The 249,830-nt window shown below is 38.5% G+C and overlaps 1 protein-coding gene, 1 long non-coding RNA gene and 1 other non-coding gene across 7 annotated transcripts; 2 read left to right on the forward strand and 1 right to left on the reverse strand.

Annotated features, from left to right (window-relative positions):
- Positions 1–12,789: 12,789 nt before the first annotated feature.
- Positions 12,790–12,934, forward strand: LOC115030482 (small nucleolar RNA SNORA48). The gene has a single exon (XR_003836077.1). It is a non-coding gene; the product is annotated as a small nucleolar RNA SNORA48 (small nucleolar RNA).
- Positions 12,935–33,592: 20,658 nt separating this feature from the next.
- On the forward strand, positions 33,593–203,208 carry Scn9a (sodium voltage-gated channel alpha subunit 9). Of its 5 annotated transcripts, XM_085834816.1 has the most exons (28): positions 33,593–33,866; positions 35,915–35,991; positions 109,211–109,518; positions 111,268–111,385; positions 111,685–111,775; positions 112,294–112,422; positions 114,093–114,184; positions 114,963–115,175; positions 127,692–127,755; positions 129,025–129,166; positions 130,918–131,124; positions 134,830–135,114; positions 138,003–138,374; positions 141,178–141,307; positions 142,218–142,456; positions 144,183–144,356; positions 145,053–145,409; positions 151,296–151,772; positions 166,853–166,970; positions 172,163–172,317; positions 175,810–175,983; positions 179,562–179,684; positions 186,402–186,683; positions 187,347–187,400; positions 188,179–188,316; positions 195,013–195,117; positions 195,316–195,586; positions 200,312–203,208. In XM_085834816.1, the coding sequence occupies exons 3-28, from the start codon at positions 109,261–109,263 to the stop codon at positions 201,496–201,498; spliced, it is 5,955 nt and encodes a 1,984-aa protein (XP_085690942.1). In that variant the 5' UTR covers positions 33,593–33,866; positions 35,915–35,991; positions 109,211–109,260; the 3' UTR covers positions 201,499–203,208. The 5 variants fall into 5 exon arrangements, with proteins under 5 accessions (XP_085690942.1, XP_085690943.1, XP_085690945.1 ...); XM_085834817.1 differs by lacking the exons at positions 35,915–35,991; positions 114,093–114,184 and adding an exon at positions 113,889–113,980; XM_085834819.1 differs by lacking the exons at positions 35,915–35,991; positions 114,093–114,184 and adding an exon at positions 113,889–113,980 and having other exon boundaries at positions 138,003–138,341.
- On the reverse strand, positions 130,923–240,548 carry LOC110308243 (uncharacterized). The gene is made up of 4 exons (XR_015046525.1): positions 240,230–240,548; positions 200,358–200,537; positions 132,388–132,647; positions 130,923–131,056 (listed from the first exon to the last, which is right to left on the reverse strand). It is a non-coding gene; the product is annotated as an uncharacterized LOC110308243 (long non-coding RNA).
- Positions 240,549–249,830: the final 9,282 nt, after the last annotated feature.

Consider the following 249,830-nt stretch of genomic DNA (forward strand, 5'->3'; position numbering starts at 1 on the left):
ACAGCAGATCGACATAATTATACAGACATAGTCCAGCCTCATTTTAATAAAACAAAAAGGGGGAGATGTGGAGAGCCGTGCCGTGAGCAATCGCCATTATAAGATGGCACTGGCTTCCGCTGTGCCTAACTAGTAAACAAGCCTTGTATGCAGGTGCGAGAGTGAATTCACGCCAAGTCACTGCTCATCTCCGGGCATAGTAATGAGGTGATGGGCGAGCAACAAATCAGGTGCTGACACACCATGCTGAGGGCTATATAAGTGGCACCATTTTCCGGGTTCGGGGTCTTCCCTCCTGAAGAAGCAATAAAGCTTGCTGCAGAAGAATCCGGTTGTCAGAGACACTGAAACTTATAGACGAGAAAGTAGGGAAAAGCCAAGAAGATATGGGTACAGGGGAAAAATTCCTGAATAGAACAGCAAAGGCTTGTGCTGTAAGATCGAGAATCGATAAATGGGACCTCATAAAGTTGCAAAGCTTCTGCAAGGCAAAAGACACCGTCAATAAGACAAAAAGACCACCAACAGATTGGGAAAGGATCTTTACCTATCCTAAATCAGATAGGGGACTAATATCCAATATATATAAAGAACTCAAGAAGGTGGACTCCAGAAAATCAAATAACCCCGTTAAAAAATGGGGCTCAGAACTGAACAAAGAATTCTCACCTGAGGAATACCGAATGGCAGAGAAGCACCTGAAAAATTGTTCAACATCCTTAATCATCAGGGTAATGCAAATCAAAACAACCCTGAGATTATACCTCACACCAGTCAGAATGGCTAAGATCAAAAATTCAGGTGACAGCAGATGCTGGCGAGGATGTGGAGAAAGAGGAACACTCCTTCATTGTTGGTGGGATTGCAAGCTGGTACAGCCACTCTGGAAATCAGTTTGGCAGTTCCTCAGAAAATTGGACATAATACTACCAGAGGATCCAGCAATACCTCTCCTGGGCATATATCCAGAAGATGTTCCAACCGGTAAGAAGGACACATGCTCCACTATGTTCATAGCAGCCTTATTTATAATAGCCAGAAGCTGGAAAGAACCCAGATGCCCCTCAACAGAGGAATGGATACAGAAAATGTGGTACATTTACACAATGGAGTACTACTCAGCTATTAAAAGGAATGAATTTATGAAATTCCTAGGCAAATGGATGGATCTGGAGGGCATCATCCTGAGTGAGGTAACATATTCACAAAGGAACTCACACAATATGTACTCACTGATAAGTGGATATTAGCCCAAAAACTTAGGATACCCAAGATATAAGATACAAATTGTTAAACTCATTAAACTCAAGAACGAAGACCAAAGTGTGGACACTGTGCCCCTTCGTGGAATTGGGAACAAAACACCCATGGAAAGAGTTACAGAGATAAAGTTTGGAGCTGTGAAGAAAGGATGGACCATCTAAAGACTGCCATATCCAGGGATCCATCCCATAATCAGCTTCCAAACACTGACACCATTGCATACACTAGCAAGATTTTGCTGAAAGGACCCAGATATAGCTGTCTCTTGTGAGACTATGCCGGGGCCTAGCAAACACAGAAGTGGATGCTCACAGTCAGCTATTGGATGGATCACAGGGCCCCCAATGGAGGAGCTAGAGAAAGTACCCAAGGAGCTAAAGGGAACTGCAACCCCATAGGTGGAACATTATTATGAACTAACCAGTACCCCAGAGCTCTTGACTCTAGCTGCATTTGTATCAAGAGATGGCCTGGTCGGCCATCACTGGAAGGAGAGGCCCATTGGACTTGCCAACTTTATATGCCCCAGTACAGGGGAATGCCAGGGCCAAAAAGTGGGAGTGGGTGGGTAGGGGACTGGGGGGGGGGGTATTGGGGACTTTTTGGATAGCATTGGAAATGTAATTGAGGAAAATACCTAATTAAAAAAAAAAAAAAAGAATCTGGTTGTCTGAGTGTGTTCTTGCCGGTGAGAACAATAGCTCGGGACAGTTCCAGGTCATTTAATAAAATGCTTTCAACATTTTATCATTAAATGTGTTCTGACCACAAGTTTTTTACATATGGTTTTCATTGCATTTCCATATATTTCATATTTATAGAGGGTTTTATCATAAAAGGGTATTAAATTTTGTCAAATGCATTTTCTGTATCTATTGAGTTATGGTGATTTTATTTTTTAAATTTTTGATCTTTTGATCATACAGATAACGTTACATTCGCTGATTCAACATCCATTTTCCATGATAAATCCAACTTAATTGGGTGGATGACCATTCTAAGGTTGCTGATATTTCAATGATGAATTTTGCATTTATGTAAGTTGCAGATATTGATGTAAATTTTTCTTTTGTTGTACTATGTCTGAATTTTATATCAGAAGATGTTGGCATAACAGATAAATTTGATAATATTCCCTGTACATAAATTTTTTGAAAGAGTTTACAATGGGTTGTTCTTACTTCTTCATTGTAAAATACTACCATGGAGTCATTTTTCCTGAACTTGATATATCAAACTCTATGCAGGATAGAATCAATAGAATCTATATCAATAAACCTGTTATTTTTTTTTCTCCTTTGGGATCACATTGTTTGAGATTTTCTTTAATGGTTTGTTTTATTTTATTTTTAAAGTTATTTCCTTTTATTGAAAATAAGTATGTTTTCACATAATATAGCTTGGTTATGGTTTTTTCTTCTCTCTACTCCTCCCATTACCTCCCCACCTCTGAATCCTCTTCCTTTCTGTCTTAGAAAACAAATAGGCTTCCTAAGGACTACATAATACTAAACTATACTATATTATACTATACTATACTATACTATACTATACTATACTATACTATACTATACATGAAACAAAAATGAATAGATCAGTGTTGGACAGGACAAATGGACAGAGCTAAGTAGTCAAAAATAAGCCTCAAGAATTATATACCAACTTTTGCACACAGTTAGGAGTCCCATGACAATAGGAAACTACCAGCTACTGTATTCATACAGAGGACCTGGTACAAACTGTATAGGCCTTGTGTATGCTGACTCCAACCCTGTGAGTTCATAGGAGCTGTGATGGTATTGACTTAGAAGGCCTTGGGTTTTTGGTGCCCTCCATTCCCTCTGGCTCTTTTACTTTTCTACTAGATTTTAAACTGATTTAAACGGCCACAATCAAACCTATGAACAACAAATTTTCTCACCTCAAAAGTTGCTATCCAGCAAAGGGAACAATGCTCAAAGAAAGTGATATCAAAATATTTCAACCTTAATTACTAATGGAATTACATATACTGCAGTTGCTGTGTTGAAAGCACTTTGAACTTGACCCAGTCATTGACCACATCATAAACATCTGTATGTGAGAAAGGTGAAAATATTTTTTGACAACTTTTACACCAATTCCTTTTCTTCTCTCACTTTAACTTCCATTACTTGAATCCTTTCCGGAGAAAATCATTTCCTTAGTAGCAAAGCCAGGACTGACTGACTGGACAATTTATTTTCATGAGTATTAAATCCTATTGCTTTCAAAGCTCCAACCTAGCAGAACCAGAGAGGGACTGCTTTTCAGATGGTTACCATGCTGCTAGGGAGAGAGGGAGGGAGGCTGCCTCTATGAGACATTTAGTTACAATGGATGAATAATTTTTGTGTTAAATGCCACTTGGGTGATAATACTTGCCTGGAAAACTGTCAATTTTCTAACAAAACCCCAGGTACTCATAAGCCTGCTTTTGAGTTGTTGGTAAGAGGAAACCAAGAGACTCAAACAATGTAGTCTATTTCTGTTGCCCATCATTACCTCCAAAAAGTTGAAGATGTGTCCCTTTAGCTGAAGACGGTAACCACTTACAGCAGACAATGAAGGAATGGAGCTGGACCTGACCCAAAGCCACTCCCTGAGGACTAGCTTGTGTAGCGTTAGAATTGATATCCATGCTCCCAAGGGAGAAAGGCAACCAACATTTTTACCTAGTTGTGATGCCTATGAACCACAATAATGACACGCATGGGGAGATATTCCTAAAAGTTCAACATCAGCACTTAGGTCTCAGAGATATCCAACAGCAGTCTGATTGGATTTAGGGGTTGCTCAACAGGAAGATAATCAAGTCTGGTACTGTGAACTCAGCCAACCTCCCATGGCTAGTGTGGTTATGAATCTTAGAGGAGAAACCACTACTGCTGCCTTCCTAAACTATTCCTAACTGCATTATAAATACTTATCTATATATTCACAGAGAAGTACCATTCTATATCTCATCAAAGACTCTTCTTTCTACATTAAAAAAAAGACCTTTACAGAAAGCTACACCTGGACAGAATGCAGAGAACAATTTTTCACTGCCCCAGTAAATACATCTAGGAAACAGCTTCTACACCTAAGGCTCATGGACCATTGCAGAAGGGATGGGATAGCTATAAGACTTAGCGGATCAAGAAGTCTGCTATGAGATTGTTTTCTAGATATGATAGGGAAGCTACATCCATGAAGTCTAAACAATCTGGCTATCCGAAAAGAATCTGAATGCTCACAATATCAATTAACTTGTCAACATGAATGGGGGAAATAACACAGGGTTTCAAACTTAGATAAAGATCTTAGGTATTTAATAACTGCTGATGGAGCAATATTAGTCTTCCTCAGATATGAGCCTTCCAATGTTATGCTAAGCCATCATATAAATACAAACAGGACTCTATAAACTCAGTAAGTTGTACTTATATATTCATTTGTATAAATATTGATATTGCTACATATATAAGAAATAACAATAGCTGTGTGTTAAAAAATAAGAGGTCATGGACTTGAGGGGGACTTGAGGGTTTCATGGGAGAAGTTGTAGGGATGAAAGGGAGTGGAGAACTGATATGAGTACATTTTAATTAAAAATTTAGAAAGTAGGGCTGGAGAGCTCAGTAGTTAAGAGCACCGACTGCTCTTCCGAAGGTTGTGAGTTCAATTTCCAGCAACCACATATTGACTCACAATCATCTGAAATAGAATCTGATTCTCTCTTCTGATGTGTTTGAAAACAGAGCACTTGTATACATAAAATAAATATTCAAATCTTTCATTAAAAAAAAAGAAAAGAAAGAAAGAACAGTATGTTTTAAAAGTTCAGAAAATAATTAAAATAAAACTTTAAAGTTAATAAATGTGCTATGGACCTGAACTGAATTCTTATTAGAAGATAAAATTACTAAGAAATACCTCAAAGTATTTATCATCCTTAACAATTAGGGAAATGAAAATTAAAACAACATCAATATTTCACCTTGCTCCAGTCAGAATGGCTGAGATAGATATAGCAATGGAGAACAAAGACTGGCTGGAAATGATGTGGGAAAAAGGAGTGCATCGCAAACTAGCATGGCCGATCTGAAAATTAGAATGAAAATTAAATCTACCATAGCCATAGCTGTATCACCACTTGTCATATGCCCAAGGACAAGACATCCTATCCCAAAGATTTTTTTAAATGCTTGTTTTGTTTGTTTGGTTTGGTTTTTGGTTGGTTATGATTGAGACAGGGGTTTTACTCCGTAGTTTAAGTTGGCCTGGAGCATAGTACATAGTAAAGATTGGGCTTGAACTCAGGTTGTTTCCCTATTTCTGCTTTCCAAATGCCAGGTTTAAAGGCATGAGAGGCTTTGTCTACCCCTGCAATATAGCCTCTTAAAAACTGAATACATTGGGTTACCTCACTCACTCACCTCCAGATCCATCCATTTTCCTAAGAATTTCACGAAGTCGTTGCTTTTAATAGCTGAGTAGTACTCCATTGTGTAAATGAACAATATTTTCTGTATCCATTCCTCTGTTGAGGGGCATCCGGGTTCTTTCCAGCTTCTGGCTATTATAAATACAGCTGCTATGAACACAGTAGAGTATGTGTCCTTATTATATGTTGGAGCATCTTCTGGGTATATGCCCAGGAGTGGTATTGCTGGCTCCTCGGGTAGTTCTATGTCCAATTTTCTGAAGAACTGCCAAACTGATTTCCAGAGTGGTTGCACCAGCTTGCAATCCCAGCAGCAATGGAGGAGTGTTCCTCTTTCTCCAAATCCTTACCAGCATCTGCTGTCACCTGAGTTTTTGATCTTAGCCATTCTGACTGGTGTGAGGTGGAAACTCAGGGTTGTTTTGATTTGCATTTCCCTGATGACTAAGGATATTGAACTTTTTTTTCTTTTTTTTTTTTTTTGGTGCTTCTCAGCCATTTGGTATTCCTCAGTTGAGAATTCTTTGTTTAGCTCTGTACAAAAGAACACACATGATATGCAGTCATTGATAAGTGGACATTAGCCTAGAAGCCCAGAAGCTCGGAATTCCCAAGTTACAATTCACAAACCATGTGAAACTCAAGAAGAAGGAAGAACATAGTGTGGATACTTCGATCCATCTTAGAAGGGGGGAACAAAACACCCATTGAAGGAGTAACAGAGACAAAGTGTGGTTAGAGACTGAAGAAATGACCATCTAGAGACTGACTCACCTGAGGATCCATCCTATTTACAATCAACAAACCCAGACATTGTTGTGGATGCCAACAAGTGCTTGCTGACAGGAGACTGATAAAGCTCTCTCCTGAGAGGATCTGCCAGTTCCTGACAAATACAGAGGTGGATGCTCTCAGGCAACCATTGGACTGAGCACAGGGTCTCCAGTGGAGGAGTTAGAGAAAGGACCTAAGGAACTGAAGGGGTTTGCAGCCCCATAGAAGGAACAACAATATGAACTAGCCAGTACCCTCCAGAGCTCCCAGGGACAAAACCACCAACCAAAGAGCACACATGGTGGGACTCATTGCTCCAGGTACATATGCAGCAGAGCATGGCCTAGTCAGACATAAATGAGAGGACAGGCCTTTTGTCCTATGAAGGCTCTATGCCCCAGTGTGGGGGAATGCCAGAGCCAGGAAGCAGGAGTGGATGGTTGGTGAGCAGGGGGAGAAGGGAAGGGATGGGGGGGGTGGTTCAGAGAGGAAACCTGGAAAGGGGAATCACATTTGAAATGTAAATAAAAAAAAATATAAAACAAAAATATGAAAAGAAAAATGGAATACATTGATACTATTTTGTATCCATATGTGAAAGTGCTACCAAGATTGTCAAATAATCAATATTGTTTGATCTTTCAATCATGTTTCCTAGTTCAAGTCCAGAAACTTATTTGCTCATTCAACTGAGTGATATGTATTCATATATTAGGACAAGTAACATTTCTCAGCATGAATACTAGTTTAATTAAAGGCGATCTACTGTTTTAAGTCACAGGAAGTGGCAAAGATTTATCTCTAAGAGGCTGTCTTTCTTCTTTAGTTAATTATTAAATATATTGCAATGTCTTCATCTCACTTTTTGCTGAAGAAAGCTCTGGGTTTAGTAAATTCATGCAAGATTCTATTGGAATGTCCCCCAAGTACATTAAGCCAGTGTCTGTGTGGCTCTTCACCGCAGCAGCATTTGATGCACACAGAAATTGCCTTATGAATGATTTATGATTATAAACAGGTGGCCATTTCATGCTCTCTTCACTTAATGCTATTCCCAAATACACTCTGAGGGAAGTAACTGGATACCTTCATTATCTATTGATCTACACAGGAAGAGAGTGTGATGAAAAGCTTTGCAAGGAAGGCATTGATTTTATGTGCATTAGCTTTAGTTGACCTGCATTCTTTTCTGCAAAAAGCTTCCATATATTGTAGGAGTAATCAAAAATACTTCACAAAATAAAGATGAGGAAACATTTTGAAGTCTCAGGAATCAAAATCCAGAGTAGTATTTCAGAAAAAGTAAGAAAACAAACTTTCTAACATAAACCTACCTTATAATTGGATAGGAGTTTTAGAACGGGATTCAGTCCTGATGTATGTCTGATGAAATAGCTTGAAGGCTATTTTCTGCTATTTTTTAGCGCCAAGGACAAGAAGCATCAAGCAACTCCAGGTACCTTCCTGGAATAACTATCATGAGTCTTCAGCATGATTACATTACCTTTTTATTATGTAAGATGAAAATAGAGAGCACTACTTTCCCAATCAGAGACCGTGTATTAGATTTCTAATATCACATCCTTTGTAGATACACCTCCCTCAGCCAAGGTTATCAGCACAATTTAGGATAAAGCCAGATACTCCCATGATTAGGAACTATGCTAGAGGTACAGCAATGCTCTTGACCCTTTACATGAATATTAATCAAGTAATAGTAAGGTAGCCTATCATACCATAAATTATTAAATAGCACTTACAGGTATCAATCAGTATGTCTGGTTGCAATGTTGTCTGTCTGCGTGTTTCACTTATTGTGTACTCTTGTATTTTGAGAACAATTTCATCAATATTTCCTGTACAATATTAAATGTGTGATTATTATTTTCTGTTTAAGAGAAAATAATTCTTCTATTAATTCTGGTCCTTCGTTGCTGAAGAGTCTTCTATAACTACTCTGTTAGAGTTGTAGACTCCTCTTCTTAGTTATTTCCTACTCATTTTTTGTTTAATGCATAAACAATAAATATACTAATGTGAAAAGACAATTAAAATCTCAGCTCTTATAGTGCAGAGCATAATAACTGGGGATTTGTTTGTTTATTTAATGATAAGGTTTGAGAATTTGATACCATTTATAAAGGAGTAACTATAATAGATATTACTATCTCAAAAGATAAAGGAATAAAAATGCATGAAAGACATATGTTTAGAGATTAACCATTTGACCATACAAGAACATGAAATGACAAAAATGAGCTGGAGAAAACTTAAGATTCTCTGCCCTGCATTAAAGACTACTATAAATTTGACTTAAATACTAATCTACATATTCTATAACATATTGCAAAGAGAGGATCTATGAATAACAGGATAACATGTATGTAAGGGCAAAATAAAATAAAACCATTCATAATATAAAATTCATATTGTCCAGCATTCAGTGTCTTATAAAGCTTTGGATGTGTGCAAATCCTGGCACATGCACATATTTGAGCATGGATGAGAGGCTGTCAAATCAAATGATTTTTAACTGCTTTTCATTTGTTTTTAATTTAAATTATAATTACATAATTACACATTCACATGTGTGTACATGCATGTGGGGACATGAACATACTGCAGCACATGTGTTGGTGTCCAAAGATACATTGCAGGAGTCAGTTCTATTATTCTACTATGTCCAACCAGAGTATTGAGCTCAGGATGTCAAGTTTGACAGCAAGTATCTTTTATTCATTGAACCATCTCATGGGACTTTCCTCTTATTTTTTCTTTCTGAAGCTGAAGGTCACCAGTTTTGATATACTGAGTGGCTACCCAGTAAGCACCAGGGATTCCCTTTCTCATCCTCCCTGAAGCTAAGATGACAAAACATGCACTATGCAGGCTCAGTTTGGCTTGGGAGATGGAGACGAAACTCAGGTTGCAAGGCAAGCAACATACCAACAGAGCTGTCTCCTCTGTCTATGCCTGACATTTCATTAAAACTGGCATTCAATGTAGAAAAGAAATGGAAATGTTTGTCCCTTCTCCATAAAAATTTCAGTCAAAGCATAAATAACAGAATAAGCCAATTATAACATAAATTTAGATATTACACATTATAAAACTATAGGCATGAATTAGAGGACCCTGGGATATAAGAAGTAAAATATTTCACACACACATATGTGTGTGTGTGTGTGTGTGTGTGTGTGTGTGTGTGTGTGTATATATATATATATATATATATATATATATATATATATATATATGGTTTTTGAGACAGGGTTTCTCTGTATAGCCCTGCCTGTCCTGGAACTCACTTTGTAGACCAGGCTGGTCTCAAACTCAGAAATCCGCCTGTCTCTGCCTCCCAAGTGCTGGGTTTAAAGGCATGCACCACCACCGCCTTGCAGAAAATATTTTTTAAACACTGGAAAGTCCTAGAGATGAAAAAAACTATTATTCAAAATAGAAAGAAGAAACTTCATGGCCTTCAAAGATTAGACCCTACAAAATAGAGCAATGATTGGGATTATAAGAAATATACACACATTTAATAGAGTAAGAAAATAAGTTTAAAAATAAGCAATACCTTTATGGTCTCTTGACAAATATGGGACAATCTGATGACATTGTCAAAATAAAGATGAGCACTTTTCACACAAATCAATGGCAACTGAATTCATTCCCAGTACTATGGGGTTACAGAGCAGGTCAGAGAGAATTCTTCAAGTGGAGAACACAGGTCACGAGACTAAAACTTAATGTAAACAAAGACTGGGGTTCTAAAATTGTGAATGATTCTATACATATAAAGTGTATGTCTTGAATTTTAAACATTAACCTTGTGGACCAGGCAGTGGTTTAGTAATAATGAGCACTTGATTGTTTTACAGAGGATCTAGGTTTGGTTCCCAGCACCCATGTGAAAGCTTACAACCATCTGTAACTCCAGCTCCATATGATCTGAAAACTTCTCTGACCTCCAGCCATACGAGACTTTCAGATAGTACACATAGATACATGGAAGAAAATACTCATATATAAATAAGAATAAATCTTAAGATTAAAAAAGACAGCATTATATAGTGTTGTTTATGTTTCTAATATACATAGACAGAGATGTTCATAGACTAGAACAAAGAGTGATGGTGACATGGCCACTATTCAAGTAAGATGTATACACTGTACATGAAGTAGCACAATGTCATATGTGTCAAAGGAATAATGAAGTAGAGAACTGGCTAAAAACACATCTGATACTATGCCAACGTGAAGGATATGATAAACTCCTATTACTAAATTAATTTGTAAAAGAAAGACACTTGACAATATAAATAGGAGAAATCAAAAACAAATAGCATGATGGCAGATTTAATGGTATATTGTACATTAATTAAAAAGAACAATAATTAAATTGCAAGTGATCCTAACCTTTTATTAATAAAATAAAATAAAATGAAAAACAATGATACAGGCAGGTATGGTGACAAATGGCTGTAATCCCTATGTTTGGAATGAAGATCCAATAGGACTGTTAACTCAAGACCAGCATGGGGATATACAATAAGTCACTCTCTCAAGAAAAAAACAAGAATTGAACAAATATAAGTAGGGTTAAAAATTAAAGTACATTAACAGCACAAAGGATCAAGGTTTAATATGCAAACAATATTCTAAAGGCAATGAACAATTAAGTAGGATTTATAAATAAGCAGAGAGTTGGGGAGAAGATTTGGTCTCTAAAGTTGTGCCACAAAATCTCGAAGGCCTGTGTTGATCCTCAACATCCGTGTAAAAAATTAGGCATGACCTGTCTGTAAGCAACTCCTGTGCTAGGGAGGTAGAGATGTCTTAGGAGCTTACAGACCAGCAAGTTTACCCAAATCAATAATCTTCAGGTTCAACACACACACACACACACACACACACACACACACACGCACGCACGCACACACACCTCACTTATGCATGTACATACACATGAAATTATACAGCAATACTGATGATATTTTAAGGAGAAATAAGACAACATTCCAGTCTGATCAGAGTCCTTACAGTCCTCCTTCAATTTTGAACAAGGCTAGGCAATCAGAAATGTTGCAGAACTTGAGGACTAAATTGATGGTAGAGCAGTGCCAGCATCTGAGGTCCATGCACTCCATCCAAACACAGTTGATCTAGTCGCTGACATACAGTTTGTTGCATCACCTCTGAACACATTTTAAAAGACTAAAATGTCTTAAATGTGTTCTTAAATGATTTCTTTGTATAAGTTCATATCATCCACAAGTGAAATTATTCCTTCTTTATGTATATAACTATAGTTTCTTAGTGATGTCTACATGTTGTGACTGAGTATCCCAGTACTACTTGAAGAAGAAATGACAAAAATACCCAATGCTATTTTTGTCATTTAAAAATATAAATGCTACTGACATATAAATGTTACAGTAAAAGCTCATGATTGCTACCACCCAATATAGTATTAAAATATATACAAATATATTATAGTGCTTAAAGATGGTCTGAGTTACAGTTAGATACATCCCCTCTGTTGGGTGTTCAGAAATGGTCTGAGTCAGGCAGTGGTGGGGCACACCTTTAATCCCAGCATTTGGGAGGCAGAGGCAGGCAGATTTCTGAGTTCAAGGCCGGCCTGGTCTGCAGAATGGGTTCAAGGACAGCCAGGGCTACACAGAGAAGCCCTGTCTCAAAACAAAACAAAACAAAACAAAACAAAAATACAAAGATGGTCTGAGTTACAGTTAGATAGTTAAATACATCCCCTATGTTGGGTGTTTAGAGATGGTCTGAGTTACAGTTAGATACATTCCTTCTGTTGGTGTTCAGAGATGGACTGAGTTACAGTAGGTACTTTCCCTCTGTTGGTGTTCAGAGATGGTCTATACAGTAAGATACATTCCCTTTGTCAGGTGTTCAGAGATGGTCTGAATTATGTTAGATATATACCCTTTGTTCTTACACCATTGAGAAACTGTCATTAAAGAAGTTTGTTTTTCCTGCAATTCTTTTCCTATATCTACTGAGAGGTTCTCAGTTGTCATCATTTACTATATTGGACTATCACAGTAATTTATTCATATGTTAAACATCCTTAGATATGCAGGATAAATTGTTTCATCATGGTATAAGAAACTTTTAACATGTTGTTGAACTTAGTGTAGATTTCTTGTGCTAGAAATCTAGTTAGGACTTTTGAATCCATGTATCATGCAATATTGGCCAATAAAATGATTTTTCTTATAGTTCTTTTGTCTAAATTTAGTTTTTGGTATCAAAAAACAAGTGTGAAATCCTCCTGGCAATGGCCAAGAGTAAATCTTTTTGGTGTGGTTTTGTTTTTATATCAGTCAGGGGCAGAGAAATGACAGTCCTTTGTTCATTCTAGCTTGGTGCCTGGCTTGGTATCCCAAGATGTTTTATGCCTAGGACACATAAAAATAAAACCCAGAAAGTGCATTGCAGATGACTAGTGTTGCACCAAGCCACTAGGTGCAGGTAGCCAAAGGCAACCGCAGTACTGCCCTGAACCACAGCAAGAGTGGGTCATAAATAAACAGAGCCCTGCCTACCACCAAAACATACATTGCACGATGGGAGGAGGGAAGCAGAGACCTATAGACCGCCATGCCAATCACAGACCTACCCACCTACACATAGTACAGACAGACTGTAGATCCTTCCTTGCTTACAGCACAGAAGGATGACGTCACCCAGGGGCCCACCGGCCATAATGTTAGCCTGCAGTAGGAGCCACCACAATGTACGAGTATGTGGTGGTGAGATGGGATGGAAAGAGATGTGGAGTAGCTTGAGCGTTATGAAGAGAAATAGAACTGAAGAATTGGAATTGGAGAGGAGTAACTTGTGAATTGCCAGTCCCACCACCTGAGACAATGGTGAAGTCCCGGCCTGATCTGCCACTGAGGGCAATGTCTGGGTTTATGGATATGCAGAGGCAGGATTTGGTGTTGATGTCCAAGGCTTGTATTAGTACTAGAGAACAAGGGGCTGTCGCTGACCTGGGACCATGTGCATGTCCAGGAGCTGTATGGGAGAGCTGACCCTGCCACTCGTCTACCACAAGGCAGCATGGGTACAGATAAAATGGTCCCTGCCCTTCTCCACCTCTGGCAGTCAGGAAAGCTGCCCACTGGACCACGAGTTGGAGAGAGCTGGCCCTGTCCCACCCCCTAGCTGCAGCATTAAAGGGAACAAGCCCTGCACCTCCTCTTGGTGACACAGTAGGACTGGCCATAGTCAACAGGGTGGGGATGTGTTGGCCCTCAGGCTAAGAGCTGGCCCTGCTATTCATCTGCTGAAATGGCATGGGTGTGAGGGTAATGCTCCTCGACCCTGCTTCCATTCCCCTGGCCACTTGTAGTAGTTGGAAGAGCTGGCTATTGCACCTGGGAGAGTGGACCTTGTGCCTCACCTGGGCAACACAGTGGAGCTGCCTCAGCCCTGGAACATTGCAGCAAATGGGAGAGTGGGCCCCATGTCTTGACTGGGCATCAGAGTGGAGCTGACTCTGGAGGTATGGGTGTGGATGAGCCTGTCCAAGGGCATGAAAGCAGTAGAGTTGACCCTGCCTCCTGCTTATGGAAGCACTGAGTGGCCTAGCTGGAACAGTGCTGGAGAGTTCACCCTGGTGTCCTGAATAAAGGAGAGCTGGCACACTTCCCAGATTGGCTGCCACCCAGGCCCAGAGCAGGGCTCTGAACTGACCCACCCCTAAATCTTCATCACCTGCAAAGGGTTGGAACACATGAAATGACTGGTCTTGTTAGTCCTAAGCTACAGTATCTCCCTGACACAGGGCAGCAATGGGATGGTCTGGAGGAGTCCTGGTAAGGATCCAATATTGATCGTGTCATAGAAGCCAGAGACTTTGAACCAGATGAATACCTCATGCAATGAACATTTCCAAGTGAAAGTGTGTGGACAGAGGGGTATACTGTGGGACTCACTGTGATATAATATAGCTTCCAATATGAAATATTTTCTATGCTCTCTCTCTCTCTCTCTCTCTCTCTCTCTCTCTGTGTGTGTGTGTGTGTGTGTGAGCGCACATTTTATTTTGGAGTGGAGGTTGGAAAGTCAAAGGGTAGATCTAAGGGGAAAGGAATTTGCTATGGGGTACATGCTATAAAACTCACTAGGAATCAATAAAAAGTTTTAAAAAAACTGTGTGAATTATCACTGAAATTTTTGGAAGAATTTGAAGTAGATTGCTGTTAGATCTAATTTTTAACCTTTTGTTTGTATTCATCTGGAAAGCCTTCAGTGGTACAATTCTGATTCTCGCTATACATAGCCTTCATTTCTTAACAGTGGAGCTGTTTCTCTGTTCATGACGTCTAAAGCCCTGCGCAGAGTCACTCTTTTAGCAGAACTTGGGTTTACGTCTCTATGCTAAAGGATAATTGTTCAGTTAGTTCATTTTAAAGCATGTCTTGTGTGATAGAAGTAAAGTTCACAATGTTATGAACAGGTCAAGTTAAAAAATCTGGACCTGGTCTTGGGAACTGAAGGTTTGCTTAAACTGAAAAATGACTGATGTAAAGAGTAGGCAGAGAAAGAGAGGAATGACCTAAGCAGGACAAACTGTATGGGCCAAGCACTTGAAATGAAAGCAATTATTTCATGCTAAACAACTTTTCTTTAAGCTGTTTAACTGTTTTGTTTTGTTTTATTTTGTTCCCTCAGCCTCTTCTATATGCTGTCCTGGCTTTTAATCTCCCTCCTTTCTGTCCCCTTTCCCACTCTCCCTCTTTCTTTTCTGTGGTTAATTTTAATTGCCTTCTGCTCAATAGTGGTGGCAAAGCATCCTCAAGGAATAGAGTCTCAGAAGCAGCAGCCAACATTAAAACCTTAGCTCTGGAATCTTTTATTTGTGCAGCAGACTTGTTGATTTCCTGCAACTTTTAATTAAACATGTTTTGCATTTATTTAAGATAAGCCCATATCAAATATGTTCAATAGGATGATACAAATAGATAACACCTACATTGTAATGAGGATTAGTGGGGGGGTGCTAATGTCTGGAAAGCTATAAACATTCAAAAGAACACAGCTACATATCCACTCATGTATTTAACATTGAACATTAACTATTGGTCCCGTTTGGTATTCTCAGATATTTATATAGATATAGTTTTACTTAATCCTAACAGAGTCAAATTCATCAGATGTTACCGTTCTCATGATGAGAGAACTAGAGCTTAAATATTTAAATAACTCTAGTGACCACGCATTTGATAAATGTCCCCTGCCACTAAAGCAAAGACTTCCTTCACTTTCTCTTTGAAAATATCATCCTGAGTGAGGTAACCCAAACCCAAAGGATATGCATGCTATGTACTCACTGCTAAGTGGATGAATATTAGCCAAAAATTACACTACACCCCACAGACCCTAAGAAGTTAAACAAGAAGGACAGACCAAGTGAGGATGCTTCAATCCCACTTAGAAGGGAGAACAAAGTAATCGTGGGAGGCAGAGGAATGGAGAGACATGGGTGCGAGGGGGCAGGGAGAAGGGGAGCAGGATCAGGTGTGGGGAGGAAACAGAAGAAAAGCACAGAGGGCCAGGAGAATGAATGGAAATATGCAGCTGCCAGGGATGAGGGGTGGGGGTGGAACAAAACTCTAGAAAGTCACAGAGACTTGGGAAGTGAGAGGCTCCCAGGACTCAGTGGGGGTGACTTCGGCTGTAATGCCCAACAGTGGGAAGGTGGAACCTGAAGAGACCACCCTCAGTAAATAGACAGGGACCCCAGTGGAGGGATAGGACGAGCAACCCACCTTCAAATTTTTTGACACAGAATTGTTCCTGTCAAAAAGAAATGCAAGGACAAAACTGGAGCAGAAGAAAAGGCCATCCAGTGACCGGACCAACTTGGGATCCATCCCTAGGTGGACACCAAACCCTGACACTATTACTGATGCCGTGTTGTGGCTGCAGACAGGAGCCTAGCACAACCATCCTCTGAGTGCCCCAGCAGCTAACTGGGACACATGCAGATACAGTCAACCATTAGACTGAGGTAAGAGACTCCTATGGAAAAGTTCGGGAAGGATTAAAGGAACTGAAGAGGATGGCAACCCCATAGGAAGACCAACAGTGTCAACTAACCTGAACCCCTGGAATATTCCAGAGGCTAAGCCACCAACTAAAGAGCATACATGACAGTGTATGCCAGGAGGCGGGAGCACCCTCTCAGAGGTAAAGGGGAGGGGAGATGCAAGGGGTACTAGGAAGTAGGCAACACTTGGGGTGTAAATAAACAAAATAATTAATTAAAAAAATTGTATTCTTTGGTCTGGGATTTATCTCATTTATATAGAATTTACCTCTCATTTTAAGAACTCCAAATTTGATTTTTAGCTTTTATGTAATAATAATGATAATGAATATTCTTCATTACACACCATAAATATTATTACCTTTTGTGTGATATAATAATTTATATGCTGAGAATAAACCAAAAACAATCCCATGATTTTGCAGATTATTATCAGTTACATTACAAAGCCAATTTATTAATAAAGACAAATGACTGACAGAAAAATGTTAAAGACAATAAGTTGTCCAAAACTGAGACATTTTGTTTTGAATTCCTGAGACTTAACTGTTTTTGGCAATATGATGTGATAATGTAAATCATTTCCTGGGAACAGATAGTCTCCCACAACTTATAAAGTAGATCAACACAGCTACAGTGAGCCAGTGCTAATCATCCCAGCCTTATACCACTATCCTGTCCCTTCTCTCCTTCCGGGGTTGCTGAAGCAGTGTTGCATCCCTTAACTTGGGTCAGTGGACAAAAGGTTAGTAAAAGAGATTGTGTCTATATGTCTCTGATGGCCTGTATTAAGTCATAAGATACCACAGGCTGTAATCACATGAGAAAGTGAAGTGTAACATAAAAAGTAACAGGGTCTCCAGACTCTCTGAAGACAATGCTTGCCTAAAGGGGGTATAGGTCTTATGAGGTGTTTTCCCTCCATCTCAACTTCTGAGTTCCCAACAGTGTCAATCAATAATCCAGAGCCTTACTACAGCCAGCTCCATTGCTTGGAAGGCTCTGCCTGTCTCCTTCCCATGCTCCTAAGATACTATCAATTAGCCAATTCATTTTTTGGCCTCCAGTTCTGTCTTTCTTCCTTTAATTGAAGAGTCAGAAGTAATGCCAAATTCTAGAGACTGCAGACCATTTTCCTCAAAATGCCTGCCGTTTTCCCGTAATAATTGAACAAGAGGAAACTGACTCTATTTGCTTAGCATTGTGAGCAATGCAGATTGGCTTCTGTTGCAGAGATGTCAAGCCAAAAGGTTGCTGTAGTATTTCACTGGAAAATACTTTCTAGCTTCAATCATATAGGAGTTAAATACCTTTCTCCAGGGACTCAGGTGGTCCAAGCAAAAAATTAGGACATTCAGGTGTGAATTGTTCATTAGATGTGGACTGCCTCTGCTGAAGAACTACAATATTTTTTTTCAATATAAGTTTTTTCAATTTTTATTAGATATTTTCTTCATTTACATTTCAAATGCTATCTCAAAAGTCTCCTATACCCCCCCCCCACTCCCCTACCCACCCATTCCCACTTCTTGGCCCTGGTGTTCCCCTGTACTGGGGCATATAAAATTTGCAAGACCAAGGGGCCTCTCTTCCCAATGATGGCCGACTAGGCCATCTTCTGCTACATATGCAGCTAGAGACATGAGCTCTGGGGGTATTGGTTAGTTCATATTGTTGTTGCACCTATAGGGTTGCAGACCCCTTCAACTCCTTGGGTACTTTCTCTAGCTCCTCCATTGGGGACCCTGTGTTCCATCCAATAGATAACTGTGAGCATCTACTTCTGTATTTGCCAGGCACTGGCATTAGCCTCACATGAGACAGCTATATCAGGGTCCTTTCAGCAAAATCTTGCTGGCATATGCAATAGTGAAGAACTACAATCTTATACGAGGCAGCTACCTTCAAGCTAGGGAAGCTCTCAAACCGGATCTCAGATATAAGCCATCAATATCCATACTGCTTCTGACGTGATGAAGCCATCGTTCCCCAAGAGGAAGTACAAAAGAGCTCAGTTTTCTATATCCCAATATCCACTGGATGTTTTCTCTCCTCTCTAGGCACAGCTATTAATTATGAGTCTCTAAATTAACAAGTGTAGATCTAGAAAATGATTGTAGCCTGGTGATGGTGATACACACCTTTAATTCCAATATTTGGGAGCCAGAGTTAGGTAGATCTATGTAAGTCTGAGGCCAGCCTGGTTAACCGAGCTAGTTCCATAACAGGGTACATACACAGAGAATCACTGTCTTGAAAAGAAAGAAAGAAAGAAAGAAAGAAAGAAAGAAAGAAAGAAAGAAAGAAAGAAATTAAGTTGCAATCTCACTATATGTGTAATATGTAATATTTTATATTACATATTACACATATAGTGAGATTGCAACTTAATTTTTAAAATCACAGGGAATGCCAGGAAGAAATCTGTAGCTATTTTTTTCTGTTAAAAGTGCAGTTTTTATAACAACACTGTCTTTTATGTATTCATGTTAAAACTTTATGTTTTATAATATATAATGGAACTTTAAACCATAATGCATGTTAATTTTACTGACACTGTATTATACATATTTGATTATCCCCCAAATATTTGAACTTGTTTGTCAAATAACAACTCAAACAGTATGTATAAAACTTTACACATCATTTTCCTTTATTAAATCTACTTCCTTGTCAATCTTCTCTTGTTCTGAATAAGGAAAGGTTTGTTAGGGAAACTGTTAATGCCCAGGTGGGATGCAAGCCGAAGTAGAATGTTAAAACCTAGGTAACTGTTACAGTGTCTAGCCTGGCATTTTGTGCTTTTGTGTTTTTACTAATGTCATAAGGAAACTTTCTCAAATGCTGTTTCTGCTGTTACTGGGAAATTTTCTCAGGCCCCAGGTGATTACATATTCTGTTATGTTCTGTGCTTTGGTGTTCTTGGAAACAAATCATAATAGAAGTCAGTTAGGACTGCTTTGTGTAGTCAGTCATGATGAACTTGGACCTGAACCAACTACCATGCAGCACTTCCTGCACCTGTGTATGCGTTTTTATAGTTTTTGCTTTTATAAGCTGCCTCTGGGAAGGACCCCAAAATAAGAGAGTCACCTGCACCAATATAAGAAACTATTTGGATTAAGACTTACATTTTGAGTAGGTATCCAGTAAAGTTTAAGTTCTCAAGACATCCCTGGGAACTGACATCCTTCTTGGCCAAGACATGTAGGTGGGTAACTGACACCCTGTTTGGAAAGTTAAGATATAAAAGTTAGTCAAGGCAAGTCCCCTGCCTCAGTTGAATACCCCAACCAATGGGGGCAGGATAAGTGTACAATAAAGACATGTTCCTGAGGAAATTCTGTATCCCTAAATCCGGATTGGTGAAATAACTAGGCACAGATGTTTGTGGCTTAAAAACTCCACAGGATTCTACCTGGGCATCACAGCCATCTCCCAAGTTGAGTCTGCAGCCCTGATCAATCAGTCTTAGGATGCAGCATTCAATAAGCCAATACTATTTGGCTATGATCAGTGTCTGGGTGGTTTGTGCAGTGACCCCAACAGAAACTATCATCACAGCTTGTACACTGACTTGTACTGGTTACTCCTGACTGTTCTCCCGTGTGAGTCCTACAGTGAGTGCCCTTTGCCTCTCTAATATGCTTAAACAATCTATGAGTCTTTATCATTGTGTTTAATCTTCACATGACTGATTTTCATATGATTTTTTTTTAATTTAGTTTTCTCATCTTATTTTAGAAAATGTCTCAGTTCAAACCGGTGTGGGACTTTCTGTGCAGCCCAGACTAGTCTTAAACACATAGACCTTCCAGTCCAAGCTTCCTGAAGGTTGGGATGATATGCACCCACCAATACATATGGCTGTAATTTTCTTTCACAATAGGAATGATGCTTCTAAAAATAAAATGTGACATGTGTTTTTGAAACATTTGACATACCTCCCTTTTTAGAAAAAGTACTGACAATTTGGCAGGTGATATTTGAATCCTTTTATGACAACATTGACTTCATCTTCTCTCATCTCCTCTCATCTTCTCAAGTACATCCTACCATAGACACAAAACTGAGGTGCTCTGAAAATTCACAAAAGAATTTGTCATTGCACACAATGCCCCCTTTGCTTGAAATTTCTTATGCAGACTCAGACACTGAAGTTTTAAACATCCTTTACTGGCTGGTTTTACATGTCAATTTGACACAGCTGGAGTTATCACAGACAAAGGAGCCTTCCTTGAGGAAGTGCCTCCATGAGATCCAGCTGTAAGGCATTTTCTCAATTAGTGATCAATGGGGAAGGGTTTCTTGTGAATAGAGCCATCCCTGGGCTAGCAGTCTTGGGTTCTGTAAGAAATCAAACTGAGCAAGCCAGAGGAAGCAAGCCAGTAAGCAGCACCCCTCCATGGCCTCTGCATCAGCTTCTGCCTCCAGATTCCTGACTTGTGTGAGTTCCAGTCCTCACTTTCTTTGGTGATGAACAGCAATGTGAAAGTGTACGCCGAATAATTTCTTTCCCCCCCAACTTGCTTCTTGGTCATGATGTTTGTCCAGGAATAGAAACCCTGACTAAGACACATCCTCTCTGGTCCAGATTAAGTGTCTCTTTTTCTGAGAAGCCTTTGTTGGCACTCAACCTACAATTATAATAAAATGGGACACACTGTTCATTAAAGGGAATTTCAGGCATAATGGGACCATGCAGGATGAGAATCTAAGACCTCAAAGAGGGTTTAGAAATTTTGGTATATACAGTCTTCAAAATGAGGTGGTCAAGTGTGGCTATAAGGCCAAGTGTCTCAGGAAAGAGCAAGAGCAAACTGAACATCACAGTGTGGAAGCTGTTTCTGTGGTCCAGACAAAAAATTAAGTCACTGAAGCTAAAATAGTGGGAGCAGAGATAGATATCAGTAATATATGAAATAGAAGTAATAAATGAGACATATTTAGTGTAAATATTTCAACTGAAGGAAAGAAGGATAAAAGGTGGGAGATGAAGAGAAGAAAAGATGTAGAGGGGAGAGAGAAATTTTAGGAAAGAATGTTTGTTCTGGTCTGCTCTCCTTTCTGTTTGCTTAGATAGGAACCGCTGACTTGAACTGCCTGTCATCCATCCATCTCTTTTATTTTGTAGGTGTGAGCCGTGCTATTCTTTTTCTTACATATTTGAGATGATAATTAAAGTTAAGCAAAAATAAAAGATACAAATATTTTCAGTAGCACTCATTGCTACTTTCTACAGCTCATCAAAACATACCCTCCTCAGATGCTCTGTGCTTCTCTGCCTTCACTTGTGACTCAGGGTCTTAGATTTTCCCCTGTCACTCAAGAGCAGTAACCAGCAGAGTTCAATTAGGGGTAGAATCTGATAGTTTTATTGCTTGGAGCATGGAGAGATCAATAGTTCAAACCTGGTCTCAGTTGCAAATATGTTCAAACACTTGCTCAAGAGGTTCCTAACTTTGGGAAACAGCATAGAGTGTGAGGAAACCTTCCCAAGGAATGAGTCTCTTCCCAAGGATGCCACTCTCCCTTCTTGTCTCTCTCCTCAAACACTCATCCTATCCTGGGAATCTACTTTGTTCTATATCTTACCTACCTGTCTGCCCATTGAGTCTATCTCATACCTGTCCAGCCTCATTTTTAATTTTCTTCCATCGATAGAGGTATTTTCATCCAGCAATACAGCTGCTCTGGCAAGGATCACCCAAAGACCTTCTAGGTCTGTGTGATCCAGCTGGAATACAGACACGCCTTTATTTCCAGGAGACCTGGGGCAAGCAGATCTCTTAGTTTAAGGCCAGCCTAGTATAGACTAAGTTTCAAGTAAAGAAAAATGTTAAGTCCAAGCATAGTGATACATACCTTTAATCCTAGCTCTGACAATAAAGGCCTGTAGATCTCTGAGTTCTAGTCAGCAAGTTTAGTTGAGTCAGTAAATTGAGTGGCAGTGCAGGGCAGTCAAGTTTATGGCAGTTTAGTTGGTGGAGTTCAGAGGTAGTTTTTATAGGGGAGAGGGCAGGAAGAGACAGAGAGATAGAAAGAACAATATTCAAATCAGATATGTGAAATAGATAAGCCAAAGTAGATTTCCTGATACATCACTCATAAATCGTCGGAAGATTGTCTTTATGTCATTTAAAGATGGATTTTAATATGTTTTCTTTAAAATTTGTACGTAATATATTTTGATCATATTTTTTCCCTTCCCTCAACTTCTCCTAGATCTTCTCCATCTCCCTACCCACACTGCTGGGAAAGAGGAAATCAGTTTTCTACAATAGAATGACCTTGGGTATATCCACAAGATTCCTTGGACGCCCCCATGCCAGTAGTAATGGCCAACACAAAAAGGGTTCCATGTTTTTTTATGGGCTTTTGCTTGGTTTGATAAAGATGAGTGTGAGGTTGAATAGCCAAGCATTACTGTTCAGGCTGGTAACTCAACCTATACCAGTCTACATCTTTTGAACACCAGGTGGCAGTAAGTGCAATGTTTATCAAAGATGAGGAAGGAAAGTTTGAACATGAATTCAAAATAAATACTGTAGAATTTTGAGTTTGGCACATTTACATATGATTGAAAATGTTAGCTTGCAGTAATTTTTTGAATGTTTACCTAGCTACTGAAATATATCACGTAAGTTCTAGTCGCTAGGATTTCTGTTCTGTTTAATTTTTAATTGACAGGTAAGAATTGTAAGTCTGTATATGAAGTCTGTATATGTATGTATATAACATTTTGATGTGTTTATACTCTGAGATGTCATAGTAATTAAACAATCTATTTTCATATATGTATATAAATACATATATATGTTGTATATTGTATGCTATATGTATATGATTATTTATATTAGTAACAAAATACTTCTGATCATGTCCTCTAAAGTCAAGGTCTTATTTATTTCTATGACCTCCATTCTATTAAGTATCTTCTCATGACATCTTTTAACTTCTACCAAATCACAGTTCAGTGAAATTTTACTTAATTTTACTTTAATTCAGAATGTTGCAGGTACTAATAAAAAGAAAGAAAAGAGCTAAGGAATAAAACACCTTGATATAATTTAGCACAAGTGTTCCCATTTATATAGGAAAGAACTAAAATAAATAGACATTAAGGGACCCATCAGAGACAATTGAGGGACCAGGAAATGGCTTAGGTACTCTGCTCACCACATTCTACTGTGTAATTTTCTTTGACATATTTAACTTCAGTCAACAGGTATATTTGTGAATAAATGAGCTGATGACAAGTTTATGTATTTATAGTTTACTTTGTTCTCCTAAAGATATCAAATTCTATTTTCAATTCAGGTAATATTGTCTGAATGCATACATTGTACTTAAAGAGACAGAATAGCAAACTTCCCTATGGCAATAACATAACCTACTACTAAGTGCATGTTCCAGAATCAAGCTGTCTAAGTCAGTAGATAGCTTGCCTCTCCATAATTGTGCCTTCAAGAGAGACTATTAAGGCTAAGTTCTTCTGCTTTAAGAATACCACCTGGGGAAGAGATGGGGTGGGGACAGGGAAAAGATGTCTGCAAGACTTATTGTATGGTAGAAAATCCAAACAACATTTATAAAAATAATTCCAGTTACTAAGAATTAAAATGAAGTTAAGCTCAAGGAGTTAGCTTCAGGAAACTCTGACCTCTGGGAAACAACCACCAAAATTCCCAAACAGACCAGTTTCAAATGACATAATAGTCAAGTTCACTCTGAATGGATCATGAGAAAACCAGATCCTAACATTCCTTAAAGGGTTTTGGGTTTTGGGTGGTGGTGGTGGTGGTGGTGGTTTGGTTTGGGCTTTTTGTTTTGTTTTTCTGTTTTGTTTTTTGTTGTATTTTTGCTGTTCCATCTCTCTGACTGCCTTATCAGGAAAATGAAATCACTAATCTGCTTGGATTTGGTATATGCATTCTTCATCTCTTTCTTTTTTTTTTCATCCCTTTCATATATAAAAAATCATACTTGTCTGGTAGCTCCTTAAAAGACTGGCTCCATTTAGGTTGACTGACTCTATGAAGTTAAACTAAACTGTTGGAACACTGACTGACAGGAAGACAAAAATATGGAGGGTTTCTGACTCCTGTCAGGCCTGATAAACCTCAGTTGCCAGCCAATGGTTCTAGCTTCCCCGATTCCAAAGTCTCAATATCTGATTAATTTCACCTTCCTCAATAGTTTCAGCTTACTTCCTTGTAAAACATAGTAATGCCTTTAGAGGAATTAATGTCTTAGAGAATGCCTTTTTCCTCATCATGGCTCTGGAACAGAAATAGCTAATGATCAAAACAGTCATGTTACTTGTACTGACCAATGTGATTTTGACTGTTACTTTACAGCTGCTAACCCCCATCCTTCTCCATCCCTTCATCTTCCACACCTTGTTTATAAACCACATTACCACCTCAGTGCAAAGGCTCTGTATTAGATAAATAGAATCTGTGATGTTCAGGAGGCCACCTGACTTTGTTCCAAGTAAACTCTTTTCATTCTGCTGCCCTCAAGCTGAACTTTCAGTTGATGATTTCCATGAATATGAAAGGTCCAAGAGTACTGGACTCTGTCTCCCTACCACATGTCTCTCTTCAAACTTGGCTTCTGGTACCAGTGGTGGTCACCTACATTTCTCTGCAATTTTATTATTATTATTATTTAGGAACTTGCATGGAGTTCAGGGTAGGATCTCTGGGCATCTCTCTTCTTGATTTTTGCTGAAACTGTTCATCCAAGCTATGTTCTGCTTTTTCTCTGTGAGAATTAGCAGGAAACTGTCTTCTCTGTCCTTGTTAATAAATGGGTGTCATGTTTCATCACCTTTGACAGAAGGGTTGAGTCTCAAAGGGGTCAATATTACATATCAGTGAGGAACCTAAAAAGATTTTATTCCAGTCAGTTTAGTAGAAACACTTTTGAAAAGTGTAGTTGTTTCTTGATTTCTAATTCAGATCTTCCGTGAATATGACCAATCACTTGTAGTATGACTCTAACAAGAATATGTGGAAGCAAATAAGTTTAAAGAGGAGACACTTATGCTTCTAGCTATGGCACTAAAGCATTGATGGGGCTATTGGACCTTGGTATCTGACTAGCAGCTATCTGGTAGAAGTTTTCAACATGAGAATATTTTTACCCAATTTTCAGCACATCTGGAAGATGCACATAAAGGCTGTTACCTGGCACATCTCACAAGGCACATAGTAATTAGCTTCTCATTACAGGAAAGAGAGAAAGAAAAGGAAGGAAGGAAGGAAGGAAGGAAGGAAGGAAGGAAGGAAGGAAGGAAGGAAGGAAGGAAAGAAGGAAGGAAGGAAGGAAGACATCATCAACTCAAGAGCTCCTAAGGGATCCTTTGGGAACATGAATTAAAGTCCAGTACTTTGATCGGCGACGCTGACACCATTGCATACACTAGCAAGATTTTGCTGAAAGGACCCAGATATAGCTGTCTCTTGTGAAACTATGCCGGGGCCTAGCAAACACAGAAGTGGATGCTCACAGTCAGCTATTGGATGGATCACAGGGCTCCCAATGGAGGACCTAGAGAAAGTACCCAAGGAGCTAAAGGGATCTGCAACCCTATAGGTGCAACAACATTATGAACTAACCAGTACCCCGGAGCTCTTGACTCTAGCTGCATATGTATCAAAAGATGGCCTAGTCGGCCATCACTGGAAAGAGAGGCCCATTGGACATGCAAACTTTATATGCCCCAGTACAGGGGAATGCCAGGGCCAAAAGAATGGGAATGGGTGTGTAGGGAAGTGGGGGGGTATGGGGGACTTTTGAGATAGCATTAGAAATGTAATTGAGGAAAATACGTAATAAAAAATATTAAAAATTAAAAAAAATCACAGGAAAACCAAAAAACAAAACAAAACAAAACAAAAAAGTCCAGTACTTTTTATCAATAATCTCTGTGAACAAAACTAACAGCTAGTGTGTGTGTCTTGATTAGTGTATACACATATGCTCCACAGAGAGTATATGAGGTTCAGAAGACAAAATTTCCGATCCAGTTCTTTTCTTTGCCTAGTGAGTTTGAGGAGACATAACCCAGGTCCCCACTGTATCTGCTGGTCCATCTGGATAGCTCCAATCTTCTGAATATTTGTATGAAAATACTCTAACCACTCATGCATTATTATTTTATCATATGCTTTAATTTACTATTCATCAAATGGCACATTCTTAGAAAGCTCTGGTGGCAAATAAGTTTACTTAAACCTCACCAAAACAGGTTCCAAGTTAAATGTGTGATCTTCTCTCCAAAATTATAATTACATTCTGCTTTAAATAAATCTGATAGGCTGATAGGGTATTTACTCCTAAATTTGATTGCTAGTCCTATGAGGGGCTGAAGAAAGATCAAGAGAAACAGAGACTGTGCTTCTTTCTAATTCCTTCTCCCAGCTATTTAAGTTTGATTCTTATTTTAAAATGCAGAGCATAATGTAAATGTAGTTTTTTAATTACATCAAAACTAAATATATACCAGAATTAAGCCCACAATCACATAGATCTACGAATTTGAAAAACTCATAATATTAAAAATGCCATTGTTATTAAATCATAGGAAGTTGTGCTGTGGGGTTATTTAAATGATAAACTTCATACTTAGCAATAAAATGACTCAGTGACATACAGATACACCCATAAGTCAGCCATTCCCTCAGCTCACATCAGAGAAATTCCTCCTTGCAGCTGATAGGATGGTAATTAGCACAGAGGTCCACAACTGGAAATTGTTACGAGACTGATAGACACTGAAGCTCTCTTTCCTAAATGAGATGTCATCATAGAAATCATCAAACCCCTTCCCTGGAGGCTTAGCAATCTCTGTGGAAGAGGAGGTAGGAAGATTGTAGGAGCCAGAGGTGATGGATGACAAGAGGGACACAGGGTATTCAAGATACAAGACCAACACCCATATGAACTCACAGAGACTGTGACAGCGTGCACAGGACCTGTATAAGTTCAAGCCAGGTGAAATCCCAGTACTGAGAGTGGGAATTGGACACAGGGTCCCATCCCTAACCAAGAACACATTTGCAATTGATATGCAATGCAAAAAAGAAAATCACTGTGCATATCAACCACACCAGGGCAGTGTGCACATCTAAAAATAGTCAAAACAAAATAAATTCCATTATTTTTCCCCTCAGAGCTTTTGGTTTCATTTCTGTTTGTTTGTTTGTTTGTTTGTTTGTTTGTTTGTTTGTTTCATTTTTTGTTTTGTTATTAGTCTTTTGTGCTTTTTGTTTTAGCTTTCTTTTCATGGGTTGTATTTGTTTTTTGGTTTTGGGCTGGGTAGGTAGTTGGGAGTGACCTGTGAAGAGCTGGGGAATGGGAAACAACATGATCAAAATATGCTTATAAAATATAATTATATAATTATAAATAAATAAATTTAATACTTACAATGTAAGAACTTTCAAGCAAGTTCACAGCCATACATCTAAAATTTGGATCACTGGGTTTGTGTCAGTATCCTTGGCTTCACGTAAGTCAGAAATTTATGAAGAACTCTTGAGCCAGATACTGCAATACAGAAATATTGAGATCAATGTATCCTCTTTCTCGAGATTCATTGATTTTATAAGATGGTATCACATAGATCTGAGACTGGCCTTGGAGCTCATTACATTCCCTAATGGGTAACCTTGAACTTCTAATCATCTTCCTTCTGTCTGCCAAGTCAGGGAAATACGGGTGTGTTCTACCCTGCCCAATTTCTGTATTGTTGAAGATTGACCCCACACTCCATGCATGCACGACTAGCCTTTTACTATCTGGGCTGCATCATCACGCCTGGTTTCATTTTCCTTTTATTCTGTTTTCTTGCTCTCCTGTCATGATGTCCATATTTTCTTTTATTGTAGAAAGGAGACATATTGCAGAATTTTATGTTCTTACCTTGGTAACAGTGTTTTGTTTGTTTCTGGGTCTATTCCTATCTACTGATGTTTGTAATGGCCTTGGCTCATATTCACTTCTCTGTACAGATGGCAAATTTTGTATATTATTGGATGCTAGTCAATGTGAATTTCACATTATTAGATGCATTTTAATGTTGGATATTATCCTAGCTACCTTGTAAGTAAATCAAAATTAGTTGGTTTCTTTTAAGACTTGCTTTTAAATGTCAAGTTGAGTACATCAGCCTGCAACTATTCCCACTTTTAAGATTAGACCCTTCTTAGGAACTGACCCAGTATGTCTCTTGTAATGGGGATTTTCTTTTTCCCTTTGAAAAGAAGAATATAAAACATGGTGGTATATGGGTATTTCTTAACCTGCTGTTTAATGCTAGTTCTGCCTTTTGCCTTGATTATTGCTGTTCTCCTGTAATTTTAGATCAGTCAAAGCTTCCAGGGCACTGGGCTCCTGATCTCTGGTGTGCCAGGTAGGCTTCCTCCTCCTGGTGTTCGGTCACATCACTTCTATCTGCTAAGACAAGCTCAACTTGCTACTTTCTTCCTTCATTTGGTGGTCCCATACATCTGAGCAGTGGCTTGGAAACTACCTTCTAAGAATAAGCAGATCCATTTTGTGTATTATGTTTCATGATGTCTGAAAACTAATGATTTGTGTAATTTCCCCTTTTGTTTAGCTTGAGACTTCTTTGTGCAAGATACAGCATGGGTAATAGTATTTTTCATCTAAAGCTACTCTACTGGAAGGTCATCGAGGTTATCAAAAACGTGCCTGAAGGAGTTATCCCGGACTAATTGGCCCTATGTATGTGAAGAATTCATACTGAGCAATTAAGAAATGTTTATACTATCTACATATTAACTGCGTGAAAAAGCAAAGCATATTTACTTTCTTGACAGGAATCAAGAAATGCACACCATGTTAAACTAGACCAGAAAACACTAGATGCTAACACAGCTGCGATCCTACTTTTCCTTAGTTGTTATCATTTGTACTATTTGTCTAGTTTAACATATCAGCAGCTTATGTCTGACATTCATCAATGAATCTCATGTAAAATGATAAATAAAATCACCATGTTCTGCCTTGTTCAATGGCTATTCCTAGTTGTCAACTAGACTACATCTGGAATGAACTACAGCCCAGAAATGAAAGGCACACCTGTAATCCAGATCTTGAGGTTAGAAGACTCAGGCTCCTACCCTGATCTTGACATGAAAATCTTGAGGCATAGTTGCCATGGAAAGCTTAGGCCCAGGCAAAGTAGTACACGCCTTTAATTCCAAGACGCTGAGGCAAGTTGATCTTTGAGTTCAAGGTCAGCCTAGGATAAAGTAAGTTCCATATTCAGGTGTGGTAGTACACACTTTTAATGTGGGCAACATCTTCTGCTGGAGTCCTACATAACGACGTTGGAAGAAGGAAGACTCACTCTTTGCCTGTTTGCACTTACTTGCCAGCATATCTGTTGGAACGTACCTCTTCAAGATTCCAGCTTAGACAGAAGATGAACTGAAACAACTAGCCTCATGGGAAGGGGGAACATGTAGATTCTTGGATTTCCCATCTACAACTGCCTATTGTAGGATTAGTTGGACTACAGTCATTACAATAAATTCCCTTTATAGAGACATTCCATAAGTTCTGTGACTCTAGAGAACACTAATACACTTTGCTTTGTATATTTACACTCAGCAACAAAACAATAATTGTTGTTTATTTTTTCACTTCCACAAAAGCAACTTTCTACCTCATCTGTCCTCCTTAAATAATAATATTGACAATCTTGTGTACAACCTATTGTTACAGCAATTGTCTAGTATCTGTATTTTATTTTTAATAGTACTGTTATTTCTATATTAAGACAATATTATCACAAAAGTACACTTACTTTCTAATTTTTCATGTGTGTGCATGATAGGTACTAATTTATACACATAGATACCTCACATTTTTCTAACAGAATCACAGAAGAGCAGTTTTTAGAATTCTTAGTAACTTAGTGGTCACTGGCTGATCAACCAGGTGTTCTCTGCCTTTCATAATTCAAACTTAACCCAAATTTTGTCTAAGGTATTCTCCACAATGTCTGCTTGGGGCACCACTCTGAGCGTCAAATTCTCAGTGTACACTGTGATATTCAAAAGAATGTTCAAGGAGATGGTCTTCATGTTTAAACAAACAAAAATCATATGGCTGACAAAAATGTAAGAATCACATAATATAGGTTAATAGTAACATATTACAGGATAGTTGAGAAACAGAAAATGGTAAATTAAATAAAGAGTTGAAAGATGAAAAGAATTAAGAAAAAATAATGAATTATGTTCACCATGCCTTTATGTAAAAATCATCAAAAATATTTCATCAAATTCCTTAGTCAAACAAAAGAACATTTTGTCTTTAACAAACTCTTAGAGAGCTGATGTGCCCTGGGAAGAGTGTGCTGTTAATGGATGCTTTAAACAGAAAAGTGAGAAAGAAATAGGCAACCCAGTTGACATGGTCATACTTTAGTTATAAGGAAAGGGCATAAATACATGAAAGAAGGAATTGATAATTTATACCTTGTTTATAATAAGCTTTTCTACTATGAAAAAGCCAGTGTTTGTTAGGAAATATGATTAGACAAATCCACAACCTGAATGAAATAGTTGCAAAACACATATCTGATAAGGGAACATTAGCTGCAATGTACCAAGAACTCTTAGAATACAAGAACACATTAACCTGATTTAAGAACATGTCAGAGAACTTTGCTGACACCACACTGCACCATAGTTGTGGAGATGCAGATCATACCTCTGTTGTCAACAGCATAATTGAGATGCAACCTCACATCTCTTCTAACTGCTGAAATCTGCAACACTGACACATACAACACCAGCAGAGATGTTGGCAGGAACTCTCAGCCATGGCTGGTGGGGGAAAAAAAAAAGACATGGACTCATTGGAATAGTTTGCCATTTTCTTGCATATTTAATCTCTCTTATGATACAATTTAATGATATTATTCTTGGTATTTACTGAAAGGAATTGAAATGTTATGTCTACACACACACACACACACAAACACACACACATTTATAGATGCTTTACTCAAATTCCCAATACTGGAAAGTAATGAAGAGATGGAATAATCAGCTATGGTAGATCCAGACTATGGAATTAAAGATGTTGGTAATAAAAGGATTCTTTGCATACCTGGGAACAAGAAACTATGTGTCCTCTCAGTGATGCTGAGAACCTAAAATTGCTCTACAGTTAGAATTGTTAAAAAAAAAAAAAAAGGTACATTATGTTTTTTATTGAACTCTTCCTACATCTGAAATCATCCAGGTAAAAGGTGACTACTTTTCTAGCACACAGTTCTAAGAATTATTATCAAGTCATTTTTCCAGAGAGCTATCTCCAAAATTAAAGGTTTTTTTTTTTTTTAAGTATTTATATTATGTGTATAAGTACACTGTAGCAGCTTCAGACACACCAGAAGAGGGCATCAGATCCCATTACAGATAGTTGTGAGCCACCATGTGGTTTCTGGGAATTGAACTCAGGAGCTCTGGAAGAGCAGTCAGTGCTCTTAAACCCTGAGCTATCTCTCCAGCCCCCAAAATTAAAGTGTTTGTACACACTTTTTAGCACATTTTTGCCTTTGAAGGGTGTAGTACTAAAGTCCCTCTTTCTTCCAGCACAGCAGACTATATAGATGTGGTGCTTCAAACTGTGGATATTGAACTTAAGCTTCACTTCCCCCGGGGTGGGGGTGTGGGTGGAGTGGGGCAATCCGCACAGTATTGCACAAAAAGCCCTGCCCATCAAGCTGATCTGACCTGCCCTGAACTTTCTGAAAGCTGGGTCATGAAGTCCATCCACCAAGTCTTAGAATCTGCCATCCCCCGATGTCTTCTTTCCGCAGATTATTGTTGTGTTTCTGCCATTGCTTCCCCTGCCTAGTTTCTGCAGAACACAACACAACACAACACACACACACACAAACACACCAAGAACAATTTCTTTCCACAGTCCCTGAACTAATCTCTGAAATTCACCATCCCTGGGGTAGATTACATATCCTGGGGAGCAGTCCTAAGTCTAGGAAAATCTTTTTTTTTTTTTTTTTTTTTAATATTTTTATTACATATTTTCCTCAATTACGTTTCCAATGCTATCCCAAAAGTCCCCCATAGCGCCCCCCCACTTCCCTATCCACCCATTCCCATTCTTTTGGCCCTGGCATTCCCCTATATTGGGGCATATAAAGTTTGCAAGTCCAATGGGCCTCTCTTTCCATTGATGGCTGACTAGGCCATCTTTCGATACATATGCAGCTAGAGACAAGAGCTCCGGGTTCTAGTTAGTACATCTAGGAAAATCTTAACGAAGTCTTTCCACCTAGACCAGCCTCTACAGCCGAGTCAAACTTCAAAAAGAAATATGCATTCTTTGCCTACTGCACACACACACACACACACACACACACACACACACACACATGTAGGAAAAGGACACAGCCTAAAAATCGGTTCCGAGCATCACTACCCAGCTCCACCAAGGAAGGGCAAACCCCAAAGGAGGGAACAGTGCCCTGCAGGCAGGGAGGCACCTGGAGGACAATGCTTTGTACATTCTCCTCAAGCTCCAACCCTTCGTCATTATTCTCTGCCTTGGAGTTTTTCTCCGACTCAGCCTTCAAGCCACATAAAGTGGCTTCTCGGAAACATTAGCAGATTGCACTGAACTGGAGGGAAGGAAGGAGCTACAGGGAGGTGGGGCGAGGTGATGGAAGGGCCTTTTTAGCTGCCGGCCACACTGGTGCACACTCGCACACACCCCACCCAGCGAGGTGGCCGCGGGTGAGAGGCTGTGCGACCCACCTCCTGTCCCTTCTTCTAGCACAGAGTGTAGAGGCTGCCGCATCCCTAGCATCACCACGCCCAATCGCCAGGTCTCCGCCCTGCACCGTCTACCGGGCTGGGAGGAGGGAGCTAGGGGTGGGGACCCGAGAGCTCAGGGAGCATCGAGGAGGCCTAGCGACGCGGTTGGCAGCCGAGGGCGGGGTCGCTTCATCCTGAGCAGACTGGAAACAGACTCGGTGCAGGCCTAGCCTGCGCTCCAGTTGCGACTCTAGCCTTTTCAATCCTGCCCACTGTGCAGGTTGGTCTGGTCTAGCCTGGGTATCCCGGACTCCTAGTAGCAGGCACTCTGAGCAACAGGATTTCAAAGAAAGAAGCAGAGGCAAGAAAGAAGCGTGGGAAGAGAGGAAGACTTCCCTTGGATCAGATTCCGCAGGTGCACGCACCCGGTGGGCATGATCCGTGGGGCCAGGTCAGTGAAAGCCTTTTTTTTTTTTTTTTCAACCTCTTGCTACTCCCGCGAGTGTGGAAGAAAGAGGACCTAAGGTCCCTTTGCTCCCTTCAACTGCCACACCCACCTGTGTCCGTTTTAGCCACCAAGTATTGCGCCACCAGGAATTCAAAGGGGTTGAAAGAGGTGGGGATTGGGGGCGGGGGGGGGGGATGTCAGCAGAGAATGAAATCCAACTATTTCAACCGGAAAGCTACGCTCCCAACCCCCCCCCCCGAATTTAAAAAAAAAAAAAACACACACTTGCGGCTTCTATGGGTTCTACAATATACACGAAGGTAGAGATGCTTAATAGTCTGTTATTTCTTTTCCGTCTACTCCAGCGGAGTTGTTACATGGGTCTCAGGACCAGGGCCAGCTTATGCTTCTTGACTAGCTAATAAAAAGGCATGTGCTTTAGAGCGGGTGTCTGCAAAGATAAACACGCAAAACCAGCATTGCTGACTTACCTAGGAAAGATCAGAAAATCTACACACCCCAGAGAAGCATTAACAGGCAAATAAAGGACCAGCCCCTTTCTTAACAGTTTATTTGTTTGTTTGTTTTTCAGGCCAATGAGAACTTTATAGTGAAACTTAAAAGTTTTAGTTCATTTTAATTTGGTATATAGCACATCATGAACTATCTAGGGGTGAATTTTTTTTCTTTGCGTTTGTGTGTGTGTGTGTGTGTGTTCCAAACAAGATTAATCAATCAACCAACCAACCAAATAAACTAAAGCCAGTTTTTAAAATCATAGCAAAAAGTTTTACAAGGCTTTCTTTTCTTTTTCTTTTTCTTTTTTTTTTTTTAAGTTTTAGAGTCCACAGTAAATTACCTTAATCCAACAGCAATTTTGCCGGAACCAAAATTGGGGCATTTTTTTCCCTCAAAGAAAGCTTAGAAAAGATAAAGACCAAATTAATATATGCTTTTACACAAATGATGGGATTTTTGGTTGCCGACTGTGAGTCGCTGTTGGGGGCAGGGTCCTTTCTGCCTAGAAACATTTTTTTTTTCCTAGCTCCGTTCCCTGTACACAGGAGAAAGAGACATCCTCTCTTTCTGTTTTTGCCATTTTCACGTATTTAAGTTGGAGTTTTCATTCTTACAATTTAAAATAAATGGAATTTCTTTCATTTAAAAGCTACTTTTACCTGATTTCTACGTATCATATTACCATGATTGTTAGACTAACTCATTCACTACAAGATGTCAAGCAAAATATGGCGTTTGATGTAATGGAACATAGACGAACTGTTTAGACCACTGATGCCAATTTTGTTTACGGTAACTTTTTAAAAGCAACTACAGTTGTTTAAAGGAGGGTTCACTTTTAGAAGTAAACTATTATGTGCTCGGTACACAGTGACACACTTCACAGAAGCTTGGGTGTGCATAAAGTGTGCCTGGAGTTCTGTGATGCAGAACTAGGCTTTCAGTGTACCTGATGCTGCTAAGGAGAGAGCTGAGTCAGGTTTGGATGTCTGCCAAAAGCATCCAGCGCCTCTTGCTCCCCCCGCCCCCCACCCCCACCCCAGGGGAGCCGCAGGTAATCATGGGAGCCCTCCAACTGTAATGCTTCTGTGGTTTGGTTTTTTTTTTTTTTTTTTTTTTTTTTTTTGCTACTTGTTGCTGGGGTGATTTTGACTGCAAAGAAATTAAGAGAAGGCACCAGTGCCGTTTATTCACATTATTTAATATTCTCAACTCTCTTTGTCCACGGCAAGGGAAAATCATTTGGTGCATTTGCATCGACAATAAAAGCGCTGAATGTTTGCACATGGTGGCAAAGTGTGAGAAGGATCTGCATCTGTGTGGTATTTTTTTCTAAAATTTATCATGACTCTTATAAAGGAGCTCAAGCTTATTAGTGTAAATGGACCCGTGCAGATGCCCCCATGCTAATATTTGCTTTTGCCTAAGAGATTTCTAATGTTTCCCCCAATGTTTATAATCAGAATGTGTGATTCACATCGTTGATTCTTTGCGCTCCCCTCATGACCTCATGTCCTTCTGCCCACCTCTAGAGAGATCTTCCAGTCTTCTCTCCCAAATGCATCTCATCCACCAGAATTTCTATTACACAGCCACCAAGTTGATTCAGGTCAGCCTCCTTTGCAATAACCCTTCAGATACTTCTCTCCCACTTCAGTGAGTTGCTTTTCTGTAATTTACTCTCCACTAGAAGCGGTATCATCATGTCTACTGTTTAAAACACTCACTGTTTCATTGCTGCATTTCTTTTTCATTAAACGTGGCAACAGCAAGACTGAGAAGTAGCAATAGCAAGCTCCTCTAGCATGCTCTTTACTCTTTCAACTTCTCTGATCTGTCTCTTCTTTCTATCCTCTTCAAAACCCAACTTCCCTTCTTTCCTCCCCCTTTCCCTTGCTCCCTCTGATCTCATGTCTGTCTGCCTCTCTCCCTTCCTCTCCCACTCTCTCTCTTCCTTTCTTTCTCTCTTCCCTCCTCTCTCTCTTTCTCTGTGTGTGTGTGTGTGTGTGTGTGTGTGTGTGTGTGTGTGTGTTCCTACCAAACTGGTATGTTAGTGTGCCTGGAACACTGGAAGCAATATCACAGCCAAGGGATATCTCAAATACTGTTTCTTGTTTCTGTTGCCTGTTGTCGTGTGTGTGTGTGTGTGTGTGTGTGTGTGTGTGTGTGTGTGTGTGTGTTTGTCTGTCAAGCTACTTCTCAAACTTTATATCTCAACTAAGAGATCTCTGTATCCAGCAGATCATTGTTGATACCCTGTCAAAACAGGTTTAGTTTTTTATTCTCTTTATTCTTGATCTTATAACTTTCTTTGTCATCTTATAGTTTTTGTTATGCTCCTCTGCTATTTTGAAGATTGGCAAAATCAAAATGAAAACATCTCTACTACCGACTCAGATTCTAGAATAGAGCTGAAATGAACAGTAGAGGATTTGCATATTTTTATATAAATAATGGTGCATGAATATATTAACTATTTCACTATAGCATTCATCAACAATAGAAATGTATATTTCAATACTGTAAGTAATCAAATATGCTGGGAGTTTATAACTTTGTGGTATGATTTCTGAAGAGATAAAATTTAAATATCCTAAAATACAATCCCATTTTCCATCAGTGCATGTAGTAATATGTTCAAAGATAGATTATAATGTATACTTAGGAAGGACTTGGCAATAAATGGATTAAATATTAAAGAAAATTTGGAATAAATGGACAAATGTGATTTCTCTATGAGTGGAAACTAATCAAAGATAATGACATTATTACATAAGTCTTCAAGGATTTGAGATTCACTGAAACCGTTGTTTAAGATATCAAAACACCAGTTTTAATAAGTACAGAGACATGAGTGAACTTGAGGCATGGTAATCTGCTAAGATGATTCTGAGGTTCCATATGATCTTCGAGTTTGCTCCAGGTACTTGAGGAAGTTATCCTACAAATGTGAAGTACTTTATATAGGGAGGTCAGAGAAGGGGAAGGGGTCATGAAACTGCATCACCAATATTGGGATCAAGAAAAGGATTTCAACACTGACACTGAATAATGATAGAGTGATAAAGGATTGTATCCATACCCCAATATTTTTAATATAAAATATGCCTCTCTATCTCCTCCACTTTACAAGCCTGTCTCCGTCCCCTTACCTGATCATGTTCCCCTTTCTTCCTCCCTTCTGGCACCCTGGTCTCCCCCTCCCTCTGTCTTCCTTGATTGATTTCTTCTCCTCCCAAATGTGAATGAAGCATCCTCACTTGGGCCCTTCTGCTTGTTAATCTTCTTGAGTTCTGTGAATTGTATCCTAGGTATTCTGTACATTTTCGTCTAATATCCACTTATTAATGAGTACATACCGCCATGCCCTTTTGGGTCTGAGTTATCTCACTCAGGATGATATTTTCTAGGTCCATCTATTTGCCTGAAAAACTCATGATATCCTCATTTGTAATGGCTGAATAATATTCCATTGCGTAAATGAATCACATTTTCTGTATCCATGCCTCTGTTGAGGACATCTTGATTTTTTTCCAGCTTCTGACTATCACAGATAAGGCCACTATGAACATAGAGGAGCACATGCCCCTATGTTATGGTGGGTCATCTTTTGGGTATATGCCCAAGAGTGGTATAGCTGGATCTTCAGGTAAGTCTATTTCCAATTTTCTGAGGAACCTCCAGATTAATTTCCAGAGTGGTGGGACCAATTTGCAATCCCACCAGTAATAGAAAGAGTGGTCTTCTTTCTCTACATCCTTGCCAACATGTGCTGTCACCTGAGTTTTATCTTAGTCATTCTGATTGGTATAAGGTGGGATCTTGGGGTCATTTTGTTTTACATTTTCCTTATAACTAAGGACTTTGAACACTTCTTTAAGTGCTTCTCAGCCATTTGAGATTCTTCTGTTATGATTTCTCTGTTTAGCTCTATACCCCATTTTTTTTTGATGGGGTTGTTTGGTTCTTTGGAGGTTAGGTTCTTGAGTTCTTTATATATTTTGGATATTTGCCCTCTATTGGATGTGGGGTTAGTAGATTTTCCCCATCTGTAGTTTGCCAATTTGTCCTATTGATTTGTCCTTTACTTTACAGAAGCCTTTCAATTTTATGAGGGACTTAAAGGGAGGGACCTTAGATGAAATGCCCATCAGTGGGGAGAGGGAAATCTTATAGAGTCCACCTCCAGTAGAAAGATAGGACATTGAGTGGAGGGATGGGGTTGCCATCTCAGAGCCAAAAGTTCTGACCCAGAATTGTTCCTGTCTAAAATAACTACAGAAATAGAAATGGAGAAGAGACTTAGGGAAAGGCTGTCCAGTGACCAGCTCAACTTTGGATCCATCTCAAGGGGAGGTTCCAAGGCCTGACACTATTACTGATGCTATAGTATGCTTACAGACAGGTGCCTAGCATGGCTGTTGTCCAAGAGGCCCAACAGGTAGCTGACTGAGACAGATGAAGAAACTTATACCCAACTATTGGACTGAAGTCAGGGACCCCTGTAGTTGAATTAGGGAAAGCCTGGGAGCAGCTGAGGAGAAGGTCAGTAGTAAGATCTATGACCACACAAGACCAGCAGTCTCAACTAACCTGGACCCCTGAGATCTCTCAGACACTGAGCCACCAACCAGGCAGCATACACAACTGATGTGAGGCCCCCAACGCATATACATCAGAGGAGTGTGGGTCTGGCCTCAGTGGAAGAAGAAGAGCCTAACCCTTCAAGAGAGACTTCAGGCCCCAGGGAGTGGGGAAACCTGGTGAGGGAAGGGAGGACATTCTCTTGGAGACAGAGGGGAGGAGGAATTGGGATAAGGGACTGTGGGAGGGTCGACCAGGAGGGGGTTAAGAACTAGACTGTAAAAAGTGAAAGGAAGGAAGGAAGGAAGGAAGGAAGGAAGGAAGGAAGGAAGGGAGGAAGGAAGGGAGGGAGGGAGGGAGGGAGGGAGGGAGGGAGGGAGGGAGGGAGGGGAGGAGGAAGAAGTAAAGAAGGGCTGAAGTAATGGCTTAGTGGTTAAGGCCACTGGCTGAACAGGACCCAAGTTCAGTTCTAGCACCCACATGGAGGTTCACAGTTTTCAATAACCCCAGTTATAGGGGATATGATGCCATGTTCTGGTCTCTGAGGGTACCCCAAGCACATAGTGTACATGCATACATTTAGGCAAAATGCATATATGTGTTTGTGTGTGTGTGTGTGTGTGTAAATTTAAAAATAAGCAAACAAATAATTTTGTTGTTAATATTTTGTTGTGAATTTAGTTAGATTTTCATTGAGTGGCATGTTTGGTGTGTGTGTGTGTGTGTGTGTGTGTGTGTGTGTGTGTGTGTGTGTGTAGTAAGTGGTCATTTGGTTTGAATTATATCCTTCTGTGTTAAAATTTCTCCAACATTTTATATTAAAAGAAGATATTTGTTCCATGAATTGTCACCAGGTATATTGTGAAATTTGTTATTAAGGACACACATTATCACAGTAAAGGGTGAGAGTGGATCTGTACACTAACTGAAGATGGTCTTCTGTTTCTATCTCACAGATGAGCTAGCTTAGTCATAGGAATGTGTAGCATTTCCAGAAAAAAATACAGTCAGATCAGCACTTGACATGGCAAATGGACTTTATAAAACATTATAAATAGTGTATATGAATATTTACAACAGAGCTTCAAAATATGTATCAAATACTTTTATGGGCTCTCAGAAATCAATTTTGTTGTGTTGCTATTCTACAAAATGGAATTTCTTCATTGAAGATCTTATTTACCCTTTCCTCGTTGCATTACTGGAAGGAAATGGCCTTCAGCAACAAAAAAAGCCATCATCTCTTGGCAGCTAAAAAAAGTAATGAAATTTGGATGGTTGTAACCCTTGTGGGTAGAAAGGATAAATGCCAGACCATAATAAAGAGGGAAGGGAAGGGAAGACCTTGAGTGGTGCCAGAAAAGAGTCTCACAGATCAATGTGGATCCACACAATGTATAGAGCTGAGTTCTTTCTGTCTTTTGAGCCCCACTGAGAATATGGTTCTTTTTGGTCCTTTATTTAAAATAATAATTACACACTGTCATTGCTTATTTAACATAGGTGAGAGAACTTCTTGGATTTTTAAAAGCAAAATAACGAAGACAAAATTACCATATATTGTTCTTAAAAAATATCCTATGATTGTGATTTCAGGAATAGTTATTTTGTATGTCAATTGCTAAGAGCAATGTGATTGTTCACAAATTTCATTGAAATAACTACTTGGACTTTGTAAACAAACCTTTCTGATTTGTTTATTGAAAAATACAATACAGCTCAAAAGTACCTATGCTTTCTCATCTATATATTTAGAGGAAATAGGTGCATTTTCTACCACTGTACTCTGCCGTAAAAAAAAAAAATGCCTTGTTTAGTTCTTTTCCTTTTTTTTATCCTGTGTCCTACATTTCTTTTGGTAAACATTGGTCATGTATGCCGCTACTTACTACACTTCCCATTCAAATAATACAAACAAAAAGAAAATGAATTTTTAAAGGTACATGAATAATGTCAGGCAGATACATTAAGATAAAAGTACAAGGACACTTACACTGAAATTTTTTAATGGAATTTTGTGTGTATCACATGCTAAATTAGTGACTACCCAGTAGTCTTTTTAAAAATTGGGATAATTTCAAGGGATGTAGTTCCTAACAATCTTGCTAATTGCTCATGAAGTATACATTTTTAAACCCAAAGTAGTTGGGATAAAACATAGTGTGTTTGAAGGTCAGTATTTTGGAAAGTCAAAATTATGAATTAAATGTACATATTCAATTAAATATCAACAAGTAAATCAGATAAAGTGTTTATCGTATTTCATGCATTGATTTAAATTCTATTAAGTAATTATCCTTTCAAGTCTATTAGATAGTACTTTCTCAAGATCATGCGATTAAGATAATATATTAAACATAAACATAAATACGTTATAAATAAAAGAAACATGTTTTGTTGACAAATTATGCTTTTACTTTCACTGATAATATTAAATTAACATTCCTTCTAGATAAATAGAATGGATCTAGTTTCTATACATAATCCTTCTATGGAATAAAGTATTGCAAAGTAAAGAATTTGTATTTCACTCAACATAATATATAGTTTTTTGTTGTTTTTATCAATTTGTGAAAACATATCTGTGATTACTTATGGTATGTTGTACCTAATAGCAGTAAAAGAAAGGTTAAAAAAAAACCTAATTTATTCCCGTTTTTCATTCTTCTCTTATATATTATATCTCTACCCCAGTTTGCCCTCTCTCCTCCCCTCCCAGTTCATCCCCCTGCTCCCCTTTCCCCCAGACTCACTTCTTTATTTCCCTTCAGAGAATGGCAGGCCTCCCAAAGATATCAACCAAATATAGCATATCAAGTTACAATAAGACAAGGAATATCCCCTCATATTAAGGCTAAACTAGGCAGCCTGATAGGAGGAAAAGTGTCCTATGAGCAGGCAGAAGTGAGAGACAGCCTCTACTCCACTGGTACAAATCCCACAAGAACAAGCTACACAACCATAGCATATCTACAGAGGGCCTATGTCAGACACTGCAGGCTCCATGATTGTCACATCAGTCCCAGTGAGCCCCTGTTTAGTTTTTCTTGTGATGTCCTTGACCCCTTTCGCTCCAATTATTCTTCCTCCCCCATCTTCCACATTATTCCTGAGCACCACTTAATTAATGTTTGACTGTGGGTCTCTGAATCTGCTTCCATCAGTTGTGGGCAGATCCTCTCTGATAACGATTATGCTATATCATTTCATTGTTTTTTTATTTGTTTGGTTGATTGGTTTTTGGTCCTGTTTGGTTCTAGGTCTCTAGGCTATCCAGCCTCTGGTTTCTGGCCCTTCAGGCAGTGTCAGACATAGGTTCTCTTTCATGGCATGGATCTCAAGTTGGACCAGTCTTTGGTCACCAACTCCTACAGGTTTCATGGCACCCAGAGTAAAGACTCTAGCACATTTTGCAGGCAGGAGGTTGTAAGTTGAAAGTTTCAAAGCTGGGTTGATGCCTAATTCCTCCATTAGAGGCCTTCCCTGATTACAGTACATGACCAGTTCAGACTTAGTATCCCCCATTACTAGGAGTCTTAGTTACGGTTAACTTCCTAGACATCTGGTTTCAATTTTGCCCCAAAAGACCCCCCAAATCTCCTAGTGCTCTCTCCTTCACCCCCACACTTGATCCCTCTCATTCCTGTTCCCTCTTGCCCCAGTCCATTTTCACAATCTATTCTATTACCCCTTTCCAGGGAGAGCCAAGCATCCTCTTTGTTTTTTAGCCTCTGGAACTATAGACTGTAGCATGGTAATCTTTTACCTTACAGCTAATATCCACTTATACTATGTTTGTTTTTCTGTGCCTGAGTTACCTCATTTGGGATGATTTCCTTTTTCTAGTTCCATACATTTGCCTGCAAATTTTATGATATTTTAAACAGCTAAATAATACTCCATTGTGTAAATGTACCATTTGCATTCTTCACCTGTATTCATTCTTCAGTTGAGGGACATCTAGCTTGTTTTCGGTTTCTGGCTACATAATACATCTTTTAATGACAGGGTATTCCTATGAAACCCCAACTGGCCTTGAATTCAAGATGCTCCTGCTCTTGCTGGCTGATGGGGAAAGGGAACATTGTTAAGACACCTACCTACCTAATCCTTGCAAATCTATACAAAGTCCTCGGCTCCCAGTAATTCATATAAGGAGAAGGGAAGTGGCTTCTTTAAGGATCAATTGGAATCAAAGTCCAAATGACCCCTTCATATCATTTGACAGAATATCGAAAATAAACATAAAAAGATGCCTATTCAAGGTGCCTCTGAAAATCCATATTCTATTCCAGAATTGTTGTAAATAGTTTTTATAAGATGCTAACTTCCTATAAAGTGCATTGTGCTTACTGTAGTGACTCAACTTTCCATCCTAGATTTTTCTGTTACTTGCTATGTGATTTAAGTTAAATTTAATGTCTTAAAATCAGGTTCCCTCTCAGTCTATTGAATACTTTTAATGACTTCTACACAACTACTTAAATAAATATGTAGATGTAGATGTGGATGTAGATGTAGATGTAGATGTAGATGTAGATGTAGATGTAGATATAGATATAGATATAGATATAGATATAGATATAGATATAGATATAGTCTTAGTTAGAGTTTTGCTGCTGTGAACAGACACCATGACCAAGGCAAGTCTTATAAAAACAACATTTAATTGAGGCTGGCTTACAGGTTCAGAGGTTCAGTCCATTATCATCAAGGTGGGAGCATGGCAGCATCCAGGCATGGTGCAGGAGGAGCTGAGAGTTCTATGTCTTCATCCAAAGGCTGCTAGTGGAAGACTGACTCCTAGGCAACTAGGGTGAGGATCTTAAGCCCACATCCACAGAGGCACACCTACTCCAATCAGGTCACACCTCCAAATGGTGCTACTCCCTGGCCCAAGAATATACATACCATCACAGATAGAGATAGAGAGAGAGATAGAGATAGATGACATAGATATAGATAGATATTATTTATTTAGCTAAAGTATAGAAATAGGTATTCAATAATGATGAATATGCATTTGGTAAACTAGTATGTAATAATAAGAGTGTATTGTGGTTATATTTTAAATATAAATCATAATACAGATAAAGTTTATGTTCATAGTCTTATTTTTAAATAGATTGCAATGATTATTGATGAGACATTTCATCATCATTTTAAAAGGCAATGACTTTTCTACTTATTTTATCACATCATTTCATCAATATCATTTCATTTTTGACACTTTTGACACTCAGTTAACTACATATTTGGGTATAGATCACTGCTAAACATTTTGCACAAGATATCTAAAAATTAAGTAGGAAAAGATAGACAAATATTGAAAACAAAGAACTTAATAAATATCCCTCCTCATTTCTGTACAGCTTTAGAGCATCCACTCTCTTAATTACACATTAAAGGAGAGTGCTCAGTGATGGAGATGATCTATTGGGGGTTCTACTAGCACATTTTGTAATCAATAGCTATTTGTTGATATTGCTATTGTTTGTTGCAATAGGTCTCACTGTGTAGCCCAGAATGGACTTTGTGTCACAATCACCCTGCTTCTACCTCCTATGGAATCACAGGTCTGTGGTGTGTGTGTGTGTGTGTGCATACTGTATATGCTTGTCAGTGTACATGTATAGAATATGTGTTCACATGTATGTGTAACCCAGAGGAACACTTTTGGTGTTTCCTTTCATCACTCTCTACCTTAGTTTATTTAATTATTTATTTGCACCAGTTTCTCTCCCTGAACCCAGAGTTCATTGTCTCGGGTGTGCTGGCTTGTCAGTGAACTCTGAGATCTGCTTGCCTCTGTCCACCTTATGCTGAGGCTATAGACTTTGCCACCATTCCTGGCTTTTACATGGCTACAGAGAGTCTAAACTCATGTCCTCATGTTTACACAGCGAGCATTTTATAGATGGAGTCAACTTCCAAAATCTTATAACTACTTTTTAGATAAAAAAGAAATATTTTATGTATTTGTGTTTGTCTACGTGCATGGTGTATATATGTGAGTGTAGCTATGTGTGTATCATTGTATATATGTGGAAGTGATAGAAGAAATTTTGGAACCAATTTTTCACCATGGGTGGCCCAGACTGAACCAAAATCACCAGGCTTGCATGGCAACTACATATATCTTCTGAGCCATCTCACTACCTATAACACTATTAAGGGAAATTTCTGAAAGTATATATCTGGAAATTTCTCACCTATAAATGCCAGTCAAACTTACTCCAACATTTTTCTGTCTGAAATATAATTGTGAACTTTCAAAGAAGCAGAGACGGCTTCTGAGCATGGATATGAGTATTTGTCACAATCTCCAATCATATGACATACTAAAAAAATCAGAACCTTTTAACGTAATCATTAAATATCATCAGCGGCTGAGCAAATTGATTTTATCCATCATTTTCTTCAGAAACCCACAATTCCTCTTTAGTAAGAGAGTGGTGGACCATACATTGCAGAAACTTGGCTAACTTTACTATAAAGATATAGGGAACAAATAGAAAATATGAACTTTGCTGTTAGTGTGGACATGGGTGACAACACTTATACGTTGATGATATTGCTGATAATAACTGTGTTAGTCTTACATATGGAGATCACATTTATAATAAGCAGAATATCAGAGATTTGCAGCTATCCTCTTCAAATGGTCACAGTCACTCTTTAGGTAAGGACAATAAGATGTAGAAATTATTCAGGTTTCTCACAGTTCAGTTATATGATGTGAATATTTTTAAGGTTAAAACATATGTGTGAGGCTAGAAATGTGGTTTAGTTGATAAAGTGTTGATTTCCAACATGAGGATCTGAGTTCAGGCCCTGGAATCCATCTGAAGTAAGCTGGCGGTGGTGGTCTGTACTTTCAATACCAGCATCAGAAACATGAGGCTCTTAGGACCTATTGAAAATCCAGTCTGTCCCAGATGATGAGTTCCAATCCAGTGAAAGACTTCACTCAAAACAAACAAACCAACAATCTTTTATAAAGCACCAGATAAACAGCACCCAAGGTTTTATTCTAGTCTTTACATGCACAGGTGCACACACAAACACATTCACACACACACACACACACACACACACATATTTATACATATGGACATATACACACAAAAATGCACACACAGAAGCACATAAACTCTCAATATGTATGTATGTATAAGTATATAACATATACCATATATGTACATATAATGGAAATGCATATATATATGGACTTGTTAAACAGAAACATAGAACTATCTGATAGTTAAATTGATTATAGAAAAGCTTTTAAATACATAATGAGGCTAAATAAGTCTATATTTGCAACTAAATAGATCAAACCACATAATTGCAATGTTAAAGAAAAAGGAAAATGTGGAAGATAAAAAGTGCTTAATGATCATCTTACACTTGAGCAGCACATTTGACTTAAAGTTGAAACTTAGGTTGAAATTTGAAAAGATCCACTGCATACTTGAAATGGTTTTGACACTCTAGTGGACAAGGCATAAGTCCACAAACACTTGACAGGTTAAGCTATATCACAGAATTCAGGAGTCACACCCTATGTTATTTTTGAGACAAGTTCTTTCTATAGGGTTAAGACTGGCTTGAACTCTACTAATAATGGCCTAGTTGGCCATCAATGGGAGGAGAGGCTCTCGGTCTTGTGAAAATTATATGCTCCAGTACAGGGGAATGCCAGGGCCAGGAAATGGGAGTGGGTGGGTTGGGGAGCAGGGCAGGGCAGGGGGAGGGTATAGGGGATTTTTGAAGAGGAAACTAGGAAAGGGGATAGTATTTGAAATGTAAATGAAAAATATCTAATAAAAAATAAAAATAAAAAGTTAAATGAAAAATTTGCAAACACAATTTTCATTTATTTTTATTAAATGAATTAAATTTCTAAAGGTATTTTTAAATCTCTGAAGGCGTAATCTTGAAAGACTAATATTAAAGAGACACTAATTGACATGGATAATTGACTATAAGAAAAACTATTGTGATTTAGGCTACATTAGAGTATTATAACTTGCAGCATTATAAATATTTATATTCCATTAACTAAAACTGTCTAAATGTTTTTGAGACAACTTTCTATGTTCATGAATATTACTTAGATAGCTAAGTGCTGGACAAGTCATTAAGATGAATCCATAAAGAAAATTTGGCATACGCTTCCAAAATGAGTACATTTAGCCTAGAAGAAACAAATCCTCTCATTTCTGTCACCATGGATAACCATGGAAGATATGTTACCTACAAGGGAGTGTGGTGGTCCAGTTATTATATAACATGTGTGAACCTTAAGTTCCAGCTACAGTTCTGAAACAAACGAACAGTAAACATATCCACAAATACTTCTAAAAGAATATATTGGAGCACACATATATTCCCAGGTGTTTAAGAGTCTGAGGCAGAATACCAGGTACCAAAGTTAAATCAGGATCAGATAAACAATCTAAACATTCCCATAACTCCTAAAGAAATAGAAGCAGTCATTAATAGTTTTCCAACTGTAAAAAGCCCAGGACCATATGAATTTAGTGCAGAGTTCTATCAGACCTTCAAAGAGGACCTAATTCCAGCACTCTTCAAACTATTCCATAAAATAGAAACAGAAGGAACACTACCCGATTTGTTCTATGAAGCCACAATTACACTGATTCCTAAACCACACCAAAAAGAAAAAGAACCACAGACTAATTTACCTTATGAATATCGATGCAAAAATACTCAATAAAATTCTCACAAACTGAATTCAAGAATACATCAAAACGATCATACATCATGATCAAGTAGGCTTCATCCCAGGGATGCAGGGATGGTTCAACATATGGAAATCCATCAAAGTAATACACTATATAAACAAACTCAAAAAAAAAAAACCAAACTATTCATTAGATTCTGATAAAGCATTTGACAAAATCCTACACCCCTTCATGATAAAAATCTTGGAAAGATCAGGAATTCAAGGCCCATACCTAAACATAGTAAAAGCAATATACAGCAAACCAGTAGCAAACACCAAACTAAATGAAGAGAAAGTTCAAGCAATCCCACTAAAATCAGGGACTAGATAAGGCTGTCCACTCCCTACCTATTCAATAGAGTACTCAAAGTCCTTGCCAGAGCAATTAGACAACAAAAGGAGCTCAAAGGGATACAAATTGGAAAGGAAGAACTCAAAATATCACTATTTGCAGATGATGTGATAGTATACTTAAGTGACCCCAAAAATTCCACCAGAGAACTACTAAACCAGTGGTTGAATATAAAATTAACTCAAATCAGTGGCCTTCCTCTACTCAAAGCATAAACAGGCTGAGAAAGAAATTAGGGAAACAATACCTTTCACAATAGTCACAAATAATATAAAATATCTTGGTGTGACTCTCAGCAAGTGAAAGATCTGTATGGCTTATGGTTTTGCATCTAAGAACAGATTGGGGGACACAGTAAGTTACTACTACAAAAAATATTGAAATATTACATTCATACCAGAAAAAGAAAAGAATGAAAAATGAAAGGAACAGAAGGAACTCTTGTATGTACTGATGGTATTATTATTAGTGTATGCACAGATCCAAATTTACCAATTTAAATGCATTAAAATATTATTTTGTATAACAAGTAATATTCAATTTATCTAAAAAAAAATCAAAGAATGCATTTTGTTCCCGAAAGTGTCCCTCATTAGGGTAACATATGTAACTGTTTCTCACATGTGTGTTAAATAAATGATAAATATTTGTTATACAACATGCTCAACTTTTAGTTTAAGATCTGCTTTTATTTCAATAAAAATGCTAAGAATGAGAAGAATAAGTTGACAATAACTTGCCACCTATGGTTAGATTATTTTGTTGTAAATTTCTGAAAAATTAGTCATAGGTCAGACAGATAGATGGCTCAGGAAGTAATTTTGCTTACCACAAAGCAGGGATGCAGGCCTGGACTACATCCCCAGGATCTGTTGTTGGAAGCAGAGGACTGAGTCCCACATGAGTTGTGCTTTGGCCTCTGCACTTAAGCTGTGGCCCGTGCTTTCCCAGATAGAGTTACATTTCCTTTCAACTTTTTTCTTTTGAGAATTCCGTGCTTGTGTACAACACAATATCTAATGATATCTAACACCTAACTCCCAACTCCCTGTACCTCTCCTCTAATGTATCCCCCCTCCCCTCCTAATTTCATGTCTTTCTTTTTCCTTTATGGGGAGAATTTACTGTACCAGTTAGAGCCACCCTTTGTGCATGGTTTATGGGGGCAATCAACTGGATCATGGGACATGTACTAATACCATATGTACAGGAAAGAATAATTCTCTTCTCCTCAGCAACTTTCCACTGTTAATAATTCCCCAATAAGTGTTGGTGCCCAGAGACTGTGTCTTTGATGTTAGGGTTTTATTCAGCTTGGTCTTTTATAGAGTCTGCGCAGGAGACCACAGCTGTTTTGAGGTCATGACCTCATCAGACATGTCATATCCAGGAGACAGCATTTCACAGTAGTATTTCCCATCCTCTGACTTGTACGTCCTCCTTAAGCATCTTCTTCAATGTCTCCTAAGCCTTGGAGGTAAGGGTTTAACAGATATCAGTCCCTTCCGTACTCTCACTACTCTGACCAGTTGCACATTTTTCCTATAAACTGTTACCCCACTGCAAAACAGAGTTTCACTGACCAGTGTTGAGAAGAGCCCAAGTCTATGGTTATAATCATAATTATTTAGAAAGATTAAACAGCAGAACCATTTAACAATATGACAATCTCAAGGTCAATCCAAAGACCTAAGACATCCACCACCAGCTTTTAATTGGATTACTAGGCCAGTGGTGCAGGCTTCAGATCCAGCAAGAAAGCCATTAGTGATTCCATAACAGTAGTGTTCCTATTGTACTAATAGGTGCATCTTCCATGGCGGGTTAGAACTTTAGTATATGGATCCAATGCCAAATATGACTAGCGATGCCATTTTCCCCAGCAGCATACATAGCATCTCCCTGTACTGTACAATCGAGCCAGAAACAAGGAACTTTCCTAATTGCTTTGAGGTTGATTTCTTTACATCAAGTAGTCAAGGTGTGTTATGTCTTCAGGAATACGGTAATGATAGCTAGACTTGGCCTAAAACAGCTGTTAATGAATTGTCTTGATCAGATTGATCTGAAAGCACATCTATGGGACATTTTACTTGACATAAGATGGCCTAGCTCACTGAAGATAGTACCAACTGTAGGCTGTTAGGCTTGGGCTATGTAAGAAAGGCATCTGACATGAACCTGGAAGCAAGACAGAAATGGGTGCTTCTACATGGTCTCTTCTTCAGTTCCTGCCTCTACATTTTTCCTTGAGCTCCTACTGTGCCTTCATTCAATGATGATTGTAATTTGCAAACTGAAATAAACTCTCCATTGTATTTCTTTTGATCATGGTGTTTATTAGAGCAACAGAAAGCAAGTTAGAGTAGAGTCTCACCATAAAATTAAGGAAAGCAATAAAGGACAATGACAAATAGGAGACCTCTAGATCACTGCTGGCCAACAGCTCATATGGAGGTAGCCTTTGCCTTGACCGGTGAGGTGATTTTCATTTAATAACCCATGTCTTTTGGAAGGGACATTATCTACTCAAGCAAGGTGTACTGGCTGGTTTTGTGTGTCAAGTTGACACAAGCTGGAGTTATCACACACAAAAAAGTATACTCCCTTAAGGAGTCCATGAAATACAGCTCTAAGGCATTTTCTGAATTAGTGATCAATTGTGGGTGGTTTCAGCCCTGGGGTGGCAGTCCTGGGTTCTATAAGAATGCAAGCTGAGCAAGCCAGGGGAAGCAATCCAGTACGCAGCCCTCCTCCATGGCCTCTGTATCAGCTCCTGCTTCCTGACCTGTGTGAATTCCAGTCCTGACTTCCTTTGGTGATGAACAGCAATGTGGAAGTGTATGCTGAATAAAGCTTTTTCTCCACAACTTGCTTCTTGGTCATGATGTTTGTGAAGGAATAGGAACCCTAAGAAACAAGGTAATTCCATTCAAACTCTTATTCTGTACATTTTATTTTGAAATTAGCTCTACTACCCAATGATTGTTCTACACCCAGGAAATTATACTACTTTCTGCTCCATGTTAGCCACAATTGTACTCCCCAGACAGGATCATAGCATTAGACTGTCTATGGATGACTGAGTGCACATATTTTAATATGTACTAAAGTTGGCACATTAAAAATGCTGAGATACAAATATTTTCCTAAAAGTGAAATGTTAGCCGAAAGATACCGAAAAGATGAGCTATGGAGAGGAGAAAGGCAGCTGAAATCTCCTAGGGATAGTGATCAATCATTAAACACCATTTGGCTAGTCTCCAGAATGTGCAGGACAGATTTGGCATCCAGTCTGGTGCTGGTGCCACTGAGGTTTGTGGGGAGGGAGGCCCTGGCAGAGATTCCAAGGCCCAGAGAGGGTATGCCCAGGCGCCTCAGGCTAGCTTTCAGAAGACTCATATATGTTCTCAGCAATTAGAGTTTGAAATAGTCTCAGTCTCTCTCTCTCTCTCTCTCTCTCTCTCTCTCTCTCTCTCTCTCTCTCTCTCTCCCTCCCTCTCTCTCTCTCTCCCTCTCTCTCTTCCTTAAGAGTGTCTGTGTTGAAAAGCTATTTGGGCGTTATTGCAGACACTATAGACAACACTGGGCAAAACATAAGTATGTGATGTTAATTATGAGAGAAATGTAATAAAGAACCCCCATTCCCCAAAATTGTATTATAAGAAACACTATAAATAAAAATCAGGCAGGACAGGGCATGAAAGAAGGAGGCAGTTTCTAAGTTGGTCAAAAAATAAAGCCAAAAATAACACTCAGCAGCTTGTCTGGATGGAGATTATTACCCATGCCTAGAGGTCTGTGAGGTAAGTCAACACTACAGTGACCATAAAGGGACAAACTTGAGAAATGGAAGAATGTGCCTCATTTTAACTCAATCAAAATCAGAATGTATGCTCAAGAAACCTTTAATTCTCATGGAAAGTTGTCCTTTGCCATTTTGGTTCACTGTAATGCAAATATTCCATATTCCCTTCTCATCATTAATGGGTTGAATTCCTGAAAGTTCTTTGTGTTTGTGGAGGAACAAGGTCATGTGACAAACACGAGCACTGGGGTGTCTTTACTTTTACACTCCAGACACTAAAACAGTGTGAGGGTATAGTGATGATTTGTGTATTCTGAATAATTTTTATAACTGTTGTTGACCATACCCCAAGACAATACTTCTAAACAATAAACCAAGAAAATACCACTGCATCTCCCCAGTCTTGACTTGCACCCTAATTACATTGATATCCTAATTACTCTACCTCTTTACAAATTTCAGGAAATGTTTCTTAGAGGAAAAAAAAATATTGATTTGCATTTTTATAGTTGCTAGTAGTAATGAATATTTTGAGATATTTCTTGGACATTCTTATTTCTTTTGAGAGTGTCTGTTTGTATCGCAAGTCCATTTTTTTTAATTAGTCAGGTTTGTGTGTGTGTATGTGAATATGTATATGTGTTTGATTTTTTTAGGCCTTTGTATATTGTTTATATTAATCATCCATCAGATGTATAACTGGCAAAAATTCTTTCCCATTGAGTGGCTTCATCTTCCTTTGATTGATTGTTTCTTGAGTTGTGCAGAAGCTTTGCAGTTTTATGATGTCTCATTTATCAATCGTTGGCCTCAATTCCTCGGCAAAGGAGTTCTATTCAGAAAGTCCTCATATGCCTACATAATGTTGGGTTCTGATAATTTTTTTTCTAGCAGTTTCAGTGTTTCAAGTTTTACATTTAGGTCTTTGATCCAATTCAGTTACTTTATGTGCAGAGATGATAGATGCAGGTCTACTTTTACTCCTTTCTATGTGGGCACCCAGTTCTCCCAGCACTGTTTCTGAAGATGCTGTCTTTTCTTCAGTGTATGTCTTTGTAGACTATTAGATGGTTGGATTTATATATTTTCAGGTTTGGTTTCTCAGTTTTGTTTACCTTGTCTACATGATTATTTTCGTGCTAGCACTATATTGTTACTACTATGGCTCTGTAATATGACTTCAGATCTAGAATCATAATTTCTCCAACTTTTTCTTTTTTTTTGGCTCAGCAGTTTTGATCCTTTTCTATGTAGCATCAAAAAGAAATCATTGTTATTTGTCTAACTTGCTAAAAGTTAGGTACTCTGTTTTCTAATCTGAGCTACTAAGGATTCTGATCAGTACTAGTGAAGCACAGGTCCTGTCTCATTATAGTTATAATCTCCATGGGCCCTAAAGCAAAAGCTTTGCAGAGAATTGACTTTCAGTTATACTTTCATCAATAAACACTTGAACAAATTAATGCAAAATAAATACTCTCTTGTTTCCTTAAGTGGCAAGAAAGCTAGAGATGTCTACCACTTAGAATCTTCAGTAATAAAATATGTGATGAATAATCTTAGTTGTTGCCCAGATACAACTGAAGAGAGAACATCTATTGAAAAACAGCCTTGATCAGACTAATGCATAGGCAGGTCTATGGGGCATTTTCCTGATTGTTAATTGATGTAGAAGGGCCTAGTCTTAGGTTCAATTTAAGAAAACAAAGCACACGCCTTTAATCCCAGCACTCAGGAGGCAGAGGCAGGCAGATTTCTGAGTTCGAGGCCAGCCTGATCTACAAAGTGAGTGCCAGGACAGCCAGGGCTATACAGAGAAACCCTGTCTCGAAAAACCAAGAAAAAAAAAGAAAAGAAAAGAAAACAAATCAAAATCTCTCTTTCTTTGGTTGCATTAATTCTTAATAAAGTCACTATTTTCTCACTAAGGTAATTTAGAAGTAATTTCCTGGGGCTGGCAGGGTGTGGGGGGCAGGCAACAGCGTAATGTTATACTAAGAACTAAAACCTGCAGGTTAGAATTTACCCACACACATTCCTTGTAGAGGTTAAGTTCCCCAGCCATCAACTTCCTATTCATGGGGTACAAGTAAATGGAAAAATGGTGACTAAAGAAATCCTAGTCACAAAATTAAGGTTCATTGTGCAATGAAACATAATATCTAAATATTATTTCAAAATAAAATATTCAAAGTGCTAATTAAGATGGCCATTTAGATAACTTACTTCTTTCCCCTTGTGTTTTAGGTGCTCACATTACTTCAGAGTTCAAGTCTCCTGATATTTCCTGGAGAATAAATTTAGGGTAGGATAAAAAGTTTTCTTCTTGTGGGACTCTCCCCTCCATTTTGGCATCTCTATTGGTGTCCAATTTACATACCAGTCATGTTACTGAGACTTTATAGTTGTAGATTCTGATGTTACTAGGAGACACAGTCACACAGCGAATTCCCTGATTCTCTACTTCCTACTGTCTTCTCAAACCCTCTTTCACAATCTTCCCCAAACCTTAAAACTTACTTTTAAAAATTACAGAAGGTGTTGATTGTCCACTCTCAAATCATTCATTTCTGATTATTAATATTCATTCATTATTTTGATAAGCACAGTACTGATTGTGAAGTCAAAATGTCAACAATTAGAAGAATTTGAATAAAATTAATTTCTTAAATGGTTATTAGCATATTTAACTTATAGATGGCATGCTTAATATTTGAGACAATAATTTGGTAGCTAGCTAAACTCAATTTTCATAGGGTAATATATTTTTATAATCCAAAGGGAAGAAAATTCAAAGTAAAATAGAAATACATAAAAATAGAATGTAGAGCAGGAGGGAGCCCCAGTGTTATCTAGGGAAGTGCTCATTCTTGAAATAACCTATAATTGGGAATCCAACCTTATTGTAAAAGTTTGATTAGTATGGCTGAATATCTTATAATTGTGCAAGATATTTCAGGTGGTAGAGCAAGAGGAGTCTATAGTAGATCGAGTCAATAGATGATGTTTTAAAGTGTATTGTAACTAAAGAAGAACAAAACTAATGAGATTGAGTGAGGGTATTTAATTAATTCATTAAATTTTAGTAAAATTTATTTGAGGAAAGTGTGATGCATTTTATCATTTAAAATTCATATATATGTATATAAAAGATTCCATTATTAATGATACTTCCGTGCTATACAACACACATACTCACATTCATGCCCTGGCTCACAGGTATTTAGTTTTCATGCTCTTGTTCTACTGCAAATATTAAGTCAAAATATAAACCATAAAAATACTAGAAGAAAATATGTACAGATGTTTACAGAACCTTAAAGTATAAATTCTTTCTAGGGCGATGGTACAAAGCCATGTACAAAGCCTTTGGAAATAATTTTTTGTTTGATTTAATTAATGGAATGCACTAAGGGACAAAAGTCACCATTAACCAAAAGAAACTAAAACAGATAATAGATTTTGCATCTTTTACGATAGAGGGGAAAAGACAATTTTATAATTTTGGTAAGTGTTCTAAAAGTGATAATAAATTATAGGCCTATTTAAAAAATAGAAAAAGCTACACATAAATAATGCAAAAGCAGAGAAGCATAATCAGTATCTAAATTATGAAAAGGTCCCAATGTCACTCCCCCCAAGATGCTGAATCTTCATTTATAAATTATTTTATTATTGCATGTGTTGGTGTTTTATCTACATGTATGTCTATGCACAACCTGTGTGCAGTGGCAAAGGAGGCCAGAAGAGGCCATTGGATCCCTTGGAACTGGAATTAAGGACAGTTAGCTGCTGTGAGGGTTATGGAAATCAGACCTTGTACTGGCTGGTTTTGTGTCAACTTGACACAGGCTGGAGTTATCACAGAGGAAGGAGTTTCAGTTGGGGAAATGCCTCCATGAGATCCAGCTGTAAGGCATTTTCTCAATTAGTGATCAAGGGAGGAGGTTCCCTTGTCGGTGGTGCCATCTCTGGGCTGGTAGTCTTGGGTTCTATAAGAGAGCAGGCTGAGCAAGCCAGGAGAAGCAAGCCAGTAAAGAACATCCCTCCATGGCCTCTGCATCAGCTCCTGCTTTCTGACCTGCTTGAGTCCCAGTCTGACTTCCTTTAATGATGAACAACAGTGTGGAGATGTAAGCTGAATAAACCCTTTCCTCCCCAAGTGCTTTTTGGTCATGATGTTTTGTCTAGGAATAGAAACCCTGACTAAGAGACCTATTCTCTTAACCAGTGAGCAGCTGTCTTCTCAGGCCCAGCAATCTACTTTTAATTGGGTTCACAGTTTTCTCAGTTACTTACCATCATTCACTTGCCACCACATTTGATTTATTTTTCAACTTTTGTTAGTTGTTAAATCATATCCTGCACATGTGATCCAACAATCCCACTGCAGTTTTACACACATAGGAAACTCGCATTGAAAAATATTTACATTCCCTTGTCTGTTGTACTCTAACCTAGAATTATAAGACATTAAAAATCTATTCTGTAATCATTAAATTGTACATAAGAGCACCTTTGAAGGTTTAGACATGGTGAGTCTACAGATTCTTGCTACCCATCCCCCAAACCTAAAAACGTCAATCATCTTCTCCACCCTCTTCCATACTAGAGACAAATGGATCAGCCGGGGAATTCTCCACCAGTGCTGCTTCTCTGAAACCACAGAGTCAGGAAATGTAAGGAGAGTGAGGGCTCAGCTGGAGCAGGGCAAGAGCCTTCTAATGGGTAGCTGTGACTTGAGAAATCACATCCATTAGATAAGGTGATTAAATATGCATCAGTCCTTTGGAAGAGAGTCATGCAGATACTGCAGTAACTCAAGCCCATGTGCCCCATCTAAAAAGGAACATGTTTTTCCCTTCAATGTGTGTCGCTTTTCAGTCTCTCCCATTCAGTTGCTGAAAGCTACTTTTCCTGAGAAATCAAACAGCTGGTGGTTTTCTGCAAACTATAAAATAAAAGTAATTGTTTCTTGATACAAATCACAAAAGAACTGCTTCTGACTTGTTCGTCCCCAACCTAACACGTGGGCTTTTGCTTTGAAATATTGTTGTTTTGTTTTGTGTTGTGTTGTGTTTTAAGACAGGATCTCATGTAGCTCAGGCTACCCTCACACATTATGTAGCAGAGGCTGATGTTGAACCTCTGGGCCTCTTGCTTCTGTCTCCCAGGTGCTGGGATCCCAGGAACATACCACCACACCTAGATCTGCTTTGTTGTACTTTATGTTGCAAGAGTTTCATATTTCAAGACATTTTCTTAAATGCTTGCCCTGAAAACTTTGGTGTCCAAAAATTAGACCTTTGAAATGCTTAGAATTGCGTGTCTCAGATATCTGATTATAAGAAAATTGAAGTGTGTTGAATGCAAATTAGTTTGCATGTCCAAATAAACCCCTTAAAAACAGTTTTTAAAAATTTAGGTATAAAGAAATGTCACTGTCTAAATAGCATTTATACTCCCAGTAACTCCTTTTTTCTCATGTTAACTCACTTGTTATTAAACCAGATGGGAAGTAATGCAGCCACTTATAATTTTCTTTTTTAAATGAATAACCATTTCTTCTCCTAGTGCCCATCAGCAAACACCAGGAAGATGACTGACAGAGAATATGTTTGCCAGTTTGGAACCACAGACAATCCCAGCATGTTAAAAGGTGTACTCAAAAAACTGGGTTCTGTGTCCCCTTCTTAAGTCAAATTCCAGACAGCTCAAGTTGATGTCTCAGAAGATTATAAATTAGACTAATTGTCATTTTAAATTATTTTGTTAGTGATTTTCTAAACATACCCACATACACAGCAATCCTTTCTTCTAAATAAAACACTTCCCTTTATTATTTAATTTCTAAACCCTAAAGTTTATCAGGCATGAAGGGATAGACCACTGAGCTCTGGCTTTCCTGTGTTTTCTGAGTCAGCTGTAGTGTTATTTCCACTTTCAGGTCCAAGCAGAGGACAGGGACAGTGTGATGGTTTGGTTTACATATGCTTAGCCCAGGGAGTGGCATTATTAGAAGGTGTGGCCTATTGGAGTAGGTGTATCATTGTGAGCATTGTCTTTGTGAGGATCTTTAAGACCCTCATCCTAGCTGCCTGAAAGTCAGTGTTCTGCTAGCAGCCTTCAGATGAATGAACCTGTAAGCCAGCCCCAACTAAATTCTTCTAAGAGTTACCTTGGTCGAGCTAAAGGGGTTTGCAGCCCCATAGGAAGAACAGCAATATGAATTAACCAGTACCCCCAGAGTTCCCAGAGACCAAACCACCAACCAAAAAGTACACATGGTGGGACTCATGGCTCCAGCTGCATACAGAGGATGGCCTAGTCAGTCATCTATGGGAGGAGAGGCCCTTGGTCCTATGAAGGTCCTATGCCCCAGTGTACGGGAATGCCAGAGCCAGGAAGTGGGAGTGGATGGGTTGGTGAGCAGAGGGAGGGAGGGATAGGGGGTTTTTGGAGGGGAAAACAGGAAAAGGGATAACATTTGAAATGTAAATAAAGAAAATATCTAATACAAAAAAAGAGTTGCCTTGGTCATGGTGTCTGTTCACAGCAGTAAAGCCCTAACTAAAACTGGCCCGAAGTTGGTAGATCTAATAGCCCAAACGATTGACATGATATGGCCAGAGAGAGGAAGCCTCTTCACTGGCTTGTCTGATAATATTTCTGTTTACATAATAATCTCAAATCATTCCCTTAAAATCTATAACTAGGAAGGAGATAGAACCATCAGATGCTATACCTGGAGAGACAGAACCTCTCAGAGGCTATAGTTGAAACTTCGATTCTATAAAGGATTTTATGTTCAGTGATGGTTTAGGTTATAGAACAGTGGACTGTATAGAAAGTTGAGAACTGAGAACTAAGAATATATTTCTTGGCTGAGATACAGAAAACAGATTGGCCATGCCCATTTAAAAAGTTCTTTCATATTTGAAAGAATATATTATCATATATGCAACATAAGCTGACTTCAAACCTTCCTAGCTTCCCAAGAGCTGGAATTATTGGCATTTTCTACCATGCCAGCCTGAAATATTTCCATAAATATGACCACCGTAGGCTTATACATCATACTACCCCAGTTGTCTATATAGTTCTTCAGAAAATTAAGTCCTAATTTGCCATATACAGATGGTATGGTGTGCTACTTGGCAGTATTGGTAACATATAACTTTCTTTACAATTAGAAGTAATTTTTAAAAAATGTTGTTACAAGATGGTAGAAAAATTCTCAGGACACTAATAAAGTATCTGATGCAATGCAGAAATTGAAGCAAATTGAAATTAAATAGAAAATAAATAAGAAGGCAAAGAAAAAATTTTAAAAAAAAAATAAGGCAAAAAAACCAAATTTATGAGTGTGTGACTGTTTTTCTTTTTGCATCATTAGGATCATTCATTTTGAATTATTTTTCATTTTTATGTTTCTTTCTTTGTGAAAAAAAGAGCGAGAAAGAGAGGGAGACAAACAGATAGACAGGGACAGAGAAAGAGAAAGAGATTAATGTATATGTATTGACCAGATGGTGTGTACCACATCATCTGTAATACAAGGTTGAGTAAGGTGCCCATAGGCTGAGGAGAAGGCAGGCATGTTGAATCACTTGAACGGAAGGAGTCATAAACAACATCTTGAAGGATGTCCATGAATCCCTTCTGGGGCAAAGCCTATAACTCAGGTCCAGGGGTATGGCTGGACTGGGGAAGTGCACAGATGGGAATGGGGCTGGGATCACAAGTGGAAGAACTGTGTGGTTATTCTCATACACTTTGAGTACTCATACACATACCATTGCTGATCTGCAAACACAGGAGGGACATGGTTGACTTTTTTAGTTGACATTCCAATAGCAAAGTATATCCAATCCAATGGATGTGAAAAAAACCAGATTAGAAATCTAGAGACAGGGGGACTATGTTGATAGCTCAGGGGAGCAGGATGGATACAGAACCAAAAGGAAATGGCTTTGTGATGATTTAGAGAGTGAAAGTCGTAGGACTAATTAAAGATGATAACTGAGTCCTTGAGCCCCCAAGAAATGGTTGATATTTACTGTTTCCATCAGTGCCTATTGATAATCAGAGTGGTAAAAGTAGATAAGAAATGATACCTGCTGAACATCAAGGGCACATCTAAGTGAGGAAGCAGCTGCTTTTCGCATGTATATTTGAATGCCTTTTCATTCTTGGTTTGTAGGAAACAATCTATATGGCAATCAATAAACAATTACACACAGGCAAAGGTGATATAGTGTTCCCTTTTTTTGCCTCGTGATTGATTGCTGCCTGGGGTGCTTCCTGAGAGTCACTGACTACCAGTTTAGAAGTAAGAGGTGTCCTTTCTAAATTTGCAGAGTTTAGGTCCCTGTCATTTTGCTGGAGTATAAGGCTCAGTCCATACAGAATATGTTTGTGAAAATTCATGGATTCACTCTGTAGGTTAAATTCTGAGGTTTGGGTTAGATGGAGGACATGGATTCTGTTTTGAAAACCTTACTCTAAGTTCTTAACCGTTCATCCTCTTTCCTGTCTTTGGAATTCCATTACCATGCTTTGCATTTGACCTTTTCAATCTGGAGCATATGAAGGGGAGGCCTGGAGAAGGACTATCCATCAATCAATTCAGGTACTTCAGACACCAATTCCTGGATTTATTCTCAATGTTCTCATGATATTGATTACTGCGCTTAAAGCCTTAATGTTTTATAGTTCTAGAAAAAAAGATGGAGTAGGTACCAATGGTGCCTCAGGCATGCTTTCAGCAATAATTAGTTAATTATGGAACTGTTGAAAGGAAGATTTTAAAACTCACAGAACTCAAGAATGGTTTTATTTCAACTGGGGGTTTCCTACATATTGGTTTAGTAAACTAAAAGGGGAAAAAAGGCCACTTGTACATGAAGTGCATTTTCTACCAGGAAAACTGACTTTGTAAACTCTAGGATCTTACATGATTGCCTACATGGAAAAAAAATCTGTCTTTGGGTGTCAAAGACTTTCTGAGAGCAATTATTTGTGAACTTCTGGACTTAGCACAATGTATTAACATAATACCCATCTGTATTTCGAAGGAGTCACTTGATTTGATAATGTATTTTATTTTGAACATCGAGTTGGAAGTTTATGTGGAAATCACAGAAGATTAAATGTTCAGGATCCTGGAGGAGATCTAGGTATAGATCAAGAGATAGAGACATTGGAAAGAACAGTAACTGAATCTTCTCAACTGAGCATCATTATGCAAACTTTGTAAACTGTGCAATACAGATAACAACATACCAACAGGAGAAAAAGTGACAGATATGTGGATGACTTAGTCCCACTTAGAATTCCTTCTTTATTTTTTCATTTAAAATATTCAACTTTCAGGCAAAGTTCTACCTAATGTAAATGTGAATAGTTTTGTCTCAAAACAATTATACAGGACTTGGGATACAGCCCAGGCATAGGACGATTTCCTGGCACTGACAAGGCACTGGGTTTCAGCCTGAGTATTGCTAAAACAATAACAACAAACTATGAAGCAGGGATATTTCCCTATATTTTCATGTCTGAGTTTCCTCTCTGTTGGACTTTTTGCATTAATTAATTTATTTACATCCAAAATGTTGCCCTCTCATTCTTCCCCTCCCAGAATTCTTCCCTCCATCCTCCCCTCCCTCTCCACACTCTGAGAAGATGGCCCCAGGGTATCCCCTCTCCATGGGGCATCAAGTTTCTACAGGTTTAGGCACATTCTCTCCCAATGGGGCCAGACAAAGCAGTCCTCTGCTACATAGTGCCTGGGACTGCCAACCAGCCTGTGTATCCTCTATAGTTGGTATCTTAGTTTCTCAGAACTCCCAGGGATCTGGGTCAATTGACACTGTTGCTCTTCCCTTGCAGTTTCCAACTCCTTCAGTTCCTTCAATCCTTCCCTTAACTCTACCATGGAGGGTCCCAGATCTCAGTTTAATACGTGGCTGTGAGTATCTACATCTGTCTCAGTCAGCTGCTGGTAGAGACACTCAGAGGACAGACATGCTAAGCTCCTGTCTGCAAGCACAACATAACATCAGTAATAGTATCAGGGTTTGGTGCCTGCCAATGGGGTAGATCCCAAGTTAGGCTGGTCACTGGTCGGTTCAGTCTCTGCTCCATTTTTCCCCCTGAAGTTCTTTTAGAGAGGAACAAATATGAGAAATGATGTGCATTCTCATGAGGCCTTATGCACATTCTCACAAGGTTTTATGTGCATCCCCGTGAGGTCTTACTCATGAGGTCTTACATATCCCGTGCCTGTTTAGAGAACTGGATTCAGAACCTAAAACCATGCTATTGAAAGAACAGTGGTAGATCTCTTTGCATCTGCACCATATTTAGTAACTTTCCAGTTCCTTTAGGTGTTAAATGATAATGGATGTCTCTGCAGTCCCTTAGGTCACAAATATGCTTGCCTTTGTTGTCAGGGTAGCAGCTGAACAATATCTTTCACAAACAGGTGAGAATTTTTTTCTAGATTGAGTTAGCATCTCACATTCATTAGGAGAATCACCTCCAGAGGCCATCTTCAAGACACGAGATAGCTCAAGCAATATACATTTTACAGCATCTAATATAGCTTATGTTGCATGTCACTGGGTTGGTTTATAGCACTCAAAGTCTTAGGATACCTTAGTACTTTGCTGAAATGAATAAAAGGTGTTTAGGGTGTCAGAGACAACACTGGATGGTCTGTGAGAAATGTCAACTTATAATGGATGCACTGTGGTAAGGACAAAAGATCCATGGAAATAAAAGTTTTACTATTAAGCTTTGAAATGAAGATTAGACCTGAGTGATGAGAAGATTCTCAAAATGAGCTATTTAGCTTTTAAATGTCCTCCAATGAAGCCCATGCATGTTTTGAGATATTGACTAGGGGAGGAGGAAGAATATGAGATAGGTTATCAGTAACTTTGCATCTCCTGATTCTTTTTCTTTACAAAGCAGTGAGACACACTTCCTCCAGTGTGGCACAGTTTCCTACAAAGGCCCCGAGGTGCAGGAATATGATACACCCATTACCTCTACTGCATTCTCTTCCCTGTGGGAATTTTCAAGGCAAGTGACAAAAGCTACCCATTCTGTAGGTCTCAGGAGCAAGTCTAGCTACATAGGCCTTTCTGATATTGCCTTAACAGGACTCAATGGTGATGCCAGGGTCCTACAATTTGTTCAGTACTGTTACGTAGTACAATATTTTATGCTTATGTTTAAACATATTTTTTTCTAACAAGGTGTCATATTAAATAGAAGATATTCTCATGAGATAAGAACCCCAAAACATGGGATAGACATCATTGTGGTGGTGGAAGATTTGGTAATTTTTGAAAATAAAAATAATGAGTCTGGTCTAGCTGCACACAACTCTAATCCTATGTCTTAGTGCTCTATTGCTGTGAAGAGACATCACAACAAAGCATACCTTATTTTTAAAATAAAAATCATTTAATTGGGACTTGCTTACAGATTCATAGGGCTGGTCTATTATCATCATGGTGGGGAGCATGGCGGTAGGCTGCTAGTCATGGTGCCCACTCCCCCACCCCCCAATAAAAAGGAAGTAGAAAGCTTTACATCCTGATCCTCTGGCAGCAAACAAAGAGAGAGAGAGAGAGAGAGAGAGAGAGAGAGAGAGAGAGAGAGAGAGAGAGACTGGACCTGCCATGGGCTTTTGGAAATTCAAATCCCACTCCCAACAACACACCTCCTCCAAACAGATCATACATACTCAAACAAGATCATATCTCCTAGACCCTACCTCCCAACAGTCTACCAACTGTGAGCTAAGCACATAAATATCTGAGCCTGTGGTACTAATCTCATTCAAACCAATACATTCTGCAGTAGTCTTTACAGCCTGGTGAAGGTTGCTTTGTCACTGGTTAACTTTATCAGTTATGCACATCACAAGACGATTGCAACAGGGTCATAAAATATCTTAAATATGTCTTTTTCTTCAAGATAGGGTTTCTCTGGGCATCATTGGTTGGTCTGGAACAGGCTAACAACAACAACAACAACAAAATCTTACAGAGATCCACCTGGTTCTGCACCTAGAGTGCTGTGACTTAAACCGTAGACCATCACAACCAGACCTAGATATGTCTTTAAATTATGTCTTATATCATCTGTAGAAGAACTCTGGGAGCCACAAAATTAAGGTATTCATTCTGTGGTATTTATTCAGGGTCCTATCTGCTGTTTTGCTGTATGAATGAAGGGCTGAAGCCTCTATTCTTCCAGACACACATATATCTTACAGGGAAACTATAATATTTTAGCTTCTGAAACAATTGGGACACACTCACAATAAAATCAACTTGAATCTAATTTATCAATTTTATGAGGTTTGAAATGTGGTCAAAGCTTGCTTTGGGTGCCTAGAGAAAAAAATAAAATGCTTACCAAGGTAACAAAGGCCATGACTCAAATGCTGTCAGAGTGGGCCTCTGTTCCACATCCAATTCAGAGAAATTGGGTTTAGTGAGCTTTTCCTCCCACATAGTTTGGACTTTCTTATCACAAAGCATAGCTATGACATCAGGGATGGAAATTTCCACCTCTTACCTTGTTTGTATCTGTATGGTTACAGAAAAAAATTTATATGGATTTTCAGAAAACAAGCATGAAGAAATATCACTAAAAGATTGAAAATAACTCAGGTGTTTTTAGTAGAGACAAAAATCAAAATAGCAAGAAATTCCAGCTTGGCCTATTACACAAGATTTAATTCATAGTGCTGAAGTGTTGACATGATAACTCTGAGTAGCTGAGATAAACCTTAAAATGTATGCTGTAATTTCTTTTGAACAAATGCATAACTATTATGTTCAAAGATCTTTGATGTCAAATAATTAGAAGAAGACTTTTCCAAACAATGTAGGAAATTGCAGCTCCTCCTGTTTCTGAGAGGCCATCTCACCACTAGGCTTTCTTTATTGTTTTCTCATATTTCACATTTGTGTGAACTCCTAGGTGACAGTTTATATATTCTCTTGAAAACTTGTTTGGGGGTTCTAGCAAAGGATTACAGCTACTCTTTTACCTTTAGCCTAAGATCAGGCCTCATCTATTCATCTCTTTTGGGAACATCATTTTCTTTGTAGTTTCGCGAGGGATGCACCTGGAACACTGAGTGAGGAAGGGAACACTTGGCCTAGCCAGTTAGATCAGCTGAATCAACCCTGGCGACCAACTGGGTTACAGATGTTTTGACCAGAGCATCCTTATATCTTTTCTTTAGCAGTTTGTTGTAACACAGACATTTCGAGTTATATAGCATGTGGATGGGATGGAGAGATGACTCAGCACTTTAGAGTACTGTTGTTCTTTTAAAGACCCAGGTGCAAGGCCTCAGCATCCACATGGACACTCCCAACCATCCATTAGTTCAGTTCTACAAGATCTAATGGCCTCTGCTTATCTCAGGGGAAGCCAGACATCCACACGGCACACATACATTCACACAGGCAAAACACTCATACATGTGAAATAAAATCTTGTTGGGAGCGACAAGAGAACAGTCCAATTAATATTGTGTTGAAAATATGAACTCTAAAGTCCAGTGCTCTCTGTTTGCTAAAATTATTATTATTATTTATTATTATTATTATTATTATTATTATTATTATTATCATTATTTGCAGTGTAGAGAATAGAGATCATTTGAGACATTTTTCCTAGAGTTTGGTGATGGCTATGTTAGTTGAAACTATTAATGTCTAATTTAAATATTTGAGAGCATAGTCTATGATATACACAGATAAATATTCATATCTCAGATGAGCCATGGAATGGTTGAATTTCTATGCTTTGTTTAAATTTTTCCACTTTGCACATTTGAAATAAATATCTTTTATTTGTACTGTTTAGTCTTCATTTAGAGAATTACATTCATCTATTAGGGCATGGTTAATTTGTACTTTCGTTGTTATTTCGTTGCTAAAGATGAGTGCTTAAAATTGTTGAGGACTACAAATGTTGAGCACATTGAGTATAAAATCTTCCCTGACTCTAATTGACTTTTAAATGCATGACACTCTAATTAAAATTGTAAAGTTTGAGAGAATTAATGGCAAGAATTGAGAAGATGGCTATAGGTTATTATCATCTTAAGAAAGGGTATGAAAACTCTATTTGAACATGGCTCTGAAAAAACAGTTATGGCCAAACTTGTGCACAATGTAAATGAACTAGAACCTGTCTCTATGTATTAACTGAATAGAATACTCTTACTATTAACTGAAATGGCTTTCATTTGATCGAAAAATGTGAAATAATTTGATGATAATACTGAATGGCTTTAAAAGAAGTACAATGTACTATCATTACTACAACAGTTTATAAATGTATGCATGTCTGTAACATTTTTCTTCTACAGACAAATGACATCATTATTCTCCAATGTCACGTACAATATTAATACAAGCAACTTTGGAACACCATCTGCCAAAATTACTACTCCACTATTATCTAGTAAATCTTTATGAAACACATTAGAGTGCATGTCTGGGACACATCCTGTTCTTTGGTCATATTTTGCTAGAGGTATGTTTTCATGGCAATATAATAGGCTCTAGTAGCCATAATGTTAACACCTAGACGTTACTCACAGTTCCTGAGTGAAATGACAAATTAATGTTATTAATGGAATAATTATGACGTGGGTTCCTTGAGACACAACTATTAGTGGAAAAGCGATAAGATAATAATGAAGGAAATAGCAATTCCTGTCTGTGGTTATCCCTTCTTCTCCTTCTCCCTGCATTGTATCATAAACAAAAGCAATGCAAACAGACACTAATTATAGGAAACCTTCTAATCATTTTGTAATTGGTTCTATCATTTTTTCCCATAGCAACTATGATCTAAGACTTGGTTCACAAACCAAAGCTAGTCCATTCCCTGGAGTTTTTACCTTGTTCCTCTGTGGAATCCTAAAACAAAGACACCTAAGGAGATGCTTAGGCATACTTGAGACTTGGTGTTTGTCCTTTCTTTTCTTCTCCTTTCCTTTCCTTTCCTTTCCTTTCCTTTCCTTTCCTTTCCTTTCCTTTCCTTTCCTTTCCTTTCCTTTCCTTTCCTTTCCTTTCCTTTCCTTTCCTTTCCTTTCCTTTCCTTCTCTACTTTCCTCTCTCTTTCTCGATTATATGCCTGATGTTTCTAATTCTTTCATCTCAAGCATTATGAAATGGTAGAGGTGAGCTACTGGAGCTTAAAGCTCAAAAGTTGACTTTGTCTCAGCTTCAATTTTACTAGAGCAGTATTTGCTTGCTAACTCTGAGCTTTTTAAATCTCAAAGCCTGATATCAACATTCGTTTTATAAAGTAGATGAGGGGTATATTCATTTTCTCTTTCAGAGCAATACTGCATATGAAGAAGTTATGAAAACATATGCTATATTTTATAAAACATATTTTATATGTTATATAAAACATGTTATATTTTATATAAGTAGGAATTTTAATTATGGTTAAAATTTTCATGTCATTCTATCACATGCATAAATGATAAAAACATCTTATCTACCATGTTAAATGAACTAAATCTTAACTGTTCTTATAAATAGGCAAATTAATGATGAAGTATTTCCAAAGGAAATGACTCCACAGATAATATAGTGATATAGCAATATCTATCAAATATTAAAAAGAACATTAAAATAAATAACAAATATATAACTGACATGTTCTTGGTAAGCATGGGTGTATCAAGAAATAAGCAGATATTATTAGAAGCCCACATGTATAAAACCAGAAATTTTAGTTTTACAGCATAAAACCAGCAAACTAGCAGTGGTTGAAAGAGAGACTGCCTCACTTTGGGATCCATCCCATCTGCAGACACCAAACACTGACACTACTGGGATGCCAAGAAATGCTCCCAGAACGGAGCCTTATATGGCTCTCCTCTGAGAGGCTCGGCTAGCACCTGACAAAGACAGATATAGATACTCACAGCCAACCACTGAACTGAGCCCAGGACCCCAGTGGAAGAGCTAGGCAACCTCATAGGAAGAACAATAATATCAACTAACCAGAACCGCCCCCCCCCCATCTCCCAAGATCCCAGGGACTAAAACACCAACCAAAGAGTATACATGGAGAGACCCATGGCTCCAGCTACCTATGTAGCAGAGGATGGCCTTATTTGGCATCAATGGGAGAGGAGGAGCTTGGTCCTGTGGAGGCTTGATACCCCAGTGTAGGGGGATTCTAGAGAGGTGAGGTGGGAGTAGGTAGGTAGGTGGGGGAGCACCTTCTTAGAGGTAAAGGGGAGGGGAGGTGGGATGGATAGTTTGCGGAGAGGAGACCAGGAAGGGAAGAGGGGCAACAACATTTGAAATGTAAATAAATACAATAACCAATAAAAACAAGATCAGAAATAGTAATAATAATAAAAGACTGACACAGAAGGTCCAGTAAAAACACTGTTCTGTAAACACGCCTGCATTTGTGTTAGGAAGCTGATGTTTAAATACAAGTATCAGGGTAAAAACTTGTGTATAGTCAACTATAAATTGTATTTTCTTAAAATAAATCATTTGAAGTTAAAAAATCCCACAAGTCTGTTCTGTTCCCTTCATATTATTTAAAAACAGTTTGTCTTCATTTCCATTTGTTTTCCATTCTTACAGATGTGATATTACAGAATGAAAAAACATGACTGAGTTCTTTCTTTTCTACTATTTATAACAGTAAAGTTAATTTTAATTAAAAAAATGCAAAGCACACAAACACTGGGGAGACAGCCAACCGTTCTTAAAGAGCGCAGCTGTTATTGTCAGGATGTGCTAACTGAAGGAAAGGCTTCAGGAAAGAATTCCTATGCATTGGAGCTCAATAGGTAAAGTGTTTGCAAGCACAAGAACCTGAGTTAGATCCTCTAGAAGTTAGGTATGGTAGGTAAAAGTTAGGTATGGTAGTTTGTGCTTACAGTCTCAAAGCAAGAAGGCAGAAACAGGAGGAACCTTGAGACTGGGTTGTCTGGGCTTATAAATTGACTTCTTTCCAAGAAATCATCCAGGCAGCCAAGCCCCTTGCACAGTGTCTTGGGCTGTAGATGTAGAATTCCTTAGCATCCCAAGAAGTCATCCAGGCAGCAAACCATAGCCCCAGGGACATGGACTATACTTTCAGAGCATCTGAGAGCTTACACCACAGTGAAAGCTTACTCAACTGATGCAGAGCTTGACATCTGAGAGCCCAACTGTACTCCACACCCCCGGCCCCAGACAGGAGAACACCCAGGAACACTATATATATATATATATATATATATATATATATATATATATATATATATAATTTTATTTCACACAGGTTATCTAAATTCATTTTGATTTATTATGTTAAGATGTCTTGTTGTTGTAGTTTGTATTTTGAGGTGTGTGGTGCTCAAGAAAAAACCCATGGCCTTGTGTGTGTGTTAGGCAAGTATTCTGCTACTGAGCTGTCTCCAGCCTATTAAAAGTGATTTTTACACTAATAATTAACTTTCTTCTTTGCAATGGTAAGCTTTATGATAAAGAGATTTATTGATCAGGGACTAACTTAGATAAAATAAACTCAATATTTTATTGCTAATAAATGTGTGTTTTTCAATCTAGAAGTTTTTGTGTGAGAGTTAACAGATTTATAGACCGTCTCATTAATCTTCCTCAATCGATTGCACTTAGGAGCAGGTATATATGACAATTTAAGCACATAAAAATGGGTTACACTTTAACATAGTTCTCAAGCAATATGTTTTTTGCATATTTAAAAATTAAAGTGAGGAAGATCCAAGTTAAAGATCATGCCACAGTCACTGAAAGGCTGTTACACAGATAATGAGTCTTTTCTGTACCACGTTTGATGTCTGAGGGTTTGTGATTACTTGCCCGTGCCTCTAAGGAAGTTAAAAACAACTTGCCTGTCATGTTAAATTTGATTTTTAGAGAACAGTTGGCCAGAAATTTGCCTTAAACACACGGACAAAGTGTGGCTTCTAGATTCTTGATGGGCAGGCATTATTCGATTACATTTCTTGGGATTGTTTTATTTAATTACAAGAACAGCTCACCAAACAAGCTAGTCACTGATTGAATTTCTAAACTCCGGTCTGCTGCGTAAAACCAAATGACTCATCAGGAAAACTCTTCAGTGACTCACATGTCAAGACCTTCATGGCAAATAAATATTCCGAGGCATGGACTCTCGAACTGTAAGCTTTTATACACACCGAGATCCCTCTCCCAGTATTATATTTGTCTATTTGTGTATACTGGACTGGGGAACAGCAGAGCATAGCTTTTGTTCTGGCTTGATTACCCATGTCACAATTTGCTTAGACAAGCTATCGAACCCTCTAAAGGACACCTCAGTGTCCAGGTTGGATTGAAAGGCTTCAGTTTCCTTCAAGTATTCATGAAATCAGAAGTGGTTTTCGGCAGGATCACTGCGTTGTATAGGTTTGGTCTCACTGGCACAAACCAAGGTAAAGGAGGAAAATGGAATTCAGAACATCAGCAAACATCACCCGTAAGCAGAGCTTTCGCTACTCGCTATGCTCAAGAGTGCTCGAGTGAACTTCTCTAGTAGGTTACCCACCCTTTCCATTCTGTTTATTCCCAAATGAAGACTTCATACATTGTATTTGTGCCCCATTAAAAGTTTTAATTGTTACAACCTTTAAAGTACTATAATACCAAGTGATAAACTTAGGCATGAGTATGAAGCAAGATCACTCATGCTTGAGAGAATCAACACGAAGGTGGTTTACTTTCTAATTTACATTGGGTCATGGGAAATCAAAAAAGACTCTTCAAACAATGTTTAGTGGTTTCTCTTTCAAATGAATGGTGCACATAAAAAGATCTCCTCATCTAAAAAAGCCAATGGTTACACTGTAATGTTGACTTATTTGAATGTGGTTCCTTTCAGAACAAGGGGTTTGAAGATTGCAGGCTGAGGTTTGCATATCAAATCAAGATGGTTAATAGTTACTGAGCCTCAATGGGGATTAATAAACATAGTCTTAGAGTAGTTGGGTTTTCATTTCTAGGCCATAAACTTGATTTGAGTGGTGTTAATTATTTCATTTCTGTGACTGAATGCCTGGCAAAAACAACTTCATCAATTCTGTTTGGTTGACAATTCCAGGGGATGAAAATCCCTCATGGCAGGGAGGGGCTAGAGGTGGGAGAAGGAGGCAGATGGTCATTCTGTGCCCTCAGACAGGAAGCAAACAGTGATTAATGCTTCTGCTCAGCTTGCCTTCTGTTTACTCAGGCAGGAACCCCAGGTCATGAGATAGCATCATCTGTATTAATATACGAGTCCACACCATGCCTAATCCAGACGATTCCGGACAGACAGGCCCAGAGATTAGGTCCAAGGAAAGTCAAGCTAATAACCAGCATTAACCATCACATGTGAGACTGATAGGAAAGTGTCAGTTAGGAAGATTCATTTGCTTTAATATAGGCATTTGTATATATGAGATGTTTAAAGATGTCTGTATGTGATATGTGGAAGTCTAACTTAAATTTTATCATTAGCAGGGAGTACATTCTTTTAATGCATATTTATATTATGAATTCTTATGATTATGATAGTACATACATACTTATAACTCCAGGACTCAGTACTCAGGAGTGAAAAAGGGGAGAGGGCACAGGAGGACAGATGATAAGTTCAAAGCCTGTCTGGGCTACAAAAAGATAGCAGAGAAGGGTATTGTTAGGGAGGAAGTAAATTGTTTCTGGGTTCATAGGAAGAATGCAAGGATTTTCTTCCAAATAAAGTTGCTGTTTATCTGTGCCTCTGAAAGTATGTTAAATAGTGCCAAAGCCGGCTGGAGAGATAGCTCAGAGGTTAAGAGCACTGACTGCTCTTCTGAAGGTCCTGAGTTCAAATTTCAGCAACCGGATTGTGGCTCACAACCATCTGTAATAAGATCTGACACGTCTTCTGGAGTGTCTGAAGACAGCTAGAGTGTATTTCCATATAACAAATAAGTAAATCTTAAAAACAAATGAATAAATATTGTCTTAGTCAGGGTTTTACTGCTGTGAACAGACACCATGACCAAGGCAAGTCTTATAAAAACAACATTTAATTGGGGCTGGCTTACAGGTTCAGAGGTTCAGTCCATTATCATCAAGGTGGGAGCATGGCAGTATCCAGGCAGGCATGGTACAGGCAGAGCTGAGAGTTCTATGTCTTCATCCAAAGGCTGCTAGTGGAAGACTGACTTCCAGGCAGCTAGGGTGAGGATCTTATACCCACACCCACAGTGACACACCCATTCCAACCAGGTCACACCTATTCTAACAAGGCCACACCTTCAGATGGTGCCACTCCCTGGTCCAAGGATATACAAACCATCACAAATATATTCTAAAAAAAAGTGCCAAAGTTCCGGTTTTTTCATGATTTATGATAGTATTAAAGAATATCAGATTATCTGATAGCCCCTCATTTTATAAGCTTATTATATTATGGCCAAGGAACAGAGAACAATTGATGGTGAAGTTCTTGGCTTTAAATGGAACAGCTATATCACCTACTCCTAATCAATGAGAACACTGCAGGAGAGTGGGCAGAAAGAATGCAAGAGCCAAAGGATGTAAAGAAACACAGGAAAAAGAAGTCTTGTGGACCTGACACAGCCATTATACCCAGCAATTTATGGCAACAGTGGTTATCTGCATGTACCCTCATGTGATTGGTCCTATTAACATTCATCCTAAGGGAGGGAAGAGCCCATGAGACCACATCCCTCCCAGAGGAACTACTGGCAGTGAATGGCTGCTGAGGAAGTAGCTGTCACTTTTGTCAGTAGTGTAGCCTCTGAAAGGATTCCTTGGCATGAATGCATAGCCTCCTACCCAGGCTTAGGCAAATAATGCCAATTAAACTCATTGAACCACACACAAATAAACCATGGAGATGGGCGAGGGAGTTGTTGGGAAGAAGCAGTTCAGTGCGTGATGGATGGAGATGAAGGAGCAATGGGGTTACAGTGATTAAAATGTTATTGAAATGTATGAAACTGTCAAATGAGGAAGGTATCCAATAAGTAACACAGCAGGAAAGTGCTTGTCTAGCAGGCAGATTACCCTTGGGTTCCATCTCCAATACTTCAGACACAGAAACGAAAAACAGCCATTGTATCTCCTAATTAAAAAGTATAACCTGTGCTAAAATATTTTCATTTACTTATTAACCTTTCTCCCCAACTAAGTGTAGATCAACCTACACAGGCCCTCAATAAATGCTTCCAGTGAGTGTCTACGAAGCCATAAAGAACTCACATAGTCTATTTGCCTCAAATATCACTTGTTCTCCAACCTAACCCCAAGGTAACAGTAACCTTGTGGCCTAAGATCTTTATGAAAGTACTAATATTTCATTTGAAGTAAAAAAAGGACTGAGGAATTTTACCCTTCTCACCTTTCAGGCATCGTATGGACATGCTGTAACCCTTCTCACATTTCATCTTCCATAGTATCATCTCTACTTATGAGGAATGCTGAACAAATCAGTAGTTTCCTGATTTTCCTTACATTTTTTTAGTCTGTGCCATAAAAAGGTACTTGAGCCTAAGTGCTAAAAAAAAAAAAAAAAAAAAAAAAAAAAAAAGGGAGGAGAGGGTGTTTCTTTAGCTTACAGTTTTAGATGCTGAAGGGTTAAGAAAAGCTGGTCCTGCTGATTCAGTATAGAGTGGAGGCTGTGTCAGGACAGCACAGTGCTCTGGGAACAGCCCTGGACACATAGGAAAGACATGCAGAGAAGAGCTAGCTAGGAATCAGGGATCAAGTTTGCTCTTGGTATGATAATCTAGTCTTTTTTCCCTCTCCTTATTCTTCTTATGAGAACAGGACTTGCTATGTAGTGCAGGCTAGCCTCAAAATTGTGATCTTTCTGCTTCAGTCTCCTGAGAGCCAGGACCACAGGTGTGATCTGTATTCTACCATGTAAGAGTTTACTTACTCTTAAAAAAAGAAAGACCCTGCCAAGGACATTAATCCTTTCTAAGGGCACATCCCAAGTGACTTAATGACTATCTGCATCTCTTAAAGGTTTCACCATTTTATACTCCACCGTGTTGGTGAGTGGGCCTTTGACATACAACTTTTAACTCATCAGAGACTGGTTACCCACAATTCCCCTGTGAAAAGGGGTTGGGCAATGAATACAGAATATGCATATTCATGTTTTGTTTCAAATAATGTAACAAATTTATAAATTTTTTCTTATTTTCAAAAAGAGGTCTTAAGAAATAATGATTTATCAAATAATTACGTATAGGTACCATTATTTTGCTTGACATATTTATATAATATATAAATTCTGATATACTAAAAACTTTAGAAAATCATAGTGATTTAAATGGACTCTTTAGATAAGAAAATAATGTCAGAGTTTATCATCAAAAGTTTACGTTTTCTGTATTGGTTTTCCTTCTGAGGTCACTGGCACTAGAGCACACTGGGTGGCTTGCTCAGAGTCTCAGAGGTCATAAAAGTGTGAGGCAGACCATGAGTGCAAATGACTGAGGCTCACACCCCATTCTCTCTACTACATTAAGATGGACATTATTGACTAAACGATCCTGTGTCCTGCACTTTGCTTCTGTGAAATGAACATTAGAGTATAAATATTTTAACATGAATACTAATCTGGTGTCTTTTGGTTTTTAAGCTGTTTACGTGGAGTGGAAAAGTCTTGCTAGGTTGGTGGTGGTTTGCACTGTAGAAGTATGTTTATACACCATTGTTAGGTTGCTGGTGGTTTGCAATTTAGAAGTGTGTTTATACACCATTGTTAGATTGCTGGTGGGTTACACTGTAGAAGTGTGTTTCAACACTGTTGTTAGGTTGCTGGTCCATCAAGCTGGACAAGTGTGTTCAGCAGCCATTTGCTAGGAATGAAGAGAATGTTTCCCTGTAAGGATTGTCTAGTGCTTCAAGTTGATCCAGATGCCTATTTAACTCTTGGTGAATGAAACAGAGCATGCAAATAATACTATGAGAAAACTATTTCTTTGCATTTAATAAGTTTTAAATGACATTAACAATCTGTGTAGACATGGTGCTGCATATACGATACAAAGTAGTCTCGTCTACTTTGCAGCCTTGTCTGATGAAAGTGTCAAACATATAAAACAGTTCCATAGAATATATTAATGTCGGGGCTGGAGAGAAGGCTTGGCTCATTGGGTTAAGAGCACTGAATGTTCTTCCAGAGGACCTGGACTCAATTCCCAGAACCCATATGGCAGCTTGAAACTCTCTGTAACAAACATACATGCAGGCAAAACACCAATGCATGTAAAAAATATATATATATGTATATATTTTAAATGAAGACATTAAAGCCTCAGGAAGACATCTGAAGCAGAAGAGGTGTGAGTGAACAGTGTCCTGAGGATGGGAAGAAGGAAGAAGATAAAATGTGAAAGATCCTTCCTTCTAAACCTAATTGATTCTAAACACTGATGCTGATGCCAAGAGAAACAGGAAGTATTGACATAAAAGGGTTACATCCCCAGAAAAGAAAGACGACTGTGTCTCCTGGCATTTAACCAATTAACCTGGCATTTTAGACCTGGCACTCCTCACCATAATGTCCCTTTCTCCCAGAAACGGATTTATATGTCACAGACTCCCTTGGTACATCAAGGGGCTTCACATCTCCTCGAGAAAAAAAAATCTAAGTAGAAACTGAATTTTCACAATCTCAGACTAACTTCTCAAAGAGCTTTCATAGCGACTGGGCACCTCATCACAAAGGCAGTGAAGGAAGCCAGGAAGTTCCTAGTTAACCTCAATTAGTAACGTAGACAACTTCTGTAACACTGCTGACAGAACCCGAGAGGTACGTTATATATTCCATACTCCTACCAAAATTTCAAAACCTGATTCCTAAGATGAAAACTAACTGGACAAATCTAGACCGGAGAATATTTCACAAAACTGATTCAAAAATATCAAGGTAATAAAAGCAAAGACTTGGTGAAAACAAGCAAGGAACAAAAAAACTATCAAGGTAGATCGGTTGAATACAAAGAAAAACTGGTGATAAAAGTATTTTATCACATAATTGATATTTTATCATATATGTGGTAATTTATCAAATATACATTTTATCACATATATATAGTATTTGATCATATATGATAAAGATATATAATAAAATCAAAGCTTGCAGAGAAGAATGAAGATATATTGAGAGTAGGAATGAATGACATATATACAGCAGATGGTCTGTGATATTAACACCCAACATCTTCATGTAAAGGATATTGGAAGATAAATGGCCCATGATTAATACCTGACATCAACTGCATATAAAGATATTGGAAGGAAATTCATCTGAGACTTATAACTCCATGAGGTACAAATGCCAATCATGGCATCTCATTCCCGCCTCCTTGATGAAGTGACTCATCAATGGTATGTTCTTTTCACAGAGAGTTGTCACAGCTGATAGTGCCTTGTGAGAGTCACGTAGCTTCTCAGTGGGACAATTGCTGTGTCTGCTCTGTGAGGGCTGCATCTCACTATATTGAGATGGATACCCTTTGCTTGCTGAATTATTGCAAACTTGCTGAGACTATTTGGTTGAAGGAGAACATCTGAAACACTGTACCAGCAAGCTATGAGGGCTACTGGGCAGGGGACTTCCCAGTATTCCACAGAAGCTCTCATCCCTTGGTCTTGATCTGTGGGCTGTGATTCATTGACACCTGTTTTCTAGAAGCAATAAATTAAAATGACAGTAATAACGTGTACTTTTCGAGGTCTTTTTGAACCAAGTATACTTTTAAGTGATTTATATATATAACATTTAACTCTCTGGCTTATTTACATACCCATTTTTCAGATGAGTAAACAGAGGTATCATTTAGTTAAGTTGGATGGGTGAACAACTTTTTAAATATTAAAAAGTAGATTTGTAAGTAGGTAGCCCAGCTTGTGCTTTCCAGACTTAATATATTTTAGCTCACCATAATCAATTGGAATCTGACTTTCTTAGCATTATGCTAGGAATTTAGACCAACCAAGCAACAAGAATTGATCATGAGACATCCAATGTGGCAGTATAAAGTGTAAACAACCCTCAGATATAGTTAGGGTCTAAGCCTAACTTCTCATGGAAGGAGTTACAGAGACAAAGTTTGGAGCTGTGATGAAAGGATGGACCATCTAGAGACTGCCGTATCCAGGGATCCATCCCATAATCAGCTTCTAAACGCTGACATCATTGCATACACTAGCAAGATTTTGCTGAAAGGACCCAAATATAGCTGTCTCTTGTGAGACGACACCGGGGCCTAGCAAACACAGGAGTGGATGCTCACAGTCAGCCATTGGATGTATCACAGGGCTCCCAATGGAGAAGCTAGAGAAAGTACCCAAGGAGCTAAAGGGATCTGCAACCCTATAGTTGGAACAACATGATGAACTAACCAGTACCCCGGAGCTCTTGTCTCTAGCTGCATATGTATGGAAAGATGGCCTAGTCGGCCATCACTGGAAAGAGAGGCCCATTGGACTTGCAAACTTTATATGCCCCAATATAGGGGAATGCCAGGGCCAAAAGAATGGGAATGGGTGGGTAGGGAAGTGGGGGGCGCTATGGGGGACTTTTGGGATAGCATTGGAAATGTAATTGAGGAAAATATGTAATAAAAATATTAAAATTTAAAAAAAAAAGCCTAACTTCTCAATCAGCAGGATTGGAGCCTCCTAATTCTTTGCCAGGATGGAGACAGCCTTTTTACAGGATATTTAGCAGCCTTCCTGGCTGCTATCCAATCAGCATCCAGAGCAAACACTTTCTCTCTCGTCAATATTCCCATACCAGTCTGTCAGATGTCTCATTTACAGGAGACAAGGCAGATGAGGTATGATTCATTTAGTGATTTTACACTACATCCTGTGTTTTCAATGCACCCTAAATTTCTTGTAGTCACATATTAGTTCAATGAATTATCGAAATATGGCATTCAAATCTCCTTATCTGCATAGTAATAGTGACTTAAGTGACACCATTAGTATGAACACACACACACACACACACACACACACACACTTCCACACATTTGTCTGTCTCCTGCAGATTGATTTTGGGTATCACTGAAAGCGTTAAGAGTCATGGCGCCTGAGGCTATCCAGATGGCTCAGCGTCCAAGTTGAACAACTGAGTTTGAGCCCAAGAGCCCACATGGTGGGAGACTAGAACAGACCAGTCTTCCGTTGACATTATCCTCAAGTCAGTTAAGCTATCTCATCTTTACACACAGAATAAGCACTGAGCAAGGTTTTCTTTCTTATATACTCGGGAGTCTGAGTCTGCAGAAGTCTAGGCACAGATTCTGAGGACACCCTGAGGCTTTACAGTGTCCTATCTCCGGATTCGACAAGGCTGAGATGACTCGTCTGTGGTCTGGAAAACTGAGATCACAATCAGAGGACAATTAGAGGAGAGGCCAGATTGGAAAGGAGAGAACAGCTTGAGGCCCTCACTCAGCTGGTGTGGAATACTATGAAGGAATCGAATCTCCATAGAAGGAGTTAGGGGCTGCAAGGGACAGACCAGCTGATTTCGCCTCTTCCCCTGACTGAGTCCTTTCTGAGTACAGGTCCAGCTTCTTTCCTGGGTGCTCTGACTGCTCCCAGCCAGCAGGATCTGTGATTGTTTACCTCAGTGCTTTCCCCAGTAGACTGGGAGCCCCAAGGGGCGAGAACTAAAAAAGTCTCCTTTGTATTTGTGTCTCCAGCATCTAGCTTTAGGTTTGGTACTTAGTGGACTCTTTAAAAAAAAAAAAAAGTTGCCATAAAAAAATTAACAAGAAAAAAATCAAACAACAAAAATATACATAGTAAACTAGATGCAATACTTTGAGATCTGATACTAAACTTTATTTAAATGTATCTTTGTATTCCAAACGTCTATGTGTTCTACTCAGCAAAATGTATCTTTTAAAGGTTGTTGGCAAGGTTTGAAGACACCAGACTGTATTGAAGGCAATTTGGAGACAGGGTCAGGAGGACCATGAATTCAATAGCATTTTATTCCCAAAATGAATTTTAAAAAATAAGAAATAAATATTTTCTGAAATAAAATTAAAATGAAACAAACATTTTAATGAGATCTCAGAGTCACACAGGTTCAAATATTTTGTCATTCGTTATATATACAACTGAATGGGGGTGACTCTAAGTCATTTTTCTTCTCCTTGTCTTAGTAGCCCGTGCTAAGGAACAGGCAATGCATAGAACTTATTCTTTATTTTTGCTTTTCTCTTCGACTTTAATTTTTAAAAAATTTCAAGGTGAATCCCATGGATTTTACTAGTCAGCTATTATGATGAAAACTTAAAATAAATTTTAATGTCAATAATAACCCTTTACAATTTAATAGTCACTTAGTTACTATTTAATTTTCAGTTACTAAACCTCTTTCAAACTAAGACTAATTTTTAAAATTAGCATTTATATTCTAATTACAGAGGAAGGTAATTTATGGACATAAAAAGAAAAAAAATCTTCCCAGTTTTTTTTAACCTGGTAGAAATTACATTAGCAATAAAACCATATAGAGGTAAAAATTATGGAAGATGAAATGAAGAGCTATATACTTTGTTTATATAGGAAACTAGATAAACTCACTCATATTCTTTAGACTATTGTTTTTTAATTTTTCAAGACAAGGTTTGCCTTTGTTTCCCTGGCTGTCCTGGAACTCACTCTGTAGACCAGGCTGGCCTCAAACTCAGAAATTCGCCTGTCTCTACCTCCCAAGTGCTGAGATTAAAGGCATGCACCACCACACCCTGCTCTTTACACATTTTTTTTTTTTATTTTTTAAATATTTTTTTCATTAGGTATTTTCCTCAATTACATTTCCAATGCTATACCAAAAGTCCCCCATACCCTCCTCCCCACCCATTCCGACTTTTTGACCCTGGCATTCCCCTGTACTGGGGCATATAAAGTTTGCATGTCCAATGGGCCTCTCTTTCCAGTGATGGCCGACTAGGCCATCTTTTGATACATATGCAGCTAGAGTCAAGAGCTCTGCGGTACTGGTTAGTTCATAATGTTGTTGCACCTACAGGGTTGCAAATCTCTTTAGCTCCTTGGATACTTTCTCTAGCTTCTCCATTGGGGGCCCTGTGATCCATCTAATAGCTGACTGTGAGCATCCACTTATGTGTTTGCTAGGCCCCGGCCTAGTCTCAAAAGAGACAGCTATATCTGGGTCCTTTCAGCAAAATCTTGCTAGTGTATGCAATGGTGTCATCATTTGGAGGCTGATTATGGGATGGATCCCTGGATATGGCAGTCTCTAGATGGTCCATCCTTTTGTCTCAGCTCCAAACTTTGTCTCTGTAACTCCTTCCATGGGTGTTTTTTTTTTTTTTTTTAATATTTTTATTACATAATTTCCTCAATTACATTTCCAATACTATCCCAAAAGTCCCCCATAGCGCCCCCCACTTCCCTACCCACCCATTCCCATTCTTTTGGCCCTGGCATTCCCCTATATTGGGGCATATAAAGTTTGCAAGTCCAATGGGCCTCTCTTTCCATTGATGGCCGATTAGGCCATCTTTCGATACATATGCAGCTAGAGACAAGAGCTCCAGGGTTCCGGTTAGTACATCATGTTGTTCCAACAATAGGGTTGCAGATCCCTTTAGCTCCTTGGGTACTTTCTCTAGCTTCTCCATTGGGAGCCCTGTGATACATCCAATAGCTGACTGTGAACATCCACTCCTGTGTTTGCTAGGCCCCGGCATCGTCTCACAAGAGACAGCTATATTTGGGTCCTTTCAGCAAGATCTTGCTAGTGTATGCAATGGTGTCAGCGTTTAGAAGCTGATTATGGGACGGATCCCTGGATACAGCAGTCTCTAAATGGTCCATCCTTTCATCACAGCTACGAACTTTGTCTCTGTAGCTCCTTCCCTGGGTGTTTTGTTCCCAATTCTAAGAAGGTGCACAGTGTCCACACTTTGGTCTTCATTCTTCTTGAGTTTCATGCGTTTAGCAAATTGTATCTTATATCTTGGGTATCCTAAGTTTTGGGCTAATATCCACTTATCAATGAATACATATTGTGTGAGTTCTTTTGTGATTGTGTTACTTCACTCAAGATGATGCCCTCCAGGTCCATCCATTTGGCTAGGAATTTCATAAATTCATTCTTTTTAATAGCTGAGTAGTACTCCATTGTGTAAATGTACCATAATTTCTGTATCCATTCCTCTGTTGAGGGACATCTGGGTTCTTTCCAGCTTCTGGCTATTATAAATAGGGCTGCTATGAACATAGTGGAGCATGTGTCCTTTTTACCGGTTGGGACATCTTCTGGATATATGCCCAGGAGAGGTATTGCTGGATCCTCCGGTAGTACTATGTCCAATTTTCTGAGGAACCGCCAGACTGATTTCCAGAGTGGTTGTACAAGCTTGCAATCCCACCAACAATGGAGGAGTGTTCCTCTTTCTCCACATCCTCGCCAGCATCTGCTGTCACCTGAATTTTTGATCTTAGCCATTCTGACTGGTGTGAGGTGGAATCTCAGGGTTGTTTTGATTTGCATTTCCCTGATGATTAAGGATGTTGAACATTTTTTCAGGTGCTTCTCTGCCATTCGGTATTCCTCAGGTGAGAATTCTTTGTTCAGTTCTGAGCCCCATTTTTTAATGGGGTTATTTGACTTTCTGGAGTCCACCTTCTTGAGTTCTTTATATATATTGGATATTAGTCCCTTATCTGATTTAGGATAGGTGAAGATCCTTTCCCAATCTGTTGGTGGTTTTTTTGTCTTATTGATGGTGTCTTTAGCCTTGCAGAAGCTTTGTAGTTTCATGAGGTCCCACTTGTCAATTCTCGATCTTACAGCACAAGCCATTACTGTTCTATTCAGGAATTTTTCCCCTGTGCCCATATCTTCAAGGCTTTTCCCCACTTTCTCCTCTATAAGTTTCAGTGTCTCTGGTTTTATGTGAAGTTCCTTGATCCACTTAGACTTGACCTTAGTACAAGGAGATAGGAATGGATCGATTCGCATTCTTCTACATGTTAACAACCAGTTGTGCCAGCACCATTTGTTGAAAATGCTGTCTTTCTTCCACTGGATGTTTTTAGCTCCCTTGTCGAAGATCAAGTGACCATAGGTGTGTGGGTTCATTTCTGGGTCTTCAATTCTATTCCATTGGTCTATTTGTCTGTCACTATACCAGTACCATGCAGTTTTTATCACAATTGCTCTGTAGTAGAGCTTTAGGTCCGGCATGGTGATTCCACCAGAGGTTCTTTTATCCTTGAGAAGAGTTTTTGCTATCCTAGGTTTTTTGTTATTCCAGATGAATTTGCAGATTGCACTTTCTAATTCGTTGAAGAATTGATTTGGAATTTTGATGGGGATTGCATTGAATCTGTAGATTGCTTTTGGCAAGATAGCCATTTTTACAATGTTGATCCTGCCAATCCATGAGCATGGGAGATCTTTCCATCTTCTGAGATCTTCTATAATTTCTTTCTTCAGAGACTTGAAGTTTTTATTATACAGATCTTTCACTTCCTTAGTTAGAGTCACGCCAAGATATTTTATATTATTTGTGACTATTGAGAAGGGTGTTGTTTCCCTAATTTCTTTCTCAGCCTGTTTATTCTTTGTGTAGAGAAAGGCCATTGATTTGTTTGAGTTAATTTTATATCCAGCTACTTCACCGAAGCTGTTTATCAGGTTTAGGAGTTCTCTGGTGGAATTTTTAGGGTCACTTATATATACTATCATATCATCTGCAAAAAGTGATATTTTGACTTCCTCTTTTCCAATTTGTATCCCTTTGATCTCCTTTTGTTGTCGAATTGCTCTGGCTAGGACTTCAAGTACAATGTTGAATAGGTATGGAGAAAGTGGACAGCCTTGTCTAGTCCCTGATTTTAGAGGGATTGCTTCAAGCTTCTCACCATTTACTTTGATGTTGGCTACTGGTTTGCTGTAGATTGCTTTTATCATGTTTAGGTATGGGCCTTGAATTCCTGATCTTTCCAAGACTTTTATCATGAATGGGTGTTGGATCTTGTCAAATGCTTTTTCCGCATCTAAGGAGATGACCATGTGGTTTTTATCTTTGAGTTTGTTTATATACTGGATTACGTTGATGGATTTCCGTATATTGAACCATCCCTGCATCCCTGGGATGAAACCTACTTGGTCAGGATGGATGATTGTTTTGATGTGTTCTTGGATTCGGTTAGCAAGAACTTTATTGAGGATTTTTGCATCAATATTCATAAGGGATATTGGTCTGAAGTTTTCTATCTTTGTTGGGTCTTTTTGTGGTTTAGGTATCAGAGTAATTGTGGCTTCATAGAATGAGTTGGGTAGAGTACCTTCTGTTTCTATTTTGTGGAATAGTTTGTGAAGAACTGGGATTAGATCTTCTTTGAAGGTCTGATAGAACTCTGCACTAAACCCATCTGGTCCTGGGCTTTTTTTAGTTGGGAGACTATTAATGACTGCTTCTATTTCTTTGGGGGATATAGGGCTGTTTAGATCATTAACCTGATCTTGATTCAACTTTGGAACCTGGTATCTGTCTAGGAACTTGTCCATTTCATCCAGGTTCTCCAGTTTTGTTGAGTATAGCCTTTGGTAGAAGGATCTGATGGTGTTTTGGATGTCTTCAGGATCTGTTGTTATGTCTCCTTTTTCATTTCTGATTTTGTTAATTAGGATGCTTTCCCTGTGCCCTCTAGTGAGTCTGGCTAAGGGTTTATCTATCTTGTTGATTTTCTCAAAGAACCAGCTCCTTGATTGGTTGATTCTTTGAATAGTTTTTCTTGTTTCCACTTGGTTGATTTCACCCCTGAGTTTGATTATTTCCTGCCGTCTACTCCTCTTGGGTGAATTTGCTTCCTTTTGTTCTAGTGCTTTTAGGTGTGTTGTCAAGCTGCTAATGTGTGCTCTCTCTAGTTTCCTTTTGGAGGCACTCAGAGCTATGAGTTTTCCTCTTAAAAATGCTTTCATTGCGTCCCATAAGTTTGGGTATGTTGTGGCTTCATTTTCATTGAACTCTAAAAAGTCCTTAATTTCTTTCTTTATTCCTTCCTTGACCAAGGTATCATTGAGAAGAGTGTTGTTCAGTTTCCACGTGAAGGTGGGCTTTCTATTATTTATTTTGTTATTGAAGATCAGCCTTAGTCCATGGTGATCTGATAGGATGCATGGGACAATTTCAATATTTTTATATCTGTTGAGGCCTGTTTTGTGACCAATTATGTGGTCAATTTTGGAGAAGGTACCATGAGGTGCTGAGAAGAAGGTATATCCTTTTGTTTTACGATAGAATGTTCTGTAGATATCTGCCAGATCCATTTGATTCATAATTTCTCTTAGTTTCACTGTGTCCCTGTTTAGTTTCTGTTTCCATGATCTGTCCATTGGTGAAAGTGGTGTGTTGAAGTCTCCCACTATTATTGTATGAGGTGCAATGTGTGCTTTGAGATTTACTAAAGTTTCTTTAATGAATGTGGCTGCCTTTGTATTTGGAGCATAGATATTCAGGATTGATAGTTCCTCTTGGAGGATTTTACCTTTGATGAGTATGAAGTGTCCCTCCCTGTCTTTTTTAATGACTTTGGGTTGGAAGTCAATCTTATCAGATATTAGAATGGCTACTCCAGCTTGTTTCTTCATGCCATTTGCTTGGAGAATTGTTTTCCAGCCTTTCATTCTGAGGTAGTGTCTATCCTTTTCTCTGAGATGAGTTTCCTGTAAGCAGCAAAATGTTGGGTCTTGTTTGTGTAGCCAGTTTGTTAGTCTATGTCTTTTTATCGGGGAGTTGAGTCCATTGATATTAAGAGATATTAAGGAAAAGAAATTGGTGTTTCCTGTTATTTTTGATGTTAAAGTTGGCATTTTGTTCTTGTGGCTGTCTTCTTTTAGGTTTGTTGAGGGATTACCTTCTTGTTGTTTCTAGGGCGTGGTTCCTGTCCTTGTATTGGTTTTTTTCTGTTATTATCCTTTGAAGGGCTGGATTCGTGGAGAGATAATGTGTGAATTTGGTTTTGTCGTGGAATACTTTGGTTTCTCCATCTATGTTAATTGAGAGTTTGGCTGGGTATAGTAGCCTGGGCTGGAATTTGTGTTCTTTTAGTGTCTGTATAACATCTGTCCAGGATCTTCTGGCTTTCATAGTCTCTGGTGAAAAATCTGGTGTAATTCTGATAGGCTTGCCTTTATATGTTACTTGGCCTTTTTCTCTTACTGCTTTTAGTATTCTATCTTTATTTAGAGCATTTGTTGCTCTGATTATTATGTGTCGGGAGGTATTTCTTTTCTGATCCAGTCTATTTGGAGTTCTGTAGGCTTCTTGTATGTTCATGGGCATCTCTTTCTTTAGATTTGGGAAGTTTTCTTCTATAATTTTGTTGAAGATGTTCGCTGGTCCTTTGAGTTGAAAATCTTCATTCTCATCCACTCCTATTATCCGTAGGTTTGGTCTTCTCATTGCGTCCTGGATTTCTTGGATGTTTTGAGTTAGGATCTTTTTGCATTTTACATTTTCCTTGATTGTTGTGCCGATGTTCTCTATGGAATCTTCTGCACCTGAGATTCTCTCTTCCATCTCTTGTATTCTGTTGCTGATGCTTGCATCTATGGTTCCAGATTTCTTTCCTAGGGTTTCTATCTCCAGTGTTGCCTCATTTTGGGTTTTCTTTATTGTGTCTACTTCCCTTTTTAGGTCTAGTATGGTTTTGTTCATTTCCATCATCTGTTTGGATGTGTTTTCCTGTTTTTCTGTAAGGACTTCTACCTGTTTGATTATGTTATCATGTTTTTCTTTAAGGATTTGTAACTCTTTAGCAGTGTTCTCCTGCAATTCTTTAAGGGATTTTTGTGCTTCCTCTTTATTGTCTTCTTCCTTTTTAGCAGTGTTCTCCTGCATTTCTTTAAGTGTGTTATTAACGTCCTTCTTGAAGTCCTCTATCATCATCAGGAGATATGCTTTTAAATCCGTGTCTAGCTTTTCAGGTGTGTTGGGGTGCCCTGGACTGGGTGAAGTGGGGGTGCTGGGTTCTGATGATGGTGAGTGGTCTTGGTTTCTGTTAGTAAGATTATTACGTTTACCTTTCGCCATCTGGTAATCTCTGGGGTTAGTTGTTATCGTTGTCACTATTTAAAGATTGGAGCAGAAGCTGTGTTCCACTCACCAGCAGTCCCAAAATCCTGCGGCGGGGGTCGTGGGTAGCTGGCGGGTGTCAGGCAACCCTGCGCTCCCGCTACCCTGGCGCTGATCCGGCAGGGTGAGGCCTGTGGCCCTACTCAGGCTGGTTTCTGCTTCCCTAACTAATGCAGTCTCAGGTCCCGCGCAATTGGATTGGAGCAGAAGCTGTGCTCCCCTCACCAGAAGTCTTAAGATCCTGTGGCGGGTGTTGTGGGCAGTTGGCGAGTGTCAGCAGACCCTGCGCCCCAGCTGCTCAGGTGCTTTTCTGACCGGAAGAGGCTTGTGGCCCTGTGTGGGCCGGATTTCTCTCTCCCCAACCAGAGCAGTCTCAGGTCCCGCGTGATTGGACTGGAGCAGAAGCTGTGTTCCACTCACCAGCAGTCCCAAAATCCTGCGGCGGGGGTCGTGGGTAGCTGGCGGGTGTCAGGCAACCCTGCGCTCCCGCTACCCTGGCGCTGATCTGGCCGGGTGAGGCCTGTGGCCCTACTCAGGCCGGTTTCTGCTTCCCTAACTAATGCAGTCTCAGGTCCCGCGCAATTGGATTGGAGCAGAAGCTGTGTTCCACTCACCAGCAGTCCCAAAATCCTGCGGCGGGGGTCGTGGGTAGCTGGCGGGTGTCAGGCAACCCTGCGCTCCCGCTACCCCGGCGCTGATCCAGCCGGATGAGGCCTGTGGTCCTACTCAGGCTGGTTTCTGCTTCCCTAACTAATGCAGTCTCAGGTCCCGCGCAATTGGATTGGAGCAGAAGCTGTGCTCCCCTCACCAGAAGTCTTAAGATCCTGTGGCGGGTGTTGTGGGCAGTTGGCGAGTGTCAGCAGACCCTGCGCCCCAGCTGCTCAGGTGCTTTTCTCTCCATGGGTGTTTTGTTCCCAATTCTAAGAAGGGGCAAAGTGTCCACATTTTGGTCTTCATTCTTCTTGAGTTTCATGTGTTTTGCAAATTATATCTTATATCTCGGGTATACTAAGTTTCTGGGCTAATAGCCACTTATCAGTGAGTACATATCATTTGAGTTCTTTTGTGATTGTGTTACCTCACTCAGGATGATGCCCTCCAGGTCCAACCATTTGCCTAGGAATTTCATAAATTCACTTTACACATTTTATAATCCATGAAATTATCATTACTGCCCAGTTCTCCAGCTTTCTTCTGTAAATCAGTTCATTTTTGCATATGCAAAGTGAGTGTGTGCCCCAATGCCTCCATTTCTTACTGCACCTGAATTCTTCCTTCTGTAAGCAGAGCTATGTTTAGTAGGACAATAAATTGGAGTAGGTGTGGGGAGTTCCTCAAATCGAGAGAGAGAGAGAGAGAGAGAGAGAGAGAGAGAGAGAGAGAGAGAGAGAAAGCTTGTTGGGTAGGAAGCAGGGAAGATCTGGAAAAAATTGGAGGAGGGAGAAACATGATCAATATAGACTATATTTTTAAAAAAATTTAAAGCAAACAAACCAAAGAATAGATGAAGCTCTACCTCTTCTGAATATACACATAAAGAGGTCTCTTAAAGGAAAAGGGGATACAACTTTAGATTATTGTGTTAGGCAAAATAAGCAAAGCCCAAATATCAGTTGCTTTTTCTAGTGTGTGGAATTCAGTTTATGCATTACAATTTAATCTTCTATACACAATATCATATAAAATAAGATGGGAGTATTCGGGAAGAGGAAAGAGTGTCAGACTTGGGAAGGAGAGCCTGTGGCAGTAGTGGGAAGATGAGATCCATATGAGCAAGTGTTAATGTTGGAATAAAATCTACAACTTTTACAGTGAATGTACACTAATAAATATAGCATAATTTTATAAACACAATGTAGGAAAACATGCCTTATAAAAAATATAGTACCATGAAATCGTCACAAATAAAACAAACCATGATATCAAGTGTTCGGATCACAAAAAGGAGAGATAGCTCCCCTTTAGAACACCTACAACAGATAGAACCATCCTTAAGCCTGGCTTTGGTTTTTACCCCCTGTGGTGGCTTGAATATGCTTGGCTTAAGGAGTAGCACTATTAGGAGGTGTGGCCTTGTTGGAGGAAGTGTGTCACTGTGGAGGTAGGCTTTGAGACCCTCCTCCTAACTGCCTGAAAACAGTCTGCTCTTAGCTTCCTTTCAATGAAGATGTAGAACTCTCAGCTCCTTCTCCAGCATGATGCCTGCCTGGACACAGCCTTGCTCCAGTCTTGATGATAATGGACTGGACCTCTGAACCTGTAAGCCAGCCCCGATTAAATATTGTCCTTTATGAGAGTTGCCTTGGTCCTGGTGTCTCTTCACTGCAGTGGAGACCCTGGCTAAGATATTCCTCTACCCTGAACTTTCCAGACTCAGTTGGACATCATCTTTGAGTTTCTTATCTAAACCACACAGTTATTCAGTGGCTAATTTTTAGAAAAATCTAAGTGAACATAGATTTTTCTTTCAAAACATTGATGTGATGACTATCAAGATGAACAATTTTTTTTATATACTTTCACTTGAATATCTGTGTTTATAGCTGCACTACACATAAGACACAGGAGATTGAAATGGAAACAGCTTAGAATGTGTCAACAGATTAATAAATAAGGAAAATATCATATGGATGCACAGTGGGATTCTAATAATGCAACCATTTAAAAAGGTGAAATAGTGATGTTTGCAGGAAAAAAATACATGCGAATAGAAATTACATTGTTAAGCAAAAGTTAAAAAGACTTAGAAAAATAGAGTGATTTTTGCATTTGCAGAACATTTATTTATTTATTTATTTATTTATTTATTTATTTATTTATTTGTTAAATGACTCCAAGGAGAAGTGCTTTAATTTCTTTTTTTAATGTGGCAACAATATGTTATGGTAACACAGAATAATCACTAGTGTATATAAAGCACAGTCATATCTCAGCAGTTACTGTGATCTTTCTTTCCTCTTTCTTCCCATCTGCTCAACAACACCTGTGTTTGTCACCAAGAAAGTTCACACATCAGGTCAAAGATGTGGTTTACTCTCTCATTTAAGGCTTCTCTAAACATTTGGAACAAAACTACCTGACAAGTCTCATTTCTTCTTGTTCTTCAATAAGGCATACATTTTAACAAAACATATATGGTGTGTGGTGTGGTGTGGTGTGTGTGTGTGTGTGTGTGTGTGTGTGTGTGTATGTATGTTTAGGTGTATATACATTTTCAAACACTTATGTGTAGGTGACAAAACTAGAAAGAGGATAATGAGAATGAAGATATGTTGGGGAGTTGGGAGACAAAGAGGCTACTAAAGTAATGTAATAAGAAGACAGAGCCTGGGACTAACTGGGTGAAGAAAGGTAATAAGCTGGGGTGGGGAAGGGTGGTGGATGCAGTGGGGAGGAGTATGATTAGGAATAAAGTGTAATGACATATATAGTATATGCAACTAGATCAGAATGAAACCCATTATTTGTACGCTATCCTCAACTTTTATTAAGAAAAAAACAGAAGACAGGAAGAAGGAAGAAAGGCTGGGATTCCCAGAAACTGACAGTGTCCTCAGTGATCTCATTCTAGCCACAGGGTGCCTCTGTAATATCTTCCTGGTGATTGCGCAATACTGCCCAAACACCTTGGCATGAATGGATTTATCACTTACTGTGTAGCTACTGCCTTGCTTTCCAGTGGGTAAAGGAGAAAACCAGACTAGATAAAGAGGAAAAACAATTCAAATCTTGCTATCCCACTTGTCCTGTGTAGCCTTGGTGAAGAAACGAGCCAGTGCCTCTGTTTCCTTTGATACCTTTGATACTGTATGTACAAGGGGGTCAAGCTCCATCTGAAGGTGATTTTAGTTTTCATTTTGCAGTGTTACCAAAATGAAGCACTGCATTTCCTGCCTTCCACAATGAGGCCTTTTCTGTGGCTGGATTTTAGATGCCAGAAACAATAGGATGTGAAGGGATGCAGAAATAGTCTAATTGCAGTGCTGTCCAAAGAGGTTTTTGTGTGTGTGACCCATCTGTAAGTCTTTCCCTGACAGTCACACTGGAACAGTCACTTTGCTCCGATGATGCTAAAAGGCACACTTGGATTTCTGTAAAATTCATTTCTGAGTTACATGAATTTCTTTCAACTGTGTTACCCCAGCTGCCAAAGCAACACAAAAGCCAAAGAGTGGCATTTGTACCTGGAAAGCATCATTAATATGCCTATGGAATAAGGATCTAATTTAGCAAAGTAAAATTATTTGGTAATTTACCACAAACGAGTTAAACTCTTCATAATCTAGAAGAAACAAAACAAAAACAAAATCCCTTACCATGCACTCTTTAGCCCACTGAGCCATACGACTCTCGAGTGTAATTAGACTCAGACATAGTGACTCCAGTCAAGTTCTGTTTATAAACTGAAAGCTCATTCCTGACCCAGGAGGCTGCATTTATAGAAAATTATCTTACCAAGTCTAAAGACTTAAAAAATTGATCAGGGTTTTTAATGGATCTCTTATTGATCAAAGCAGTGCAATTTGCATGACACAAATATTTATGTTAATTGTAACTCATCTTAATTAACACTAGTAAGATGTGGGATCCTGTATTAATTTTCCCTTGTCTTAAATGCATCAGTTCTCACAGATATACTTTAAATAAGGGTTATGTGAACACTGAGAAACCCAGTTATAGGAGCATGGCGCAGTAACTGTAACATTTTTTGGTTTCTTGTTTGATTGATTTGGTTGGTTTGTTTTTAGACAGGGTCTTCTGTAAACTAGGCTGACCTCAAACTTGCTATATTACATGCTGGTCTTGAACTCATGATTTTCCTATCTTTGAGGCATTTGCCAACATAAGACATTCCTATTTTTATATAACTTCCATCCTTTCTGTGACTTATTTTTGCACAAAGTATTTTTTTGTTTTTAATAAATCCTATCCTGGAAAAGATTTTGTTTGTTGATTGGTTCACTTAGATCTTTGGGTGTTTTGTAAGTATATCTGACCATATTCATCCCATCTCCTCACAGATACCCTTTGGGTATCTACTCAATTTTGTGTCAGCTTTGTTTTTTATAACTTGTCAAGTACAGTAGCATCTCCCAGAGTTATGAAATCTAGCCAGCCAGCAGCCAGAAAGTTCCCAGTTCAATGCTTTGATTTCTCCATGGTCTATGACTCACATTTGATTTGTGCAAACCATGGTATCTTAAGGTCAAGTTCTAGTAGGTAACCAATAACATTGCCAATATCCTATAATGTTTGAGGTAAATAGCCTGTATCAAGCACTGAGATTTTATTTGTTATACTGTGGTACCTAGTAGAGTCATTATCTGTCCATTATAGAGTATAAGTATAACTATTTTTATATATTGTATGAAGCTTATAGAGTAGTAGGCATGCATATGACTTTTTTTCTAAAGTGTTTCTTTAGTGTTGGTTATTCCTTCCCCGCCCCCACCCCTGCTCACTTATTTGCCATGACCTATTGTCTCACCCCCAATTTAATTCTTTCTGGGCTTGCCATAACTTCACTTTTTCTGTTGTCCCAGTGCAGAGTGCCAGGTTTCAAACTTGCTCACATAACTTTCAAACATTCCCCTGTCTCTCTCTGTCTCTCTCTGTCTCTCTCTGTCTCTCTCTGTCTCTCTCTGTCTCTCTCTGTCTCTCTCTGTCTCTCTCTGTCTCTGTCTCTCTCTCTCTCTCTCTCTCTCTCTCTCTCTCTCTCTCTCTCTCTCCTCCACTATCTTTCTAGGCATGAATGAGGGAAATGAGAAATAACTATGGCACAACCTGAAAAGGTTTCTGTCCTGAAATCTCCTCTGCCAAACAAATTTGTCATTTCCTTTAAATACAGCCCCTTGGATTTCTCAGAACAGGCACAGAATAAAGCCAGATCCTTAGTCAGAATTATCACCCATTCAAGGCAGAGTCATTTCTCTTTCTGGAAGCCTCAGAATCCAGCCCTCCATTGCCTGTGTTTCTCTCAATATTGATGTCCCCCAAGCTTTGATCAGAACGGTCCATTTCTCTCTGCTCTGTTCCATATTCTCCTTATGAACCACTTCCAAAGGTCTACAGACCACATGACCAGGTCTATCACAGTGAACGGTCTAACATCTCAGGACCAGTTTTCTTTTTCTTTTTTTTTTTTTATTTAATGTTTCTTTTATTTTTATTAGATATTTTCTTTATTTACATTTCAAATGTTATCCCCTTTCCTAGTTTCCCCTCTGAAAATCCCCTATTCTCTCCCCTCCCCCCCTGCTCCCCAACCCACCCACTCCCAATTCCTGGACATGGCATTACCCTATATTGGGGCATAGAACCTTCACAGGACCAAGGGCCTCTCCTCCCATTGATGACTGACTAGGCCATCCTCAGCTACATATGGAGCTAGAGTCATGAGTCCTTCCATGTGTTGATTGGTGGTTTAGTCCTAGGGAGCTCTGGGGTTACTGGTTAGTTCATATTGTTGTTTCTCCTAGGGGGCTGCACACCCCTTCAGCTCCTTGGGTACTTTCTCTAGCTCCTTCATTGGGGACTATGTGCTCTAATGGATGACTGTGAGCACCCACTTCTGTATTAGTCAGGCTCTGGCAAAGCCTCTCAGGAGACAACTATATCAGTCTCCTGTCAGCAAGCTCTTGTTGGCATCTGCTCTGCAATAGTGTCTGGGTTTGTTGGTTGTTTATAGGATGGATCCCCAGGTGGGGTAGTCGCTAGATGTATAGTCACTTTTCTATACTGGCTACTTTTTCTCATTTTGAACAAAGGAAGTTTGGGAAGGATTGATCCAGCTCACAGAGTATGGTGTAGTCTATCACATGGGAAAACCGCAGTGCTAAGAGCTTGACATTGCTGGCCACTCTGTTTCTGCAGTCAGGAAGGAGGGAAGAGTGCTCATGTCCTCCGTTTTATTCAATCCGGCAGGCAGTTAAGGTGACTCTCCCCGGTGATCTAAATCAGAAAATTCCCCACAGCCATGCGCTGAGAATCAGTATCTTGCCAATCACTATAGTCCATCCCATGTTACCTATTCTTAGATTGGGCTTTTCTAATATTTTTCTCTTGAAAGATCTACATTAAAAGTTCAGGGCAGGGTTCCACACTAATAAAGTGAATGTCATCATATCATATCATATCATATCATATCATATCATATCATATCATATCATATCATATATTAATGGTGTATGTTACAAACGTGGAATTTTTGCACAGATAGCTGCCGCTGATGTTTGACTCCTGATAGGATTTTGAAACTATATCCACTCCAAGCGCCAGAGTCCCCAAAGCTCTCCAGAGACTGCAGAGACTTGAGATACATCTCTGCCTGAAAGAAGGGATCACTCTTGTACTCGGTTCAGAGACTCCATTAACGACACTTAAATGCCTCTCCAAGGAGGAACCAAGTGTTGGAATTTGCTTCCTTTTGAGTTTAGAATTATTGATTATGATTTTTAAAAGACCTCAGAATCCCAGTGGCATTTCCTGAACCATGTAATTTGTTCTAATGAACGATGCTTTTGATATCTTCGAATAAAGTGAAAATAACGAGAATTTACCTGAAGGAAAGCAATGGAACCACAAACTAATCCTCCGTGCAGTCAGAACTAGACTCAATTTTACAGTGTCTACGGCAGCAGTTTATGAACCAACTGCTAATATTCCAAGTCCTTCCAGTTTTATTTTTGACAAGAAGAAGTTTTGTATTTTAAATGTTAGGTTCTCGTGGCTAGTGGTAAATCCAAAATTCAAATCTCATATTTTCCAGCTTCAAAAACGTCTCCTAAAGGCATTTATTCACACTGGCTGCTTTACAGAGATGCGAAATGTTTTAAAAGGCTAAGAAACTAATTGAAGTTTCTTCAAATTAATATGATTAATAGATTTTGGTAATAGAACCATAATTGACTCAGGTGATAAGAGACACACTTGTGATGATGTCACAGCACTAAAAGTTTCATGCACATGTGCCTGCAGGTGACAAACACTGCTAGCTACTTTACATAGATTTCTATCCCTTATAAAACATTTGCCTTGAGTATGGGATTATGAATCCTAATAGTCTCATTAGGAAAGTACAGTTCAAAGTGATGACATACACTGCAGAGAGCTACAGCTCAGAACTCTAGGGCCAGGACTATGACCATGCGGGTTGTGATTCTTCTTCATCTGTGAGCTCTGACCCAGCATCAGCCTCTCTTTATCTAATGCGCATGCACTGCAAGGTAAGCCCAGATTACTGTGAATATCTTTTCTTTTGTTTTTTTACCTATTTTATATTGGATAAACAATAAACTAGGCAGTATATTCAGTAATTTTTGAAAACTCTGAATTTAGAAAAAATACAGAAACCAACATGAAGAGAAATAAATGAAAGATATGTACATTTCTAAAGCTATGGGCAATTCATGACTATTAAGCATGTCCGTTCTAGGGATGCTCCTCCTGATAGATAATCCAATTCTAAACAGGCACAGCCCTAGGCACATATACATATGAGAAACACCTAATGAACTTAGCAGGTTGTGTTTACAAAATGTGTGTGTGTCTGTGTGTGTGTGTGTGTGTGTGTGTGTGGAGAGCAATGAAATTTAAAGAATAGTAAAGAATAAGAAAGAATAAGAAACCTTGTCTTTGAGGAGGAGTCGGAGTTCATAAGAGAAGTTGAAAGGAGAAAAGAGGGGGGAGGAAATGGTGCAAATATAATACTTAAATATGGATTCTCCAAAATTAAATGAAATATAGATTAAAATAAATAAATAAAAGCATAAAATATTCTACACTTTTACTTCTGAAGCTGATAAAAATAATGTTATTGCTTTGGAAGGAAATTTTATCATCTAGTGCTGAAAACTTTCTAAAATAAATGCTCAAAAGGTTAAATGTACCTCCTGGTTGGTTTACCACAGCAGTGGTTCTTCCTTGTCCTTGCCTGTTGCTTAGCAACAGATTGTCTGATGTTCTATTAGCACTGACAGGTCTGAGGGATGATTGACTATGTGGGATAGTCTGGGTAGAGGCACTGCCTGCATCAAATCCATATGAAGAGAGTGAAAGGCTCAAAGGTGGGCTTGCTGATGGTGATGGCATCCTGTCAATGGCATGAGTGGGGACTAAAACAGAGAGGATTAAAAATAAAAATTAACAAGCTGAAAAACTTGCTTTGATTTTTTTCATACAGCTAGAAGTAGGCTAGGACACTATTGATGTATTGTTACTCATTTGTTATTTTATTTTATTATTCTCTTCTCTCCTTTTGGTCATCTGTAATCTTCCTTTTCTTCTCTAAGCATTATTGGCCTATCTATCTATCTATCTATCTATCTATCTATCTATCTATCTACCTACCTACCTACCAATGTATCTATATTTCTATCTATCTTTCTACCTACCTATCTACCTATATGTGTGTATCTATGTATTTATCTATCTGTGTATCTATGTATCTATCTATCATCTATTTATCTATCAATCATCTATCTGTCTATCTACCTGTCTACCTATCTATCTATATACCATTTATCTATCTACCCATCTATCTATATGTCTATCTGCTGCAGAATAACCCCTTTTGGGGGTCTCCTATCTGCGCGGAACAGGTCTCCAGTTGCAGGTGGGCAAAGGAGTCAGCAAGTGAATGACAAACAGAGATGACACTAGAGAACTGAATCTGAGTGTCATGTCACAAAGTGAACACCAGTCTTATATAATACAGAAAACAAAGGGGTAGGATGTCACAGCAGGCAAAGTTCATTGAAGTTACCTGACACAAAACAAAGGAATGACTTCAAAGGAACTTACAGGAACCAGGTAATATTTACAGTAAAGTTAAAACAGCCCTGCCTAGGGTCAACTAATGACAGGTGAGGATTTCACACCCTAGTCACAATTTGTGCTACTCCTTCCTTTGAGCCTTGTGAAAGCTCAAAGGGGATTTTGCTCTATCAGACCTTCTCATGAATAATGCAATATCACAACTCCCCTATTTCCTAGGCCTTGGTAAATTCTTGCATATGAGTGTAACTTGGCTGTACTTTTAAGAATTTGTAGGAATCTCCATTTGTCAGAAGAATTTACCAACTTGCTTCTATTATGCAATGTAGTTTGCAGTACCTGACTGAAATGAAGATTCTAGGTATACTTTGCTAAGCTTGCCCTGAGATTTCTAACTCTTATCCAGCAAAATACTGTAAGAAAGCATGCAAGACCCTCCACAATATTGCAGGGACAAATCTGGGGCAGTCTAGCTATGGGAATGCCAAGGTTCCATGAGGCTGAGTTTCCTTGAAACGCTTTGACTCATGAGTGCTTCCAGGCCTCTTGGCCTGTCAAACAGACTTTACTGAAGTGGGTGTAGCACCTACCATCTATGTCCATCTATCTATCTATCTATCTATCTATCTATCTATCTATCTATCTATCTATCATTTCTACCTTCTTTTCCCCTCCCTCCTTCCTCCAGTCATTTTTCCTCATTCTAACACTTCTTTGCCCAATGAAAAAACAGACACAGAATTCTAAATATTTGTCTTTGTTATGATTATTATTACCATTCATCTATAGTTAATAAATTGTGTTTACCCTGTCTCACTTTAAATTTAAGCTTCTATTTGTTGTTTTTCAAATAAAACAAAATTCTAAATCTAAAACAAATCTAAAATTCAAACTTAGATCTAAAGTGAATTTCTTCTATTTTTAACTGATAAAACATCTCTGCTACTTCATGCATGCGTACATGAATAAATATATATTTTATTTTAAATCTACTTCTTGGACCAGCAAGAGGACTTACTGGTCAAGTGTTTAATTCCTAGAACCCACATAGCAAAACGAGAGAACAACTGGCCCTGCACATTGTCCTCTGATCTCTATGCACTCCTTCAACACACACTTTATTTTAAGCTTCAAGCTCTGTTTACATGTTTGCCATCATGATACCAGACCACAGTTTCGTATATATGTGCAAAATGGAAGCACACAAGAATTCCATTTTATCTGGATACCACTGTTTCTAGCTGCAGTGGATATCAACACCCTAGTAACCCAGCATAGCTCACTCTAAAATCCATTTTTCATTTTAGTTTAGGGGTATATCACACTGCTTTGTAGTTAGATAGAAAAGAGGTGATATCAGAAAGTATGTCCTGAAACATTGTTGAATAAACAATCCTTGGGTTAATCAACTTGTTTTCTTCTGTTCTTGCCACATGTGTCAAACTCTGACCACTCATTTCCAAAGTAGTAGAAAACTCCTGCATGCTGTGCCTTTGGCTTCCATCTCCATCTCCTCTGCATCATCGTCTCCAGATTCATGGACACTAGGGTTTTTTCCCTCTGGCTTCCAATGATTTCATGAAATTACCTGAATGATATCACTCCTGTGATTACACAGGAAATACAGATATTAAGAGGTCATATTCATTTGTAGAAGGCCATTGTTATTCATAAATAGCGATGTTATCTATTAATATGTTATCACTTTGTATATTAATGTTATTACTTTATATAACTAAAAGTACATATGAAGGAAAAGTTAAGAGATGGATCACTAGATAGACATAGATGGTACATAATGTAGATATTAATAGATAGATTCTAGTGATTTAAGAAAAGAAATCAGTGTTTAGAATGCCTCCATATTTATTTCAACTTTTGATAGTCCCAAGTACCAATGTAACATATTCAGGATTTTCTTTTGGTAATTGTATAAATAACCCTTCACTGTAACATTAAGGATAGATAGTAATGTACAAAATAGTAATGCAATAAAAGGTATTTTGGGTATGATTGTAATTTCACTTTAAAGAGTATATGTTAATAGTAACGGCAAACAGTATGGTGGCCTCTCAGTTCAAAGTACCAGTTAAACTTGACAATAACAAACACTGGTTTATTTGCTAAATAAAAGCCAGATCAGAACACTTTGTTTTAAAGTATTATCATATTTGACATAAGCAGGGAATTTTATAGTATAAAATATTTAAAACAGAAGTATGATTAAATTAATAGGAATAATCTATTGAAACAATCAATAATAGATTAGTAAGATTGATCAGATGGTAAAGTTGCTCCCAATCAAACATGGCAACCTTAGTTTGACCCTCAGGATCTATACAAGGGAAGTCAAAACTTACCCTAAGGTTGACACACATCCTATGATGTGTGATACTACATGATTTTAACATTTTACTAAGGAAACTCATAAACATATAAATAAATGCAGTCAATTTTTGTTAAAGAATAATAACTAATTGAAGACCAGGGATTACTTATATTAAATACATTACATACTGAGTATATTTCTTCACATTTAAATTTTTAGCTTAATAAATGTGTGAATGTAATTTCCATTCTGTCAAGATCCATTATTAATTGCTTATAATTCATTACTCTATAAAAGCGCTCTTCAAAAGGCTACATAGGTTTATCCTTATATGTTCATTTAGCTACTTAATTAATTTTGACTTTTGTATTGATTATGATTTTATGTAATGCAAAAACATTTCAATAAACATCTTCATAATTGTTAGAAGACATTTGACATTATTGACTTTGGATAAGTTCCTAGAAAGGAACGTATTTGGCAGTAAACACCAGCCAATGTATTTAAGACTTTTGCTAGGTATACAAATATCTTTACAAGCAATTGTGTACCATATTCATATTATCAGATATTTCATCTCAAATATCACTATTATTTTATTAATAACTTTTCTATGTTAATAGGTAATATATGGCTTCCCATATTTCAATTTTTATTTCATTTGTGATTTTTGACATAGAAAACTTGAAATGTTATATATTTATAGTCATTTTTGTTCTTTACTGAGTTTTGCACTATGATACACTATTATGTTAATACTTCATGAAGGAAATGTTTTCATCTGTCCTTTTCATTATATTTTCTTTCTAGGTGTCTTCTGCTCTTAAATGCTATCGGATTCTTACCTGATGCTCTTCATTTAATATTTTAAAGAGTTTCTGGGGGCTGGAGGCATGGCTCAGTGGTTAAGAGCACGGGCTGCTCTTCCAGAGGACAGAGTTCCATTTCCAGAACCTACATGGTGACTTACAATCATCTGTACCTCTAACTCCAGGAGATCTGAGGGCATTGTGTGCACAAAGTACACACCATGCTTTCAAGCAAAATACCCACACACATATAAAGTAAATTTCAAAACAGAGTTTCTGTACATTTAGATTTTTGTTTTCATTAGACATTTTTAGCTTTGCTTTATTTAAATCTTTGCTCAGAAATAAACTTGATTTCTTAAACTTGATGCCTTAGTGATAAAAATGTACATGGTTTAATGACTCATCTAACAGGCAAGAGAGTTGAAAGCACCTGTGGTAACAGACATGCTGTATCCCATTACTGGCATTCTTGTGTTTTTCCTGTTTTAGTTATGTTGTCTGTTAGAACCCTGCTAGCCAACCATTTCACAAGCCTCTTCTTTTATAATTTTCAACGACACTCAGATGCCAACTAGACCTGTTCTGCTTGAAAAGAGTGTTATAACTAAAACAAAATGAAGTTTTGTTCCCCCAGTCTAAATGAAGATGACAGAATCCAATGACTATTTCTATGTAATTTTCCAGAAAATGATGTTAAATTGGTACTTAACTTCTCCATTGGTTTGTCCTTCATCAAGAAAATATGGCATATACTTTTGCAAATGTTAATTCACCATACATACATATACCTCCTCTGTTTGTATGACATTTGATTATTCAAGAGCTTGTATGCTTAGTCAAAGTGGTTATAGAGAGGTGGTTAGTACATAGATAGATAGATAGATAGATAGATAGATAGATAGATAGATAGATACAAGGCAATCACAAGAATGAGAAGGAAGGAGTAGGGAAGGGAAAAGAATAAAAATGAAACTATAAGAACAATGGAATTGAGTGTAGACATCACAGGTCATAAAATATACCTATTACATGGATTTTTATCAATTCATGAGAGGGGAACCTTATCATCTACTTCAGAATGTGCATAATCATTAATCCTTCAGTCATGTTCACAAAGAGCCCAGTGACACTCTGTGAAGACTGGGGACCTCTGCCTATGCGAGTTCCCTGAATGCTTTGGAATGTCTCAGGCATTAGTGGCAATTGTTCTCCAATTAGATGAATATGAACTCAATAAAGCTACCAACATCTGGATTCAGGTCAGCAAGTTTGTGATGACAGTTCTTGTACAGTTAATTAATTATTGAGATTTTTCTCACAAACTAATAATATTAACTGGCCATGAGTATTCTTCAGTCATGATTATGCAGCTTCATAATTCTAAGTGATAAGGATGGATGTGTTATTCCAAATATAACAAGCACTCCATGACATTCAGTATTTGCCATCTCTGCCCCTACCTATCAATGCCTTTCTGTTCTTGCCTGTAGTGATTTAAATACAGAAATGGCAAAGAATACAACCATTTATGTCAGAAATGGCCCATCTTTATGCCACAAGCAGAGAGCCCTGGCACCTTCTATTAACCTGTGATTATCTCCTGACATGTGCCTAAACCTCCATCTGTTTTTGCATGACAGTAGAAAAATGATGTAAGCTACTAATCCTAATCATATTTGCCTTTACTAGGTGTTGCGGCCTGCCCGCAGTCCACAACACGAACGGTTCAACTGAGAATGGCAGTTCGAGCTGAAAAGAGAGGAATCTAGACGGGGCGGAAGAAAGAATGGAGCTAAGACAAGATTCTGATCAAAGCTCAATTTTACTATTTCCAGACACTCAGTTATAAAGGAAGGGGGAGGGAACCCGATTTCCCGCCAAGTAACTCAGGGTCCAGTAGCAGGACGAACATGTGTGTGCCTCCAGGCAGCAAAGGCAGGGTCCAGCAGTAGGCGTGGCAGGACGAATGAGCAGGTAGCTCCACTCTTGAGCAAGCAGGTTCCAGGCTGGGGGAAGGGAGGCCACATCTCCTCCCATTAGTTAACAAAAAAGAAAGGGCTGGCCTGAGGCAGAAAAATTATCTATGCTAAATAGTTCTGCCTGAGTTCTTAGGGCTAAAGAAAAAACCTGTTTCCTTGGGATTCCCTAACTTTTCTAATGGTAAACTGTATTTGGCTAAGACTGTCTTTATTATCCTAGTAAACCACTAACAGAATAGGCTCTGACTTTATAATGCTAATTAGTGCTGAATAGGTAACTACCTGTTTGCATTTTAAGTAGGGCGTTGGAACCCTGGCTAAGTTTAACTAAACAAATTTAGAATAACACTGAGCTGATATTCCTCCGAAATTTTGGATGACAGGCAGGGAAACAGGGAGAAGGGGCAAGACTGGCTGGCTCCTAGTACAAGGCCAGTTGGCTTTTTTTTATTTGGGTGGGAGGCAGTGAAGGGCTTGCCCTTTCGACAGTAAGGTCTCCAACCTCCCTATTAATTAAGTTTAAATAGGCAATGCTTAACAGAGGTGATCAAATGATTTTCTCATCCGTAGATGAGTGGGCCTTTAACCTTGACTTGGGTGGACATTGACCTGATTCCTCCCGTGAGCGTTATAACAACCCACATCTGTGGCTCTTGGTATCTTTTGGGGAGGGGAGGCAGAGCCTTAGGTATTTTTGGTTTTTAGCTGGAATCAGATACCAACCTCCTTCAAATCAGGTGTGTCGCACAGGGAACTCAGAAACGGTCAAGCTGGACCTTCCCTCCGCAGTAATCTCCTGCGCCAAGCGGTACCCATACTGTATTCATATGATTATGAATCAGTAGCGCAGTTCTGAGCGATGCGCGGTCTCTATATGAGACTTGTCAACCTCAGATTTAGCAAGGCCTAGACTAGAATTATGTCAGTATTAACATCATGGATTGTGGTTAGAATAGGAGCTGGAAGTCTTTTCTCCTCATCCCTGTTATTCTCTAGCCTGAGGAACTAAGGACACCTTGAAGTAACAGCAAGGGTGAAAAGCCAGAGGCCAGCTAAGGGACTAAGCCCATCTCTATCAAAATAAGAACTAATCTCTGTAAATATATAAAATTTCTACTTCCCTAGCTCTCCTGGTAAATCTAAATCCTATCTCAGACTGAAAGCCACGTGCTGGGATGTTCTTGGAAGGGAGATTAGCAGTACCACCTGTTTGCTCTTAGGGGCGGAGAACCGGAGAATGTGGATTGACCTGCTTGAGAAAAGAAAGAAATCTAAACAATGAGAGAGTAGCAAGGTAAATTTTCTTTTTGGAGAAGTCAAGGTACTTTATTTAGATGCAAATTGTAAAGCTAAAGCTAATCTCAGGCCTCCTGTAGGGGAATTGGCTCAGAGGAAAACAGCGTTTCTGGGAGCTTCCACTCCCAGCTGAATTCTAAGCACAAGAGGAATTTTAGTCTTTAGAATGATACTTACGAGAAGAGACAGAATCTGTGTTTACCTGACAAATTAATCTCTCTGGTAGCCACCGTGCTCCATCTTCATCTCGTGAAAAAACAAACCGAGCCTCTTCCCCAGATTAGAACTGGATCCGGACCCTTCCATTCATTAGTCAGGGCGTCCTTCCATTTTACCAATGCATAAGAATTAGAAGTAACTGGGTGCCAATGGCGTTCCGCTGCAGACTGACCTTTAATGTCAGTTTGCAAAAAGTTTAGGACAAATAAGGTGAAGGCAAGATGAGCCTTTGGTGACCTTGGGGGATATAGATGCCCCTCTTTTGTTTTAAAAAGCCAATTCTTTAAGGTGCTATGAGCACGTTCAACTTGCACAACTAGGGTTTAGTGGAACTATAGACAACCACTACCCTCAAGATTCCTTGTCCCATGGGGTTGTAAGGAATTCCAGTTTTATGTTTGATACCGAATTCTTTACAGAATGCAATAAAGTTTTTACTAGAATAAGATGGCCCGTTATCTGTCTTAATAAGCTTAGGCAACCCTATGGTATTAAAGGCTTGTAGGCAATGATCAATTACGTTTTTTGAAGCCTCCCCTGTATGCAGAGAAGCAAAGAGAAATCCTGAACAGGTATCAATGCAAACATGTATATATTTTAGTTTTCCAAATTCTGCATAATGGGTTATATCCATTTGCCAAATATGATTAGGCATAAGGCCTCTAGGATTGACTCCTAGATGTGGCACTGGAGATAATGTAATACATTTAGGACATTGTTTTACAATCATTCTTGCTTGCTCCTTAGTGATCTTATGTCGGAGCCTTAGGGTGTGGCTAGAGAGGTGAAACCTTTCATGATCACGTTGGGCCAGAGCAACAGGATTCGAAACTAAAGCTTCTCCTATTAGATCTCTGTCAATGCGATCATTACCCTCGGCCAGAGGCCCAGGAAGACCAGAGTGAGACCGTATATGGCCAATATAAAACGGATTTTTCCGGGCAAGAATGATGTTTTGCAATTCTGAAAATAAGGATCCTGATGGCGTATTGAAGTTAAACGTACCACAGGTTTCTAATAAGGGTACTGACTGAGCAACATATAAACTGTCAGTAAAGATATTAAAAGCCTCATGTACAGACTGAAAGACCTTTAGCACTGCTGTTAATTCGGCTAGCTGAGCCGAGAGACCAGGAGTCTCTACGATAACCTGTTGATCATTAATAAGATATCCAGCTCGCCCTTTAGAGGAGCCATCAGTAAAAATCAATAGAGCATTATTTAAAGGCTGTAAAGAAGTCATCTTAGGAAATATCATATCATGTACATTTAAAAATTTTATTAACCTATCTTGAGGGTAGTGGTTGTCTATAGTTCCACTAAACCCTAGTTGTGCAAGCAACCAATCTGTACTATGCTGTTTCAGCCAAGTGTCTTGACTTACGCTGTAAGGCTGGACAATGATATCTGGCTCTTTTCCAAAATAAGTCAATGCCTGCCTTCTTCCAGTGATAATCATCTGAGCCACTGCTTCGTGATATGGCAAGATATTACGTTTGGGAGAAATCCTCGAATGTATCCACATTATAGGAAATTTTTGCCATAGCAGTCCCGTAGGCACATGAGTCGTATTAAAAATTAACAGGTGCAGGGGCAAGGAGTAATCTATATAGGTAACGAATTGCTCTTCAATAGACTTTTCCACTAGCTGTAAGGCCAGCAATCCTTCTGAGGTTAGGGATCTAGGGGAAGTGGGATCAGAACTTCCTTTAAGAATATCAAATAAAGGTTTCAACTCCCCTGTAGTAAGCTTTAAATAGGGGCGAAGCCAGTTAATATCACCTAACAATTTTTGAAAATCATTTAAGGTCTTTAAGTTATCTCTACGAATAACGATCTTTTGGGGAAAAACAGCTTGATCAGTGAGTCTAAAACCCAAATAATTATAAGGATCCTGAGTTTGTACCTTTTCAGAAGCAATTTGCAATCCCTTATCAGCTAGGGCTTTTTGTAAACCTTTATAACACAAAAGCAATTCTTGGGGGTCTTTTCCCGCCATCAAGACATCATCTGTGAAATGAACGATGTAAATATTTGGCCATTGTTGTCTAACAGGCTGAATTGCTTTCGCCACAAACCTTTGACATAATGTGGGACTATTAGCCATCCCCTGCGGGAGGACTGTCCATTGATATCTTTTCATGGGTTCCTTGAAATTTACAGAAGGAACACTAAAAGCAAATCTCTCACAATCCTTTGGATGCAAAGGGATGGTAAAGAAACAATCTTTCAAATCTATAACAATCTTATAATATCCCTTAGGAATGGCTACTGGGGAGGGGAGCCCCGGTTGTAAGGTTCCCATAAGTACCATGGTCTCATTAACCTTTCTTAAATCTTGTAACAGTCTCCATTTTCCAGATTTCTTCCTGATAATGAAAATGGGTGTATTCCAGGGAGAGTGAGACTCCACCAAATGTCCTGCTTCTAACTGCTCCTGCACTAGCAAAGAAGTGGCGGCCCTTCCCACACTGGGGACATATTCCTGGGGTACGGCCTGTTTGTCTACCCTTGGCGCCCTTGTTCTTAGGACAATTGCTTCTAAAATGATCCAAACTTCCACAATTAAAGCATGCATTATTCCCTCGTTTCCTCGAGAGCGCATGGGTTCCCTGCGAGAACTCGCAGGAAGGCCCGATGTCTGCGCAAAGACGGACATATCCCGCCAAATCTGTCTGTCCCTTATGTGGTTGAATTGCAGCTCAGCAAATTGCGTTAGCATTCTCATAAGCCAGTTGCATAACGAAGGGACTACCTGTGTCTGGACTTCCAAGGATTCTACTAGCTGAAATCAACAGCCTGTCCACAAAGTCTTGATATGGTTCATCAGAACCCTGCCGAATGCTAGCTAAACTTCCACTAGTATCTCCTTTAACTGGCAACCTTCCCCAAGCACAGCGTGCGGCTGTCCCAATTTGCGCATACACTGCAACGGGAAAATCAATCTGATTTGTCTGTCCCTCATATGGACCCTCTCCTAAAAGCATGTTGCTATCCCAGTCTGAGTTACCAGCCTGAGCATTAAAAGCAGCAGTTTTCTTACTGGCGTCTCGCCATTCAGAATCCCAAAGCAAAAAATCTCCTCCTGACAGGGTAGCCTTGGAAAGAGTCTTCCAATCTGAGGGGGTTAAGTTTGACTCTGCAAATGTGTCCAGTAATGCTTGAGTGAATGGGGCTGAAGGACCATATTGCACAACAGCCGCCTTTATCTCTTTTATCAACTTGAAATCCAAGGTCTGGTAATGTCTGGTCCTAGCATCTTGCTGATCAACTACCTCGACCACAGGAAAGGCCAGCGTATTAGACGGATTCTGTCCTTTCCCATGAGCCTGACTCACAACTCTTTCTAGCGGCACCTGGTGAACTACAGAAGAGTTACTCTTCTCCGCTTCTGAGATCTTTTTTAGTTTCCGAAGCTCATTAGTCAGCCTCTGAAGCTTAATCTCAAACTCTAACTCGCTTAGCCCTGTGTCCCTATGAGTAGCACCTCCCGAAGTGGTGACTATAGGTGAAGCGGGAGATTCACAAGAGGACCAATTCTCATTAAGGTAATGGGCAATTCCTCTATCTGAGTGATTTTTGTTAAAATTCAGTCCATCATCAGAGTTTCCACATTTATCAATTTTTGAGTTAAGATCTTTTTCTGAGGAGGCCTTCTCTGATAGGCACTCCTCCTGAGATACCACAAGCTCCGCCTGAGGGCAATTTAGCCCTGGAGAAGTTGCATCTTTTATAGCATCATTTACAAGCGCCCAGAGGCCTAGGGTAAAATTATCTGTCTGAGTGATATTCAAGGCCTCACCAACTTTCTCCCAGGTTCCACAATCTATCATTTCTTCTTCCTTGAACCATGGACAACAGCTATCTATCTTATCTAAAAAATTTCTTACTAATTGTACTTCAAGCCTTACTCCTCTGGCCTGAAACAACTCCTGAAAACTAAAAACAACCGCCTGATCCATGACTTTAAACCCTTCCTTCTTCCACCTAAGCAGCTTTTTAAAAAGCTGCGGCACACCACCTGTTTCCGTATCTAGTTCTGATTAACGAGCTGCTGACCCAAGCAGAAACAGTGTTGGGTTAGCACTGATTCAAACTTGATTCGTATCCTACCGCATCCTCAGCAACACTTTACAAAACTGAAATTTTAGGCTAGCGCTAGCATGTGTACCTGTCCGTTGCTCCGATGCTCCGATACGAAGATCCTTTCCTTTCTTGTGGAGCTCCACACAGCAGTCGTTTCTCTTAGCATCCCTCTGCCATTCTTCAGGTCCCAGTTCTGGCGCCAACTGTTGCAGCCTGCCTGCAGTCCACAACACGAACGGTTCAACTGAGAATGGCAGTTCGAGCTGAAAAGAGAGGAATCTAGACGGGGCGGAAGAAAGAATGGAGCTAAGACAAGATTCTGATCAAAGCTCAATTTTACTATTTCCAGACACTCAGTTATAAAGGAAGGGGGAGGGAACCCGATTTCCCGCCAAGTAACTCAGGGTCCAGTAGCAGGACGAACATGTGTGTGCCTCCAGGCAGCAAAGGCAGGGTCCAGCAGTAGGCGTGGCAGGACGAATGAGCAGGTAGCTCCACTCTTGAGCAAGCAGGTTCCAGGCTGGGGGAAGGGAGGCCACAGTGAAGTCTGCCTTTGAATTGGATAGTATGCCTTTTCACACATAAGTGTGTTGAACACACAGCTAATTTACTGTTGATTGTGACAGCTATAGATATCAGATATAAAGAAATGTGCAGATTTAGTGTTTGGTGAGACACTTCCTGTAAGTAAGGATGAACTAGCAGTTTAGAAAGCTAATGAGAAGACATGTGCCATGATGTCAGAAACCATAAAAAGCATTCCTCACAAAAGCTGGATTTGTTCTACAAATCCTAAAACAAATGACATTCAAAATTCTTGTATTGCCTTTCAACATTTCTGATGAAACCTACAATTTCTACATGGGCTTATTTATTCATCCAACTGAGTGAGAGACACTGGAAGCAGCTGATGTAACATATGAGCCATGCCCCATCTTTGATAGCTCTGTGCATGTTGAAGATTCCTTAGGGCCCTGCTTCACAGCCAGTTCACTTGCAATATGCCTGGGTACCCGAGGAGAAAAGTAATCTATGTTGCCCTAATTGAAGCTTATTGGTTTTGCCATGGGAATGGGAATGGGAATGGGAGAGATCCTGGTAAAAAACATTTTCAACAATAAAGACAGGGTTTCTCTGAGTAGCCCTGGCTGTCCTGGAACTCATTCTTTAGACCAGGCTGGCCTGGAACTCAGAAATCTGCCTGCTTCTGCCTCCCAAGTGCTGGGATTAAAGACGTGCGCCACCACTGCCCTGCTCAACAATATTTTTATGCATTTACATTGTGACTACTATAATTGACATGCCGTTTACATAGTGCTTTATGGTGCTGGGGGTGGGGGAAGAGCGGAACATGGCAACTCTTCTTAATTTACCCTTCTTCTGCATGTGATGACGTCTCTCAGTATACAGTTGGTCAAGTTGCTTGTTTAATTTTTTAAGACAGAATTTGCAATATAGTCCAGGCTCATCTTGAACTCAAGATTTTTTTGCCCTACCCTCTGGAATTCTGGCATAAGTAGTGATTGGCCAACATGCTGAGCACAATAAGAAGTCTTCTGATTGTTAGCATGGATAAAATAATCTAATGTTCACATTACCATTAAGGTCCTGAGGAAAGCATATCCATGGCTCAACTGAACATTTCCAAACATTTCACTTTTCACCTTAAAATACAGATATGTTGTCTGGTAGCAGTCACAAACACCAATAACAGTGTGCCAGAGCAAAAGCTTGTTTTCTTTTTAAAAAAGTTTGACCAAAGGTCAGAAACTCTGTGTGTGTGTGTGTGTGTGTGTGTGTGTGTGTGTGTGTGTGTGTAAACAAATGGATGAAAAGTAAAATTGAATTAAAATGTTTCCTCAGGAAACTGTCTCTTTATTTCACTTTAGAGCTGTTTGCATTAGATTTAAATATTTTAACAAAGTAACACATACTACTTGGCCAGCAGTGGATACATCATACTTTGTTATGAGTTTGTATACACATTACCTCTTCTATGCCTATCTGCTGTTTGGTTGTTGGTTTATTTGTTTCTTTAGATTTGCAAGTCAGAGTGAAAACCCTTGCTCATGAAAGGAAAGTACTCTATGAAGGCATCGCATCGTTGCTTTCTTTTTGCTGTAACAAATATAAAACCAGAAGCAAGATTAAGGAAAAGAGGGTATATTTTGGCCCACTATTCAAGGGTACGATCTACCATGCCAGTAAAGGCATGGCAACATGACCTTGAGGTCATTGGGCACATTGTGTCCATACTCAGAAAGCACAGGATGGTTAATGCCTGAGTCCATAGGACTTTCTTCTTTTGATGCTATCCTGGATTCCAGGCTATGAAATGTTACTCCCTACATTCAAGGAAAGTATTCCTGATTTGGTTCATTTAATCTAGATATTCCTTCACTGTCATATCCATAGGCTAATCCAATGTAGGCAATACCTCAGAGTTGAGTGTAGAGTCTTTTCTCCTAGGGGTTGTAGGTCACATTGGTAATCAATATCAATCACAGCCACCGAGTGCACCCCAAGACTGGATATTTTTCTCACCAGTTTTTAAATTGTGTCAGGTAGAAACCATGTAGTTACGTTTTCCTTTCTGTCTTTTCACACAGGCCTCTTTGGTAAGGATCCGAAGGGGAAATAAAACCTACAGGATGAGAAGATGGCGATGCTGCCTCCGCCAGGACCTCAGAGCTTCGTTCACTTCACAAAACAGTCCCTTGCCCTCATTGAACAACGCATTTCTGAAGAAAAAGCCAAGGTTCACAAAGATGAAAAGAAAGATGATGAGGAAGAAGGTCCCAAGCCCAGTAGTGACTTGGAAGCAGGTAAACAGCTACCCTTCATCTACGGAGACATTCCCCCGGGAATGGTGTCAGAGCCCCTGGAGGACCTGGACCCATACTATGCAGACAAAAAAGTAAGTAATTGAGACTTCATTGGCGGAGTTCTCTTGATTTCAATCCATACAAAAGATACATGGAAATTAATGACCTCATGTAGTGAGCGTTATATTAAATACACATAAGGATTCCGAGAATATGTCCTTTTACTAGTAATTTGTTAAAACTGGTAGTGATATTGGCATGCTTATTTGAATTGACTAATTATTCAACATATTCAACAGAAAGTCTCCAGTTTTAGGGATGGCATGGTGAACCCTTTCTGGTAGTTTTATAGTCACAGCTATGTTACACTTGTTTAATGTGTAGGGTATGTAGGTGAAGTCATGTGACACCTGGTAGAAATCATTTCTCTGGTTCCACTATGTGAGGCCTAGGGAACAAATTCAAGTTATCATCAGGCTTAGTAGAGAATGGCTCTACCTGCTGAGCACTCTTGGCAGCTACTCGTGGTAATACGTTGAGCAGGGAGGTCACAAGGAACTGGAGGTTCAAGAAAGCAGAGCAACTGTAAATATGATATATTATGTAAAGGAAAATCTATTTTCAATAAAAGAAAAAATATTTTAAAACACAAACATCATCCTTTAATTTTTTAAATTTCATATGTAATGCAACTTGATCTTGCTAAAGCTATGTAATAGTGTAGTAGGTTTCATGTTAGTTTTGATCCCCCTTCTTTGCATTTTATGACACAATTCCTCACCATGTGTTTGTAGAAAACCCAGTTTATTGAGATAATATATAACTGAAAAAATAGATATCCCACATAAGTAAAAACACAGACTCATGAACTCACCCCCCTCCCCCACCAAGTTGGTGAAAAAAATTTCTTGTAGTAAGCTTTTTTACACTTATATAAAATGTAAACAAGACAAGAGAAAAAGAGCTCACACAAGATGACACAAGCATCATGCCTTCTGTGTGCAGAACCTGAGAGTTATAGGCCAGTGAGAGGCATTGTCACATAAAAACTAGGTCAATTACACCTGAGAGTTGAAGAAGTTGTCCTTTGGCCTTTCATGTGTACATGCACACTCTCGCATATACATCAGAACCCATTAGGCAACTGCATGCAGGTACACACACACACACACACACACCCCAAGGAAAGAAAGGATACTTTGAGCTCTGACATGACTTAAAATTATGGGAAAAGTTTAATGACAATTCTCAGAATGTTTTAAAACGCTCAAGGTATTGTGGTTAAAAAACTGAGATAGATTGTGTCTACCCATTGTTAAAATCTATGTAAGAAAAGAAAGAAAAGTTACATTTAAAAACTAAATGGCAAGTTGACTATAATTATTGAAGAAATCATGTAATGTTTTGGGAGCTCCCTGGACCTGTTCATCTGTCCATCTCACTCTCCCTGGGCTGAATGTGGCTGAGGAGAGCTAAGAGGGTTGTCCAACACATCATCACAAACATGCTTACATCATAAAACTTTTGGGGGTAACTTTATTTTGAAGTTGTTTAGCATGAACTCTGTAGATTACAATGTCCTGTCACAACGTCTAAAGAGTGGACCTGTATAGAACGACTATATACTTGTATGCAGCTCAGTTCTTATTGAAAACAAACAACCTAGGAGTTCACTGACCAGTGACTCACAGATGCTTCCACACGTGGGAAGTCCTTGTAAATCCCCAGGGCAGCATTTCTTCAGCCCTGCACTACCCCATGGAGGTATAAACTGCTCATAACAATGTGATGGATTAAAGTGTTGGGAGTTCAGCTTCATCCTGTCTCTTTTTCCTCCTCAGACTTTTATAGTATTGAACAAAGGGAAAACAATCTTCCGTTTCAACGCCACCCCTGCTTTATACATGCTGTCTCCCTTCAGTCCTCTGAGAAGAATATCTATTAAGATTTTAGTGCACTCATATCCTTTCCAAAGCTTACCTTAAGCAGTACATTAAGATGTTGGGTTTGCTCCTGTATTCAGACCTACATATAGGCTCTTCTGCACCTTGAAAAATTTTTATAGATTCCAATATAACTTAGTCTCATAAGAGAATGAGAGGATGGTCTTATTAGAATTTTAGAGTATGATAATTTTATTCAGTAGGGTAACTATTCATCCGTTTTGATTATTTTCTAAAGAAAAGTTGTTTGCATTTCAACCAATGTCATCATCAGCTCCTCTTTTGTGGTGTCCCATATTCCTTGACTGGAAGCTACCTTATTCAGCATGCTAATCATGTGCACAATTCTGACAAACTGCATATTCATGACCATGAGCAACCCTCCAGATTGGACCAAAAATGTAGAGTAAGTGCTCATTAGTGTCTATGAAACTGAGGTTAAATGGTAATTTTCAAGCTTTCTTTCTCCTTCCAGAAGTTTAGAAGTTGAGTCTATAATATAATGTATTTTATTTTCTCCTGCATGCAATTTTCTTTCCAGTTCTCTCTCCTCCATGTTAACTCACCGGGAATAGGGTTTGAATCATTAGATGCTACAGTGTTTCTGAAAGAGTAAGCTTATCATATCCCTTTCCCGTTCATAAATATGATGTGCATCTCATGTAAGAGGCTATGTTGTTCTTCCAATCTCTATTGGGATTCTCTGGACGGATCTAATACCTATATGTAGCTGAGAAAGATGTTTTAAGAGCTCCTGGAAATCATCCCTTGTGCAATGTACTTTATGTGGTGGAATGATCCATATGCTAACAGCAACCTCCAAGAGATGCCTTCCTGTGATTAATCGGTGTTAATAAACTGTAAAGATTGTAATGAGAAATTATTCATTTCACACCTAATATTTCAACGTATTCTCTCCCTCAGGTACACTTTTACTGGGATATATACTTTTGAATCACTCATAAAAATCCTTGCAAGAGGCTTTTGCGTGGGCGAATTCACCTTCCTCCGTGACCCTTGGAACTGGCTGGACTTTGTTGTCATTGTTTTTGCGTAAGTACTCTCAATTTTTTTGACCTGGGAAATTTTTGAATGTCTCAGAATAATATTCTGGTAAATCAATTTTTGGAGGCTGATTTTTCTTACATGAAATGGCTATCTTTAAAGGTAAATAGAATTGCAAAAAGACTACCTATTTGCAGTCATATATTTCTAGGAAGTGTTTTCCATTCAAAACAAGTTTTGCATAAGGATTATCTTGTCTCCTGATGTACCTGAGTGGACATGTGTTATACATGTACATAAACAGTGTTACTTGGATACACATTTTTCTTAAGACTTTATTTTAAGCAGGGCACTGGTGGTGCACACCTTTAATCCCAGTACTTGGAAGTACTTAATCTACTCAGGTAGATTTCTGAGTTCAAGGTCAGCCTGGTCTACAGAGTGAATTCTAGGACAGCTAGGGCTACACAGAAAAAACGTGTCTTGAAAAACCAAAAAACAAAAACCAAAAAAACAACAAAAAAAAAAGACTTTATTGTTAAACTAAAAGTATGTCAGAAGCTCTCACAACGCTCCTTAATGACTAAGGCCTCTAATTCTAAGCATAGTGTATGTGTTTATGAGCTAGTAAGTATATTAAAATGAAAAGTCAAATACTCCTAACTGAGCTGTCACCACACATTGCTCCTACCACATATTGTACAGCTACTGCAAGAGCACCACAGTTGGCTTTCTGTATAATTTTATGTTATTCCTATCTTTTTGCAAATGTACTAGTCATAAACCTTTAAGTCCCAAACCTAAATAATTTCCTCTATTATCTTGAATTATAAGGGTATCTGAGACATTCAGCCAATTCATAAGGGTCTGAGATTTCTAGTCTGTTTCCCTCATTCCTCCCCAACTCCATACTTCTCAGGTTCCCTCCAATAGAGTATACCTTAGCTCCATTTTCTCGTGTGGATAAGAAAATGACAATATGGATACCCTTCTCATGGTTCTCCATTCTCTATTATTATGCATGCATCACGAAGCTCTTCTCTTTGAACTATGCAACTCAGTGCTTTCTAGGATATTCACAAATTTTATGGGCATCAATACTGTCTAAATTGAGAATATTTTACTCACTCCAAGAAGAAACCCTCCACTGATTAGTAGGTACCTTCACTCCCTCTATGCACAGACTCTTTTAAAACACTATATTGCTTTTGCTGGTCATTTTATCTGAGTGAAATTTGCTGAATTTGAATTCTTTTACTTAGTATACTGCTCTCAATTTTTATAGAGGATTAAAACTCTATATTATTATATTAATCATTTAATTACTTGACTATTAAGTCTATGAATCACATTAAAATACAATCAAATATGAAATGATTCAAATCATATGCATTAGGTTAGATTAGGAAAGAAAAAGAGTTGCCAAGCTACATATAGAAAATACTTTGACTAACAGGACGGTAAGTATTATACACTCTGCCTAGATTCTGAATAACTCTGATTTAATCCTACAGGTATTTAACAGAATTTGTAAACCTAGGCAATGTTTCAGCTCTTCGAACTTTCAGAGTCTTGAGAGCTTTGAAAACTATTTCTGTAATCCCAGGTAAGAAGTGATTGGTGTGGAGCTTTAGACTGCTCAACTCCAGCTGTTTGGGAGTTTTCTTTGTCTGTGTGTGTGTTGTCACTGTGTCTGTGTATAAACTCCCCTATTGCAGATATGTGACAGAGTTTGTGGACCTGGGCAATGTCTCAGCGTTGAGAACATTCAGAGTTCTCCGAGCATTGAAAACAATATCAGTCATTCCAGGTGAGAGTGGGGTTAAACACAAGGGCTGGCTTTGACTGTTTGGAGAAAAGCATTTTCTTCCATAATTCGAGCCAAACTGCATTCCTTCTGCTTTCATTGCAATTTTTATTTAAAAAGTCAGCCATTGGGTTTAATCAGTTGCATGGGCCTTGGAGAAGGAAGATGACCACTTGGTTCACATCTCCACTTGAAATTTTTCCTCTTGCCAAAGGATTGGTTTTCTACCTTTTCAGGAAGGAAAATTTCAACTAATCAGCACATCATGCCATTAAGACAATAGGAAATATCTGCATGTAGGCATTGCATGACATTGTTTTACTGACTTCTGTTTCTTACTTGGACGGTTTATCAAGCTGTTTCTTACTTGAAAAGTGGTTCAGTATATGTCATCACTATGTGCTACAATTAGTTTCTTCTTTAGTTCCATTATGTAGAGGTGGGTTGTTTGACCATCATTTACTGAATTAGCAGTTACAAAATGATTGATTATATTTGTAAGTGAGTGTGGGTATGGTTTCAGCATCCACCTTACTTACCAATTGAACCTGACAATTTCTTGGAAATATTTTACTAGTTTTAACCACTTGTTGTACTTCATAAGAACAAGTTGTACAGATCTGTACCTCCTGGGACCTGGGGACTTCTCTGGGTTCAGTTATTTAAGGTCATTGACTTGACATAATGCATGCATTCCTAGTTAGGCTTGTGTTTTGACTTGTTTCCCACTGAGAGCCTTTATGTCATTATAAATGCCTCTTTTTTCCCCCTACATTTTAAGGACTAAAAACCATCGTGGGGGCCCTGATCCAATCAGTGAAGAAGCTCTCTGACGTCATGATCCTCACTGTGTTCTGTCTCAGTGTGTTCGCACTAATTGGACTACAACTGTTTATGGGCAACTTGAAGCATAAATGCTTCCGGAAGGACCTTGAGCAGAACGAAACATTAGAAAGCATCATGAGTACCGCTGAGAGTGAAGAAGAATTGAAAAGTAGGAATGTCCCTAAATTTTCTATCTACTAGAAATAACATAAGTGTGACTCTCTTCTAATAATCCATGTATGATTGAATTTTAATTATTTTGAAACTATTCAAATATACAACAGAAACTTGTCAGTGTGTGATTTTTGTACAAGTGATTTTATAAGTCTTTCTTTTTCCTAGCTATCTAGTGATTCAGTCTGTAGGAACCTAGGTTAGTTCCATAACAACAAATTTCTACAAGATAAAGATACAAGTTGCTAGGGACAAATAATAATTCACATTAATTACTTCATTTAAGTATGTAATATGGATTTTTGTTCTATAGTTTTATTTATATAAAAACACTAAGAATGCTTATATAATGTGATATACAATGTAATTCTATTTTGCATCTACAAATTAAAACTATAATATATTATAGCTAAATTAATTATGATAACAATGACAAAACTATCACTATTAAGATATTTGCCTATTGGTAATGTTTATGTAGGTTTTCCTATAAGACAAAACAATTTAGTTTTATCAACACCATTCTTATACATAATGGTAAATTTGATAGGCTTCATAATGATTCCTGATAGTATTCCCATTTCTGATTGATGGAATCAGAAAAGACTGATTCAGTGGAATATCCCCATTAGTACAAGAATATGATCTGCACATAACCTCAGAAGCCTGCTGGGTACACAAGCATATGCTAGACATCTCACATAACGCACACACTGCATGCTCTCTAAATGCTTTCCCCTTAGATTGTTTTTCACAAGATCTATTTATGAACAGGAAAGAAAAATGAAGTCAGGGTTGTGTGCATCTTGACACCTGAACAGTGTCTGAGTGTGTGGGCCTGGGTACCAGAGGTTTTCCATGGAGATCTCTGTCCAGGCCCGGTGGGAAGGTTCCATCAAAGGGAAGTGAGTACAGGCAGGGAGACAAGTCTCTGCCACACTTTCCAGGTCCCTTGGTAACTCCAAGCCTCTCTGAACTGAGTTATGTCAGGCTGGGCCAAACAATCCAGTGAGGAGTGTGGCCGGACCTCTAGTGGCTCTTCAGGAGAGAAGATCTCTTCCCAAGTGTCATGGAACAAAAGACTCAGACAAAGGAATAGTTCTAGCATTCCTTTAATTCCCTGCATGGATTTATATACAGTTCTGGGAGTGATTCAGGGTTTGACAGCAGGCACCTCTCATTGGTTTGGATTGAGAGTTTAGGGGAAAACTTATTTACATGTGGGAAGGCTTGGTGCTACTCCTACTTGGCTGATAGCCACACCTCTCCTGTGGGGGTTGTGGGGGTGGTAACTTCGACAGGAGCCAGGGTCCAGGAGATATGAGAGAACTCCTTCCTTCCCATGTAAGTAAATTATCATTCCCGGGTCCTGGAGTTCAAGATCTAGCCTCGACTGGAAACCAGGCTGTCTGTGCATAGCCCAATGCCCCACATGAGTGATATTATTTAATGAACTTAGGACATAGGGTTACAATCTGAGCTAAGGGTGAGGCAGAAAAGAAGAAACCTTACTAGATTATATCCTTTTGCCAAAAAAAAAAAAAGAATTTCCTTAGACAGTAGGGAATTTTTATTTTTTCTAAATGGTTTTAAATACTCAGTGGTAAAGTAAAATCAAACCAAGCCTAGCTGGGATAGCATAACAGTGTAAGTAAAGAAGGACCAATGTGACTGATAGGAAGAAAACTATAAGTTTCACAGTAAAATACTTAATATGTATTTCATTACTTTTTCAGTTTGGTTACAAATTAACCTGTTTTCTTCCAGTTATCATTCTGAAAATTTCCACTTTCAAAAGTTTATAATCAATATCTTCAGCTTTTAATTTCTAGAATGGAATAGTAATTGTCGTCTCGAAGGTTTACTGCTGAATAAGCCCACACTTACTAGCTCTTTCTGAACTCTTGCTGGTTGGTTCAACTCAGCTGTTCTGGCTTAAACTCCTCTCCAAGCTGATGGATTCAATCTGGCTTCTCTCGGGTTCTGACTGAATTGCTCTGCTTGGCCTTCAACTCACTCTGGCAATGTTTTCTAATCTTCTTGCCCATTCTCATTCTCTGGTTCATCCTGTCTTCACCTGCAACCTGTCTCTGTGTAACTCTCCCAATAAAGCTCTCTCTCTCTCTCCCCTCTCTCCCTCCCTCCCCATCTCTCTCTGTCTCTGTCTCTCTTTCTTTCTTCCCAACCCCCCACCTCTGTTCTCTTAAGTAGCCTATCTTCTATGCTATTCTCATGAGAATTGGGCATATTCTTTATCTGACTCATTCTGTAAATTTTTCTTTGATTCATCACTTTGTCTCTCAAGTAGATGTGACTTTCTTTCTATAAATTAACCTTATTTTCATTGTTTTAGATATAATTTAAATACAAAATCATCTACAGGTTTTGACTACTATTATATTTAAAGGAAGAATCCAAATACATGATTATAAAAACCTAACCCTTAAGAGAAGAGAAGATTTGCAATTTGAAAATTTTTCTTCATATTTCCTACTTTCAAATTTTTAAATCATTTTTCTTTACTATAGAGTAGAAAAGCCACATACTGCAGGGTCTTTAAGAATGTAAACGGCTCTTAGAATTTGTTAGAAATCTACTCAAGCTATCCATATTTACAAACTGAATTACATTATATTGAATACTTCTGTATTTTCTCCAAATTAGGTACACAGCAATATTTGTCTGACCAGTTATACATCATTTGATGTGAATCAAAGGACATATCGTAACTTTTTTTTTTTTTTTTTTTTTGGTTTTGGGTTTTTGGTTTTTCGAGACAGGGTTTCTCTGTGTAGCCCTGGTTGTCCTCGAATTCAGAAATCCCCCTGCCTCTGTCTCCCAAGTGCTGGAATTAAAAGCATACACCATGACGCCCAGCTATATCTTAACAATTTTAGTGGTGCCCATATGACTTAATATGAAAACATGTCAAGCTTTTATTGATATTTAATTAATTGTTTTGCTTGATATTTTTAATTTTAGTTTTATAAAGTATATTGATTTATCCTCATTAGAGCAGAATAATTTACCTGTCTAATCAATGGAATGACACATTCTCTGATATATTGGAAATTTCTCTGATTTCCAAAACCCATTTTAATAATAATATTAAACCATAGAGGAATAACTAAAAGTGTGCATGGAATTACCTATTGTCTGAGTACTACTTGGGTACTTTACAAATCAAGTCAATTCTTTGTTTTCCTTTATATAAGGACAGATACCATTCTGAGATGACTAATGGGCCCTTCTAAATGGATAGATAGATAGATAGATAGATAGATAGATAGATAGATAGATTGATAGATAGATAGATAGACAGATAAACAGATAGATAAGAATACACCAAAATTTCAAGAAAACAAAATTACTTTTACTTAGTGAACCAGTATAGATTTTAAAAAGCTAAATTTTTAGAAAAACTTATTATAAGTAATTCCCTTCTAGTCTTAACTGGATTTATCACACATAAATTTTCTCTCATAAGGTCTATCTTGTATGGGACCCCTATGAATTTAATAGTCCTTTAGATATTTAGCCTATACTATTATCATTTCTCATTTGGAAACAACCAGCCAAGTTACTATAAGGCAAGGCTGACACACTCATTCCCATACCAGAATAAAACACCCCGAGACAACAAAGCTTTTTGAGAAGGGGTAGCAAAATTTAATGTAAATATATGGTCATGTAATGTTTAAAAGACATTAGATAGAACGTAACAATTTTAAACTATTAAGAATTGCATTTTTTTCACAAAGCATTGGCACTAAAGTGCTATAACTGAACTGAGAACAAAAAGAAATAGAAAACCTTTGTTCATGGTGAAGATTATAAATGAAAGCAATTGGTCTGTAGCAGTTACAGTAAGGCACATCCCACTTGTTCAGTTCTGAAAGCCTTTCCTAGATAGCTCTGGGAGCTTGCACACACCTCAGGATGGTGATAAGAAAGAAGTGCTTTCTCAAGAAAGGTAAAAGACAAAGCCTAAAGCAGAACTACTCAGTATGTAAGAACAGAAGAGAAATACATAAACATATTTTTCCAATATTATAAATTTCAAATGACCTATTACATTAGAGATTAATATATATTTATATAAATATTTTTAAAAAGCAGCTAGATACCAAATTTTAAAAGCACTAAATCTGAGCCACAACCTCCTTTACTATTCTCTTTCTCCCAAGAAACGACATAGTTGGCATTCAAAAATGCACAACAGAACAGCTGGGAGTAGTGGCCAAGCTTATAATCATAGCATTTAAGAGACAGTAGCAGAATGACTGCCACAAACTTAAGGCCATCCTGGCCCACTTACCCTACAGACAAAAAACCCAAACATCCAGATGTGCTCCCATGACTAGCACCCCAGCACTAGGGAGATACAGACAGGAAGATCAGGAGTTTAAGACCATCTTCAGCAATACAGAGTTCTAGGCTAGCTTGGGCTATTCGTGATCCTGACTCATAAACCTAAACCAATCAGACCTTAAAACCAAACAAAAATAAAGATAAAATCCAGACCTAAAATTACACCCATGGAAGGAGTTACAGAGACAAAGTTTGAAGCTGAGACGAAAGGATGGACCATATCGGGGGATCCATCCCATAATCAGCTTCCAAACGCTGACACCATTGCATACACTAGCAAGATTTTGCTGAAAGGACCCTGATATAGCTGTCTCTTGTGAGGGTATGCCGGGGCCTAGCAAACACAGAAGTGGATGCTCACAGTCAGCTATTGGATGGAACACAGGGCCCCCAATGGAGGAGCTAGAGAAAGTACCCAAGGAGCTGAAGGGATCTGCAACCTATAGGTGGAACAACAATATGAACTAACCAGTACCCCCCCTGGAGCTCCTGTCTCTAGCTGCATATGAATCAGAAGATGGCCATCAGTGGAAAGAGAGGCCCATTGGTCATGCAAACTTCATATGCCTCAGTACAGGGGAACACCAGGGCCAAGAAGTGGGAGTGGGTGGGTTAGGGGAGTGGGTAGGGGAGCGTGTGGGGGACTTTTGGGATAGCATTGGAAATGTAAATGAAATAAATACCCAATTACAATAAATAAATTTTTAAAAAAAGAAGTATAACTTAAAAAAAAGAAATCATTTACTGCATGGGAAAAAAATCTAGTTAATGTAAACAGAATTTTAAGGATGATGTGGCACAAACATTCAAACAAAACTTCTTTGGAACAATATTTAAAGTGTTTTCTTCACTTTATTTTGATCACCTTTAGAAGTACACACATTTAATATTACGGCCATCCCATACATGTAAAGCAATCATAAAAAACATATATCTCTCATTTCTGGCTGGACATTAAACAGTCACTTCTTTTTTATGAAATTTGCATTATTTTAAATGACATGGAACTCGTCAAGTGTGTTCATGAGAAAATGTGTCAAGGGAAGGTCATGAACGTCGTGTGAGGGAGTTTTTTAAGGTGAATAAGAGGTCATAAAGAAAAAGAATAGTGTGCATAGGCAGTTTAGCTATCAAGGGTATCTAAATCACAGAGGCATGGCTCCTATTTTTACTGTGGATTTTGATAGGGATTTCAATCCTGGAGATAGGAATGAGTTGGGAGTGATACATGAATGTTAATGCAAGAGAGATAGAAAGAATGGGTTGATACAGCAGACATGGAGAGAGGCCAAGCCTTTGAGAAAATGGAAGAGCAGAGGGCAGAGGCATCTCTGCTGAAGCAGGACAAAGTAAGGAGTGGTGGTTTGTAGAGTCAGTGGAAATGTGATTAAGTTCAAACTCAGTAGTTCTTCTTTCCTCCAAGGATGTAGAAAACGGAATGAGGAGCTGACAAGGATACTGCAGAAGGAAGGGGGAGTTCACAGAGGGGTTTGAGGAGAATGCATCATAGGATCAATGTAGGGATTGGATGACCAAGTTCACTTTACATGTTAATTTGATTAAAAAATTTCATTTTCTTGAAATGTAATTGTCCACTAGCTGTGAGAATTTCTCTTCCAAAATTCAATCATTTGACAGCAAGTTTGAAAAATGAGTGTCATTGTATGTATAGATTAGAATTCTGCTAGGTTACTTTGATAAAAAGAAAGATGGATGGAAGTTGGATTATTACTAAAGAGAGACAAAAAATGAATGTCCACAGATTTAAGATGAAGGGAGAAAGGGGTGAATGTAAGCACAGTTGCTAGATCATGAGAACAGATGCAGCAAGTGGGTTGACATTCCTGAGGAGATGACTAGTGAAGAGACCAACACAGGAGTCCTGAACACAATAGTCTTCAAATGCTTTCTGGATCCTATAGCAAAGCTGCATCAGGAGAATTTTCAAGATTTATCAAATATGCAAACTCACTGAAGAAAAATAAAATTCATAGATTCCCCCTTATGTTCACTCACTATGTATATTGATGTTCGTCAGGCATCCTTACTGCTACATATGAACAAAAACTCCATAGAGTTGTGAGCTAAGTTTCCAGTAACTCCTGAGCATTATAATCACAAGCTTGTGTTGAGCTAAAGTAGGATGCTCTGATGTATAAGAACTTAGGCATTGAAAGTAGTCCTTTTGATAACCCATAGCCTTCGGCTTCACTGCTACCAGGGTTTTTCCCACTCCTCATATACAGCTCTTTCCTGGTGCATCTGTACCTCATGGATCACAGAGCATCATGTGTGACACTTTCCCAGCATGATACCCAGCTTAATTTTCTCAGGATTGGATCCCTTCCCCTGGCTTGGGAAATGTACACTATGTCACCAAAGGCCCCTGCCATGTACAGTGACTACAGCTGTCTTTCTGAGCAAGAACAATTAGGCCCAACTAGAGAATTACATTTCTCTATCCTACATCACTGGTCCTGAAATTAACAGAATGTTAATGTTCATTTTAGATTGTTTAATTTATATTAATTTGACACATTTGTTATATACATATTTGTAATTTTTACTGTTTCCCTGTGTGTACTTTAGTGGAAATTTTTACAAATTATCTCCCTACCATCCATAATATTAAGAGTCACATTGCATTTATTTTATTACAAAAATATTTGGCTTATAAAATCCCTTTTCAAAATGTACTTGTCCCTGTTTTTGTTGTTGTGGCTCTTATATTTTTTCCTACGTTCACAGAGTTCTACAATCATCACCACTATCTAATTTTTAAAAATGTTAACTTTTCCAAAATGAACCGAACCCATTGCTCATTAATATTCATTCCTCATTCTAAACACTATTTTCTAATTCTATAAGCTTACCTATCCCATATATTTAGCAGGAAGGGGAAAAGGCAAGACACAAAAGGACAGACAGCTAAACACAATAACTTATTTTCCTCCAACAAGCCCCACAGGCCACAGTTCTGCCACCTTTCTACGGTTAGTTCAATGGTCAGAGCCTCATTATCTAATTGGTTTTAGAAACACTTTATAACACACAAAGAAATGTACTTTAATCTCATAAGCATTCTTACTCACATGGTACTGTCGTGAACATGAAGTTTTTATTTGTACATGGGGTTTCTTTTCCTTTCTAGACAAAATCTCATGTGTCCTAGACTGGCACTAAATTCACTATGAAGGTGACTTTTTGAACTTCTGATCCCCTGCCTCTACCTCCCAAATACTGACTATAGACATGCGCCATCATACCCAGTTTATGCAGTGTTGTGTATCACACTTAGGGCTTCATATGTGCTGGCAAGCACTCTACACACTAAGCCATATTCAGCATTTAGGTCCTGGATATATATAGTTTTAAATTCTCTGTATGCAACCAGTGGTTAATGAGTCATGGTTATATAAGTTAAGGAGTCACTTTCAGAATCATTTATTTTATAGAATGATCACTTGCTCTTTCCAGCCCAGTTCTTCTTTTCTTTAGGTGTTAAAATTATATACTCTTGGGGCCAATTAGCCTACAAATTCAATGGCTATTTGTTTCGGAAAGATCGTAAGGTGCTCTGCAGTGTGAGATAGCTGTTTGCTACAACTTTCATCATGCCTGGTGAATTAGGTGGAAGCCTGCTAGTGTGTGAGTTCAGGGAGTCCTGGAGTCCCTTCCTACCATTGTGCTCATCAGCGACTGCTAAATACTCAGAGTTAGTGGCTAGTCTTTAGGTAGTGAAGTATCATGTAGGTTTATGTGTGAAAAAATGGCAGCACAAGAGTCAGATATAGCAGGCCATGTCTCCAATCTCCATATTGGGAAGCTAAGGTTGTAGGATGAGTGAGACCAGACTGGGTTCATAAAGGGTTTTATATAACCGTGGGATACATGTCAAAAACCTTATATCAAAACTCCAAAATAAATAAATAAACAAACAAATATAAAAAGGAAAGCAAATTCCATCATGCCACCACTATCTTCATGTTGTCAGATCCATCCTCAAGGAAGCTCGGGTTTTCCTTAAAAGCTATGTATTAAGACTCACTAGGGTTTCCACTTCAAACTAAGTAAGATGTTTCCCATTTTACTTGCATTCTATGAATTAAACAAGAGCTGGTGTGTAACCCAGTTGATTAGTCTCCTTCGAAATTAAATGATACTTTAATAAGAGTAGCGCTTGCCTTTGAATGACCTATATAGGGTGTGTGGAACTTTGTTATTGTTCTATCTGCAAAACCATACATGAATTGCTCAAGAACTTCATAGGTGTTTCTAAACACAGTTCCCAGATGCAGCAATTAAAACACTTAGATGATTTAACTTCATAGCAAGGAATACAGGCAATACCCAAACATACGACTATGCAACTTCAAAGTCTTAACTTCATTATTACTACAAAAGTCTCATAATAATCACATGTTGAGCCAAGTGGGAATTTAAAAGAATGAAATTATATTCATGAGAACCCTATTTTTTATTTTTATTAGATATTTTCTTTGTTTACAATTTCAAATGTTATCCCCTTCCCTAGTTTCCCCTCTGAAAATCCCCTATCCTCTCCCCTCCCCCCCTGCTCCCCAACCCACCCACTCCCAATTTCTGGACATGGCATTACCCTATATTGGGGCATAGAACCTTCACAGGACCAAGGGCCTCTCCTCCCATTGATGACTGATTAGGCCATCCTCTGCTACATATGCAGCTAGAGCAATGAGTACCTCCATGTATTGATTGGTGGTTTAGTCCCAGAGAGCTCTGGGGTTATTGGTTAGTTCATATTGTTGTTCCTTCTAGGGGGATGCAAACCCCTTCAGCTCCTTGGGTACTCTCTCTTGCTCCGTCATTGGGGGCCCTGTGCTCTATCCAGTGGATGACTGTGAGCATCCACTTCTGTATTAGTTAGGCACTGGCAGAGCCTCTCAGGAGACAGTCATATCAGGCTCCTATCAAAAAAGCTCTTGTTGGCATCTGAAATAATGTCTGGGTTTGTGGGTTGTTTATGGGATGGATCTCCAGGTGAGACAGTCTCTGTATTGTCATTCCTTCAGTCTCTGCTCTGAACTTTGTCTCTGAAACTCCTTCTATGGGTATTTTGTTCCTCCTTCTAAGAAGGGTCGAAATATCCACACTTTGGTCCTCCTTCTTCTTGAGTTTCATGTGTTTTGCAAATTGTATCTTGGGTATTCCAAGCTTCTGGGCTAATATCCACTTATCGGTGAATGCGTATCATGTGTGTTCTTTTGTGATTGGGCTACCTCACTCAGGATGGGATCCTCTAGATCCATCCATTTGCCTAAGAATTTCATGAATTCATTGTTTTTAATAGCTGAGTAGTACTTCATTGTGTAAATGTACCACATTTTCTGTATCCATTCCTCTGTTGAGGGACATCTGGGTTCTTTCCAGCTTCTTGCTATTATAAATAAGGCTACTATGAACATAGTGGAGCATGCGTCCTTATTACAAGTTGGAGCATCTTCTGGGTATATGCCCAAGAGAATTATTGCTGTATCTTCCAGTAGTTCTATGTCCAATCTTCTGAGGAACCACCAAATTGATTTCCAGAGTGGTTGTACCAGCTTGCAGTCCCACCAGCAATGGAGGAGTGTTCCTCTTTCTCCACATCCTTGCCAGCAACTGCTGTCACCTGAGTTTTTGATCTTAGCCATTCTGACTGGTGTGAGGTAGAATCTCAGGGTTGTTTTGATTTGCATTTCCCTGATGATTAAGGATGTTGAACATTTTTTAAGATGCTTCTCAGCCATTCAGTATTCCTCAGTTGAGAATTCATTGTTTAGCTCTGTACCCCATTTTTTTAAATAGGGATATTTGGTTTTCTGGAGTCCAACTTCTTGAGTTCTTTATATATATTGGATATCAGCCCTTGATCGGATTTAGGATTGGTAAAGATCTTTTCCCAACCTGATGGTTGCTTTTTTGTTTTATTGACAGTGTCCTTTGCCTTACAGAAGCTTTGCAATTTTATGAGGTCCCATTTGTCGATTCTTGATCTTACAGCATAAGCCATTGCTGTTCTGTTCAGGAGTTTTTCCCCTGTGCCCATATCTTTGAGGCTCTTTGCCACATTCTCCTCTATAAGTTTCAGTGTCTCTGGTTGAACGTGGAGTTCTTTGATCCATTTAGACTTGAGCTTTGTCCAAGGATATAAGAATGGATCAATTCGCATTCTTCTACATGCTAACCTCCAGTTGAGCCAGCACCATTTGTTGAAAATGCTGTCCTCTTTCCACTGGATGGTTTTAGCTCCTTTGTCAAAGATCAAGTGACCATAGGTGTCTGAGTTCACTTCTGGGTCTTCAATTCTATTCCATTGATCTACCTGTCTGTCACTGTATCACTATCATGCAGTTTTTGTTTGTTTGTTTGTTTTTATCACAATTGCTCTGTAGTACAGCTTGAGGTCAGGGATGATGATTCCACCAGAGGTTCTTTTATTGTTGAGAAGAGTTTTGCTATCCTAGGTTTTTTGTTATTCCAGATGAATTTGCAAATTTCCCTTTCTAACTCTGTGAAGAATTGAGTTAGAATTTTGATGTGGATTGCATTGAATCTCTAGATTGCTTTCAGCAAGATAGCCATTTTTGCTATATTGATCCTGCCAATCCATGAGCCTGGGATATCTTTCCCTATTATTTTAAAAAATTAGTGCACACTAATAAAAGATACTAGTTTTTGGAACAATGATATAAGTTTCTTTAGACATTTATGTAATTTAGAAAATTAAGTCACCTTCTAATCATAACAAGAAGTCTTAATACTGGATGATGAAAAGAACAGGAAACTCTTTACCATAAAGATGGGCACAAAGGGCACCAGAGAAAGTGTAAGGTGAAAAATATGGGTTGTTATCATTTTTAAATTCACATTTCAAAGTTCCCAAGTCCGATCAGTACTGATTGGTGGGTAAACAACAAGGTAATTTTATAAAATAAATTGCATTCTTTTGTGGTGTTGTACAATTGATTTTTATTTATTTTATCTTGCTTCAGATGTTATACTTTGAAATACAGTTTTGAGCTCCTTCCTTCTCTTTCTTCTTTTTCTCCTCTCCTCTCTTTCTTGTCCTTCTCAGCTCCATCTTCTCTTTAGCAAAATTCCTAAAAACCTGCTGCCTTGAATAAAAATTTTGTATAACTATCACAAACTAAATGTGCCTCTTCATAGCCCCATTTTAGTAATCAGTACTGTCTCACCACATCCTCTGTCATTTCAGAACAGCAGTGAATCGCTTCCTTATCGATGCTGTTCTTTTAGAAAAGACTCTTAGTAGTGTTGTAATATATTTTCACTGGTAATTATAACTTTCTATTTCTTTCAAAAGAGGATGAGAAAATCAGTTTAAGTGGAAAAAACTCAGTTTAGCTCAAGGTTTCAGAACTGTTGGTCCATGGTCACCTAGCTCTATTGTTTTTGAGTTTGTGGTAAGGCAGAGCATTATGACAATGAGCAGAACCAAACAAACTGCTCATCTCAAGATGGCCAAGAGGCAGGGGAAGTCCAGAGTGGGGTTGGGGGTGGGAGATAAATGAAGGGACAAAGGACAAAATGAGCCCTTCAAGGGAATATCACCAGTGATTTTTGTTCTTACTCTAAGTATGCCTGAGCCTAATAGTTCTCTGCTGTCTTTCAATATCTCATGAAGATTGGCCCCATAATGCATTAATCCACTCATGAGCTTAGAATCATTTTGATTCAATCAATAATATTCCCAAAGGCACTAACTCTGACTCTGTGCAATGAAGGAAAAGCCTTCGACACCAGAACTCCTGTGCAAACAATGAAGACTGAAACTGTCTGAAATCACCACACATAATTATTTACTTATGCATTGTTTTCCTCTATACACCAACATCCACATACACCAAGCAAATGAACCTCCCCACAGTTAGTGATTTTGTTTCACATTTTTATCTTCATAACCATTCACTGGCCCATAAAAGCTTTTCAGTAGGTATTTTATGAATAAAGCATGAGGATGTAAAAATGAATGAATGTTTATTAACAGGCATCAAGCCTAACTGTTTGTATATATGTCTATATTCATTAACTCACTTGCTATATGACTCTTCCAGTTTACATCTTGCAATGCTATATTGTTCAAATTCTTCCTAAACAGGATATTTTTATTACTTGGAGGGATCCAAAGATGCTCTTCTTTGCGGTTTCAGCACAGATTCAGGGTATGTAACATTTGCTCTACTTTCAGTTTAAGTTTAAGTGTTGCAGAAGAAAATCTCATGCTGAAGACCAAATCTATATTAATTTTCACAAATTTCATGTCATTGACTTTGCTCATTTTATCTAACAATGAGAACAAAGACTTTACAATGTTTACAGTTGATACATTCTGGAAACAAGGCTGATCAAGAGCTAAGACTTCAATCTAGACAAAATACTGGTCATGGAAATCTTGAAAAAGAAATATATATATATATATATATATATATATATATATGTATATGTATATATGAATATATTTGAAATATATGTGTATATGTGTATATATACATATATATACATGTATATATGTGTGTGTATGTGTATATGTGTATATATATGTGTGTGTGTGTGTATATATATATATATTTCTTCCTAAAAGCTCATTCAAAGTTAGTTGGCTAGTTTAAGGGTTTTCTTCTTGGAAAGGAGAGTAACAAAACAGGCTCTTTCCATCTCCATGTTCTCCATTGCTTAACACAGTATGATAACTAAGTGTATGGCTCTGACCACTCTGCATAGGATCCAGTAGACTAGGGTAAAGTTATTTTGATACCCTTCTGTTTATGCAAATGCCATTTTGCTATTTCTCCATGCGGCACCTTCAGCTTCCAGGGGAGCTCTTCTCCTGCTCTCCCTCCCATCAAGACATCTCTTCATCAGGCTCTGAGAACTCTGCCAACCTCAGAGTCAGCAGTGTTGTCCCTCCCCCAAGTCCACAGGACACAATGTTCATCTAAGACAACTAAAGCCCCATCTGGCACCTTTAGGAAGTAAAAAGGTTTAAAGCCACAAATCTTTATGAACACTTACAAATGTTCTATCATTTTTGTTCTTGGGACTAGTTCATTCCAAGAATAACTTTCAGAGAAGCTGTTTCACTGGAGGCCTTCATTTCAAACCCTATTGTTTTTAGAAGATGAACATAGTGCGGCTTATGCCATCTACCATTTGCTAAATGGTACTATGGACAGATAGTGGGAAAATCATGTTTTTTCTAAGTTGGAAATCAATCTTAAGTCTTTGAGGTAAGTTATTTTGTTGTTTCCACTGCAGGAAAGTATACCTTTAATAGTTTAAGTAATTTGGCCAAATAATCAATTAGTAAATAATAGAATGGGATTTTATACCCTTTCTTTTGGATCCCTCACACTCTTCCTCACACTCAAACCTCTGCTCCTTAGCTACACACTGAAGATATTCTGACCTATAATTTTCTTGTTGATCTGTAGGCAGTGTCCAGAAGGGTACGAGTGTGTGACAGCTGGCAGAAACCCAGATTATGGCTACACAAGCTTTGACACATTCGGCTGGGCCTTCTTGGCCTTGTTTCGGCTAATGACTCAGGACTACTGGGAGAACCTTTATCAACAGGTGAGCAGCAACAGAAACACGCACGTCTGAAGGCAGTCAGTGTCTGGTATATGCATCTCCTGCCTTATGAGCTATTGTAATTGCTGTTGTTTTCATTTTATTTCTGCAGACAGTCTGGGACTCCCTAATGTGCATTATTAAAATTACAGGCAATTTACTTGGATGATATGAGAACAGATAGTTCTTAAGTCATCAATAATTTTCTGCTGTGTCTGACCAGCGTTAATTTTTAAGTCTTCCATCTTCTTTGGTATATGCATTGGTTCCAACAAAAAGACAAAAGAACAATGCAATTCTCTTGAGCTGCCTTTGCAGACTCAGCACTTTTGTCACATGCCCAGGTTGACTGTACCTGTTAGACTCTCATGTAATGGGCCCACCATGCTTTAGTGTTGAACCCTCTCTACCATGAACTCTCAGTTCTTCTCCAAACTTTCCTTTCTCTTTTCAACTACTTCCTCCTCTGGACTTCATGGCTCTTCATAGTACTCAGCTTACAATGCCAGCCTGACAACAGTAACTGTCCCTACACATGGCCGTCTGCTCTAGCGTGGATGGAAGGTGCTTGCCGTTATGGCCTCTGTGTATTTATTTTAGAGTCTCAACACCCCATCCCCAAAGGAAAATGGTTGAAATAACTATTTTATTATTCCATGTAGCAGTACATTTTTTTCTCAGAGTTGCCACAGGCTTATTTTATATTTACTTCTGTAAATATTATAAATGGCTATGCAATTATATAAAAAGACACTTTGTAGGAAAATAAAAGTAACTGACATAATTCGAGGGCAGAATTGGAATCTTAGAATGCTGTACTGTTGGCCTCACGTACTTTGTCTTGCTCCAACAAACATATCCAGTGACACAGTCATGAATCGTCATAGCAGTCCCCAGCTTAATAACATAGAAAAGAAGGTCATTTTAACTCAAAATTAAATGAATAAAACACATGAATAAAACCACTGGCATAATTTTACAAAGGGAGTCTCAAGATGGGCATATTTAAGTTCAGATATGGAAACTAGGCTTTCTCACACATTGGTAGTAACTTTTGCAGAAAGTTAATGAAAATCAAAATAAATGTTCTCATCCACCTAATAATTCAAGTCTTAGGAATTTATTCAAGAGAAAAATCATAGTTATAATGGAGTGATAAAGCAGATCACAGAGTAACGAAACATTGAGGATTTCAGCAGTAGATAGTTTTTATTAATATCTCTGCACTATTTTGAATTAACCTAAAAGTGTGCTGCATGGCAAGATACACTGCATTTAAAAATTATCAATGATTATTCCAGATTAAAAAAAAAAACTCTGAGGTCAATAGATTAATTCCTTATATAAGGTATCTGTTTAGGTCAAAATGTGATATGGTTATTTATGCATTTAAAAGGAAAGAATAGAATCTAACCAAAAAAGGGGCCTGTTTCAAAAAGTTAAAAGACAGCATGGGGGAGGGGTAAAGTTAGTGTTAATTTAAATATTGTGGAAAATGAAGAATTGTTATATCATTATATTTCAGTTTAATGAAGAATCAAGCCTTAATGTATATATAAGATTGCTGTATTTTTTATATAAAAAGTTTGTTTAATACTGATTTTCTTCAAAGATATTATCTTTATTTATCTTTCTACAACAAAATTATACAAAAATGTCTGTTTTACACATTCATTATATACCAGCTGCAATAAAAACCTTAGTGGAATTTTTGTATTACTAAAATAATCATCTCTCTTTTTTGCTCCCCATAGACTCTGCGTGCTGCTGGCAAAACCTACATGATTTTCTTTGTCGTGGTGATATTTCTGGGATCCTTTTACCTGATAAACTTGATCCTGGCTGTGGTAGCCATGGCGTACGAGGAACAGAACCAGGCCAACATCGAAGAAGCTAAACAGAAAGAGTTAGAATTTCAGCAGATGTTAGACCGACTCAAAAAAGAGCAGGAAGAAGCCGAGGTAGTATTTGTTATTACAAACACGAAGGCAAAGCAGGTGGGACAAGGGTCTTTCCATGAAGATTCTTCTTGTTCTGGCCTGAAAGGCTAAGAAGCGTGTTCTGTTTTCTACATAAATAGCATCTATCTTTTTCTAACGTGCTTGAAGGAATGAGCTCAAAACTGAGCCTCACACAACAATCTCCCAGGTTTTTTTTTTCTCTTTTCTTTTCTTTTCTTTTCTTTTCTTTTCTTTTCTTTTCTTTTCTTTTCTTTTCTTTTCTCTTCTCTTCTCTTCTTTTCTTTTCTTTCTTTTTCTTTTCTCTTCTTTTCCTCTCTCTCTCTCTCTCTCTCTCTCTTTCTTTCTTTTTTTGATACTTTCTTTATTTACCCTTCAAATGTTATTCCCTTTCCCAGTTTCCTCCCCCAGAAACCCCGTATCTCGTCTCCTCTGCCCCTGCTATGGTGAGGGTGCTCCCCCACCCGCCCATCCACTCCTGCCTCCCTGCCCTGGCATTCCCCTACACTGGGCCATCGAACGAAGCCCAAGGACCAAGGGCCTCTCCTCCCATTGATGCCTGACAAGGCCATCCTCTGCTACATAGGCGGCTGGAGCCATGGGTCCCTCCATGTGTACTCTTTGGCTGGTGGTTTTGTCCCTGGGAGCTCTGGTTGGTTGATTATTGTTGTTCTTTCTATGGGGTTGCAAGTCCCTTCAGCTCCTAATCCTTTCTCTAACTCCTCCATTGCGGGCCCCATGCTCAGTCCAATGGTTGGCTGAAAGTATCTACCTCTGTATATGTCAGGCTCCCAGATTCCTAACAGACTGTCTGAGATGTCGATTACATGCCGATTACCTAGAACACTTCAGCATTCCGTTAATAAGCATATAAGAAGTGTGTGCACATTTTCAGCTTTAGTCAACTTCATAGATAGTCCATTCTGATTGCTGCCACCCTAGCCTTCTCTTGCTCCCCCTCACCCCCCACCCAATTACCTGATAACCCCTCCCCTTTCTAGTCCCTTCCCACGGCCTTGTTTTTTTCTCTCCTTTTTTTCCTAACTCACTGCGTTTAATCAGGGCCGTCTGTGTCGATGGATTAGCTACTACTCACTTTACCCTGGTGAACTCAGAAGTGGGCACAGGGCTGAAGAGAATGTCTGTTTCTCCCACAATCCATCAGTAGCTTATAATTCAGCAGAGAGGATGTGGCTGCATGGGCCCTCTCTGTATATGAATGAATGAATGCTGAACCGCTCAGTATTGCACCAACCCACTGCTGACCTCTGTTATGGTGCCGCGATTACATTGATTGTGTCCTTGGTACAACACAGAGCTTCATAGCTCCCATCCCTATGTCCTGGGCTCTTACTGTCTTCCTGTCATCACCACGCTTTGTTCCTAGAGCCTTGAAGAAGGATATGAACGTCCTCCTGAGCTGAGCACGCAGCTGTCACTCTCGGTGTCTCGAGCAGCCAGGCATTTCTTCATTCACTGTCTTTCACTGGTTAGAGCAGTTTCTCAGTGAAGACTGGGAGTAGCATCTGTTGAGAAGAATAAGCATAACTATTTAGAAGGCAGCTTGTCACCTTGTCAATTTAGTTAGTTAGCATTAGTAAGTTCTCAGGTAGGGCTTAAGACTTCTGTAGTCATGGGTTTGTAAGTTATTTTGTAAGTTAGTTAGTACCAGACACAGATTCTGTTTTGTGAAGTGAACCCCATGACTGTAAGAAATTTTAACTGCAATGTTAAAGTTAGTCTATAAGGTAGAGAAAAAGAATGTTCATTAACCTTTGTCGATGTTATATAACCTCTGCAAAGGCATTCTTCCAGAGGAAAGGCTGGGAAGACCTGTTCAAGCACAGGTAACCCCAAACAGCAAAAGCTTTAAAACTTGTCAGAGCCTTTGAATAGTCAATCTCCTGAATGACTCTCAAATTAGCCGGGGACAATAATCAGTGGGTGATGTGGGAAAACACAAATATATAAATAAGTGTAGCTTAGAGTTAAAATTCAGAAATACAATTCATTTTCCAAAAGTCTAAGAACTTGCAATAGGATTATGATATTTTTTGTGTCTTGACCCTTTATTCATCTATAAAATTATGAGTTTTGAGGAAATTCTGCCATGAGGAAAACGTTGATAAAATTATAATAGGTTGAACAATAGGATGCACTCACAATCTAAATATTACACAAATATGTAAACAATCTGGAGAATTATTTACCAAAGCTCTTTGCTGATGGTATGATTGCAAGAACTTTTTTTTTTTTTTACATCCTATTGGTCGATTTTTTTTTCTAGTTTTCTTACATAATTCTCCCTTAGTCTTGGAAAATTCATACACATATACAATAAACATGATTCCTAACTTCCCCTTCCCATTTTCATGTCCTTTTGATAACCCACTAAGTCTAATTAGTACTGCCCATAGGTGCATGGTTGTGGGGCATCCCTTGGACCCCAGGAAAACTACCAGTGACTGTGCACACCAAGAACCATGAATCTCCCTCCCCAGCTGCCATTAACTGCCAGTATCCCCTCAGTAAGGGGTAGGACCCAGACAGAAGCTTAGCCACCTCTGTTTGAAATTTGTTTGGTTTGCTCTTGTACAGGTCTTGTGCCAGTAACCTCAGTTGCTATGAGTTCTTGTTCAAGATGGCCACATCCTGTCCAGAAGCCAACATTTTATAGTTCCTATTCTCTAGAACTTGCATTATATATTTTTTAAATCAATCATTCCATTCATTTACATCTCAAATGATATCCCACTTCCCCGTTACCCCTTCTACCAACCCCCCCCCCACTCCATTACATTATTTTTACCACCTTTACTGCAATGTTCCCTGGGCCTGGCTGTGGGGGAGGGGGTTGAGTGACGTCCCATTTAGGGTTGAACACTTGTTTCTTATTCTCATTCCTTAGACCAGTTATGCATGTCTGCATTAACTCTTTTCCCACTGCAAGAAACATAAGCTTCTATGACCAAGGCTAAGGACAGCCCAAGTTTGTGGGTAGAAACATAAATATTTAGAAGGCAACTTAACACCATCTCATTCAGCAAAATAGCCAGGGATGTCACAAACCCTATAGTAGAACCTAGTAGTATTATTTTATTTTTAAAGAGCATTTTAAAGAGATGATACGGGTACCTTCTATGCCAAGTACACCTCAGTTTTGAGATTTCACCAATATCTTAAGATATTCATTGACCTTTACTATTTTTCTTGACATAGTATTTCCTTTGTAACTTATTTTCATTTTCAGATATGCCACTCTCATAATGCTCTTGGGTACCTGATTCTACAGGTTGCGCTTAGTTGCTTACCTAATAGGCAAACACATTATATAAACGTTTTATATTTTGTATTACATATTTATATTATACAAAGGTTTATGCAAACATATTATACAAAAATATTAATGCACAATCTATGCAAGTATTATATTGAAAAATACTTGTAAAACTTTAACACATTTAGTACTTCAATTTGCTTAAGTCTCGGGAAGTTCACAACACATAAGCATTGAGTTGCAAAGCACCTGATTACTATAACGTGTGATAGGAAGATAATATGCTGTGTATGCTTGTTGGTCATAGTGCAACAAAACATACGTCACTTCCTAGACATGTATCTGCATGCACAGCTCTTTCTTTTTATTATTTATTTTATTTTTCTGAATTGGGAAATTACTTAAATGCTGGGATTGTCTTGGTCCAACAGGCGATCGCTGCAGCCGCTGCTGAGTACACGAGTTTAGGGCGGAGCAGGACTATGGGACTCTCTGAGAGCTCTTCAGAAACCTCCAGGCTGAGCTCAAAGAGTGCCAAGGAGAGAAGAAACCGAAGAAAGAAAAAAAAACAGAAGCTGTCCAGTGGCGAGGAAAAGGGTGACGATGAGAAGCTGTCCAAGTCAGGGTCAGAGGAAAGCATCCGAAAGAAAAGCTTCCATCTCGGCGTGGAAGGGCACCACCGGGCTCGGGAAAAGAGGCTGTCCACCCCCAACCAGGTACTGCGAGCCCACCAGGTGGGGCTCCACAGCCAAAAGGTAGCAGCACAAGGGTTAACTCTGGGGTCAAAGCTCAGGAGAGAAAGGTGGTTGCACCACCATGTTTTACCCAAAACACTAACTTCTGCTGGGCGTTCAGGGAAAGAAGAGAGAGAAGTGTATGTTTTCCTTTCTTTCTTTTTTACTTGGCTTCCCATTTTCATAAAAAGCTTGTTATCTCAGAACTGTCATACCTTCTCTAGGAAACATTTTTTTTTAAATAAAAGAAAATGTTCCTGAAAACCACTGTAGAGATGAAGAGATTTTTTTTTTATTTTTTACTCCTTGGATTAATCTTCATAGTTGTACTCAGTCAATCATTTTAATATCTCATTCATGTCAAGATGAGGATGAGGAAAGGAGAGGAGAGGAGAGAAGAGGGGAAGGAAGAAAAGAAGGAAGGAGGAAAGGAAAAAGAAAGGGAGAGAGGGAGGAAGGGAGTCTAATCTTCGACTGGTGTATCTATTTTCTTCGGTTCCCTAGAACAGCAGGTACCAAAAGCACCGGGCACCCAATTTGGGATTTTGCCCATGCCTTTGACATCCTCCACCCCAAGCACAGAAACTACTGATTGGTTAGTAAATGAATCTTTCCCCTCTGGAATGTCCCTCTCCTCATCTTGTTTTTCACATTGAATCTACATCCCAGTTCCCTGCAACCCCATGGGATGAACAGTGGCTCCAGAGCTACTAAACATCCGCACATCATACACCTCACCTCGACTGTTAACACAGAAATAAACATATGGGTCACTCTGATGAACCAATTGGCTATGGCTGCCTTTCTCAGCTTCCACTAACCTTCCTGGATTATATTCCCTAACTGGAATGCTCACTGTAGCTGAAAACTTTCACTCTTTCCTTGTCTCTCTTAAACTTTTTCCCCTTTTCCCCCAAGATTGGTCTCAAACTCTCTATTATAGCCAACGATGACCTTGAACTTTTGATCTTTTTCCTTCTGCCTCTCCAGTGCTGGGATTATAGCTATTGGTTACCACGTCCACTTTATGCAGTTTTGGGATTTGAACTTTGGACTATAGGCATACTAGGCAAGCACACTACCAACTTAGCTGTGTTCCCAACCTAGCAGTCCCTTCTCACTGCTAATTTTCTTCATTAATCTCTCCTGTCACAGCAGCATTTTTCTTCCCCTGTTTTGCTCAAGCAAAATAATCCTTCAATAATCCTTCGAACATTTCCTTGTGCTCTGAGTTCTCCCAACCTGACCTTCCATGCATTGTCGAGGATTACTGTCATCGTCTTTGCCATAGTTTGAAGTTTCCAACCTCTGTTACAAAGGACTGCTGACTACCAGATAAGCACAGAAGTTAAAGACAAAAACCCATCCTTATCTGTAAATACTACAGTCCAGAAGGGAAACAAATCTTGAATCCATATGATACTAGCACAAAGAAAGATAAGAGGGAGTGGAGGCCTGTTCTCTGGCAAAGCTCATGTCCTATTTATTTGCCTTGGTTCCCAGTGCCTGCCAGCCACTTTATATAGAAAGAATTTACCTATAGGGTTGCAGATCCCTTTAGCTCCTTGGTTACTTTCTCTGGCTCCTCCATTGGGGGCCCTGTGATCCATCCAATAGCTGACTGTGAGCATCAACTTCTGTATTTGCTAGGCCCCGGCATAATGTCAGAAGAGACAGCTATATCTGGGTCCTTTCAGCAAAATCTTGCTAGTGTATGCAATGGTGTCAGCGTTTGGAAGCTGATTATGGGATGGATCCCTGGATATGGCAGTCTAACCAGTACACCCCCACCCCCACCCCCCGGAGCTTGTGTCTCTAGCTGCATATGAATCAGAAGATGGCCTAGTCAGCCATCAGTGGAAAGAGAGGCCCATTGGTCGTGCAAACTTTATATGCCTCAGTATAGGGGAGCCAAGGCCAAGAAGTGGGAGTGGGTGGGTGGGGGAGTGGTTAGGGGAGACTCTCGGGGACTTTTGGGATAGCATTGGAAATGTAAATGAAATAAATACCTAATAGAAAAAAAAAGAATTTACATGTATAGGATTTAGTACTTCTAAATAATCAGCTCTGGATTTTCGCTTTTGGAAAGAGTTTGTCCTGGATAGGAGTCTATGAAGGTGACAGTTTTCCCCTGCTCCCTTGGGAACAACTTCCCATGGCATATACACATGCAGAGTTTTAATAGACACTGTCTCTTAATTTCACTGGTTATTCGAGCCTTTGAGGCATATCCCACTGCCTGCATATCTATAAACCGATGAGTTCCCCAGACCACACCATGGAAGGAAACAACTGATTTCCAGACTCACGCCTTACCACAGGGCCCTCCGCCCAACAATAAATACAATTTTCAAGTTTCAATTTCTAAACGAACTAAAGAACTGATCGATGAAAACGCCAAACAATGAGTTTTCATTATTAGCATTGGACAGATCCCTTTCCTTGTCCGAGGGGGCGGGATGAATTCTTCTAATTATTGCAACCTTTATTTGTTAGAATTGGAGTAATTGGATTGCTTATCCTTTTTTTTTGTTGTTATTTTCTTTATTTACATTTCAAATGCTATCCCGAAAGTCCCCTATACCCTTCCCCCGCCCTGCTTCCCTACCCACCCACCCCCACTTCTTGGCCCTGGCATTCCTCTGTAGTGGGGCATATGAAGTTTGCAAGACCAAGGGGCCTCTCTTCCCAATGATGGCCGACTAGACCGTCTTCGGTTACATATGCAGATTGCTTATCTTTTAAATACGTTTCTTGTAAGCAAACACGAGATCACTGGGCTCAGTGATTTAGTGGTTATTTCATGAAGTCTGTTCTTATTTGTAGGAGCTCTAGCAGACGCTTACTGACTTTTTTTTTTTCCTCCGCAGTCACCACTCAGCATTCGTGGGTCCTTGTTTTCTGCCAGGCGCAGCAGCAGAACAAGTCTCTTCAGTTTTAAGGGGCGAGGAAGAGATCTGGGATCTGAAACGGAATTTGCTGATGATGAGCATAGCATTTTTGGAGATAACGAGAGCAGAAGGGGTTCATTATTCGTACCCCATAGACCCCGGGAGCGGCGCAGCAGTAACATCAGCCAGGCCAGTAGGTCCCCACCAGTGCTGCCGGTGAACGGGAAGATGCACAGTGCAGTGGACTGCAATGGCGTGGTGTCGCTTGTTGATGGACCCTCAGCCCTCATGCTCCCCAATGGACAGCTTCTTCCAGAGGTGATAATAGATAAGGCAACTTCCGATGACAGCGTAAGGATGTTTTCCATAGCTCAGGCATGGCTGAGCTCTTTCTTGTGCATCAGTCATTGTCTCTGCTGGGGGGCCTGCTCTCTGGTCTGTGAATGGCTCTGCATTTCGTGATGCCTCCTCTGTGAAAACACAGGTTTAATTCATAGCTCAGCCCTCAACTTAGGTGTCATAATCACTTAATTAAAATCTATTTTATGGGACTAGAGAGATGGTTCCGTGAATAAGAACCATAGGCACAGCACCCAATTCAGGTAGCTCACAAAATCGGCCACTCTAATTCTGGCTCCAAGAGATCTGGCTCCCTCTTCTGGCTTCAATGGGTACCTCACATACATGTGCATAACAACACACATACAGACAAACAGACACACACAATTAAAATTTTTATACCTCGTGCTGGAAAATATTTACATTTATTTTATGATTACAGATTTTCTAAAAGCATCGCTTTAGAAAACAGTTGCCTATAATATATATGCCTATATAAAAGATGCCTATCGTTTATTGAATAGGCTGACCTTCTTAGAAAGCAGGTTCCGCTCTGTAAAGACACTTGGATCCCCTGGCACCTACTTCTGTTTATTTCAGGTTATTTATTTAATACATGCTTATTGCAAGGGACTTTTCCTTGGGTTGTTGATAAAAACAGCAAACACGTTCTTAAGCTTTGCTCCCTCTGAAGGAGCTGAGTCATTACTATCACTGCAAACAGGGGAGATAAGCCAGAATGTTCACATGTGACCATTGTTCATGAGCAGCTCTGACATCTCCACGAAGGCCCTGTGCCCTAAGGGTATGCCCCGAGCCTCCATCCCCACTGTGTCTCCAAAGGGCGTTAGGCTTCCAAACTTGTATAAAATTCAGAATCTCTGCACTAATTTCTGTAAACGAACGAAATGCACCACTTTCATTTAAATATGTATCTTGTCTGAGGTATATCAGTACAAAATATCCAAAATATATACATTGAAACAAATAAACATAAATTTTAAAATATAGTGATGCTGACATAACAAATTCCAGTCCCTCGGAATTGCTGAAAGCTTAGACAATATCACGTTAGGCTTGACCTGAAAACCAGTCTGGAGTTTTCAGGATACATGTCTCACCCACTCATTATGGTATTCTGCATTACCAAATATCAGCAAGGGCTGCATTAACCCAGCAAGTCTCCACCACCCCTTACACGTCTATGTGTTTGTGGTGGCAAACTGTGTAGTCTTTCAAGTAAGAATTACAGTTCCATCAACGTTATGGCCACACATACATTTCAGTTTGAAAAACAGAAAACTGCATGTGCTCTGGGGTAACTTGCAACCTGTCTGCTTGCATGGCACAAATTAGGCTGCTCTGTTAAGCTGCTTTTCTGTGGAAGTAGCATGTGACCTTTCTATGAAATGGCACTCAGGCTTTGTCTTCCAATGGTGTTTGTAATCTAAAATGTTATTATACAACGTATGTCATACTTGAAGCTGAGTTGACATTTTGTTAGCTAGTGTTTTATTTAAGAGTTTGGTTTTTTGTTTTTGTTTTTTTTGCTTTAGCAGAGAGGGAGAGAAAACTCAAAATCGCAAAAGTAAAAAAGCTAAAATTATTAAAGCCGAAGAATTACAAATGTGATTATTATAGAGGGTAGGCATAGTGCACAGTTTACAGGTATATGTCTGTCCTTGTATGACAATAAAATCTGTACACTGCACACATGCCCATGTGGGAAAGGATTTGTATAGTCGAATTCTTTTTGATTTGGGAGAATAAAAGTCAATTAGAGCATAAAGCAGAGAAAATCCATCACATGCCTGTACACATATATGCAAATGTGTTGTATGTATACATGTCTATATACTGATATGTATACATACATGACTATATACAACTTTGCAAACTTAAAATTATTTATTCATAGTCATATGGTAAAGTACCTACTGTCTATCCCGTAGCACATACATGCTGGTACATGACAGCTGTAGAGTTGTATAATTGTTTATGTATATTATGTGTATGGGGGTGTTGCCTATACTATATATGCCTATATAAAAGTTGCCTATAGCTTATTGAATAAACTGACCTTTTTAGAAGACAGGCTCTTCTAAGAAGTATAGTCTTCTAAAAAAATATTAAGTTTGCTGGTGTGCTTGGAAATGAAGCATTTTCACTTAAAGATGAATATGCCTGGTGTGCCTCTGTTCATATTCCTGCATGCCCTCACTTTTAGAGTTGCACCATGGTTACTTCTTTGAGATGGAGACAGTCTCTCCATGCTGCAACTGTTGCCATTGGTCGGAAACACCTTTTTCAAACTGAGTCACTCAGCACTATCTACCCATCATGTCAGCTATAAGAAAAAAAAAATTCTAAAGTGGTTTTCATTAATGTTGACATCATGATAAATAATCTTGGGAGTAATAATTACAAAAATCAAAGTATGGTACTCTATCCTTTCTACACACACCTCTACAACTCTCGTCTGGTTGCTTTCATGTGTGGCTTTCCCTTGGTAAATGTTGGATTACATTGTATAGGCAAAGAGAACACAATAGCGCCATAATGAGAAAAGCAGCTGCTTTGTTTCTTACTGGAAACAAGTGTATGAGGCAAGATGTTTTCTTATATGCCTCTTACTCATGATGAACATGTGCCCTTTTGAACACAACTAGAAAGTAGCGACATCACCATTTAAATCTAGCAACCAAACCTCTACATTCAATTATTTATTACAGCTACCAAGCATGACTTTATTCTTACATATGTTACCTTAGAGTTTTACTCTTAAGATTGGAATTGATTGCCTTTTTCCCCTTAGGGCACAACTAATCAGATGCGTAAAAAAAGGCTCTCTAGTTCTTACTTTTTGTCCGAGGACATGCTGAATGACCCACATCTCAGGCAAAGGGCCATGAGCAGAGCAAGCATTCTAACCAACACAGTAGAAGGTATGTGATCATAATTTTAGTGTATGTATTGTTTATTAAATCAGTATAAACTGTGGTCACATTTAAATGGATGTGTGAAGTTATTAAGAATGCCTCAAAGGATATTAAGGTGGGAATGAACCACTAAAAAACAATGTTGATTTTATGGATGAGGAGTTAAAAATCCCTTGAGCATATGAGTTTATATGTCACTGCATTCCATTAAACGCTTGAAAAGCAGGTGCTCATTCAAATAAACATCAGCAAATTTGTGTATATGTAAGTGTAGTATGTGTGTGCTATATAAGTAGAAGTTTTAATAGATGAACATTACTTTCACAAAAAAAATTTTATCAGTAGTAATGATAACCTCATGTTGAGGGTTGTATGTGCCTATGTGTATGTGTGCACTTGTGGGTTAACACTGAAGGTTTTCCTCTATTGGCCCCATGTAATTTGGGGGATAGGATCTCTCACTAAGCTTACAGATCACTGATTAAGCCAGACTATCTGACTACCAATCCCAATGATTCTCCTGTCTCCATCTCCTACTGGTAGGATTACAAGCATGAGCCACAATGCTTGACTTTTTACCTGCATTCTAGGGACCAGAAATCAGATCTTTATGACAGACCATCTGAGCCTTCTCCTTAGTCCCGTGCTAGTGTATATTATCTGAGAGGTACCCACAATTCTGCAATTGGTCATTAATGTCACGGCCTTTCTCTGCTTTATTGTACCAATAAATATGTGGTACGAGATTTTTTACATAACCTGCTGAACTTTCAAAGAAAGAGTACTTTTACACAAAACTTAAACCACGTTGTTTGTTTGCATATTAGATTTTGTTGCCGATTTCTACCTGGTAGTGGATAAGCCATAGCAGGGGATGATTTCATGTTGACTGTTTCTTGGTTTGTTTGTTTTCCAGAACTTGAAGAATCTAGACAAAAATGTCCACCATGGTGGTACAGATTTGCTCACACATTTTTAATCTGGAATTGTTCTCCATATTGGATAAAATTCAAAAAGTTCATCTATTTTATTGTAATGGATCCCTTTGTAGATCTTGCAATTACCATTTGCATAGTTTTAAACACCTTGTTTATGGCTATGGAGCACCATCCAATGACTGATGAATTCAAAAATGTACTTGCAGTGGGGAACCTGGTGAGTTCTCTAGAGTGAGCTGTGTCCTCACAGCTTAATGCCTTTGGATGTCACCTTGCCACCTCCTTCTGGTTGTTAAGCCTGTAGGACTATGTAGTTAGTTACGCAGGCATAGAGTTTACCATATGAGTTAAGTTACATACTATTTTAAGATACTTCTTCAGTAGTGTTGATTCCCATAAATAGCAGTACTACTTTCATGTGTGTTATTATTTCAGGAATCACAATGGCTTTTCACTGACAAAATATATGTCAACATTTTAAAAATTTGAATGTTTTTAAAGCTACATTTTATATTCACATTACACTTTCTGAATGAATACAAACTCCACATGTGTTTTTTTTAGATACACTATAGGGGCATTATTCTGAAAGAGTGGTGGTAGGTTATCCAGTCATTTATAATCTCAAAGATTCTGGTTTGAGCCCAGACTTAGTCTCCTATTAGTTATGACCTTGAACAAATATTCAGAGACTTCTGCATTAAATTTTGTTCTTCTTTCCTTATATTCTTCTTTGGCAAAATACAGAACTATGTGCTTTCTATTTACAGATGGAAGCTTAGATCGTGCAAATCAGTGCCTTTCTTCTGCATGCACTATAGCACGTAAACTCAGAAGCCCCACCTTGTCTCCTCTACACCACCACAACTCCAGAGTGGAGCGTTCACTGCCAAGTTTTTGCACCATTCTTTTTTTTCTTTTTCTTTTTTAATGCCCTCACCCCTTCTCTCTGAACCATCCTTGTTCAGCTAAATTCTTTGAGGTAAAGTGTGCCACAAAGATTGGCAGACTTTTTATGTTACATATTTGAGCCCTTTGATACCTGTGTCATGAATTAATTATGATTTGCAATACACTTTATGTGAGCGAATGCTTTCTATCTCTAACTTTATCTCTCCCATGACAGTGAAATCTTTTTTTTTTCTGTGCCTTTAAATCTTCGAAAGTTGAGTTAACATATTCTTTATTACTCTGTGAGTAGAACAAATAAAAAGGGAGATTGGGTCAAAATTTCAGTATCTGAGTAGAAATATGATAGATAAATAGATACATAAGAGGTGATTAAATAGATAAATGATAGAAAAATAAACAGATGATTTGATAGATGATAAATGGATAAATGATAGATAAGAGATATCTAGATAGAAAATTGGATAAATGATATGTAGATAAAAAATAGAAAACTGATAAAGTAGATACAGATGATTGATAGATGATAGATAGATACATAATACTAGATAAATAATAGATGTCAGATGATCAAATAGATAGATGATAATTGATGATCAGATAGATATATGATGACAGATAAACATATAAGAAAGAGAAAGAAAGAAAGGAAGGGAGGGAGGGAGGAAGGGAGAGAGGAAAGTAGAGAGAGAAAGAGATGTATTAACAAAGAATGATTACATAATTGTTAAAGACTGATGATGTCTTTGGAATTCTAATAAGAGCCTTTTAAATATTGTCTCTGATGCTGAAGACTGACATGATAACAAGAGCTTTTTAGGTTTCCGATGCTTATATGAAAATTATTAAAAAAAAAAAAAAAGAAGAAGAAGAAGAATCTATGCCTTGCTCACAGGAAGAAGTGAGACAGTGGACACCTTTGAAGTCTATCTAACACATTTTGTGAAACATAGCCACTGCCAAGTTAATAGTCATTGTCACCATGAGTTGGCTCTATATTTCTCATCAACTGAAAAATGTTGTGTTTCGTTTAGGTCTTCACAGGGATCTTCGCAGCTGAAATGGTACTGAAGTTAATAGCCATGGATCCCTATGAATATTTCCAAGTAGGATGGAATATTTTTGACAGCCTGATTGTGACGTTGAGTTTGGTAGAGCTTTTCCTAGCAGATGTGGAAGGATTATCAGTCCTGCGGTCCTTTAGATTGGTAAGTAGAAGCTAAAGATGCCAGTCTACTCTTATAGTGAGGGGGTAGCAGGATGTTTGGGGTTTCTTTTTTTACTCTATAGTATTATCACTAAAAACTTTTAGAAATTGAGTTAAAGGCAATAACAAGTCGTATATTTAGTAAATAAAGTTAATTCGTTTACAAATGCACTTAAAGTGTTATACCCCATGTTTAATGAGGAACTTGAAACTATGTCCAGTTCTATCTTAAGGTGTATTCTAATAAGGTAGAAACACTTATAATCCTGCATATAATAATGTATTTCACAGCAAGATTATAAGTTTTAGAACTTTATGCATAATATGCCCATAGATTAATGGGCTTAATAATTAAAGTTTAAGTCATTGTCATCCAAATAACTATGCACTCTAGAAATATTAAAAGTTTTAAAAAGTAAAATTAAGGTTTAGCTACCAATTTTAAAAGCAGACAAAGCATGCAAATAAGTTGTAATAAGAATCCTCAATTAAACCTACACACTTTCTTCAAAATAGGTATTGCCATTATTGTGGTAATTATAAAACAACAGCAATATCCAAAGAACAACCAAAACAAAATACTCTCTTTAGCTACACAAAAGTAACGGAATGTGAGGTATGCTGCAAACTTAAAACAAAAATCAAGAGTGGAAATACTGAAAACTCTTTCATGACTAATTGTAAACTTTGTTTTTAGCTGCGAGTCTTCAAGTTGGCAAAATCCTGGCCCACACTGAATATGCTCATTAAGATCATCGGCAACTCGGTGGGTGCTCTGGGCAACCTGACCCTGGTGCTGGCCATCATCGTCTTCATTTTTGCTGTGGTCGGCATGCAGCTGTTTGGAAAGAGCTACAAGGAGTGTGTCTGCAAGATCAATGAGGACTGCAAGCTGCCGCGCTGGCACATGAACGACTTCTTCCACTCGTTCCTGATCGTGTTCCGCGTGCTGTGTGGGGAGTGGATAGAGACCATGTGGGACTGCATGGAGGTCGCGGGCCAGACCATGTGCCTTATTGTTTACATGATGGTCATGGTGATTGGGAACCTTGTGGTACGTAAGAGCTATTCTTATATTTAAATTTTCTACTGCAATTATTTCCTGATGTCATTGCTGTAATTTTAAACTTAACTTTATTTCAGAAACAAAATAATATCTTTAATCTCCTTGGCCAGAAAAACCTGTATTTATATTTTTCAAAATTACTTCCTAAAGTTTGTCATATGAATTAAGACTGTGGTTTTCAAACCTCTTAAAACATGACCAGTCATTAGATATGAAACTATGGTGGTGAATAATGCATGATTAAATTAATAATCAAAAACTGATGAAACAAGGCAAATGAGAACACTGGTTATCAGTACTTATAGTCATGAAACTACCAAGTGGGCCAAACTTAGTTTGGTCGCTGCCTCTGTATGACCCTTTGAGTAACAAAGGGTTTCCAAGGTTTACAATGACTAAAAAGAATAAACGGAGACTATTTTGTGTTATATGTACATCATGTGAAAAGGTTAAAATTTTAGTGCCCATACAAAGCTTTATAGAAAAATGGATATATTTACTCATTTACAATTTACCTATAGCTGAATTTATGCCCAGCATTCAAAGAGAGGAACTGCTTAAATGTCCCATGTCCTACAAAGTACCATTTATTTATTACATAGCCCTTTACAGAAAAATTTACCACCCGCTAGTTTGTAGCATTTCTTTCAAGTAGCAATCTCCTTGTGTATGCAATTAGTGTTTTCTTGGTTTCTAATTTTGTTTTTTGTTTTTTGGTTTTTTTCGTCCATATACTGGTTGGTAAAAATCTCCAAAGCTTCCAGAAAAGAGAAAATTAGATAAAATATTCTTCTATGAGCCATTCAACTTGCTTTACAAATCCACTATCCTGGCTTGTCCTAGTAGTGGTCCGCTTGGCATCAAATCATTTGATAACCATATGGTAAATATATTTACTCCCACTGGCTTCAGAACAAAGTAACTAAATATTTTTGCCCCTGTAGCTTCCATTGAAGAATGAGGGTTAGAGAACAGATCAGAAAATCTCCATTCATCAGATCACACAGTAAATAAGAACATGGGAAAGTACATAGCGTACACTAAACAATGATAATTCTATATTCTTGCTGCATTTACTAATCATCATGAATTGTCATTCTGTAATTCCTTACCACCCTCACATAGTGAGAGTGCATTTTCTTTTTTTTTCTTTTTTTTATAATTTTTAACTTTTTTTTAATTAGATATTTTTTCATTTACATTTCCAATGCTATCCCAAAAGTCCCCATACCCTCTCCCCCCACTCCCCTCCACTTCCACTCCCACTTCTTGGCCCTGGCATTCCTCTGTACTGAGGGATATAAAGTTTGCAAGACCAATGGGCCTCTCTTTCCACTGATGGCCAACTAGGCCATCTTCTGATACATATGCAGCTAGAGACAAGAGCTCGGGGGGTACTGGTTAGTTCATATTGTTGTTCCACCTATAGGGTTGCAGACCCCTTTAGCTCCTTGGGTACTTTCTCTAGCTCCTCCATTGGGGGCCCTGTGATCCATCCAATAGCTGACTGTGAGCATCTACTTCTGTGTTTGCTAGGCCCCGGCATAGCCTCACGTACTCACTGATAAGTGGATATTAGCACAGAAACTTAGAATACCCAAGGTACAAGATACAATTTGTAAAACACATGAAACTCAAGAAGCATGAAGACCAAAGTGTGGACACTTTGCCCTTTTTAGAATTGAGAGTGCATTTTTTTAGTGTGATAGTTTAACAAATCCTTCTAATATGCAAAAATACATATGGTCTTCTTTTGGTCTCAAATTCATGATCCTCCTGGGAGATGGCATTACGAGAATGTAATACTGTGTTTAGCTAAAGAACTTAAGTTTTGTGTATTGCTAGCAAATTTCATGTATCTTCTCTATTTTATGTCAAAATTTTGTAAGTTAAAGCAAACAAACGAATGGATGTAGTTCTTTTCTATATGCTAGTAGTGTGTTAGTAGCAAAAAATGATGTAAAATAAAAAAGTATCAGGCGAGCAAGCAGTGATGAATATAGTTAGGGATATTAAGGAAAATGCTCTTCTTGTAGTAAAGAATGAGAAGTTCTAGACGTATAGTCTTGGAAAGCTTTGAAGCAAGTCTTTGAAGAAAAACAATGTAATATTTGGGCATGAGAACAAATCTGAGAGGAATTTTTTTCCTTTGAGAAGAAAAATAGATTGATAGTAAAACATGAGGGAGTGTTAAGTCTACATGGAACTAGCTATAAATAACTCACATGTCAGTCATAAAGTATTGAACCAATACAGTAAACAAGAACAGAAGTTTGGCTCTTTTTCCTGGCGCCTTCTTCCCAGACACCAGCTGTCAGAAACTCACTGAAGTGGATGATGAATGCAGACTTCATACTTTCTATATGAAGTGTATGAACACAGAAGTATCTGTAGGTACTCCAGGTGAAAAGTCGAAGGCTTATGGAATCCAAATCAATGGTGGGAAGGACAAACAAGGCTTTCCCATGAAGTCAGGTGGCTTGACCTCTGACAGAGTGTACCTACCTTCGAGTAAGGAGCGTTGTATTTTATAGACCAAGGAGAACTGGAGAGAGAGAGTACAAGCCTGTTCCCAGATAAATTATGAATGACAGTCTTAGTATTCTCAATATGGATATTATTGAAGAAGGAGAAGAGGAAGAGGAAGAAGAGAAGAAGAAGAAGAAGAAGATGAAAGAAGGAGGAGGAGGAGAAGGAGGAGGAGGGAGGAGAGTAGGAAGAAGAGGAGGAAGAAGAGGAGGGAGAGGAGGGGGGAGGAGGAGGGAGAGTAGAAAGAAGAGGAGGAGGAAGAGCAGGGAGAGGAGAAGGGAGGGGAGGAGGAGGAGGGAGTAACATATCCCTGGACTGACAGATACTGATTAGATCCAAAAGAGCTAGCAGAATTGAAAAGCTTCTCTCTCTCTCTCTCTATCTCATTCTCTCTCTCTCAAAATTATATCCATCAATATATTGTCAAAAAGCCCCATAACAAAGAGGGTGAGAGTCCTATAACAAGAGCACCCAAGATTCAATGCCTTGTTACTTCATGTGACCTGAAACACAAGCACTAATATATTGATCTTCAGAAAAATATATAAGAAAAACTAGGAAGAGGCTGTGGACTATGCTAAACCCTTAGCCAAAATAATGAAGGAAGCCGATACACTAGCAAGATTTTGCTGAAAGGACCCTGATATAGCTATCTCTTGTGAGGCTATGCTGGGGCCTTACAAACACAGAAGTGAAGCCGGGCGTGGTGGCGCACGCCTTTAATCCCAGCACTCGGGAGGCAGAGGCAGGCGGATTTCTGAGTTCGAGGCCAGCCTGGTCTACAAAGTGAGTGCCAGGAAAGCCAGGGCTATACAGAGAAACCCTGTCTCGAAAAACCAAAAAAAAAAAAAAAAAAAAAAAAAAAAAAAAAACAAACACAGAAGTGGATGCTCACAGTCAGCTATTGGATGGATCACAGGGCCCCCAATGGAGGCGCTAGAGAAAGTACCCAAGGAGTAAAGGGCTCTGCAATCCTATAGGTAGGTGGAACAACAATATGAACTAACCAGTACCCCCCTGTAGCTCGTGTCTCTAGCTGCATATGAATCAGAAAATGGCCTAGTCGGCCATCAGTGGAAAGAGAGGCCCATTGGTCGTGCAAACTTTATATGCCTCAGTACAGGGGAATGACAGGGCCAAGAAGTGGAAGTGGGTGGGTGGCAGAGTGGGTGGGGGAGCGGGTGGGGGGCTTTTGGGATAGCATTGGAAATGTAAATGAAATAAATACCCAATTAAAAAAAATCACGGAAACAGATTGCCAAGAGACATAAGCTGTTCTGTTCTCTTTGAGAGCTTCTACTTCTGAGTCCAGTCAAAAAGAAATCTGTAAGATTAACAAATAAGTAATTAGTCCTTGAATAAAACTGAAGCTTAATTCACAAAGCTGATCATCAAATCTTAAGTTGCAAGGACTACCACCAATATAAGTTTACCATGGGAGAAGTATAAATATATATTGATGATACTATACTTTCATATTAAAGGTTTATACTTAACTGATCTAATGTCAAATTTTCTCACTGGGCTTGAGATATGGATATGTGGATAAGAGTGCATTCAGGTTAAGAAAAGTCCCGATTTCAGTTCCCAGCAGCCACTTAAAAAGCAGGGTCCTATGTGCCTGTAAGCCCAGCATTGTAGAGGTAGAGATGGGAAGAGCACTGTGGCTTGCTGGCTGTCAGTCTATCACCAGGCCAGACCAGTAACAGACCCTGACCAATAGCACAAATCTGAAAATGCTAGTGGAGGACACAGACGACACAGATGACAAAGACACATGTATACTCTCATACACACACAAGAAAGAAAATTCATATTTAGTCATTATGTCAGCTTATTTCCAGTTATTGAAATCATTAAAACCACAAGTTTTAGAAGTAGATTTCGGTCCATTCTAGTCCGTGGTAGGACAATGATGAAAATTGTTGCCTTCAAATTAGACTTTGCAAATCAATTGTTTTTGTAAGTACTTATTTTCCTTCCTAATGTATTAGTAGAAGTTATATGAAATTGACTTTGTTTTCATTTTTTGATGTCTATTTAACAGTTATAAACATCACTTCTCATCATTTTCAAAGTGAAACACATCATCACAGTATCTATTCTCATTGAAGAAGTGATGTGCCATATGTGTAGTACTAGAAAGAATTTTATCACTTGGATCTAGTGAATAAACTATTAATTTAAGAGAGATCTTTGGGGTGTTTCACTGGTATTCCTATGAGAACACAAACATACATTCTTAATAAAATACTAAAAAAGACAACAATTTCAAAGTACCTAAAACTCCTTAGTAACTACCAACATTGTTCTCCATGATTCTGTGTTAGCCTGACTTTTCATCCCTGTAACAAACACCTGATATAGCATTTAAAGGAGGGAAGATTTATTTGGCTTCCCTCTTAGCAATTTCAGTCTATCATGGGCAGGACAGCATGGTAGAGCCTAGCAGATCACAGGATTTCAGCCAGGGAGCAGAGAGCACATCTAAGATATACCTTTCTCCTTTTCCTCCCTTAATTCCATCCAGGTCCCCAGTCTACATAGAAAAATGAAGTAAGATAAGTTGGGCATTGAAGACACCTATATTTAATATTTAATTGTAGTTCAGTTATGTTTGTGGCATTCATGTAAAAAATTTAAATATACATATAATTTTTATATTATATATATTTATATAATGATATATATATATATATATATATCTTTTGCTCTCTGGGAAAATCTTAGCACCTGAAATTAACCTGAATACTTAATTTAAAAAGGAATGCATAAATGGCTTTTCTTTCAATGAAGACCTTGCTTCGAGGGTACAGATTTCCATGATCTCCTTGGCCACTTCTTCCAGGACTTAAGTGATACACAGTAAAGACAGCTAATCAGTCTTATTGTCTTGCATGACTTATGTTCATGTGCTTAAATCAACCTGGAATGGTCAAGACAATGACAATAGTCTAATGTTCTTGTACTCTCTGTTTTCTGTGAAAGCCAAGCAGTAATTACAGGTAAGTTAAGAGAACCCTTGAGAGTCCCTAAAGGGAATTTGACTGGCTCATTTTAGAGAACAGAAATAGAGTGATCAATGGCATGATGACAATGGTGTAGGATGATTCTCTGCTCCTCAGGGCAACTCATCATGAGTATTGCTTGCCCTCCACTGCCCAAGTCCCCAGGTCTATATGTACAGAGTATTGAGCCCCCTCTGCCCTGTTTTTATGCAGTTCATGAAACTGTGCTTTGTCTCTTTGTCATTGTGGGTTGGGATTGTGACCTGTAACTCTGAATAGTGTGCTTCTTTGTGTTTCACATGTCCCTATTCTCTCCCTCCCACCCACCCTGATCTAGGTCCTGAACCTGTTTCTGGCTTTATTACTGAGTTCCTTTAGTTCTGACAATCTTACAGCAATTGAAGAAGACACCGACGCAAACAACCTCCAGATTGCAGTGGCCAGAATTAAAAGAGGGATCAATTATGTGAAGCAGACCCTGCGTGAATTCATTCTAAAGTCATTTTCCAAAAAGCCAAAGGGCTCCAAGGACACAAACCGAACAGCGGATCCCAACAACAAAAAAGAAAACTATATCTCAAACCGTACCCTTGCAGAGATAAGCAGAGATCACAATTTCCTCAAAGAAAAGGATAAGATCAGTGGTTTTAGCAGCAGTCTAGACAAAAGCTTTATGGATGAAAACGATTACCAGTCCTTTATTCATAATCCCAGCCTCACAGTGACAGTGCCCATTGCTCCTGGGGAGTCTGATTTGGAGAATATGAACACAGAAGAGCTTAGCAGTGACTCAGATAGTGACTACAGCAAAGAGGTAAGGTCACTTTGCATATATTGTTATTCTAGTAACCCATAGGTGAACCAACATTTGGGATGTTTGATATCTCAGGTCTAATGTTGCCCATGCTAAGGGAGAAATGGCGGGTGTCTTTTCAAACATCTTACTAATTGTTCAGAGAAGGTTTTCTTGCTGCTTCGTAATAACTGATGTAACCCTGTGTAGACAATGGGATCTTCCCACCCTCTATCTCTTTCTTCTCACCAGTGCTGCCGTTAAACAGACTTCGTCTCTCTCCTGTTGAATTCATTTGTCATCTCCATTACCCTTACATTCACACTCATTACCTGACAATTTCCACCAGTCCCTCCACCCCCATTTTTCTTCTCCCCATGCATTAAAGTTAATTTCACTCCTAATCAAGTGCTTCCCATGATAGAGTCATGCATGGCTTCCCAAGTCTCTAGAAGTGTGAGCCCCATATAATGCTTTACAATAGAAACCCAAACAGCAGTATTTCCTCTGCTTTCCTGCAAATCTATCCTAATACCAGTAACTTTCCTTCTATGCCACAAACACTTCCCACCTGTGTGACCTTGCTTGGCATTTCCTTCTGTGGAAAAAAAATCCTGAATAAATCTTCAAGATTTGAATTTGATACCCTTCTATAATGTCATTGGTACCTAAATGCTTACATGATTGTGTACAAACTTCTCCAAACACCCAATCTGTTGAGTCCTTCCCAATCTCTGCACTATTGACAGAAAATCGTCTAATTATTAGGCCTTCATGATTTTATTCCTCTCTTAATTTATTATTTTTATTTAAATTTAATTTTATGAGCAACTTTGAGATACATTAAATGGTACTATGAGTTCAGGATAGAAACTTTAAAAACACATTTGTGTCTTCACTTCCCACCTCAGTCCATATATGTCTAAGCAAATTAATGTATGTACTAAGCTATATTTAATTTCTGTCAAATATAATAACCATAATGCATCACCAGTTATTATTTAGAAATGATTTTCTGTGATAATTTTATCATTTTCTGATTTTATTCATACTATAAATTCTTGGTTATATTTGTCAAATATCATTGATCTGTTTAAACCTATTAAAACTTGTCATCCATGAATTTACAGTCAACATATCAGAAAGTTTACATAACATAATAATGGACAATTTAGTTTATGTATATGTATATACATATATATTAAATAATATATAAATTATATATTATATTATATATTCATTGTAGTCATGTCATGATAATCATTTATTGAGTAAATAAATGATTAAATAAGCATATTGTGAGTATTTATCACTAAGTAAAAAAACCTTATCTGGTGGCCAAATCAGAAAGAAACTCCTTTACCTATTTAAAAATGTTTTACATAGAAAAGTAATACAAGAAATTTTACTAATATCAGCTTGCTGAAAACCCAACACCATAAATGAAACTTTATTAGCATGTCTCTGAGTTCAGCCTCATGTGGAAAAGGGAATTAACTCGATGACCCAAGTTTTCTCCTAACAACAAGGGAAGTTACGAAGTTTCCATTGCCTGAAAGACAATTACTCTCTAAAGTAAGCCTAAAATCCCAGTTGTCAAGGAAATTTATAAGACAGGAGAGTCAACCAAAGGCATCTGAACTTGGTTACTTACATCCAAGGGGATTCTTTAACCCACAGTTTTAACCTCATCTTAACTAGGCTATATGTTGTCAAAGATTAATCCAAATAAAAACACATCCAAAAGTACCAGGGTGACTAAACATAGTTTTACCGGGGGGAGGAAATGAGTAGATACATTCCATGTAAATGCATTTGACTTAGAAGGATGGATGTATATTTATGGCATTAAAATATTCAAAAGGCAGCCAAATTTCCAGGATTAGGCAATTAATAAACTATATTTTGGGGCATCCCAGCATCCAAATGAAGCTGGTAGATAGGTATCAGGAAATACAAGTCTAAAGGGAAAAAGAGGAGTCAAAGTTGCAGAAAGGTTGGAATCTGTGAGTGTTCTCTGATTCGCCCGCGAATAAGGACACCACACACAATAGGGTTCTTCTGCAGTAAGCTTTATGCGTCTTGAGAGGGAGAGCATAAGCTTCACAACCGGAGACCCCAGGCAATCCGAGCCCCTCCCTTTTATAAGAAATTCTCCCTGCCTCGGACGTGGCAAGCCATGATTGGCTCAACACTGATTGCCCCATCCCTGAGGCGGAGCTGCCCGGGGTGGGGATTTCCAGCACAGGATGTTTACGAGTTGTTATTGAGGAAATGACTCAGCACAGGATGTTTACGAGATAGTACTGAGGAAATGACTCAGCACAGGATGTTTACGAGATAGTACTGAGGAAATGACTCAGCACAGGATGTTTACGAGATAGCGGCGCTCCACATCTCCCCCTTTTTTGTCTAATAAAACCAACTGGACACCCAGTATGAGAGGACGGGAACATTGGCCGAATCCTCTTACTCAGAGATGTAAGAACTATGTCCGCAAGCAACAACTAGGCTTGAGTGGGACCCGAAGTTGCTCCGACCTGTCCCTCTGCCATTTTTTCGAGGAGGGGAAGACTAGGGCAGGAAACCCCCACTAGACGGCATATTCCCCAGGTGGGACGGGGGGACCACCTGTGCGATGCATTGCTCTACAATCCTCTAGGGCTGCTGAAGCTCACCCGCTAAAGCGCGGGCAGCCAGCGACCAGTGGTGCAAATCGATTTTGTTTAAGCGCCGCCAACCATACCTGTGCAGATTGCCCCTGCTCCAAGGCAGCAAGCGCCTGGGATATCATGATTTTGTCTCTATTATTTTTCTTATATAATTTGCAAATTAACCATAAGCTAGATACCGATCCGAAGCAAAGGAGAATTCCAAACAAACCCACCCCCACCCATTCCTTAAAATAAGAAACAGCAGAAGAAATCCATGACGAAAAGCCTTCGGTCAAGGAGAGGTCAAGTCTGGTGGAATTGATTTAGACGATGGCCAATCTAAGTTTCTGGAGGGTTTGATCAAAATCAGACGTCCAATTATATAGCAGCTGTTGGGACAAACTCTTAGAAAGGTTAGCGGCATATGTGAAATTATAGCATCATGTTTTTTGCCTTATTCAACCCTTCCTCCGACACGATTTTTTCATTGGACAGGGTTAGGCCCAAATGTTGCATAATGTCTCTCCCCCAAAGGTTTACTGGGAGCGGGAGCACATAAGGTTCGAATTTACCCTTTTGTTCCTCAGGAGCCTTCCAGGTCAAACTCATTGAGCTTATGGCAGGGCATGAATGATATCCCAGACCTTGTAGAGAGCGGGACGATTTTGTAGTGGGCCAAGCTTTTGGCCACCAGTGCGTGGATATAATGCTTTTGTCTGCCCCGGTATCAAGAATACCTTCAAACCTTTTTCCATTTACTTCGAGGCAGAGTTTGGGCCTTTCATTCAGGGATACAACAAGGTAGGCTGAATCAGTTCCTGACGACCCCATCGTTTTGGGACTGGGGCCTGGGGAGCCCTCCCAGAGGGTGTCGGGGAGGAGCAGTAATTGAGCTATCCTATCTCCTGCACTGATGGAAAACACGCCCCTGGGGCTGGAACATAAGACCTGTATTTCGGGGGAGTGTAGATGGTCAACAACCCCAGGATGGACCACTAGGCCCCGTAAGGTGAGTGATCCTCGTCCGAGGATAAGGCCCATGGTCCCAGGGGGCAAAGGTGACATTGGCTCTATAGGTACTGGTTGGATACTCATTTGGGGCATTAGTAGGAGGTCGGAGGCGGCACGCAGGTCCACCCTTGTGGGTCTTCCTGGGTCGCTTCTTCCGCCATCCCGGATGTTCTGACAAACCGGTTCCCATATCTTTGAGGGCCCTGGGACCGTGGGCCCAGTGACCCATTTTTTGACACATTGGGAGCAGGAACATTTAATGGAGGCAAAAGCCTTCCCTGTATATCTCGCACTGAGCGACATTGATCTGCTCTGTGGTACCATTTACCACACCTCGTGCAGAGGGTCAAGACCCCCCCTTTCTTGTCTGGGGCTTTGCAATCTCTTTTGAAATGTCCAGGCTTACCACAATTAAAACAGGTCCGTTCACCGGTCTTCTTTTGTGGAGGATGCTTTTGTGCTAACATGATGGCGGCCGCGAGGCCAGTATTGCTAAGTGGACCTCCAAGCTCTCTACACACTCTTAGCCATTCTTGCAACCCTTTTGATTTTCTAGGAGCAATGGCATTCCTGCATTCCTGGGTAGCTTGTTCAAAAATCAGTTGCTCAATAAAGGGTCCTATCCCCTCTGGGTCCCCAAAGATTTTTCCTGCCGCCTCCACCATGCGTGCGACGAAGTCGGCAAAGGGCTCCTGGGGCCCTTGAACAATTTTTGTAAGCTGATTGGTGGTTTCTCCCTTGTGATTAAGTGACTTCCAGGCCCGTATGGCTGTGCTGGAAATCTGGGCGTACGCCCCCCAATGGTAATTAATTTGATCTGCGGCCCACGGGCCTTGGCCTGTTAAAAGGTCAAATGTCCAATCCCGCTGCTCTTGCGTAAGGGCTATTGCGTTGGCCCTGGCCTGGGACTGGGCTGCCTCATGCCACAAGGCTTTCCATTCTATGTATTGTCCCATGGTAGGCAAGGCGGCCTTAACCACCATTTGCCAATCACTAGGTGTCATGGCAGTTTGTGCCATTCTTTCAAGAATCATAATAGTAAAATTAGCATTGGGACCATATTTTCTTACTGATTCTGCAAGATCTTTTATCTGACTATAGTCTACAGGAGCGTAGATTCTCCCCCCTTCCTGTTCATAAACAGGAAACGCTAAGTGTAGCTTGCGGATGATCCTTTGGGGAAAAAAGGAAGTTGTGGATGACCGGGCCTCATAAGGTGGGGGAGCGGAGGGAATGGCGGCAGCCAACAATCTCCTATCCTTAGAGAAGACACCGGACGCGGGCTTACTTGACTTAGGTCGCCCGCCTTCATCTGGGTGATACCTTTCTCCTTTATATCTAACTGCTTCTTCTTCTAACTCGCCCTCTTCCTCCGAGGTCAGCTTACTATCCTCGGTTTCAGAAGAATCCGAGGTATCTCTTAGGTGGAGGGCAGCCAGTTCTCGGGTCGGATATAACCCGGGCCTGCTGCTCCCCTTCTCTCCCTTTCTATTTCTCCCGGGAGGTCCTTTTTCACTTCCCTTTTTTGCCTTTTTTACGGTTTTTGTGCGCACACCCATCCTCTCACTACGCTCGGATTCTGACATACCTTCCTGCATAGCTTCTAAAACCTTTTGCCCTTTCTTTCGGGCTAGGAACCATACAACCAAAGCCACGAAGACGATAATTAAAGCCTCGGACAATCCCTCCCACGGCCCAGTTAGTTGAAGGGAGTGCGAAAGGGTCAGGTAAAATTCAGGCATACCTTTCCGAGACGTAGTTCCTGCAGTTCTGGACCCTCCCCGTCACCGAGGGATCTCCGACGGTGCTCACGATGTTCTTTGTTTTCCCGGGTTTCGGCACCAGATGTGAGTGTTCTCTGATTCGCCCGCGAATAAGGACACCACACACAATAGGGTTCTTCTGCAGTAAGCTTTATGCGTCTTGAGAGGGAGAGCATAAGCTTCACAACCGGAGACCCCAGGCAATCCGAGCCCCTCCCTTTTATAAGAAATTCTCCCTGCCTCGGACGTGGCAAGCCATGATTGGCTCAACACTGATTGCCCCATCCCTGAGGCGGAGCTGCCCGGGGCGGGGATTTCCAGCACAGGATGTTTACGAGTTGTTATTGAGGAAATGACTCAGCACAGGATGTTTACGAGATAGTACTGAGGAAATGACTCAGCACAGGATGTTTACGAGATAGTACTGAGGAAATGACTCAGCACAGGATGTTTACGAGATAGCGGCGCTCCACAGGAATCATGTTTGTGTTATTATGCAAATCATTGGAGACATTCATATAGAGATAGCTATGGGTAGATCTGACAGAATGGTCTCTGGAAACACCTAACAGCTGCAAGATGTGGGAAATACCACAGTACTAGAGGGCATGTTTAGTTGCTGGATTTGTGACAGCCATCTCCCCAGCTCCTACATAATCTCTGGTGCTGGCATAGTTTTTGGAGTAGTCTCAACTTAAAGCAAGGAATTCTGGCCAGTTCCAAACCCTTAACAGCAGGCAGACTCCACTCTGCCTTCCAAGATAGGAAACATAATGCTGAACAAGGCAGCTCACTTATGACACAGCACTTTATACAGAGGACCTCAACCTTTGGCTGAAGGACCAATGAATGGCTCACCAAAAAAAGGGGTATCTGAAGATCACTCGCCAGTATCTGTACTGTTCCAGCACCCATAGAAAAGAGAGCCATGTGATCTCGTATAAAACCTGACAGGGAGTGGGGCAGAGGCAGAGAGGAAAAACTGCATACACTAATCAGTCTGGCTCATCAGGTGCACATTCCTTGTCACCATAGATAGTAGATATGCTACCCATGCATACAGATGACTGAGACTCTAAAAAACTAATCAAGTATGCTTGTACATACATAATATGCATTAATTATGATATATTGAATAAAGGGCAATCCTCTGTTTTAATAATATGCCTCTACTTCCATGTAAATTATTAATAAATACATTAAATTCCTCTCGTCCAAATTCAGTCCCTTGTGGTTACTACCTTGTATGTGTTCTGCTGTGAGCACTGCTGTAGTAACCCTGGGCTTCTTATCTTGATATCTCAGGCCTATCAGTAAGATGGGCCTGTAACACACACTCATTCCTGAGGTCTAGAATATTGGCTTTGAAGCCTCTTCTTGGTCTTCATGGAAATTTACATTACTACACAAAAGCATAAAACTAATTTGGCAAAGTAGTGTTTTACTCTAACAGACATAGGTAATGGATACAACTAGAAAGCAAGTATTTCCGTTATCATGTTTTATTATACAGAAATAGAAATTAATTAAGAAATTAAAAGTTAAATCCATTACTCGAATTAGAGTGATATGCAAAATAAGAATATACGAAGGATTGGAATTGCAGATATTCAGCAACTTTTCTATCACAATATTCGAAGTTTCATAAATTTCAGTATTTCATATATTTCAGTAAAGAAAAGGAAAAAGAAAAAAGAAAAAAGGAAAAAGTTTCATATATTTCAGTAAAGGAAAAAGAAAATGGGGGAAACCTTTATTCTACAAGAACATATTCCTTTTAATTGCCTAAGCATTATGAGCTATTTATAATTATTTTATTCATTTCTTCCATTCATGTACAACAGAGAGCATAGATTCCTATTTTCTAAATGTGCCCAGCATTAAGACAGGTATATTGTTTCCCTTCATAGATTTCAGTCCTTAAATATTTTGACCCTTTTTCAATATCTGATTTCCAAGTTGGCACTAAAGGTTCACATTCTTTAAAGTAGTCGTTGATGAAAGTAATGAAAGAGTTTTAACCTGGCAGTCCACAGTGAGAGAAATATGCAGATCATTGCAACACCGGCAGGGAAAGAGCACTCTGGAACAGGGTCCTAATGCGTTCCACTGGGGGCCTCCAAAATGAGAAACGTATGCCTTAAGGCTTCAAGGGGTGGTCCTTGAGCTGAACTCTGACACACAGAGATAAATTTATTGGCCGTCTGTACCACAGAAGGAAATCACAGGCCAACCACCATGTCTCCATATCTCTTACCTGTTATCACCCATTTATCCCTCTACCCATCCTCCTACTCAGTATTTAAATCTGAAAGCCATCACCTCTGAAGAAAACCTGACATGAAATGCATTCACTTTACTGACTTGATAAAATGTTACTTAAATGTGTACAGTCATCCAAGTTAAATATTTTATGTCCACTTACTTGAATATTTTCATTGTTATTAGGTCTGTTTCAAGGGCTTTCCTCTTTTTTTTTTCTCATCCTTTCCTTATAGGGCAGTTTATATTTTCACTTAGTATTGAACTTTGTAAAGTATCATCTTCACCAGTAGTGAGTGCTCTTGACTGGACAAATTGCAGTTTTTGTTAGTTCGTAATGGGGATTGCTGCTCTTTGACCCCCGCAATTCATGCGTTAGATCCCTAAAATCAACCACTTTTCTAGAGAATTCTACTTGGATCATTTCTGTTCCTCAGATTGGATCCATAATCTTAGAAAACTCTTTCTGTCTTTATTGGACAAGGAAACATTGGTCTGGAATATCTAACTAATAATTTTGTATTCTTTATGCTTTGATAGATTTGGAAGTGCTGCTCTTCTGCTGTGATGTTTAGACTCTTGAATTTAATTAAACATGACAACTGGATGTAAATTGAAAAAGGTTTATGTAGAGTATTTTACTCTCATCCAGTTCACACTGCTTATAATATATTTTTAAATATTGATTTTATTATAGGATAAACATGAAAATTGCTTAGTACAGATAGTGTATCTTTTTACTTGCTGAAAAATGAGATTATAAAATTAGATAATTATTCTTTAAGTCTACTTGAATGACATTCTATTTTTTAATGTGTTCCAAATATATTACCTAATATTAAATATGTAGCCTATATTTCAGACCGATACTTAGTTCCTACCTGTAGGTAGAAGACCTTGTAGACTTTGAGTCACAGTTGACTGCTTCCTCATGCTCCCTGTCTCGGCTGGCTTCAGAACCTAACCTTCTCACCTCTGCAGGGGTAAAACCACAGTGGAACGCCCCAGGATACAGCTCTGTGCTTTAACTACGCAGAGACACATGAGACCACTTTTACACAGGTTACCTAAAACATCATACCTCTATGATTTTACTTCAGTGTCTTGCATGCTGTTCAGCTACAAAGTCTCTCTGCCTGACCCATTGCAAGGAAGTAGAAAAAAATAAAACATGATTGTTCCATCAATGAATTGACTTCACAGCATGTCACTGGGATTATTCCATCATTTATTTGTGACTTTCTTATTACTCTCTTGGTATAGCTTTCATGTTCTGACCTGATTTCAAATGCATGACCTATAGAATGTTATCCGATGGATTATAAAAGTAAGATACAGTAGAAAATACGTCGAAATCAGATTTCAAATAAAAACCACTCCCTGCTTTAACAATTTAATCTCACCCAAATTTAGTGGGAGGAATATTTTATGTATAAACATTAAAATCACAGCAAGAGAGAACCATTTTATTTCCAGCTTTGATTTCACAGAGTAGAAAATTAAGGCTCACCATTCGATGCTTTCATACATATCTAAGAATGTAAGAGCAGAGCCAATGGACCCAACTTTCAAGTCTAGATTCTGAATAATTTCGAAATGATTTAGCTACAATAATAGCACTTTGTTTTTATAAGAAATTCAAGAACTCAGGCATGTGTATTCACATTTAAAATCATCAATTTAATGTTATTAAGCTATGCCTACCAATGTAAAACGTATTTGAAATGTTTCATTTAATCCCATAAGTGATACCTCTCATGGACAAGAGTAGGTTTCTAATTCTATGTAGAGTTCCTTCCCCTTGTAGCGTTCAGTGAAAACAAGTGACCTTACAGCTTTATTTCACTATGCTACAGACGCTTAGTGAACCATAATGTGGGCTGCTTTACCTAACATTTCTAAAACATAGGCAAATCCTCTTTCTCTGATATCAAGTGATGTCTGTAGCATAATCTTTGAAGGACTGAGTAAGGGAGCCACCCTAAGACTCTTGCCTTATTTTATAATCCAGCTCATAGTTTGACTTTCTCTGTCATTGTTGAAATGTTTGTACTCTTTGTTGTCCATTGTGCAATGAGGAAAGCAAAGTATTATGCCGAAAGAGCCACACCCCATGGACAACGACACAAAGGAAAAAAATAATCAACAACAAAACAACAACAAAAATCCCTGATGCTTTAGTTTTCTGTGCACATGAAGTTATTGGTAACAGTTTTAAAAAGAATATTCCAGTAAAAATGAAAAAAATAAAAAAGAATATTTCATTTTCAGTTGCTAGTGGTTTGAATTCAATGATCCTGACTAAAACCATTTCACAATGTAATAAATACCCAAGTAAATCATGAATAAAAATACACAATATCCAATATCCCTTATAGAAATACAGTAAAGCATATAATATTACAGACATTTTAGATGTACACTTACATGTAGTTACATGTATTTATGTGTACATAATATATTATATACACACTACTATATGTGTTGTATACATATATGGTTATATTGTGAATTCATAAATTTCTTGCCAAACTAGTGTTAGTAAAGATGCAGTACATATCAAGAGATGATATCCCCAGGTCTGGAGAGGTGCTGAGTGTTCAAGAGTGCTGGATCTCTGTGCAGCTCCTCCTACAACTGTCTGTAACTCCTCCTTGAAGGACTCGCTGCCCTCTTCTGGCTTCTGTAAGCACTGCACCCTCAAACACAGACACACGTAAGATTTAAAATCCTGGCATATAAAATTCTGACTTCTAAAAGTATAAACTGAGCCTTTCAGTTGTAAAGAATGAAGCCTTTCAGTTTTAGAATGTGGTTCTTTGGTAGAAGCTGCCTGTACAAAAGGTAGAAGACATTTTTCATGCATGAAAACTTTGTATTGTACATTGTACATTCAATATTAGAAGATCACATGTTAAGAAAACTGGTCATTATCCCAGTCTTTGGAATTTTCCTCTCCTGACCTTTATTTGGGGGACAATGACATTATGAGAATATGCAGATTATTTTTTCTTTCTCATTTATTTTGAATTTTTGAACTTGGGTCTTAGACACACATTCTGTCTTCCTGTTTACATTGCTTAAATCCTTACTGACTGACTTGGAATCTTTCAACAGGTGTTGGTTGTGATAATGTTTACTAAAAGCTTTTGGAGTATTTCCTACCATTCACATATCCTGGTCATTTTATAATAGCACGCCGAAACCTTGAAAAACCTTATTAGGGAATGCCCCTTCCATTTTAGTTGAATAAAACTCTTAAGATTACACTACACAATTTAAACAAACAACAACAAAAAATGCTGCTTTCAAACTCCTTATGTTTCCAGATATTACCTTTGTCTCTCCTTGTTTTGAGCCAAGGTCTTTCCATATGAGTATGGAATTGTATGGAGGGTATGGAGAGTCCTTGATAGAGGATGCTTAGGAAATTAAGGATTCAGTAGAGCCATTGCTGTGTTTTATGTTTTCTTGTCAATGGCTAAGGTTGACCTCATTATTTTTTTCCAGCCCCACTCATTCCAGCCATATTTATTTCAAATATCTGGGTACACTGTCACTGTCTTCAGACACAGGGGAAGACAGCATTAGGTGCCCACTACAGATTTTTGTGAGCCACCATGTGGTTGCTGGGAATTGAACTCAGGACCTCTGGAAGAACAGTCAGTGCTCTTAACCACTGAGCCATGCCCTTGTTATTTTATTAGCACCTAAAACTACATACCATGTTGACTGTGAGTTATCACTGCTAAGCATTAACACTGAGTACAAAGCTGTTCCTGGCATGCTAACCAGGCTTTCTGATGGCACAAGTGAGGAATATGAGAAAAGAAAATAATAAAAAGAAATGTAGCCTTACCCCTTATCAGTAAATGAGCAGGAGTTTTAGTTGCTCATAATTAAAAAGTAAAGCAACATTTTACTGCAATAAATTGTCAAAACATTGGAAATATTCAGAGCTAGGGCAAACACCAAGGCAGGAGGATGATTCTGTTCACTGTTCCATGGATGCAAACATCGAAACAGGAGGGTGGTTCTGTTGACTCTTCTATTGCTTGAGAGTGTCTACAGTATTTTTAACTTGTGGCAGCAGCATTTGGAAAAAGTAATCTTGAGAATTTCTTTGGTGATCAAACAACTAACAGTTAGTTCTACACCGTGAGTGAGACAGAGAGAGTATTTCACTCAGATGATGGCACAGGAGGCACATCGCAGCTCATCCCCAGTCTTAAGGGCTTGCAGGAAGCTGAGGAATGACAGCCTTAAGAGCTGAAAGATGAAGTTTGCTTTAGCTTGTCCTTTGATCCTTTCTTCTGGACTTTACTAGTTTGTTCTGCATCGTTTCCATAGAAATAAGAGATATACTATTAAAATAAACTTACAGACAAAGCCATAGTTTTAAAAAAGGAAGACAAACTCTGGCACACATTCTCATCTCAGTGTTTGTGAGGAGACACTGATTCCCTGTTCTCTCCATTTATCGGCTAAACAAAAGGCATCTTTGGTCACAAACAAATAAATGATTGAGGAAGTCTATCATTCACATCATATTAAAATAAAATGAAATATCTTAATATGAAATTATTCATAGTATTTGATTCATTTTTCTTATCTAGCTACAAAGAAATATTTTAAAGTGATAAATAGTATAAAATAAAGTAATTATAAGATTATGGAAAATAAGGCAAGTAAATCTAAATAAGATTATATAAATAAATAAAAATATCTAAATAAAAAGATTCAAGTGCTTAAGGTTAGAGGGGCTTGCTGTACTCACTAAGTGACTATTACTTCCAGATAACACTTCTGTATAACAGCCATCACATTTTGCACCTAATAGTATTTTTATATGACTTTATGAAGTGTTAAAGTTTACAAAAGCTGAATATTACATATATATATTTCTAGACCACACATATTGCATATATATATATATATATATAATAGTACATAAGTAATTATTGTGTGAACAAATAATACATTCATTTTAAAGTTAAGTATTGACCACAATAATTTGACTTGTTACATAAATTAATTATAATTCATGTTAGAGTTGATAATTTTTATTCCAGTGAACGATAGCACTGTGTATCTATTGTTTCTGAGCCAACTCTAAATTTAATTAATAGAAAATCAGTATCTCTAAAAAGGGGTTTCAATAAAAAGAGACACTGTATAAACACTCCCTACATTTTACTCGCTAATAATGTAACGGGATAAATCTTTATTAATGCTATTTTATTGAAATTATTTTTTCTTACAATATAGTTTGATCGTGGTTTCCCCTCTGTCCATACCTCAGTAACCTCAGTGCTGTGATAGTAATTCTGCTGCCACTAACCCATCAAAATTCTGCCAAAATACAAATGAGAATAGTGTTATTTAAAAGTTGTTGCCAGATAAAGGAAAACTGTTCTGACTACACTGTTGTTAATATTTTGACTCAATACAGGGAAGTAAGTGGTTTGCATTCCTGTTGTCAATAACTCTTCCCAGTGCTTTGTGTATAAATGAAAGCCATGGGTTTCTATCACAGAGGTGTAAGGTTGCTGTCCTTCCCATAGAATTACGGTCTTGTCTTTGGTTCCTTGGTGACAGTTCACTGCAGCCTTGAAGTGAAAAACTAAGAACATTAGATAATTGTTGTACATTATATGTAGTACAAAAAATTTTGTTTTGTAGAATTACCATGATATAAACTATTAATCACTTTAAGTGTCTTCTGAGAAGTACTACCTACAGACTAGTGTTTATATTGAAGCCTTATCTCCTATAGGGTGTTCAATGTAGTGTGGGATAAGTCTTTATTAATGCTCATTTTGTTGAAATTAATTTTATACAATATATCCTGATCTTTTTTTCTTCTCTCCCATATTTTAGTAGCTCAAAATCGTGCTACTAAGTATGCTTTCACTAATTAATATTTCTCTTTCTTTAAGGTATTTTAGATTAATTTAACCACTTTCTACAACCAACTTTTCAATAATTGTATACTGATGCCCTTTTTAGCTTATATTTATAATGAAAGCTTTCACCTGGTTAGAATAACATCTACTAAGGATTTCATTAAATAAGGTGTCTCTAATTCTTCCCTCAGGGTCTAAAAAGGACTTAACCAATATTCAATCTGTACAACATTCCAATGCTGCCCCGACTGATGAGTGATGTGTGATTAGTACAATCCTGAGTACTTAATTTAGTACTCTCAAAAAGAACTTCTAAATCCACCTGAAAAGCTAATCCTTTAGATTAAGCCTGTGCTGGTAATATAAGTTTATTGACAAAAGAATCATTGAAAATACGTATTTTTTATTTTAGTGCCTGCACTTGCTTAAAATATTCTCCAAGACTTAAATTATAACCTTAGTAAGTGAAGCATTGTTATAAGTAGTAGCTTTCCATATCCGTGTGTTGCTTAGCAAATGAGGATGAGAAATGAACTCTTCGATTGGTGTGATGCTCCATGCTCTACAAACCAATACTAGGTATTTGGCTGAGTTTTGCTACAGTTCCTGTATGTACTGTATCTGAAATCTTCAGTGTATGTGTGTATACATACAGACATACTACCTGATCATAAAGTTTGGAAGGGGAACTCGTCTGTATTATAATCAGCAGAATGATCATAATGACGAGTTCATTGCTCTCACGTGTGAGCCTGCCATGTTTAATTCCATTAAAGTTCTGTTTCAGCCCTTGCATGTGATGCTCCTTAAGTAGCCATCCTTTTTTCCTTGAAAAATAATACTTTATGATCTTTTTCATGCAGTAAAATTTGAGGTTAAAATGGGTGGTGCTGGTATGGTCTTTAACATTTGAACTCCAATACAAGTTTCTGTTTAATATTTGTCTTGTTTAAAGACTTTCTATCTATAGTATCCTGCTACCTATTCTGTAAAAGTAAATAGAACCTATTTGGATATTATTGTATATTCTTTAAAATTCCAACTACTTAAAATCTTTTTTCCTGGAATCTATCAGTTCTGTACTTTTGGTCTTGCAGCACCTGCAACTGGATACTTGCACATTAATGTTCCCCAGAGGTCAGTTATTGCCAAAAAATAACTGCTCACAAGTTAGTATTAAACATAATATAATAGTAAGTGTGGCCAATAATTTCCCAAATTATAGTTAACATAAAATGGTTCCTCTTGAAAGCTTTGTCCAAATGTTTTATTACTACCATTATGAAATGAATTATTTTTGCAGGATGTGTAGATAGAAAGATCAACTATGGATGTACCATAGGGCAACTTGACCTCAACATGTGTTTCTATGTTTTGACAGCCATCGTACTGTTAAACATCTTTCATGACACTTTGCATGACTGGTCATTAAATGAAGTTTGAATGTCATACTAGCATTCACTAAATGGCCTGTGTGGTGGTGGTGGTGGTGAATTTCTTTTTAGAGACGGAACCGATCAAGTTCTTCAGAGTGCAGCACAGTTGATAACCCTCTGCCAGGAGAAGAGGAGGCAGAAGCTGAGCCTATCAATGCAGATGAGCCCGAAGCCTGTTTTACAGATGGTAAGGGGGAAAACTGAAGCTCTCTCATTCACTAGTGCTTTGGGTTTTGTCTTAGAACATGTTAACTGGGAACCAATGGCTGAAAGAGAGTTTCCTGTTCTTCTAAGCATGGAACTCTATTTAAGTGCCCCCATATGTCTGACATCTATTGACAATAGTTTCCAATGTCAGTGTATCTTACTGTTGAACTCTTTACTAGTGTAGGATCTTGATACTGCTTACTTGGGAGACTTAATTCTTATTACTCGGTGTGTTAGGTTTCTGTTGCTGTGATGAAACATGACGTTTGATCAATATTGGAATGAGATTAAGTGGGCTGTGCAAATCAATGAAGAATCAGTATTTTTTGATGGATCAGCAGAAGTCCTTTTCTGTAGTGAAATACATCTAACATTTGAGGAAAATCTAGGTACCAGTATATATGGAATAAATGAATGTAGGAGCTTTAAAGGATAACAATAATCTAATTATAAAGTCTTACAGCTCCTCGAGAGAGGACAGTAAGCAACAATGGGCAGAATCTTGATGATTTCTTGGGGGTTCCTGAGGAAATCCAGATGAGGGCATTAATAGGGTCTTAGCCTAATGTAGTAGAGTTAGAGATGGTGAGACTAAAATTCTGACTACCTTTTTGGTAAACTGGAAGGGCGTGCTGATGACCAGGACTGAGGTGAGAAAAGGGGATGAAGGATGGGAACTCAAAAACCAGAAACAGGCTGACTCTACCTGTAAATTTTTTAAGAAGCATATGTTCCCAGAAAGGGAAATAAAGACCATGCCAAGTTCCACAGGAAACCATCTCCTACAAATTCATGAAGGACCTACACGAGCTAAGGTAGAACCAATGGCAGTTCAGAGTAGCATCTGACCCACAGGGAATATTCTGCTGAAAAGGTCAACAGAAAAACTGAAGAAACAAAGCTAAACAAGAGTTGTGCTTTCAACCAACATGGGTGATTTCTTTTTTCTGTCCTTTGCCATAAAGTCATTGATTCTTCTCTGTTTCTATTTTTTTTAATTTTTAATATTTTTATTACGTATTTTCCTCAATTACATTTCCAATGCTATCCCAAAATTCCCCCACACACCCCCCCCCACTTCCCTACCCACCCATTCCCATTTTTTTGGCCCTGGCGTTCCCCTGTACTGGGGCATATAAAGTTTGCAAGTCCAATGGGCCTCTCTTTCCAGTGATGGCCGACTAGGCCATCTTTTGATACATATGCAGCTAGAGTCAAGAGCTCCAGGGTACTGGTTAGTTCATAATGTTGTTCCACCTATAGGGTTGCTGATCCCTTTAGCTCCTTGGGTACTTTCTCTAGCTCCTCCATTGGGAGCCCTGTGATCCATCCAATAGCTGACTGTGAGCATCCACTTCTGTGTTTGCTAGGCCCCGCTGATGAGTTTTATCAACTGCCTTCTGTCTTCCTTTTGGTTCACTTTCCCCTCTCTTAGCTAGATCTTTCCTTAATTCTCATCATAGCTTTATAATTCAAGACTTCCCCTTCCTTCCATAGGTCTCAGGATGGTCTGCATTATCCTTAATGTCTTAGAAATTAACTAGTTATGAGTATGACAAACCAATTAAATATGGGTGTGACATAATTATGTTTCTATTGTATTATACTTTTTAGAATTATTTGATTAGTAAATTTATATCACCAGAATCTGAGTTAAAAAGGAACCTCAACTTTCTTCTTCTTCTTTTTTTTAATCAAGGGTTTTCAGTTAAGTTTGTAGGCACAGTCAGTTTATCTTCTCTTTAAAATATTCTGAGTTCATCAACTCTTTATATAAATAACTAATAACTAATAACCAATTCTTACTTTAATAATAGAGTAAACAATCCCATCCAGTCTCTTATTTTCTTTGTTTTGAAAGGAAATTATGAACAAAACATTTGTTTTAGGTCATGTCAACACTTCTAGTATTAAAAAGCATATTTTCCTAAACAGTTTTACATTGATTATATTGATTATGATGTTGTGTCCTAGCGTGATCTGTCTGTGCTTTCCTTGCTATTGGGGATCATTGCTTTAACATGATGAAACCCAACCTAGACTTTATGTAATGTATCACAAAAGCAAACTAATGAACCCACCCAAAAGACAAAGACCTGACCCACCGGGACTCATTAGACTGTTTAGAGATAGTGTTGTGTTTACATTTAATTAATAGTCATTCTACAGAGAAGGTATGATAGCCTTGCTAACCAGCTAGGCTGGGAATCCCTGGGGATTCGTTTTTGCATGAACAGCAGGCAGGTGACTGAACACTCCTGCATCAAGTAAGAGAGAAATTCTCCATGGTATGATCCACCCTAGGGGCAGTGGTTATGAGGCTTTGGCTCAGACAAAACTTTCCTTGCTTTTCTAATTACCATGCAGTTTGTTTTCCTTTCATAGTCATAAGAAATATTTCTTTCAATTTTAAGACAAGCAAAATTACAACTCACATTGCACATTCTTGACTAAAGTTCATGTATCCTCCAACAATTCTTTTTTTAAAAGTAATTCTAGTTGTGTTTTTTAATCTACTTAAACATTTTAATACATTTTTAAAATTTGCAATTATGATCTCATTTGGCCCTTTGTGTTCACATTTCAGTTGCCCTCTCCATCACTTCTCCTTTACTGCAACCTCTTCGCTTTCCATGAGCACTGCTTACCGTTCCTGACACATCAATGCATAGCAACTAGTTGTCCATGAGAAAAAAAAAAGTATGTTTGCACACAGCAGTTTAGTATAAGAATTTCTGATATCAATATGTACAAAATTAACAATTATATGTAGCTAATACATATATTATTATATGTAACTTCCTTGTCACACACAATCTACATATGCAACTGTGTCTTCCAGAATATTATTGTAGAATTTTGCCAACTGCCTATAACTACAGTAGATGAGTAAATACCATTCATGAGGGCCAGTCAGTGTCTTCATTTATATTAATTACTGAAACAAACATGATTTTATTCCTTCATTAATGATTTCAGCAATTTTTAATAAACACATAATGGAGGTTGAGTAAGGAGAAAGTATTTCTCAATGGGTTCTGCTGCCCATAAACACAACATAGACTTACTGTTTATCTACGTCATTAACATTCCTTCCATAATTTTATTATATACACACACACATGCCCCATGTCCCCACAAATTACCTATGGTGGTTTTCATTGTGTAAAGAATTGTGCCAGCCATGTTCCCACCATGGCTGTGACCTTGTGGAGGGTATGATACAGAAGCCAAGTAGCATGATATGATCCACCATTCAAAAAAAACAAAAAATATAATGTAGCATGAAGAGTATGAGATAGAGAATGATAATTAGGAAGTGATAGATTCTTAACTCTATTTAGAAAGTATTGACTTCTACATTTAGTTACCTTAATCTCTTACAATGGTGACTTTAAACAAAACATTTAAAATTTTTCTGAAAGTTTCCCAGGGAGTTTTCATGAACCAATATGGTTTCAGCACACCATGTATCTTGTCCTTATCCCCTAGTGGTATTGTCACAAAATGTTCTAGATGTGAACCATTCTTCAATATTTTGTTTGTGGGATCTCATGAAATGGTCCTGGTCTCTGGTATATTTATCCTAATAATTTCTGCCTCACATTTTCCCTCTGAACTTCAGATTCAGACCTCAAATCTTTACCATATACCAACATTCAGAAGTTTTATCATAATCTCTAGCTCATTACCCTTCAAAGCAGCTCATATTTTTATGACCTTCACTTAGTCACTAAATCCTGCTGATGATACAAGATGAATGTCTTGAATCTGCTGTTGCTTTCATTTCTCTTTCCCCTTGATGAAGATGCTGTGTTAGAACCTTATAAGTTCTATGGGTTTGAGCTTCTCTTCCACTGACCAGCACCATATTCTATTGACGATGTCTAGCGAGGCTGCCTATAAAATTCCTTCCTTATAACCATCGCTTACTCCTCAATTTTGATCTATATGATCTAATTTTTAGAAGCAAAATGCAATTGCTTTGTAATCTGTCCAAATTCTCTCACACTCACTTCTAAGAATATGGCTTTCATAATTCTGAACTGTTGTAATTCCCACAAATGAACTTCTTTATTGTACTTTTGTAATGGATCTCCTTCCAAACTCTGGCTTTTTTTTTTAAACCAAACTCTTTCTGCTACTGATAAATTCATTCATTTCAGGCTCTGTCTCTTCCAGGAAACCTCTTCCCAGCTCTTTTTAATATACAAACCGGGTTATGTGAACTTCTCCCATCCTTCCAAGATGGCCTCTACATATCTGTTATTTTAATTGCTTTATCCATTTATTTCATTAATATCTGTGCCTATTTAACCTAAATAAAATCAAAAGCCAATTCTCTGTGGAGATGAAGCTGTATACAAGGACACACTAAAATACTTGGTGTAAAAATAAATGAATAAGCATAAACATTTTAAATAAAATTTTCCTTAGTTTTTCATAGCAAGATAGTTTTAATATAAGAGGTCCAACTCAAATCTTTCAAACTTAGAGCAGATTGCTATATATTTATTTGCATTTTCTTATAATGTTTGCCTTTTTGTCTTAATGTTAACACTTCCTATTACTTTTTCCAATATTATTGAGAATATTATGCTGTTGCTCAAAATGTTTTATCTTGTGTTTGCGTTTATTCCATCAAATTCCATATATTACAAATTATATCATTGAACTGCTGATTCTCCTGCTTGGATATCAGATATGCAGATTCACCACCCCCACGTGACTGTATGCAGTTCTGGAGACCAAGCTTATCTCCCTACTTGCTTGGCAAAAACTCTTCCAACTGAACCACACTTCCAGTCCCTCCAAAAAGTTTTAAACTCAGGAGTAGAAATGTGTCCAATTATATTCTCTGTCGGCCAAGAAAGCCTTAAAAATAATTTGCCTCAGTGTTACAAATGTCTCATTCATTCGTTTCCCCATTAAATAATTTAAATGGTGTAGAAGAAATCAAGAAATTAGAAAATTACACATGATAATGCATTGTGTTAAAAAAATCATTGATGGATACTAAAAGAATGTCATCAAAATTTGACAATGAAAAGAAGGTCCTGCCGCATTAGGAAAAAAGAAACGATGTAATGTGGGTGAAGGTAGTCCCTAAATGATGCATTCAAAACTTTTACTCTGAGTGTCAAGGTGTTCTACACATGTCCTTCTTGCCAGGCTGTGTGCGGAGATTTCCATGCTGCCAAGTTAACATAGACTCCGGGAAAGGGAAAGTTTGGTGGACCATCCGGAAGACCTGCTACAGGATAGTGGAGCACAGCTGGTTTGAAAGCTTCATTGTTCTCATGATCCTGCTCAGCAGTGGAGCTCTGGTAAGTGAGCTGATAAGTGGACTCACAAGTTAATATCTTTACACACACACACACACACACAAAGGAAGGTAAGTATGGCAAACTTTGCTGAAGGTTAATCGGTAGGCTATCATAAACATGGTTCCTTCTGATTTCTTCCTCAGCATTACTGTCACTGGCATATAAAAAGACCACTGACTCAAGATTCATTTTAGTTTTTAATAATTGAGTTGCATGTGCACGCATGTGAGGGTGCAAAAACTGCCCACAGGTGCCAGAAAGGGTCATCTGATTCATCGGAACTGGAGTCACCCAGTGTGAGTCACCCCTGTGGATGCTGTGAGCCAAATCCAGGTCTTCCACAAGAGCATTATGTTCTTAACCTCTGAGTCATCTCTCCAGCCCCAAAGCTATTGATCTTTGGGTGTTAATTTTGTATTCCGCCATGGTGTTTGAAATGCTTATCAACTTTGAGCATTTTGTAGTAGAGTCTGTAAGGCTAGTTTGCTATAGAGTCAAAATCACCGGCAAATCGGGGTTCTTTGACCTCTTATTTCCTATTTGCATCGCTTTTATTTCCTTCTTTTGCCATATTGATTAAGAAGGTATTCCAAAAGCTGCATTGTATGGGAATACAAAAGAGTGGGCTTGTGGTCTTCCTGAGTTCTCCTATCTTTAGTGTGATGCTGACTAACAGTTTGTAAATGCATAGTACTTATTATGTTGAGGGATACTACCTCCATCCCGATTTTTACCATGAAGGCATTTTGGATTTTGTCCAAGATCCTTTCTTTGTTTATTGAAGAATTAATGTGATTTATGTCTGAGTTGATTTATATGATGAATTACATGTATTTACATAAATTGAACTAACCTGCATCTGTGAAATGAAACCAACATGGTCATGATGAATGATTTTTTGATATAATATTAAATGCTATTTGAAAATAATTTACTGATAGTTTTTAAATTTATATTTATTATGGAGAAAAACTTGTAAATTCTCTCTCTGTGCCTTTTTGGGGGGAACCCTGTATTCTTGATATACTATATGAGAACAGTCAGGGTCCTCAAAGTAATGCCTTTCTTAACAAGTCTAGTCTTTTAAACATTAAAAATAGAATGTGTCTTCAAAATGGAAATCAGGACCCTAATACTACCTACTATAGCTCATACTCTTAATAACTAATAAAGTCTCCCAGCTTTATCTTATTCTAAATCATATATGGCCAGTTATTTTAAAGATTATTTATTTATTTATTTATTTATTTATTTATTTATTTATTTTAGAAGAAGACATTTTTTAATTAGATATTTTCTTTATATACATTTCAAATGCTATCTCGAAAGTTCCCTATACCCTCCCTCCGCCCTGCTCCCCTACCCACCCACTCCCGCTTCTTGGCCCTGGCATTCCCCTATATTGGGGCATATAAAGTTTTCAATACCAAGGGGCCTCTCTTCCCAGTGCTGGCCGACTAAGCCATCTTCTGCTACATATGCAGCTCTGGGGGTACTGGTTAGTTCATATTGTTGTTCCACCTATAGGGTTGCAGACCACTTCAGCTCCTTGGGTGCTTTCTCTAGCTTCTCCATTGAGGGCCCTGTGTTCCATCTTATAGATGACTGTGAGCATCCATTTCTGTATTTGCCAGCCCCGGCATAGCCATACAAGAGACAGCTATAACAGGGTCCCTTCAACAAAATCTTTCTGGCATTGTGGACCCATCCCACAAACAGCCACCAAACCCAGACACTAAAGAATATATTTAAAAGGTTAAAGTTTTAAAGAAACTTTTGCTCAGAATGTCCAAAAAAGGAGACTGATATTTTGGAGGAAGTCATATCAACTGAATTAAAAGAATCACACGAAGAAAGGAAACAGCTTTGCAATTATTGGTGGCTTTGCTCAAGGAGTTTTCCTAGTATGATAATGAAGATTTTGAGATTCCTGTCTATTAAATAAATGCAAATAATAGCTATAATATAGAAAAATACCATATTTTATAATTTCAACATACATTTCTTTCATAAAATCCCCAAAATCATTCTGAGAAAATATAAAATTTTATCATTTAACAAACAAGAACACTGAGTACAGAGTTTAAAATGTTTCCTCATATCTCAAATATAGTAAATGTCCACGTTATAATTTCAAAGCCCCTTCTATAACCCAGACATAGGAGAGCACACCAAAAAGGAAAGGAGAAACAAACAGAACCTGAAATGGGGAGCAGTGAAGCCTAAGCCCCAACTCTCCCCTTGCCTTTATGTTTCCACATCCACAAAGTTCACCCTGCAAACAGAGACCCTGCATCTGAGTCTGCTGCCTGGTTCAATCACAGTGAGGTCTTCTGAATGGAGCATCTTATCTCATTACCAAGACTCAATACTCCTCTCTCTGAACCTGTACCCCAATTCTAAGAGCAGACTTCTTCTTTGACACCAAACCCCTTTCTTGCCATGTTTTGGAGTTACATATTCTGCTTGGGTGGTTTTCATAACTCCTCTTGAACTTGGAGAAAGGCACAGGAAAGTCTTGAGAGATAGACTTCTTCCCTACCCCATGCCATCCCCACCTCCACCCTGCTTACTTTCAGAAGGCCCACAAGGGTTGTGCATCTTAGTGGGCCTGCACATTCTTTCTAACCTAGATTCTTGTTTTGCATCAGTATTGCTGTCAACCATTGAAAGAAATGTGCTAATGATGATTTTTAAAGTATTGACACAGATTTGGCAATGAGGAGGGATAAGAACTGATCAAGTCCATAACCACGGACAGGAAATACAATGTTAATCACTAAAGCTATGTTATTTAGCTCTCATTTCTTCCTCCAAGGTGATTAGTGCTTCCATATGAAAGAGAAAACCTCATGTAATTCAGACCTATTTTGATCAGTGGCCATTTAAAATACCCCCATTACTTCAACTCTCTAAATGTATTTGAAATATTTCCCAAAGAGCTTCAGGCTGTGAGTATCCTATCTTACCCTTGTCATTTTCTTAAAAGTTTTTGAAGAGGGTAAATCCTACTAGCATGGAGCAAGAGCCAAAGGAGGTTCCTAACCTAATTGGTGGGTGTGAATTAGAGTGTAGTATTACAAAGGTTTACAAGAGGGGCTGACCCAGGAATAAAGTCTGAAAAGGATCAGGACTCTTTCCATTTGAAAGGAGAAAAGAACAGCCAGGTGATGTGAAAAAAAAGTGAGAGAAAGAAAAGAAAGAAAGAGAGAAAGAAAGGAGAGAGAGAGAGAGAGACCGAGACCTTAGGCTTTGGAAACCATGATATTTTCAGAAGACTGTATGTAATTTCATTCCTCAGCTTCTCTGTAACAATGGAAAAGGATGTTAGAAGTAAATTTCATGCAGGAGCTGCAAACCAGAGGAAGGCTAGCCAAGTTGTTTTCACACCATTATTTTATGTGATGTCTCTATCAGAATTGTAATTTCCTCTTCTCCAGTGAAATATAAATTTAACATTACACATAAACTGAAATGTGAATGTTTCCACAGGCTTTTGAGGATATATATATTGAAAAGAAAAAGACCATTAAGATTATCCTGGAGTATGCTGACAAGATATTCACCTACATCTTCATTCTGGAAATGCTTCTAAAATGGGTGGCATATGGGTATAAAACATATTTCACTAATGCCTGGTGTTGGCTGGACTTCTTAATTGTTGATGTAAGTATTTTAGAATAAAGTTTAAAGGGTGATTTATTCTAAGTGTTCTGTTTTCATTGGTGCTTTTCTAGATTACCATCCTGTCATCTTTCTTTACTTTAAGGCCAGAAATTTATGTTTTTAAGAATATTAATATAGTCACTGAAATCTGTCTGTGATAAATAGATCAGTAATCTTTCAACCACTGTAACTTCTCTTCCATACAACTCTATCTAATACTTGTAACTTTGCATATGATTCCCAAAAATCAAACAAAACCATAGTTTTAAAACTACCTGATTTGACACTGGAGAGATGGTTCAATGGTTATGGCACTGAATTTCCTTCCAGAGGACCAAGTTCGATACCCAGACTCTCTAAGTGACTCACAGCACTCTGTAACTCCTGCTACAGATGCCCTCTTCTGACCTATGTGGCAACACAAACACATGGTGAGAAGGCATACATGTTGGTAAAATAGTCGCACGTAATTCAAAAAATAATTTTCTTTAAAATGCACATGATTTGAATATCACTCTAGGTAACATTGACAGAAGGAAGGAAGGAAGGAAGGAAGGAAGGAAGGAAGGAAGGGAGGGAGGGAGGGAGGGAGGGAGGGAGGGAGGGAGGGAGGGAGGGAGGGAGGGAGGAAGGAAGGAAGGAAGGAAGGAAGGAAGGAAGGAAGGAAGGAAGGAAGGAAGGGAGGAAGGAAGGAAGAGGAGAGAAGAGAAAGAGAGAGAGAGAAGAAAAGAAAGATGGAAAGAAAGAAAGAAAGAAAGAAAGAAAGAAAGAAAGAAAGAAAGAAAGAAAGAAAGAAAGAAAGAAAGAAAGAAAGAAAGGAGGGTGGGAGGGAGGGAAGAAGGAAGACCAGAGGATCCTTGAGTGATAAAGAAAAGGGCAGATGAGTCTTCTAAAAGACAGGGTGCTAATTTTCACAACATTAATTTCCCAGATAAAGGAGAAACATTCAAGTTGTCTCATGTAGTGGTTAAAACTGGTTAAAAAAAAATCAAGATTAAGACTAATTCTATGCTAGAGATAAGGAAAGCCTAGAGAATATTTATCTCAATCATAATGCTGGAGAAAACCAAAATGAGTCTCCTTTTCTCAAACATTCAACTACTGTCCACTCCAGAAGGCCAGTGAAGCACAGAAGTTGCCACTAATTGCTTCAATAAATGCAGAGAACATTTTAGGACTTGGATGATGAAAATGCATAAAAATACTTTAATTTACATGTTATTCAACATAGGAAAAATGATTTGGAGGCTAGGGACAGAACTCAATTGTAGAGTGTCTGCCTACCATGGGTAAAGCACTATGTTCAATATTCATCACAAAAAACTAAAGGAGGAAGAGATGGCAAGTTTGTGTCATTACTTCCTCATTATTTTAATTTGTTGACAATTTTATATGAATATACACTAATTACTCCCCAAGTTTCTTACCTTCTTAGTAGTCTGTAGTTCTTTGTGTAGGGTTGAGGGTCACTGAGCTTCTAGCTCTCCTCCAACATAGTCCACATTAGAACATCTATTGCTGTTTTCTTTGTTCAGCTCACAAATTTAGGCAGTCATGTTGATAAAGTTTTCTGGTGTAGTCACTAACATTCCTAGAATATATATGTATTAAGGAGTATGCATGTGTGTTCATGTGCAAACACACACATACACACATATGTAACAATTGGTAAAAAAGAGAGAGGAGGGGTTTTTCTCAAAACCCACAGAAAAGAGATCATTGACCCAAATTATCATGGCCAAAGTAATTATAGCAAGCAATTAACTGAAACCAGCTTTTTTAAAATGTGTACATAGCTTGTGTCTCCCTAAAAGTGGGGTTCAAGAGATCATCACTGGAAATGATGAGATAAGGATTTTTACAGTCCAGGAGTAGGGGCTTTCCAAATAGGGAATTTGTCAGACAAATAGGTGGTGTTACAGAAACTGAATATAACAATTTCCTGAAATAAAGAGATGATTACAAGTGCTCATAATAAGGTAATTGTCATAATAACCTTTTTAAACAAAAGGCATGATTGCCATTTCCTGGAATAAGCAGCATAGAACTATTTGTAGTGAAGGTTCCAGGTGGGGCATAGCCCAACATTGAGAGACAATTTTAATTATAAACAAGAATGAATCTACCTTATCTTCACTACAAAATGGCTTTAAAGTCTGTGATGAAGGCAGGCGGATTTATCAATATGAGATGGTTTGGAGGGAGGAAATTGCAGTGGGAAATGATTTCATTATGATGATCTCAAAAAATAAAGGAAATACTTCTAACATTAAAAACAAACAATATAGGTGTGGGGGCATGTCCATAGGTTCCCATTTATAGTGTCTCCTCAAGATTATCACATATTCACTCTCAGAACATTCAGCATCAGCTTGAAAGACTATTCTATTTCATTAAAGACTGTGCAACTTGTATATAACATTTTTAGACTCTCTCTTATGAAAAAGAGAGCATGCTTTTTTACTTAAGTGGACTTAAGTGGGAAATGAGGGGCATGCGTGACTGAATCAGTTTAGGAGTGAGAAGAGTAATGAGTCCTATGAGCTATAGGTTATTAAAAATGTATGCTCTGTTTAGTGGGATAGTCTGATATGACCTCACGAGGACATCAATTCCACAGAGCAAGATGCCTGTCTTAGGCAGCAGCCGTGAATGTCTAAGGAGTGAAGGTTTTTTTCTCTAAACTTTTCAGTAGAAATTGACCTGAATTCACTCTTCTCTAGAAATACTTTGTCTCTTTGACATGGCATTAGCTTGTGTTGAAAGCACTGTTCTCAGACACAGTGCCTGCTGCAGTAAATAGTAAACGGAAATTACTCAGAGACAGAAAGTGCTGGGAACTCACTGTTCTGTTCCAAAATGGATGTTGGTTTCTTTTCTGCAAGTGTTCTTTCTTTTGAGATGATCTGTGGAAAGAGTACACATTCCTGTAGCATCATCATCATGGTTGCTAGGCCAACCTATGTCTTTAGGTTGAAGGCTAAGCCGTGAGTCATCCAGTCTCACTGTATTTTCAATATAATTCAAAATTCCATCCGTAAATTATTACAGTCAGATCTTTTGTGAAAATATTGACAAATCAAAGGCTGTAAACACTCTTATTTTGAAGTTGTTCCCATCTCAGTCATGAATCTTCAGATGGCTTTCAAATACAGGCTATAATCATGTTTAGATCTACTTAAGTTTTTAACATACTTTTATTTACAGCTTTGGAAGCACACTAAAGTATGCCATGGGTTTCATTTTAATAGAAAATGTATTGGGCACTGTTATTAAGGTTCACATTTAATAAACAATTAGATATCCAGTAATTATGAAATACAAAAATTGTAGATGTTGTTTCTACTTAAGTGTGGTAATAAGTAATCTTTCTTCCTTCCATTATTTCCTCTTTTGATTAATCTTCCAAGAATTCTATTTTCTTTTTCCAAAAAAACTTCCTTCTTACCTATTATGGGGAGGGCCAATTCATATCAAATTACATTCTTGTTGCTTTTTCTTTGTGCAATTTATAACTGAATTTTCATTGTGTTTTGTCACATCATTAAAATCCTTACTGAGAATGTCATTTTTTGCAGGTGTCTCTAGTTACTTTAGTAGCCAACACTCTTGGCTACTCAGACCTTGGCCCCATTAAATCTCTACGGACACTGAGGGCCCTAAGACCCCTAAGAGCTTTGTCTAGATTTGAAGGAATGAGGGTAAGAAAATACCAAACTCCTTAATGTAAAATTCTTATTTTTTTTAAATTATGGTTTGAAATAATTATCAAACGAGTGTACAGTTATTATGGACTATCACTGTATATGTCCATGAGCATATGCAAACACATGTGATATGGTTATATAGAATAAGGACGCACAGACTTTTAGAGGGCCTACCAAGTTACAAAGTAACAGATGATACTATAGTCCTTCCTTTATATAATATGGATAAAAATATTCATATATTTAATAACTAATAAAAGGCCTTTCTTTTCAAAATGGAGATTATCCTATACTAGAATTGAAGGATGGAATCACCATTCATCGTGATACGACTTCTCATATACACATCAATAGTTTGCCTCATCAAATGTCTAAATGATTTTTGATTACAGAACAAACTTAGGTAGGGAACATAAGAAAGGACAAGAAGTTGGGTTAACATTAGCCATTGAGTCTAATTCATGCTCAAAATAATGATTCAAAACTAGTGGCATTATACCAAAATTGCACTTAAAGAAATCTAAGCCCCAGGAGTTAAGTTCCTTTGCCATATGCTGCATAATAGCCCCCCAAACAGAGTCATTCCATAGAAACAAAGTGAAGTAAACAGAAACTACAGTCAACCTGGTTTTAATGGATGTTTCAAATCAATAACTCCTTCATAAAACCCAGAGTACAATACCTATTTTTCCTGCATTTAGCACAAGTCATTTGTTGCTATTCATCTTGAATTTCTTCTTCCTCAGGTTTATGCCTGATTTTCACACATTGTTCTCTCACATTGGAGTGTTTCTATTTCTTGTTTTGAGCCCCAATTCACCAACTTCAGTATAGCAGTTATCAATACAAATACCTCTGACCAGAAAACTAAATTTGGATTTGCCTTGTCTGTCTAAGACAAGACAGAACCAAACATCCTTTTATCTTTGACCATATGCCCAAAACCCTCATCATATTATAGACATTTACTTCTACTTGCAATCTCTGAGCAGTTTAACATGGAGGCACATCTGGCTCATTCATTTTAAATATATGAATACTGGCAAACTATCAGCATTGCCTAGGGATTGGTTATTTATAAATGCAGACTTCTAACTCAGCCTTTCCAGCTACACCCAAAAGCTGAGAAAAGAAGGTCATGATTTAGAGACTTCCCTAGCTCATGTAATGAGACTGAATCTCAGAAAAACAGAGGCCTAAGATAGTTCTGTGATAGGGAACATACATTGCCTTCATAGGAACCTGGCTCTCTTTGATACCCCAGACATGTGTGTGAGTTCGCACACACAGAAATCACCACACACACACACACACACACACACACACACACACACACACACACACCACGCTCCAGTGCCTACTCTAAGTCCTGCCAAAGGACAGATTCTGGACTTAATCATCCCCTTGTAATCATCAGAGAATGATCTGATTTTCAGCCTTTGTATTATTAGCTCTGCTTGTTTAAGTGCCACTGTAACATTTTACTGTTCATGCATACAGTAGATGATTGCCAAGTGTATGAGAGATCACTATTTCAAAAGAACTTTTAAGTAAAACACAAACAACACAAGAATGCAAAACTCCCATTTCACTTTGTGCAAATAGATTGAAATAGGATTTTAAACTTTAAGGTTAATTTCTTGATTATTATTTTTAATATTTTGATATTGTATTCACACTGAATTGGCCCACAAATTTGAGCAATATATATTGTATTTCCATAAACAGAACATTTCTGTCCCTGGACGACTATTTCTTTTGCTGATAAAAACATGGCTATATTTACAGGGAGGGTTTTTGGTGTGTTTTCTTTTGCTTTATTTTTGGTTTTGGTTTTACTTGGGGGGTGGGATTTTGGTTTTGGTTTTGGTTTTGGTTTTAGTTTGGTTTTATTTTTTGGTGGTAGTGGTGATTTTTGCTTATTTTTATAGAACAAGTAAGTCTTATTCAAAACATTTTAGTATGTTTATAATATCCAAATATTTGTTTGTTTACCCTGAAAAGAAAAGTAGTTCTTCAAGAGGCAGGGGTACTTTGGGAGAATGAAGAAACAGTAGATGTGAGACTTTTGAGTGTAGCTTCCTCAGAGTCCTAAGGCTCTGCTCCTTCCCTGTAATTCTAAGACACATGTTAATATCCCTGTTGTGCTGGAAAAAAAAAAACCAAAATGTATAATAGTACATAGTTTATCCTGCCCCAACAGACAGCAAATTGTCCAAGTCAAGGAAACAGCGTTGTGTGGAACCATCTACAGATGTTAGCACATAATGCTACAGGAATGCCACAGGGACTTGTATGCTAGTGATGGTTTAAGATCTCGCAATGTGTTAACATTGGCATCATAACTCTCCAAGAAAGTCGAAAGTCACAGGTCACTAAGATGCTATAAGTTATATAGAAAGAGTTTTCCATACCCAAATAGCACCAGGAGGGAGCGAGTCTCCCAGGAGTGCTGACAGGCCTGTGAGTGCAGGTAGGACCACCACTGCTGCTCAGAGGATCCCAGCCAGAATCCTCAGTACACAGGAACCAAGGGACTGCCTGGGACAGGAGTTGTCCCGTCTCCATCTGTGCCCAGAGCTGATCTTGTGCCATAAAGCTACATACAGAAATAGTGCCAGGAGAGAGCTAGTCTCCCAGGAGTCCCTACACATCTGCAAACACAGGTAAGACCACCATTTTTCTTCAAATTCCTGGCCCAAGAGGGACCCTCACAGAGCCATCAGGACACAGGAACCAAGGATCAGCTGGGTACAGGATCCTTCTGATCTCTATCTGCACCCCAGAGCTGACCCTGTAGCACAGCTCTCCATATCCAAATTCTTTGCAGAGAGAACTGGTCTACCGGGAGTATTGACACACAGGCTTGCAGGAAGAACAAGCCAAAATCAGAGAAAGCAAGACTAGCTAACACCAGAGATAACTAAATAGAGAAAGGCAAGCACAAGAACATAAGCAACAGAAACCAAGACTACATGGCATCATCAGAATCCAGTTATTCCACCACAACAAACCCTGGTTACCCCAACAAACCAGAAAAGCAAGATTCTGATTTAAAATCACGTCTCATGATGATGATAGAGGAATAGAAAAAGGACATAATAAAGAAATACAAAAGAACACAAACAGGTAGGAGACCTTTAAGAGGAAACACAAAAATTCCCTTAACAAACTACAGGAAAACACAACCAAATAGGTGAAGAAACTGAACAAACCCATCCAGAATCTAAAAATGGAATTAAAAACAATAAAGAAATCACAAAGGGAGACAACACTGGATATAGAAAACTGAAAAAAAGAGACCAAGAGTCATAGATATAAGCATCACCAACAGAATACAAGAGACAGAAGAGAGAATCTCAGATGCAGAAGATACCATAGAAAACATTGACATGCAAAATACAAAAGTTCCTAACCCAAAACATCCAGGAAATCCAGGACACAATCAGAAACTGAAACCTAAGGATAATAGGTATAAAAGAGAATGAAGATTCCCAACTTAGAGTGCCAGTAAATATCTTCAACAAAGTTATAGAAGAAAACTTCTCCAACCTAAAGAAAGAGATGTCCATTATCATACAGAATTCCAAATAGATTGGACCAGAAAAGAAATTCTTCCTTTCACATAATAATCAAAACACCAAATGCACTAAACAAAGGAAGAATATTAAAAGCAGTAAGGGAAAAAGGTCAAGTAACATGTAAAGGCAGACCTATTAGAATTACACCAGACTTCTCACCAGAGACTATGAAAACTAGATGCTGGGCAGATCTCATACAGACCCTAAGAGAACACAAATGCCAACCCAGACTACTATACCCAGCAAAACTCTCAATTACCATAAATGGAGAAACCAAGATATTCCATGACAAAACCAAATTTACACAGTATCTTTCCACAAATCCAGTCCTACACAGGATAATAGATGGAAAATGCCAACAAAAGGAGGGAAACTACACCCTAGAAAAAGCAAGAAAGTAATCTTTCAATAAACCCAATAGATACAAATAAAAACAACCATGAGATTCAACCTCAGACCTGTCAGAATGGCTAAGATCAAAACCTCGGGTGACAACCGATGCTGGCAAGGATGTGGAGATAGAACACTCCTCCATTGCTGGTGGGATTGCAAGCTGTTACAACCACGCTGGAAATCAGTTTGGCTGTTTCTCAGAAATTTGGACATAGTCCTACCTGAGTACCCAGCAATATGCCACTAATGGGCATATACCCAGAAGATGCTCCAGCATGTAATAAGGACACATGCTCCACTATATTCATAGCAGCCTTTTTGTTAATAGCCAGAAGCTGGAAAGAACCCAGATGTCCCTTAACAGAGGAATGGATACAGAAAATGTGGTACATTTACACAATGGCGTACTATTCAGCTATTAAAAATAATGAATTTATGAAATTCTTGGGCAAATGGATGGAACTGGAAAATACCATCTTGAGTGAGATAACCCAATCACAAAAGAAAATACATGCTATGCACTCATTGATAAGTGGATATTAGCCCAGAAGCTCTGAATACCCAATATACAATTCACAGTCCACATGAAACTCAAGAAGAAGGAAGACCAAAGTATGGATACTTTCTTAGAAGGGGGAACAAAATACCCATAGGAGGATTTACAGAGACAAAGTGTGGAGCAGAGATGGAAGGAAAGGCCATCCAGAGACTGCCCCACCTGGAGATCCATCCCAAATACAATCATCAAACCAAGACACTTTTGTGGAGTCCAACAAGTGCTTGCCGACAGAAGCCTGATATAGCTGTCTACTGAGGGGCTTTACCAGTGCCTAACAAATACATGAGTGAATGCTTGCAGCCAACAATTGGACTGAGCTCAGGGTCCCCAACGGAGGAACCAGAGAAAGAACCCAAGGTTCTGAAGGGTTTTGCAGCCCCATAGGAGGAACAACAATATGAACTAGCTAGTACCCCCAGAGCTCCCTGGGACTAAATCACCAACCAAAGAGTACACATGGTGGGACTCATGGCTCTAGCTACATATGTAGCAGAGGATGGTATAGTCACTCATCAATGGGAAGAGAGGCCCTTGTGAATGCTCTATTCCCCATTGTAGGGGAATGCCTGGGCCAGAAAGCTAGTGTGGGTGAGTTGAGGAGCAGGGGGAAGGAGAGGAGGATAGAGGGTTTTTGGAGGGGAAACCAAGAAAGGGGACAACATTTGAAATGTAACTAAAGTAAATATCTAAGAAAAAGAAAAAGGAAAATAAAATAAACTGTCTTAAAAACCTTAAAAAAAGAGTTGAGTATGTAAGGCTTTGGGGCTAATGACTACAAGGTACAATGTATGTCAATGGTAATATCAAAAGAGGGAACTGATGAATGAGGGTGGAGATATAAGTCTGGTGAAAAGCCATATTCTTCCTAGCCTTTTGGGGGAGCCCCTCTACAGTACTAGCTGATAAAATATGCCTTGAAGAGCAATAATGATGTGTTTCCTTCCATCACCTCATGTGCCTCTGAAATATCTCCACAGTCATTCTTATTGTTTCCAGTGTGGAGTCAAGAAAACATCACCAGTGCACTGACTTTGCAGTGAAGAAAGTTCTCTAGAAGCAGAATCATACCCTTTATTTGTGTATTAAAAATGGCTACAACATCACTAGAGATCATAGAACCCATACTGGCTAAATACATGGAAGTCAGACTGTCTCACAGGTGGTCAGAGAGCCCACATGTGTCCCCACTTAGAAGGGTCTTGAGATCCTTTTTAATAAGTTCAAAATTAAAAAATAAATAAATAAAAGCAAATGCAAAGCTATTATCAACCAATCTTGTTCTAACTCATCTGTACTCAAATGTGGACTATAACTGAAGAGTAAAATAAAAGATAGGCTTTTGAAGAATGGGATAATTAAGAAAACCAGAGGGGAGAGACCTACTGTAGAAGGTGTGGTGCAGGAAATTTGAAACAGTGAAATCACTGGATCAATAACAAAGGAAAAGTCTGAAAGGCAGTAATGAAGAAAGTAACATAAGCTTCACCCAGGCTTGCTTCCACTGTGGCCCCACGGCGGATACTTGGCCAAGCACTTACATAAAAGCTAATTTTAGAGCTAGAAAGATAATTTCAAGAAAATTATCTTCACTTTGTAGAATCATCACAATCTAAAGCGTACAAACCACTAAAAGACTCCCAGCCTTATCTTAACCGAATACAAACTAATAGGTTCACTATATGGGAGAGTGTGTTTCCAAAAGCTGGTGATTTCAGGAATATGGGACTGTAATATATATATATATATAATACACACACACACATATATATCCTTTACTTATGTTTTTCTCTAAGTATTTATGTTTCTCCCTTTTCAAAAGTTTGTAGATTTAAGACTTTGTCTTAGCAGAATCAGTTTTTTGGAGAGTTTGGGGGTGGGGGTTATTTGTTGTTTTGTTTGTTTGTTTTGATTTTTTCATTTATTTGAAGTGCAATATCATCTTGGCATCTACTCCTCTGTGTATGCTAGTAGTTTTACTGTCTTAATCATGAAACTGGTAAGTCAGAAATCGCAGGGCTTATGACATACCTTGTCACTACTAAGTGCACTACTGATCACTGTATATTGGTTGCTCAGTGTAGACTTGTTGATTGCTTGGGCTTGCACCTTTAATTCTGCATTGGTGTCTGTCATTTTCTACTGTTCTTAACTACCCTTGTGTTTCTTTTTGGGTATCAGGTAGTGGTCAACGCACTCATAGGAGCAATCCCTTCCATCATGAATGTGCTTCTTGTGTGCCTTATATTTTGGCTAATATTCAGCATCATGGGAGTCAATCTGTTTGCTGGCAAGTTCTATGAGTGTGTTAACACCACAGATGGCTCACGATTTCCTGTATCTCAAGTTGCAAACCGTTCTGAGTGTTTTGCCCTGATGAATGTTAGTGGAAATGTGCGATGGAAAAACCTGAAAGTAAACTTCGATAACGTTGGGCTTGGTTACCTGTCTCTGCTTCAAGTTGTAAGTGACTCTCTTCATGGATACTTGGTACAAAATGGAGAGTATAAAACACTGTGTAAATGTGCTACTAATGAGAAATTAAGATGCCAGATTTAATATTTTCTTAGAGCATGTGCCCTGTAAGCATAGCTAAGGAGCACAGCTTTCTTGATTTGTAGATAGATTAATCCACAATTGACAGTTGATTTTCATTTGAGTCACCATTACTACATCAACAGACAAATTACCTTCTAAGTAGTCATTATGGGACTTCTATGTTTATCTTACAAGGTAATAGGAAGATTTTTTTTTCTTAAAGGCACTGAGAAGCCCTGAGAAATAGAGACAAATTATTTCCTGCTCTAATGATAAAATTCTCTTCCACTTTTGGAAAGGAAAAGTTCATATGTAAAATACACAAGTATTTGTAACAATTTGGAAATTCCAGAAAAAAGGTTTAGAATATTTCCTTTTAAAAATTGCAGCAGTTTTCACATCTGAAATAAATGTATGTGGTGCTCTGATTTAAAAAAAAATACAGCATTTTTATGTTAACTCAGTATTTTTAAATAGAACAAAACTAATTTGACGCTGCTAGTAATACTGGAAGGTTAAATAGATAAACTGTTCATGATAATTTTAGAGTCTGAGTTTCACATTCAATTTCTCTAAATGTATTTATAGGCAACATTCAAGGGATGGATGGATATTATGTATGCAGCAGTTGACTCTGTTAATGTAAGTATTGATCAACCTAAAAGTAAGTCTTAAATTTTATTTATTTACCATAGATTTACCTTTACAATTTGAACTTCAGTTCTCTAGAGCCATGAATATGTACAAATACAACGAAAAGCTGCCTCCCTAGTGATTTAAATTACTTAGGCATATAGCATTTGGAGATGGACCCAGTGTAAATTCTGGGTCTGCTACATTGTGCTAATTCTGCAACCAACTCTGAGCAGTCTACTGGAAAAAAATGAAGTAATCCAGTGTCTCCCTCACTATTTGTTGTGAGGATCCACCATCCAGCACTTAGCATAGGCTATTGGTAACCAACAAGCAGCAAATACTAGTTGATCGAAATAAAAGTAAAGTGATTTTTATTCATAGTTTTTAGTATTTTATGTCTTGAAACACTTTGCAATATTATCTTTGCCAATAAACTTTAAAGATTACTGGCTGTTTGATGTTTCTGTGAAATCTAGTAAAGATTATATTTATAAACAATGGAAACATAATAAAATCAATATGACTCCAGTATGATGACTTTTACAATTTTATTTGGAAATTAAAGGAATTCTTTCAGTCATTTACTTGGTGACTTGCCCTATCAATCTGAGATCAATCACTGCTTATGATAAGGTCCTTATACATTACTTGAAGATTGTGTGTGTATACAGTGTGAGCACGTGCTTATTGCTGAATACGTGTGCTTCTGAAATACTTTTTCCAGCCCACATACAACTGGAAATAATCAATGTTACTGTCAACATGCTATTGACTTTTTCTGCAGGTAAATGCACAACCAATATATGAATACAGCCTCTACATGTACATTTATTTTGTCATCTTCATCATCTTTGGCTCATTCTTCACTTTGAACTTGTTCATTGGTGTCATCATAGATAATTTCAACCAACAGAAGAAGAAGATAAGTATTTTAAGTGTTTCCTACATTGCACTAAAAAAGGAAAAACTTCATATAAATGGATTATTTTGCATTTATTTTTCAAAATAATTGGTCAACTATGTAATTGTATATATGTATAATCTTATTATTTTGTTCTGTAGTTTTAAATGTTATATCAATAATCTTAATTAAATTATTACATTATGTTATATATAGTTACATATTATTATCTATTATATTTATTGTCATTTATTTATAGTATTATTTATTCATATACTACTATATTAAAATTTATTAAAATATACTTATAATTAAACACAATATTCTTAAACATTATATTAATTCTCTGATGTTGCCTATAGACGACTGAACAATAAATATACCACTAGCTCAAAGCAGTAAGGTACTTTGTTCAAAGTAGTTTTATTTATTTATTTCAGAGGTATTCTTTTTTTCCTGCTAATCATCGTTCTGGGGTATGTGTTATGAAGTTAAGTGACAGTTACTTATAATATGGCTGCTGAACTCATGTCACTTATGTTATAGCATAAGAAATAATATTACAACTGAAAGTAAGACCTGCTGTGTGTGTGTGTGTGTGTGTGTGTGTGTGTGAATCACTCTCCTTAGCTTCTGAGCTCAATAACTTTTATATCAGCTTTAGATTCTTTTGATTGTCATAATAAAACACAACAAAGAATGTGACTTAAAACAACAGTAATTTATCTCCCACACATCTAGAAGTTAGAAGTCCAATACCAGAGTTAGAGGAGTCATGCGTTTTTCCAGGCCTCTATAAGAGGAGCCATCCTTTTATCCCCTAGTCCCTGTCAGCCCAGACTGCGATTTTGGATGGCGACAGGGAAAATCTACGATCGCCTTCTTTTTCCCCGTCTATATTGTCTCCTCGTTTAATGAGTACCTTATTGTGAATCTGCTCTACTCCACTTGGACCTCCTTTTGATTAAAAGACACTAGGCAGTAACAGTATCTTTAATCAATGTCACATTCCGGGGTGCTGGAATTAGGATTTACATAGATTTTTTTAAGGGAATAGGATTCAACACATACACTCAACCATTACTGTCCTGATTGTTGCTACAATGCCCTAGGAAAGAGCATATGGAGTTGGGGATCTAATCTATGTAAAGCACTTACCTAGGGAGCACAAGGTCCTGTATTTGTCCAAGCATGAAAATAGGTAACCAAATAAAATTGGGAAAAATAGAAAAGAGGAAAGGCACATAGAACAAGAAATTACTCCAAATCAGACATCAGACTAAGTAGAATTAGTAATGTAGCTCCTATCTGTTGGATATTTAATCAAATCATTTTTATTTATTTTGAAACTTGCCAACAAGTTCTAAGTATTTTATTTTAAGAAAGTTTTCAGTGTTATGTCCTAAGGAACAGAGCAAATATTTGAGCTTTTATACAAAATTACAATATATTAAGCACCTTGGTTTCTTGAGTTTCATCTCAAATTTCAAATACTAAATATCACTATTTTTCTTATTTATTTATTTATTAGATATTTTCTTTATACACATTTCAAATGCTATCCCAAAAGTTCCCTATACCCTCCCTCCACCCTGTGCCCCTACCCACCCACTCCCGCTTCTTGGCCCTGGCATTTCCCTGTATTGGGGCATATAAAGTTTGCAATACCAAGGGACCTCTCTTCCCAGTGATGGCCGACTAGGCCATCTTCTGCTACTATTCCATACACTGCACATATAAAATAGTAAAAAGCACAATGAGAAAAATTTACAACGATGCACATGAGCAGTCAGGAAGCTGATGCAGTTGTATGTGGTATCTGATTTGCCTTTTGAAGGTAAGAAAGAGAAGATGCAGCAACTGAGAGATCAGTGGGTAGACTATCTTCATGAAGGAGAACAGAAATATTTGCCTATAATGACTTGCCGTTATTAACAAGGCCACTATTCAAGATGACCAGAAACTCACTCCATTAATATGGAGTTTAGATTTGAAGATAGAAATTTTTTAAAATATGTGATGTTTGTAGTTGTGAGAAAGGAGATTTGAAAATCCTTATTAAATATTACTCAGTAGAAGCTGCTATGTCATTGGGTATTTTAAGAAAGGGATAGCATTCAAGCATTGGCATTTTTGGAATTAGGTTATGTCTGATACTGCATAAGATGCCTCATGTGTGTAATTTAGAGAAATGATCTCTAGTTAACTTTTTAGAACGGTTATGTGATGTTTACAGTCTGACCCTTGAGAGTAACTTCATCAAAAACCAAGCTCCAAAATTCTTTCAATCGCAGATTGTGAATCTGGGCTTTAGTACACATAGTAAATGTGCCTGTGACTAGGAAAACACAAGTTAGTCCAGATCCTGTTTAATCTGTCATCTGAGATGCTCTTAGAATATCCAAAATAATCCACCATGACAATGGGTAAAGGGAACACATTAAAATGAGACATTCTATCAAGGAGTTTAGACATTTCAAGATAGCAGAATCTATGTCTTAGGTTTATTGATGATTAGACGACTAACATTGATTTGGGTACCATCTCCAGGAAAAGAGATGTTTATAAAATTAGGAGTAGGATTACTAAAAAAAAATTATTCCAGGTTTCAGGTTAGCATATATATATCTATATATATATATATATATATATATATATATATATATAGATAGATATATAGATAGATATATATATATATACATGCATTGGCATGTATGCAGTGCACAGAATTTACTACCACAAGTACAGGAAGATGTCTATTTGGTTCACAGTCCATATGTAATCTGGGATTCAAGGGAGATGCTTAACTGTCTTTAATATAAATGTTTTAATTACAGTTTATGGCTCTACCAATCCCTTTGGAAAAAACACTCACATTTTACCAGTTTTCTTTACAATACATTATCTCTGTTAGTACTGTCTTCATCATTAGTATATTCATGTGACATTGAAAATTTCTATTATTAATCTTAAGCATACAACTGAAGATGAGTAAGTAAGTTATGAATAGGTTCAAGTTATTGGAAAATTAGAAAGATAACAGATGTTGACTATGAATGTGGGCACCTATGTGCAAATTGTAAGTAACAACAACCCTTTTAATAACTACATGCTTATGAGGAAGATGAACTACACTAAACCACCTCTGATTCTAAACTTTGGAGCCCCAATGTTTCAGATGTCATACTTTCTTGTAATTTTAAATATTAATATATATAATAAGATACTGAGATATGGAGACCAAGCCTAAACAAAAAGACAATCATTTATGATTCATAGATATGAGATGAAGGTAATTTGACAAACAATTTGAAGTGTACCTGAATTTTCACTAAGACCCAAGCCATTGTGTTAGGAATGGAATTCTCCACTTTAGGTGTCATGCCAGTCCTCAAAACATTCAGAATTTGAAACATTTCAACTTAGTATAGAACATTTATAAGGTGTTTTTCTTCCCTAGTTTTACACTAAATATTTGACAAGTATGATTTCAGTTGATCCTTTCAGCAAATAAATGGTGTATTTACTGTATAACAGTACAATAATAATGCATTGAGGAAATCAATAAACTTACATATGGACTGAGAGATGAGATTTGAACAAAGATAAGAACCTAGTCTTAACTGATATGCAATAGAGCTTTGACATCCAATGAACATTCAGATAGGACAAACTGACCACTAGAATGTCTGTCTGGCTTCTCTAGGAGGCTATTTTGCACAAGGCCTATATAGTCTATAGTAAAACACAACAGTTTGAGGCTCTGGGTTGCACAGTCTCCTCTAGGATTCACCATACCCATCATGATATTTTGCAATCAGAATATCATCCCTGGGAAAACAAAGTGTGCAAGATTATTTTACTAAAAAGCACTAAGGACAAAGGCTGCTCTTAACATTAGCATGAACTCTCTGTCATCAGATGAGTACCAAAATGAATGACATAAAGACTGTGGGCGCTGACACCATTGCATACACTAGCAAGATTTTGCTGAAAGGACCCAAATATAGCTGTCTCTTGTGAGACGATGCCGGGGCCTAGCAAACACAGGAGTGGATGTTCACAGTCAGCTATTGGATGTATCACAGGGCTCCCAATGGAGAAGCTAGAGAAAGTACCCAAGGAGCTAAAGGGATCTGCAACCCTATTGTTGGAACAACATGATGTACTAACTAGAACCCCGGAGCTCTTGTCTCTAGCTGCATATGTATCGAAAGATGGCCTAGTCAGCCATCAATGGAAAGAGAGGCCCATTGGACTTGCAAACTTTATATGCCCCAATATAGGGGAATGCCAGGGCCAAAAGAATGGGAATGGGTGGGTAGGGAAGTGGGGGGCGCTATGGGGGACTTTTGGGATAGCATTGGAAACGTAATTGAGGAAAATATGTAATAAAAATATTAAAAAAATAAATAAATAAATAAAAGTTTAAAAAAAAAATAAATAAAGGGTCGAATCCACTGTCTCCTGCGTGAGATACGTTTTGACCCGGAGCTCCACCATTAAACTACCTCATGTTGTTACATCAAGGCGTTCTGTTCTGTTCGTGATTCTTGGGTGCACGCTGAATCAGGAGTTGAGTGGGGGTTTCCCCACTAGGTTCTTTATTCTCAGTCTTTTGACCTCCCAGCCTACTCCCAGGGACATATGTCCTCCAAGAATGTCACACCTACTAATACTCCCAAACAACCGGGAAGTATTCCAAGATATGAGTCCATGGGGAGGGGAGGGCTAATTTCATTCAAACAATCATAGTAAGAAAAGTTTTTTAAAAGCTTTTCTTCTTTCTTTCTTTCTTTCTTTCTTTCTTTCTTTCTTTCTTTCTTTCTTTCTTCCTTTTTAAATAAAATCAGAGACTTTTATGGTAAAACAAGGTTTTATCCTGAGACAAAGTATCTGGACTTTTCCAAAATGGAAAAAACAATGATAAGGGTAAAACCAAGATGCTGAACCACCCTAACCACCTCAAAAACGGTCCAAGGAAGTTGCACAAGCACAAGATATGTATGTGTGTGTATACACACACACACACACACATACACACACACACACATATATATAATCACACATGCACACACATATACACACACACACATTGAAATTTGAAAAGTTCCAAGGGTATTCAGCACACAGGTTGAAAACTCAAATCTAGTCCTCTGTTTAAAACAATGGAACCCTCTTAAGACATTGCCTGCTTGCATAACACAATACTTGCCTGAAAGATCCATCTACCCAAGGTCTGCTCCTTTCTCAGGCTTCTTGCTGCTTAGGAAGCTGAGTGTAACAGAGTCAGGGGTCACGGGTTGTTTATGTGACAAGCTCCGAGCTCTCTGCAGAATCCTAACCACAACATTCTTGGCTCCTCATCGTTCAGCACCCACAGTTTGGTTCCCTGAAGACTTAGGATCTTGACTGGTGATATTTTCTATTGTTTATATAAATGTATAACTGTTCTTTTGTTGACATTATATAAAAACACAGCTGCTAAACTACTATTTTAAAATGCTGGGACATGACCCATGTTATAGACAAAATTAAAATGAAAAAAAAAAAAAAAGACTGTGGGCCAACTAGAAAGAGTGAATAAAGTCTAAGAAAAAGAAAGTGTGGCTACTATCAGGTATATGACCAGTAAGAAATAAACCCAAAATGGAGCTGAATGTAATTTAAACCAAGAAAACAAAATAGAAGGCACAGCCAGGTTGTCCTCAACTTCAAGACAATATAAGTTAAGTAAAGGAGTTGGAGCTTCAAGTTCTCCGAAATGAGTCTATAACACACACACATTATTCTACATTGTGCTATGAGTTTAAAATGGCAATAGTAAAGACCAGAGTAGAGTCCATACAAGTCTGAGAGGATTACAGATAACCTTCAGAAGTCAGCAAAGCATCACAAAGTAACCAAAGTTTCTAACCTTTGTTTCTGATGTTTTGTCTTGTCTGATGAAGAAAGGGTTAAAATGTGAATTTTTTTTTTTTGACCTCAGTTTTTGCTGTTTAATCTTGGTGACTACATTTCTTTTTGTTTAATCATTTGATAGTCTTTCAGATCACTCAAGACTGAGCACTGGTTGCTTTTTTTGTACCTGAACTTTACAAGTGTAATGTTGCTATCCAATAAAACGTTTACATTGAAACCAGAGAGGGATTATTAAAAATTCAGATTCCTTATATGATAACAGACATGGATGTTGACATAGAAAATGAGCTGCACATTCATTTCTAAAAGTGTCTGTAATTTTTCTCCATTAGTGAAATGGTGTCATTGGGAAATAGATATAAATTAATAGAAAATTAGTACTGTCATAGTTGTTATTTTAGAGCCCTACTTGCAATGAGAATCCTAAACATCTGCCAAACCATGAAAGACATTTCAAAATCTTCCTAATTTATCTTCTACTTAGCGCTAATATTTTCCAGTAAAAGAGATAGCAGAGGAAACAAAACCCTAGCAAATAGGCTAAAGTAGAACATATTAGTATATCAAAAGGTAATGGAGCCAGTCATGATTATATGTTGTGTATAATCTACATACTTGAATTATAGTACGTCCATGTTTACACAGAGATAATCCTTTCTAGGCATCTTATGTATAGCTCCTAGGTATTATGAAAGTGAATATCATCTCTATATTTATATATTTAACCTTTTTATGAAGTACAAGAACTACACTTTGGTTCTGGTTTTAATTGGATTTCTTTTTTTATTCCTTTACCTTGGAGGTCAAGATATCTTTATGACAGAAGAACAGAAGAAATACTATAATGCAATGAAGAAGCTGGGGTCCAAGAAACCACAAAAACCAATTCCGAGGCCAGGGGTAAATACAAACAGACACCACACACACACACACAAACATATTTTCATTGTTTTAAAATTTTATTCATTTTTCATACAATATATTTGAGCATGATTTTCTCCTCTCTCAACTCCTCCCAGAGCCGTTGTAGGCTCAAAGTTGTAGATAATACTTTAGATTTTATTCAGCATTCTGTCTCACTTTTGGTTTCTTTTGCAGAACAAATTCCAAGGATGCATATTTGACTTAGTAACAAACCAAGCTTTTGATATTACCATCATGGTTCTTATCTGCCTCAATATGGTAACCATGATGGTAGAAAAGGAGGGGCAAACTGACTACATGAGTTATGTGCTATACTGGATCAACGTGGTCTTCATCATCCTGTTCACTGGGGAGTGCGTGCTGAAGCTGATCTCTCTCAGGCATTACTACTTCACTGTGGGATGGAACATTTTTGATTTTGTGGTAGTGATCCTCTCCATTGTAGGTAAGGCCGTTTACTAATCAAATCTTAACTTTGGATAAAGTCCATATGTGTTCTAAGAAGTGTCTGCATGTTTGAGATCCGTTTTACTGTAGAATAATTAGTGTGGTAGAAGGAAGTAGATTTCGAAGAAAAGCAAAGTTTTGTGCAATAACTCCCAAGTTCAAGCCCTAGTCCTGAAAGCCAGAAAGGTGGGTCTGTCAGAAAGAATCCCTATTGAGATTAGGTTCCAAATCTGCCTCAAGAAGCCTCATTATTGACATCTATTCACAGATGTGTCTTGGAAGCCTATGAAGAATTTGAAATTATTTTTAGTTTTAGCAGGGACAAGGCTAATTGATATAGATACCGGCCTGTTTTTTAAATTCATCCTAGGATAGCAAAAACTCTTCTCAAGGATAAAAGAACCTCTGGTGGAATCACCATGCCGGACCTAAAGCTCTACTACAGAGCAATTGTGATAAAAACTGCATGGTACTGGTATAGTGACAGACAAATAGACCAATGGAATAGAATTGAAGACCCAGAAATGAACCCACACACCTATGGTCACTTGATCTTCGACAAGGGAGCTAAAAACATCCAGTGGAAGAAAGACAGCATTTTCAACAAATGGTGCTGGCACAACTGGTTGTTAACATGTAGAAGAATGCGAATCGATCCATTCCTATCTCCTTGTACTAAGGTCAAGTCTAAGTGGATCAAGGAACTTCACATAAAACCAGAGACACTGAAACTTATAGAGGAGAAAGTGGGGAAAAGCCTTGAAGATATGGGCACAGGGGAAAAATTCCTGAATAGAACAGTAATGGCTTGTGCTGTAAGATCGAGAATTGACAAGTGGGACCTCATGAAAGTACAAAGCTTCTGCAAGGCTAAAGACACCATCAATAAGACAAAAAAACCACCAACAGATTGGGAAAGGATCTTCACCTATCCTAAATCAGATAAGGGACTAATATCCAATATATATAAAGAACTCAAGAAGGTGGACTCCAGAAAGTCAAATAACCCCATTAAAAAATGGGGCTCAGAACTGAACAAAGAATTCTCACCTGAGGAATACCGAATGGCAGAGAAACACCTGAAAAAATGTTCAACATCCTTAATCATCAGGGAAATGCAAATCAAAACAACCCTGAGATTCCACCTCACACCAGTCAGAATGGCTAAGATCAAAAATTCAGGTGACAGCAGATGCTGGCGAGGATGTGGAGAAAGAGGAACACTCCTCCATTGTTGGTGGGATTGCAAGCTTGTACAACCCCTCTGGAAATCAGTCTGGCGGTTCCTCAGAAAATTGGACATAGTACTACCGGAGGATCCAGCAATACCTCTCCTGGGCATATATCCAGAAGATGTCCCAACTGGTAAAAAGGACACATGCTCCACTATGTTCATAGCAGCCCTATTTATAATAGCCAGAAGCTGGAAAGAACCCAGATGTCCCTCAACAGAGGAATGGATACAGAAATTATGGTACATTTACACAATGGAGTACTACTCAGCTATTAAAAAGAATGAATTTATGAAATTCCTAGCCAAATGGATGGACCTGGAGGGCATCATCTGGAGTGAAGTAACACAATCACAAAAGAATTCACACAATATGTATTCATTGATAAGTGGATATTAGCCCAAAACTTAGGATACCCAAGATATAAGATACAATTTGATAAACGCATGAAACTCAAGAAGAATGAAGACCAAAGTGTGGACACTGTGCACCTTCTTAGAATTGGGAACAAAACACCCAGGGAAGGAGTTACAGAGACAAAGTTCGTAGCTGTGATGAAAGGATGGACCATTTAGAGACTGCTGTATCCAGGGATCCGTCCCATAATCAGCTTCTAAACGCTGACACCATTGCATACACTAGCAAGATTTTGCTGAAAGGACCCAGATATAGCTGTCTCTTGTGAGACGATGCCGGGGCCTAGCAAACACAGGAGTGGATGTTCACAGTCAGCTATTGGATGTATCACAGGGCTCCCAATGGAGAAGCTAGAGAAAGTACCCAAGGAGCTAAAGGGATCTGCAACCCTATTGTTGGAACAACATGATGTACTAACCAGAACCCCGGAGCTCTTGTCTCTAGCTGCATATGTATCGAAAGATGGCCTAGTCGGCATCAATGGAAAGAGAGGCCCATTGGACTTGCAAACTTTATATGCCCCAATATAGGGGAATGCCAGGGCCAAAAAAATGGGAATGGGTGGGTAGGGAAGTGGGGGGCGCTATGGGGGACTTTTGGGATAGCATTGGAAATGTAATTGAGGAAAATATGTAATAAAAATATTAAAAATCAAAAAAAAACCCAAAAGACCAAAAAATAAATAAATAAATAAATAAATTCATCCTGGACTTAAAATATCAAAAAAAAGATGTTTTATCTCTAAAATTAATACTGGATCAGTCAATAAATTTAGTTATTTCTCACTTAGCAGCTGTGTCTGTGTATCACAGACATGATTTATATGTCTTTTCTTTCACTGTCATCTCTTACATGTTCTCTTCATACCCAACATGCCTAATATCTTAAGGTTACATTTAATTTCTAGCATTGAAATTTCTTGATGGAAGGAATTGCAGGATAAAATGCATATCTAATCAAACAGGGCCATTAAAATCTAAAGGTTATATAATCTAACACCACAATGAAAAATGTCAAATGACTTAAAAACAGTTTTCAAGTAATATTGTCACCAGATGTGATATATCCAAGCAAATTAAAATTCAGGTAATGATGTCATAGTGACAAGATATAGTATAATGACAGGAACATTCCCATTCAGTCAGGACAATAAAAGAACATAGCCTTAGCAATACTAGCCAGAGGTTTAAATAAGAGAACAAGGAGATATGTGCATTAAAACCCAGGAGTCACTCATCTTTATCTTTATCTTTATCTTTATCTTTTTATCTTTATCTTTATCACATCATGGCACTCTTCTAAAGGGAAAGAGTTGACTGTGGCCACACTTAACTGCCATTCCAGCATTCAAGATGCTGTGGTCCTGAACAGCCATCTGTTATCCCAGCATTAAGGAGGCTTTACCAGGAGGATATGGAGTCCCAGACCATCCTAGGCTACGTAGTCAGACAATCTCAAACTTTAAAAGAAAGAAAGAAAGAAAGAAAGAAAGAAAGAAAGAAAGAAAGAAAGAAGAAGAAATCAACTGAATTTCAGAAAAGTCAAATTATAAAATTGCCTATCAACATTGAAAATTTTGTTGACCAAAAAAAAAAAAAAGAAAAAATATTTGAAGAAAAGTTAAATTCGAACTTGTAATAAAAATAAGATTACAAATCTAGTAATAAATGTACCATATAATGTATCAGATGTCTATGAAAAAAAATGAAGGACAAAAAAAAAAGCTGAAATAATTGAAGGCTTATCTTATGCTTGCTTCCAAAGGCTTTCATTGAAATTATGACTTTTTGAAGATTTGTTAGCTTTTATTCATGTGTGTGTGTCTATCTGTGTGAATGTATGTCATGTGTGTGGCCTCCCACAGAAGTCAGAAAAAAATATGCTAGGCTGCCCCCCCCCCACCCCGGGAGCTAAAGTAACGGGCTGTTGTGAGTCACCAGATACAGGGCCTGGAAATCATCGTCATCATCATCATCTTAACTTTTGAGAGGCCTCTCCAGCCTCAGTGACCACCTTTCGTAAGAAAGAATTTATAATTTCAATAAAACTATCAGGGTAACTTTTTATGTGGCAGTGGTTTATAGACTGAAAATACAGCAATGAGGACTTCTGTAACAGTGTGTGAAAATAAAGGTTCAAAGAATTCTGAGAAGCTAAACACTAGACTTTCACACACAATAGCAATGTATGCAGTTTAATAGCCATAAAAATCAAAGGATGGTATTTAAAACATGGGCAGCTGGAGTGCCGCCCACCATTAGTCCCAGCAAGGGATGCATAGGCAAGCAGATCTCTGTGAGTTCCCAGCCAACCTTATTTACACAGCAAATTCCATTCTCCTTCCAAGGGCAAAGGCTACATAGTCATAATCTATCTCAAAGGAAAGAGAGAGGGAGAGAGAGAGAGAGAGAGAGAGAGAGAGAGAGAGAGAGAGAGAGAGAGAGAGAGAGAGAGAGAGAGAGAGAGAAAGAGGAGAGGGACAGAGGGAGGGAAAAATGTTGTAAGTTAAAAATTTTCTTAAATGATTTTTCTTACACACACACACTCACATTTGTGTTTCATTGGTAGGATTTAGTTTACACATAGCTCTAGCACTGAGCTACATTCTGAGCCCTGGAAATAAATCTTTGATCCTTGAACATGCATAATCTTTTCTATTCACGACACAAACTTTAGTCTCAAGAGAAGGAAAAAAAATCTTACCAGCCAAAATAGAAAGGAGTATGTCCATGAATTTAGTTAAGATGAAAAATGTCACAAGCAGTTAATAAAATAACGAATCAAAATAGAACAGCAGTCGGGGTTGGTGGCGCACACCTTTAATCCCAGCACTCGGGAGGCAGAGGCAGGCGGATTTCTGAGTTCAAGGCCAGCCTGGTCTACAAAGTAAGTTCCAGGACAGCCAGGGCTATACATACAGAGAAACCCTGTCTCAAAAAAACAAACTAATAAACAAACAAAAAGATAGAACAGCAATTCTGAATTTATCAAATGTCGAATGAAGCTATTTAGATGCATGATACTGTGCCGCGTGGATCTTTAAACATTTCTGTTTATTTTTCCCTCCAATACAGGAATGTTTCTCGCTGAGATGATAGAGAAGTATTTCGTGTCTCCTACCCTGTTCCGAGTCATCCGCCTGGCCAGGATTGGACGAATCCTACGCCTGATCAAAGGTGCCAAGGGGATCCGCACGCTGCTCTTTGCTCTGATGATGTCCCTTCCTGCGCTGTTCAACATTGGCCTCCTGCTTTTCCTCGTCATGTTCATCTACGCCATCTTTGGGATGTCCAACTTTGCCTATGTTAAAAAGGAAGCTGGAATTAATGACATGTTCAACTTTGAGACTTTTGGCAACAGCATGATCTGCCTGTTCCAAATTACCACCTCTGCGGGCTGGGATGGACTGCTGGCCCCCATTCTCAACAGTGCACCTCCTGACTGTGACCCAAAAAAGGTTCACCCAGGAAGTTCAGTGGAAGGGGACTGTGGAAATCCATCTGTGGGAATTTTCTACTTTGTCAGCTACATCATCATATCCTTCCTGGTTGTGGTGAACATGTACATTGCTGTCATCCTGGAGAACTTCAGCGTTGCCACAGAAGAAAGTACTGAGCCCCTGAGTGAGGACGACTTTGAGATGTTCTACGAGGTCTGGGAGAAGTTCGACCCTGACGCCACCCAGTTCATAGAGTTCTGCAAGCTCTCTGACTTTGCAGCAGCCCTGGATCCTCCTCTCCTCATCGCAAAGCCAAACAAAGTCCAGCTCATTGCCATGGACCTGCCTATGGTGAGTGGAGACCGCATCCACTGCCTGGACATCTTATTTGCTTTTACAAAGAGGGTCCTGGGCGAGAGCGGAGAGATGGATTCCCTTCGTTCACAGATGGAAGAAAGGTTTATGTCAGCCAATCCTTCTAAAGTGTCCTATGAGCCCATCACAACCACACTGAAGCGAAAACAAGAGGATGTATCTGCGACTATCATTCAGCGTGCTTACAGACGGTACCGCCTTAGGCAAAACGTCAAGAATATATCAAGTATATATATAAAAGATGGAGACAGAGATGACGATTTGCCCAATAAAGAAGATATAGTTTTTGATAATGTTAACGAGAACTCAAGTCCAGAAAAGACAGATGCAACAGCCTCTACCATCTCTCCACCTTCCTATGACAGTGTCACAAAGCCAGATCAAGAGAAATATGAAACAGACAAAACAGAGAAGGAAGACAAAGAGAAAGACGAAAGCAGGAAATAGAGCTTTGGTTTTGATACACTGTTTACAGCCTGGGAAGGTGACTCACTCGTGTTAATAAGACTCTTTTACGGAGGTCTATGCCAAACTCTTTTTATCAAATATTCTCAAAGGCAGCACAGCCACTAGCTCTGATCCAATGAAACAAGAGAGAAGCATTTACACATGGCTACTTTTTGCGTTGGTCAATGATTCTTTAAGAACTGTGCGTGTGACTCTACAGGGAATAATCATTACTGCAATCAAGGGTGACTTAATCATTTTAAATATCAGAAAACCACGTAGAACATTTTCTCTTTTGCCTCCATTTCTTTCCCTAGATTCTAAGTAAATGTGTACCCATGTGAATATAGAAATTCAGGCACACATGCTCACAGTCACAAACACAAACAGGATTAGCTGTGATTTGGAATTCGATGTAAATATTTCACCTGTGATTTGCAATGAAATTCCTTGTAAAAGAAATGGGAATTAGTGATGAAGGTTTTGTCAAAACATCTTATCATTAGAGAGTCAGAATCTTTGTCCATAAAGAATTCAGTTTATATTTTGAGGTGCTGAAACTTATCCTACATTGCATCAAAATCAATTTATAGGTATCTGTAAAATGTCCTGGGACTGAAAAACATATATAGGCTACTTGTTTAAGAAATGGCTTTCATTCATATAGATTAGTATTCACCTTGATTTATGGACTTCTTTGTCATTTTGTGCTCACATGATTCTCCCTAAAAATTGCTTAGCTGGAACTTCAGGCACACATCACAGAGAACAGCTACCCAGTCTTATGCCCCTCTCTGTTTGTACAATAATCACAGAGCTTGAAGCATTATTTGAAATATAAATATCAGGTTTCTCCACATAGACATATGAATATTGTTAACAGAAAAAAATTATTTACAGCATTTTATTTACTAATATTTATCTAATCTAGTTTGCCCAATGAGACAGCTCATCACTCACGTCTAAAAGCCAGTTGCCACATTTATCTTCTTATGCAACTTTGGTTTGTCATACTTTATGTCTAAGCAAATTTAATGTCTCCTTTCTAATGAGATGTACCCTGAAATGCAGTTAGGTACTTGATACTTTAGCGCTTGTTTGAGCAGATGACTGGAGCACAGTATGGACTGCATCTCTTAAATACAATACTTAATGTGTTTGGCAGCTTCTCAGGTTACAAAGAGCCCGGCTTTTAGTGTCTATCTGTTCACCAGGTGTTTAGTATGAATGAAACGGCATTCAAAGAGTGAGTCTCGCTGGCTTGCTTTATTGCCGATGCCTTCCCTATGGAGAATTAATCCTCTGAAGCCCCATTATGTCCCCCTGTAAATAATGTAGATGTCACTTCCTTCTTAATATTCTAATTCATGCTGTGAAATTGATTTTGCATTTATCGGTCAAATAGAGCATTTTGAGATAGTTGGAGTTGCCCTGCCAAGGATTAGAAATCTACTTCATGTTTTTAAAGTACTTGTAAAAAATGAACAACCCTGGGGCATTTTCTCATAATTTTATTCCAGCCATGAGAAATCTTTCTTCTAAACACTTTATCCTTGCAGAGGAAAAAAAAAAGATGAGCTGATGAGCCATTTAAGCACAAAGGGGCTTTATTTAGAAGATTCCAAGGGGGAACTTTGAAGTAAATATATAAAACATACTTCATCAATTTGCCTATGAAACTAAAAGAGGAACACAGGAATATTGATAAAATAAGTCATTAAAACACATACTTTATAAATTTTTATTAGGTATTTTCCTCATTTACATTTCCAATGCTATCCCAAAAGTCCCCCATACCCTCCCCCCGACTCCCCTACCCACCCACTCCTACTCTTTGGCCCTGGCGTTCCCCTGTACTGGGGCATATAAAGTTTGCATGTCCAATGGGCCTCTCTTTCCAATGATGGCCGACTAGACCATCTTTTGTTACATATTCTTTATTTCTTGCCCAGTTTAAAAGAAAGAACTAAACATCCCTAGAGAGAGGAAGAGACATAGAGAGAGAGTGACTAATAGAAAGAGGGAGAGAATAAACAAGGCACCAAGGACAAAAAGAGATAATTAGACAGAACTTGTCCAGGTTTTCATACTATGTGCTCTGTCCAGTATCCTACACAAGAATCTCTTTCCAAATATTTGTCCTAAGGGATCTAAGAAGTTAAGTATGAGGCTGAAGGTTGAATACAACTGTCTTTAATCATTAACAGTTTGGGGAGCTACTTTTAAATGTCTATGGAAGATGCCAAGCAGTGGTAAGCCAGACAATACAGAGCACTGCATATCTGTCAAGCAGCTGAAATATGTTTGGGCAACTTAATGGTGAGCCACACAGAACATCCTATTAGTGACAATTTTAATACATTCAATTAAGAAACCAGGATTTTTATTATTTTGCACCCATAAAAATATAACTCTATTATCCATTTTTATGGATACAGTATGTATAAATGTTATTGATTATCTGTAATTTACTATTAATGTTTTTACAGTGACTGGTGTTTTTGTGTAAACTTAATATATGTCAGCAACTGGTTCCTCAACACAATTTTTTTAGCATTACAAAAAAATGGACAGGTATAAAGTCTCTCTTTTTTCTACATCATGTTGAACACATTTTGTTCTGAATTACATAGTTTTAAATGTAATATTAAGTTTTATATTCATATATGTTTAACATCAAAATCACTACTTATGACATTGTATCAATTTAAAAAATAGTATTTGACATTTGGATAGCATTTAATTAAAGCTAAAAAGCTTACACCCCATTTCATGTTGATTAGTGTTTGGACTAACTCTAAAATGTCATCAATGGAAGCTAGTCACTGAAATTATTTTATCTATTGGCATAGAATGGTGACTACCCAAAAAATATAAGTTAGCATTAAATAGAAGAAAGCGTACGTACGTGACCACAAATCCATGCACAGGGTTGTGTGAAGACAGGAGAACCACATTTTTCTGTTTTGTCTCTTCCCACTGTGTAAAAAGTCTAAACCTGTGGGCTATTTCTAAATTCAAATTGTCGCAATTTGCAATCATAAATGTTTAGCATGACTTTGTGGAATTTTGATAGTTTTATAAAAGAGTGAAAAACAAATGCATATGTAAATAAAGCAGCCCATACTAGCAGGTTCCTCAAATGTTAATATGTAAATAAAGCAGCCCTTACTAGCAGATTCATCAAATGTTAATATGTAAATAAAGCAGTCCTTACTAGCAGATTCGTCATACATTAGGGGAGTAATGATAAGGAGGCAACTAAATCAGGACGGTCAGTAATTGATCCGGGTTTAGAACTTGTTTTTGGAGCCATCAGTTTTTAAATATATGTTCTCACCATGTTATTGGTTGTCTGAAGAAGCAGTCAAGAATTGCTCCCAGAAAATAAGTAGCCTTGAATATATGAACGCTGTTTACAGAACCCATAGACCTGTGAATGCTCAAAATGTTTGAGTTTGTCAAAAAATTACATTGTAGTTATACTTGATACTTAAAAACTGTTAATAGAATCTAAAATAAAAGTCGCTAAAAATAAACTTATGTTGTGTTGATTTTTTGCCTCAGTGAGAATAGCACTTTTTTTAGGGCTAAATTCATTGGATCTCTAATAACAGTTGGTATTTTTTCCTTTTGTTCTCTCTCTCTCTCTCTCTCTCTCTCTCTCTCTCTCTCTCTCTTGAATCTTTGTCTTTGCAGCAAAATGTTTGGTGATTTTTGTGTAAATGACTCCTGAATGCGGAATTTAAGAAAGCAAACTCTGGAGTACCAAAGTCATTCATTCAAATCTACAACCTGGTGTGTATAGTGAGAAGAAACTGAGACAGGCAGCCACCAAAGGCAAACATTTAGCCACACGCTAATGTTTGCTTGTTTTTAACATAGGAAAGCTGCATAGCATACAAAACAGGTCTCTCTCTCTCTCTCTCTCTCTCTCTGTGTGTGTGTGTGTGTGTGTGTCAGAGTCGGAGCCATATATGAATACCAAAGGACTCATAACCTTCTGAATGAATTTCCTGGATGCATGATTTCTCCTACATGGATCTCTGTTTCTCACTGAAAATATGAGAGGGTCCTACTTGGTAGGCCCATGGGATAGAACATGAAGTGACTAGAGCCATACTTGACCACACAGAATCATGAATCAGCTTGAGTAGTGGTACAAGGGTACCAGTGCATGTGTTTCCAAGGTTTCTAGGAGTCCAGGCTACATGTAGGTTGTGCAGAACCACAGTGAAGCCCACATACATGGTCAATAATGACAATATTTCCTGTTTCACATGGGTATGTATAAGTATATTCCTAGAAGAGTTCCATGTTTTCTACTGTAAAGAATGAATATTTAGTGATGTGATGTTTACACAAATATTCTAAGTTTTAGATACTTTTTATTAACCAATATGTTAAGGTAAAAAAAATGGACATATACAGAATTTCAAATCATTCTAAAAATGTAGATATTTGTTCTAACATCTATCTATATAATTAATAAAAGCCACTGTGTTTTATTTTAGCTGTGAGCATCCTTTATTTTTGATGATCTGCAAGCAACACAGAGTAAAACTAAGAGCTGTTATGTTGTGCTATTATTTCAACCTTGGAAATAATACAATAATATTCAAAATGGTTTCAAAACATTCCAAGGGACCTCTACAATGCTATTAAAATTTGTCACAGTCACTCTGTAAAATATAATTAGAGGCACTGAAAGGTAACATAATTCATTTCAACAATGGTTATTGGCATGGATAGATATTTCCAACCTCAGAAAAGCTCAACTCTTCCATGCTGTAAACTGCACTAATCATTAACTCAAGCAAAATGAGATGCAGAACCCATGACAATTTTTGTCATAGGAAGAGCTAGAACAGAGGGGATTCTGCTGAGACAACACCTCATGAACACAACAGAGGAATGTGAATAATTGACAGTTACATGCAAGAGAGCAAGCATATATCACTTAGCGCCAATCTACCACTACGAGAGTTGTTCTTTCAGTAGTGATTAATCTGTCTGTAGGAAGCTAATTTGATAAGATTTGAGAAACTTCTGTAATGTTTGTCCTGTGGTCTAGCTGAAAGATCAGACATTCCTATAAATATCAAAAAATCAGCCGGGCGGTGGTGGCGCATGCCTTTAATCCCAGCACTTGGGAGTCAGAGGCAGGCAGATTTCTGAGTTCGAGGCCAGCCTGGTCTACAAAGTGAGTTCCAGGAGAGCCAGGGCTTACAGAGAAATCCTGTCTTCAAAAAACAAAAAACAAACAAACAACAACAAAAAATCTAGAAGAACAGAGCAAAAAATACTTCGCTTGTTCCACTTGCTTAGGGGTCCTAAATTGTATTCTTATCGAAACAGAATATCTTTAAAGTTATATTCCATTATCAAAATGTAATTTTCTAAAATACTAATATAATTCATATAAAATTCAGTAAAATATAGAATGTATAATTTATCAAAAATATATCTCATTAAAAAGAACACTCTCCACTAAATTTTAATTATTTCCACATGCTTCTAAACTTAAACTAGTTTTCTATGTGTTCATTAAACAAAAACATTCTTTTACTTATGGTTGATCCTGCAGTTGTTTGTGAATCCCAAGATTTACTTTCTCCATTTTTAAGGTATATTTCCCATGCCTTTATCAATTAAAAAATGTTTATATGTGATTTTTTCCAGTATTTGAGAACACAAAGTATTATGTGAGAATTCTAACTCACTCATATAAGCGGTTTGAAACAGTTGTAACACAGGAATTTCACTTTAAAGAAGCAAAAATAGTAACCTTATTTTTAGTGACCTTACAAACCACCTCGTAACCTCCCATCCCCTGACCCTATTCCTGCTCAGTCCTTTATATCTTAGTCCCCTCTCTTCTTTCTTTTCACAAGTGTTCCACTAATGTTCTCATTTAAAAAAAAAATGGGTTGTGAGGTAGTGGGTTTCCATATGTTTGTTCACATCTCTTTAATTTCCCTATGTGATCGCACAGGACTATTCCCAGAAAACATGGGTCATTATTTGAAAATAGTGCAAGGTACAGGGCATGGTATATCAACCCTATGAGTTATTAGTCAAATACAGGTCTCCAAAATGACACAAGCTATTAGCATTGATTTTCTTTACCCACCATAGCTACATTATAAATCCCTACTGAGGAAGATGCCAAATAATTTGAATTCTGGATATAGAGACATCAATACAAACCTACCCAGAAACTTTCTCTGCTGGCTAGTGCTGGCTCTCCTTTCATAGTGATGAAAACAGCTGTGGAGGATGCTGGGAGAGAAAAGATATTGATGATTTTAACTAGTGCTGGACAATACACGCCGTGACACCAACTGTTAAGTTTTATGTCAACTTAACACAAGCTGGAGTCATTTGGGAAGAGAAATTCTCAACTGAGAAAATGCCCCCATATATCCACCTATAAGCAAGTCAGTAGTGCATGCAGTTTCTTAATTATTGATTAATGTGGGAAGGCCCAGTGGCCCTTGGCAGGTGGTCCTGAGTTCTATAAGAAAGCAGGCTAAGCAAGCCATGAGGAGCAAGTCAGTAAGGAGCCCTCCTCCATAGCCTTTGAGTCAGCTCCTGCCTCTAAGTTCCTACTCTGTAAGAGTTTCTGCTAAGTGAAGGACTCAGTGAAGGACTGTAATGCTGAAAATGAAAAAAAAATGTCAAGTTGCTTTGGGTTATGGAGTTTCATCAAAGCAATAGAACACCTAACTAAAACATCAACCTTATAGTTAAAATGTGCCTAGTGGACAATAGTGGCACCACTATTAGAGTGTTAACTATTAGAGTAACTAACACTTTCTATTAGATTTGAGCCTTGCTCTACCTGAGGTAATCACAGGCCTGGTCATAAGCCTATAGCTGAGGAGATCATAGACCCGAGGATATAACATACTCCTGTCCTGTTGCTAAATGGCACACTCTCAAAGTGCCTCCTAAGTATTTATGTTTACGCACATAGACACTGGTTGCTCTCAACCTTGGTCAGATCATCTTCCTTTTTGCAACAGACAATGGAGAGATGTGTATCTGTGAAAGGGCTGAGATAAGAGACTGAAGTGCTCAGTCCTAAATGCAATGTCTCTATCAACCACAGCACCAGCATCAAGGCTCATTACAGAAGACAGTAAAGAAAGAATGCCAGGGCTGGAGGGTATGAAGAAGTGCTGAGACATGTCCTTTGGGACATGGCATGGTTACTGTAATAGTGGTCTCACAACAGCTTAGATAAATAAGATCATGACAGACAAAATCTCTGCATGGATGAGGTAGATGGCTGATGATAGATGGTAAATGGTAGATATCCCATCCTGTAAAAAGAATAGATAGAAGGGAGAATAGTTTTCTATAGAGGACATGATCAACAGTTATTTTCTCATCTCCCATAGATGTCATCTTCCATAGATGGGCCCAGACACATGCACATATGAGAAATTGGAAATAATTAAGACAAATGTTGGGGGATATGAAAGAAATTGTAGGGGGGAATAGGGTAGATATGTTCATATTTCATTTTATACATGAATGAAATTCTCAATGTAACAGTCTCCATGCAGAAAACACAAACAATTACAGTTAGTCTCTGCCTGAAAAGGATAAGTAAGCCAAGGAAGTAAATTTTCAGCTGCTAATTGTGTGTGATAATTTGTCATGAGGTATTGAAGACATATATATTCTCTTAAATTTCAGTGTGCTGGGCTAATGCATTGGGATGAGTGACTAGGAAATGTTTCGTTCATTTTGTTTTGATTAAGCAAAATGGCTAACATACTGTGGAAGTAAAAAGTGGGGAAAGCCAAAGAAAGGAAGAGAGATACATTGATCACACACACACACACCAAACAAAACTCAAACCAAGAAGGCAATAGTTAGTCTTAGATGTTTAAAGGGGATTTTTCACCCCTGGTTACCATGCTTTTCATATCTACCATTTAGAGTGTATTCTTTTTTTGGCTTCAAGACATCTCATTAATTTATAATTGGAAGCTAAAGGAAGTGGTTGACTTTAAGCGATATATTCTCTAGGTCAATGAGAACATGGCATATACCCAACAGCCCATGTATTTCCCGTGTAAGCTAAAGAGAACTGCAGCAGTGTATTTCCAAATGCCACTTGTATGTCATAAACATATTTCCAAGTCTATACATGCCGGAAGGGAAGCAAAGTATATTAAAGCCCCAGCTTAGCATAGTGCATCATATACGACCAGGCAGCCAAGGTATCACTGTGTTTGTGTCGGTTCCTGTTAGTTCAGAGTGTCACAATCAAACACCAGATTCCAGGGAGCTAAAACAAAGAATTATATTTTGGGAGATTTTATTTTATTTTATTTTATTTTATTTTATTTTATTTTATTTTATTTTATTTTATTTTATATGTCCAAATGCAGGCTTCTGACTACCTTGGCACCCAGGTACATTTCTGCTCTGAACTTGTAGAGGTCTTCATTCTCATAGGAATTCACATGGTCCTCATAGGAAAAGTATCTATCTCTGGTCTCTTCTTCTACTAAAGCTATTATTCCCCATGGTAATGATCATAGCATATATCTCACCATCCCTTGAATGGTTTCCTAATAACCCTCTTTCTTGCCTATCTATGATTCTTCACTAATATTTATTCATAATGCAAATCCACTGCTTGACTTTAGATCCCATCACCAATGCTTCACCCATTGCCCCAGACTCCATCCTTCATCACTTGTTCCCCTTTAAAACCCAATACAATAACTTCTTGAATCCAACTCCCCAACTCAACACACTTTCAAATCTTTTCTCAGCACATGTAGCCAGCATGCTTTTGCTCAATAATGTTTTTGTGTGCTTCAAAATTTGCATAATTACCTTCTTTGGAACTCGGTAGCATTTTTCTCTTAGTATTATGAGCACTCTTAAAACCCTTAGTAATGCTTTTATGAAGTCGGTACTAATTTGCCAATAAACCATACTCTGGCTGCAAGCCCTAAGTCATGCCTGCTTCTCTTGCCTTTAGTTGTCTATTTTACTATCATCATCTGTGTTCCTCTATCTTAACAGCTATCCCTCCTGTTTACCTTGTTTTTAAACAGTAATGTGCTACATGCTTAGATCAACCTGTGTAATGGTCAGAGAGAGATTTTCCTTTCAATATTGATATTTATTTGAAAATAGCAGAGCACAATAGTAGGAATATACACATACATTTTGAGGCCAACCCCTTCCCCAACACCCAGATTTTAAAGATAAATTCAGGAGGATTAAATAATATATTTTAAAGGAGGAGTCTTTATCTACAAGGCTTGGTAAGTGTGGCACCACTGTGAGGATGAACAGAAAGTTACTGAGCAGATGCACTTACAGAAAATGATTTTTTAAATATGTGATCATGGCGCACCTTCTATAAGGGTGTGGTTTGGGAGACTTTGTGGCCTGTTATTATCAACTACCCATGTAAAAGCACTTTATCTTCATTGCCTCCTAGCTGTACTTATTTACTTGTTATCAAAACTGGCCCAAGTGAACCAAGTTTTAGGTTCTGATAACTTTCTGACATACATTGTCCATAGAACACAGTCCTGGAGGGGGCTCCAACATGAATAATGATGTGGATCTGAACTAGACTATTCCTAAAATGAACAAACATAACTGATTATGGTAAATATCAAGTTTATAACTTTTTCTCAATAGTATTATGTGTAAGTAAAAAATAAAAACAAATAATATCAAGTACAAAATAATAATCCTACATTAAAGCACCTCTCCCTGAAGGTTTCTCAACACTGTTAATTTTTGAGTTACTTAATTCCTTGTTGTCGGGCACCACCTAGTGGATTGTCCTGTGCATAGCCACATCCCAATGTCTGTGATTATTACATGTCAATAGCTCTTCTAATTATATATAATATAACAAAGATATCTCTAGACTCTGCCAACTTTTTCCTGGGGACAAAAATCTTCTTCGTTTGAGAACAATTGTTCTTGGCTTTGTTTATCAATAAATAGTGAACGATCTTTTCTACCCTTGCTAATAACTATATGCAATAACTACAGAGGTGGGGTTCTGAAAGGACCCTGATATAGCTGTCTCTTGTGAGGCTATGCCAGTGCCTGGCAAACACAAAAGTGGATGCTCACAGTCATCAATAGGATGGAACACAGGGCCCCCAATGGAGGAGCTAGAGAAAGCACCCAAGGAGCTAAAGGGGTCGGCAACCCTATAGGTAGAACAACAATATGAACTAATCAGTGCCCCCAGAGCTCATATCTCTAGCTGCATATGTAGCAGAAGATGGCCTAGTCTGCCATCAGTGGAAAGAGAGGCCCCTTGGTCTTGCAAACTTTATATGCCCAAGTACAGGGAAGCTCCAGGGTCAAGAAGTAGGAGAGGGTGGGTAGGGGAGCAGGGCGGAGGGAGGGTATAGGGGACTTTTGGGATAGCATTTGAAATGTAAATGAAGAAAATATCTAATAAAAATTTAAAAAATGAACTTCACAAAAAAGTATCTTAAACTAATAGTGTTTTAAGTAAGTTTTTGCATCCTTAATGAATAAATGGTACCTTACTTTATTGCATATCGAAATGTATATCTGCAGTTATATTTTCTTGTACCTTAGATGTCGAATAAACAGGTTCATCAACTTTTTCCACATGCTTTTTATTCTAGAGCATGGGGCTTCCCATTTTTCAAATGAGTTTGGTTAATGCAATGTGTCAAAAGAGATTTGGCTTAAGAAGAAAGACATCATAGTCATTACATGGCCTGAGACTTACTCCGTGTTTTAAGTTAGAAGTACTCTGTATTCATTACAATATTTATATGCTGCCTCCAGAAAACAAGTATACCATATACTTTTTGTTTTATGTTTTGTTTGCCTTGTTTTTGTTGATTTATTTTGTTTTTTGTTGTTGTTGTTGTTGATGTTGTTGTTGTTTGATTTTTAGAGACAAAGTTTCTCTGGTTGTCCTGGAAATCTCTCTGTAGACCAAGCTGACCACAAACTCAGAGATCCTCTTGTCTCTGCCTCCTGAGTACTAGGATTAAAGGTGTGCATCACCCCCACCCTGTCAAGATTTTTATTCTTAAGAGTAACTGCCCACTCCTGAATGATTCAAAATTAAATATCACATTTAATTTGAGGTTTTGGGTTCAAATATTTTCAAGATATCTAAGGAAATAAATGAATAAAGCCTTCTGGAAATTCTCTTCTCTTTAAGTAGTAAAACTTACTGCAATGATTCAGATGATCATTGTCAGAACTCTGAGAATTAGCTATGCGAAAGTTTTAGGGGAGCTCTTGACTTTAGGGAAGATCGACGAGTTTCACAATAGACTGGTGACCAAGCCAATCTGTACATGAGCCTATGGAGGCCATTCCCGATTATGCCACTACAGCATACTTTTATATGTAGGGAAATTCTACAGCATCAAAGTAACAGGAACTAACAACTCTTGGTCATTGATATATCTGACCATCAGTAGATTCAATTCACCAATAAAAAGACACGGGCTAACAGACTAGACAGCAAACAAGATCCATAATTCTGTGGCATACAAGAAACACACTTCACTATCAGAACTTCAAAGAACTAATCTCAATACTCCTCAAATTATTTCACAAAATAGAAACGCAAGGAAAACTGCCAAACTCATTCAACAAAGCCTCAGTCACCTTGATACCTAAACTACACAAAGATTCAATAAAGAAAGAGAATTTCACAATTTCTCTTATTAACACGGATGCAAAAATATTAAATAAAATGTTTGCTGACAGAATCCAGGAACGTATCAAAATCTTCATCCCCCATGATCAAGTAAGCCTCATCCCAGGGACACAGGATTTGTTCAATATACAAGAATCCATCAATGTAATCTGTCATATAAACAAACTAAATTTTTAAAAATCACGTGATCATCTCATTAAATGTGAAAAGACCTTTAACAAAATCCAACAGCCCTTCATGTTAAAAATTTTAGAGAGATCAGGGATACAAGGAACATACCTTAACATAATCAAAACAATATACAGCAAGCCAATAGCCAACATCAAATTAAATGGAGAGAAACTTAAAGCAATTCCACTAAAATCAGGAACAACAAAAGGCTGCCCATCCTCTCCCTATCTATTCAATATAGTGCTTGAAATTCTAGCTAGAGCAATAAGACAGCTAAAGGAGATCAAGGGGATACAAATTTGAAAAGAAGTCAAGGTGTTGCTATTTGGGAATGATATAATAGTATACATAAGCAACCCCAAAACTTCAAGAGAATGCCTACAGCTGATAAACACCTTCAGCAAAGTGGGTGGATACAAAATTAACTCACAGAAATCAGTAGCCTTCCATTATACAAATGATAAATGGGCTGAGAAAGAAATTAGGAAAACAACACCCTTTACAATAGCCATGAATAATATAAAATATCTTGATGTAACTCTGACCAAGCAAGTGAAAAACCTGTATGACAAGAACCTCAAGACCCTCAAAAAAGATGTTGAGAAATATGTTAGAAGATGGAAAGATCTCCCATGCTCAAGGATTGATGGGACTAACATAGTGAAAATGGCCATCCTACCAAGAGCAATATACAGATTCAGTGCAATCCCAATTAAAATTCCAACACAATTATTCACAGACATGGAAAGAGCAATTCTCAACTTCATATGGAAAAAAAAACAGGATAGCCAAAACAATACTCAACAATAAGAGATCTTCTAGGGGATTCGCCATTCTTGACTTCAAGCTATATTACAAAGCAGTCATGATTAAAAAACCATGTGGTATTGGTACAGAGACAGATAGGTCAATCAATGGAATAGAATCAAAATTCAGAAATAAACCAACAAACCTATAGAACTTTATGTTTGATAAAGGACCCAAAAACACACAGTGGGAGGAAAAGACATCTTCAATAAATGGTGCTGCTCTAACTGGATGTATGTATGTAGAATAATACAGATAGATCCCTACCTATCAACCTGCATAATACTCAAGTCCAAGTGGATCAAAGCTGTTAATGTAAAACTGGATACACTAAATCTAATAGAACAAAAAGTGGGGAATAGCTTTGAATTTCTTGGTACAGGAGACAATTTCCTGAACAGAACACCAATGGATTAGACTGCAAGATTGACAATTGATAAACTGTCCCTCATGAAACTGAAAAGCTTCTGTAAGTCAAAGGACACTGTCAAGAGGACAAAATAGCAGCCTATAGATTGCGACCAAATCATCAATCACCCTACATCTGACAGAGGGCTAACATCCAAAATGTATAAAGAACTCAGGAAGTTAGACATTAAGAATTTGAATGACCCAATTAAAAATGGGTACACAGCTAAACAGAATTCTCAACAGAGGAATCCTGAATAGTTAAGAAGCACTTAAAAAATGTCCCTAGTCATCAGGAAAATGAAAATCAAAATATCTCTGAGATTTCATCTTCCATTTATCAGAATGGTTAAGATCAAAAACTCAAGAGATAGCAAATGCTGGCAAGAATGTGGAGAAAAGGGAACACTCTATTGCTAGTGGGAATATAAACTTGTTCACCACTTTGGAAACCAATTTGGCAGTTTCTCAGAAAACCAGGAATAGGCCTACCTCAAGAACTGGCTATATCACTCATAGGCATACACCCAAACGATGTTCCACTATACCATGGGGATTTTTGACCAACTGTGTTCATAGAAGCTTTTTTCACAATAGCCAGAAACTGGAAACCACCTAAATGTCCCTCAACTAAAGAACTGGATGAAGATAATGTGGCACATCTACACAATGGAATACTATTCAGCTATTTAAAAAAAGGCATCATGAATTTCAAAGGCAAGTGAATGAAGTTTGATAATATCATCAGGATGGTATTATTAAGCATCGCATGTACTTGCTTATAAGAGGATGTTAGCCACAAAACACAGGACACCCATGCTACAGTCCACAGACCCAAAGAAGCTAAGCAAGAAGGAAGGTCCAAGTGAGAATGCTTGAATCTCACTTAGAAGGGGGAGGAAACTGGGTGGAAAATGGGATGGGAAGGGAAATGGGGGGCACAGTTTAGGTGAGGGGAGAGACAGGAGATATGATCAGATGGCCATCAGAATAAATAGAAATCTGAAATTGTAGTGGGGAGGAGGGGTTATCTCCAGGACATGGATCTGGGATAGGGGAGGTGTCAATGGGTTGACCTTATTTGTGACTCACTGCATTGGGGATATGAAACCTAAATAGGACACCCCCTGTAGTCAATCAGGAACCCCAGTGAGAGATAGGGACACCAACCCATCCACAATACTTGTAACCCAAAATCTATCCTGTCTACAAGAAATGTAGAGACAAAGATAGAGCAGAGACTGGGGGGGATGACCAAACAATAACTGGCCCAACTAGAGAACAATCCCATGAGCAAGCACCAATCCCTTACACTATTAGTAATATTCTGCTAGGCTTACAAACAGGAGTCTAGCAAGACTGTCCTCTGAGAGTCTCCACCCAGCAGCTGACTCAGATGGATGCAGAGACCATACAGTCAAACAGTGGATGGAGCTCAGAGGTTGTTACAGAAGAGTTGGGGAAAGAATTGAGAGCCTCATAGAGGATTGGAACTCCATAGGATGAGCAACAGAATCAACTACCCTGGAACCTTGTGGCTCTCTGAGACTGAACCACCAACCAAAGAGCATACATAGACTGGACTTAACCCGACCCCCACCCCCACATATGTAGCAGATGTGCAGCTAGGCCTTCTTGAGGGTACAGGAAAACTGGAGCAGGGGCTATCCCAAAGCTTTTGCCTCTCTGTGGCATAGGTTCTCCTAGCAGGGCTACTTTGTCTAGCCTCAGTGGGAGAGGTTGTGCCTAGACCTGCAGAGACTTAATGTGCCAGAGTAGGAGAATTCCCAGGGGAGCCTCCACCCTCTCAGAGGAGAGACTGTGGAGGGGGTGACCAGTCTCTCTCTCTCTCTCTCTCTCTCTCTCTCTCTCTCTCTCTCTCTCTCTCTCTCTCTCCCTCTCCCTCTCCCTCTCCCTCTCCCTCTCCCTCTCCCTCTCCCTCTCCCTCTCCCTCTCCCTCTCCCTCTCCCTCTCCCTCTCCCTCTCCCTCTCCCTCTCCCTCTCCCTCTCCCTCTCCCTCTCCCTCTCCCTCTCCCTCTCCCTCTCTGTCTCTCTCTCTCTCTCTCTCTCTCTCTCTCTCTCTCTCTCTCTCTCTCTCTCTCTCTCTCTCTCTCTCCATGGCATTTATACCATCATATAATAGCAATAGCAACAAACACATCTCTAGGCTACTGAGAACCGCAAAATACTTTTGGGACAGCTGCAGGGTCACATTATCGCTCTCTGGACATGGACGTCCCTTTTGCTTTTGGTCCCTAGAAATCTGTAATTGCTTGAAAGATTAGTCTTTCAATCAAAAGATAGTAAATTTTAACCACAGCTTTTTAACCCTTTCCCAAGATATCAAATAATCTAGTTGCTGGAAACTGGATAGTCACTCAGTAATTTCCTACCTAAGAATCTCTTGAAACTCTGCCTAAAAGTCCCTAAACTTTAGCTTCTACAGTAAAAATTGGGCTTTCAAATTATTTTTTGTGTTTTGGTTTTTATTTCTAGGGCCTCTCAAGGGAAACTGAAAAGACTAAAATCAGAAAGGAAATAGAAAATTAAAGACTTGGGGAGACATCTTATTAATACTGAAAAGTATTTTTGTAGATTTAAAATTATTTTAATTACTTAATATTAGGGCAATTATTGGGTGATTTAATTGAACAATTATATTTCTATTGCATTTAAATTGTATGTTACTAAAAATACAGAGAAATCTGAGGGCTTGAAAATATTAGAAGTGCATTATCACTTATCATAGTGAAAAGGGTTGAAAGAAAAGAAGTAACAAGAACAATTCTTCTTCCCACTTGCAAAACGAGACACCCTTCGGCCTACCCTAGACTACAAATGAAGTGATGTACATTTACACATTGTGTTATATGTCTGCTACTAGAAAAAAAAAAAACTTCACACGTTTTGATTTTCTTTCCTTGTGTGACATTTGAATCATCAGCCAGGACTGTCCTTCCATCCTGCCGCAGTGCCCATGTCCATGTATTCCAGTCAACATTGCCCTAGTCTCAGGCCCTACCGTGTGTGATAGTCATTATTTACGGAGCTTTTGGCTTCCCCTTTGATTTGCTATTGCAGATTTTCCATTGAATGAAAGTGATCCTTTTAAGCTCCAATTTAGACTAAGTCACTCTCCCAGTTACCCCCAGTTTGTCTTAAGGATTTTCAGAAGATCTTAGGTCATTAGGCATGAAGACCAACTTGTTTGTAGGGTTTTCCCCAGGACTGGGAGCCTTCCCACCACACAGTCTCTGTCTCTCTAGAAAGGCAGCCCTGGAAGGAAGCATTGGCGATTGGGGTCATGCTGATAGAAGACAGGGCCTGGTGACAGCCACTGGTGATTTACAGAATCAAAACTGACAAAACAAAACTAATTATTGGTGGTTGGCAAGAATGACCAGTGAGGAACTCTGAACTCTCTTGACTCTTAAGTGCATATACATATAGACAGATAGACAGACGGACAGACAGACAGACAGACAGATAGACATTGGTAACTAATTCCTGATGACAGCAGCATTAGAGCTTCTTTCTCTCTTGCCCTGGAGCCTCAACTCTCACTGGCCTTTCCCAGAAAGGAAGGTTTGAAGCTTATTAATTATTTGTGAGCCAGTAAAAGAAAGTCATACTCAACAAAAAGAAAGACTATTACACAAGTAAATATGCACAGACATACATACATTCATACATTACATATATATGTTCTGGTTCTGGTCAGGCCAAACCACATGTCTCAACTCCACAAGAATTTATGCATACATACATATATATACATACAAACACAAAAAAAAAACTTTCACTCATTCTGTATGAAAATTAAGCTCCACCATGTATTGCTTAGAGAAAAAAAAAAGCTTCCACCTTGTTATTGCTGAATGAAAGAAGCCTTTGGGTAAAAAAAGAAAAGAACAAGAACAAGCTCATGCCTTATTGTTATTCATAGCACTTATATTTTCCCTGGATAATAGATCATATAGTCTTCCAAGCATGTTCATATTCTCAAAGATCATCATAAATCAAAAAGTTTCAGTAGGAATGTTTACATGAATTTCCATTAAGACTTGTTATCTAATTAAGCATCCATTATCTGTCACTAGCTCCACAGGATCATTAAAAACTTAAAACAGTAATTCTTATATCTAAGTCAGCATGTTTTTTGTCAAGAGACAAATCATCTACTTTGTGTCTCATTAGTTTTGATATTTTGTGTAGATAAATCCTATCTTTATTATCTAATTTATTGCATCTACAATAAATTGTCCGTTCCAAATTTATGACCTTACTTAGCCGATAATGGTTTCGCAACTAGCCAAGAAAGGATGTTTTCTTTGGCCATAAATTTGTTCCAAGCCTCCTTTCTATCCTTAGTGCAATTATTCTGTGACACATGAGATACGCAGAGCCCTTATTGCAGCTTTTTCTATAGAGGGCTCAACATTACTGTATAAATTTAGGAATTCTGCAGAATCATTATTAGGAAGTCTGAAATCATTAATTAATTCCTCTACATAGCATTGCTACCAAATAGTACATCTTTGTTGATCTGCAGATTCCTTTTGCTATAATGAAACACCATAACTAAAGTCAAGCTCGGGGAGAAGGGTTTATTTGGCTTACACTTTCATATTACTGTTTATCACCAAAGGATATCAGGACAGGAACTCAACCAGGGCAGGAACCTGGAGGCAGAAACTGAGGTCATGGAGAGGTGCTGCTTACTGGCTTACCGCCGCCCCCCATGGCTTGCTCAGCCTACTTTCTTATAGAATCTAGGACCACCAGCACAGGGGTAGCACCACCCACAATGGGCTGGGCCCTCCTCCATCAACCACCAATTAGGAAAATGCCTTTCAAGCTTGCCCACAGTCTGATCATATAGAGGCATTTTCTTACTTAAGGCTTCCCCCCTCTCAAATGACTTTAGTTGGGACATGCCATTAAACTATCCAGCACAGCTGGAAGTTTTAGAGCTGTGGACTCAGGCAGTTGGACATAAATGTTAAATCCCTGATGGGTTCACATGGATGTCTGCACACAGTCCACAGTATAAAGTTAAGAGAGAAACTGCAGATAAATAGTTCTATGTAGGGGGTTGGAGAGATGGCTCAGTGGTTAAGAGCACTGACTGCTCTTCTGAAAGTCCTGAGTTCAAATCCCAGCAACCACATGGGGCTTACAACCATCCGTAACGGGATCTGGCACCCTCTTGTGAAGTGTCTGAAGACAGCTACAGTGTACTTACATATAATAAATAAATAAATCTTTAAAAAAAAGTTCTATGTGGTTGGACAGAAATCTCAGTGAAGGGCTCACTCAGGCAGGTTTTGATCATCTCACCTATGAGGGTTTTGGCTTTGCAATTTTTGTTTGTTCCATGAATAAAAGCAAGTGATATCTAAATGTAGCAACCAACAATTCCAAGATGGATGACTATCATTGGCTGTGCTGGTAAGTGTCTAATTCTCAGCTTTCCTTAAGGATAAAGCTTCAATCTGTTTGCTTACTTAAAGAAATTATTAAAATAATAGGTGCCTTATCTAGGACCTTGATAAGGTGAGGAAATAAAGCTTGTATTTTATGTACATTTTGCTAATTCTGACCATGCAGATACACTATGGCCAATTCCAAGTAATCAACCTGAAGTCAGCAGACATAAACCAGAGAGGAGGCCAGCACACTGCCCCTTCCAATTCACCCACACAGATATCAGCACATCTATGCTGCAACAACGCAGTGGAATAGTTCATATTCACTTCTGATACCTGGAAAAAAGTGTTAGTCATATGTCAAAAATTTATCTGAAAATGACTGCCCCCTTCACAGACTCTAGCAGTTCATAGACTATGTAGATGTTGTGGTGGGCCAACTCAAAGCCCTGGACCTGGGCCTGGGTGGCAGCTGAGCTAGTTTGCTTGCCAGCTCTCCTGCACCCGTACAATGATGGCAAGCTCTTCAGCCCTGCCCTGGCGAAGCTAGCTCACCCAGTGCTACAGCCAGCAAGGGGCAGGGCCACATAATTTGTATAATGCCAGGCAGTCACCAAGGCCAGGAGCATCCTCCTGGCCTTTGATGGTGAAAGACACTGGCTCCTTTAGTGCCACCAACACAGAAATGGTGCTCAGCAACAGCACAGGCCAGGACATCACTGTGGTCTCATGTGGCATTGCCAGCTATTCATATGAGGCTGTTTTCACTACCATCAAGTTTCCAGTTCTATCCCTTTTCCTAGTGCACACACTATTTGCCTCTTTCTCTTCCATCTCTCCACCACTTACTTGTTCATCTAAGTAGTACCCAGGGCCTCTGGGTGTCTGGGGTCATCATAGGAGTGTTATGCCCTGGCCATGCTGAGAAGAACCCAGTGGAGGGCTCATCTTAGGCTTACCTTGCCCATGAACTTTGCATGGTACCAGGATGAGGTTGTCTCTGGTGTGCTCTGCCTACCTGGGCTATCTGGCTTCAAATAGAAGGATTCCTAAGCAAGCTGCATGACACCAGGTGGGGATCTAGATGCTTCTTAATGTCACGACAATTTTCTAAGAATTGTCTTCCTCACAGCTTATGCAAAATTTATTCCTGTCTATGGAGTGTATGAATGAGATCCTCAAAATAAAAATTCAGAGGATACAGTGAAAACATAACATCTTGGAAGTGTGCTTTGTACTCTGCTTATTCCTTCTTTGATAGTTTCCATTTATTAAAAAATAAAATCTACACGTTTGATGACTTATACATGAAGGAGTTCATACTGAAAGAAACGATAGTGAAGAAAAATAACTGAAGGTGATCCTCCTGTGATGCTGGTAAAGATAACCAGCAGACATTGCCCTCTGCCTGCTCTTTGTTCTGAAGTACAGATTAGCATGGAGAGTAAATAAAGGAACTGAAAAATATTCAGGAAAATTTAGAACAGAGAGGATTGGCATGGAGGGCTACAATGACTTTGATATTTAGACATGGCATAGAAAGGGGGAAAAGCATATCTACTCTTTCAAAATATACTCCCAGACTTCCTGATTGTAGGAAAATTCCAAATAAGGATGTTAAAGTGGGGCCTTGTGGATCAAGCTCATAGCCCCAACACTTGGGAAGTGAGGGTGTAATGAGTTTTCCTGTAGTCTAAGGCAATCAAAGATATTACCTGTTACTTTCTCTTATAGGACTCATCTCCTACAGACAGAAGCAATGGATCTTGCCTGTACATCCCCACCAACTGTTAACTGGTCTAATATTATAACAACATATTAGTCTTTATTCATGAGTAGTATATTACTATTCTTTTGGCGAAAAGTTAATCGTGGCTCTGGTGTGCCCTATAAGCTTCAAAATACTTTGTCCAATGTCTCCATCTACTGGCCTGTGAAGTAGGTTTCAGCATCAAAAATGGAGTTGCAGAGGAAAACCACTCAAGATATGAGCTTTCTGGGATGTTTCAGACTCAACTGGTAATGGGTATTTTTCAAAGCCATTCTTTTCTGTTTAGCTTTATTACTGGTACATCTCATTCCTGATACTATGTAATAAGTGATATTTGATGCTGGGGAGAAAATGAAATGTTTTCACATTCTGTTGGGGGGGGGGGCAGTTCTGATGCTGAGGCTCCTGATCTGTCAGTAAAGAAAGCTGGGACTAATGGCTGGGTATCAGGTACAGGCAGGATTTCCAGGTCCCAAGAGCAAAACACAGATGCAAGGAAAGAGAGGGAAGACTTTTCACCATGCTTTGGAACCAGAATAACACAGCAGCTATGTGAGGTTTCGGGAAGAGCTGGGGCCTGTGGCTACTACTACAGTCAGGTGGTCAAGGATGTTTGGCAGGAGCTAGAGGAGTTTAGCAACTGAAGTTTAGGGCCGGTGGGAACGAGTTAAGAAATTGGTAAGGACATGCTTTTCCAGGAGGGAGATAGTAGTGTCCAGCATTGTGTCCTAAGACAAGTTGAGAAGGAATAAACTCTGTGTGTGTGTGTGTGTGTGTGTGTTATCTTCATATTCAAAGGAAGCTGGGACAGGGCTGGTAGTGTGGTCACATCTCTAAAGATGTGGATAGAGCTAAAGGTGGGTAGAGCAAAAGTTGGGGGCTGGTAGCCTGGTCACCTCCTGGGAAAAGAAGGCAGGTAGAGTACAAAACTACATGCTATATTCTGTAAAGAAAACAATGTAATACGTCAGAAAACGAGTTTTATTTGACAAGGTCAAAGTCATTTTCCCTTGGAAATTTTACTTAGTTAATCATTTCACTCATCTCATGCTTCGATCGTGCCATGGTTGCTATGGCTGCTTTGTCCCCTTCCTTACTCCTACATCTTGATATTCTTCCCAGGATCTCCAAAGATCCTGCTGTTGCTGCCCCAGAGACTTTAAATAGATTTGTTTTCCCCAAATTCCTTAAATTTTCTTCCAGACTTTCATGTCAGCTTATATTTTTCAAAACTTACTTTAATAAGGGCTCTTAAACACTTGAACCTCGCTTGTAACCCAACAAGCAAAGATAAGGAAGGTAAATGGGTAATAGGAAAAGGGGAATGTGGACCTGTTTAGAAGTAGTTCCTTGAAGTGATTCCAATCTTCATTGTCTACAGTCCAGTCCACTAGCAAAACACCAAACACAAATCAGCAGTAGTGGCTCAATCCAGAAGAAACTGCTAGGCTCCGCTAATAGAAAACCACCAGAGGTTCATTGGTGCCTTTCTCTCTACTAAGCTTTGACAAGTGAAGATCAGAGATGAAAGCAAGGCCAGAGTGTCATCAGCAAAGACCAGCTTTAGTGAAACCCAACAAGGACCAGCAAGGCAAAGCAATGACAGAGCATCATCCACTGTCAGCTGGGTTATACTTGTACCTTTTCTAAACATCGCATTCCTCTAAACTGTCCACTCCTGCAAATCATCACCTGCTCTTTCACCAGGCAGCTTCCAGAAAAACATCACGTATCTGCTCTCAGGAAAACATCTTCTCATGTGTCTGCTTCAGCACACCATCCTTTCATAAGACAGTTTCCAGAAAAGCACCACATAACATAATTGAGTCTCTAACAAAATCAGAAAATCCCACTATATCATTCTCTTTGGGAACTCATTTTAGAAAATTATTGCTAAAGTAGAAATGAAAACTTAAATGACCTGATAATTAACCTTACTGTCTAGAGACAATCTACAAGAAAGCAAGTTCCTCAGTAGACCTGGACGCAGTAAGTATCTTAGAACTTTCAATGTTTATATAACTCTCTATGATAAATCTCAATAAATTATGGATAGAAGGGACGTTTCTCAGCAAAGTAGAGGCAATATAGAATAAGTCCATGCCTAGCAACACCCTTAGAGAGGAAGTTGAGAGCTTTTGATCTAAATCTTATTAGACAACCAAGTCAGGAACTAGAACTAGATAAGCAAACTCAGTATCACCATTCATTTCTTTTTTTATTATTTTTATTAGATATTTTCTTTATTTACATTTTAAATGCTATCCTGAAAGTCCCCTATACCCTCCCCCCCCCCGCCCTGCTCCCCTACCCACCCACTCCCACTTCTTGTCCCTGGCGTTCCCCTGGACTGGGGCATATAAAGTTTGCAAGACCTAGGGGCCTCTCTTCCCAATGATGGCTGACTAAGCCATCTTCTGCTACATATGCAGTTAGAGACACGAGCTCTGGGGGTACTGGTTAGTTCATATTGTTGTTCCACCTATAGGGTTGCAGACCCCTTCAGCTCCTTGGGTACTTTCTCTAGCTCCTTTTCTGTATTTGCCATGCACTGTCATAGCCTCACATGAGACAGCTATATCAGAGTCCTTCCAGTAAAATTTTGCTGGAATATGCAATAGTGTCTGGGTTTGGTGGCTGATTATTGGATTGATCCCCGGGTGGGGTTGAAAGTAGTAATCCAATTCAGAGTAATGGGGCAAGAGTACAAATCAAATGCCTTTCAAAACCAAGAAAATAATTATATTGAAATTATTCTTCACAACTAGTTTAAATGAAAGTGCAAAAGGTATGTATATTGGCTACTATTGCAACTCTCTGAAATCCACACAGAAATCATTAGTAACCCATTCTGTGTAAGCATCAGTCAACAAAATCACTTGGGGGGGTGTCTAAGACATCATTATGCCTTTCACAGACAGTCTCTTATTTCTATATTCACCATCAACATCTCACCTAAGGTCCTCATCTCCTTACACCTGCCCTTTCTATTTCCAATGTATTATGCATAATGTTCACAAATTAATTTCTGTTATACCTAATGTTAGTATAGATAATACCTACTGAAGGTATTTAATCTACTATTTCAAACAAGGTTAACGCAAACTCATTATTCTGGTACTATTCACTTATAAACTAACTTTGGTTGGCCTTTTCACTTCAGTCCTTCACAATTCAGCCCAGTGATCTCAGTCAGTCCTGCTACCCTGAATACCTTTCTGCATCTGCACTTCGGCTGTGTGATATTGCCAGTGCTTTGTCATTCTTGACACCTTTCCCACTGCCAATACAAGCCTTCCCAGTAATTTGAGTACAATCTTTGTGGTCTGTAATGGAGAGAAGCATGGTGTACAGCCAGGGCATGCTGCTTAAAAAGGCAGTTTTCCATCAGGCGTGGAGCTACTTGGAAGGCTTGGCCAAGGGGATACTTATAGATCAATATCACAGGAAACAGACAACTCTCAAATTACGTGGAAGGGGGATAAGTGAAGCCTCTGAGGTTTGATCACATGAGACATCAAGTCAGGTGATCTGAGCAGACAAAAAGTTAAGAAATTAAAGTGACAGTGAACTGGGGAGCACGACAGCATCTGTGCCTCAGAGTCCCGCTCAGTCCTGTGATGATGTGTCTTCTGCCACTGCTCCCTTCTGATGATGGTATAGTGTGCTTTTCAGGATCAGGAGACATCCAGTCAATGTCCTTCTTCAATTGGTTCAATATAATCTTCTCCAGGATCTCCTCAGATGGGGTTTGTAGCTGCCTCTGACATCACCACATCTGTATCTTGATTTGGCAATGAGCCAGATGGTAGCCATGCCATTGTTTTTTTGTCTTGTGGTTTTATTTTAATTCAACCTTTTACACTTTTATTTAATTTTATTTAATTTTCTTCAACCTAATATGCCACTTTAAAGTCTCACTTTAAAATGTTCCTCACTCTGGAGATTATATATTTTATTACACCAACCTCTAAATCTGTCACAGAAAAAAAAACACACATGTGTTCTTCATAGGCATCTAAGCACTTGTATGTAGCATGAACAGAAATTGATGTATTATTTCACTTTTCTTTTTAATTGGGCCTAAATGTAAAATAGTATCAGATTCCTTTGTGGAACAGTGCCTGAAAGTGTCCTTACCCAAAAGAATGGTTTTAGAAATAATGCTTATAAAATTCCATTAGAATACTGACTTATACCTGAGAAAATGCTATATCTCAGTTAAAAGTATTCAGAGATAGGCTGACTAGATGGGTCAGTGAATAAACACTGGTTGTTCTTCCAGAGGACCCAGGTTCAAGATGCTGCATGCATTTGGTGTCTCACAAATGTTTGTAACTCCAATTCCAAAAGACCAGATGCTCTCTTCTGGCTCCCACAAACACCTGGCATGAACATAGTGAACAAACACACATGCATGCAAAATACCAATTCACATAAAATAAATTTAAATTTAAAATATATTCAGAATTAAAAATCAACTCTGGCCTGCTTAAGCAATTGTATTAAACCACAGAATTATTTTTAATTCAAAATCTATGGGACGTCTACATAAGAAGATTCAGAAAATTTGGACTCTAGCAGTCCAAGTAAAGACCTAGCAGAGCCCCATCATCAAGGGTAACAGGTTCTGGCCACTTTTTCCTCACATTGACCTTGTTCAATTTCTCAGTCTTGAGAGACAAAAGCTGGCATAAACAGAATCATTTGCTCTTTTCTTTGGCAGGCAGAGAATAAAATATCTTGATTGTCCAAAAATCAGACAAAATGGTTTGTCCATTGAATCTTAACATTTACTGGAGGATGACCACTAAAGTTGGCCTCCACATAAAGAACTTGATAAGAAGAACCCATGAGGCTTTGAAGATCAGCATTCATTCTGGGAGAGAAGTCTGTACATTATGTTATAAAAGTATGTAGATGGCTCATGCTCCAAATGGACTATTTCAATTGGAATTTTATAATAGACATTATTCTTGAAGCAAGAGCATTCCCAGAGCATAAGTATGAGTCGGGGGAATGAATATGAGTTTGGGAGCAGGAAGCGTGTCTGAGCCAATTAGAGGTACACTCAGTGGGCATGTGACTAAGTTAGGCTGCCTCCAGGGCTGACGCTAACTCCACTCAGTCAAGTCCTTCTAGTTCACATTGATATGAATTCTTAGTGAAGAGGCATTTCACAATGGAGGAAAGAAAAAAAAAAACAAATAAAGCATGGCCATGTGTACGTGACTCTGACGTCTGATGTCCAACCTTTCTAAACTGAAAGACATCAGTGTTACATAGCCATGACTGGAAGCACAAGAACCATGAAGATACAGTGCCTTGGTTCTCATCAGGTATCAGCAAAGAATTGCAGAGATCTTAGAAATGTGTATCCTTTTTTCTTCCTTTATTATCTGGATATGTTTGCGGTCTATAAAGTATTTCATTGCTAATTTTCACTCTAAAAGAAAGTTGGGAATACATTAAAATTAAGAATGATAAAGTGGGGACTGGAGAGATGGCCCAGAGTTTAAGAACACTGGATGCTCTTCTTGAGGTCCCTGAGTTCAATTCCCATCAATCCCATGGTGGCTCACAACCGTCTATAATGAGATCTGATGCCCTCTTCTGGTGTGCCCAAAGACAGGTTCAGTGTGTTCATATAAACAAAATAAATAAGAATGATATAGCAAATCTTTCTGTAGACACAGAAGAATTCACACTCCATGTTCCTCATCTTTACATAAATTGTCTGCTCTATTCTCCTAAAGAGTTCTGAGAATAAACCAGAGTCTGTATGAACATTCTGTCTACCCCACCCTTCACAGTGGAGGATAAATCTTTTGTGTATTCTTGGCAAGAAAAGGAAAAACATAAGTAGGTTACTCTTAGAATTTAACAATTTAAGATCATAACTCTAACCTGTTGTCCAGAACTGAGGCAGATGGCGTTTTACTTCTGTAATTATTTAATTACTTGTTTGTTTCTTTGTTCATTTACTGATTCACATAATGTACATGTGTGTTCATACATATATGTGTTTGTGTCACATGTGTGTCATGACCAAGAGGAGAGAAGAAGGCATAGGATTCTCTAAAAGTGTTGTTACAGGTGGTTGTAAGCAGCTCAGTGCCAGTACTGGGACTTAGACAAGGGTTCCCCACAAGAGCAGTAGGTTCTCTTAACTACAGAGTCACCTTCCAAACCCTCTCCCCTTTCCTAACACTAAACATAGAATGAATGAGAATGTATGAGAACTGCCACACGGATGAAGCATGTCACAGTCTGTGTACACTAGGAAGAAAAATCAGAACAGTGAGCCATCTAAAATACTTTATCAACAACCACATTTAACCCCCCCATTGCACACATAAAAATAATATCTAGTATCTTATGATTACTTTCTTTGCTACAAAAGACAGAAACATTGATGAAACATACCACAGGCTCCAAGAGCACTGTTAGATATTAATATTGTAGACAGACACTGAACTACTAAAATCTAATTTTAAGCATATCCAGTATATGGTAGCTTTGAAGCAAAGGGCATATTAAAGTGTTTGTAACACCATCTTCAGAAGTTATTAAACCAGTATGGAAACTCCATTGAGCATCTTCTACCACAGGGGGAAAAATAAGGATTTATTTGTATATGTATTTTATTTATAAGTGGTGTGTGTGTGTGTGTGTTTGTGTTTGCCTGCATGAGTTACATGCATCATGTGTGTACCAGTACCATCCAGGTGAGAAGAGAGGGGAATATCCTCTGAATTTGAAATCACAGTGGTTGGGAGTTGTCCAAAGACACTGGGAACCAAACCTGGATCGTCCACATAAGCAATAAATGCTCTTGATTGCTTAACTATTTCTTTAGCCCTCAGATGATGATGATGATGATGATGATGATGATAATGATAAATAACAATAATAAATAACAATAACTAACAATGGCATAAAACATAATTCTGTGTGGATGTTTATAGCATAACATCATTTCTTTCTAGATAAAAGTATCCCATAGTAAATATCAAATCAATGAATAGAGATATATCAAGTCTTTTTCACGGTGACAGAGGTGTACAAAAATTGTATTGCAACCTCCTTAGCTATCGTCATTACTGACCAGAATCCCTATTTCCAAGATTGCTTGCATTCATTTTCTGCTATTAAACATTATCTAAGGGGTGATTGGAAGAATGCAAACATATACTTATAGGTAGCATGCAAATATCAAGAATGTACCTACAAATTTGGGGAACTAAGGAGAGTTCTAGTTGAGATGACTACTTGCCCTGCACACTAGTCTAAGCCGAACAAAATGCGCATAAGTCTCCTCACCTGTAGTGTGCATTCTAGTTTTATATATGCTTAGTGAGTGACATGAGTTATGCTTCCAAAATTTTTAAATGCTAAAAAAATGAATGTTACATTTGACTAATGATAAGCTGAAAGGAAGATTAGATATTGTGAGTGGGAGAACAAAAATGAGTTAAATTGAACTGGTTGCTGGATATATATATATATATATCTTCTGTTAGAGAACACAAGGTCAATCTTCTCACAGAGGCATGAATATTACCTGTTGTGAAGAAGGAAGATGGCTGGTGTGGCTGGTGAAAAACTACAGCAGAGCCAGGCTGGACCACATGAACTAAAGACTACAACAAAGGCAGGCTGGACCACATGAGATTTGTATGATGCCATAGAGGTCACAGATTTTCTTCTAGGATTACTATTATTATTATTATGACATAATTCACCAGTATTTTAAGTGATCACTCTGGCTGCTAACTAAAGTGAAGATGTGGCAAGTATATAACCAGGAATTATGGTTATGAAGCCTTGCAACTGTCTGCACAAGAGAGGCTAAGATTTGGACTGGGGTAGCAAGGTAAATTGGAGGGGAGAGGGGAACAAGGGGAGAGGAGAACGGTAGTTTTATATGACATGTTTGGTATGTTTGGTGTTGCAGTAGTGTGCTCTTATTCATTTTTTTGTTTTACAGCCATGGGATTTCAGAGCACTTAACAGTTGAGAACAAGAACATAAAACTATACTCTAGAACTCACAGTAGTGCAGGTAGCAGAGCTAAGACCTGTCTATGTCCTGTGATATTGACAGTATACATGTCTCAGTCATTAACTACCAATGACAATGCAATGGACACTTACTAAAACTTACGAGTTTTATAACCATATTCTTGTTTTGGCTAATATAATCGACTATCTTTAAATATTAAAGAGTGATACTAGAAAATAGAACATTCAAATCTGCTCTGGGCAATAGAGATAGAATTTCCTATAGTCTCAAAACCTAAAGAAGTATAAGAAGTATATATGTGTATCTTTTCCAGTCAAATAAGAAACTATATTTACTATTTAAAGAAATATTCTATTTATTCTGAGGGAATTAAAAATGTATAACAATAAGCATTTGGGGAAAATTACTTCACAACAAAATGTGCATGTACTATCATCTCCAGTGTTATTTATTTATGTGCAGCTAGAATTGCATGTCCTCAAGGACCAGTCTTATGAAAACCCCTGAAAGAGTTCACAGTTAGAAGAAACTATAAAAATGTTGAACCCAGCCTGTCTTCTGCGCAGGCATTGTAAGAAAACCCTCAGGTGTTCTTTGGGATGAAGATGAATCAGCAAGTCACAGTCAAATATTTGAATAAGTTTACATTTGGAAATGACCTCTTTGCCTCACTTCAGATCAATCTAACTACAGAGGAGATCACGAAGAAATGGTACCAATATAGTAGGCATTTTTAGTTTACTTCTAAGCCAGCAACCACCCCTTCATATTTGACTTCTCATGGGAGACTGTGCTTGTTCTTCATAAATAGGGTGTACCTTTGCCAGTTCCAAGGAGGAGTCTTATATACCTTACAGTCTTTCACTGAAGGTCACTTAGGTCAAGTGTGATTGCACTGCGAAACACTTCTGCACTGCCCTGTGATTGATCTTTTACTATTCATGCTTCAGGATTATTTGCAGAGGCTGCCAGGGACAAAGGGAAAGCATCCTTGCAGAGTCTTCTTTATCTCATTCAATTTCTTTGGGAAGTTGGTTTGGGTACTAAATTTTAACTAGGACAACAGCCAGCCTACATGCCTAGAAAAATTCTCTTGCTGCTTGAAGGAGGATATGACTTGAATTGTGTGGCTCACATTCATCTTGAATGTGTTTGTTTAAAGGAATAAAAATGGGAATAAAGATTCCATTAAAAAAAATAGAACTAGAGTTAATTAAAATGTGTTTAAGTTCAGTCGATTTTTTCTTTTTGCATGATTACACAGATTCATAGACAAGACATGTATTCAGAATTATCTGAGAAGGGAGTTAATGGTAAAAGCAGGATTATTTTAAAATCAGAATGTGTATGCCTATGCCACATTGCCTCCTTCCATAATTTCTTGATAAATAATAGATACAGCCTAATTGATATGTACTAAGTAAAAATGTCAAGTCACATAATTAGACACTTTGAGGACATGGTGTAATCTCCTACCAATATAAATTTTCATAATTTTCTTGAAGCAATGACATCGCTAGTTCTTAAATATCATATATAAATCATTTCTTTAATGAACTTTGTCTTTTAACCTTCACTTTAAAAAAAAACTAACAAGTGTCCTCTGTCATTGAAGATGCCAGATAAGATACATCAACAGAAATTAATAGACAATAGAACCTGATGAATTCTCCCGGAGAATATTGTCATGATGGAAGCTTGGCAGCTGTCCTTGTGATTAATCATAATAATGCACAAACCCTTAGCTCTGCATAAACTGTCTCATTCCTTCCTTGTGCAGTATCCCTTTCCTCCAAAGAGGATTAACTCCATCCTCTTTTATAATGTTTCCACCTCCACTTCTCTGTTCAGTTTTCATTTACCCAAGATCTCAGGTTTAGACCATCAAAGGATGAAGCAATCCTGTCTTCTTTAAACATGAATAGTTTGTTCTTCTAGTCCTGAGTCTTGAACATACATTGATGGTATTGGCCATGACTTATATATAATATTCCAAGAGATCAAATGTTTCAAAATGATTGAATCATACTCTCCTAGACTATTGGAGAGTTGGTTGATTTCTTCCTTGCTGTGAGGTAGTGAACATCACACAGTTAAGATCATCAGAAGCAAGGATACTTGGAAATCCAGCCACTCGATTATTAATGAGAATGGATGCTGGAAGAGGTATTCCTCAGCTATAAGGAGCACTCAACCTTTCACAGAACAGATAAGTGAATATAGAAATGGGTTAATCACGTAAAGCAAACAGAATGTTTTCAATATGCTTGAATGTGATGATTTAACGGGTTAGGCACATTTCCTTCGAACCATTAGAGATCAAAATTCCCATGTTTGTAAGAGGGCATTAGGAAGGATGGAGGTGAACACTATCAGGTACTTGTGACATTCTTATTCAATACATTTCCCTGTTAAGTTTACAAAATTCATACCACAGAAGCATTGCTTTTCCCAGAGTCTTACTAAGTATGCCTTGATACTAAGTAGACGGAGTAAAGACAAATACAGTCAAGGGGTATTATTTCTTATAAATGATACACTTTTCTATTCTTTGTTCTATAAAAATAAGTATATATTAAGCAGTTATAGAGGGTAGAGGGATGATTCAGTGGTCAAGAGCTTTGGATATTCTTCCAAAGGAACCAAGTTCCATCTTTAGCACCTACATGGAGGTCACAATCATCTGTAACTCCAGTCCCAGGGGATCCAACACCTTCTTCTAGTCTCTATGGATACTGCATGCATGTGGTACACACACATACATGCAGCCAAACACTTATACACACAAAAGAAATTTAAAAAATAAAATTATGTCGTCTGTTTATAAAAGAAATTATAGGGTTAGTGGCCACCACAGTCAATAAGATACTTGCTTTCATAAAGATATGAGTTCAAGTACCAGATCTCAGACAGTAAAAGATAGGTGTCTAGTTGGGGTTTTATTGCTGTAAACAGACACTATGACCCTGGTAACTCTTATAAAGGAAGACATTTAATTGGGGATGGCGTATAATCTCAGAGGTTTAGTTCATTATCATCAGGGCAGAAAGCAGGGTGTCATGCAGGCAAACATAGTGCTGGAGAGATAGCTAAGACTTCTACATCTGGATCCCCAGGCAGTAAGAAAAGACTATAAGCCTCTAAGCATAGTTTGAGTTTCTGAGATGTCAAAATCCGCCCTGCAGTGGCTCATTTTCTCCAACAAAGCCACACCTATGCCAACAAGGCAACACCTAATGGTGCCACTCTCTATCACCCTGTGGGGGCTACTTTATCCAAACCACCACAATATGCATGGCAGTACATGCATGTAAATACTGTGCTTGTGAAATGGAGATTGGCAGATCCACGTGCTTTACTGGTCAGATGACATCTCAGGAAATAAGACAGAAGACACCTAAGGAAGGAAAACCAATGCTGATTTCTGGCCTCTACGTGTGTGCACATTCAAGCTCATGGAACCCACACTTACATGTGCACATACACATAATCAAACACATGTACACATATACATATAATATTACATAGCCTAATGTTTTTGAGCAGTCATGAACACAGTGCTTTAATAGTATTTACTTATATAAAGCATAATTGACTAGTGCTCAAGGATTGCACATTATACCATCATTGCTACATTTGAAGATTGACTTACATCACGAAAGGAAGCTTATATACATTAATGTGTTTTCAAAATATGTTCTATTTTAAAACATTAGTAAAATAAAAGATCTTTTTCATTTTTTTTCATGTTAGACACAATGGACAATAACAAAACTAGGGTTTTTTTTTTTCATTTTCTGGGTGATATGTAATGTTCATTGTCACTGAAATTAGAGGCAATTTTGTCATACATAATTATGTGTGCTGACAGGATAGTTTTTCATAGGTGCAAAATTGCTCGCATTTGGGAGTCTTATTGCCAGTCTAACACAAAGACCAGTGCTTTCAAATCTGAGGATATCTGCAGCTGTTTAACTGGTTGGCGAATCACTTCTAAGTTTGCCATCCCCAAAATAAAAGGCATCTTGGGACTAATTGTTGCTCACAATAATGTCAGAGCTGAAAAATCTCATCACCACTTCACAAGTCTGACCCCACCACTGAAATTAAGACCATCAATCAAAATTCCAAGTGGGAGGACGAAATCGCCCAGATTCTCTGCAGTGTTTTCTAATAGAATTTAGTAAATCTCCAAACACATTTTTTTCCTCGTGTCCATGCAACTCTGATGGTTAGTAGCATTCGATCATAGGACAAGGCAGAGAGAAATATCCAGAGTTCCATGGGAGATATGGTCTGGACTCAAACCTCATAGAGATGTGTAATCAAATTAATAAGGGCTCTACAAAGGTAATACTGATGATAGGAACCAGGTGTACTGGCTAATTTTGTGTCAACTTGACACAGGCTGGAGTTATCACAGAAAAAGGAGCTTCAGTTGAGAATATGCCTCCATGAGATCCAACTGTAAGGCATTTTCTCAATTAGTGATCAAGGGGGAAAGGCCCCTTGTGGGTGGGACCATCTCTGGGCTGGTAATCTTGGTTCTATAAGAAAGCAGGCTCAGCAAGCCAGGGCCTCAGCTCCTGTTTTCTGACCTGTTTGAGTTCCAATCCTGTATCCTATGGTGATCAACAGCAGTATGGAAATGTAAACCGCCAAATAAACCCTTTCCTCCCCAACTGCTTCTTGGTCATGATGTTTGTGCAGGAATAGAAACCCTGACTAAGACACCAGGTTCCTAAGAGACAGGTAAATGAGGGGTTTGTACAGAATTAAATATGTTCGCTGAGTACAAGTTGTACTTGCTAGCCCTTGTTTATTGTGGCCCAACATTCTCACCATCTTTTCTCCCCCACGTATAAAAGGATGAAAAGTTGTTTTTCTTTTGAACCAGGCAGCCTCAGCTGTAAACAACACAGAAATGAGAAGCTGAAGATCAAGAAACAGCAGTGGAAGGAGCTGCTGTACCCACTGTGCAAGTATGCAGTCAAGGCCTGAGATGTCAACGACAGTAAAGTGCAAGACTGACTGGCAAAAAATAAAATAAAATAGGATGAAAAGATGGAAGATGAGGCTGCAAGCACGTAAGAGTCAGAGAGGATGGAGGACAACAAGAAAACAAGGGTCTCTAAGTCAACAGGCTCAAAGCCCATAGGTGCTCACAGAGACTGAGGCAGCAGGCACAGGGCCTGCAGGGCTCTGCACCAGGTCCTCTCTGTATGAATTATGGCTTGCAGTGTAATATTTTTATGAGATTCCTGAGTCTGCAAGTGAGTGGCTGGCTGATTCTTGTAGTCTTCTTCTTCTTTGGGGTATGTGTTGTCCAACTTTGATGTGATTTTTATTGTTGTTGTTGTTTTATCTTATTACATTTATAATATGATCTCTTAGAAGCCTGTTCTTTTCTCATGAGAGACAGGGAGAGGTAGATCTGAATGAACCAGAAGGTGGGGAGGAGCTGAGAGAGGCAGAGGGAGTGGAAACTGTAAACAGGATATATTTTTCTAGAAATGAATCTATTTCAATAAAAGAAAGAAAGATGCAAAACTAAAAAGTAAAGAGGCACAAAGACAATGTGTCAGTACACAAGTCAATGTATAGAAGGTGTTCAGAATGTTTGCTATGTGAAGTATAGATAATCGTTTGGTTTTATTTTGCAATCCCGCTGAATGTGCAAATGAAACCTTGGTGGTTCGTTTCCATCTCACTGAATTGTCCTTTCTTGATTCTACCCATGAAGATGTATTTGTTGTCCCAAGTTTTACAGCAGACTAAGTGTGTGGTCTGGAACAAATCACCCAGTTTCTTCAGGATTTTTCTCCAAATGAAAAATTGGGGGGTGGGACTAGGAAATGTATCAGGCATAAAGGATAAGCAGACCTGGATCAGTCTAAACTGTTCAGCGAGTTCAGGTCTTCAGTAGAAGGGGCTTGGCTTGGCTGGTTTTCAGATCCTGGTGCTCACAGATCTTGGCACATCAAGATGTGAGGCTTGCACCAAACCCAGACACTATTGCATATGCCAGAAAGATATTGCTGAAAGGACCCTGATATAGCTGTCTCATATGAGGCTATGCCAGTGCCTGACAAATACAGAAGTGGATGCTCACAGTCATCTATAGGATAGAACACAGGGCCCCCAGTGGAGAAGCTAGAGAAAGCACCCAAGGGGCTGAAGGGCTCTGACACCCTATAGGTGGAACAACATGATGAACTAACCAGTACCCCGGAGCTCTTGACTCTAGCTGCATATGTATCAAAAGATGGCCTAGATGGCCATCACTGGGAAGAGAGGCCCCTTGGTATTGCAAACTTTATATGCCCCAGTCCAGGGGAACACCAGGGCCAAGAAGTGAGAGTGGGTGGGGAGGGGAGCAGGGCTGGGGAAGGTATAGGGAACTTTTGGGATAGCATTTGAAGTGTAAATAAAGAAAATACCTAATAAAAAATTTAAAAAAAAAATGTGAGGCTTGCTGCTAAGTGCTGAAATACTAAGGCTGGATCCAAAGTCCCATGTCTTAACTCTGAATGTAGACCAAGGAAGGTTACACGGCAAAGAGAAGGCAGTAAGATGAGATTTCGAAGAGACATACAACTCTTTCTCCCTTTGCTTCTTTTAAAGAGTAGTAAATTAAGGGTAGTATAGCAATGAACTAACTGAGTGTGTGATTGGAGGGACTAGAATCATTTATAGAATATAGGGTCATTTAAATGTCTCCATAATTAATAGTTTAGTTCTTATATAAAGTCAAATAAAATATACAGAGGATAAATAAATAAATAAGTAAAATATATATTGGGTCTGCTACCACAATTATATCACATATTTTATGTTAGGCTTCTATTACGTAACCAGGGTAACCTGGAATCGCTACACCATTTGAGCTAGCCTTAACTCTAGGTCCACCTGTCTCAGGTTCCCAAGGCCTGGGATTACAAGTTTATGTTACAAGACCCACAGGTGCCTGTTCTTGGGACTCTTTACTTCTGTTGGGTTTTGGTATCCAATTGAAATATGATAGTTTCCATTTCATCTTATTATACTTGATTTCGTCATGTTTGGTTACTATCTCTTAGAATCCTGTTCTTTTGTAATGAGAGACAGAAAGGACGTTGATGTAGAGGGGAGGGTAGGGAGGGAGAAACTGGGAGGAGTAGAGGGAAGGGAGTAGGCTAAATTAGCTAGGTTAGATTTACTTATTACAGGATGTATTGTAAGATGTCCACGCATCAGCCAGGAGACGCTCACACTCTTCAATTCAGTTGGATTTGATAGGTAAGCAGGAAGAATAGTCAGGAACAGTGGTAGTAGCATCGTTTCTAAATGAGCTAGGCTGAACTTTACGTATTACAGAGATCCTGAGACTTAGGGTTTAATTCAGAATCTATTTATTATCCCATGTAAGATGCTTTTTGTATGTACCACTAGGCCTTTGAACAACTGTAACTGAAGGCCTCAATTGTACAATGAGATGATTCAGGGATAGAGAGATGGCTCAGCAGTGAGGAGCACATCCTGCTCTTTCAGAGGATCCCAGTTCATATAGAGACACCCACATCAGGATGACAACTAAACACCTATGACCCCAGTTCCAGGAAGTCTGGCAACACCTGGCCTCTGTAGGCACCTGTGCTCACAGACATGCACATCCCCCATCATACACACGTATACCATTAAAAATGAAATCTCTTGCTTTTTTTATTTCAATGAGAAGAAGCCTCTGTGCTTTTCTAATTTAAGCAAGCTTAAACTGGCTGCCCATGCTCAATGGGTTAGGATTTTACCAGAAATACAAACTAGAAGGTAAAGAGAATGTATAGGGGAGTGTGCTGGGTAACCTTGATTGTCACCTTGACAAGGTCTGTAGTGTCACCAAGGAGACAGCTGGCTAGGCATGCCAATCAGGGATTGGGCAAATTAAGGTGAGAAAATTCATTCTAAATGTGGCTGCTTTCATGGGCTGGGGTCGGTGCTGAAGAAAAAGAAGACATTTAGCTGAGTAGGAGCATTTATAACTCTCTGTGTTCTGACCTTGGACATCACGTGACCTAAGCTTATGTTACCATGCAGCTTTATCAGGAAACACTGTATCCCTTCTGAGTATAAATAGAAATTAACTCCTCAGGTACCACCTTGCCAGTTACTTTGTCACAGCAAACCAAAAAAACAGAGTTATTCTGGACACTCCTGTAGAAAGTGATTTTTTTGTTGTTGTTTTGTTTTGTTGGTTTTTTTCCACAGTTAAGCATCATGAGATGTAAGTTAATCTCCAGATGGTCCTCCATAAATGTTTTTAGAGAAACAATTGAACTGTTGGTACCTGACATCTATTGTTTCCCATTTCTCTTATGTACATTGTAGTCAAGCTGCCAGTGGAGAGAGAGGCAGCCATGCTGAGGCCATGAGGCGACAAACAAGAGGATGAAAACTCAGAACACAGCTCAGCAGGACAGGGATGGCTGAATATATGTGCAGCTGAGTTTGGCACTAAGCATCATTAAAACCAAACCAGAACAGACATGAGGATGAAAGTCATAGGCTGAGGATGGTCAGAGGAAAAAAACTGAGCTCAAACCATTAGGCATTTGCTGGCCTGGCTCTGAAGTCCTACCTCCAGATGACTACATCACTGTGGAAATTCCAAATTCCCTTCACAAAGCTGGTGAATACCATATTATATCTGATGTGGCCAAACTTGAACTGCCTTGCTCCAATAGGAGAATCTTTACATTAAACATTATAAAAAGTTTGTGAACAAGTATTTCAGAAGCATCCATTTGCATAGGAAATTACTAAATTAACATGTTAATAAATAATTTTGTAGACAATTTAAGTTACTCTCCAAAGAACTCAACTAAACCATAGTAGGTGCCGCTCCCCACATATGAATACATTGTGAACCCTGTTCACTCCACTATTCATTCACTCAGCAAATATTCAGTGATGTTCAGTAAGCACTGTCCTAACGGCAGAGACACAAGTGTGTAAAAATCAGTTTCAGACTGCAAGAAGACTCATCGTTTTCCAAAAAAAAAAAAAAAAAAAAGTAAGACAGAACTTTTTAAAAATGATATGCATATTCCAGATCCTTGCCCCCTATGTGGTTTATTCCCAGGTCATTAATGCTTCAAAACACGGAGAAGCCTATTGCATAATTCACACCATTTCTATCACTCAATATTCAAACTATAACTGAAGGCTTTGAAAATGTAACTCAACTCTACGCCAATATGTTCTTTACAGTTCTGGGGAGGATGGGGAGGGAGGAGATTTCTCATTCTATTTACTACAGAACTTGGTTTCTTTCCAAAATTATACTACTGAAAAAAAAAGAAAAAAAGCAAATTTTTAGTGACATTATAGTCTGTCTGGAGAAAAAAAAAAAAAGACTGTAAATCCAGCCGATGTTCTAGTAAAAAAAAAAAAAAAATTGAAAACAAGTATTTACTATACTGCGGTAGCAAAACTACCAGGTGAATTTGGGGGAAACCTCACCTAGGTTGGCTTAGACACATTTAACTTCTTTTAGTGTCTATTTCCTTACTCGTTAATTAACAGGAGAAAGTAGATCACCATGTTCTTTCATGCCCCTGTATTGTCTCATCTCCTCACCCTGGTCTTAATGTGGCTCATAGCAGCAAACTCCCTAGCTAAGAAAAGAAGTCTGTGATTATTTTTAAGTAGTGCATGGCATTCTCTTTATTTCTGTCACCTCCAAAACTAGATGGTTTTGTCCACAACCCATGTAAAACCATGATTTCACATATAACTAAATAGTATGATGTCATCTTATGCTCGTATGAAATCATCACACTCAGAATCATGGTAGGAGACTGGATGTGCTGTTTGTAGGTTTTAAGACTGTAGCTCATGTTACATATACTTGAGATAATTGATTGCTAATTAGGCAGTATAATATTTTTTAATCTGCTGCTTAAAATATTTCCCTAGGTATCAAGAAGTGAATCTAAGAATGACCATCTTTTAAAAATAACAATAAAATAAAATGAAATGAAATGAAACAATTCCCATAGAGATTGTTTTAAAAGTCTAAAAGAATGGTTCTCTATATGCAAACTCTAACGAGAAAACTCAGAACCTCTTTTTTCAGTACAGACAGTAAAATTATCACATCTGATATTTATCTGCAAACCACAGAGATGTGTACCTGTTCTTATTACTTGGATGAACATCAGGAGTTAAAATGCATTAAAATAGTTTAACCCAGCACAGTCTCAATTTGATTGAGAATAATTTTACTATCATCTTGTTTATTAAAATGTGTCTAAAGAATTGAGCACTTCACAGATTTATTTATTTATTTTTTTTGGTTATTACCCTGCAAAGCAACCTACACAACCAACTCTCATTGCATACTGCCACATCCCCTCTACTCACCACAATGAGTTAAAGGCAGACCAAAGCTCTCAGCAGCATCCTTTGCATTTATTACAAGGCTTCACCAGCCCCTTCACTCCAGATGTGATGGTTCAGGAGTTCACAGCAGGCGAAGTCCTCCCCTCGGGTTTACTGCACACTCCAAGAGTGGTCCCCTGCACTTGCCAGGAGATTTAGCTTTCATGCGTCTGCTCATTCTTCCTACCCACAAAATGAGACCTATTTCTGGGCTATTCATAACTCTCCTTCCAAAACGTTTCAAAAACGAAAAGCAAGACCGGGTTCATGATTTCCATGCAAGATCTCAGCCTGCCCGCCTGCTTGCTGCTGCCAATACTTCTTACTCTTGCTGGTGATGACATCGTGCAAGCTCCCCAGCACTGATGCTTCATTATGTAAGTCTGTCTAGGTCAAGTGTAGGAGACTCACTACCGGCCTGTGGAAACTCATGGAACTGTTTCTTCAGATTAACACTTCAGGGGCTATCGAGGCTGCAGGAAGCTGAGCTTTAACTACATACATCTTTCGGGGGTAAATATTTTTTTTGCATGATTTTATGTTTTGGGTTTTTTTTTTTTTAATCCTTTGGCGGGCTTCTGTCAGCCAGGCTGATGGGTGCAGGTTGGCAATTCTAAGAGGTTCCAATTCTGTCAGCATGCTTGAATAAGCATGGAAAGTCTCGCACTGGTTCTAGAATTAAGACACGATTAAAAACATCCTAAGTTGAACTTTGCTAATGAAGCCTTTTTTATGGTGTTGATTTGATGTTTAAACCAAGTAGGATCCGTTTGATCTGAGGCGTTGCAGGAGAGCATTGTTAGATATTGCTGTGAGCGTGAAAAGATTTACTGCAGTTCGCTGCCGCTCTGCCCTTGTCTCTAACTGAGAATTCGCTTGTCTTGTAAATGAGCTCTGAGTCTGCTGCACTGTGTCTTCTGCCGCGCCTGTTTGTGACAAGAACGAAGCTTGAATAACCTGGTAGTTAGGGGACTTCTGCAGATAATAAATTCTGTCTACTTAGTCTCAGGATGCATACTGCAGCAGCTCCAGTGTCATTTGATACTAGCGCTGAATGAGGTTGGGTTAACTGCATTGGGTCAGGAGGGGCTGTGCTTAGGAGATCTGGCGGGCTGAGCCCTGGTTTGATGTGATCCTTAACTCATCTAAGAGTAAAGGTAAAACCAGAGGAGAACTGGTTCTATCAGACTATCTCGCTTTGTGTCCTACTGCAAGAACTAGTTAAAAACGCATACTCAGACTGCACACTGCAGAACTTGCAGGGCAAGTAGCAAGGTGAGGTTGCCGCAGCGGTGTGAGATTGGCAGGAAATTTTCACACAGTTAAAACCGAGATGATGGCACAACCGAATGCACCTCATTTACAATGACAGAGGGATTTAAAAAGTTGGAGATCAATGCAGCATGTTTGAAAGTTTGGCTTCCTATGTGTCCTTGGCAAGCAAGGGTCTGTGATTGGGACTTGACCGGAGTTAAAGGCGTAATGGCTCCGTAAACTGTCTCCATCATCTCAAAGGGCAGAGTGTAAAGTTTCCTGTCATTGGCTTGGGTGTCTTCAAATGAGCTCTGGTATAAGTAGTAAGGCAGACTAACTACAAGATTACTGTGGGTAGAACATTGAAAACTGCCTTAAATTCTTCTCACTTTTGAATTAAAAGAATGAAAAGGAGTGTTATCGAAATCAATTTGCCTGGGTGCCATTTTCATACTGCTAAGCACAATGAACAGGGGCGTGTTGATCATTTGTGATTGGCTAAATTTGTGCTGTATTTAATTGATTGAAGATGTACACATTTTCCCAAATCATTTGAAGAGACAGTTACGGCTCCCTAAAGGCCTGATTTTATATTACTGATGTCAATAGCAACGATCCCCGTAGATGCAGCTCGGCAGACCCAATAGATCAAGGTCACTCGGTCTAGCAGAAATAAAATGTTAAAAATAAAGAATACATACAGAATAATATTTATATTATTTGTTTGGATGTCTTCCAATTTAGGGTATTTTATATATAATATTTTTATATAATACTTATTATATTTAGGGTATCACTCACTCTTCTCAAATAACATATGGTTGTTCCTTAATGTTGTCTCTATAGGCTATTAAAAACCTACAGATTTCTTCCTTTTTAGACTTTCTGAAATTTGAATTATGTCTAAATTACCACTTCTATGATTATAGTCCTTTGTGTGAATTAACATTAATCACTCTTAAAGTGAGACTACATGAAGGGTGTTATTCAAGTTTACTCTTAGACCAGCATTTGCCATTTCCCCATCAAATATTAGGCAGTGTTTCTCAGTGGTCTGAGAAAGCTAGCTACTAGCTATGTCAGCATCTGAATGGAACATTTGGAAAGGCAGGTCTTTGGGCCTCAGGGCAGACACACTTAGAACTTCCCTATGTAGGTTCTACAAATACAAGTTCTTACAACCTCCAGGCAGTAGTGAGGTGTGTGAAGATCCAGTACATGGGACAGTAATTTGGTCAGATATGAAAATGGTTTTCATACGATATCTGAATAGGTGTTACATAATTAAATTCTCTGTTTCTTCTTGCCTGGCCTAACTGATGCTAGCTGTAGACTGATGTTGACCGTGCAGTTATGTACCATATCTGAAGTGCAAAGTGTTCCCAGCAATATTGGTTTTTTCAGCAGTTCCATGTGGAATACTAGCTCTTTGAAGCTAAATGGCACGATGTAAATACACTAGAGGACTTACCTCTCTTGTCTGCTCGGTGCGACTTTGCACATATCACTGGCCCCTTTGGTGCTCAGTTTCTCTCTGTAAAGTAAGTGATTGTTCTAACACAAGATTGAGGCTGGGCCTAATTGGGTGTCTTAGTCAGGCTTTGTATTCCTGCACAAAACATGATCAAGAAGCAAGTTAGGGAGGAAAGGGTTTATTCAGCTAACACTTCCACATTGCTGTTCATCACCAAAGGAAGATGGAACAGGAACTCACACAGGACAGGAACTTAGAGGCAAGAGCTGATGCAGAGGCCATGGAGGAGTGCTCCTTACTGGATTGCTTTGTGTGGCTTGCTCAGCTTGCTTTCTTATAGAACCCAGGACTACCAGCCCAGGAATGGCACCACCCACATTGGGCCATCCTACCTCTGATCAATAATTGAGAAAATGCCTTATGGCTGGATCTCATGGAGGCATTTCCTCAAGGGAGGCTTCTTTCTCTGTGATAGCTCCAGCTGTGTCAGGTTGACACACAAAACCAGCCAGTACTTTGGGGTTTGGGGTCAGGAATTCTTAGAAATGGGTCTCTCTTGTGCATAGCAGAATTCTGACCACTATCACTAACCTGTTGTACTGATGTGCTGGTGGGGACTAAGAAATGTCCCCCCAAGGCAGAACTGTTTCCACATGCCGATTTAAGTACATCCAATTAAGATTATCTTTCTTATGAACAATTACATTATAGTAAACAAGACAACAAATGTGTTGCTTCTCCTACTGGTAAGTTAAATTACAATAGAAATAAATATATGCCCACATATGTAATATAGTAAATTTAGACCCCATCATATTCACGAAAGTGCATGTGTAATTCAGTTAAGTACCCACAGACGGACTCTTTCTGCAGCTTCCCAGGGACCTAGCTCTTCACCATCCTGTTTTATGGACCACCCTATTCTCCAGATGGCCCAGACACCCTCCACTACTAGCCTATATCAAATATTTAGCAAAGTTAATGACTTTTAGATTGAATCGATTTAACTGAAGATAGGGATTTATATTCTCATTTTTTTCTGCACCTCTTATCCCTCCCTTCTTTACCATCCCTGCAACATCCAGGAGTTCCCCAGTTTCCTCGTGTGACATGTACGAGAGTCTATCTTTCCATAGCTTTTTATCCAGATGTAGATACACAAACTCATTTATGAACACAGGCAATCAAGGACCCCAGTGTAGGACTATGCACCCAGAAGGAAATAGATGGAATATATTATATCATAGAGCTGGAAAGAATGTTATATTCACAATCATCTTTGCATCCAAGTTATACTGACTCTCATGGCCTTTTAAATTATACATAGTCTATGTTAGAGCTTCAGAAAGTCAAGTAATCTCTTCCCATGAATTATTACCTCAAAAAACTTAGCAACACAGTCCAGATATTTTCTAGCATGTGTATGTATGGTAGAAATATGCAAACTTTACAAAAACACAAATTATACATGCATGCACACATATACATAAGCACACCTACTCATAAACACATACATGCACATATATACAAGTACACAAACACACAGGCAAGCACACACACAAATACATACATACATATATACATAAACACACACACACACACTTTTTCTACTTCTAAGAGCTCTTTTGATATCCTGTTCTACAAATACAAGCTGAGATATGAGTGAACTCAGGAATCTGGTCTAAGATGTATGTAGCTCTATTTCTATTAGGCAAAATTATTAGCTGATAGCTGCAATAGTTTATCCACATTTCTAAATAAATTCACACATTATATGTTCTGAGACCCACAGAAATTTAAAAAGATAGGTTCTTTTGATGCTATCACTTTTAAGAAAAAATAATAAAGTCGAGATCACAAGGTACCAAATCTATGTCTCTCTCTCTCTCTTCTCTTCTCTCCTACAGAACAGTACTCAGCAGTATGTATACTGTGACTTAAAGTAAAATCCCCACATGATCCAGTAATCCTAGGAATACAGCTAAAGAAACAGAATTTGATATTTCAGCATGGTTTTTGTGTGGCCGCTTCCGTATTTTTCACAGTAGCCACAGTATGGTTCCACTTAGGAATTCACCAATGGGAACTTAGCAGGAGCAAGGGCCTGAGGCTCACTCACATTGCTTCTGTGTGGCCTGGGGCTGGGATTCTGATCTTCTCTAATACAGTGACACTATACTGTTTTGTGAGGCTTGTTTTGCTTTGCTTTGCTTTGCTTTGCTTTGCTTTGCTTTGCTTTGCTTTGCTTTGCTTTGCTTTGCTTTGCTTTGCTTTGCTTTGCTTTGCTTTTATATCAACAAGTAAGAACAAAAGAAATAAGACATGGGGGCTGGTGAGATGGCTCAGCGGTTAAGAGCACTGACTGCTCTTCTAAAGGTCCTGAGTTCAAATCCCAGCAACCACATGGTGGCTCACAACCATCCTTAACAAGATCTGGTGCCCTTTTCTGGTGTGTCTGAAGACAGCTACAGTGTACTTACATATAATAAATAAATAAATAAATAAATAAATAAATAAATAAATAAATAAATATTAAAAAAAAAAAAAAAGAAAGAAGACATGGGAAAAGCCATGCAAATTCTGTTGAAACTGTCCCATGTGGGAACATATGAGCAGAACAGGTGTCAATCTTCCATATGACATTTCCTAAAAATAGTATCATGGTCTTGTAATGTTGGAAAAGAAGAAAGTAGTAATAACAGTGAAGGGGCCCTGGTTTCCAGCCGCCATAGTCTAGTGAGATTGTTAGAAGTAGATTTGTATTGAGCCGTACAATGAGGACAGAAAAGGTATTCGTTTGTCCTTCCAACTTACTAATCATTGTCCTCCTAGCAGTCAACCCTCTCTCACCAATATAACTTCTCAGCTGTGATTGAAGAACAATTTAGCCAATCAGAAGAATGCTACTATTGTGTCACTGCCCTGTAAGGAAATAGAAATCTCCCTCTTCCTGTAAGAAAGGAATAATACATTTCTCTGTTGAAGGACATCTGGGTTATTTCCTGCTTCTGGCTATTATAAATAAGGCTGCTATGAACTGATAAGTGGATATTAGCCCCAAAGCTCGGAATACCCAAGATACAATTCACTGATCACATGAATCTCAAGATGAAGGAAGACCACAGTGTGGATAATTTGATCCTTCTTAGAAGGGGGATCAAAATACCCATGGAAAGAGATACAGAGAGAAAGTGGGAAGCAGAGACTGAAAGAAAGGGCCTCCAGTGTCTGTCCCACCTGGGATCCATACGATATACAGTTACCAAACCCAGACACTATTGTGGATGCCAACAAGTATTTGCTGAGAGAAGCCTGATATAGCTGTCTCCTGAGAGGCTCTCCCAGTGCCTGACAAATACAGAAGTGGAGGTTCACAGCCATCCATTGGACTGAGCATAGGTTCCCAAATAGAGGAGCTAGAGAAAGGATCCAAGGAGCTGAAGAGGTTTGCAGTCCCATAGGAGGAACAACAATATGAACCAACTAGTACCCCCAGAACTCCCAGGGACTAAACCACCAACCAAAGAGTACACACGGAGGGACTCAATGCTTCAGTGCATATGTAGCAGAGGATGGCCTTGTGGGACATCAATGAGAGGAGAGGCCCTTAGCCTTGTGAAGACTCGATGTCCCAGTATATGGGAATGCCAGGACAGGGAAGCAGGAGTGGGTGTGTTAGTAAGCAGGGGGAGGGGGTGGGATAGGATAGTTTTCAGAGGGGAAAGGAGGAAAGGGTATAAAATTTGAAATGTAAATAAAGAAAATACTTAATTTTTCTTTTATTAAAGAAAGGAGCAATGCAGTAAGTCCTTGCTATTGTCTTCTCAGCATGGTTTTCCTGATTTCCATGTGAGCATGGCTCCAGTTTTCTGTCTTTGTCAGATGCTCTAGGCCCATGGGATCTGGATCTCAGCACTCCTGCCCGGCTCTAGGCGCGTGCTTGGATCTGACTCTCTTTCTGTGTATACGTAACGATCACCTGGCTCTACCAAAAGCCTCAGGTAAATTGACAAGCAAAATCAAGGCGTGGCCTAGACATGCCCTCCCAGAAAACAAAACAAAACTGTGTGAAGGCAAGGTTACTAGTGCTGGAGTATTCAATGGCACCACACCTTTTCAGGGAAGCTGATTGGAATCTACCATTGTGTAAAAGCAGATGTTTCCTGAGAACATACTTTAGAGAAAATATTGTATAGTGGAAAGGTGATTTTAGGTTAATAACAAGGAAGTAAATGAGGTCATTTAAACCAAACAAGTTATGTAGCTATATATAGTGCATGATATCATTGCTGGAAAACTGTATTTCATGTACTTAAATACCTGCATAAAGTTTCAGAAAATGAATTGTTTACATCTACTACCTGTGTAGAATCTGCTTAGGCAAAGAGAACGTGGATTGCTGTTTCTCTCTCTTTTATTAATTTATTTTTTTCCTCATATATTATATCCAGTTCACAGCCTACCCTGTCTCCTCTCCCCTCAGTCCTCCTGAACCTCCCCTCTGCCTCCTCCCAACTCACCCATTCCTCCTCCATTTCCCATCGGAAAAGGGCAGGCTTCACAGGGATATCAACCAAACATGACATATCAAATTGCAACAAAACTAGGACCCTTCCCTTGTATTAATGCTGGACAAGGTGACTCAGTGAAAAAGAGGAGGGTCCCAAAAGCAGGCCAAAAGAGACAGAGACACCCCCTGCTTCCACTGTTACAAGTCCCACAGAAGACTAAGCTACAAAACCATAATATATATATGCAGAGGGCATCGGTCAGTCCATGTAGGCTCACTGGCTATTGATTCAGTGTCTGTGAGCCCCTATTAATCCAGGTTAGTTGATTCTGTGGGTTTTTCTGTGGCATCCTTGACCCCTCTAGCTCCTACAATTCCCTCCTCCTTCCAAGAATTCCTCTAGCTCCACCTAATGTTAGGCTGTGGGTCTCTGCATCTGTTTGCATCAGTTACTAGATAAAACCACTCTCATGATGATAGTGCTAGACTCCTGTCTACAAGTACAGCAGAACCTAACTAGGAATCATTTCATTGACTTATTTTTTTCAATAGTGTTTGGTTCTATCTGAGGTGTCTGGGATATCCAGCCTCTCTCTGGGTCCTGACCTTCCAGTCAGTATCAGCCCTGGGCTGTCTCTCCATGGGTTTCAAGCTGAACCAGCCGTTGGTTGGCCACTCCCCCAATTTTTGCATCACCACAGTACATATTGTAGGCAGGAAAAATTATAAGTTGAATGTGCTGAGGTTAGGTTGGTATCCCAATCCCTCCACTGGATATCTAGTTACTGGAGATGGCTAGTTCAGGTTCTGTGTCCTCACTGTCTAGGGATCCTAGCTAGGTCACCCTTGTAGATTGCTGGGAACTTCCATTGTGTTAGGTTTCTGTATCTCTCCCAAAATGTTCTCTCTCTCACCCGCGAGCGCGCTCCATGTCCTCCCCCTTCCCCACATGATTCTTCTTGTCCTCCCACCCTAGTCTACCCACAATATCGATTTTACTTTATCTTCCAAGGGAAATTCATGTGTCCCCCCACACACACACTGAGCCGTCCTTGTTGCTTAGCCTCTCTGAATCTGATTCTTTACTTTACAGCGAATATACTCTTATAACTGAATGTGTACTGTGTTTTTCTCTCTGGGTCTCACTATGAATGACTTTTTTCTAGATCTATTCATTTCCTGCAAATTTCATGATAAAGCTGGTATAAACATAGTTGAGCAACCGTCCTTGTGGACTGTTCTGTGGGTGTATGCTCAGGAGTGGTATAGTTGGGTCTTAAGGAGCTTTACGGCAGGGTTTCTCTGTCTTTCCTGGACATATCTCTATAGACCAGTCTGGCCTCACTCAGAGATCTGCCTGCCTCTGCCTCTGAGTGCTGCTGGGATTAGAGGTGTGCACCACCATACCCAGCTGTACCCCATTTTTAAATTGGATTGTTAGTTGATGTCTAGATTCTTCAGGTTTTTTGTTTGTTTGCTTGCTTGCTGGCTGGCTGGCTGGCTGGCTTGTTTTTTTACATAATTTAGAAATTAGCTGTCTGTCAGATGTGGAGTTAGTGCATATCTTTTCCCATTCTGTACCTTGAATATTTTGTCCTTTTGATAGTGTCCTTTGCCTTACAGAAGCATTTCAGTGTCATGAGGAAACATTTATTAAACGTCCATCTTAATGCCTGCACTATTGATGTTCTCTTCAGGAAGTTTTCTTCTGTGCCAATGCATTCAAGGCTATTCCTTTCTTTGCTATCAGGTTCAATGTTTTGATGTTGGTGTCTCTGGTTCATGTGGACTTGAGTTTTGTGCAGGGTGATACACATGGATCTATTTGCAGTCTTCTACTTGCCAACATCCAGGTAAACCAGCACCATTTGTTGACGATGCTTCATGTCTCCATTGTATAATTATGTCTTCTTTAATAAAAAATCAGGTGTCCACAGGTGTGCGGATTTACATCTCGGTCTTTGATTCGATTGCATTGATCAAGCTGTCTGTATTTATGGCTATACCATGTGGTTTTATTATGATAGCTCTGTCAAAGAGCTTAGAATCAGTGGTGTAGAAGTTTTAGGAAGTTCTTTTATTGTACAGAATTGTTTTAGCTATCCTTGGTTTTTTGGGTTTTCCATATGAAGTTGAGAATTGTTCTTTCCAGGTCTGTGGAGAATGTTTTTTAGAATTTTGATGGGGTTTGCATTGAGTGTGTAGATTGCTTTTTACTATGTTAATCTCACAGGTCCATGAGCATAAGAGATCTTTTAATTTTCTGACATCTTCAATTTCTTCCTCAAAGACCTAAAGCTTTTATCATATAAGCTTTTCAGTTTCTTAGTTACAGTCGCCCCAAT

This window comes from Mus caroli, unplaced genomic scaffold (genome assembly GCF_978045245.1).
Source record: "Mus caroli unplaced genomic scaffold, Mus_caroli_1 scaffold_2, whole genome shotgun sequence".
NCBI classification, from domain to species: domain Eukaryota; kingdom Metazoa; phylum Chordata; class Mammalia; order Rodentia; family Muridae; genus Mus; species Mus caroli.

Coding starts and splice junctions, on each gene's coding strand:
- Scn9a (XM_085834816.1), top strand. CDS start 109,261: ATGGCGATGCTGCCTCCGCCAGGACCTCAGAGCTTCGTTCACTTCACA. Junction 115,176..127,691: donor GAGTGAAGAAGAATTGAAAA/GTAGGAATGTCC, acceptor CTTCCTAAACAG/GATATTTTTATTACTTGGAG. Junction 145,410..151,295: donor TGGTGATTGGGAACCTTGTG/GTACGTAAGAGC, acceptor ACCCTGATCTAG/GTCCTGAACCTGTTTCTGGC.